This window comes from Podarcis liolepis (genome assembly GCF_965112155.1).
Source record: "Podarcis liolepis genome assembly, chromosome: 7".
In the NCBI taxonomy this organism is placed as follows: Eukaryota; Metazoa; Chordata; class Lepidosauria; order Squamata; family Lacertidae; genus Podarcis; species Podarcis liolepis.
The window spans coordinates 15641929-15898386 of record NC_139561.1 but is presented as its reverse complement, the minus strand read 5'-3'; the positions used below and the strand labels follow the sequence as shown (position 1 = coordinate 15898386).

The window sequence follows — 256458 nt, the reverse complement described above, 5'->3', positions numbered from 1 at the left end:
TCTTAACATAGCAGCCAACTCCTAGGGGCTGAAGGGTCTCCCCCCCCCATAAAATGTTCATGGGCACTGCCCTTCAAATAGTGTGCCTGCACTATGTCATGTGATCAGTTGTCAATATTTTATTCAAGTTGGCTCCCCTGCCATATAAGCTTTGCATCCACTTGCTTTGTAGGCTGCAGGGTCCTGAGTCCACCTTTGGAAATCTGCTTCCTAGAGCTCGGAGCAAATTCCTGCAGGCTGAGCTAAAACCTTAGGAGCAGCAAGACTGGGGCTTAATAAGCGCCTGTGGCCTTGAAAGGGGCGTGGCAGCCAGGGAGGAGCATCATCTTATGCAAATACAGTCCAGCAGGGATTCCACTACTTGCCCAGCCCACAAGGGGAAGAACTTGCTAGAGACCCCACCCCTAAGGGGAGGATTGGCAGCAGGGGGTATGTCACTTCCTGCAATTCCAGTGCCTGGACTGGGATCACTTTCAATTTCCACTTGCTGCCTGGTAGCTGAGCAGGGCGGAGACTAGATTTCCTGTCAGAAGCATCACGTAGTTTCTGTGCTCATTCCAGACCAGGGACTGCAAATAAAATGTTTTACGGTAAATGTGCTGCGAAGTGCAATATACACATGTGACACTAGATGGCGACAGTGAGCTATGCAAAATTCAACGTATAATTCAAAACTTTTTTAAAAAAAGCATTTTCACAGCATTTTTTATACGTGTGCAGATTCCACCTAGGACTTCGTTGGGAACAAGGTAGTGGGTTTACTACTCCGAGTGAAATTTAATTGGACATAGCCCAGTGCCTCAAGGGTTGGAAGATCTTGGGCAGGGGTGCCAACTTGAAGAAAATATTGGGGGGTCAAGCACACTGCAAACCAAACCTTGTCCAATTGACTGCAAACTGGTGCCAAAATGGAGTGGGTTTGTTGTGCCTATGGCCCCCAGTTTGAGTGTCAATTACTCAAATGTAGCGGGACAGCTGGTTATGTGAAACACTTTGTTAAGGAAAATTCTGGGGTGAGAGACTACTCAACAGCCCCTCTCATCGGGGCAGAGCCTGCTGGTCTATATGGTCAGAAAGGAAGGAAGTTCCAGCCAAATATAGGAGCAAAACAGCAATCAGCAGACCAATATCTTTATTATTGTGCAACACGTCCCCACAAGAGTAAGAACACCGAGGATGGGGTGACATCCTCTTTTAAAACTTCATTCTTTTCCCCAAAATACACTTTGAGTGGCATCATTGCTACATCATCACTACATCAGTGGAATGTCACAAATAGGGAGGGGTATACAAGGGTTGGGATGCGGGTGGCGCTGTGGGTTGAACCACAGAGCCTAGGGCTTGCTGATCAGAAGGTCGGCGGTTCAAATCCCCGATGGGGTGAGCTCCCGTTGCTCGGTCCCTGCTCCTACCAACCTAGCAGTTCGAAAGCACACCAAAGTGCAAGTAGATAAATAGGTACCACTCCGGTGGGAAGGTAAACGGCATTTCCTTGCACTGCTCTGGTTTGCCAGAAGTGGCTTAGTCATGCGGCCACATGCCCCCGAAGCTGTACGCCAGCTCCCTTGGCCAATAAAGCGAGATGAGTCAGCCATGACTGGACCTAATGGTCAGGGGTCCCTTTACCTTCATCAGACACCTTTCCCAACACCTCTTAAGAACCCATCACCGAAAGAACAATAAAACACTTTACATATCCTTGCCCTCAGGACTTGTCTGGAGATGGGCTTTCAGAACACCTGACTTGCTAAACTGCCTCTGTGGGTGTCTATTGTTGCCCCCTTGGGCACCCCCTGGGTGAGGTGCCGTGGGGCTTGGGGAATTATGGCGGGATACCCTGTTCCTGCTGCCTACATGACTTCCTGCTTCTTGGTTCATGGAGGGAGGTGGAGACCAAAGGGTTAAAATGGCCTTGGACTGAGGAGAGTTGGTTAAAGTATGGGTTTTCTACGAATTTATAAAGCTAGGTACCTTCCCTGAGCTGTCAACTTGAAAGGATACATTCAGGCATAATATTTGTAAAAACTATAAAGATGTGCACCCCCCCCCCCGTCATTTCCAAATTTTGGTTTGGGGTCCCAAAGGGGTCCACTATGGTTGTAGAAGACGGGTGATGTCCAACCAAGGAGAGAAAGAAGCAAGTAGCTTTTTAAAATGAAGGAGAGCTGAGTGGAAATGATTAGGTTGAGGCTAAAAATAATATTTTTACTTTCATGGTTACAATAAAGTGATGCAATTTGAATACATGCGTTCCAATTCTTATTTTCCTGAAAGTAGTTACAATCATTGAGAAGTTGAACAAACACTGATAAGGCCTAAGGATGCAAAGGGGTCAATTCCTTTGCAAAGACACCAAATGTAACAATTGCATAAGGGTCACAGAAAGGATTCACATTTACAAGTACTGTAGTAAAGACACAATTACAAGAAAATGAAACTAGATACAATTTAAAATTACCCGGATACAATTATAACAACAACAACAACACTTGGATACAATTACAAAAAAATACTTGGAAACAATTATAAAAATAGAGGTAGGGTAAATTCAGGAAATTTCCCTGCAGTGCAGGGAAGAAAGAAAAATGCTTTAGAAAGGAAAGAAAAGATTTGAAAGAAAAGATTTGAAGGAGGGGAATAGCAGACTGGAAGGCAAGATTGAGGAAAATATTGATATCTCTCTCTTATGTTGTCTTCATTTGGTTTATTTGGTCTTGGTTTTCAGCTTCTTTAGCTATTTTTCTACATCACTGGGAAAGCAGGGTTTGTGGCACAAAACAGCACAAAACCAGCACTCCACTTTGGGACCAGTTTGGAGTCAGTCAATTGGGTTTTTGGTCCTTTACTTGTGACCCCGGTTTGAGTGTCAATAACACAGTTTGGGAGGGCAGCTGGGAAAGCAAGGTTTGCGGCACAAAACTTTGACACTGGATTGGAGTCAATCGGACAAGGTTGGATTTTTGGCATTAACTTGTGGTCCTAATTTGTTTTGTCGGTTACTCGGTTTGGAGGGTCGCACAAAACGCGGGTTTCACAGCATAAAACTGCACAAAACATTGGCATCAGTTGGGGAGGGATCCTGAATTTTGGGGTTGCGGGTTAATGAAGCCATGGGGAGAGTAGCTCTTGCGCTATGTGATCAGCCAGCCCAACTCCCAGGATGACCTTTAGGTGTGTGCAGATTAAGAGATCGAAGGCGGCTGCTCCACCTGCATGGAAAACACTGTGAAACTGATTGCTCTTATTTAGGGCCCATAAAGGAAGCTTTCATTCCCCCCCCTCCCCCCTGCATTCCGTCCTTCTTTTCTGCAACCAAAGATGACTAGCTCCGGGAGTCATGCTTAATGGGTGTGCTTCTGTGGATCGTAAATCCAGCAGAGCCCAACTACAAGGAAAGGAGCGATTAGATGGGTTTACGGCCAGATTTACTGCCTCCCTCGGCTTCTCTTTTAAATTCCGCACATGTTGACAGGTTAATATCTTTCTTTACAAGCTGCTGCAAGGCATAGACAAAGCTGGGTGGAGGAAGCACAGAGAGAAAGGAGGCAATGCATATGTGGAATGTGTGTGTGTGTGTGTGTGTGTGTGTGTGTGTGTAAGGCTGTTGTCAAGAGTTGCATCACAATCCTGGATTTGGAATGCAGTCAGAATGCAGGGGGAATTCTAGGGTAGGGGATCCCAAAGTGGTCAGCAGGATTCCCAGGGGCCAATGGGGAATCATTGGTGCGATGGAGGTGCCAATGCCTATCAGACTCTAAAAAGCCCCTATCAATGGATCAAGTTCAAAAGCTTTGTTGAGTTCAATAAACTAAATAGTTTTAGCCGGCTTTGGAATAAATATGCCATTAATGGTTACTGTTTAGGATTGGATTGTGTTATTTTCTTCCTTAGCGGGTCCTGCAAATCGCTATTCTGGATGATTTTTTATTTTAGAGTAGCGGACACAAGGTATGAGTTTATGGAACCGAAGGGAGCGGGGGGCCCAAAATTTGGGAACGACACCTCTTACTGAGCCTGCTTTGCACTAAAGTGTTTGCGTTTTTTTTGCCTAGCTGGAATAGAGAACCAGTGGGACCTAGTGGTTACAGCAGTGCTGGATTTAGGGAAGTGCTATGGGTGGTTCCCCCCCCCCCACAGGACGCCGAGCCGAAGGAGCACAAAATATGCGCAGAACAGAAGGCAAGAGGGTGGAGGGCATGAAAATAAGAAATATTTAGGGGGGGGTGGGCCAAATCTTGTCCTCGCTCAGGGCCACCATATTACCAAAGTGGCTTCTTGACTTGGTGGTAGAAGTGGTCATGACTCTAAGCAGACCCAGCAGCACCATCAATGACAACACGGTGAGTGGGGAGCAGTTGGGCTCTTCTGAGAGCCTGGCAACCATGTATTTCTGGGCACATTATTTGACCAGAGAAGAGTGTTCCAAAATTAGAGGAATGGTTGATTTGGAAAGCTCAAATCGTGTGAGAATCAAATGCAAACTGAATTTATTTCCCCCCATCACTAGTTCTAATCCCACCTTCTATTGTCTCTCTCTTTCTCTCTCTCCTTCCCTCCATCCCTCCCTTTCTTTTTTTAAAAACCCCTGCCTCATCTCTTAGGTCTGGCAACAGGAAAATGGTCAAAATTGTCCAAGAGTCCAGCCCCCTATTGTGCTCTGTTCTAACTGGCTCACTGTAGGGCATGTGGATGAGTTCCTGACCTTTCTTCCGGCTTCCAACAGAAAGGTATTGTTCCTCAGGGAAGTGCTTTGACTGGCTTCCTTTTCCATTTGATGCTTTATACCTGATTCTTTCTGCACTGAGAAAGTCACTCTGCCGGCTTCTCTCACAGAGCCTTATCCTTGTCCCCAGTCTCTGTGGGAGGGCTGCAGCCTCCCAAAAAAGCTTTACAGGGGGAATTAGACAAATTCAGGGAGGGCATCAGTGGTTACTAGTCACAGTGTTTTACCTCCTGTGTTGGAGTCAATATGCCTCTGAATACCACTTGCCAGCAATCACAGGTGAGGAGAGTTGCTGTCTCACTCATGTCCTGCTGGTGGGCTTCCCATAATGGGCACCTAAATGGAGGACCCAAATTCCACCCTGAGGTTTACCTGTCTCATTTTCCTCCCTGCAGGGTTTCTGGTTATTCTTAGCCAGTCCCACTGTTCAGAAAGAAGGCAAAAGAAGGTTTTGGAAATGCTGCCCTGTTTGAAGGTGAGGACAGAATCATAGAATCAAAGAATCAAAGAATTGTGGAGTTGGAAGGGACTCCCGGGGATCATCTAGCCCAACCCTCTGCAATGCTGGAATATGCAGCTGCCCCATACAGGATTTGAACGTGCAAGCCTGGCGTCATCAGCACCATGCTGTAACCTGTTAGGATATTGATGTTCCATTTCACCTAAGTAGATGTGTGGAGCTGTTGTACGTCACATGCCTGTTTACATTCCAGCACAGCTTGCTGGAAACTTCCAGTTTGTGTATAGCTTTTGCCTTATGCTGCTGCTTGCTCTTGGACATGAAAGAGAGCAGACATGTTTTCTTTGTCCTGATCTATGCTGAATAAACTGCTTGTAAATATGCTTTATGTATACCTCTGCCCGCCCTTCTGTCGCGAAGAGTTAATTATTCTGCTGACTAGAGCGTGCTCCAGCTTCTGAAGAGTTCTGAAGCTGCGGGTCACTGATTTATGCTGTGCCAAGGACCGGAGATCGCCCGGCTACCAGCCGGTGGGCTGGAGCCAGCTGGGGGGCCTGCAAATTGCCCCCGTTTCCTTGGACACATCCCAACATAACCAACTGAGAAGATTCAGTTACAGATAGGTAGCCGTGTTGGTCTGCCATAGTCAAAATAAAAAAATTCCTTCCAGTAGCACCTTAAAGACCAACTAAGTTAGTTCTTGGTATGAGCTTTAGTGTGTATGCACACTTCTTCAGATGCACACTTCTTCAGATATCTGAAGAAGTGTGCATGCACACGAAAGCTCATACCAAGAACTAACTTAGTTGGTCTTTAAGGTGCTACTGGAAGGAATTTTTTTTATTTTGAGAAGTTTCAGTTACTGCTCCCTTCCTGATGGGGCTCGTGAAAGCCAACAAGTTTTTAAAATTTCTGCAGGTCTAGATGAGCTCCTGGCAGACAGACTTTTGTGACAGCAAGTATGTGCAGGTAAACCGTTATCAGAGTGCAGGTGACTCTGGACCTTTTCCATCCCACCTTGAATTTGCAGTGTGATTTCCATTCCACCTCAGTTTGCCTTTTGCAAACAAACAAACAAACAAACAAACAAACAAACAAACAAACAAACAAACCCAAAACCCCTACATTGTTTGTCCCACTGTCCACTGTGGTACAATTATATAACACCCATAATTAATCACATGAATTGCATTGTTGTTATGTTATTCCACCTCATCATTTCAGTGCACAGTACAAAGGAGGGGAAGGGGAACAATCAATTATGTATCATTTGCAGATGGAAAGCAGTGTAAATACCTATTGTACTTGCTAGATTGATTTCCCTTCCAGAAGTGGGACAAATAGGCAAAACCTGGCCATTTCTGCTCCTGTTAATGGTGGAATTGAGCAATTCTGTCTAGGTTGAGCCCCAGCACCTATCTGAGGTCACACACTGTGTAAGATCTGCAATACATCTTCCCTGGAATAGAAAGACATTTTGTTTTGTTTCTGTCATCCAGTAAACACCATACCACAACTTCCCCTGGCAGCTGGTTTCTATTGCCCAACTCTCTTAGGCAAATGTTTGGCTCCCTTTTTTGTAATCTCCTTTCCTCATTCCTAGACCTTGCCATCAGCATCTCTTTCTGCATCCAAAAACAGACTTTCTGTTATTTTTCAGCCCCAAGTTGGCCTCCTAACACTTCTCAGCACCTTTAACAAATGACAGCTCTGTGATGAAGCTGTGACTGTTTCAAATGGCATCATAGTGCTTTGAATGTCTGGCATGAATGTCTGGCACCCATCTGAGCCTTTGGCTTTGCTGGCCAGGGCTGGTAGGTGTTGGAGTCGAACCACATTTGGAGGGTCATGAGTTCCCCCATCCCTGAACTAGACCCTCACTTGTCTTCACTGCCCCTGGCTCCCTCCATTCCCCCTCTGCCTTCTTTTAATTCTGGGATGGCCAATCTCTGGCTGATCCCAGACTACAACTCCCATCCTCCTCTTCCCTGACCATGCTGCCTGCAGCTGATGGGAGTTGGAGTCCATCAACATCTGGAGGGCCAATCTTCCTTCCTAGGCCTGGTGACATCCAGGTTTTTTTGTTTTTTTTTACTTTGAAATATCAACCAATTGCTGGCTGGGGCTGATAGGAGCCATAGTCCGAAATATCTGGAGATCAACGAAGGCTATTAGGCCTAGGGATGGGTGAAATTGTCCATCTCAGTTTCTTTCATTTTTCCTATCTTCAGTTCTTTGCATTGCTACATCAGTGTTCCAAGTGTGATATGTGTCTTTAAAAAGCCTTTGTGAAAATTTCACCAGCAGTTCAGTGTGGATTTCTCCCAATATATACATTTATGCATTCAGTTTCCCCTATTATTATTATTTTTGCAAAGCCTATGTTCCCTAATATTTACATTCCCCCGTATGTTTATTTTTCCACATATATTTAAATTTCACAAGAACATAGGAAAAAGCCAAAGGGGGCCCATTTAGTCCAGCCTCCTCTTCTCACAATGGCTGACCAGAAGCGCCAAAGGAAAACCCACAGGCAGGGTTCTCTACTTTTGAATGCCATCTTCATTTTATCATATGCATTTTTACGCACACTTTACCTCAGCATATGCATTTTTTGGTACACATGGCCGCAGAAGTGCATTGCAAAATATGGAAAAATGCAAATTTGGCAGGTGGGCTGCATTTCAGTTCCTGTCTTGTTTTGGAAAGTGTGAATAAAACAGATTCTTCTTTAAACAAATCCATCCCCCCATTCATTAGTCAGGCTGACAGAAAACAGTCACTTTGCAAAACAAACAAACACAGGACTGCAGAGGTGCAGATTTCCTTTTCATGGAGGCCAAATTTCACACTAAGAATCACAAACCCCAATAGCAACGTGGCCTAACACACCAGTCACACTCCTGTCACCTCTTGGATTTTAAGAAGTCAGTTAGGAACAATTGCTTGGTTGACGTGGATCAAAGTCACTCCCTTTTACCCGCTAACAAAAACATGTTTTTAAAAAACTGGTCCTTTTAAAATAAAAGCTCCACACCTCTTTATAATCTTCCGGGAGCGATCGCAATAAGGAAAGAGGAAGATGTGAATTTATTTCTCTCTGACTGACAAGGGGAGCGCTGTTAGTGTGACCTGTGTCATTACACTCTGAGGTAAAATTTGAGGTAAAATGTGATGCCGAGCCAGATATTCATGGCCATTTCTATCCTAACCACACAAGAAACCAAATTCCACAGCGATAATGAACAAACAACTGTGGTTAGCTAAACTGAGGCGATCTAGAGATAAAATAAAAAGGCACGACTAAGGTTTTTCGTTTTTTTACCTCAGACTTGGACAGGGGGCATAGATTGCTCTCCTGACCTAAACAACAAGCATGAAGTAAAATGGGAGAATTACAAAGTGCTGTGGTTCATGAGGCCGTTTTACCAAAATAAATTATGGTAACAACAAGATAGTCGATTTCCCCCACTATTGTCGGTTAAGGTTATTTACTTTGCTTTATTTTTCAGAAAGGGGGTAGTCAAAATGGCGTCCTCCTGGTGCTGAGGGACTAGAACTTCTGTCATTCATACACATACACTTTTCAAATTTATACATTTTATTAGCTTTACAATCAATTTATCATTTCAAAATTTGACTTCCTCCCCCTTCTTTCTGTGGTTCCTTAAATATATTTTTAAGATCTTCTGTATATCCACATTAACTTAATGTGCTCGTTTAATCATCTACTTTAAATATATACTCTTACAAAACTGTAGGTTACTACCATAATCTTGCTAATGTTTTTATCTGTTTACAATTTATCTGTAAATATTCAATAAACTCTTTCCATTCTTATAAAAGAATGGCCAAACTTACTGGAAGAATAAGAAATCAAGACAACAAACTCCTTTTATAAGGAGTTTGTTGTCTTGATTTCTTATTCTTCCAGTAAGTTTTAGCCATTTCTGCATCTTCCATAAGTTTTTGTATCCATTCTTCCTTTGCTGGGACTTCTGCTTCTTTCCACATTTGGGCAAGTAACATTCTTGCCACTGTAGTAGCATACATAAATAAATTTCTATACAGTTTGGGTATTTCTGTTCCCATAATTCCCAAAAGGAAAGCTTCTGGTTTCTTTTAAACAAACATTATTTTAAACATATTTTTTTCAATTCATTATATATCATATCCCAGTAAGCCTTAACCTTACTCCAAGACACATATGATAAGAAGAACATTCTTTCTCTTTACATTCCCAACACTCTATTTGATTTGGATTCATACATTTTTGCCAGTTTACTTGGAGTTAGATACCATCAATATATCATTTTCATATAATTTTCTCTTACACCATAACATGCTGTAAATTTTATATCCATATTCCACAATCGTTCCCATGCTTCCATATCTATATTATGACCAATATCTATTGCCCAATGTATCATTAAGGATTTTACTTGGTCTCCCATTCCAATAATATTTTATACATTTTAGACAGCACTTTTACATTACATTCCAAAAGGTCTCTCTCCCTTTCTCTTTAAATTTCCAACATTTGTTGCAACTCCCCTCATTCCCGACCATTGGGCTGTGATGGCTGGGGATGAAGGGAGTTGAAGGCCTGCAGGACTCCATGTTGGCTGTAGCTGTGGTAGAATATAAAGGCCATGAGGAGAACCTACTGGATCAGGCCAATGGTCCCCCTAGCCCAGCGTCCTGGTCTCACAGCGGCCAACCAGGGGCCCATTTTGTGGGAACCCCACAAAAAGGACCCGAGCGCAACAGGAAAAGTCCCCACTCATGATTCCTAGAAACTGGTATATAGTCCTCTCCTCCATGAGTCTGTCTTTTAAAGCCTTTCAAGTGGATGGCCATCACTGCTTCCTGTGGCAGTGAGTTCCACCGTTTAACTCTAGAAGTCCTTGATTCCATCTGTCCCGACTCTTCTGTCATTGACACTGTCCTGTGGCAGTGAGTTCCACAGTTTAACTCTAGAAGTCCTTGATTTCATCTGTCCTGACTCTTCTGTCATTGAGCTTCAGTGGATGTCCGCAACTTTGGGTGTTCGAAGAGAAGGAGAACAAGTTTCCCTCCACCCGCTTTCTCCACACCACACGTAGTTTTATAAACTGTCATGTCGCCTCTCACTCGCCTTTTCCCCTTGATCATTTGGGTCGCGCTTTTCTGGACCTTTTCCAACATCCTTTTTGAGGTGAGGCGACCGGAACAGTACACAGTATTTCAAATGCGGTTGTGCCATAGATCTGCATGGCTGCATTTATATGTGAAGGCTACCCTGAGGCGAAAACCAGAGTGAAAGCTCTTGCTTGCTAAAGGTGCGGTTCCCACATCATGGGGAACCACAGGTAACAGTTTGCGCTGACTGTCCCTCTGAGGGCTCCTTCGATCCTTCCCAACTAACGTGCAAAGGAAACAAACCCTGCTCCCTGGCTTAACATTACATCTAGCATAGAAGCATAGAATTGGGACCTCAGCGGTCATCTAGTCCAACCCCCTGCAATGCAGGAATCTAAGTTAAAGCATCCATGACAGATGGCCATCCAACCTCTGCTTTAAAACCTCCAAGGAAGGAGAGTCCACCACCTCCTGAGGGAGTCCGCTCCGCTGTCAAAACAGCTCTTACTGCCAGAAAGTTTTTCCTGATGTTTGGTCAGAATCTCCTTTCTTGTAACTCAAAGCCATGGGTTCGAGTCCTACCCTCCAGAATGGCAGAAAACATGTTTGCTCCATCTGTCAAGTGACAGCCCTTAAGATATCGGAAGATGGCTATCCAATCTCCTCTCATTCTCCTCTTTTCCAGGCTAAGCAGACTCAGCTCCTTCAAGCTTTCCTCATATGGCCTGGTTTGTTAAATGGAAGCGGGGGGGGGGGCGGGGGCGGGGGGGAATCTCAGCTGCAAAAATCTTGGCTCTCTGGGATCAAGTCTAGTTGTTATCGATTCACCAACCTAGGTTTTGAGTTTTCTTTCCTCCTGGTACAAGGCTGGCAGAGTCAAAATGACCTGAAAGATGCTGTCCTGGCAAATTATTAATGGTGGTTGTGTGAACAAGACTGATGCGAGGCAAACAAACAAACAAAAACCCTACTCTGAAGTAGCAATAGGGCCCTTCTTGAAGATCCATTTTATTGTGCATTTGTGATGGTTTGGGCTTGTGACGGTATTGGAGCAGTTATAAGCAATCCCAGTCTCCATTGTATTTGTGCCTTGCTGGGTTTTGGGGCTTCATTTCTAATGCAAGCATATCCCGTAACTTTAAGCTGAAATTCCCACACCTTTTTATGCCATGAGAGTTCTGGGTATATTTTCACCCTGTTTCCATTGTCCATTGGACAGCAATAATGTGGTAGCAATTGGAGAAGCATCGTAGAACAACTAATAAAGCTAGGTTAGTGTGGTGGTTAGAGTGTCAGACTGGGAGAGACCCGGGTTCAAATTCCCCACTCAGCCGTGAAGCCAATTGTCTTAAAATAAATGCATTTCCAAAGAATTCTACAAAGTGTAGCTCAGCTCATTTCTAAACTGAGGTCACATCTGATCAAGAATCACACCCTTTGGTCAAACATGACAGAAGTTCAGAAAAAGGAAGTCTTCATTCAGTAGATTTTTAAACAAGAAATATATGTCATAGCACTTCTGAAAATCACTTGTTAGTCATCTAATCCAAACCACTGCAATGTAGAACTCACAGTTAAAGAATTCCTAACTGGTGACCATCCAACCCAGGGGTCAGCAAACTTTTTCAGCATGGGGCCGGTCCACTGTCCCTCAGACCTTGTAGGGGGCCAGACTATATTATTTTTTTGGGGGTGAAAGAATTCCTATGCCCCACAAATAACCCAGAGATGCATTTTAAATAAAAGCATACATTCTACTCGTGTAAAAACATGCTGATTCCCGGACCGTCCCTGGGCCAGATTTAGAAGGCGATTGGGCCGGATCCAGCCCCCGGGCCTTAGTTTGCCTACCCATGATCCAATCTCTGCAGATAACAAGCTTGCTCCATCTTCTATGTGACAGCCCTTAAGATGACTCACTCCTCTTATCTCAGTCTCCTCTTTCCAGGCTAAACATACCCAACTCCCTCAAAAGTTCCTCATAAGGCTTGGTTTCCAGACCCAGATAATCTCATTCACCCTCCTCTGCACACATTCCAACTTGTTCATATCCTTCTTAAAAATTGTGGCACCCAGAACAGGACACAGAATTCCAGGTGTGGTCTGACCAAGGCAGAATAGATTCCCTTGCTCTGGACGCTAGACTTCTGTTGACGCAGCCTAGAATCGCATTAGCATTATTTGCTGCTGCATGGCCTTTTGACTCATGTTAAGCAGGGGTCTTCTAAGACCCCTAGATCCTTTCCATCCTATTCTTTTATGTATAATTTATGCCCAGCATGATTTCATTGGAAAATATCCCTTCTTGCCCATAAGGATGATTACTCCAGTCATCCAAAGGGAAATCAATTGGCAAGTATATGAGGAGATAGGATTCTGAGCATGTGCAGAGTTGCATACATCTGGGTACGGCTGGGGATGTAGATCAGACAACTGATTCGCTCATTTTCAGCATAAGAATATGAGAAGAGTCCCAGGGCGAAACCTAAAAACAGAATCTGAGCACAACAGCAACACTCTCCCCACCTATAACTGCCTCCCCCCCCCCGGCATTTGGAGACAAATGGCCCCTGACAGGTGTAGCCATTGCCAGCCTTTGTCCTCCTCCATCAAGTTGTCCAATTCTCTTTTAAAGCCATCCAAGTCAGTGGCCATTATTGCCTCCTGCGGCAGTGAGTTCCGTAGTTTACGTAAGTGCCGTGCGGAGACTTGATGGGTCTTTCCGCCCTTGATGGGTGACTAAGGACCAGCCTCAAATGTCAGGCGGAAATGAAAGGCCTCCACCCATTGATTTATCTGGGTGCTGTTATTGACACACCTCACTTGTCAAGGAAGAACAAGAGATTTTCCTGTTTTACAAGTTGCAGCAACAACCAGGAACCAATCTGGAGGGGGTGGGTGGTTCCGGGGTGGCCATTGTAATGTGGGTGGCACTGGGGTCTAAACCACTGGGCTCTTGGGCTTGCTGATTGGAAGGTTGGCAGTTCAAATCCCTGTGACGGGGTGAGCTCCTGTTGCTCTGTCCCAGCTCCTGCCAACCTAGCAGTTCGAAAGCACACCAGTGCAAGTAGATAAATACCGGTAGGTACCACTGTGGCGGAAAGGTAAACGGTGTTTCCATGTGCTCTGGTTTCCATCACGGTGTTCCGTTGCACCAGAAGCGGTTTAGTTGTGCTGGCCACATGACCTAGAAAGCTGTCTGTGGACAAACACTGGCTCCCTCGGCCTGAAAGTGAGTCGCCTTGGACTGGACTTACCCGTCCAGGGGTCCTTTACCTCCCCCCCCCAATTCAATGCAGAGCACATGTGTATATTAATGGGGGGAAATGCACTGAAATGCAAATGAATGTTCGGGGGGGGGCACACACACACACCCTGATCTGGAAAAGTGAAGAACTGAACTTGAAAAAAGTCAGAACTGGAAAGAAACCAAAATTGACAGGGTTGGACGCAGCTAGGTTTTACTCAAAGTAGACAGATTGCAAGGGGTTGGGCTAAATGACTCTGAGTCTCTTCTGTCTCTACAATTCTTTGACATTAATAGAGCTAAGTCAATCATGGTTGTGGATTTCAATGTGTCTACTCTGTGTAGGACCAGCATTAGCTACTACCCAAAGGTTTGCCCACAGAACCTGCTGGGTCCATTCTTTTCACCTGCGCCTACACGCCTCCCAGCTGGAAATAATTCAAAAAGTGGACTGACTCTGACCCACAAAAATGTGTCACATCCAGTGAGCTTCATGGCTGTGTGGGGATTTGAACCCTGGGACTCAGCTACATTGGCAAAGGAAAAGCGCTTCATATGGCGCTGTGGAGTTCCGCTTTTGCCAGCTGATTTCTCAAACAAAGTTTACAACGCGTTAACTGAAAGGCTTCTTTGGTGTGTCTAAGTCCAGCCCTGATCCAACACTAATCACACCACACTGGCTGTCAGAATACGTGTGTGTGTGTACATATGCTTAGTTTTGCATAACTTACTTTTCTATGACTGTGGCTTGATGCCTCGACGTTGTAAATACCGGTTAATCCGGGTCTGTTATCCAGTCCCATTATAAGAGGCTGGCAGTGTTGAACCCTTTGCAATATTGAGCCCAAAGCAAGCAGACCTTTGTGCTCTAGAGGCATAGACAGAAGGTATTTCCAATGCAGATTTTATTGCCATTATATTTTCCTCTGTGCTTGCGTTCTCCTGGTCTTGTGACTCCGGCCCTAAACTGCAAGGCAAATCCTTTGGAGATGGGCGTGTGGAGTCTGCCAGCCTCACGTCCCTGATTAGATGACATCCTCATCTCCATAGATCTCCATCGTCCTTATAATAGGATGTTGGGCAACCCTTGAGTCTCGGGCGTCGGCTGCTCTGTAGGTAATTTGTCACAGACGCTAACTCTCCTGAGCCAGGGAAAGTCTTGGGATGGGGTGTGTAAGGTCAACGCTCGCCAGTAAACCATATCCTTTTGTGGTGGTGTGGGGGTTTTGGGGGGGGGGGGCTGGGCACCAAATCCAAATGAAGCCTTCCAGGTCTGAGGGCCTCGCCCAAGGAAGTCAAGACTGCATGACCTTCTAAGATCACATAAAGATCTTATAATTATGCAATGACCATAATTAGGGCTGTATTGCAAGGATCAGCTACCTACCGCAGGCCTGCAGCCCCAGGAAAGCTGCCCACAAGGCAATGACGGCCTTGGGCTGAAAAGGTTGTTGTGATTCCTGCACTGCCGGGGTTGGGCTAGATGACCCCTGGGTTCCCTTCTGACTCTATAATTCAGTGACCTCAAAAGCTACTTTATACAGAGTCAGACCCTTAATTCGTCTAGCTTCTGAAATATTCGGGATTTCGTTAGCTACTGGAATGCCCCCTTCTCTTCCCCCACCTAATGGAACTCATGCAAGATTTGATCTTGAGCTGCTCTTCTGCAAATGGAATGGCTCCTTGTGTTCCCAGAAGGAACTGCGATCCAGTAGAGGCTGCCAGTTGGGGAAGGAAAGACAGTTTCTTGTTGTTAGTCAAGCATGCAACCTTCCTCACTGTTCTGTTGCTTCCCCCTGCTGCCGCCCCCGAGCAAATTCAGGGAGAATGCGCTGCAAAAGGGGTGACAGATCAGGGAAAGTTGCATACCCTCCAACATTTCAAAATAGGGACATTCTATTCTACATCAGGAATAATAATAATAATAATAATAATAATAATAATAATAATAATAATAATAATAATAATAATTTATTATTTATACCCCGCCCATCTGGCTGGGTGACTTCCAACCAAATATTAAAATACAGTAATACATCAAACATTAAAAGCTTCCCTAAACAGGGCTGCCTTCAGATGTCTTCTAAAAGTTTGGTAGTTGTTGTTCTCTTTGACATCTGGTGGGAGGGCATTCCACAGGGCGGGTGCCACTACCAAGAAGGCCCTCTGCCTGGTTCCCTGTAACTTGGCTTCTCGTAGTGAGGGAACCACCAGAAGGCCCTCGGCATTGGACCTCAGTGTCAGGGTAGAATGATGGGGGTGGAGACGCTCCTTCAGAAAAGGGGGTGGAAATGTGTGAGGGAAGGGATTGTGTACAACACTTTCAACAGATAAATGAAATGAAATAAGATTTTGGCTGGAAGTTGTCTTGATAATAATAATAATAATAATAATAATAATAATAATAATAATAATGGTGGTGGAAACTGTGAGGATGACCAGGAACATACCACAGTGTAAATCCTATTGAACTCAGTGGGACTTAGTTCTGAGTAGGCAGTGTAAGGCTCAATTTACAATAAAGGAATAAACACTTCACGTGTTTCCTTAAAAAAAATGGCTGGCTGCTGAAGCTTTGCAGTTAAATAATTTCAAGCGAATGGGTGACCTTTTCCTTCAAAATTATAGAGAGGGCTTTGTATTTCCTTCATTTGCTGCAGGTATTTTATTTTCAGTATAAACAGGACTCATTTTTTAGACTGACAATCACTTTTAATTGTTCAAGACATAGAGGAAAGGGAGAAGGAAAAGGGGGACATTCCAGGATCAAATCAGAAACCGGGATGGCTTCTGTAATTTCGGGACTGTCCCTGGAAAATTGGGACACTGGAGGGTATGCAAAATGGGCTGCTTTGAGAACAGGATGCTCAGCTGTAACTCTGCAAGGCTGAGAAAGGCAGGGACTCACCCCCAAGCCCATCCAGTGAGCTTCATGGCTACAGTAAGTGGCAGTATTTGAACCTTGGTTTCTCACAGGTCCCAGTCTGCGACTCTAACCATTAGATCACACTGTACTAGGGCCTATAAACAGCGAAATTATTTTTTAATAAGGAATGGGGGAAATTTATAACTTATCTTAAAGGCCATTGTAAATAGTTAAAATCGTTTGTATGAATGGAACATCACTTGTAGTTTAATGGTGAATTTTGGATATAGTGGAAGGGGTAAAGGGTTTGGATTACCATAAAAGATACGGGAGGAAATGATTAATAATAGGACCCACAAAGGGAAGTCCAGGAGATTCCTTGGAATCTGGTTTTTATGATTTATGTTTGATGTATCTCTGTAAAATTTTAAGTTGAAAAACCAAATAAATAAATTAAAACAGCAGCAGCAGCACAATTATTGTTTGGATAATGCCTGTGTCTATATCACTAGACACATTTGCAATGATAATCATAATGCCAATAAGAAAACATAACAACAATTCCTTGTTTTGCCAAATGTCAGGACAAGGCGGCTCTCATTGAGCCTTCTGAAATGACCATGCTTTTCTGAAATGGACAAACATTGTTCTCTGGTTAAGAAATCATTAGTCACCCATTGCAATCAGAATTTCTCATTTTGTTGTGGTGGAGGGAGGATAGCCTTCCTTCGGAGGAAACACACTTTCTTCAGAAACAACGGGTGACAAAGAACTTGCAGTAACTGTACATAAAATGCAAAGGCTGGACTAGATGACCCCAGGGAGCCCGTCCAACTCTGCAGTTCTCTGATGCACTGAATGCACAAGGTACACCAGAGGGTCATCTGTTCTAGCCCAGCTCTCTACATTGCGGCTCAGTATGCTGGACCATAAAGACCATAAAGAAGGCTGATCGCCAATGAATCGATGCTTTTGAATTCTGGTGCTGGAGGAGACTATTGAGAGTCCCATGGACTGCAAGAAGATCAGACCTATCCATTCTGAAGGAAATCAGCCCTGAGTGCTCACTGGAAGGACAGATCCTGAAGCCGAGGCTCCAATACATTGGCCACCTCATGAGAAGAGAAGACTCCCTGGAAAAGACCCTGATATTGGGAAAGATGGAGGGCACAAGGAGAAGGGGACGAGAGAGGACGAGATGGTGGGACAGTGTTCTCGAAGCTACCAGCATGAGTCTGACCAAACTGCGGGATGCAGTGGAAGACAGAAGTGCCTGGCCATGGGGCCACGAAGAGTCAGACATGGCTAAACAACAACAATGCTAAATGCCATTCCAGAGGAAGCACTATTTATTATCATTATTGCTACAACAAAACAAATCCCAGAACTGAGCTTTGGCGCAAGAAACAGAAGCAGCAACATCTCCAAGCATGGAGAGACCCCTGCTTGAAACCCCTGACAGCTGCTGCCAGCCAGTGTAGATGGCACTGAGCTAGATGGACTGAGGACCCTTTACAAGGCAGATGCTCATCTTCCTGCTGAAACCAAGCCTTTATGGAGAACTAGTAGGGCCAGAAGCTTGCTTTATTTTAAGGGAAGGCCCGTTGGAAACCCCAGGCAGCTTCTGCCAGCCAGTGTTGACACTACTGAGCTAGATGGACTCTACGCAAGGCCGCTTCCTTTGCCCAGAGAGATCCTGGGTAGAGGTGCCAACAGAAAAATCAGGTTATTTATGTATGCTGCTACTGCGGCCCATGTTTTGTTAGCCCCCCAAAATGGAAAACGAGCAAGGTCCCAACTAAAGAAGAATGGCAACTTAAGTTGACAGGATATGCACAACTCGCAGACTTAACATATAGAATAAGATAACAAGAAGGACATACATTTAGAGAATACTGGAAAACGTTTATTGAATATATGAGAAGTAATTGTGTACAGCTGAAAACACTGGCGGCATTAAGATAAATTCAACAGCGGAAATATGTTTTGATGGATGCAATAATGAAATACAGATTGGTATAGTTTTTGCAAAATATGCAGGGATTTATAATATGTAAAATGAACCATGGAAAGAGAAGGGAAGTCATTGATATCTTGAGGATGTAAAATGAGTATAGTGGTACCTCAGGTTAAATACACTTCAGGTTACATGCGCTTCAGGTTACAGACTCCACTAACCTGAAAATAGTACCTCGGGTTAAGAACTTTGCTTCAGGATGAGAACAGAAATTGTGCTCCGGCGGCGCAGCAGCAGGCCCCATTAGCTAAAGTGGTGCTTCAGGTTAAGAACAGTTTCAGGTTAAGAATGGACCTCCGGAATGAATTAAATACTTAACCTGGGGTACCACTGTATCTTAATTTGTAAAACAGAAAACTTATCAAAAATTATATACAAAAAGGAAAATCACCTCCTTTCGGTGACTGAATATTACAGTCAACTCCTAGGGGTTAAGGGGTCTTCGTCCCCACCCCCCAAAATATTTTGAGGCCCACCCACTAGTTGATGGGCATTGTCATTCAAATAGTGTGCACGCACTCCATTATGCGATCGATTATGTGGCTCGGGGCTTACCAGCCCTCCAGCCAATATTTTATTCAAGTTGGCACACCTGAGCAGGAGCGACAGACTGCCAGCTTAGTAGGAACCATAAAGCAATTAGTTTTCCAGCTGGAGATAAGGAAGGCGATGGGGTGGGGGGTGGGGAATCCTTACGGAGCAAGACAATTTGGCTCCAGAGAGGGAGGGAGGGAGCAGTCCATCCACTTTACCCAGCTGGAAGGATAAATAAGTCCACCCACGCGCCTTGCTCCTCTCTGCCTCCGGCTAACTGCTAGACCAAAGGTAGCTCTCACCTGTGCGCCTCACCTGAGTGCGCGCACACCAGACTGGCAGCCCTTGCCGCCGGAGCGCCCAACCCAGCTGCAGAGAGCCAGGAGGTGGGATTACAACCCCGGGCAGCCTATCGCCTGGCACGATGCAAAGCCCCGGGGGTGGCGCCCGCTGGCCCGTGGCTTCTTAATCGCATCATCAGCCTCGGGGCTGCAAACAGAGCCAGGCGCAGACTCTGCTGCCCAGGAGGGAGAGGAGAGACGCACCAGGCGCAAACGAGGCGCAGGGACCACCCTCGACATGTCAGAGCAAAGATGGGTCCGGCTGTCCACCGAGGAGCCCACCAGCACCGTCTGTGTGCTGGGCACAGAGATGTCCCTTGATGTCTGCGGGTAAGGAAGGCAATTGCCCTTATTCGTTTGCTCAGTGGTGGGGATTCTGCGGCCTCTGGAGCATGCACAGAGGGCCGAAGTGAAGGCGTAAAATCTTGCTGAACGGTGCATGATGCGGGAAGTACTTAGCAAATATAGCAGGTATCAACCCAAATCATCTCCGAGTCAGCCTGCTATATTTCCCTACATACAGGGAAGTTTTTACTGTTCTATTAGATTTCTGTATATCCTGGAAGCTGCCCAGAGTGGCTGGAACGACCCAATCAGATGGGTGGGATAGATAATAATAATAATAATAATAATAATAATAATAATAATAATAATAATAATAATAATAATTAATTTTATTATTTATACCTCGCCTATCTGGCTGGGTTTCCCCAGCCACTCTGGGCAGCTTACAACACATACAAAAATTGTAAAACATTAGACATTAAAAATATTAAAAATAATGAAATTATTATATGGGCTGTGACTTTCAGTGCCAGCTGTGGGAGCGGGTTTGCAGGGCTGAGTCCTGGGCCAGATCATGGGCCCCAAAAGGGTTAGATTAATATGTGTGTCTGGAGCAGACTCAGATTGAAGCTGGGGAGAGTCCAAAATGTATTTGGGGGGGGGGCACAGTGTGTGTTTAAAGCTTGCTATTTCCCCCCAGTGAATCCTGGGAACTGTAGTTTGTGAAGAGTTCTGGGAATTGCAGCTCTGTGAAGGGTAAGGTCACACAATTTAAAAACAATTTTAAAAACAATTTTAAACAACTTAGTCACAGAAATAAGATGGGTCCTATTGTCTGTCACCAGACCATAGTTTCTTCTTTGCACAATTTCAGAGGCAAGATTTGTTTTAAAGGAGTGAGCTCTCGCGGTATGTTCTCCAAGAGTGAGTTCTAGTTTTGAGCTTTTTTGTGTTTGGTCAGGTTATAAAAAGAAAACCATTTGTTTAAATATATCACAACACATTTTCTTTCCGCCTGCACCCTGTCAGGTGTTGTATAGACCTGTAATTGATCCCACCAGCAGAGAATTGAAAATGTTGATGGGGGATTTGGGGGTAGTGAGGATTGTAATTGATCCTTATTTGATTCACACAAAAAATAGAATTTAGACTACAGACAATCTTTATTGATAATTCCCCCCCCCCCGATGGGTCAGGATTCCACCTGATTTGCTTCTGTTGGGCTTAGATGTCTTCTCATCAATGATTTGTCCAACACACACATTTCAGAGCCTTTCTGCCTCACTTTCCTAACTGCAAAAAGTCTCCTTTTAAAAAGTGGATTTGTTACACTGTTTATTTTATAAAATTTATACACTGCTTTGATTGTGGAAAAAACCTCAAAGCGGTTTACAAAAAAGATAAAGCAACAAAATTATCACCAAGAAAAATAAACAACCATAACTTAAGACTTTTGAAGTCAAAATAACAATTGACTAAAAACAGATCAAAACTCACATTGACATTTCTAAGCATCTGGGGAGGCTTGTCCAAAGGTAAATGTTTTAGCAGGTGCTGAAGGGGGGGGGGCTAAAGTCGTCTGCCTGATATCAATTGGCAGGGAGTTCCAAAGTGCAGGTTCTGCCACACAAAAAGATTGAGTTCTTACAAGTGTGGAAAGGGTGTTACGTTACAGCTATAATATTGCCAGTTCTGCCAACTGAAGGGCAACAGAGTTCTTCAATCCACAAATTTCTGTGCTTGAGAATCCTCCCCCCACCCCCCAAAAAAATTACTGACAAATACTAAATACTGTGGTGGAAACCTGAGTTTACAAAAGGTGGGGTAAATCTGAATGCCCAGTGGTGTGGAGGCAACCATCATTCCCAGTCTTTTCTTATGAACATAAGAAGACCCTGTGTCTCGTCTAGTCCAGCTTCCTGTTCTCACAGTGGCCGGGCAGTTGCCGCAATGGGGAGCCCACAGCAGGATCCGAGAACAAGAGCCCTCTCTCCTCCTGGGGCCATCGTGGCTGGTCTTCTTATCCAAAATAGTCACCATGAATTTGTCCAATCCTCTTTTAAAGCCTTCCAAGTTGGTGACCATCCCTGTGTCCTGTGGGAGGGAGTTCCGTAGTTTAACTCTGCACCGCATGAAAAAAATCTTCCTTTTATCCATCCTGATTCTTCCAATATTCAGCTTCATCCTGGCTTGTAGCCATCAGTAGGCTCCTCCTCCATGAATTTCCTGTGCCATATTCTCTGTCCTTCTGGGGAACAGGACTCCTTCCCTTGTTTTGCTCACTCTGTGCCCTTTAACAAACAAAGCCAGTGATGGCAATGAACTCACAACCTAATCTGAAAGTTTAATTGCAATGGGTGATGCCTGCAATGAGCCATTTGTTTTGCTCTGTAGAGCTAAAGCCACCCAGCTAGCTCGTTCCCAGATTGTTCCCTGGCGTGCTTCCGGAGGAAATAATAGAATCATAGAATTGTGGAGTTGGAAGAGATCCTAAGGGTCATTTAATCCAATCTCCTGCAAGGCTGAAGTCTCAACTAAAGCATCCACGACAGATGGCCACCTGATCTCTGCTTCAATACTTCCACTGAAGGAGAGTCCACCTTCTGAGAGAGCCCGTCTCACCGTCAAACGGCTTTTACTGTCAGAAAGCTCATCCTGATGTTTAGGCGGACCCTCCTTTCTCGTAACTTGAATCCATTAGTTAATTTCTATTCCACCTTTCCATTAATCCTCACAACAACCTTGTAAAGTAGGTTAGGCTAAGGGTGAGTGACTGGCCCCCACAGCGACCTAGTGAGCTTCCTGGCTGAGTGGGGATTTGACGCGGGTGGCACTGTGGGTTAAACCACAGAGCCTAGGACTTGCCGATCAGAAGGTCAGTGGTTCGAATCCCCGCGACGGGGTAAGCTTCTGTTGCTCAGTCCCTGCTCCTGCCAACCTAGCAGTTCGAAAGCACCTCAAAGTGCAAGTAGATAAATAGGTACCGTTCTGGTGGGAAGATAAACGGCGTTTCCGTGCGCTGCTCTGGTTTGCCAGAAGTGGCTTAGTCATGCTGGCCACATGACCCGGAAGCTGTATGCTGGCTCCCTCGGCCAATAAAGCGAGATGAGCGCTGCAACCCCAGAGTCATCCGCAACTGGACTTAATGGTCAGGGGTCCCTTTACCTTTACCTATCCTAGGTCCTGGCCCGACACTCGATCCACTACACCACATGGCTCTCCAGAGCAGGAGAAAACAAGCTTGCTCCATCTTCCATGTGACAGCACTTCAGATATTTGAAGATGGCTATCATATCGCCTCTCAGTCTCCTCTTTTTCAGCTCCTTCAACCATTCCTCATAAGGCTTGGTTTCCAGACCCTTGATCATCCTGGTGGCCCTCCTATGCACACATTCCAGCTTGTCAATATCCTTCTTAAATTTTGGTGCACAGAACTGGACACAGTATTCCAGCTGTTGTCTAACCAAGGCAGAATAGTTACAGGTAGATAGCCGTGTTGGTCTGCCGTAGTCGAAACAAAATATGAAAATAGAGACATTGGATTCTTATCTCATTATACATGATATAGCTATTTTTAGCCATCTCACCCCTTGCTTTTTCCTGTAAGACCAATTGCAGTCGTTAACAGTCTTCAACAGGTTTACCACACCTATCAGCCAATCACTCATTCCCGCCACTCTTCTGAGTAATACCCCTCCCCACCCTCTCACTATATATAAGGGTCTGGTGACTTCTGTTTCAGTGTATCTGAAGAAGTGTGCATGCACACGAAAGCTCATACCAATAACAAACTTAGTTGGTCTCTAAGGTGTTACTGGAAGGAATTTTTTAATTTTGTTTCGACCAAGGCAGAATAGTGTGGTAATATTACTTCTCTTGATACAGCCTATACAGTAATAGCATTTCCCCCACCCACCCACCCACCCACCCACCCACACTGCTGCTTCCCCTGTTGACTCATGTTAAGTTTGTGGTGTTTCATATGTACTACTGGCAAGACAGGTATCCCCATCTTATATTTGTGCAGCTAGTTCTTTCTGCCTAAGTGCAGAAACTTACATTTGTCCCTTTTGAAACTCGTTTTGTTAGTTTGGGTCCAGTTCGCCAATCTGTTACGGCCATCTTGATTTTGTCTTCTTTTTTTTTTTTTTTTAAATATTTTATTAAGGATTTTCTTGTTTTACAGAAGTGTAGTGCCTCATATATATTTTTCCCCATGTAACATTTTTACAAATCCATTTCATTTGTTGAGGCATTAGGGGGAGAAGAAAATAAAAATAAAAATAAAAAAAGGAGAGAAAAGAGAAAGGGGGGTGGAGAGAGGGAAGATGGATAAGGGTGGGATTGGGTGGCGGTGTTTCTATTATGTTTGATGTATGTAGAGTTTGGTGTCAGCGTGCTTGTGTTGTTCACTTGTGTTCCTTTGGTGGTGAGAGAGGTTGGGGTTGGCCTAGGGTGTGATTGTTTGCTTGTGATTGGCTGTGGTGATCTTTGTTTTCGTGTGTGAGTGAGGTGGGTGGGTGTTTTGGATCAGGTTTGATTTTGTCTTCTGCAGCATTAGCTACCCCTCCCAGTTTGGTGTCATCTGCAAATATGATGAGCACCCCCTCAATTCCTTCCTCCAAGTCGATTATAAAGAGGTTGAATAACTACGGGCCCAGAACAGAACCCTGAGCCACCCCACTTGTCACTTTTCCCCAGGATGACAAGCAATGATTCGTGAGTTCTTTTTGGGTTCGGTCAGTCAACCAGCAACAAATCCACCTAACAGTTATCTCATCCAGCCCACATCTTACCAGCTTCTCTGCAAGAATATAATGGGGGACTTTGTAAAAAAGCCTTACTGAAATTAAAATGCACTATGTCCACAACAGGGATGTGGGTCACGCTGTGGGTTAAACCACAGAGCCTAGGACTTGCCGATCAGAAGGTCGGCAGTTCTAATCTCCATAACGGGGTGAGCTCCCATTGCTTGGTCCCTGCTCCTGCCAACCTAGCAGTTCGAAAGCACATCAAAGTGCAAGTAGATAAATAGGTACTGCTCCGGCGGGAAGGTAAACAGCGTTTCTGTGTGCTGCTCTGGTTCGCCAGAAGCGGCTTAGTCATTCTGGCCACATGACCCAGAAGCTGTATGCCAGCTCCCTCGGCCAGTAAAGCAAGATGAGCGCCGAGCCCCAGAGTCGGTCATGACTGGACCTAATGGTCAGGGGTCCCTTTACCTTTACCTAAGTCCCCAAACATTCCCCTGATCCACCAAGCTTGTAATTCTATCAAAAGAAGAAACAAGATTCATTCGGCATGACCCATCTCATTTATTTTTTTTAGGGTGGCTGACAGTCCAGAGGGACGCAAGGGAATGGAGTGGGGTGGGGTGGGGAGGGCCTTAAATTGCCTGCCCCTGCCATTTTCCCATTAAAAAACAACACCTTTCTGATGAGGAGAGCTGTTTGACAGTGAAACGGACTCCTTTGGAAGGTGGCAGGTTTTTAAACAGAGGCTGGATATTCATCTGTCAGAGATGCTTCTGTTGTGGCTCCTGCGTAGCAGCAGTGGCTTGGACTCAATGACCCTTAATATCTCTTCCAACTGTACGGTCCTATGATTCTATGATTTTGCTGCCCCCACTGACAGTGCTTATACCCCGCCCCAATTCTCTAGTTTGCTGTGAATTTAAGATGTGAAGTTGGCATTATCTGAACAAATGGCTTATTTGGGCGGCTGTATTATGGTCTGAAATGAATGCTTTTTAATGTTAGTGATGCATCGATGGGTGTTTTTGCTGTTGCACAATCCCCCTGGCTGTCACTGGGCAGTACAGTGGTGCCTCGCAAGATGAAATTAATTCGTTCTGCGAGTTTTTTCGTCTAGCGAATTTTTCGTCTTGCGAAGCACGAGTTGCTCCTCGAAGTCAAGTTGCAACTGTTTTAAGAAAAAGGAAACAAACTTGCAAGACGTTTTTGTCTTGTGAAGCAAGCCCATTGGGAAATTTGTCTTGCAACGCAACTCGAAAAACCAAAAACTCTTTCGTCTTGCGAGTTTTTCGTCTTGCGAGGCATTCGTCTTGCGAGGTACCACTGTAGTCAATTCTGTTTGATTCAGAACAGACCTATTGAAATTAAAGGACCCAACTTACTTATTGATTGCGTTTATACTACTCTTTTCCTCAAGGGGTTCAAGATGATGTGCCCAGGTCTCTCATCTCATTTAAGCCCCACAACAAACCTGCAAAGTAGGTTAGGCTGAGTGGCAGAGACTGGTTCCCACCAAGCACGATTACTGTATGGCTGATCTGTTGCTGTTTTGGGGGTGAGCCTGGCTTAATATAATAATAAATAATGAATATTTTAATTTCTATTCCACCCATCTGGTTGGGTTTCCCCAGCCACTTTTATATAAGCTTACAGTATATATAAAAATACAACAATTCAGGCAGATATTGCCAGGTGTGAAAAAAGGTTATTTATGTATGCCACTACTGCGGCCCCTGTTTTGGTAGCCCCAAAATGGAAAATGAGTGAGGTCCCAACTAAAGAAGAATGGCAACTTCAGCTGACGGAATATGTGCAGCTTGCAGGCTTAACATATAGAATAAATGTCCAAACTTTTTTCAAAGAGGGCCAGATTTGATGAAGTGAAGGGCCATGAGGGCTGACCAAAACCAACGTTGTCGAGCTTTTTTTAGGGTTAGGACATGCCTGGAATAAGATAACCAGATTAGGGCATGCCTGGAATAAGATAACAAGGAGGACCTAGGTTATGAGAATGTTGAAAAATGTTTATTGAATATGTACAGAAAAACTGTGTGCACTTGGAAACATTGGCAGTGAAAATAAGTTTTGATGGATGCAATAATGGAATACTGAATGGTTTAGTTTATGTAAAATATGCAGGGATTTATGATATGCAAAATGAACCATGGAAAGAGGAGAAGGGAAGTCATTTATATTTTAAGGATGTTTAAATGAGAATTCAAAATTGTAAAACAGAAAATTTAATAAAAATGTGTGTATATATATGCACATACAATCACACCAAACATCAAACAGAATATCCTATACAAGCAACAAACAAACCAATAAATCAATAGAAACCAATAATAATAAAAATAAACAGTTTACAGTTATACCCAAATAGGTGGGTGATCATTAGATGTTCTGAAAACTCTTCCTCAATTTGACACACACACACACACACACACACACACACACACACACGTCAAAACAGGGCACATGGCCCTCTGGCTGAAAACTTTCAGCCACCCTTGCCTTTCCTGTCAAAGTCTATGTGCGAATGAGTTAATCCTTTGTGGAATGGCGGAGGCACGCCCTCTGCTGCAGCTGAACTTCGGTTGCCCTTGGGCACCTCTGTAAGATATCTAGCCTCATCTGGAGGAGTCTGACTTCCCAATCAGACCAACAGCAACACAAGCCGAGCAATCCCCAGGGATCTGGCCACCCATGGCACATGAACAAAAAACCGCTGATTCAACAGCCACCGCCTGCCACAAGGCCAGAGGTTGGGCTGCACTGGGCCTAACTGGCTGAATCTTCCTCCTGGAAGTCGGGCACACACAGGGCAGCTCACAAACAGCCTCTCTGACCCACACAAGTGGGTCGCTCAGGCGCCCCCATCCTCTGCCCCGTTTGATGATGGCAATTTCAATAAATAATAATATATTGTTTATACCCCGCCCATCTGGCTGGGTTTCCCCAGCCACTCTGCCTGGCTTACAACAAATTATTAAAAATACAATAAAAAAAACTTCCCTAAACAGGGCTGCCTTCAGATGTCTTCCAAAAGCCAGATAGTTGTTTATTTCTTTGACATCTAATGGGAGGGCGTTCCACAGGGCGGGTGCCTCTACTGAAAAAGCCCTCTGCCTGGTTACCTATGGGACGTGGGTGGTGCTGTGGGTTAAACCACAGAGCTTAGGACTTGTCGATCAGAAGGTCGGCGGTTCGAATCCCCGCAACGGGGTGAGCTCCCGTTGCTCGGTCCCTGCTCCTGCCAACCTAGCAGTTCGAAAGCACATCAAAGTGCAAGTAGATAAATAGGTACTGCTCTGGTGGGAAGGTAAACGGTGTTTCCATGCGCTGCTCTGGTTCGCCAGAAGCGGCTTAGTCATGCTGGCCACATGACCCGGAAGCTGTATGCCAGCTCCCTCGGCCAATAAAGCGAGATGAGCGCTGCAACCCCAGAGTCGGCCATGACTGGACCTAATGGTCAGGGGTCCCTTTACCTTTACCTGGTTACCTATAAATGCATCTACTACTTGATTGTGTACAATAATCCCAACCATCCCGCGAAGTGGCTTTGGGGAAAAAAAGCAATAAAATGATCCATATGAAAAATTACCAATAAACTTTCAAAATGTTAAAATAGCAATGGATTAAAAGAACAGATTAAAACTCTCACCAGCTTTGTAAGCATCTGGGCAGGATTCTCTAAACAATGTTTTAAGTAGATGACAAAAAAAATTATACTGAAGGGACCTGACTGGTATCAATGGACAAGGAGTTCCGAAGTGCAGATGCAGTAAACAGTTGAATTCTTAGAAATGCAGCATGAGTATGATATGGCAGCTTTACAATGCCAGTTCCACCCATGGAAGTGGCTCAGTGGGCATATATGGAGTAAGGCGACCTCATAAGTACTGCAAACTAGATTCTGACTCTCATCAGTCCTGGCAGTCAGCATGGCCAATGATCATGGAATACTAGGGGAGTTATAGTTCAACATTCATTCCTGCTTTAGAGGAAGGCAGGGTTAGTTGTAATGGAAGGTAGCTGTGAGGGGCAGTAAAGGCAACTGATAGCCAGGTTCACGAACGGGTAGCCTTTGGCCCTCCAGATGTTGTTGGACTCCAATTCCCATCAGTCAGAGAAGCTTCGCCAGAGATGCTGATGGGATTTGGAGTCCAGCAATCACAGGAAGGTTGCAAGTTCTCCATGATTAGGACAGTTTTAAGTAGGGGCAGTAAAGGCAAGTGATGGTTTAGTTCAGGGCTGGGAAAGCTGTAGCCCTCCAGATGTTGCTTCCTTTTGAAGATGACCCGGAAACTACAACTAATCCAGAAAGCGGCAGCTTGACTGGTGACTGGGAGTGGCTGCCGAGACCACATAACACCGGTTCTGAAAGACCTACACTGGCTCCCAGTACGTTTCCGAGCACAATTCAAAGTGTTGGTGCTGACCTTCAAAGCCCTAAATGACCTCGGCCCAGTATACCTGAAGGAGCGTCTCCACCTCCATTGTTCTGCCCGGACACTGAGGTCCAGCGCCGAGGGCCTTCTGGCGGTTCCCTCACTGCGAGAAGCGAAGTTACAGGGAACCAGGCAGAGGGCCTTCTCGGTAGTGGCGCCCACCCTGTGGAACACCCTCCCATTAGATGTCAAAGAAATAAACAACTATCTGACTTTTAGAAGACATCTGTTTAGGGAAGCTTTTAATGTTTGATGTTTTATCGTGTTTTTAATATTCTGTTGGGAGCTGCCCAGAATGGCTGGGGAAACCCAGCCAGATGGGTGGGGTATGAATAATAAATTATATTATTACTATTATTAAGCTCCCAGTTGCACAACCTCTTGAGGGCCACAGGTTCCCCAGTCTTGTCGTAAACTGAAGAAACCATTCCTGTAAATATGTGGCGTTGTCCCAGCCAGAGAAGTCAGGATGGAGCAGGAATCCAGCCTGGGTAGAACGTAAGAACAGGATCAGGCCAGTGGGGCCCCACCTAGTCCAGCCTCCTGTTCTCCCGGTGGCCAAACAGGCAAGGAAACCAGACAAGGATAGGAGCCCGAGAGCAACTCTCCCCTCCTGTGGTTTCTAGCAACTGGTATTCAGAAGCTTTGCTGCTCTGACTGCAGGCCCAGCCAAGCCTCCACAGAGAGCCTCATCCAGCTGGAGCTGAGCTAATCAGTCTGGGCGTGAGCTGGTTGCAGGATAATGAGCAGCAGAGATTGGATGTGCCAGCGATCAGAGCCCGGCATGGGGGATGTGTTGAGACTTGCCAGCTGGGCCTCTTAAGAGGATCTGAATGTGCAGGCATCAGCAGGCAGTGACCTGCAGCCACGCTTATCAGGGGGCTAGGGTTCCGATCCAGGTTACAGGAGCCTCCCAGGAAAAGGCAGGGTTGCAGGGGGCAGCAGCCTCCAAAGAAATGACGGTCAAGCAGGGAGAATCAGGGGTCCAGGTCCAATACGAGATCCAAAGGCTGGATCAGCACCAGCCCAGGGTCAGTATTGCAAAGGGTGGGCTCAGGAGCGAAAGAGCTGGCCTGTTTTCAGCCACTAGGAAGCTCAGAAGGGAGACCTTGATTGCTCTGTGGTTCCTGCATTTTGTGTGTGTGTGTGTGTGTGTGTGTGTGTGTGTGTTGGGGGGCGGGTTGGACTATATGACTCTTGGAGTTGCCTACCAATTCTATGATTCTGGCCTCCTAACCCACCCCAGCTGCTAGAAGCAAAGGAAGCTCAAGGACTGCTTGCTCATGAGGAGACCCTTTGCTCACAAGCTGCACAGACTCTGCAGCTGTCGGAGCATGATCCGTTGTCACTTTTTGGCTCAGATCAGATTCACGTACTTGGAAGATTGCCTTCCCCCATACAAGCCCATTTGTCTGCTTTGATTTGCAAAACTAGCAGCGTTGCAGGTGCTACTTATTGCCTGCTGTGCATTTGTAAATAATTGATATAGTTACACTTTGGAACTCCCTGCCTCTTGATGTAAGCCAGAGATGCTCTCCTCGTACTCTTGGAGGGTCAGGATATGTTGACGTTTGACGCCTGACCCTTCCTTATCTGGCAACCAAACCCTACACAAACAACACCTTGCTAGCCTACTATGCTTCTACAAGCCACAAGGCTTTTGTTCTAACCTTGCTTTTGTCACGACGCTGGTTGGTTGCTTGGTGAGGGGAGACGAGAGCAAAAAAGAGAGCTTAATTTCTCCCGGTTTGGCAACTTCTGGCCTGCTGGCTCAGGGCCTGATGATGACGACATCTCAGAGGGTTTGGCCTTTGCGGGAAAGGATCCAAGAGGAAGCTGCCACAAACACCCACTCAGCCCTTGGGATGGGCCCGAGCCCTGAAACCACAAAAACTGGTGCCAGATTCTTGCCTAATCTAAGGAGTGTAATAAGAATCCTAAGGTCTCAAAAATAAAACAAATGTTTGCAAGTGCACAGGTAAACACACAAGTACCTATAAAACACAAGTACCTGTAAAAACCACATGTCCGATAGGCTACAGGTAAGCAATCCTTAAGCAATCTTGACTCTCCTAAAGACTCTAAACCAGGCACCCCCAACCTGCGGCCCTCCAGATGTTTTGGCCTACAACTCCCATGATCCCTAGCTAACAGGTCAGGGATGATGGGAATCATCCCTGACTAGTCTAAAACATCTGGAGGACCGAAGGTTGGGGATGCCTGCTCTAAACCATTGTTTCCCAAACTTGGGTCTCCAGCTGTTTTTGGACTACAATTCCCATCATGCCAAGCTATCAAGACCAGTGGTCAAGGAGGATGGGAATTGTAGTCCAAAATCTGCTGGAGATGCAAGTTGGGGAAACACTGCTCTAAATGTTTCTTCTGCAGAAGGAAATATCTTGGAGAAACCTTTCCCAATTGTTCTTTCACTTACAAATCCTCCCAATCTTGTCTTAAGGGCATATTTTGTGTATGAACCGGGTTGGCCTATGACCTGGATTCAAGAACTCAGGTATTTGCCATCTCAAAAGAATGGCCAGACCGCCCAGGTAATGCAATCAGTGAAAGCTTATCAGGTATCCTGGCAGACAGAAGAGAAGCCACACTCTCAAATTTCTGTTGTAGACCGCCTCTTTCTGTGATGGTTTGTATGATGCTTTTTAGGTGGTCTTTCAGTAAGGTATTGGGCAATTTCAAAAGTCTTTAAAGGTTCTTGCACACCTTTGTTCTTGGTCTCTCACCTCCTTGCAAGGAGGTGGGAAACTCTGTTGCAACATAAAAATAAATATCTGCCTTGCTTGCGTTGCTTCCTGCTTCCATCCTTTTATCTCTGACCGATAATGGACTTGGGGAGACACTGAATCCCTTAGGATAGTAGAGTTGGAAGAGACCCTGAGAGTCATCTAGGCAATGCAGGAATCTCGGCTAAAGCTGGAGTTCCAGAGATTAGCTACTGCCGCACTAAAAGACTGATTTCTCGCGAGCGAATCCACTTCATCCACAACTTACATCTGTGTGAATAAAAGTCATTTGGATATATTTTTTTAAGGGACACTTTTTCACTTTTAAGTAGGAGTGTATAGATGAGCATCTTTGAAGATGACACCTCCAGGCTGCCTTCTAAGATGGCCTGTGGCAATGTCTGCTTTTAATATTAAAAAGAAATCCCCTCATTGCTAGGAATCTCATTGGCTGACCTCAAGCCCGTCATTACCTTTTGGCCTGGTCTACCTCCTAGAGTTGTTGGGATAAAATGGAGTGAAGGATGGAGATCTCTTTTTAGGAGCAAAATGTAAATGGTAAATGGAATGGGTGCTGTGAATTATCCTCTCTCTTTCTTTCAGGGCAGCCCCAAGTGGCGCCACAGCCTTTGATGTCTGGGGAACATCTGGGGTGAACCTCTATATTATCCACAATGGGGAGGTTTTGAAGATCCCCTCTTGTGTGCCGAAATGGCCCCTTGATTATAAAGTCGAGGTGGTGGTCACGATGGACCAGCCAAGTGCTGAAGTCAACGAGGACAAGGTGAGAAACTCTGATGGCTTTGATGGAGCAGAGGGGGAAAGGAAAGAGCTAAAACTGATTTGGAAAAAGGTACGCCGGCATACTATAGCTATCATTGGAGCAGCTTCCCTGTAAGAAAAGGTTGCACCGTTCAGGACTTTTTAACTTTGAGAAAAGGTGAGGAAGAGGTGATCAAGTGCATCTCAAATCACATCTGTTGTCATCCTTCAGTATACCTGAAGGAGCGTGTCCACCTCCATCGTTCAGCCCGGACACTGAGGTCCAGCTCTGAGGGCCTTCTGGAGGGTCCCTCACTGCGAGAAGTGAGGTTATAAGGGAACCAGGCAGAGGGCCTTTTCGGTTGTGGCACCCGCCTTGTGCAATGCCCTCCCATCAGATATCAAGGAAATAAACAACTATCTGATGGCAGCCCTGTATAGGGAGGTATAGGGAGGGTTTTAATGTTTGGCGTTTTATCGTGTTTTTTAATATTCTGTTGGGAGGTGCCCAGAGTGGCTGGGGATAGGGTATTAATTATTAATACAAAATAATAATTATTCCATTTGCTGAAATTGGCCATATCTTGGCAGGTCAGAATTTCATACTACAAGGACAACGGGAGGACACCAATGGCAAAAGCTCTGCTCCACCTCACCTGTGTGGGTAAGACAGGAACTGTATATAAAATAGAATTTGTGTGTGTGTGTGTGTGTGTGTGTGTGTGTGTGAGAGAGAGAGAGAGAGAGAGAGAGAGAGAGAGAGAGAGAGAGAGAGAGAAATCTGGGTGCATAGGGAAAAACAACACAAGCATATTGTCTATTTTTCCTTGGCTTTTGTTGATGGTCAGGGCTGATATGGGTGAACTGGGCAATGAGTTCCGGGCTCATGCAATTAATTCAAGCACCTTTCATGGCATAGCTATTCACTATTAATCATAGTTAATGCCACCAAGACCTACTTCCAGAGGACTAGCACTTTGAAGACAAACAACTTCATTATGATAGAAAACTTTCATGGACAACAGTTCGCTTCATCAACTGCATGAAGTTAAAATATGGAACTCAGTCCTACACGAGGCAGTGACGAACACCAGCCTAGATGACTTTGTGGAGGAGAGGGCTATTGATGGCTATGTTCCAGTATTTGGTAACACAGACATCCTGGCATCAGCAAGCCATCCTGTTTGGGGCTCCCACATGCCAATTTTCATCTGTTTCCTTGTCTTCCCCCCCCCTATGCTGCAGAAATCTCCCTGGATGCCGACACAAACCGTTCAGGAACCGTGCAGAGGAGAGCCAAGAATAAGGTCAGGAAGGAGGGATAGGGGAGTCCGGGCATATTGCGTGTGCTTATTTATATCCAAAAAGTAAAGGCTGCTTTTCCACCTGAAGGGCCCTTCAAGGCAAGAAACCCAAGAGCCTTTCAGCAAGGAGGGGGGTGGAGCCTGTGGAGAGGTTTTGCCACTCGCACATGCGCAGACACTCAAAATGACGTCATGCGCATGCGCAGAAGCAGCAAAACGTGTCCCGCGCAGATGCGCAGACACGTGTTACGTTTACTTCAGGATGCAAACGGGGCTCTAGAACAGATCCTGTTCGTATCCCGAGGTACCACTGTATTGGGTCCCAGGGGCAAACAAAGGCATCATGACACCCGGGACGGGGCATTGCTACGTAGGGCGCATGTGTGGCATTCTTACATACAACACATGTGCCGTACATAGCAATGCTGCACATGCACTGTACATAGCAGTTTGCCACTGGCACCGGGAACCTCTGCTCGCGGCTGAAGCCGTGAACGGAGGATCCTCCACATGCGGCTGTGATGGCATGATGGCTGCTTGCGCCACCGTGGTGGGGTGAGCCCCCACGGGGTGCCTTATTGTCACCCCCCAGACATGGCATCTGGGGCACACTGCCCCCTCCCGTTGTGACGCCACTGTTGGGTCCCACATATTTGTGGTGGGTCTAAGCCTCGTGGTTGATGCTTTTTGTCCCTGCAGAAAAACTGGACGTGGGGACCCGAAGGCAAAGGAGCCATCCTCTTGGTCAATTGCGACAGGGACGAACCTCAAGATAAAATGGACAACGAGGACAAGAAGCTGGAATCGTTTTTGGGTCAGTAACTGGCGGATCCAAGGCTACCTAAACGGCCTCGGTCCAGTATACCTGAAGGAGCATCTCCACCCCCATTGTTCTGCCTGGACACTGAGGTCCAGTGCTGAGGGCCTTCTGGCAGTTCCCTCGCTGCAAGAAGCCAAGTTACAGGGAAGTTACAGGCAGAGGGCCTTCTCGGTAGTGGCACCCGCCCTGTAGAACGCCCTCCCACTGGATGTAAAAGAGGAAAACCACTACCAGATTTTTAGAAGACATCTGAAGGCAGCCCTGTTTAGGGAAGCTTTTAATGTTTAATGGATTATAATATTTTAATATTCTGTTGGAAGCTGCCCAGAGTGGCTGGGGACACCCAGCCAGATGGGTGGGGTATAAATAATAAATTATTATAATATTATTATTATTATACCTTACACTGAGTCAGACTCATGGGGTCTCACTCAGTACTGCTAACTCTGAATGGCAGCAGCGGCTCAGGGCAGGGGGGATGCTTCAGCCTACCTGAGGATGCCAGGAATTGAACCTGGGACCTTCTGCAGCAAGGCAGGCACTCTGCCACTGAGTTGGGGACCTTCCCTTAAAAAGCGAGATTCTAGTCCTCATTGTTCTAAAGGAAGGACTTTTTTGAATCGTCTCTTCCCAGCCCTACCTACAGATGCCAGGGACTGAAACTGGGAGATTTTGCACTCATCAATTGTGTTAGAAACTGAGAGATGAAAGCTAGGAGCTAAATGGCACCTTAAACCTAGGTTATGGCCACAACAGCCGACTGTCTAGGCGTGCTTTTTTTATAACAATACAAAGCTGAAGATGAATGAACTGCAGCTAAAATCTTATGTTCATTTTTCACATGGTCTAGTCCTTCCCCTGCCCACCCCCCTAATATTCTTAAGAGGTTCTCTTCTCCAGTCTTCAGAGAGTAGCTGGAATTGGGGAGGCAGAAAAAGGTCCTCCTTTCCTTCCACTCTGCAGTTTCAATCTGAAATCTTTCTGCACCCAGAGCTAAGAAACTGCTTGCGCTAATGAAATTCCTTGTCGCAAAAATGCGCTGAGAAGAATGGGAGTTTTGAACACTGATCCTTCCCCTAAATTAAAGTAAGAATCTCTTCCTCATTGTTCTTAGAATGTGTAGAGTTGGAAAGGGTCTTTTTTGCTGGACTCTTTTGCCCAACGTGGAGCTTGAACCCACAACCCTGAAACTGAAAGTCTCCTGCTCTACTGGCTGAGCTACCCCAGCTCTGAATAAAGGTGGTTGATTTAAACTCCATTCAGCTCAGAGCTTTGCTACTGAGCTACAGTCAGTTTCCCTCTGCTTTTCTCTCCAGACCGCAGGGATATGTCGCTGATGATCCTGACAACACGTGGGCCTGAGGACATTTTTGAGGATCACCAGCTGGTCCTCCACGTCTCAGCATCTGACGCCGACAAGGTGGGAGTCTTCCATGCTCAGGGTAAGTGTTGTGGGGTTCTCAAGCAGCGGTGGTTCATCTCAAGTGCCAAAATGTCTCGGGCTGGCTCTGATTGGCTGATGGGAGTTGGAGTACAGCAACATCTGGGAAGGTTGCAAGTAGACCATCACTTGCCTTCACTGTCCCTCGCTGCCCTCTTCACAGTTCTGGCTTCTTTTAATGTAGAGACAGGGAAACTATGACTTCCCCAGATGCTGTTTCATCAGAGCTGTCATTTTCTCTGACCATTAGCCATGCCGGGCCAGATGGCAGCTGGAGTCCAGCAACATCTGGAGAGCCACAGATGTTCCCCAAGATAAATTCAACAGTGTAAATACGTTTTGATGGATGTAACAATGGATTACTGAATGGTTTGGTTCATGTAAAATATGTAGGGATGTATGGTATGCAAAATGAACCACAGAAAGAGAAGAAGGGAAGTCATTGATTTAAGGTTGTTTAAATGAATATTTTAAATGAATATTTAAGGGACACGGCTGGCACTGTGGCCTAAACCACAGAGCCTAGGGCTTGCCAGAAGGTTGGCGGTTCGAATCCCCGTGACGGGGTGAGCTCCTGTTGTTTGGTCCCTGCTCCTGCCCACCTAGCAGTTCGAAAGCACGTCAAAGTGCAAGCAGATAAATAGGTACCACTCTGGCGGGAAGGTAAATGGCTTAGTCATGCTGGCCACATGATCCGGAAGCTGTCTGCAGACAAACGCCGGCTCCCTCGGCCTATAGAGCGAGACGAGCGCCGCAACCCCAGAGTCGTCTGTGACTGCACCTAACGGTCAGGGGTACCTTTACATTTACCTAAATGAATATTTTGAAAGGTAATTATATATATTGATGTTCCCCATCCCTACTCTAATTCCTGATATTCTTAGCTCATGTGTGAACGCAACCCCTTGGCGTGAAAGTGGAGATACTATATGTCCTTTTTTGTTACACAAGAAAATCTTTAATTCATCACCATCATAGAATCGGAAGGGACCATGGGGGTCATCTACTCCAACCCCCTGCAATGCAGGAAAGTTCTGCCCAATGTGGGGCTCGAACCCACGACCCTCAGATTAAGAGTCTCGTGCTCTACCGATTCAGCTAACCCAGCCATGTGGCAGTGAGTTCCAGGGGTTTAGTTAATCAAAACCAGTTTATTTGACAGCGATGAAGAGTTTGCTTCCAGAATCAAGCAAGCAAGTAAACAAACGAATGAATGAATGAGGGACAGGCACATGATTTTGTATGAGAAATGATGGGTTTGATTTACAGGGAAAAGAAAGAAACTCAGTCAGCACAAGCACGTCCTGGGTCATGGGAAATCCTCCTATGTGGTGGAACCTTCCTGCGACGAAGAGGAGCACCATTTCTATGTGGAAGGGCTGGCCTTTCCTGACATTGGCTTCTCTGGACTCGTGACATTCCACGCCACTCTGCTAGAGGCCACCGCCAAGGTATGGGCAGCCAAAAAAGGAAATGTGTCAGAAAGGCAAGGAGTTACTGGGGTGTTGGATAATTAAGGGCATGCAGCTGAATCAGGCCGGGGGTGGGGGAGGCATCCAATCCATCCTTCTAGTCTCGCAGTGACCAACCAGATCCCCAATGGGAATCCTGCAAGCAGGACCTGAACGGTGGTGTCCCCACTTGGGATTCCCAGCAGCTGGGATTCAGAAGCATTGCTGCCTCAATTGATATGGGTGGAACATTGCTATTGTGACTAGTATCTGTTGACAGTCTTATCTCCTCCTTGAATTTCTCCGGAGAATAAAACAGCCTATTGTCTTTTCTTCCTCACCGTAGCCTCCTTTTCTTGTCTTAGGAGAAAACCAGGACTGTAGGGTTTGTTTGTTTTTAAGCCCAGGGTTACTCATTTTTTTCACCAAAACACAGCTTGGGGCTCTACAAGAGCTGGCAAAATGCAGGGGCTGGTGTCTTGGCTGCCACAGCAGAATGCAACTACTGCCTGCTTGCCCAAGACCTTATCTCAACCCATTTGGGCTTGGGCTCATGTTATATTTCTGCAGCTAAATTCAAGATATGAAGCATGCCGTCCTGGTAAGGGCTCAGGCCTAGAATTTTATCCTCCCAATTGTCCTTCTTGGAATTTAACCCAAGCCGGCAACCCTCACCATGTCTCATGGCCGAAAATTCCATGAGGTGTGATGATGATGATGATTTATTTATGCCCCACCCATCTGGCTGGGTTTCCCCAGGCACTCTGGGCGGCTCCCAACAGAATATTATTATTATTATTATTATTATTATTATTATTATTATTATTATTATTTAAATAAAGTGATAAAACATCAAAGATTAAAAACTTCCCTAAGGGCTGCCTTCAGATGTCTTTTAAAAGTTGGATAGTTTTTTTTATTTCCTTGACATCTGATGGGAGGGCGTTCCACAGGGTGGGCACCACTACTGAGAATGCCCTCTGCCTGGTTCCCTGTAGCTTCACTTCTCGCAGTGAAGGAACCGCCAGAAGACCCATTATTTTATTTATTAATTAATAAATAGTGGGATCCCATACAGTGGGGTATTGGGACTGACCTGCTGGAAGAAACGTTCTCCACGCCTGCTCTTGGGTACAAGATAAGAGGCAATAGCTTCTGTTCATTCTCGGAGGAGTTTTGGTCTTCTAGATTTTGCTAAGCTGGACCATCACTTGCCTTCACTGCCCCTCCCTGCCTCCATCACAACTCTTCCCATTTATACTGTTGGGGTGGGAAATCTGTGACATCCCTGTCCCTTGAGATGCTGCCGGATTGGAGCTCTCCTTTCCCCCTGACCATTAGGCATGCTGGTTCCTGGAGCTGAGACTGTCATGTGCCTGAATAGTTCTTGTTTTAGTCTCTCTTTCCAACCTCTTTCTCAGCTGGCCTCTGCTCTCCTCCACTACAGGCGCTTCCCGAGGCCCCAATTTTTAACGACACTGTTGTCTTCCGCGTCGCTCCGTGGATCATGACCCCCAATACCTTGCAGCCGATAACGGTTTACGTCTGCAGGTGAGAGCTTCAGCCAGTGCACAGATGCACAAGCATAGGACTCATGGATCAGGTGTGCCACGTCAGGGATGGGACACTGATGGTGGTCTGAGGTGAGGCAGGGACTGAGAGCCGTGTCAGTGGTTGAAACCAATCAGGATCAGAGGGAAGACTGGAACTCAGGTCTGGAGATCCAATACCAGAAATGCCAGAGCTCAGGTACGCTTCGTCGTTCAAGTGTAGCATCACTAGCCTGAGAACATCAGAGAAGCCCTGCAGCTCTCCCTGTCAGTTTGCATTTCTTAGTGCAGAAAGTATTGATCTGATGTGTAGAAATCTTTCCTATTCTACTTAATTCAAGAGGGTTCTGGAAGCTTCTGTGTGAAAGAAACAAGCAGAATGTTCCTGATGTTTGGGTTAAACCAGGGGTCAGCAACCTTCTTCAGCCATGGGCCGGTCCACCATCCCTCAGACCATGTGGTGGGCCGAACAATATTTTGGAAAAAAAAGAACGAATTCCTATGCCCCATAAATAACCCAGAGATGCATTTTAAATAAAAGCACACATTCTACTCATGTAAAAACACCAGGCAGACCCCACAAATAACCCAGAAATACATTTTAAATAAAAGAACATATTCTCATGTAAAAACACGCTGATTCCTGGACCGTCCGTGGGCCAGATTGAGAAGGCGATTGGGCCACATCCGGCCCACGGGCCTTGGGTTGCCTACCCCTGGATTATACCTGGAGAGAAACTGGCTTAAGCTGGTTCTCTTATCTCTTCTGTCAAGGTCATGTTGACTATAAAATAGGGCCAGAAGGAGCCTAGGTTTTCACTTTCTCTTTCTATCTCTTTTCCTTCTGGTGCGGTGTTTTGTATATACAGTCATACCTTGGGTTACAGATGCTTCAGGTTGCGGTTTTTTGGGTTACGGACTGCTGAAATCCAGAAGTACCGGAATGGGGTTACTTCCGGGTTTCGGCGGTTGCACATGCACAGCATTGCAACCTGCGCATGCGCAGACCCGCCACTGTGGGTTGCGAATGCTGCGGGTTGCAAACGTGCATCCACTGTATAGTCGTACCTTGGATCCCCAAACATCTTGGATCCCCAAACACCTTTCAAGTCAAAAGTTTTGGCTCCCAAACGCCGCAAACGTGGAAGTGAGTGTTCCGGTATGTGAACGTTCTTTGGAAGCCGAACGTCCGATGCGGCTTCCACGGCTTCTGATTGGCTGCAAGAGCTTCCTGCAGCGAACCGGAAGCCGTGCCTTGGTTTCCGAATGTTTTGGAAGTCAAACGGACTTCCGGAATGGATTCCATTCGACTTCCGAGGTACGACTGTGGTATGTTTAGTGTTAAGTTTTAGACTTATTAGTTACTGTAAGCCTGCTGCAACTGGATGTCTTATGGACGGTGCCAATCCTGAATGTATTGGATTTGTGACCATTATACTCATTTGCCTTCAGTAGCAGTAAAGCTCTGCTGGATGAAATGAAATTGCCTCTGGTCTATTTTTTTGGAATCCTGCAACGTGTTTAAGTTTTTACTCTAACTATACATTGGGAACTATTCTGGATCAATAGAATTTCAGTGACGCTCCCCACCTGGGATTTCCAGCAACTGAAATTCTCGGACAGTGGAGTCGGAGCATAGCCATTGTAGCTAATCTTCTTTTGAAGCCTTCCTTTCCTTCTCCTGCTCTGCTGTTCATCGATGCCCATTTTTCTGCCTTTTGACATGCAGTATAAAAGGCAACGCAGATTTCGTGGTGGAGATCAGCAAGCTGTCCAAGAAAGCTGGCTGCAGATTGATCATCTGTCCAGAAGCAGAAAACCGAGGTGACCGCTGGATCCAGGTAGGTTGGAGTGTCCGTTGGGGGCGGGCAGGCAGGTGGAAGTGTGAGCAAACTATTGAATTATTTTATTCAATGTATTTACCATTAATCAGCCTGGCAAAAACGGCCAAGGAGGGTGCAAGGCAGAGTTGTGAAGCGTGCAGCCTGGGGAGCGTTCCAAGAAGAGAAGTGTTTGGATTTGATACCAAACGCGGGTGGCGCTGTGGGTTAAACTACAGAGCCTAGGACTTGCCTATCAGAAGGTCGGCGGTTCGAATCCCCGTGACGGTGTAAGCTCCCGTTGCTCAGTCCCTGCTCCTGCCAACCTAGCAGTTCGAAAGCACATCAAAGTGCAAGTAGATAAATAGGTACCGCTCCGGCGGGAAGGTAAACGGCGTTTCTGTGCACTGCTCTGGTTCGCCAGAAGCGGCTTAGTCATGCTGGACACATGACACGGAAGCTGTACGCCGGCTCCCTCGGCTATTAAAGCGAGATGAGCGCCGCAACCCCAGAGTCGGCCATGACTGGACCTAATGGTCAGGGGTCCCTTTACCTTTTTAAGGAGTCTCAAAGCGGCTAACATTCTCCTTTCCCTTCCACCCCCACAACAAACACTCTGTGAGGTTCATGAGGCTGAGAGACTTCAGAGAAGTGTGACTAGCCCAAAGTCACCCAGCAGCTGCATGTGGAGGAGCGGAGACACGAACCCGGTTTCCCAGATTACGAGTCTACTGCTCTTAACCACTACACCACACTGGCTCCAAGGGCCAGAGGGTCTTGGGGTTCCTCACTCCTTTCTTCTGCCCGCGCAGATGTCTTATTTCTTCCCTGTTTTCTTTAATGGCACCAGGATGAGATGGAGATCGGCTACACGCAAGCGCCACACAAGTCCTTTCCCGTGGTCTTCGACTCCCCAAGAAACGGAGAGCTGGACGGCTTTCCCTTTAAGGCAGTTCTGGTAGGAACCCCTCCCGCCTTTGCCTTATTTTGCCTTCAAATTAGAACCTTTGAATTTGTTTTTTTTTATCCTGCAATAGTGCAATTTGCATGAAGGGTTTGAGTGATAAGGCAGCTCCACAGTTGCACCCCCGTCTGCCTGCCCCGATACTGGTTTGTTATTATATTATTCCCTTTATGTGGGTTTTTAAAATATAACATTTTGTTTTTCATACAATTTGAACAAGTTCTATTCAGTTTCATTACAATGTTCTCTTAACGGTTTTGACTTCCCATCCTTACTTCCATGATGTTTCTTTTCAAACCCTTTATCTACTGCCATAAATGTAATACTTAATCTATAACATATATACTAATTTACATTCCTTTATCATTCTCATTCCTTTACTTACGGTATATTTCCAGTCCCACTTGCAATTTCATTTGACTATAATATTTTCCCAGATAGCCCCTAAAGGGATCTCCACTCTTTGACAAACACATCATCTTTTGGCGCTCTTAATTTTGCTGTCAGTTCCGCCATCTCCGTGTAATACGTTTTTGTGTTTCTATGCTGTAAACCACCCTACAATCATTGGTTGAAGGGTGGTAGAGAAAATGAATGAATGTGCTAGAGACCTGGTAGATTACTGTGGTCTGCAGTATATTCTCTCCTGCAAGTTCCAAAGATCTTGGAAGTCCACTCTGCTGTGATTTAGAGCAGGACCTTCACTGTGGCTGCTCCTTTTAGCTGGAGTAATCTTCCTCCCCGCTGGATCTGCCCTTTCCGGAAACCATTGAAGACAATTTTGTTCCAACAGCCTTTCCCAGCTGGATAAATGCATATTTACCACGAGCATCCACTTATTAGGGTTTTAGGCTTGTTTCAAATGTATCTTTTAATGTTTTTAATGTTTAATGCTTTCAATATTTAACAGACCACTGTATTTTAATACTTTGTTGGAAGCCGCCCAGAGTGGCTGGGGAAACCCAGCCAGATGGGCGGGGTATAAATAATAAATTATTATTATTATCTGCTGTTTTGTTTTGTTTTTAAACTTTGGCTTTTTTGCTGTTTCCGAAGTGCATTGTCTTGAGAAAATTGCACAGAAGGCGATGAATAAAATGATTAGGATAATGGTAATGCATGCATGCATCTACCTGCCTACCTAATCTGTATTGGCCATCTTTTCGCTTTGTGCCATACACTCTGCAGGATCTGTCTATTGGCAATTGAATTTTGCAACTGGCCATACACAATTCGAATTGCCCACACGAGCACCCTTTCTGCATCACTCCACCCTGTAGCTTCTGCAATTCAAACGCAATGGACACGAGGTCATTTTCAAAGATCTTATCGCCAAGATCACTCCTAATTCTATTGCCCTTTGCTCCCCACCCCAGGGCCCGGATTTTGGCTATGTGACCCGGAAGGCAGAAGGCAAAGGCAACAGCGTCTCCACTTTGGACTCATTTGGGAACCTCGAAGTCAGCCCTCCAGTGACCGTCAGGGGCAAAGAGTACCCCCTGGGGAGGGTCATCATCGGGAGCGCCTTACCCATGTAGGTGGAGAGGGTGTGTGTTGGGGGGGGGGAGAAAAAGCGCTGGCGTGGTGAAGCATCTGACAAGGACCCGCATGCACAGGCAAAAGCCCTCTGGACCTCCTCGTCGTCTCCCTTTCAGCTTGCTTCTTCACCCATGACTCATTCTAGCCCAGGCAACAGTGGGAAGGGAGGAGGAGGTACACAGAAAGTTGCTTTATCCTGAGCCATATCATTGGTCAATCTAGGCTGGTCAATATGGGCTGGTTTTCTTTCAAAAAGTTTATTTATACTTTCCAAATTTATAGGTTTCATAAATTTTACAATCGTTTTAGCATTTCAAAGTTTGACTTCCTCCCCCCCTTCTGCGATTCCTTACATTTATTTTTAAATACCTTCTGCATATCCAAATTCATTTAATTTTCTCATCTAATTATCTACTCTTATGGAACTGCAGGTTATTACAATAACCCTGCCAATGTTCTTATCTGCTTACAGTTTATCTGTAAATATTCACTAAACCATTTCCATTCTTTTATAAAAAAAGTTATCTTGATTTCTTATTCGTCTGGTAAGTTATGCCATTTCTGCATCTTTTTGTATCCATTCTTCCTTTGCTGGGACTTCTGCTTCTTTCCATTTTGGGGCGAGTAACATTCTTGCTATTTTACAGAAGTCATTTTAAACATCCTTTTCAATTCATTATACAGTGGTACCTCGGGTTACGTATGCTTCAGGTTACAGACTCCGCTAACCCAGAAATAGTACCTCGGGTTAAGAACTTTGCTTCAGGATGAGAACAGAAATCGTGCAGCAGCAGCGCGGCTGCAGTGGGAGGCCCTATTAGCTAAAGTGGTGCTTCAGGTTAATAACAGTTTCAGGTTAAGAACGGACCTCTGGAACAAACTACCGTATTTTTCGCTCTATAAGACGCACCAGACCACAAGACACACCTAGTTTTTGGAGGAGGAAAACAAGAAAAAAAAATATTCTGAATCTCAGAAGCCAGAACAGCAAGAGGGATTGCTGTGCAGCGGAAGCAGCGATCCCTCTTGCTGTTCTGGCTTCTGGGATAGCTGCGCAGCCTGCATTCGCTCCATAAGGCGCACACACATTTCCCCTTACTTTTTAGGAGGGAAAAAGTGAGTCTTATAGAGCAAAAAATACGGTAAGTTCTTAACCTGAGGTACCACTGTATATCATTTCCCAGTAGGCTTCAACCTTATTACAAGACCACCACATATGATAAAAAGATAAAACGGTTCTTTTTATCATATGTTCTTTTTTAAAAATCTGGGCTGGTTGTAAGGAGGCAGGCGGATGAGAAGTCTGTTGAGAACACCTGGTGTGCCCTGATGGACCAGGCACTGGCGGATATGAGATTGGGCTGGGTAGTACCGTATTTTTCGCCCCATAAGACGCACCGGCCCATAAGACGCACCTAGATTTTTTGGGGGGAAATAAAGGAAAAAAAATTTATTTCCCCCCCAGGTGCGCTGCGCTACACCAGGAGCTTGGGGCGTGCAGAGCTCAGCGCGCCCCAAGCTTCTGCGTGCCGGCAAGGTCTCCGCTAGCGTGGGAGAGCCGGGCGCCTCTCCCAGGGCTAGCGGACCCCTGCGCTAATCCAGAAGCTTGGGGCAAGCTGAGGTCAGCACGCCCCAAGCTTCTAGGTGCGCGCAAGCAGTCCGCTGCCGCCCCAAGCCTCGCGCACCCGGCAGGAGGTCCCACTGGGTGCGCGAGGCTTGGGGCAGCAGCGGACTGCTTGCGCGCACCTAGAAGCCTGGGGCGTGCTGAGCTCAGCGCGCCCCAAGCTTCTGCGTGCGCGCAAGCAGTCCGCTAGTCTTAGGAGAGCCGCGGGGCTCTCCCAGGGCTAGCGGATCGCTGCGCTACACCAGGAGCTTGGGGCGTGCTGAGCTCAGCGCGCCCCAAGCTTCTGCGTGCGCGCAAGCAGTCCGCTAGTCTTAGGAGAGCCGCGGGGCTCTCCCAGGGCTAGCGGATCGCTGCGCTACACCAGGAGCTTGGGGCGTGCTGAGCTCAGCGCGCCCCAAGCTTCTAGGTGTGCGCAAGCAGTCCGCTGCCGCCCCAAGCCTCGCGCACCCGGTGGGACCTCCTGCCGGGTGCGCGAGGCTTGCAGACACTCGCCCGAAGCAGGGGGAGCCCTCCCGAGGGCTCCCCGTGCTTCGGGCGACAGGCTGCCGCCCCAAGCCTCGCGCACCCGGTGGGACCTCCTGCCGGGCGCGCGAGGCTTGCAGGCATTCGCCCCATAAGACGCACCCCGATTTCCTCTTCATTTTTGGAGAGGAAAAAGTGCGTCTTATGGGGCGAAAAATACGGTACTTTTGCAGTGGCAAAGTCCTTGCCTTTGGAATGGATGCCAACCCTAAGTGAACTCTGCCTCTCTTTACTTCCTAGGCCTCACGGGGACAAGATGGTCAAAGTCGTGCGGGACTTCCTCTATGCCCAGGAAGTACAATCGCCCATCGAACTGTATTCTGCCTGGCTGCTGGTGGGGCATGTGGACGAGTTCATGTGTTTTGTCCCAGCCTCTGACAGGAAGGTACTGCTGTGGGTGCAGAGGGATGGTGCGAGGCACTAACTGGAGAAGGGAAGAAGGCTCAGAACCAGGGGATTGGTGGTGGGGTGATGAGTGGTCAGAGGGAGACGATGAAGCAGACTGAGAGGAGGTTTTGGAAGCTGAAGAGACAACAGGGTTTAGTAAGCAGGAAGAGGCTGTGGCAGAGAGCAATCCAGATGCAGAGGCGGGAGAGGAGAGGAACAAGGCAACAGATAAGGCAGGCTGCAGAAGAACCCAGGAAGCCTCCCCCTGCTGCCATGACTGGCTCCTCTCCCCCTTGGTCTCCCAGAACATGAAGAGAAATAAAAACGTCAGAGTAATGAGAAAGTAGGCGAAGGAATCTGAGATTACCAGGGAAGGACCCAGGGGAGTGTTAGGGAGTGGTGGGAAGGCTACTTCAATCCTACTGGCAAGAGTTGTTGTGACCACAGTTTGGGTTTCTTTGAATAAAGAGTTAAAGCCCCTGACAATGGGTGTTTTATTGCTGACTCCAGCTCCTGATAGGTACACCCTGTCCACTGCTTTCAGCCTTTAAGTGCATTTTAACCTGTTTACTCAGAGGATATTTGTTCCCTCCTATTTTGAAACCCACCCAATCTAAAAGGCAGTGAACAGAAGCTGTTGGCAACTTAGTTAATAATGAAGATAATAATTTATTACTTATACCCCACCCAACTGGCTGGGCCTCCCGAGCCACTCTGGCCATTTTCCAACAGAATATTAAAAACACGCTAAAACATCAAACATTAAAAACTTCCCTATACAAGGCTGCTTTCAGATGTTTTCTAAAAGTCAGGTAGCTGTTTATTTCCTTGACATCTGATGGGAGGGCATTCCACAAGGCGGGCGCCACTACCGAGAAGGCCCTCTGCCTGGTTCCCTGTGACTTGGCTTCTCGCAGTGAGGGAACCACCAGAAGGCCCTCGGAGTTGGACCTGTGTCTGGGCTGAACAATGGGGTGGAGACGCTCCTTCAGGTATACTGGGCTGAGGCCATTTAGGGCTTTAAAGGTCAGCACCAACACTGAACTATGCTTGGAAAATTTGGGAGCCAATGTGGGTTTTTCAGGACCGGTGTTATGTGGTCTTGGCGGCTGCTCCCAGTCACCAGTCTAGCTGCCGCATTCTGGATTAGTTGTCATTTCCAAGTCACCACTCTGGCAAGACAGTCTGTGGGCAGGTAGGGTCTCGGCCTGCGTACCGATGGAGCTGGTAGGCAGCTGCAGTTCCAGAGGGCACCATGTTGGCTACCCCTGAGCTGCAAGTACATTTTGCAGCCTGTCTCACTTCACTCCCTCTGTTCCTCTCCAGGGTTTCCGCCTGCTTCTGGCCAGCCCCAGTTGCTGCTACAAGCTTCTGAAGGAGAAGGAGCAAGAGGGGTACGGCGATGCCATGATGTTTGATGGTAAGGTGGCTCTCCTTTCTCATCTGCAGGAGCCGACAGGAAGTCTGGGCAGGAAGTTGCTTACAGTGGTGCCCCGCAAGACGAATGCCTCGTAAGACGGAAAACTCGCTAGACGAAAGAGTTTTCCGTTTTGGAGGTGCTTCGCAAAACGAATCTCCTATGGGCTTGCTTCGCAAGACGAAAATGTCTTGCGAGTTCCTGCGGGTTTTTTTCCCTCCCCCCCCTTTTTCTAAGCCGCTAAGCCGCTTATCAGCTGATCCGATAAGCCGCTAAAAGCCGCTAATAGCGCTAATCCGCTAATCCATCAATGGGCTGGCTTCGCAAGACGAAAAAGAATCACAGAACGGATTCTTTTCGTCTTGCGAGGCACCACTGTACTTTGTATTAAGGCCCCAAGAAGCTAAACCTCACAATTGAACTACCCCATCTCACGCTGTCCAAGGGGTTGTTTTTTGCTCAAAATCAGGGGTGGGGAACCTCAAGCCGGGGGGGGGGCAGATATGCCCCCCAACTCTTATTTACCTGGCTCTCATCTGAGCTAAATATTACAGTGCAGTATGGAGCTGAGGACATGTATTTTGAACCAGTAATTTAAGGGGTGGTGGTGGGGAACATAACAGTTGTAACATGAATAAAGCAGCCACCTGATTCTTATTACAGGGCTAGGCAAAGACGACAAAGAAATTTCAATAACAACAATCCTGGCTGACAAATCCTTGAGGAGCATCAATGAGTATTCCCAGGTAATTGCCACACCCCTTTCCCCCAGATAATGACACATAGTCATTTGGTTATGAACCTGGACACTTTCTAAATGATATTCATTGTGATGGCGAGTCTGACTGACGGATGTTCACCTAGTGAGGTTCATGGCAGAGTGGAGATTTTAATCCTGGCATCCAGGGTCCTTGAGCCACACCCTAACCGCTACACAATATAGATCCTTTCCTCTGTGCTGGAATAGAAATCTGCAGATCACAGGGAGGCAGCGACAGGCACCCTGCCCTTGTGCTTGTGGCAGAGAAGTTTCCTGGGACAGACAGGCTTTTGCAGAGATACACACGAGCTGCAAGGGAATCTTTGCAGTCGGGCTTCTGTAAGGGAAAGGGAAATTGTCATTTGAGTTGGGATGAGTTCACAGGATGTTAGAGACAGGAGCGGCTTTGTGGGGGGTGAAGACCCATGAAGTGATAAAGGGAATGGCAGATAAAGAGGAAGTAGGCTGGAAGGGACAAGGATGAAGCCCAGAGGTTCCAAGGAAAGCTTTTGTGGAACTGAAAGTCCAGAAGGGCTGCATGCTTGGGACTGAGTATGTGTCAGTCTGGTCAAAAGAGACAAGCTAAGGAGAAAGGACCATTGTTCAGTGGTAGAGCACCTGCCTTGCATGTGGGATGTCAAAGGTTCAGTCCCCCACGGCATCTCTAAGTGGGGCATCTGAAAACCCTGGAGAGTCATTGCTGCTAGTCAGTGTAGAGGAAACTGGGCAGTTAGAGGGAATCTGAGAAGGCACAAAAACTGGTGTAGAGACTGAAGTGCCAAGGATCCCACTGTTGGGAAATTGGTGGTATGCTATGGAACAGAAGCTACCGTTTATGTGCAAGGCCACAAACACACACCATGCAATCTGTGGCAAGTGTTAGGAAATTCCACCAGGAGCATGACTCTATTGACACACCTGTCAAATCTTTAACTGCATTGCGCCTTCACTTGTAGTGATGCAATGAATTCCTCTCTGAGGCATATCTTCTCTCACTTCCTAGAAATGCATTGACTGGAACAGAGACCTCCTCAAAGAGGAGCTGGAACTGGAAGAGGAGGACATCATCGATATCCCCCAGCTCTTCACTCGCTCTTCTTACAGCCCCAGCAAAGCTGTTGCTTACTTCCCGGACATAGTAAGGCTCTGCTCAAAAGGTCCTTTTGTAATGAGCCACCACACATGCCAGACAGATCCCTGGCCACAGATGCGGTTTTCTCCCAAAGGGGCCAGATTTGGTCCAGTGGCCTCAAGTGCCCGACACTTCCATGGGGCAAGGGGGTGGCCTGGTTGGCAAGATGCAGCAGTTAGGGCAATGATAGAGAATGTTTGTCATGGAGGTCCTGGGTGCAGCATCTACAAATAGGGTTGCGAATGTTGCTGACAATCTTTGAACTGGATGAATCCAAGGGTCTGATGCTGTGCAAGGTAGGTCTCCCCCCCCCCCAATTTCTGTCTGGAGCTGCTCTTAAAATGACAGCGTGTCCCACCCCCCAATTATTTTTTTATGTTAACACTTTACTTGGGTACCGTATTTTTCGCTCTATAAGACACACTTTTTCCCTCCTTAAACGTAAGGGGAAATGTGTGTGCATTTTATGGAGTGAGTGCAGGCTGCGCGGCTAAGCCAGAACAAGGAGAGGGAGCGCTGCGCAGCGCAGCGCTCTGTCTTGCTGTCCTAGCTTTGGGCTTAGCTGTGCAAAGCCTCCGCAGGGCAGCGGGGTGCCTTCATCCCTGGGCTGTCCCAGAAGCCTCCACAGGACACGGGGATGAAGGCTCCCCGTTCCCTGCGGAGGCTTCACGCAAAGCTAGACCCGCTAGAGGGAGCGCTGTGCAGTGCTCTCTCTAGCTATTCTGGCTTTTGGATAGCCGCCGCGAAGCCTCTGTAGGGCAGCAGGACGAAGGCTTCCCGCTGCCCTACGGAGGCTTCACGCAGAAAAGCCCCCCAAGAACCGTGCTCCCTTTAAAAAGCATGTGGTTCTTGCGGGAGATGGGGGAAGGTACAGAGGGCAGCTTAGAGGGACGCGGGTGGCGCTGTGGGTAAAACCTCAGTGCCTAGGACTTGCCGATCGTATGGTCGGCGGTTCAAATCCCCGCGGCGGGGTGAGCTCCCGTCATTCGGCCCCAGCTCCTGCCCACCTAGCAGTTCAAAAGCACTCTTAAGTGCAAGTAGATGAATAGGTACCGCTTCATAGCGGGAAGGTAAATGGCGTTCCGTGCTGGCTCGCCAGCTGCAGCTTCGTCACGCTGGCCACGTGACCCGGAAGTGTCCTCGGACGGCGCCGGCTCACGGCCTCTAGAGCAAGATGAGCACGCAACCCTGGAGTCGGACACGACTGGCCCGTACGGGCAGGGGTACCTTTACCTTTACAGAGGGCAGCTTACCTGCGCACAGCCACTTCCGGGCAGGGGGAGCCTTCATCCCACTGCCCGGGAGAGGCTTCAGCGGCTATCCCAGAAGCCCGATCTCTCTTGCTGTTCTGGATTCTGAGATTCAGAATTTTTTTTTGTCCCCCCCCCCCAAAAAAACCCATTAAGTGCGTCTTATCATCGGTGCATCCTATAGAGCGAAAAATACGGTAATTTCCAGCGAGTGGATATTGCGAGGAAGACTCTAGAGCAAAGGGTTATAAATGCCCATAGCAGTTTCAGAGTCCCCTTCTCACAGGCACCCCGTGTCTCATTTGCAGGTGAACATGCTTGTCCTGGGAAAATACCTGGGTATCCCAAAGCCCTTTGGACCCATCATCCATGAGCAGTGCTGCTTGGAAGAGGAGGTCCGCCGTCTGCTGGAGCCGCTGGGGTTGTCCTGCACCTTCATAGACGACTACAAAACCTACCACGAGGGTCTCGGCGAGGTCCACTGTGGGACCAACGTCCGACGCAAGGCCTTTTCCTTCAAGTGGTGGAACATGACCCCTTGAGCGTGGAGAGATCCACAACCTGCCCTCCTTGCAGGCGAGGAAGATGCCAGGGCAGCTGCTGTGTAGCTTACGCTTAGCTGCAGAATCGTCACTTTCCAAGGAACTGCGTATGGTTCCTGTCTTGCCCAGGACTTTTGATTAAACTTCAAGGGCCGAGCTGGTTGCTCACCCTCTTTTTCACGCTCCTACCAGGTCCACCCACGCATTTCATTCCCCCGGTATGTTACTCTGCAGTCTGAGCCAGATGAAGAGACCAGGTTTGCTGCTCAGGAACAAGCCAGGCGTTCAAACGAGATCACAGATCTCTAGCCTGTTATCTTTTAAAGATGGGATTTTTGGGGAGGACAGAAAGGGGCTGGAGTGCCCGTTTTTAGTGTAAGGCAGGTCAGAGACACAGAGGCAGTTCTAAGTTACGCAGCATGCAATCCTTCAAAGACCCAGGTTCAGGGGCGACGCACTGGGCAGGGGGTCAGTCCAAAAATTTCTGTGCCGAGGATCTCCCCCCCCCACCCCCGTGGCACTGTGAAGAAGCTATACCTCTCTAAGCCTTAGCAGAATAAGGAGTGTGAAAAGCATACATTTCTTTGTTTTTTTTAAAATGAATTGATTATGCATTCTATACCTCTATTTTTGATGATTGCAAAACAAGGCGCGCAAATGTTTTTCGCTTGCATTTTAAGGAGCGTTTGAATAAACTTGTGGAGAAAAGTTGAGCGCCGAGTCTTTTGTTGGATGCTGGTGTTGGGGAGAGGTGGGCTAATTCATACATGATCTTCCATAATCCTCTAGACCAGCCTTTCTCAGCCTGTGGGTCCCCAGATGTTGTTGAACTACAACTCCCATCACCCCTAGCGAGCAAGGCCAGAGCTCAGGGATGATGGGAGTTGTAGTCCAACAACATCTGGGGACCCACAGGTTGAGAACCGCTGCTCTAGACCGAAGTGACATGACAAAAGGTACATAGCACAGAGAAAGTGGGTAGGGAAAAGTTCTCTCTCTTTTAACGCTAGAACACTTAGGCAGCCAGTGAAGCTGAATTATGCAGCAAGTTACACTGCGGAACTCCCTCCCACAGTGCTGTTACGTGCATAAGGCTCTACACAATGTTGTCATTTATTTAAACATTTATTTTGAGAAATATATATAAAAAAACCCCAAGAGGAGTTACATGACTAGGCTAGGAACTTATCCCATCAGATTTAAACGCAAAATTATTTGTTTTATCTCTGAGCCCTTCCTCCACAATGAAGAGAGAGAGTGGTGAGAAGAGTTGAACTGTCTAGGTCCGGAAACAAAAAGCCTGTTTTTTATTTTTTAAAAAAACAATAATGTCACTCATTGCTGCAGAGGGAGGGTCTGTTTCCTCTTTCTCCCCTCCCCCCCCCATTGCAAATAAGTTATCCCCAAAGTTTTGTTCCAGTTAGGATGTCCTTATGTACCACACACATCCCTGCAGCTCCAGAAACGGAACCACTTTTTTGCACAGGTGAAAAAGGCCATGAAAGAAAATCTCTTCTGGATGAGGTACGTAACTTGACTAGACAGAGAAACAGGAATGGAGACAAAAGCAAACGCCTCAGGTGTAGGTTTAGATCCATTTTTTTTCCTTAAAATAAAAAAGACAAATAATAATGCAATGTACAGCCCCTATTTCTTCCCCACCCTCCCCCCCAAAAACAAAAACTTTAGGGTTGCTCCCTCTAACCCAGCATCCCGGAAAAGCCCCCAACCTTTTCAAGAACTCTGAACCTGCAAATGTTAACGTGGTATGGGGCTAACGTCGCCCCGTCTGGGAGGACACCCCCCCCCAAAAAAACAGAGCTAGCAGATTCAAGGAAGGGAAAGGGGGGGAGAAGAGGGGACCTACTGCTAGGAAAAAAAGGAGTTCATGCTGGGACAGAGAGGAGGCAAGTTATGTTTCAAAGGCACCAAAATTTCTCCAACACAACACACGGCCGCAGAAGGGAGAAATAACTAATAGACTTGCAACAGGAATCCGGGGGCCAACTAATATTTCATCGAGGAGGCTGAGCGGTTCTTTAAGTCGTCCCAAAGCACCTTTGCATAACTGTGAACCCCCCCACCCCACCCCCAAGGCGCCTAAAACCTGGAACTGTAGCCATTTTAAAGGAGGGGGGCGAAGCCTATGGGTATCTGCAATGTACACGAGGGACACCCTTGCAACTTGCACCAGCTGCAAGCGTGGCCCTGATTTTTTTCGGAGGGGGGGGGGATAAACTCCCTCTCCCTTGCCAGAAGGATCCATGAGGCTCCCATGGAATTTGGTTAAGAAGAGTGGAAATAGTGGAGTGAGTGGGAGAAGGAAGGAGATTCCTTCCATCCAAGTAGCTGAATCAGGAATTTAAATTCTCTATCAACAAAACAAAAGGGAGCGCCACCCCCAATTCAAACCAAGGGTAGATCCTCCTGTTTCTCTCCCCCTCCCCCTATTCCTGGGGCTCTGCAAATAAAATTCAACCATTTGCTAGGAGGCTGCTGAATCTGACAGCGCCCCCGTGTGGTGGACTGGCCTGGTATTTACAACACTCCCCAAGACAGGAGCAGTCAGCTGAGGTGCCTTTTGGAATTCTTGACTACAATTCCCATCGCTTCTGGCCACTGGCCATGCTGTCTTGGGCTGATGGGGGTTGCAGTCCGCAGCGCCACCAGAGGGTTCCCCACTCCCCTGTTTTAGCAGGTGGGGAGCTTATGAAAATCTGCAGTACGGGAGGCACCTCATCAACAGAAAAATCTACATAATTAAGAAAAAAACCTTTTGCAGAAGCCTCAAGCTTGTGGAAATCTGTAGTGCAGCAGGCACCCTTTAAAAAAAAATCTGAGATAAACTTTAAGGACAGCCTTCTTGCAGAGACCTCGAGGTTTCTTGGGAACAAAAAATATATATATACAAGAAAGATGGTCCCTTCCACAAAGGAGGAAATCGTTTCCAGCTGCAGGGGAGGGTGGGGGGAAAAGAAGGGTTAGCCTTCACCCTTCTCAAAATGCTGGTTACTGGTCTGCCGCTTAACAAAATATCGGCTACGGGAAAGGAAAACAGAAAAAAAAATGGGCAAATTTGGACAAACAGTCCTACCATTTTCATCGAAATTCAAAAGAAGCAGATCTCTCTTGACGTAATGTCCCACCTCCATGCCCCCCCCCCAAAAAAACCAAAATACAAAGCAATCTGTCTTAGGGAAAAGGGCAGGGTGGGTGGGGAAGTCAATGTTAACTGGCAGCTGGAAGCTTCAAATTGCTTATCAAATACGAAATCTTGGGTAGCCTAAGGAGACGAGTGCCGGTGCCTGCAATCTCCCCATCGCGTACGGATCCCATGTCCCCATTGCACACGACGGGAGCAGCGACTGCCTTGTCAGGGGGTGTGGGGCAGCAGGGAGGAGGAGGAGGAAGAGGCCCCCGCGTGGGTCAGAGCGTGCGCGGGTTGTACTCTGGCAGCTTCTTCAGCTTCTCGTTCTCGGCCTCGCTCTCGTCGCGGGCAATCGCCAGGGAGTGGGCATAGCCCATCGCCACCTGAGCAAAGCGAAAAAGGACAGCGCAGGGGTGTTAGGAAGATCCAAAGCTGGGGTATCCAGTCCGGCCTCCTCCTGTTCTCAAGATCCGCCAGCCAGAGGCCGCACAAAGCCAAGCCTGCAAGCAGGGCCCTCAGAGAGCAACAGCACCCTCGCCTTTCCCACTTGTGGTTCTCAAGTCAGTGGCATCTGGAGGTAGACTTGGATATGAAAGGTCCATCTATTTCATGCATTTGATCTCCACTGACAAGTGGACCTGCTTAAGAAAAGAGCCTTACAGCTGGATCAGGTCCACCTAGTGCAGCCCCTGTTTTCTAAGTGGCCAACCAGATGCCCTGATAGGATGTGAAAGCAACAGCCTTCTTACGCTCTTGTTTTTCGCCATTCTAAGGTTCACTGCCACTGTCCATGGAGGCTCCATTTAGGAATAGTAGGAAACTTAACATGAGCCCTGCAGCTGGATCAGGCCCATCCAGACCAGCATCCTGTTCTCAGCAACCATCCAGGTGTTCCCAACCCCCAAAGGGAAACCCAAAAGGAGGACCCGAGTGCAAAAGCAGCAACTTTTCCCTCCTGTGGCTTCCGGCAGCTGGTATTCAGAGGAACAGTAGGAGGTAGAACATGGCCGTACTTTGCGCTCCATGAATCGGTCCAACCCTCTTTTAATGCGACCCACGACGGGGGCCATCGGCAACCCTCCCTCCCACAAGATGCAACGACAGCCACCGGCTTGAAAAGAGGATTACCGCACTGGCCCGAATATAGGCTGTGCCTGCAAATAAGCTGCAGCTATAAAATTCAAGACTTATTTGCAGGTGCGGCCCGCCTCCCGGCACTACCTCCCCAAGCCAGCACCGGGGCAGGCTGGGAAGCGGCTGGCGGGCTTTGTGCCGTTGTCCCACGCTGCTTCTGGGGGGGGGGGGGAGCTGCGCCACTTTGCTGGCAGCCTCCCCCCCTTCCGGCTTAGGAGATGTGGTTGGGACGGGCGCCGTTGTCCCACACCCCTGGCAGCCCTCAAATATAAGTCGCACTTTAACTTTTAACAACTGGAATTTGGGGAAAAGGTTGGCTTATATTCAGGTCAATACGGTAGATTGGGGCAGGGGGGTTGGTTGCCAGGCCAGGACACACTCTCCCCCCCCTTTTGGGGACCCAAGAAACTTTCAGAAGGAGGTTTGGAAGCACGAGGGGCTTCAAGGTGGTTCCCAGCTGCCACTACCTGCTCTTTCTTACCTGTTCTGTGTAGATGCCATCCAAAGTTTTCACCTCCTGAGCTGCAGTGGAGGACTTCGGCTTGTGGTCCCCATAGCCCTGAGAAGACAGAAATGGGACTCAGACCCTCTCCAAATTAAAGAGCCAAGGCAGTTCTCCGCTCTGACCTTTAATGCATGGAATGTCAGGAAGCCAGACCTCAAGTCTTTTCCCTCCATAGCACAGATCAATCACCTTGGTCCTGAGAAATCTGTTTGCCTTGTAAGTCTCTGGGTGGCACCAGGCAGCCGCCTTGCAGAGTCGGACCCACTGGTCCAATTAGTTCAGTCTTGCCTACATTCACAGGCAAAAACTCTTTTCTGGCATTTCAGAAAGGGGACATTCCCAGCCCTTCTCGGGAGACTGAACCTGGAAGCTTCTGAGCACAATTCAAAGTGTTGGTGCTGACCTTTAAAGCCCTAAATGGCCTCGGTCCAGCATCCCTGAAGGAGCATCTCCACCCCCATCGTTCTGCCCGGACACTGAGGTCCAGCTCTGAGGGCCTTCTGGCGGTTCCCTCCCTGCGAGAAGCGAAGTTACAGGGAACCAGGCAGAGGGCCTTCTCGGTAGTGGCACCCTCCCTGCAGAACGCCCTCCCGTCAGATGTCAAGGAAATAAGCAACTCTCTGACTTTTAGAAGACATCTGAAGGCAGCCCTGTTTAGGGAAGTTTTTAACGTTTGAAGTTTTATCGTGTTTTTAATATTTTGTTGGGAGCCGCTCAGAGTGGCTGGGGAAACCCAGCCAGATGGGCAGGGTATAAATAAGAAATTATTATTATTATTATTATTATTATTATTATTATTATTATTATTATTATTACTTCTGCATGCAAAGCAGACACTCTACCACTGAGACACAGCCCACTTGAAGCTTCTAGTCCCCGTAAATTAAGAGCTGATTTAAACACAAACATTGGGAGCAGACCTTTGGTCCATCTAGCTCAATAATGCCTGCAATGACTGGCAGCGGCTGCCTCCTTCCTTTCAGGCAGAGAACATTTCCTGCTCTACCTGGAGACAAGGACGTAAGACGAGTGCTGGATCAGGCCCATCTAGTCCAGCATCTTGATCTCAGATGCCTGTGGGAAACTTGCAAGCAGAATTTGAGTGCAAGAGCGACACTCCCCCCTCCTGCAGCCTCCCAACAACTGGGGTTCAGAGGCAGAGCATAGCCCCTGTGGCTAGTAGCCACTGATACGCCTTATCTGCCAGGAAAATGCTGGAGATTGAACCTTGGAACTTCGGTGTGCACAGCAGACCCTCTTAGCAGGGCTTTCCAAAAATGGCTTTTGCATCATTGGCAAGAGGTTCAGGCCAACTTTTGCAAGGGAATATACTAAAGCAGAATTGTAGATCCGCAAGGGACCCTGTGGGCCATCATCTAGTCCAACCCGCACCCCCTGCAATGAAGGAACCTCAGCATGTGGTTCCCCATCCAATCTGAAACCATGCCGGACCCTGCTTAGCTTTGCAAATGTGCTAGCAGCTTTATTTCTGCGCCACTAGGAGGATAATTAACCGAAGGCCACATTGTGCTGCCGGCTTGACGCAACATTAATCTAGGTATTTGATGGCCCAAAGACTTGCCCCTGAAAGGGTCAGCTTTGAAAGCAGGCGATTTGGGAATTTTCAAACTGTTTTTTATGACATTTGTATTCACACGTTTGAGAGCTCCCTTGGAAGAAGGGAGAGCTAAGAATGTAATAAATCATAATAACTTGTATGTGTGAGGAATTGGTAGCTGGATCAGTGTAAGCCATGTATGACTTATTACATTTTTTTTGCACGCACGATGCTTAATCGGTTGCTAAAAAGCTGTAAATTGCACAATTTTCCAGCTTGGGGCCTCTATCTCTCGTGTTGAGAGAGCCTTTCACAGCATACAGCGAAAGTAGTACAATTCACTTTGAACAGCCATGGCTTACCTCCCAAAGCATCATGGGAGCTGTAGTTTGTTAAAGGTGCTGTTGGCAGATCCCGCTATTCCCCTCCCAGAGCTGCAATTCCCAGAGTTCCCTGGGAAAGAGGAATCGATTGCTCAAGCCCAAGCTCTCGTTGTCACCTCCTCTGGAGTCGATGGGACCGAGAGGAAAGTCCTCACCTGGCCAAACCAAGCGGCAATGGAAAAGCCTTCCTTCCTTCTTCCCTCCCCCAGATGTGGGCCTTTCGCAGCAGCTGCGTCTGCCCTCCTTACCAGTTCTCCAAAGGTCGGAGACGGGCCCCAACTGATTGTGCTCTCATCTGCAGCCACTATTATACTGCTCTTCCTGGAAACAGGTACACAAAGGAGGTTACTGTTTTGGAGAGCCCCGGAGCCCCCACCCCACAGATCCCTTCTCAACCTGGATGTGCCTGCCAGCTTGGGTAGATCCAGGGGCCCACACCTCGCAACAGGCTCCTCTGCCTTCGGAAGAAGCGGTTACCAAGAAGCAGGGCCTTCTCTGCAGTGGCTCCCTGTTAGACGGAATATCTTCATCCCACAACAAAAAGGACAGTCGTACAAACCTGGATCTGGACCTTTTAAAGCACTGTGCGAAAGCTTGCAGTGGGATTTAACTGTGGGTACACTGAACACTGGTACAAGTGGAACCTTGGTTTTCGAGCACCTCGGAAGCCAAACAATTTGGCTGAAAACCCGGAAGTAATTGCTTCCGTTTTCAAACACGCCTTGGAAGTTGAACAGCTTCCAAGGCGTGCTTTCCCCCCCATCTTTTTGCCGACTGCCCATTGATCCTGTTTTCAAACATTTCGGAAGTCTTCTGAAACGGATGATGTTCAAAAACTGAGGTTCCACTGTATATTGAATACAGGCAGGGGGGCAGAAAACTTTGGCTCCCTGGACACCACCGAACCACAGCTCCCATCAGCCCTAGCAAATGTGTCCAATGGCCAGGGATGATTTGGAGGGCCAAAGAGGTTCACCCCACCCCCCGCCCACAGGTGGAATAGTGTCAGATGAGGGGTGTGGGGACGACGACACACAGGTTCATCTACAAAGGTCAGTGGGTGACCCCGGGCCTAGCCTGACTCGCAGGGTTCTTGGGAGGATACAAAAGGTTTGTGGGGAGAAGCATGTAGTCATGAGCTCAGCCAGATTGGATCAGGCAAGTGGTGTTTTCTAGCCCAACATCCCGTTCTAGCAGCAGCCAACCAAGTGCCCACTGGGGGAAGCCCACAAGCAGGGCGTGATGGCAACACTCTCCCCAGAAATGGACAGAGGCTTGCGGCCTAGGACCCACGTACCTACGGGATCACCTCTCCTGGTATGCCCTGCAGAGGACCTTAAGGTCCACAAATGACAACACTTTGGAGGTCCCAGGTCGCAAGGTGGTTAGATTCAACTGCCCTTGTAGTTCTTTTATTTTTCTCTTTCATGGCTGCCATATTCTTTTGGAAGCTTGTTTAGACCAAGTTAACGGCCTTTCAAGCTTCCTCTATGCAAATAGGAATTCACTTTTTGAATGATAAGAATGATGTGTTCTCAGAGTTCCAAACAGGAAACCTTGCCGGGAGATGCCGGGGACTGAACCCGGGACATTCTTCATGTCACAAAGATGCTCTAACCACCTGATTTCCATCTGGCCTGCTTTTTGTTTGACCACTGCCATGCCGCACCCAATTTTACCCATCACAACAACCCTGAAATGCAGATTAGGCTTCAAAAGCATGATTCCATGGGGTTTGAGTGGAGGTTTGGGCCTGAGGCCTATCCCATAGCGGCGCACCATTTTATATAAAACCACCTTGGTTGCAATTCAGCAAGAGGCACGATATAGATCCCTTTAAAGCAGATGGAAACAACTTTTTTCTAGATGGACATCTGCCCCCTTACAAACTGCCCCTCAGTGCTTGCTTGCTTAGAAGCAAGCCTCTCATTTCCCGATAATCTTCCAGTTGCTAAATGGCTGAGATGCCAGTCCTTCCTTCGTTTTCCAAGTACACCACTGTCTGCAGGAGGTTAAGCTCATTAGCAGGGGGATGTTCAGACCAAAAATAACAGAAGCAGATTTTAGAGGCTCCCTCAAGCCCTGTCAGAAGAGAAAACCACTCTCTTGAAAGTGACAATTAGCAAAAAGAAAGAGAGAAGGTGACTGAACCCCAAACAGATTCAGCCATCAGCTCAAAATAATAATATATCAGTATGCAAAAGGAGATTGCTCTTTGTAATAGCTTCCATTAGAGGCCATTAGAAAGGCACCTCTATGCCCCTTTGCGCATATCAACAGAAGAAGAGAGGGAGCAAATTTATAAATGGAGAAAAGGAGGGGGCTTGAGGGCACTTAAGCTATTGCAGTCAAAGTGAAACTTCTCAAGTTTCAAGCCCTGAAGAGAATTTCGTTGCACGGGGAACACAGATGGTCAGTCCTGTTAGAAAACCCTGGCGTCTGGGGGTGGGGGTGGGGGTGGGGGGAAAGCAAGGTTGACTCTGGGTGAGACAGCTTCTTGTTGTTGTTTTTTAAAGGCAACTTTTCTCTCTCTCGTATAAAATCACAACTTCTTACCCACAAGCCAGACTGCGGATTTTCCAGCCGCATAGATCCTGCACAGTTTTGGGGTACATTGTGGACTCCCGGGAGGTGTTTGTGGCTCCCCAGAAAAACAGGCCTCCTGTAGAAAGGGGAACAAGCGATAGCCATGTTCAAATATATAAAAGGATGTCACATAGAGGAGGGAGAAAGGTTGTTTTCTGCTGCTCCAGAGAAGCGGACACGGAGCAATGGATCCAAACTACAAGAAAAAAGATTCCACCTAAACATTAGGAAGAACTTCCTGACAGTAAGAGCTGTTTGCCAGTGGAATTTGCTGCCAAGGAGTGTGGTGGAGTCTCCTTCTTTGGAGGTCTTTAAGCAGAGGCTTGACAACCGTATGTCAGGAGTGCTCTGATGGTGTTTCCTGCTTGGCAGGGGGTTGGACTTGATGGCCCTTGTGGTCTATTCCAACTGTATGATTCTAAGAGGGGGTTATTGAGTCTTACGGTTAATATACATGGCACATTGGACTACTGCAATGCGCTCTTTGTGGGTCTACCTTTGAAGGTGACCCAGAAACTGCAATTAATCCAGAATGTGGCAGCTAGCCTGGTGACTGGGAGTGGCTGCCGAGACCACATAACACCAGTCCTGAGAGATCTGCATTGGCTCCCAGTACGTTTCTGAGCACAATTCAAAGTGTTGGTGCTGACCCTGAAAGCCCTAAACGGCCTCAGCCCTGTATACCCGAAGGAGCATCTCTACCCCCATCGTTCAGCCCGGACACTGAGATCCAGCGCCGAGGGCCTTCTGGCGGTTCCCTCATTGCGAGAAGTGAGGTTACAGGGAACCAGACAGAGGGCCTTCTCGGTTGTGGTGCCCGCCCTGTGGAACACCCTCCCTTCAGATGTGAAGGAAATAAGCAGCCATCTTAACTTTAAAAGACATCTGAAGGCAGCCCTGTTTAGGGAAGTTTTAATATTTAATGCTGTATTGTTTTTAACACTCGATTGGAAGCCACCCAGAATGGCTGGGGAAACTCAGCCAGATGGGCGGGGTATAAACAATAAATAAATAATAATAATAATAATAATAATAATAATATAGTTGGGTCTCCCTGGCAGTCTTAAACCAACACACATCTCCAGCAAAAGCTGTGCAATAATCTTTTCTTTTCTTTTTTTTGCAAATAGTGTGCATACGTCTAATGACGGGGCCTTCTTGGTGGTGGCCCTCTAGTTGTGCAATGCCCTCTTAGGAAGGCGGTGTCTGCAGATGGGCTTTGCAGCCTGAAATCTGACAAGGCCTGTGGCTTACCTGTTTCGCTAATGGCGAAGGAGCAGGTGTAGCCTGCGTAGATCTGCGCCGCCCCGCGGCCGGGGAAGTCGAAAAGCTTCACCAGCCGGGGCACCATTTCATCCCTCTGCTCAGCATGGCCCAGGCGGCCGTAGCCCCCGAAACCCCAGGAGAAGACGCGTTTCTGAGAGTCCAAGACGAGCTGGAGGAAGAAAGCGGGTAAGGGTAAGGAACCTGCAAGCTTGCCAAGGAAGTTGATAAGGTTCATTAATGAGTTATTTGAAGCTCGACAGATCAGCCTTCTTTCCTAGGCTGGGAGAAAAATGGCAAAAACAGGGTACCGTATTTTTCACTCTATAACACGCACCAGACCATAACACGCACGTAGTTTTTAGAGGAGGAAAACAAGAAAAAAAATATTCTAAACGAAATAGTGGATATATGATTTTTGTGGTTCATGCTGTGGGCACAGACATGTGATCTGACAGTGAGTTTGGAGTAGCCCAATGCAAAAATCCTGAGGATCCATGCGGATCCATGCTTTGTAACCATGGAGGAGGAAAGGAAGGGGAACCATGGATCCTCTGCTCACGACTGCAGCAGATCCCCCCCGCCACCCGCAGGCATTCGCTCCATAACACGCACAGACATTTTCCTTTACTTTCTAGGAGGAAAAAAGTGAGTGTTATGGTGCAAAAAATACGGTATTTATCGGGACAGGGTGATTTTTGCAGCTGCTGTTGAAGTTGCAAAGCAATGAATGAAGCACGGAATGGAGCAATGGAGATATTTCTGAAACAACAACGGGATATCAGCTCCGCCCAAGGCATGACGGAGAACAGCAACAACCGGGAAAAGATAGATATAATATTTTACAAGGACAGGAAGGAACATCACAGACAGAATAATTGCCACACACAGGAAGAACAAGGATATAGTTTGAATGCTTCACCTGTAAGTTTATAAATCATTTAATGTGTCGATACAAATGGAAGTCATTAATACTGCAGCTGTTGTATAAAGGATTGTTATTTTGACAGCACTGTACTCTGAAAATTTATTATTCCCAAAATGAAACTTCCCTCTGGTTGTAAATATTAAGATGATACCAGCAAGAACGAGTCTGTAAAAAAATGATTTGAATCAAGTCTTACTGACTAGTGACTTAAATCGATTTGATTTAAAATCGAATCCACCCTGTTTGCACCCAATGCAGTTTTCCGGACTCCCAAGCGCTTAGGACGACAACTCTCATTGGCCGCAACGGTCAATACAGGCAGCAGAGGACGATCAAGTCTTACCGTATGATTTGCCCCACAAGCAACATCCCTCACCACAACGTTTGGCACCGGCAGGATCTGGCCATCTTTCGTCTTCTCGATGAAGATGGCGACGCGGCGGGGAACCAGCTCGCAGTCGTACTCTATCCTCTGGGCTCGGGCGATGAACTTCCCGTCGGAATTGTGCCCTATTTGGGGGGTGGGGCAGAGAGAGAGAGAGAGAGAGTGTAAGGGAACCAATGGAACGGATACAACAAGGAAGGGGAAGGCTCCCCTCTCCCGGCCCCCCCCCCCTTATGCCACCAAAACGCGGAGGAAATTAACAGTGTACCCAGCTGTCCATATTCCGGGCACCCAAACGAATACAAGTTCCCTTTGCAGTCCATTGCCATGCTGAACTCGGCCCCACACGCCACCTTTGTAATCGGCTGCCCGTTGTACATGATCTAGAAAAAAAGGGGGAGAGGTTAGAAAAGGCTGAAAGACACGCCGACCCTCACAAAACCTCTCCAAAGGGTCACACGCCTAGTCTCGCAATTCACTAGGTCCGCACAAACTGTATGTCTGTCGCTCTGATCGGTGGAACTGGCACTATTAAAGGTGCCACAGCAATAATTCCACATTTGTAAGAAATCCACCTGTTCAATGTTGACATGTGCTTCAACGCGGTTTCTAGCTCATTGTTCATTTTGCATTAAAAACTTTTTTTAAAAAAAAATTGGTTTTTCAGATTAAAATTTTACAGTCATACAGTGGTACCTCAGGTTACAGACGCCGCTAACCCAGAAATAGTACCTCGGGTTAAGAACTTTGCTTCAGGATGAGAACAGAAATCACGCAGCAGCGACGCGGCGACCCCATTAGCTAAAGTGGTGTTTCAGGTTAAGAACGGACCTCCAGAATAAATTAAGTTCGTAACCTGAGGTACCACTGTACACTGATCCTGGTCTGACTGCACTGGCTACCAATTAGTTTCTGGGCCTAATTCAAAGTGCTGGTTTTGACCTATAAAGCCTTAAATGGCTCAGGACCGCAAAAGCCCAAGGACTCCCTCTTTCCATATGAACCTACTCAGACCCTGAGATCATCTTCAGAGGTCCACTTTCGTGTGCCTCCTCCTCGAGAGGTCCAGAGGGTGGCAACACAAGAACAGGGCCTTCTCTGCAGTGGCTCCCTGTCTGTGGAATGCTCCCCCCGGGGAAACTCGCCTGGCGACTTCATTATACACCTTTAGGCACCAGGCTGATCTTATTGACATCCAACACCCTTTTAGAATGTGGCTCTTTTTGGGGGAATGTTATTGGGTTATTGTTCCTATTTTGATTTTATACACTGTGATCTTTTCTGTGAACTGCCCTGAGACCTCTGGGTATAGGGTGGTATATAAATTCAATAAATAATAATAAATAAACAATAAGGATGCAGTCCCTCTGCCTACCTGTGTGGGGCTGGGAACGGCGTCGGTCTGATTGCCCAGGCCCAATTGACCCATCTTGTTCTCTCCAAAGGCAAATACAGAACCGCTCTCTGAAACAGAAAGGTTGGACAAACAACTTTCCGCTTTCACACCATGCTACAGAGACCCACAGCCAAAGCCCTCCCTCGCCCCACTGCTTGCTTTGACAAAATAAAAATCATAAATAAATAAGAATAAAAATGTGCACCTCACCCCCGAGACCATTCCACTTTAACTATCCAACCTCCCGAAATCTCAACACCTCTTGCGATGGTTTGACCCCTTTCCGTTTTTAACAATACAAATTCTACAAACACCTTCCATATCTCCTCGAAATCATTTCTCCTGCGGATTCCCCGTCTTGCCTTAATAGCACATGTTAATTCATCCTTAATCGCTATACCCCACACCTCTTTATACCATTCTTCCATTCTGCTTGCCCCTTCCATTTCCTAGCTATCATAATTCGTGCAGCTGTCAATAAATTTGTGAGCTGAGCTGCTTCACAGCCTGCGAACCTCCCACCCCATCGTAAATTGATAATAATGGACTTTCAGTCAGCTTTAATCCAGTGATTTCTGTTATCTCCTTAAACACCCACTGCTTTTGACTCTGTGGCCCTTTCAAAACAGCAGCAAAGGAAAACTGCCTATGTCAGAACATGGGTCAGCCGACCTCAGGATTGGCGACTCTGACCGGCAGCTGCGACTCTCCTGGGATCATCAGACAGGTGAGTTTCCCAGCTCTGCTGCCTGGATTGAACCTGGAACGTTCTGGATGCAAAGGACATGCTCTCCCCAACACCCCTTGCAAACCATGGTCCTTTCCTTGACAACACAGCAAGTTTCCAGTCCTCATCGTTCTGAACAAAGCAGCACAAGAAGATAGGAAACTGCCTTATACCAATTCAGAACATTGGGTGCACTGCGCTCAGCGCCTCCTACACTGACTGGCAGCAGCTCCCCAAGGATTCGGGCGAGAGCCCTACCAGGAGACACCCCTGGGGATTGAACCACAGACGTTCTGCATGCCAAGCAGGTGTTCTGCCACTGAGCTACGGATTTCACACCTGCCGACGGCACCTCTGATTCCTAGGCCCCGTCCAAGACTTCCCTCTCCCGAACCCAACTCTGTGCCTCTCGTCGGAACAGCTGTTTCCCCACCGTAATGTTCTCCTCCTGGCTGCTTTCCCTCTGAGCATGCCTGGGGAGCATTCCGTGACATCAGAGCAGCTCAGCCAATAGCAGGGCACGGTGGAAGGCAAAAGCACGCACGGACACACAGATTGGACAGAGCCTCTCCTACCTGTCAGGGCTAGCGTGTGGTTGCGGCCGCAGGCTGCCGAGACGACGGTTTCGCTGGAGAGCACTTCGATGGCCTTTGGGGCATCCACGCGCTTGGTGTCTCCGTGGCCCAGCTGCCCTTTGTCATTACGTCCTAGAGAGTTAGGCATACACACATACACAGTGACTGCGAAGCCCAGATTACAGGTGTGCAACTTGCTTTTAAAAAGCAGCAGTAGCTATTGCAGAATCGGGAGCCCAGCAAGCGGTGAATTTTGCGTTCTCTCAAAATCGGTACTGTGCCCTCCATCTAGCTCAGCACTGCCCACACTGACTGGCAGCAGCTCTCCAGGATTTCGGAAGGGGCTCTTTCCCACTTTTCCCTGGAGATGCTGGGATTTGAACCTTGAACTCTCAGCACGCAAAGCAGACGCTGTGTCGCAGAGCTGCTGGATCCCATGAAAAATAAAGGAAGATTCTAGCCCTGGAGATGCCACTGGGTTGATTTCGCAAAAATATGCAATAAATGAACATAATAACACCTGTACAAAAATGTATTACTTTTAATTTTATTTATGTATACATCCCTTCTCTTTCCAGAAGTCAGGGAGGTATTATTATTTATAATCTATTGTATGGTGTTTACTTGTTTTGTTTACTATCTGTTTTTGTCATTCCTTCCCCTGAAGGTGCAATCACATGGCACCTTCTGCATGCGAAGAATAAAGCCTCATCTAGGGTTAGTATTGTCTACACTGACCGGCAGCAGCATCCCTCCAGGAGTTCAGATGGGGGTGGGGAGGTCTTTTGTTTTATTATCTATTTTTGTCATTCCTTCCCCAGAAGGTGCAATCACATGGCACTTTCTGCCTGCAAAGAATAAAGCCTCATCTAGGGTTAGTGTTGTCTACACTGACCGGCAGCAGTATCCCTCCAGGAGTTCAGATTGAGCGGAGGGAAGGTCTTTCCCAATGCTACCTGGTGATGCTTCTGGGGTCTGCACCTGAGTCCTTCAGCATGCCAAGCAGCCACTCTAACCACTGAGCAACCTTCCCTTGCAACAAGCAGGGTTTTCTCCAACCAGTTTTAGCTCCAAAGGACATATACAAATGCAGAAAGCTCGGGAGACTTACGAATGTGCATTTTTCAAACCACTGCTGCACTGAGCCTAGTGCAAACCAGGGTGGACAAAAATCAGTGATTTTTTAAAAAATGATAATAAAAAAACTGGATTTTTAAAATTTAAATCTGATTTTCAAAAATTTAAATTGGATTTTTAAAATAAAATGCTTTTGGAGGAAAAATCTTTCTAAAGATAGTTTTCTATTAGAGTTACATTATAGTCCAAAGGCTATTCATCAGGAAATAAGGATTTGTTGTAAGTTTTTCATGTGTGCTAAAACTCAGTCTATGTTTTTGTTTAAAAATAATAATCATTTAACCACATCAGTTAACAAACATGGATATATATGCTACAACGTTATTGTTTTAGTTAAATAAATTGTTTAAACTGTTATTAAGGAAATGATTATTTTTCTCCTTCCAATGAAGTACAGCAGAAAAGTTGTCCAAACAAAAACAGTTAACTTATTAAACCTCACAATCATTTCATAAATATCGGTCTATGTTATTTCTAATAGTATAACCAAATCAGTAATTCTTGATATAACTTTAAACTATTCTGACAATTTATTATTCCAAAAATGAAACCTTTATCTGGTTGTAAATATGAAGATGATACCAGCAAGAATCAGTCTTTCTGTAAAAAAAATGATTTAAATCAAGCCTTACTGACCAGTGATTTAAATCATGATTTAAGCCGATTTGATTTAAATCAAACCCACCCTGGTGCAAACTAGCAAATGCAAACCCTGCTGGAGATTCAATACACTCACCCCAGCTCCAAAGTTTCCCCTCGGTGGTGATGAGCAGGCTGTGAGCGGCGCAAGGCCCTGAGACCACCGTCCGGACTTGGACCCCCGAGAGGGAGCCATACCTGTGGGGCCCCCATAAGTTCTGGCCCAGGTTCCTGTAGGCGGCTGCAAGGAAAGGCAGTAATGGCTTAATAATAATAATAATAATAATAATAATAATAATAATAATAAACACAGGTGGTGGGCTGAGGCAGTCCTGTCAAGGGCTGGCGTCCCCGACTTTCCCCCTCCTCTACGTGCAAAAAGCAGATTTCCAATGGCACAAATTTTCCACCAGGCAACCCACAATAATGACCAATAATAATAACAACAAACAGTTCTTATCTGCTATTATAATGCTGTCACCTTAATCAGAAAAATGACTCAAAGCTACTAACGAAGGCAGCAAAACCGAACCGAATCTATTACGAAAAACGCAAGGGATTTTGAGGGATATACCACATCTGGCTCAGAGACCTGCACCAGTCTTGGGATATAAAACCCTTAATTACTTGGAGAACAGTTAACCTGTGAGATCGCCTTGCCCCATAAATGCCCACTTGACCTCTTTGATCTGTGGAAATGGAACCGGCTACAAATGCTACCTAACACCCATTCAACATTTGTCTTTTGAAATTTTAATTTTGCTTTTCAAGTTTATACATTTCACTGATTTTACAATCGTTTTAACATTTCAAAACTTGACTTCCTTCCCCCTCTTTCTGCAGTTCCTTAAATTTATTGTTAGTATCGTCTGCATATCCAAATTAACTTAGCTCATTTATTCATCTACTGTAAGTATATACTCTTATAAAACTGCAGGTTATTACAATAATCCTGCCAATGTTCTTATCTGTTTACAATATATCTGTAAAGATTCAATAAACCATTTCCATTCTTTTATAAACAGTTTCTTATTCTTCCGGTAAGTTTTGCCATTTCTGCATATTCCACGGCTGGCAAACTAAGGCCCAGAATCCGGCCTGTGGACTGTCCAGGAACCAGCATGTCTTTACATGAGTAGAATGTGCCCTTTTATTTAAAATGCATCTCTGGGTTATTTGTGGGGCATAGGAATTTGTTCATTTTTTTCTTCAAAACATAGCCTGGCCCCCCACAAGGTCTGAGGGACAGTGGACCAGCCCCCTGCCGAAAAGGTTTGCTACCCCTGTTTTAAACAGTTGTTTTTAACTGGGCTTTTTTCCTCCCCCGATCAAATCGTCATTTTATTCTTTTTGCAAACTTTGATTATTATTTTTTGTTATTCACAACCAGGCAGCATGTACATTTTGTGAAATAAATAATACGAATTTAAATCCATCGCATTAATATCCTACATTTTTCTTCTCCAAGGAATTCAAGGTTCTCCTCCTCCTCACTGAATCCTCACAATAACCCTGTGAAGTAGCTTAGGCTGAGAGGCAGTGAGCGGCCCCAAATTTCACCCAGTTTACTTTTTAGCAGGGTGGGGAGATTTTAACCCTGGCCTTTCCCAATACAGTGGTACCTCTGGTTACGTACTTAATTCGTTCCGGAGGTCCGTTCTTAACTTGAAACTGTTCTTAACCTGAAGCACCACTTTAGCTAATGGGGCCTCCTGCTGCTGCCGCACCGCCAGAGCACGATTTCTGTTCTCATCCTGAAGCAAAGTTCTTAACCCGAGGTACTATTTCTGGGTTAGTGGAGTCTGTAATCTGAAGTGTATGTAACCCGAGGTACCACTGTATTGGTCCTAGTATTGACACTCCAACCACTGCATCACACTGACTCTCTAGATTAACTGAAAAACTTTTTTTAAAAAAGAAACTCAATAAATCTAGGTAAAGGGACCCCTGACCATTAGGTCCAGTCGTGACAGACTCTGGGGTTGCGGCGCTCATCTCGCTTTATTGGCCAAGGGAGCCGCCGTTTGTCCGCAGGCAGCTTCTGGGTCATGTGGCCAGCATGACAAAGCCGCTTCTGGCGAACCAGAGCAGCACAGGAAACGCCGTTTACCTTCCCGCCGGAGTGGGACCTATTGATCTACTTGCTAATTTGCTGTGCTTTTGAACTGCTAGGCTGGCAGGAGCAGGGACCGAGCAACGGGAGCTCACACCGTTGCGGGGATTTGAACCGCTGACCTTCTGATCGACAAATCCTAGGCTCTGTGGTTTAACCCACAGCGCCACCCGCAATAAATCTACACACAGACAAAAAATAAAAGACAGGTCTAGCTGATCCTGCCCCCCTTTTGCACTAAACTAAAAAGTCCCAACTGTTGCAACCATTCCTTACAGCGATGGCTGTTCCATTTCTACGGCTAAGAACACCCTCCAGATGCAAATCCACAATTTTCTCCGCTGGGATGCAAATGCCATGCATTTACACCTGCCTTCCAAGTCAGAGGGAAAGCGTTGCCTCCCACCAGACCGGGCCAAATGATTCATAGGTCCAGCATCATTTGCTGCAGCTGGTAGCATCTTTCCTAGGTATGTCATTCTGTCTGTCCGACCTCTGTTTCCCACACTTCTTTGTCTAACAGGAAATTGCCAGGGGTAGACCCTCGGGCCCTTCTGCAATCGCAACATGCGCTCCGTTGCCCTGTCTACATTTTGCAACCCTTCTGCCTCTTTCTTTCTCTCTATCTCTCACCCACCCCCAAACCTTTTGTCTTCCTGGAGATCACAGCCTGAGCTCAGATGTCTTTTAAGCCAGACGCCAAACAAAGAGACCACAGTCTGAGCTGGGAGGCAGATGTCAGCTCCAGAGATAAGGAAAATCTGCAGGGTGGCAACGCTGTCCACCCCCCCTCCCACCACTCAATCTGCATTTTGATACATACCAGCAGCTTAAAATGCGAGCCTTAATGAGCCAGTGAGCAGATCCCCCATCGGACAGCATCCTGTTCTAACAGTTGCAAATCTAGATGCTTATTATGGGAAGCTTGCAAGTGGGACCTGAGAGCAACAGCAATGATCTCCCCGCTTCAGAATCCCAGGGACCAGAATTTGCAGGTAGATTACCCCTGGATATGAGAGAGTTCCATCTATTTAGCATGGCTTCGTGCGCTGCTCTGGTTCGCCAGAAGGGGCTTAGTCATGCTGGCCACATGACCCGGAAGCTGTATGTCAGCTCCCTCGGCCAATAAAGCAAGATGAGCGCCGCAACCCCAGAGTCGTCCGTGACTGGACCTAATGGTCAGGGGTCCCTTTACCTTTAAACCTAGCAACATCAGTAGAGGCCTTCAGCTGAACAGACCTATAGTAAAAAGGTGAAAGTTAAAGGACCCCTGGATGGTTAGGTCCAGTCTAAGGCAACTATGGGGTGCGGCACTCATCTCGCTTTCAGGCTGAGGGAGCCGGTGTATGTCCACAGACAGCTTTCCGAGTCATGTGGCCCGCAGGACTAAACTGCTTCTGGCACAACGGCACACCGTGACGAATGCCAGAGCACACAGAAACGCCGTTTACCTTCCTGCCGCAGTGGTACCTATTTATCTACTTGCACTGCCGTGCTTTCAAACTGCTAGGTTGGCAGAAGCAGGGACAGAGCAACGGGAGCTCACCCCATCACAGGGATTTGAACCGCCAACCTTGCGATGGGCAAGCCCAAAAGGCTCAGTGGCTTAGACATCAGTAGAGGCCTTCAGTGCAGGTCTCTGAGTACAGGAGTTACAGATTTTATATATAAATATATTGGTACCCTTTTATCACATTCTTCATCTTTCTTGTGCTCACACAACTCCCCTTAGCCAAGAAGGATCGAGCAATAGTCAAGTTACGAACGTGCCGGATGATTAAATATTTTTCATCTCAAAAGAAGAAGAAAACCCAACCCAAATCAAAAACCAGTTTTTCCTATTGTCATGAGGCCTAAGAGCCTTGATGGAAGAGCAGCTGATGGTAACAGAAATGGAAAGAAATACAGCACCATAACAAAAGAGATAAATAATAGGGCAGAGAAACCCCACCCGCTAAAACACAACCATTCAGCAACAGAGGCTCCACGAGAAAATAATTTCAGGAGCAGCCTAGCCCTGAAAATACATGTTGCGACAACAATGCTTATACAGCGGTGCCTCGCAAGACGAAAAGAATCCGTTCTGTGATTCTCTCCGCCTAGCGGGTTTTTTCGTCTTGCGAAGCAAGCCCATTGAAGGATTAGCGGATTAGCGCTATTAGCGGCTTTTGGCGGTTTATCTGCTGATCGGATCAGCTGATAAGCGGCTTAGCGCTATTAGCAGCTTTTAGCGGCTTATCTGCTGATCGGATCAGCTGATAAGCAGCTTAGCGCTATTAGCGGCTTATCTGCTGATCGGATCAGCTGATAAGCGGCTTAGCGGCTCAGAAAAAGGGGGGGAGGGGAAAAAAACCAGCAGGAACTCGCAAGACATTGTCGTCTTGCGAAGCAAGCCCATAGGAGATTCGTTTTGCGAAGCACCTCCAAAACGGAAAACTCTTTCGTCTAGCGAGTTTTCCGTTTTGCGAGGCACCACTGTAAAACGTGTTTAGATCAGCCTTGTCCAGTCTGGGGCTCTGCAGACAAAACTACAATTCCTACCAGCCCCGGAGGGCAATAGCCAGTAGTAAGGAATAGAATCGCAGCCTTGGAAGAGATCCTAAGGGTCATGTGGTCCAACCCCTTGCAGGGATCTCAGCCAATGCTGGGAGTTGTAGGGCAGACCCACACTCCACATTTAAAGCCTATCCGATGCACATGCGACTTCCTGGGAACTGCAGCGTGTTGAAGGTGCTGGGAGTGACAGCTCTGTGAAGAGGAAACTACAGTTCCCAAATCACCTGGAGGGTGCCAGTTTTCAGAAGGCTGCCCTAGATTGTGGTTAATGGGCAGTGTGACAAGCTGAGATCTGCACATGCTCAGGGGCACCCTTGGCCTTCTGAAGTGTGCACTTGAACAGCCTTAGGCCCACGACCATGCTGAATGCAGGCCTAAGGGGCTGGTGTGAATTGTACCCCAATTCCGTGGAATGGAGAAGGCACGCTTAAAACAAACTTGTTTATTTAGGAGACCACAGAAAGCAGATGAAAACATCAGCAGAATTCTAATAACACTTGAAATGTAATAAGTATTATGGACAGTATGGACAGATTTAAAATACAGTGGAACCTCGTGTTACGTACTGCCCTCCTTACGAACGCTTTGGGTTATGAGCCCCGCTAACCCGGAAGTAGATGCTACTGGTTGCGAACTTTGCCCCTGGATGCTAGCGGCAGGGGCCATTAGCAAAAGCGCGCCTCATGTTAAAAATGGTTTCGGCTTAAGAATGGACCTCTGGAACGAATTAAGTTAATAACCGGAGGTACCACTGTATTGACCATGAAATAATATGCAGGTGAAAACGTTGACAATAGGAGGGGATAGAGGGAAGTCTTGAGATTCAGAGAAAGCTCTAAATGTTGTTATTTATTGGTATTGTTATAACGCTACACTTGTAAAACCAAATAAAAATTATTTTCAAAAACAAAACAAAACAAAACAAACTTGAGCAACATTGCACAGGCCCAACTTTCCACCTTAAAAATACAGTAGAGCCTCGACTCACCACCACCCCACTTGCAAACAATCCAACTCGCGACTGCGGCAAATCCGGAAGTAAATACCAGGTTTGCCGCGATTGCGCAGGCGCAGAAGTGGCTTCTGCCGCTGCACATGCACAGAACAGCGCTTATCCCAGAGACCCAGATTGACTCACGAACGGACCCCCGGAACGGATTCTGTACGTGAGTAGAGGTTCCACTGTAATCTGGAAAAGTAGCATTCTACCTACCTTGCTGCTTAGGCACTTCCTTACGGCCAATCAAGTCCCAGTTGGTGGCTCCAAATATCAGAAGCTGCCCTTTGAACTTGGATCCTTCAAGCTTCTATGAGGGGTAGAGAAGGTGAGCGAGAAAAAGAGAAAGAATCAGATCCAGCATTTGAAATCCGCCAAGGTAAGTACGGACCCCCAGGACGAATTAAGTTCATATCCGGAGGGTCCACTGTATAAGCTAAAACTTAGGGCCCCTCTCTCTTGGGGGCCCCCAAAAAATTTAAAGGGAAAAAAAAACACTGGATGTACATTTCCAAAATATAAGATAAAAAACAAATAAAATAAAACCTACATACAGCAACAGTGTTTGTTTTGTGTAGGCCCCTATGATGTAATGGGCCCCGCCTGCTAGCCTGCTCCCTTAAATATCATCGGTTTGCTCATTTCTATATACAGTGGTACCTCAGGTTAAGTACTTAATTCGTTCCCGAGGTCCGTACTTAACCTGAAACTGTTCTTAACCTGAAGCACCACTTTAGCTAATGGGGCCTCCTGCTGCGCCGCCGCCGCTGGAGCCCGATTTCTGTTCTTATCCTGAAGCAAAGTTCTTAACCTGAAGCACTATTTCTAGGTTAGCAGAGTGTGTAACCTGAAGCGTATGTAACCCGAAGCGTATGTAATCCGAGGTACCACTGTATAGGGTGCCTACATTCTGCATGGACTGGTTGCATGGCTACATATGCAAATGCCTTGAGATACCTATTAGGTCCCATCAATTACCATATAGCACAGGGGTCAGCAAGCTTTTCTCGCCTTGGGCCAGTGTCTCCAGTGACGACTGCGCAGAGGGCGAGGAAGCGTGCACCCGTACGCATGCGCACACGCTATTTCCAGAACACTTCTGGGTCGGAGGCGCACTGGAAATAGCATATGCACACGCGTAGGAGGCTCCTGCACATGTGCACAAGCTATTTCCGGTGCTCCTCCGACCCCCGCGTGGCACCGGTAAGAGCAGGCGGTGGCAACAGGGGTTGCCGTGGGCCAGATAAACGAGGGTCTCAGGCCTTATCCAGCCCCCGGGCCGGACGTTGGTGACCACTGACATAGCATACAGTGGTACCCCGCAAGACGAACGCCTCGTGAGACGAAAAACTCGCAAAACGAAAGGTTTTTTCGTTTTCGAGTTGCCTCGCAAGACGAATTTCCCTATGGGCTTGCTTCGCAAAACGAAGCTTGCCCCGGGGACAGCGGGTCTTCTCTTTTGAAGCAAGGGGAGATCGCTTCTCCCCGCTGCCCCCGGACCTCTTTTGAAGCAAGGGGCGGTGGGGAGATCTGCCCCAGCACCTGCCCCAGCCGCCCCGCTTCGGAACACTGCTCCGAAGCGGGGCGGGGGGGCGGGAACACCTGCCCCAGCCGCCCCGCTTCGGAACGCTGCTCCGAAGCGGGGCGGGGGGGGCGGGAACACCTTCTGAAGGCGGGCAGGGGGCGAAAGTCTTTGCTCCCCCCTGCCTGCCTGTCCCGGAGGGCTTTTAAATCGCCCCGGACAGCGGAGAAGTCCTCCGCTGTCCCGGGGCGATTTTAAAATGCCGCCCGCCAGCATTTTAAGATCGCCCGGACAGCGGAGAAGTCCTCCGCTGTCCCGGGGTTTTTTAAAATGCTGGGGGTGGGAAGAAAAGCCCTTGTCCCCCCCCCCCAGCCTTCAGAAGAGGTCCGGGGACAGACTGTCCCCAGACCTGGTCTGAAGGCGGTTTCCCTAGGAACGCATTAATTGATTTTCAATGCATTCCTATGGGAAACCGTGCATCGCAAGACGAAAAACTCGCAAGACGAAGAGACTTGCGGAACGAATTAATTTCGTCTTGCGAGGCACCACTGTATATTCAACACAAAAAAGAGCAACAATTTGTTGTTGACACAGGACAGCTGCACATATAAAAGGGCCCCATGACCTTCAGTAGCTTAAGGCCTCATCAAACCTAAATCCAGCCCTGTTCCAATCCCACCAGCCCACCTGATCCCCTCCGCCCCAGACTTAATTTTGCAATAACAAACGGCATTATGACCAGTGTGTGTGCCTGGCATGGAAGCAATTCAGATCATGGCAAAGAGAGAGAGAGAGAAAGAAAGCACTACAAAGAGAAACAGGAAAGAGGGACAGGAAACGATGCTGACTTCAGGTGCTGTGTCTGGGTTGCGAGGGCAAGGTGTGGGTGCCATTCTGTCAGTATAATCATAATAATTTTATTATTTATACCCTGCCCACCTGGCTGGGTTTCCCCAGTGATGCTCTGCTCTCCCCTCCACAGTTAGATGCAAAGGTCCCAGACTGAAGTCAACAGGACTTCCTTTTGAGCAGACACACCGCAAAACACCCTAGGTTCAGGACGGATAACAGAAAGTACTTCTTCATGCAGCACAACTATGGAACTCACTGCTGCAGGAGGCAGCAACGGCCACCAAACCAGATGTCTTTAAAAGAAGACCGGGCAAGTTCCCTGAGAAAGGGGCTATTGATGGCTATTAGCCAACCATGGTTATGCTCTGCCTCACAGTTGCAGGCAGCAACGCTTCTGAATTAGAGTTTCTGGAGACCACAAAGAGGGTGGGGGTGGAGAGAGGGTCCTTGTACAGTGGTGCCTAGCAAGATGAAAAGAATCCGTTCCACGAGTCTCTTCGTCTTGCGGTTTTTTCGTCTTGCGAAGCAAGCCCATTAGCGGCTTAGCGCTATTAGCGGGCTTAGCGGATCAGCTGATAAGCGGCTTAGCGGATCAGCTGTTAAGCGGCTTAGGGGATCAGCTGATAAGTGGCTTAGCGGATCAGCTGTTAAGTGGCTTAGGATCAGCTGATAAGCGGCTTAGCGGCTTGGGAAAAAGGGGGGGGAGGGAAAAAACCCCGCAGGAACTCGCAAGACATTTTCGTCTTGCGAAGCAAGCCCATAGGAAATTCGTTTTGCGAAGCACCTCCAAAACGGAAAATTTTTTCGTCTAGCGGGTTTTCCGTCTTGCGAGGCATTCGTCTTGCGGGGCACCACTGTACTCATCTTTTGCTTGTAGGTTTCCCACAGACATCTGGTTGGCCACGGTGAGAACAGGAGGCTGGACTAGATGCAACACCAACATAAAACACTCTCTCTCTCTCAACCAAGTCAGGACCCAAACCTTGACTATGGAAACACAGACTGGGTGTGAACAATTTCGTATGCTCTTCCTGCAAACCTGGGATTTACTTTAAAAAAAAAAAAGTTTTAAGAATGTAAGAAGGGCCCAATGGATCTGGCCAATGGCCAACCTTGGTGTATAGGTAAAGGACCCCTGGACGGTTAAGTCCAGTCAAAGGTGCAGCACCCATCTCGCTTTCAGGCCTGGTGTTTGTCCACAGGCAGCTTTCCGGGTCATGTGGTCAGCATGACCAATCCGCTCCTGGTGCAACGGGACACCGTGACGGAAACCAGAACGCACGGAAACGCCATTTACCTCCCCGCCAGAGCAGTACCTATTTATCTACTTGCACTGGTGTGCTTTTGAACCGCAAGGTTGCAAATTTGCAATATCCACAATTTGCAAATGTTGGAAATGTAAAGAAACTGAAGGTACGTTCTTTCACCTCTGGTGGACGTGCCCAAGGATTAAGGCTTTCTGGGAAATGATATATAATGAATTGAAAAAGGTATTTAAGTATACCTTCTTGAAGAAACCAGAGGCCTTTCTCCTGGGCATAGTCGGCCAATTGGTGCCAAAGAAGGATAGAACTTTTTTTATGTATGCTACAACAGCAGCAAGAATTCTCATTGCAAGACACAAGATCTACCCACTTTGGAAGAATGGCAGATGAAGGTGATAGACTATATGGAATTGGCAGAAATGACTGGCAGAATCCGGGACCAGGAAGAAGAGTCGGTGGAAGAAGATTGGAAGAAATTTAAAGATTTACAGAAATATTGTAAAATTAATGAATGTTAGAATGATGTTGGATAGAAATTAAGTGGTTTCTAGCTGTAATGCTTTAAGAGAATATGAAAAAGGCTTATAAATGGGTAAAAGCTTAATGGTAAGGATTTGCTGAACTAATAAATCTAAGTGGAATACAAAAAAGGGAGATATGAGGAGGTCTGGGGAAATAAGCTTAAGGAAAATAAGAAATGGAAAATTAATGTGTTTTTAACTGTTTTTATTTTGTATTTTTCTTTTTCCATTTTTATTGTAATATGTTAAAAAATCTCAATAAATATCTTATAAAAAAAATGAAACGCAAGGTTGGCAGGAGCTGGGACAGAGCAATGGGAGCTCACCCCGTCACAGGGATTCAAACCGCTGACCTTTTGGTCGGCAAGCCCAAGAGGCTCAGTGGTTTAGACCAGGGGTCAGCGAACGTTTTCAGCAGGGGGCCAGTCCACTGTCCCTCAGACCTTGTGGGGGGCCAGACTATATTGGGGGAGGGAAATGAACAAATTCCTATGCCCTACAAATAACCCAGAGGATGCATTTTACGCTACACTTGATCTTAGCCAAAAGGCCGAGAAGCGATGCAGAGATGCATTTAAATAAAAGCACACATTCTACTCATGTAAAAACACACCAATTCCTGGACCATCCGCCGGCCAGATTTAGAAGGCAATTGGGCCGGATCCGGCCCCCGGGCCTTAGTTTGTCTACCCATGGTTTAGACCACAGCGCCACCGCTTGACCTTTAATCTCGGTGTAGCGACCTGTTCTCCCAGTCGGATGCCCTGATGCCCGTTATGAGATGCTCTCAAGCAGGATCTGAGCATAAGAGCAACCCTACTTGCGATTCAGAAGCATAACTGTCTCTGACAGTGGAAGAATGGAAGAGCTGCCAGCTGGATTAGGCCAATGGCTCCTGCAGTCTGGCATCCTCAGGTGCCCCTTCGGAACCAGCACTTGGGACCCAGGCACAAGAGCCTTCCCTGTCCTGTGGTTTTCAGCAACTATTATTCAGAAACATTGCTGCCTTTGACTGCGGAGGACAGAGCATAGCCATCGTAGTTAGAATAATAGTTAGAATAATAATAATAATAATAATAATAATAATAATAATAATAATAATTTATTATTTGTACCCTGCTCATCTGGCTGGGTTTCTCCAGCCACTCTGGCCATCTTCCAACAAAGGTTAAAAATACATTAAAATGTCACACATTAAGAACTTCCCTAAACAGGGCTGCCTTCAGATGTCTTCTAAATGTCAGGCAGTTGTTTATCTCTTTGACATCTGGTGGGAAGGTGTTCCACAGGGCGGGCGCCACTACCGAGAAGGCCCTCTGCCTGGTTCCCTGTAGCTTTGCTTCTCGCAATGAGGGAACCCCCAGAAGGCCCTCAATGCTGGACCTCAGCGTCCGGGCATAACGATGGGGGTGGAGACGCTCCTTCAGGTATACTGGGCCGAGGCCGTTTAGGGCTTTAAAGGTCAGCACCAACACTTTGAATTGTCTCATTGCCCTTTGAGAATTTGCCCAATCCGCTTGCAAAGCCATCAGTTGGTGGTCATTGAACTACCTCCGACAATCGAGCTGTGTGTAAACACCGAGGGGGTGTCCACACTAAACAGAAGCAACAAGGTTCCTATGACTGGATCAGGCCAGAGGGGGCCCCTCTTAGTCTAGCACCCTGTCCTTTGGGGCCACTCAAAAGGAAACCCTCAAGGAAGACCCCAAACTCTGCCCATCGGCAGTTGCCAGCAATTGGCAATCAGAGGCATCCTGTGTCACACTGCAGAAGAACATCGCAAGAGTCCTGCTGATCAGGCTGGTCAACCACCTTAGTCCTCATAGGTGCCCGTAATGGGAAATCTGCAAACAAGCTGCAAACGCTCTGCCCTTCCTGGGGCTTCCAGCAGCTGGCAATGAGGAAACAAGTTTGGTGCTCCTGCAGCAACTTTTTTAAAAAAAATTAGCCTGGCCGTTTTAACAAGCAAGAAACAGCCCACTGGTTTTTGTTTTTTCCCCCCTCCCAATTCTCCCTCCTCCCTCCACTGCGGTCTTGCCTTGGCAGGCCTGGAGGCAGACAAAAGGCAGAGGAGGAGGGGGGGGGGGAATGTGGGAGTTTGCAGACAGGCCCTGCTGTCCGTAGGGGCCGGGCTTCTCTGCTCTGCAGGAGGACTTCCCTTACCCAGAGAAAGGGGGTGGGTGGGCCCCCACGCGGTCGGACAGGGAAGCCTCCAGCCCCTCCTAGCGGGCGGAGGGCAAGCATCAGCATCAGTGTCTTCACGTGGATTCCCAGAGCCAAGGGAGGGGGAACCTCCCCCCCCCAAAAAAGTGGCCTTATAACACAGGCATGCCAGTCCTAACATCTTGAATCGCTGCATGCTAAGTCTTTGGGGTTTGCAAACAGCAACAGATGCCAACTAGCGCCACAGCCCCCCCCCCAAGTGCATTGTGTTTTGGGGGTGCTTTGGGGCTGGGGGGGGCAGGGGGAAGCTTGCTAGTTTGCTGCTCCAATGTGAACAGAGTCTGTATCTGATGGAAACTGCAAGGGGATGGAATTGAGAAACTCAAGATCATTGCCATACAGAAAGGAGGCTTGTATCGATTCGAACCATTTGTCCACCTGGCCCAGTGTTGTCAACACTGGCTGGCAGTGGTTCTTGAGGGTTTTAGGAAAAGGGTGTCTTTTCGTACCTGGAGGTGCTGTTGGGGATTGGACCTGCGCCCTTCTGCATGCAAAGCAGGGGCTCTCACGCTGAGCAATGCCTCTTCCCACAAAGACACAGGAATTTAGGAACCTGCTTTATACTGATTCAGAGGACTGGTCCTCCCTGACTGAAATGCTGCGGAGCTGCTGCCTAGCTCAGTACTGTCGACACGGACTTGCAGCAGCAGCAGTTCCGCAGCATTTCAGTCAGGGAGCCTTTCCACCCATACCTGGGTGATAGCAGGGACCGTATCTGGGGTTTTCGGCTTGCAACGCACTACACCACAGCCCTTCCCCTAAAAAAATCAAGCAAGATTGTGGTCCTCATTGTTCTGAATTTAGGGCCAATTTAAATGGAACAGGGCCTTTTCAGACCCAAAGTCTCAGGTAAGGGGGCAGCCCCAGTTGCCTGAACCCAAGTTAGCCACGTCAATTAATTTCAATGGGTCTACTCGGAGTAGGGCTGGCACTGGATTACAATCCTCTTATCCCTGAGCTAGCTACAGGCTTTGCCTGTCATTTCTGCACAAGTATCTACCAGCGCCCCACTTCCATTGTCTGCAACCCCTGCAAAGGAAGATGGTAACAGGATGGGGGAGGCTCCCATGCTCTCTGCCCCCCCCCCCATTCCCAAAAGACGGAGGCAGCCCCATATCTGTCTTCAATGTGTTGCCCTCCATCTGGGGTCCAAACACCTGACCAATGGCCTTGATGGCTGGGACTAATGGGGTTTGGAATTCAACAACATTTTGTGTGAATGAGGGAAGGCTGCCCTATAATTTCCAGCCCCCAAAAGGGGAGTCCCTGTCTTCCCCCCACCCCACCCCACCCCGCTTTCCAAGTAGACTCAGACCCTCCACTCACAATATACTCCTTCCTTCTCAGTGAATGGGACCCCCTCTGCCAATATTCCCATCTCTACATAATCCACCCTTTCCCCTTAAACAGGGGGGTCACCAACTCCTAATCTCTCCTCCCTAAAACAAGGTATAACCCCCCCTTCAAAATATCAATGCTCTGCCTACCTCTAAATACAGTGGTACCTCAGGTTAAGAACTTAATTCGTTCCGGAGGTCCGTTCTTAACCTGAAACTGATCTTAACCTGAAGCACCGCTTCAGCTAATGGGGCCTCCCGTTGCTGCGCGGTTTCTGTTCTCATCCTGAAGCAAAGTTCTTAACCAGAGGTATTATTTCTGGGTTAGCGGAGTCTGTAACCTGAAATGTCTGTAACCTGAAGCGTATATAGCCCAAGGTACCACTGTATTTTACACCTCACCCTGCAAATCAGAGGGTCCCCAACTCCTAATCCTTCCCCCCTAACACAAGGAAACCCCCCAAACAGGTAGGTCCCCCATCACGGCACCTCCCCAGATAAGAGACCCTCTTTCCCGAAACAGAGGACCCTCTCCAGCCACTTAGACCCCCAGCGATCAGCATGAACACCCCGCAAAAAACAGCAATTTGGGGAATATCTTACAATGCGTTCCTTGCTGTGTTCCGGCTCGCTGACCACCACGGCAGCCTGCGGAGACTCCTGGTTTTGGGGGGGCTGCTCCCCGGCGCCCCGTCCTCCTGCCCGGCCTGGCTTCTTGCCCCCTCCTGCTGCCACGGGGGGAGGCGGCAGCGCCAGCCCGTCCTGCTCATCCCCGCTGCTACCGCCACCCCCGTTGCTGCTGCCGCTGCCCCCTCCGTCCCGGGCCTTCTTCTTCCCTGGAGGGGGCGCCCCACGAGGCAGGGTGGACCGCTTGCGCGTGCCTCCGGTCCCGTTGCCGGCACCGTCCCAGGTGGCCGAAGAAGCCGCCGTCGCTTTCCGCCTGGGCATCCTGGTCGCCCGCCTTCGATCTCCCCGGATCGTCCCTCCTGCAAAAGGGGAGGGAAAGGGATCAATGTGGGGGAGAGAGGAAAGAGGCGTTACTGCAGAATTCATTTCACTTTTTCATCTACGTCCCCCCTTTTCCTCCAATGAGTTCCTGGTTCTCTCCCCCATCCTTTAAACCCAACAACAAGCCTGCGAGGTAAGCTTTGGCCGAGAGGCGGCCCCCGAGGTCGCCCAGTGAGCTTCATGATGGCCACGGCGGGATTTGAACCCTGGTCTTTTCCAGCTCCTAGTCCTACACTCTAACCACTAGGCCACCACGGCATAACTGACGTGTGTCCTGAACCCTTTTGAGTTAATCACTGATTATTACAGTGGTGCCTCGCAAGACGAAAAGAATCCGTTCTGTGATTCTCTTCGTCTAGCGGTTTTTTCGTCTTGCGAAGCAAGCCCATTGACAGATTAGCGGATTAGCGCTATTAGCGGCTTATCTGCTGATCGGATCAGCTGATAAGTGGCTTAGCGGCTTAGAAAAAGGGGGGGTAGGGAAAAAACCCCGCAGGAACTCGCAAGGCATTGTCGTCTTGCGAAGCAAGCCCATAGGAAAATCGTCTTGTGAAGCACCTCCAAAACGGAAAACTCTTTCGTCTAGCGAGTTTTCCGTCTTGCGAGGCATTCGTCTTGCGGGGCACCACTGTATCTGCATTTTAATACATTTGTTTTCAATTACACCGTTTCGATTCTATTGGCATTTCATTACTTTTTAAAAAATAATAATACAATTTTCATTAAATTTTCTGTTTTACAATTTAGAATACTCGTTTAAACGTCCTTAAAATATCAGTGATTTTCTTTCTTCTCTTTCCGTGGTTCATTTTGCACGTCATATTTTACATAAACCATTCTGTATTCCATTATTACATCCATCAAAACTTATATAATCACTTAATTACTTATTTCACCATCGACTTTTAAACGTTTCCCAGTTTTCTGTACTTTTATCCACCTTGTTTTCATTTATTGCAAGCTGCCTTGAGTCTTGGAAGAAGTCTCAAAAAATGTTATAAATAGATGCTTTTTGCCATTTTTACTGAAAATTGCACTGTTTTATTTTTTGAGGGTTTTCCCCCATTACCATCACAGGGTTTATAAATTTTGTGAAATTTATAAATGAAAACAGAACAGCAGAGAGAGAGAGGAAACTGAGGCAGGGACTCCTAGCCCTCTTCCCCTTCTCCAAATACACAATTTTTTGGACGCTATTTATTTATTGCCTTTTTTCCTTTAAGGAACTTAAGAAGGCATGCATAAGTTCTCCTCCCCATTTCATAGAATTGTGAAGTTGGAAGCAAACACAAGATCATCTTTACAACAACCCTGGGAGGTAGGTCAGGCTCGAGATTGAGCGACTGTGGCCCAAGTCAGCTTCGTGGCTGAATTTGAAACCCGAGTCCCTCCTAGGGCCTAGACCAGGGGTCTGCAACCTTTAAGACAAAAAGAGCCACTTGGACCCGTTTCCGAAGGGGGAAAAAAACTGGGAGCCACAAAACCGGGAAGTTGACGTTGGGACGGTGCATGACTAACGCACGCACCGCCCCCATGCGACGTCACAACCAGTACAGTGCCCGCCACAGTGGGGAGTGTTGGGGCGCACAATGCGCCTCCTCCCCTCGCTAGTATCCGCCCCGGAGCCGTGGCAAAGGTGTAAAAGAGCCACATGCGGCTCCGGAGCCGCGGGTTGCAGACCCCTGGCCTAGACCCAACACTATTTAAGCACTACAAAAGTGAAATTTATTTTATTTCATGGAATTTATATTCCACTTGATGGTTTAAAGGGAGGGGGGAATCCCTCAATGCCTTTTACAAAAACCCTATTACCGTGCCCGTTCCTTTTTCCTGCATATTTTTAAAGAAGGTGGCAGAACTCTCTTAAAATACACAGCAGAGGAAAGTATCATTTGTTATGAAAAGGAGGGATGGACGACCCCCCCCCCCATTCAAATGCTTAACCCCCACACCAAAACACACAATGAAGGGTTTTGCAGAGGGGACCAAAAACTGTTCAAATTATTGGGGGGATGGTAGTAAATCACCCTCTAAAATTGGCTTGTTGGTGTTTAAAACAAAAACCAGAACAGTTGATTTTTTATTCCCCCGGCCTTTTATAAAACACCCCCAACTTTATGGAGAAGGGGCATTTTCACCCCTCCAAAAGGCTCTCAAATCATAAGTACATGATCTACCTTATCCCAATTCTTCAGGGAAGTGGGGTGAAGTAGAGCGAACCCTCTCCCATGCCAGCCTTGAAAGAGGGGGCATTATTATCTCCCCCCCCAAAGAAAACCAACATTGAGAGGTACAATTTAAAACTGCACAGTTTTCCCAATTTGGAGGAAACCCCTCCATTCAATTATAAGTGGGGTTTATGGGGAGAAATTCCCACCAATTTGGCTCCCCACTAGGAACCCTTGGGGGGGAACCCCACCCCACAAACCCATTACAAGGTGCACCCCTCAAATTCTCACCCCCACAAAAAACTTGGGGGGGGGGGCAAGGGCAGTAGCCCCACAGCAGCCCCTGGGACCACGAACCAAACTTTTGTGTTTGTGTGGTGGGGAAATCTAAACTTCCATATATGAGGGAGTGATAACCCCACAAAATAAAGATGGGTGTTATTTTTTTTTGGGGGGGGGGGGCGGCTGGCTAATAGCTCAACCCATCCCCAAACATTAAACCCCACATAGCCTTTAGAAAATGAAACAAATTTGGCCAGCCAAATAGATGGAGCCCCTCTATAAAATATCTCTACCCCGCAGCGAAAAAGCGAGAACCCCAAAAAGATTTCTGGGTAAGAACCCCGATAAATATTGGGGAGGTGGGAAATAATGTAATGGGCTAACCCAGGGGTCAGCAACCTTTTTCAGTCCACCGTCCCTCAGACCATGTGGTGGGGACTATATTTTTTTGGGGGGGGGAATGAATGAATTCCTATGCCCCACAAATAACTCAGAGATGCATTTTAAATAAAAGCACACATTCTACTCATGTAAAAACACTTTACATGTGGGCCGGATTGAGAAGGCGATTGGGCCGTATCCGGCCCCCAGGCCTTAGGTTGCCTACCCCTGGGCTAACCCCATCCTAACAGTGGGTCAGGGGGCAAAACCCCCAATAATTTACTTATATGTGTTTTAAGTATGGGGAGGGGGAACCTAGATAGCCTGCTCCCCCCCCCAATAATGCAATATGTGGGGCAGGGAATTGATTCCCTTTCACATAAGCACCCTCACAAGTCACAAAACCAGAGTTTGGCCTGTGAATAGGGGAAATTCATAAACTAGGCCTTAGACACCGACCCCAAATAAAACTTGTCAATTTTGTCTTTTTGGCCTGCTCCAAAAAAGAGCAATTTTGTCTTTTTGGCCTACTCCAAAAAGAACCCCACACAAAGTGGGGCAACCCATTCCAACACAACCAGCCCCCTAGCACAAAACCAATTTCTCCCATTTTGGGGGCCCTATAGTTTTAGGGCTGCAAGGGAAAACCTTCTGACATGCCCCCCATTTCCACAGTCCTCCTTCCCCTTTCCACCCCACCAAAACAGATTAGGGGATACAGTGCAAGCCATTTTTTTATATAAAAAGGGGGTTGGATGCTAACAAACTCGGTCTATCCCTTACAAACTCACACAAAAAATGGCCCATGCTTCTCCAAAATTAAAGAGGGAAAGGGTTGGGTTTTTTGTGGCAGGGGGGACACCTCACAGGAAAACACAGCAACTCCCCATTGTAGGTCAAATATAGGGCTAAGAGTCCCCCAAATAACCCGACAACCCATAAAATATGGGGGAAGCCCAAGCTCCTTCCCCAGTTGTCTCAAGAAAAATCTATTCATTTGTTCCCCAAATTTAGGCATATATATAGATATATATGTGCTCCCTAAGGACCCCCTATAAAATAACAAGAGGGTGAGTCAAGCCCCATACATTAAAACTGAGGGTTTTTTGACCACACAACCCCCATTCAATGGAAAGGAAAAGACCCTAAATATCCCCTCAAAGTTACCCCTTTAAATATATGACTCCCTCCCTCCAATTTAGCCTTTCCCCCCAGTTTTAAACCAGGGAATTCCCCCCCTCCCTCAGCAAAAAAACAAACAAACAAAAACACACACACACACACAAGAAAACAACTTACTTCTCACTGTCTCAGTGTTTGCTACACTTACAAGAGGGGAGAGACTCGCCCAGCAATTTTGGAAATTTAACTATTAAACTGACCTGCACCAACACACAACAGATAATGCAATGAGAAATTGGGAGATAATGCAATGAGAAATTGGGAGATAATGCAATGAGAAATTGGAAGGGGTGTCCTCCGAAACCCGATTGCACCCCAAGAAACAAATATCTGGAATAAATACACAACTTTTCAATTGCTTTTAAAAAAACAAAAAGGACACCCAGCTGTTCGCCCCCCCCCACCAAAATGTATTGAAAACAGAACAAAGCGCAGGAAGGGGGGGAAAGGAAGCCCCTTCCCCATCAACGCACAGCAGTTTGCAATCTTAAATTTGGAAAGAGGGGGAAAGCCCCCACCTCGTGCAAATGCACAAAAGTGTTTAACGAAAGCATTGCAACACAAAACCGGATGGATTCTTAAAAAGTAAAAGTCTAAGGAGAACTTCTTCCTCTCCCACGCTACACTAAGTATTTTAACATTTCAACTTTAAAAAAATAAATTAAAATCAGATTTAAAATGAGAAACTCTTTCAGAAAACTACACACCCATTGTTTTGGGTGGAGGGGGCCAACTCTCTCAAATACAAAAAAAAGAAGAGAAAGACTTTGAATAAATAAGAGAATATCTACCCGATTCTCAACTCCTTCCTGTTAAATTAGTAATAATCTATTATTGCCCCCCCCAGGTGCAACTAAATCCGCGTCCGTCCCCCCCAAACCCGGTAACAAAACACCCAATTCTCGGTGCAAAAAAATAAATAAATTTCAACCGTCCCGATTTCCAGTCCTTTTTGTTTTTGTTTGGGCCTTTGCTGGAAAAAGGTAAAAAAGAAGAATAATTCCCCCCCCATCCCCTCAAAAAAGCACCCCTGCCCCCAAATCTTCAATCACCCCCCACTCCACCTTTTTTTTAAAAAAATGTGCAAAATCAGGAGATGGAAAAAGAAAAAAGAAAACACAGAACAAACTTTAGCTTTCTTGGGTCGCAAAGTCGTCGTCTTATTTTCCCCCCTCCCGCTTTCAATCAGAAATACCGACTGGTTGGAATCCTCCTCTTGCAAGATGTACGTCTGAATGCAGGTTCCGAATCTTCCCGCATCTAATTCTTGCCCCCCCCCCCTTCCAAAAGCCCCGGCTGCCTCTTTTTTTATATATTGATTGCGAACAATGGGATCTCTGTCTGTCTCCGATTAAACCACGTGGATCCGCCTTCCTTCCCCTTTTTTTTTTGAAAGGAAAAAAAAAATCACCCCCCTCCTTACTCCCCCCCCTCCGCGCATCTTGCAAAAAAAAGAGAGAAAAAACCCCAAACATATCCGCACACACTCACACAACTTTCTTTGCAATAGCAGTTAGGATCAGATTTCAAGCTGGGAGGAGCAGCCGCCTTGCAAAATGATTGCTTTTAATTATTAGGATGGTTTTGAAAAGAAAGAAGTAAAAAGAGAAAGGGGGGTGGAATCTCTTTTTTTTAATGTTTTGGACTACTTCCTGTGGAAGGGCGGGGGGGAGAGGCTGCTCCTTAGAGCCCACCCACCAGACCCACTTAAAATATAAATATGAGCCGCGCTGCATATGCTACAGTAGAAAACAAGAAACACATGTATTAGCAGGAAAGGAAGAAGACGAGGAGGGGAGAAGAGGGGAGGAGGGAAAAAAGATCAGCCAGAAGAGGCTCGCTTTATCAGCACAGCACCGCCTTAAGGGCTGGATGACTGCAGAAGAAGGATTTGGGGTTTTGCTTGGTTTTGTTTGGTTTTGGAACAAAAGTGCTTTCTGATAATATTGTTTCTTAGTTTCCCATTACAATCCAACAATAGCCTCCTTATAGCAACACCCATCTATAATACAATCATTAATACAGTGGTACCTTGGGTTAAGAACTTAACCTGAAACTGTTCTTAACCCGAGGTACCACTTTAGCTAATGGGGCCTCCCGCTGCCGCCGCGCGATTTCTGTTCTCATCCTGAAGCAAAGTTCTTAACCCAAGGTACTATTTCTGAGTTAGCGGAGTCTGTAACCTGAAGCGTATGTAACCCGAGGTACCACTGTACCAATAGTTCAAATACCGAATGTAATAAACAAAAATCTGCCTTTATTCCCTTATAGGGGACACCACAGCCCTTATACAGTAGTACCTCTGGATGCGAACGGGATCCGTTCCGGAGCCCCGTTCGCATCCTGAGCAGAACGCAACCCGCAGGTCGTGATTCACCGATTCTGCGCATTTTGAGTGCGCGTGCGTAAGCGGCTAAACCCGGAAGTAACGCATTCCGTTACTTCCGGGTCACTGCAGAGCGTAACCTGAAAATGCTCAACCTGAAGTGACTTTAACCTGAGGTATGACTGTAGAGCCCTTTGTAGGTTCCCCATCGGTCGGAGAAAATAACAGAGACCAACCAGAGAATATTGAGAAACGAAGCAGCTAATAATTGATTGTTGATTTATTGATTGTTACAACAGGGTGCTCCTCTCACACGCAGGAAAGGAGGAGGACCCAGAACAAAGGTGTGCCTACCCTTATATAGACATTTTAAATTGCCTGCCCTGGTCCAACACCACCCCCAGAAACATCATACCAACATCACTGAAAGGGGTGTAGCTCAAGACCACCACCCCAGATACATCATACCTACATCACAGAAGAGGCGGTCTACAACAGAAATCTGAGTGCATTGTTTATCTCCTGTCTGGCATGTTACCTGTTAATGGTCACTTAATTGGATTACCTGGGGAGCCAGGCCAGTCTTTTGGAATGATAAATACAGTGGTGCCTCGCAAGACGAATGCCTCGCAAGACGGAAAACTCGCTAGACGAAAGAGTTTTCCGTTTTGGAGGTGCTTCGCAAAACGAATCTCCTATGGGCTTGCTTCGCAAGACGACAATGTCTTGCGAGTTCCTGCTGGTTTTTTTCCTCCCCCCCCTTTTTCTAAGCCGCTAAGCCGCTTATCAGCTGATCCGATCAGCAGATAAGCCGTTAAAAGCCGCTAATAGTGCTAATAGCGCTAATCCGCTAATCTGTCAATGGGCTTGCTTCGCAAGACGAAAAAACCGCTAGACGAAGAGAATCACAGAACGGATTCTTTTCGTCTTGCGAGGCACCACTGTACTTAGTTCCTGAGCCAGGTCACAGGCTCACCCTATTCTCTTAAGACAGGATTTGTGAGCAAAAAGACAATGGGGAGGCCTTTCCATTTTCCTTCAACCTTGCAGAGAAATATTTGAGGTCAATTTGGGAGGGACAAAATGGTTTCAGGACTTTTTCTGTGGGGTTTCAGGCATGTGGTTTATATAAGCAGTTATAAATATATATATATATATATATATGACCTTAATTTTTTTATTTCGCGAATTATATAATTTAGATAAGGTGGGGGCACCCCCCATGTGCTAAAACTGATGGCAAATAATTGAGTGCTTTCTGGTTGGGGAATCCTGAAGGCGAGAGCCAGCTTTCGGATTGCACAGGGCTCATTGGCAAGCACGATTCTCGGCTGCGGAGAGAAAAGGGGGAAGGATAAGCATGAAGCGACTTCTGAGCACCTAAAAAAAAAAAAGGATATTGCATAATAATAATAGGTAAAAGGTAAAGGTAAAGGACCCCTGGATGGTTAAGTCCAGTCAAAGGTGACTGGGGTAGTGGACTAAACCACTTCTGGAGCAACGGGACACCGTGATGGAAACCAGAGTGCATGGAAACACCGTTTGCCATCCCGCCACAGTGGTACCTATTTATCTACTTGCACTGGGGTGCTTTCAAACTGCTGGGTTGGTAGGAGCTGGGACAGAGCATCGGGAGCTCACCACTGACGAGGGGATTCGAACCGCCGACCTTCCGATCAGCAAGTCGGAGTGCAGACAAAGGGCCAACGAAATGATCAAGGAGCTGGAGCTGGGATAGCTCTGTTGGTTAGAGTGTGGTGCTGATAATGCCAAGGTTGCAGGTTCGATTCCTGTATGGGACCGCTGCATTTTCCTGCATTGCAGGGGGTTGGACTAGAATCCTCGGGGGGCCTTCCAACTCTATGATTCTATGGAGTGACCCCTGATGTGGGTGCTGAATAATGTGGAGGACAAAATATAAATATCTGTGGGACCTTTTCGGGGAAAAACATCCAGGAGTTTTTGAGAACCGCCTTCTGGAATCACATGTGCAATAAAATGCAACACTTCCTGGGGTTTGCTGTAGCAATTTTAAGCTGAGATTCCTGAATTGCAGGGGTTCAGACTAGATGACTCTTGGGTTTCCCTCCAACTGTTCTACTATTCCTTCCATCCAATCGGATTGCCCTCTTCCATCGCAGAAGTTGCAGTGTTTGCTGTCATTCCATTGGAGGCCTTTCCAACTGGAACAGCTGGGACGTGAGCGTTCTGTGATGTCACAGCAGGACAGCCAATCCCCAGCTGCCCCTGCTATACTCCAGAGATATCTGGTTGTCCGGGTGCGCTTTAATCGAAAACCAGTGGTAGCAGAATGGATGATGCAAAGACAAGCAAGCGCCTCAGGAGTCGAGACTGAAGCATTGTCTCAGCTCCCCCCCGAAATGGGACTCTCTCGTAAATCCCTCCGATTCTCCAGCTGCGTTAAAAATAATTGGTAGGTTGCCCATGTCAGTTGTCTGGGCTTGTTTGGTTGTTAAAGTCTTCTCGTCGTCAGTGTGTCTGGAGTACGAAGCGCAGTTCGTAACAGGCGGTCAGATTTCTGTTTTGCTCTTTTCCAGATAAACCCGAACAAACCGAATTTAATTTGAAACAAGTGCTATGATAGGAGGGAGTCTGTCTTCACTTTCTCCCCCTTCCCCGCTGGTATATTGAATTTACAAAACTTTTTGTTGTTGTTTAGTTGTTTAGTCGTGTCCGACTCTTCGTGACCCCATGGACCAGAGCACGCCAGGCACTCCTGTCTTCTACTGCCTCCCGCAGTTTGGTCAAACTCATGCTGGTAGCTTCAAGAACACTGTCCCACCATCTCGTCCTCTGTCGTCCCCTTCTCCTTGTGCCCTCCATCTTTCCCAACATCAGGGTCTTTTCCAGGGAGTCTTCTCTTCTCATGAGGTGGCCAAAGTATCGGAGCCTCAGCTTCAGGATCTGTCCTTCCAGTGAGCACCCAGGGCTGATTTCCTTCAGAATGGAGAGGTTTGATCTTCTTGCAGTCCATGGGACTCTCAAGAGTCTCCTCCAGCACCATAACTCAAAAGCATCCATTCTTCGGCGATCAGCCTTCTTTATGGCCCAGCTCTCACTTCCATACATCACTACTGGGAAAACCATAGCTTTTACTATACGGACCTTTGCCGGCAAGGTGATGTCTCTGCTTTTTAGGATGCTGTCTAAGTTACAAAACTTAGTAACGTACAAAGTACCTTTCCTGATCTACCAAGCGGACACTCATTTTCTCCAGCTCTGTCTCTGGCTGGCAGCAACTGTCCAGGCAGAGAAGGGTGTTTCTCTATAGGTACTTCTCTGGTCCCTTTAAATTAGAGGGTGGGGGACCTGAGACCTAGCAGAAGTTTCAGGACAGCTAAAAGGAAAGTACAGCTTAAAAAAAAGCACATTGTTAAACTATGGAACTACCTGCCACAGGAGGCAGTGATGGCCACAAACCTAGATGGTCTGAGAAGAGGATTAGACAAATTCTTGAAGGGAAGGGCTAGCAATGGCTGAAAGCTACAATGGCTATGCTCTGCCTCCCTAGCTGCAGCCAGCAATGCTTCTGAATACCAGTTGCTGGAAACCCCAGGAGGGGAGAGTGGGTCTTGTGGTCAAATCCTGATTGCTGGTTTCCCATTGAGGCACCTGGCTGGCCAGTGTGAGGGCAGGATGCTGGACTCGATGGGCCCCTGGCCTGTTCCTTCTGCAGGCTTTTCTCATGTTCCTGTGACCTTCTGCATGCAGAGCAGACGCTCTACCGCTGACCTACAGCCCTGCCAGCTCTAGAAGTTGGGGTTCTACCACCCAGACGCTAAGATGACCCACCAGAAGTTAGCCACCAGCCTGCTGTGCACTCCTGGCTTAGATTGGCAGCAGCACAAATCTGTCAAGAGGATGTGCTTTGCTTTGCTAGGAAGCACCCAGGCAGCGTGGGAGAATCTTAAATTTGATGCCACACCTCTTTCATGTTAGGCGACTCCCTGCCTGAGAGACAGCTCTCCAAATGCAATGGATGTCTGGAGATAACACTCACACACTCCATTTTTATTTATTACTGTACTACGAATCTAAGCAAGCTTTCCAATTCATATGATCAGATCAGTCATAAATTCCCCCTAGCATTTATGCTTAGTTTGGGGGTGGGGATTTTAAGGCCCAATTTGGAGCAACTGCAAAGGGTCTCTGGCTCCCAGTAGGCTTAGTCCTGGATAGGGTTGCCAGATTTCAAAAAGTAAATTTGTTTTAGGAAAAAATTGCTGGGAGAACCCCCCCCCCAAAAAAAAAATAGTGATTTTTAAGCTTTTGGAGTTTACAGTTTCCCCTTGACTCTGTATCCTGAAACCCAGGAGAACGAAATTATTTTCTTCGAATTTTTCCCATTTTGTTGATCAGTTCCTCCAAGTTAGTGAGGACCAGGTCCAAGATAGATGATTCCCCTCGTTGCTTCTTCCACCTTCTGGGAAATGAAATTGTCAGTGAGGCAACGGAGGAGTTTGTCGGACCGTACATTCTTGTCAAAGTTCCAACAGATATTGGGGAAGTTGAAGTCTCCCATGACTAGTATATCTCTCCTTTTTGAATGTTTGGTATTCTGCTCTAGAAAGGCACCACTCAAATCCTCAGTCTGGCTTGGCGATCTATAGCAGACACTTATAGTAAGGTCACTGTTGTTTTTCCCTCCTTCAAGTTTTACCGATATCCTCTCAATCTGACTTTCATGTTCCGGGTCATAGATTTACATATCCTTTATATAAAACGGTACTCCTCATCCCTCCCATCGTGGATGTTGGCAAATTGGATTTTTAAAAGCCAAAATAATATTAGAATTGAAGCTGTCAGAGAAGCTGTGTTTTAATGCTCAGGAACTTGGCCAAGTCTTCTTCTTCTTCTCTCTCTCTCTGCCTCTCTCTCTCTCTTTGGAGATTATTGATTTTTATATTATGGATGTATGTTCTGTATTGCAGTGGTACCTCAGGTTACATACGCTTCAGGTTACAGACTCCGCTAACCCAGAAATAGTGCTTCAGGATAAGAACTTTGCTTCAGGATAAGAACAGAAATTGTGCTCCGGCGGCGCGGTGGCAGCAGGAGGCCCCGTTAGCTAAAGCGGTGCTTCAGGTTAAGAACAGTTTCAGATTAAGTACGGACCTCCAGAACAAATTAAGTACTTAACCTGAGGTACCACTGTATTTTATTAATGCTATTGGCTAACACAAGTTTGTCATGGCCTTTGGCTAGAGCAATAAACTGATGAACTTGAAGATATTGCAAAATGAGTAATCATCTTTGCCCCCAGAAAATCGAGGCTCTGTCTCTGGCTGATCATCACAACAAATCTGCGAGGTAGGCCATCCAAATCCACTCAACAAGCTCCATAGCTCCCACTTATCACATAGATTGAGCTGAGAGACAACCAACCAAATTCACTTAGCTAATACCATGGATTTGAATTGGGGAGAGGTATTTTTGCCCATCTAAGCCCTGCTCAGAGGAGACCCTGGGGCATATCCATAAAAGTAAAGGGACCCCTGACCATTAGGTCCAGTCGTGGCAGATTCAGGGGTTGCAGCGCTCATCTCACTTTATTGGCTGAGGGAGCCAGCGTACAGCTTCCGGGTCATGTGGCCAGCATGACTAAGCCGCTTCTGGCGAATCAAAGCAGTGCACGGAAACGCCGTTTACCTTCTGGCTGGAGCGGTACCTATTTATCTGGCTGGAGCGGTACCTATTTATGCTTTCAAACTGCTAGGTTGGCAGGAGCAGGGACCGAGCAACGGGAGCTCACCCCATCGCGGGAATTCGAACCGCCGACCTTCTGATCAGCAAGCCCTAGGCTCTGTGGTTTAACCCACAGCACCACCCGCATCCCTACATGGGGAATATCCATAGGGAAAGGGAAAGGTAAAGGGACCCCTGACAATTAAGTCCAGTCGCAGATGACTCTGGGGTTGCAGCACTCATCTCGCTTTATTGGCTGAGGGAGCCGGCGTACAGCTTCCAGGTCATGTGGCCAGCATGACTAAGCCGCTTATGGTGAACCAGAGCAGCGCACGGAAACGCCGTTTACCTTCCCGCCAGAGTGGTACCTATTTATCTACTAGCACTTTGACGTGCTTCCGAACTGCTAGGTTGGCAGGAACAGGGACCGAGCAACGGGAGCTCACCCCGTCGAACCGCCGACCTTCTGATCGGCAAGCCCTAGGCTCTGTGGTTTAGACCACTGTGCCACCCGCATCCATACCATACTTAAAAGACACCCAACAGGCATTTAAAGCCTATGACCCTCCCAATAAAGAATGGGGGAACCATAGTTTTCCCACTCACAGAACTACAATTCCCAGCACCCTTAACAAACTACAGTCCGCAGGATACTTTAGGCAGGAGAGTTAAATGTAAACAGTTACAATCGTCAGTAGGATTGGAATATCACTTGTAGTTTAAGGGTGAATTCTGGACATAATGGAAAGCGTTAAAGGATTTGGGTTATCATGAAAGATGCGGGAGGAAGGGATTAATAATAGGACCCACAAAGGGGAGGATCTTGTTTTCCACCACAAAGTGGAGTCTTGTTTTTGTTCTTTTTCTTCTTTTGCAATCCACCAGAGGGCACCCTTGAGCTTCCCCATAAGTTCATATATTAAGAGCACAGCGAATTTCGATGAGGGAGGCAAATAAAATAAAATAAAATAAAATAAAAATATTGCAGGGAAAGTCGTCAGCATCTGTGGCTGCATCACTACCCACCCCTTGGGCAGGGGGAGCAAAAGACAGGCAAAGGCGGTCCGAGAATTTCCTTCCTGCCAGCCCAATGACTTCTAGTGGGGATGCAGCGTAAAGATGGTACTGTGTTTACGGGATTTGAACCCTGTCCTTCCTCCAAGGGTAGCAAATGTTAAAATGTGAAAAGAGTACAGTTTAAAAAATAAAATAGAAACAAACTTAATTTTTCCCCAAAACGATCTCATATCCCCCCCCCCAAGTATTCTGATTTAACTGTGATCCCTGCATTGCAGAAGATTGGACTAGATCAGGGGTCAGCAAACTTTTTCAGCAGGGGGCCGGTCCACTGTCCCTCAGACCTTGTGGGGGGCCGGACTATACAGTGGTACCTCAGGTTAAGTACTTAATTCGTTCCGGAGGTCCGTTCTTAACCTGAAACTGTTCTTAACCTGAAGCACCACTTTAGCTAATGGGGCCTCCTGCTGCCGCCGCACTGCCGGAGCCCGATTTCTGTTCTTATCCTGAAGCAAAGTTCTTAACCCGAAGCACTATTTCTGGGTTAGCGGAGTGTGTAACCTGAAGCGTATGTAACCTGAAGCATATGTAACCCGAGGTACCACTGTATTTTGAAGGGAAAAAAATGAACGAATTCCTATGCCCCACAAATAACCCAGAGATGTGTTTTAAATAAAAGGACACATTCTGCTCATATAAAAACACCAGGCAGGCCCCACAAATAACCCAGAGATGCATTTTAAATAAAAGGACACATTCTACTCATGTAAAAACACGCTGATTCCTGGACCGTCCATGGGCCAGATTTAGAAGGCGACTGGGCTGGATCCGGCCCCCAGGTCTTAGTTTGCCTACCCATGAACTAGATGACCTCTTCCAAATTTGCAGTTCTACCAGTCTGTGGTTCTTGTTCTCGGTCAATAGGACCAGTGGGGAATTCTAGAGTTCTCCTCAAGGATTTGGTCCTCTAGTGTCTCTTTGAGGGGAAATGTGAAGCGGTCTTCAAAGGAAGACCAAGGCAGGCTTTGCTGCCAGAAGTGGCAAACTTTCCAGGCACGACGGAGTGCTTCTCTCCCCATCTTTGAGGACTTGAACAGTGAGCCGGCCTTAAAATTGCTTCCCATTGAGGACGTCCGGAGGAAACCTTTGGCTAAAAGGAAAACAATGACTTCCTCCTCATCTGTTTATTAGAGGAAACAGACCCGGAGCGAAGACCGCAGGGAAACCCACGCAGCCGTAATCTGAAGCACAGAGCAAAATGCAACACAAGGAAGAACTTGGGGGAAAGGCTTAGTGGTTGGAGCAGTTGCTTGGCATTCAGAAGGTCCCGGGTTCAATAGGAGAGACTCTTTCCACCCCTATCCCGAAATCCTGGAGGGCCTCTGATGGCCGGTGTAGCTAAGCCTGAGCTAGATGGGCCAATGCTCGGATTGAGAATCTAGTATTGTCTGCACTGACTGGCAGCAGCTCTCTAGGGTCTCAGGCAGGGGACGTTCCCAGCCCCACGTGGAGATGCTGCCATTGGGGATTGGACCCTGGCCTATGCATGCCAATCAGCTTCTTTACCACGGACTTGCTTCCTGTCCACTAAACCCCAAGTAAGAGTCTAGTCCTCATGTTCCCGAACAAAGGGCTGGTTTAAACAGGGAGCTGCCTTATTCCATGTTGGACCACTGGCCCTGCCTAGCTCTGTACAGCATACACTGATTGGCAGCAACGGCTCTCCAGCGATCCAGGCAGCTGTCGATCCCTGCCCTACCTAGGACACAGAATCATAGAATGGCGGGTTCAAGAGGGACCCCCAAAGGCCATTGGGTCCAGCCCCCCAGCAATGCTGGAATCACAGTTAGGTAAAGGTAAAGGGAGCCCTGACCATTAGGTCCACTCATTGCCGATTCTGGGGTTGCGGCGCTCATCTCGCTTTATTGGCCGCAGGAGCCGGCATACAGCTTCCGGGTCATGTGGCCAGCATGACTAAGCCGCTTCTGGCAAACCAGAGCAGCACATGGAAACGCCGTTTACCTTCCCACCGGAGCGGTACCTATTTATCTACTTGCACTTTGACATGCTTTCGAACTGCTAGGTTGGCAGGAACAGGGACCGAGCAACGGGAGCTCACCCCGTCGCGGGGGTTCGAACCACCAACCTTCTGATCAGCAAGTCCTAGGCTCTGTGGTTTAACCAACAGCGCCACCCACGTCCCTTAACCACAGTTAGTAAAGGTAAAGGGACCCCTGACCATTAGGTCCACCCGTGGCCGACTCTGGGGTTGCGGCGCTCATCTTGCTTTACTGGCCGAGGGAGCCGGCGTACAGCTTCCGTGTCATGTGGCTTGCATGACTAAGCCGCTTCTGGCGAACCAGAGCAGCGCACGGAAACGCCGTTTACCTTCCCGCCAGAACGGTACCTATTTATCTACTTGCACTTTGACATGCTTTCGAACTGCTAGGTTGGCAGGAGCAGGGACCGAGCAAAGGGAGCTCACCACATCATGGGGATTCGAACCGCTGACCTTCTGATCGGCAAGTCCTAGGCTCTGTGGCTTAACCCACAGCGCCACCCACGTCCCTTAACCATAGCTAACCACGTGCAATTTGTGACATTCTGTATGCAAAGCAGGTGCTCCACCTCTGAGCTGCGCTGTCCTTCTGGGAACCCGACCTGAGTCCCGCCCAGCTGAGTCAGTTTGCATTTCTGCCTCAACTGAGCTCCAGACATAGGAGGGAGCGGCAAAGACAGGATCCAAGCCGGGGAAATTGCAAAGGACCACAAACAGGTAAGGCTCCCTGCTGAATTTCAGGGGGTCTCTGCTCTAAACTGAGCATCTCTCTCTCTCTCTGTCTATAGCAATTAATTTTTTGTAGTTTTTCCCCCACTCCGAAGCTCAGAGCGGGTTTGGATATGCTTTTGTCTCAGTCCTGAGTTGGGAAGCTGACTTGTTCGGAGTTAAGCAGCAGGCAGCTTTCTACTACCTGGAGATGCTGCCAGGAATCGCACCCGGCACCTTCCGCTTGCAAATCGGCTCTGCCACTGAGCTGCTCTTGAAGGCTCTTAAAGCCTGGCTGGCTGAGGCCCGGAGCTGTTGGCCCAGTGACAGAAGAGAAGGGAGCATGCCTGAGCATGTGCAGAGTGCTCTTCGTTCAGCCAGCAAGGAGCAACCATTGGCAGCTCATGTCAACCCTAGGATTCGGACAAAGGGGGTCCGAGCTCAGATCTGCCTCTGTTTCCCCTCTGTAAAATGTGCCCTGGATTGACTCTGTTCCAGGGGAACAGCGGGAAATAAAATAAAATAAAATAAAATAAAATAAAATAAAATAAAATAAAATAAAATATAATATAATATAATATAATATAATATAATATAATATAATATAATATAATATAATATAATATAATATAATAAGTTTGTATGGCTGTGTCTCACATTGTCAATCTAGCCCAGTGCTGCCCGCTCTGACCAGCAGCAGCGGTCTTTTAGCTTCGGGTCTTCTGCATGCCAGGTACGTGTTCTGCCATTGACCTGTATCCTGAAAAGACAGGTCCATGGGAAGCTCCCTTACACTGACTCAAACCCTTGGACCATCTAACCTAGTATTGCCAGCACTGACTGGCAGCAGCTCTGCAGGCTTTCTGCCCAGAGACCTTCACAGCCCAATGTGGAGATGCTGCCAGCAACTGAGACCTTCTGCATGCTGAGCAGGTGCTCTGCCACTGAGCCATGCCCCACATCTCATGCAAGAATCACTAAATATCCATGCATGTTTACGGGGCACCCCCAGGCAGGCCACATGGAGCTCAGTACAATTTAGGGATCAGGGCTGATGAGCCCAGACCCAGGGCTGGAAAGGGGGATCCCTGAACCTCTTTATCCAGCCCCTGGAACTCACTCTAGCCACACCCCTTCTTGCCTGATGACTGGAAGTGAGGTCCAGCACCTTCTGTATGACCACAGGTCCCCCTGCTTTGCTTACGTCTTCTTTATTTCTGTATTTATCGCAATTATAGCCTGCCTAGCTCCTCCAAGGAGCTCAAGGCAGCATACGTGGTTCTCTGCCCCCACAACAGCAACCCTGCAGGGTAGGTTAGGCTAAAAGAGGCGCTGCAACTGGTCCCCAAGGCATACCTTCCCCAAGGCATACCTTCCAATATTTCTTTGATGAAAATAGGGACATCCTGTTCCATAATAATAACAACAACAGGTAAAAGGTAAAGGACCCCTGGATGGTTAAGTCCAGTCAAAGGCGACTATGGGCTTTCAGGCCGAGGGAGCTGGCGTTTGTCCACAGACAGCTTTCCGGGTCATGTGGCCAGCAGGACTAAACTGCTTCTGGCACAACAGGACACCTTGATGATTGCCAGAGCGCACAGAAATACCATTTACCTTCCTGCTGCAGTGGTACCTATTTATCTACTTGCACTTTGATGTGCTTTCAAACTGCTCAGTTGGCAGGAGCAGGGACCGAGCAACGGGCGCTCACCCCGTCACAGGGATTTGAACCGGCGACCTTCTGATCGGCAAGCCCAAGAGGCTCAGTGGTTTAGACCACAGTACCACCTGCATCCCATAATAATAATAAGACCTGGTGAACAAAGCACAGCAGAGGTTATATTTTCTGAGAATCCTCTGGAAAAACAATCTCTCAAAGGACCTGTTGATGGCATTTTACCATTGTACCGTGGAGAGTGTATTAACTTACGGTCTGTGTGTGTGGTTTTTTTTTTTTAATAAATATTTATTAAATTTTCACAAAATTTTAAAAACACATACAATACACACCATACAAAGATATACATACAATAACAAACAAACACGTATAATTTCAACTCCTTTTTTTCTTAAACTTACTTCATCGACTTCCCCATACCTCCCCTTTCTGCATTCCAATTCCCAAAATTATTTCAGCAAATCCTTCCCCTTAATTTTATCTGATTTTTCCTTTCCTTTTCTTTTACTTAATCTTTAACAGCTGTAATCCCTTCCTTTATAGAACCACAACATCTTAACATTCATTAATTTTGCAATATTTCTTAAGATAATTTTTAAATTTCTTCCAGTCTTCTTCCGCCGTCTCTTTCCCCTGGTCTCGGATTCTGTCAGTCATTTCAGCCAGTCCCATGTAGTCAATCACCTTCATCTGCCTCTGTGTGTGTGGTTTGGGAGCTGCACGGTCAGGGGAAAAACAATGCTGTCCAGGGTTGTAAAGACTGCGGAGAGAGTAATTGGGTGCACTCTTCCCACCTTGGATCAAATCTATGCTTCCAGATGCCATAAGAAAGCTGCAGAGATAGTGCAAGGATAGTGTGCACCCTGGAAATGATATCTTTCAGCTTCTGCCTTCTGGAAGAAGATACAGGGTTATAAAGACTAGGACTAGCCGCCTGAAAAACAGTTTTTATCCAAATGTTATTTTGGTTTTAAATGCAGTATAAGGAGTCTCTATGGGAGTGTATTGTATTTAAAAATGGTGTATCAGAGTTTTTAGGGGGCTAACCAGGTTGGGATAGCTGGGATAGCAGGCTCGTTGGGTTTTCAATGTTTTATGTCGATTTTTCAATTTTGTTGTTCTGTATGGGACAATGACAATAAAGATTATTGAATCGTATCATCATCATAATAATAGTAATAATATTAACAATAATACTCCGCACATCTTACTGTGTTACGTCATCCACTCTGGGTGGCTTCCTACATAATAGAACATTAAACATTAAAAAAACCACCTTTATACAAGGCTGCCTTCAGATGTCTTCTAAAGGTTGTACATATTTCCTTGGCTCGTGTGTGTGTGTCTCACATAACTCCATACCCTCCAACATTTCTCCGATGAAAATAGGGATGTCCTAAGGAAAAGTGGGACATTCCAGGATACAATCAGAAACCAGGACGGCTTCTGTAAATCCAGGACTGTCCCTTGAAAACAAGGACGCTTGTGAGGGTCTGGCAAGGTGACACCCAGCGAGCGACATCATGGCCGAGGGGGAGATTTGAACCCAGGTCTCTCCCAGGCCCTTGCCCCACTCCTTGTTTCGCCTGCAAATCAAGCAGCTTTTAAAGCCACAGGTGCCCGACTCAATTAGCAGGCAATTGCAGGGAGAGGAGAATGTTTGCCCCTCCAGATTTCCCAGCCTCTCCCAGAATTATTATTTTTCCCAGCATGCCTCTGCTTTTCTCATTTCTCCTGGACGCTCCCGATTTTCAAATGCCCAGTTTGCGAGGGAAGGGCTTCTGTTGTTGTCTACAAAACAATGCAGGAAATGATTGTCTGTGGGGCGTTGGTTTTTGGAAAGGGTGTGGTGTTGTGACTTGGGGAAAAAGAGCACAGGGATCCTTCTAGGGACAGAGGCGGATTTAGGGGAGGGTGACCTGGGCGTGGAGCCTCAGGGGCACTGCAACTATGATGGAGAATAGAAGGCGAGAGGCAGGGTGTTTGAATTTTGGCGTTGCCCAGGGCGCCACTGAAATTTGAGACCCCAAGGTCATGGGAGAAGTTTTCCTCCCTCTCTCGTATCGCTAGAACTTGTAGCTGAAGCTGAAAGTTGGACGATTCGGGACAGAGGAAAGGAAAACTTTCTCTATGCAGCGTGAAGTCAGACTGTGGAACTCTCTCCCACTGGAGGCAGTGATGGCCAGCAACAGCGGAGGATCTGCTATGAAACTAATGGAGCTTAAGCTTCAGGGGCCCTAATCCTGGAAGGGCCCCAGAAGCAAATTCAGCGCCTGTTGCTTAAAATGTTTGGGTCTAGTTGACCCCATTTGAGCTGCGCAACTCAAATCAGTTGGTTTATTTATTTATTTATTATTATTATTTTTATTATATCTACAACAATCAAAAAGCAAACCTGGACCGCATCTTAAAAAGTAGAGACATCACCTTGCCAACAAAGGTCCGTATAGTAAAAGCTATGGTTTTCCCAGTAGTGATGTATGGAAGTGAGAGCTGGACCATAAAGAAGGCTGATCGCCGAAGAATTGATGCTTTTGAATTCTGGTGCTGGAGGAGACTCTTGAGAGTCCCATGGACTGCAAGAAGATCAAACCTCTCCATTCTGAAAGAAATCAGCCCTGAGTGCTCACTGGAAGGACAGATCCTGAAGCTGAGGCTCCAATACTTTGGCCACCTCATGAGAAGAGAAGACTCCCTGGAAAAGACCCTGATGTTGGGAAAGATGGAGGGCACAAGGAGAAGGGGACGGCAGAGGATGAGATGTTTGGACAGTGTTCTCGAAGCTACCAGCATGAGTTTGACCAAACTGCAGGAGGCAGTGGAAAACAGGAGTGCCTGGCGTGCTCTGGTCCAGGGGGCCACGAAGAGTCGGACATGACTAAATGACTAAACAACAACACAACTATCGAAAAGTCTGAGCAGATGCTGTAAAGATTTGGTGATCAGACGTAGAACAATTCCAATGAGTTTGATAACAGGGGTTACCCAGACCTCGTGGCTGGTTGAGAAGGGGCTCCCATAACAATTTGGGCCCCCGAAATCTTGGTGTGCTGCTGGCCACCAGTTTGGATGGCTTTAAAGGAGGATTAGACCTTGGGACTCAGCTACATGAGTTAAAAAAACCCGTTTTGGATTCGTTATAAACATGCAACACCAGATGGCGATGGAGAGCAAGAAAAATTCTATGTGATTTTTACATAGCGTCCCCCCCCCCTTTTGTTATAACGATTTAATTTCTGACTTACTTATAGCAGTTTCCTCCCCTGCGTGTAGATCCACCCCAATTCATGGAGGAGAGGGCTGTGTATTGTGACTCGACAGTGGTTCTTCTCTGCCTCCACAGTTGGAAGCGGCAATGTTTCTGAATGCCAGTTGCTGGAAACTGCAGGAGGGGAGAGTTGGTCTTGTGTTCGAATCCTGCTTGCTGGTTTTCCACAGGTGATTGTTTAGCTGCTGTGAGAACAGGACTCGGGTCTAAGTGGGCCATTGGCCTGATCCGTCAGGCAGTCTCTTCTTATGTGTTCATATTCTTATGTGCAATTGTTTTGGAGCAGAAAGGGTGCCTTTTCTTGCATCAGTAGCCGGACTTCACAATTCTATGACCCTAGGATTTCGTTTAAATTTGTGGTTTAATTTCCCTTTCAAATCTTTTCTGATGAAATGCAGCATCGAAGGATTTGAAATACGCAAGCAAACAGCGGGCTACTGCTTCACCAGCTGGGCCGACAAATGCCTTGCGTCACCCGAGTCCTAATTCAGAGTTCAGGGGCCATCTAGTCCAACCCCCTTCAATGAAGGAATCATTTATGCAAAGGCTGTTCCCATCTATCTCTGTATTGTAAGGAGCATGTTGCTGGGCTTGTAAATAAGCAATTTTTCCTGTGGTGACTGAGAGTCATTTCCCAGGCAAGGAAATCTATAACCCTTTTTCTTTTCTGATTTATTTTAGCTTGCAGTCGATTAATGTGATCTATACGTGATCTTCTAGGATATTCCTTTTTTCATTTCTTGTTGAAGCCTCAATAATAACAATAATTCTGGACTTATTTGCAAACTTGCAGTCATTGCTACATGAGAGACACCATTATTTTTGTGCATTCCTGACAGCAGGCCCTCTCCTTCGAATCTTATGTCGCCATGACCTTTTGGTTAAAGCAATAAGCTGGCTTGCTCATCAGTCCAAGAACCTTGGCTTTCCTTTTAAACAAAGCAGAACGCAGAGTTTCTCAACCTCATGTTCGCAATGTCTCCTGAAATCTCTGGCGCATATGTGTGAGGACCAGGAAACCGAATTACACAGGGTTTGACTTTTGATCCATCCGGCTCAGTATTTCCTACTCCAGCCGGCAGCAGCCGTGCAGGATCTCAGGCAAGATGTCTTTCCCAACCCTACATGTTGACAATGGGGATTGAAAATGGAACCTGCTGTATGCTAAGCAGAAAACAAATAAAAATCCTAGTCCTCATGGTTCTGGGGAAAAAGGGCTGATTTAAACAGAAACATACGAAGTTGCATTGTAACAAGTCAGCGGGCTATGTAATGTCTGCACTGACTGGCAGCAGCTCCCATGGGTTCCAGGCAGGGAACATGCCCTGGAGATAGATGCTTGAGACTGAACCTGCAGCCTTCTGCATGTATATTATTATTATTATTATTATTATTATTATTATTATTATTATTATGTGCCCATCTGGCTGGGTTTCCCCAGCCACTCTGGGCGGCTCGAAACAGAATATTAAAAACACGATAAAACATCAAACATTAAAAACTTTCTTAAACAGGGTTGCCTTCAGATGTCTTCTATAAGTCAGATAGTTGTTTATTTCCTTTACATCTGGTGGGAGGGCATTCTGCAGGTTGGGCGCCACTACTGAGAAGACCTTATGCTTGGTTCCCTGTAATTTGGCTTCTTGCAGCGAGCAAACTGCCAGAAGGCCCTCTGAACTGGACCTTGGTGTCTGGGCGTAACGATGGGGGTGGAGACGCTCCTTCAGGTATGCAGGGCTAAAAGTCATTTAGGGCGTTAAAGGTCAGCACCGACACATTGAATAGTGTTCAGAAATGTACCCCTGAGCTATGGCTCTTCCACAGAGCTGTCCTATGTGCACACTTCCTTGATATTCTCATTGATTTCGACGGTAACAAATTATTTTGTTTTTCTTGGCACCTATTTTGGATTTTCATTTTGTGGGGTAGTGGGCTGGTGGAAACGAGACACACAAGGGAACCTCAGCTGCATGGAAAATAGCCGGGAGCCCTGACTTGACGGGAAAAGGTTGCACAAAGCGAGTTCAACAAAAGTTCCTTTTAAATGCCGAAACCAACCAGCTGGTTATAACCAGGCATGTTGTTGCGTAAGGTCTCGGTGGGATCCAGACGGGGCTGTCGATCTGGCTTGCCCGGTTCGTCTTCCCAGCTTCTGACGGCAAAACAGCTTATGATTGTTGACAGTCGAGGATTGAGGAAGATTTAAGTGCCGGATTTTAGCGGGGATGTCCTTGTAATTTGGGGTAGGGCAGGGGAGACCAAAGGCGTGTCCTCTGATCTCTCGCCCTGGGTCAGCACCTTGTAGCTCAATACTGCGTGCACTGGCTGGCAGCAACAGCTCTCTAGGGTCCCCCCCCCCAGCCTTGCCTGTAAATGTTGCTGGGGATTAAACCTTCTGGGTGCAAAGCAGGCACTCTACCAGAGAAGAATGGCAGATCAAGTTGATGGATTATGCTGAAACGGCTAAAATGACCCGAAGAGTCAGAAATCAGGAAGTCCTAAATTTTAATAAGGGATCGGGGAAATTTATAACTTATCTTAAAAACCATTATAAACAGTTAAAATCATTAGTAGGATCAGAATATCACTTGTAGCTTAATGGTGAATTTTGGATACAACGGAGAGGTAAAGGATCTGGATTATTATAAAAGATGCAGGAGGAAATGATTAACAATAGGACCCATAAAGGGGAGGAGGGAAATCCAGGAGATTCTCTGGAATCTTGTTTCTATGTTGTATGTTGGATATGTGACTGTAAAACCAAATATCTATCTATCTATCTATCTATCTATCTATCTATCTATCTATCTATCTATCATCTATCTATTATCTATCTATCTATCTATCATCTATCTATCTATCTATCTATCTATCTATCTATCTATCTATCTATCTATCTATCATCTATCATCTATCTATCTCTATCATCTATCTATCTATCTATCTATCTATCTATCTATCTATCTATCTATCATCTATCACCTTTAAAGCTGCTCTACTATGGAGCTAGGGACGTGGGTGGCACTGTGGGTTAAACCACAGAGCCTAGGACTTGCTGATTAGAAGGTCGGTGGTTTGAATCCCCGCGATGGGGTGAGCTCCCATTGTTCTGTCCCTGCTCCTGTCAACCTAGCAGTTCAAAAGCATGTCAAAGTGCAAGTAGATAAATGGGTACCGCTTCGGTGGGAAGGTAAACGGCGTTTCCGTGCGCTGCTCTGGTTCGTCAGAAGCGGCTTTGTCATGCTGGCCACATGACCCGGAAGCTGTACGCTGGCTCCCTTGGCCAATAAAGCGAGATGAGCGCCGCAACCCCAGAGTCGGCCACGACTGGACCTAATGGTCAGGGGTCCCTTTATCTTTACTATGGAGCTATGGTGCTTTGCTTCAAAGGAGAACAAGATCCCAGTCCTCATGGTTCTGATTTAACTTGGGACAAGTCAGGTCATTGGTTTATCTAGCTTAGTATTCATGGAATAATAGAAGCATAGAATATGGGTGGCGCTGTGGTCTAAACCACTGAGCCTCTTGGGCTTGCGGATCGGAGGGCCGGCGGTTTGAATCCCCACGACGGGATGAGCTCCCCTTGCTCTGTCCCTGCTCCTGCCAACCAAGCAGTTCAAAAGAACATCAAAATGCAAAGTAGATAAATGGGTACCGCTCTGGCGGGAAGGTAAACGGCGTTTCCATGCGCTGCTCTGGTTTCGCCAGATGCGGCTTAGTCATGCTGGCCACATGACACGGAAAAGCTGTCTGCGGACAAACGCCGGCTCCCTCGACCTGAAAGCGAAATGAGCGCTGCAAACCCAGAGTCGTCTGCGACTGGACTTTACTGTCAGGGGTTCTTTACCTTTAGAACTGTAGAGCTGGAATGGGAACACAATAAGCCCAGTCCTGCGCAATGCAGGAATCGCAGCTCAATAATCCCTAACAGACAGACAGCGGCATTGCATCATTAATTGGTGCCTGGGGAGGGAAGCCCCAGAAGGCCCTCTGTGCTGGACCTCAGTGACTGGGCTAAATGATGAGGGTGGAGACGCTCCTTCAGGTATACTGGGCTGAGGCCATTTAGAGCTTTCAAGGTCAGCACCAACCCTTTGAATTGTGCTTGGAAACACACTGTGAGCCAATGTAGGTCTTTCAATGTAGGTGTTATATGGTCTTGGCGGCCACTCCCAGTCGCCTGTCTAGCTGCTGCATTCTGGATTAATTGCAGTTTCCGAGTCACCTTCAAAGGTAGCCCCACGTAGAGCCCATTGCAGTAGTCCAAGTGGGAGATAACCAGAGCGTGCACAACTCTGGCGAGACAGTCTGCGAGCAAGTAGGGTCTCAGCCTGCGTACCAATGGAGCTGGTAAACAGCTGCCCTGGACACAGAATTGACCTGCATCTCCATGGACAGCTGTGAGTCCCAGACTGCACACCTCGTCCTTCAGGGGCACAGTTACCCCATTCAGGATCAGGGAGTCCCCCACACCAGCCCACCCCCTGTCCCCCAAGAACAGTACTTCTGTCTTGTCAGGATTGAACCTCAATCCATTAGCCGCCATCCATTCTCCAACTGCCTCTAGACACTATGGTTATCACCTAAAGCAGCCTTTCTCAACCTTGGGTCCCCAAATGTGTTTGGCCTGCAACTGCCATCATCCTTAGCTAGCAAGGCCAGAGTTCAGGGATGATGGGAGTTGTAGTCCAACAACATCTGGGGACCCAAGGTTGAGAAACACTGACCTAAAGGAAGCGTGCCAATTCTCCACTGCTTGATTCTGTCTTATTTCATTTCTTTTGCCTCAGAAAGTGGTGGACTCACCTTCCTTGGAGGTTTTTAAGGAGAGGCTGGATGGCCGTCTGCCATGGATGCTGTACAGTGGTACCTCGGGTTACATACGCTTCAGGTTACACACTCCACTAACCCAGAAATTGTGCTTCAGGTTAAGAACTTTGCTTCAGGGTGAGAACAGAAATCATGTTCTGGCGGCGCGGCAGCAGCAGCAGCAGGCCCCATTAGCTAAAGTGGTGCTTCAGGTTAAGAACAGTTTCAGGTTAAGTACAGACCTCTGGAATGAATTAAGTACTTAACCTGAGGTACCACTGTAGTTGCAATTCCTGCATTTCAGGGGGTTGGACTGGATGACCTCTGGTGTCCCTTCCAACCCTACAATCCTATGATTCTGTACTGCCTCCCCTCCTCCCCTTCCACTCCTGCCTTGCTACTCTGCCAGTCTCAGTTGCTTAACACAGACTTCCAGCAAGCGTAATCCACCTATTGGGTTGCTCAGGTCGGGCTATCTGATCCAGGAAGTGCCTCAAATCCCCATTGATCTCTCCCTTGACGGATTTTTATTTTTTTTTAGAGCAAATTAAAAATCTATATCGCAGCTCTTTTTGCAGCTAATACCAAGAACGCACGGTGGCATTTTAAGAAATAAAACCCAGATAATCTTAGCACACCTGCTTTTAAAGATGAAATGACAGGTTTGGGAAGGAGACAGTCACTACATGTCAGGAAGGAGCTTAAGACTTGGCTGGGTGTTGCTGGTGGATAAGGGAAGAAGGGAGGAGAGAGAGAGAGAGAGAGAGAGAGAGAGAGAGAGATGGGGAAGGCTGTTCTTACCCAAGAGATTTTTCTCTCTCAGGAAGGTACCTAAATAACAACAACAACAACAACAACAACAACAACAACAACAACAACAACAACAACAACAACAATAATAATAATTTATTATTTATACCCCGCCCATCTGACTGAGTTTCCCCAGCCACTCTGGACGGCTTCCAATCAAGTGTTAAAAACAATATAGCATTAAATATTAAAAAACTTCCCTAAACAGGGCTGCCTTCAGATGTCTTTTAAAAAGAAGATAGCCGCTTATTTCCTTCACATCTGAAGGGAGGGCATTCCACAGGGCAGGCGCCACTACCGAGAAGGCCCTCTGCCTGGTTCCCTGTAACCTCACTTCCACCTAAAATGGGGCAGAGTCCAAGTTGCCTAGCATAGATATATTTGATCCAGTTTCTCTGCTGCCTTGCGGGATCTCTTCGGGAGAAGAAAAGGCCAAGGGGAAAAATCTCCACAAATCTGGAACGGAGTCCCTAAGATGGTTTGATGGCGCCTTGTACGCCTCCTTCCAGCAACTCCTGCCGCCAAGCTGCTGCCAAACGCATTGCTCTGCTTTCCTTTGGACCTAGTGGCGTAGCTACAGTAGCAGCTCTGGTGCCTAGGACGGCACCCGCTGCCTCCCCTTCGGCTGTAGGGTGGCTGAGGGGGAGGTGGCGGGCGGACGCAAGACCAACACTGCTGTTTTGGGCAGCACGGAGCCTGCAGGCGCCTGAGCCATTGCGTCACTCACATGCTGCTCCAGAGAAGCGGACACGGAGCAATGGATCCAAACTACAAGAAAGAAGATTCCACCTAAACATTAGGAAGAACTTCCTGACAGTAAGAGCTGTTCGACAGTGGAATTTGCTGCCAAGGAGTGTGGTGGAGTCTCCTACTTTGGAGGTCTTTAAGCAGAGGCTTGACAACCATATGTCAGGAGTGCTCTGATGGTGTTTCCTGCTTGGCAGGGGGTTGGACTCGATGGCCCTTGTGGTCTCTTCCAACTCTATGATTCTATGATTCTATGATTCTATGTGATAAATGTGGCTCAGGCGCACTGCAGGACAGTCCCCACGGTAAGTGCCATCCCCCAGCTAAGGCAAAAAAAGAGGTAAAGTTAAAGGACCCCTGGACAGTTAAGTCCAGTCAAAGGCGACTATGGGCTTGCGGCGCTCATCTCGCTTTCAGGTCGAGGGAGCCGGCGTTTGTCCACAGACAGCTTTCTGGGCCATGTGGCCAGCAGGACTAAACCACTTCTGGTGTAATGGGACACCGTGACGGAAGCCAAAGCACATGGAAATGCCGTTTACCTTCCCGCCGAAGTGGTACCTATTTATCTACTTGCACTGCCGTGCTTTCGAACTGCTGGGTTAGCAGGAGCTGGGACAGAGCAATGGGAGCTCACTCTGTCGAGGGGATTCGAACCGCCGACCTTCTGATCGGCAAGCCCAAGAAGCTCAGTGGTTTAGACCACAGCACCACCCGCATCCCTCCCCCCAGCTACGCCTTTGTTTGGACCCCATCAAAAAGGCCAAGAACAGGGTCTTGTCATCTGGGCACTCAAGGACCGCTTTGCACACCACCCAGACTTGCCCCCGGGGGGAGGTTGCTTGTGTGCTCCTTGACTATAGCCCTGGAGGCGCACGCAGTGGCGTAGCGTGGGGGGTGCAGGGGGGGCCGGCCGCACCGGGCGCAGCATCTGGGGGGGGCGCGCTCACACTCGCAGCTCTCTGCCCCTACCTGGCTCACTCACTCTCTCTCACTGCAGTGCTGGCTGTGCGAATCCGAGCCGAGCCGCTGGGTCGACGCCCACTGTGGAGGGGGTGGGTGCCAGGCGTGCGGCGTGGAGAGCGAGCGAGGGACTATCTGGGGGAGGGACAGTGCAGCGGCCACCCAGCGCAGCGCTGAGCACGGGAGAGAACCACACCAGACCAGACCAGGCAGCAGCAAGAAGAAGCTGGCAGCGGCGGCAGGTTAGGGGTTAGGGGGCGCAAATTACTTGCCTTGCCCCGGGTGCTGACAACCCACGCTACGCCACTGGGCGCATGCCAATGTTTCTTGAGACAGACGTACACCAACAGTACATTTCTTGAGTTTTTGCATATTGCAAAAGAGGAAAGCCATTGCACAATCATACCAATCAATTTTGCATTGATTTATGCCATAAGATTTATTCCCCGCTTAATTGTAACAGGAAACCTCAAAGCGGCTTTTTATTGAAGACATAGAAAATTTACATTTGTCTCTTCCACAAGCCTCTCGGGGAATTGGGATAAGTAACGTTGAAGTGTTTGGGAATTTTTCTTGACATAATATAAAGCTTTTGGCTCTTGGTGCTCCTTGTTTCAGTCATAGGTTTATATTTCTGTTTATCTTGCAAGTTTGGTTTGTTACACACTCCTCATTTCTTATGGTGGTACGCGCTGCTTAACTACAGTGGTACCTTGGTACTCAAACAACTTGGAACCCAAATACTGCAAACCTGGAAGTAAGTGTTCCGGTTTGCGAACTTTTTTCGGAAGCCGAACGTGCTCCGTTTTGAGTGTTACGGTTCCATTTTGAGGTCTGCTTACTTTTGCTATTTATTTTGTGTTTTTGTGTCTCTTTTTTGTTTTTGTGACTGTGCAGAACCCAGTTCAGCTACTGATGGATTGATTGCGTGCCTGCAATACAGTGGTGCCTCGCAAGACGAAAAGAATCCGTTCTGTGATTCTCTTCGTCTAGCGTTTTTTTTCGTCTTGCGAAGCAAGCCCATTGAAGGATTAGCGGATTAGCGCTATTAGCGCTATTAGCGGCTTTTAGAGGCTTTTAGCGGCTTATCTGCTGATCGGATCAGCTGATAAGCGGCTTGGCGCTATTAGCAGCTTTTAGCGCCTTATTTGCTGATCGGATCAGCTGATAAGCAGCTTAGCGGCTTAGAAAAAGGGAGGGAAAAGGAAAAAAAACAGCAGGAACTCGCAAGACATTGTTGTCTTGCAAAGCAAGCCCATAGGAGATTCGTTTTGCGAAGCACCTCCAAAACGGAAAACTCTTTCGTCTAGCGAGTTTTCCGTCTTGCGAGGCATTTCTCTTGCGGGGCACCACTGTACTTTCTATTGGAAAGCGCGCCTTGGTTTTGGAACACTTTGGTTTTGGAACAGACTGAGGGACGTCCTAAGGAAAAGCGGGATATTCTGAGATCAAATAAGAAACCGGGACACTTGGAGGGTCTGTGAACTTCAAAATTCAGGGTCCCCTCCCAACCAAGTGCCAAACTGCACCTATGGGTGCAGAGGGCAAATGAATGAATGAAATAAAGTGTAAACAAGAGGGTAAAATGGCAAAGGAATGCGAAGAGGACCATTCAAGTAGAACTCAAATGTGCACAGATTAAGTGTCTGGGAAAAAGTTGGAACCTCAATGGCAGAGCATCTGCTAGGAGTGCAGAAGGCCCTGGTTCAACGGCATCTCTGCATAGGGCTGGGAGTGTCCCCTGCCTGGAAACTCAGAGGTTCATTGCTGCCAGTCAGTGCAAACAGTACTGAGCTTGGTGACTCAACAGTAGGCAGCTTGGCACTGCTGAGTAAATTGACACCTGTATTGGTATCTTATCAAATATCTGGAAAATCAGCCTCCTCATTTCTCCTTGTGACTATGACATCCCACGCCAGCTTCGGTTTGGCTGGCTTTTTGTGTGTTAGTCTCACAAACTGCTATTCTGTTAGTTGGGTTGTATGGATAAAATTCAATAAAAATACTTTTAAAATTATTTAAAATAATAAAAAATAACAACAATAAAAAGTAATATTTGAAACATATGTGATTGTCAGTTGTTTCAAACTATTTGAAAATGGTTGTAGCCCACTCAGGTACCTTAGGGCTAAGAGCAGGTAATTAATAATAACAGTAGCAATAATAAAAAAAATTCCTTCCAGTAGTACCTTAAAGACCAACTAAGTTAGTTCTTGGTATGAGCTTTCGTGTGCATGCACACTTCTTCAGATACACAGTGCATGCACACGAAAGCTCATACCAAGAACTAACTTAGTTGGTCTTTAAGGTGCTACTGGAAGGAATTTTTTTATTTTGACTATGGCAGACCAACACGGCTACCTATCTGTAACCAGTAGCAATAATAATATTCTTGTGTTTTTCCTAATAGATGCAAACACAACTTCACCTTATATCCATATTTTGGTATGCAACACACACTTTTTGTGTGTGTGCAAAGCAATTATTCCAAACCTTTTTCATGCTATTTTCCCTAATCCATGTATTTTTGCACACTTTTCACCCCAGTGCTTTAGATCCATTTGTAGGCCAGAGTACTGCATTGCAAAATTCAGAGGCTTGTGGATTTTCAAGGGTGCATTGAAAGGTTTTGCAGGTGTTTTTTTTACAGTGTTTGCAGTGAAACCCCCACGTTTTTCCTGCGCCCCACAAAACCAGTAATCGATACATCAAACATGGGGTTCGTACTTAACTTTAACATTTCTCTGATGAAATAGGGATGCCTTGTATAATAATAATAATAATCATCATCATCATCATCAGACTGGGTTTCCCCAGCCACTCTGAGCGGTTTCCAACATATATAAAAACAGAACGAAACATTAAACATTAAAAAACTTCGCCATTTTTCTTTTCATTCTTATTTATTTATGATTACTTTGTCAAAATAAAGAAGAAGAAGAAAACAAATACAATACAACAAACACAAACACAAACACAAACAAAAAAACCCTTCCTTTTCCAGGGCTGCCTTCAGATTTCTTCTAAAGTTTGTCTAGTTATTGATCTCCTTGTCTCGGGGACCCCGTATAACTCCAGTATTTCTCCAGTGAAAATAGGGACGTCCTAAGGAAAAGCGGGATATTCTGGGATCAAATAAGAAACCGGGACAGCTCCTGTAAATCCGGGACTGTCCCTGGAAAATTCAGGACACTTGGAGGGTCTGTGAACTGCAAAATTCAGGGTCCCCTCCCAACCAAGTGCCAAACTGTTGTTTCGCAGCCTTTTGCATTCGCCGGGCCTTCTTTGAGGAAAGAGAGAGCGAGAGAAAGTGGGGAAGAGAGCGGTGGCTTGTGCAGAGACCTTCCACCTCTGTCCTCTGACGTGAGGCTTCTGTGGTCCAGCCTCCCTCTCCTCCTGAATATTCATGGCCAAAGAAGCTCTATGGAGCCTGGAGAGAGGCGGAGAGGCCCACGGCTGCTCTAGGGGGGAGCCTCAGAGCTCTGGGATCAGCTGGTAGCTCTCGGCTGCTCCTAGTGACCGAGAGAGGGGGCGGCTGGAGGCAGCTCCCTCCCTGCCTCTCTCTCTGTGTGCAGTCTGGACCGAGTACCACATTGGTCACAATTCGGATAAGGCCTAAGATCTCCTTTCCAGCAATGGACGGAAGGCCAGGCAGTGGCGACGAGGCTTAGCCGGACTCATCCATGCGCCCTCTGAGCATGGATTGGCGGCGGAGAGAGGAAGGCGCTGGGCTCCCAAGCCACACCGTGGGGCTGCTGCCACAGACCGCTTCTTTGTAACATCGCAACAAAGAGCAGCGAGAGCTGCGGGGGGTAAGTGGACTGACCCCCCCTCTTTGACCTTTCCAGACTCCTTTCTGGGAAGGCCACTCGGAGGCTAGATCCGGCCGGCAATATGGACCGAGACCATGTGGTTCCTTTCTCTCTCTCCCCCCAAAAACAAACCTCCCCAAACTGCCTTCTCTCTCTCCTCCCCTTTCCAAGATTTTTAAGATGGGACCATAAAAGAGGGTGTCTGCACGTGGCAGAACGGGCCCCCCAAAATGCCCTCGCATTTGGTGCATAAAAGCAAGGCTAGAATATTTTTTTTTAAAAAGCCGTTTCGGAAAATTACCCCCGCCTCCTGCCACTTGCGGAAAGGTTAAGCCCCACGCAACCATATAATGCACCCCCTGCAAGGCCAATGGGACGTTGGTGACCTTTGCGAGGTCAGCAGAATTGACGGGCGCTTGACGGAGACGTGGTTTATATATAACCCTGCTGGGGTGCTTGTAAATCAATCCCGTCTTGGGATGGGGGGGAGAGAGGAAGCGAGGAAGGGGAGTGTGTGGATTTTTTCCCTCTTCATCTTTGGATGTGTTTTTGCAGGGAGCACGGGTGTGCGCTTTGGGGACAGGGGGCAGTTCTGCGGGCGAGTTTCAGGGGATGGGGGAATTCAGGTGATGGAGGGAGCCATGGCCAGGCAGCATGCCTGAACACCCCATGGGGGGGGGATACTTGGGCGCAGTGCTCCCTACCCAGGAAAAGTGGCAATGAAGCCCCAGAGCGAGAGATAGACCTTTTAAGGGACAATGAATAAGTGAGGAAGGAACAGGGTTGTTCTGGGGCAACAAGAAACGATGGCATAGATTGCGGAAATTTGAATTCACACCAAACGTTTAAGGGATGTTTAAAGCACATGGCTCCACCTCCCAAAATAATTCCGGGAACTGTAGTTTACCCCTCACAGAGTTGAAATTCCCCAAACCCTTAAGAAACTAAAGGACCTGTAGTTTAATCACACGAAGCTACAACATGAGAGCGGTCCATGGCACCTCCGCTTACAAAATGTGCTTGAAATTATTGGGTTGATGGTGACTAACAGATTGATTAAACCTTATGGGGACATAAGTCACACCGTCAGACGAGTAATGCGTTACCCTTATTTGACAGACCTGTATATAGGCACCTGTGGGTGCAGAGGGCAAATGAATGAATGAAATAAAGTGTAAACAAGAGGGTAAAATGGCAAAGGAATGCGAAGAGGACCATTCAAGAAGAACCCAAATGTGCGCAGATTAAGTGTCTGGGAAAAAGTTGGAACCTCAACGGCAGAGCATCTGCTAGGAGTGCAGAAGGCCCTGGTTCAACGGCATCTCTGCATAGGGCTGGGAGTGTCCCCTGCCTGGAAACTCAGAGGTTCATTGCTGCCAGTCCGTGTATACAGTACTGAGCTTGATGACTCAACAGTAGGCAGCTTGGCACTGCTGAGTAAATTGACACCTGTTGTGGGGGCAGGGATCCTTGGTCTCCGTTTCCGGCTGAAGCAAACAGAACCAAGCTTTCATATTAGTTCAGGACGAGTAAAGGAAAGTCCTTCTTCATGCAGCCCAGAGTTAGACTGTGGAACTCCCTCCCACAGGATGCAAGGATGGCTCCCAACTTGGATGGCTTTGAAAGAGGTTTGGACAAATTCAAAGAGGAGAGGACTGTCGATGATTACTAGCCGGGATGGCTAAGATCTGCTTCCACGGTTCTGAATACCAGTTGCTGGAAACTGTGGGTTGTGGGGAGACGGCTCTTGCGTTCGAATCCTGCTTGCGTGTTTCCCATCGGGGCACCTGGTTTGACCAAAGGGTGCTGGACAAGGTGGGCCACTGGCCTGATCTGGCGAGATCTTATGTTAAAAAAAACCCCCTGAGAATCTGAAATCGACAGTCTCCCACACCTCATTCCAGCTGTTCTGATCTTTAGTTTCTCCTTTCCCAACTCTTCCCCTCTCTGGGTTTAAAAGGATTGCATTGATTTCCACATAGATCTAGCATTAAAGGGTCTTGGGAAATGGGGTCCTGTGATTGTGGAGAGGAGAAGATTTCGGGGAAACACAACCTTGGCCTCCTGATCTCTGAAGGGCAGAAGTTGCAGTAGACTTTTGGTCTCCGTTGCTCCAACGAAGCAGGAACTTGAGCCAGCAGGTGCAAATTTCAGGGGAAGTGGCTTTTGGTTAAGCATTAAGAGAAACTTTTCTTAAGAGTCGTTTGGCAGTGGAAGACACTCGCTTGGAAGATGAGGAGCTCTCCTTGACTTTGGAGATACATTTTTTAATAGCAGGTGCTGGACCAGTGGCAGATGGTGGGGTGTAAAGCAGCAGTAGGCAGATTCAGAGGCAGTGACTGGCATCCTGGTTTAGTCCGCCATCCTCCTGCTGAGTTCTTCAAGGGCAAGCCTGAGACTGAAGAGGAGGAAAGACAGAAAGGGCCATCACCCCAGGACTGGATGTAAGTAAGGAGGCAGGCAGGCAGGGGTTGGCTGAGGTTGGGGGTTCAGGGCACAGTGCCCTATTCACCTTCATGGACCACCCAGGGACGCTGTGGTCTAAACCACTGAGCCTCTTGGGCTTCCAATTGGAAGGTCGGCGGTTCAAATCCCTGTGACAGAGTGAGCTCCCATTGCTCTGCCCCAGCTCCTGTCAACATAGCAGTTTGAAAGCACACCAGTGCAAGTAGATAAATAGGTACTGTTGCGGCGGGAAGGTAAATGGCATTTCCATGCGTTCTGGTTTCCGTCACGGCGTTCCGTTGCGCCAGAAGCGGTTGAGTCCTGCTGGCCACATGACCTGGAAAGCTCTCTGTGGACAAACACTGGCTTCCTCGGCCTGAAAGCAAGAGGAGTGCCACAACCCCATAGTTGCCTTTGACTGGGGCTAGTCACACTTCTCTGAAGTCTCTCAGCCTCACTTACCTCACAGAGTGTTTGTTGTGGGGGAGGAAGGGAAAGGAGATTGTTAGCCGCTCTGAGACTCCTTAAGGGGAGTGAAAAGTGGGATATCAAGTCCAAACTCTTCTTCTGCTACTTCTTAACCATCCAGGGGCCCTTTAAAGGTAAAGGTAAAGGGACCCCTGACCATTAGGTCCAGTCGTGACCGACTCTGGGGTTGCGGCGCTCATCTCGCTTTATTGGCTGAGGGAGCTGGCGTACAGCTTCTGGGTCATGTGGCCAGCATGACTAAGCCGCTTCTGGCGAACCAGAGCAGCACACGGAAACGTCGTTTACCTTGCTGCCGGAGCGGTACCTATTTATCTACTTGCACTTTGAGGTGCTTTTGAACTGGCAGGAGCAGGGACTGAGCAACGGGAGCTCACCCCGTCACGGGGATTTGAACCGCCGACCTTCTGATCGGCAAGGCCTAGGCTCTGTGGTTTAACCCACAGCGCCACCCGCGTCCCGTATATATATTTACATGCATACATATAAATAGCAGCAGTGGGAACCGCAGTGGCGTAGAGTGGGGGGTGCAGGGGGGGCCGGCCGCACCAGGCGCAACATCTGGGGGTTAGGGTTAGGGGGCGCAAATCCACGGGTTAGGGGGCACAAATTACTTGCCTTGCCCCGGGTGCTGACAACCCACGCTACGCCACTGGGGAACCGTGTAGAGGAAGAGGAAGATGGGGCTTCTGAGGGCAGCCATCTGCAAAGGGCACAGATCTGTCGGCCCCAGGAGACAGTACCAAAGAGCCACAGGGCTCCCTCTGCTTAAACTTTGCGGTTCTAGTTAGTGGGGCAGGGATCTAGTTCCTGCCTAGGTAACCCCCCGCAACACCACACATCCACTTGCTGGCCTATTAATTAAGTTCAAAATTGTAGCTCAGCCTTCTACAACCTGGCGCCCTCGGGGAGTTGTTTGACTACAACTCCCATCGGCCCCAGGCAGCGTAGTCAAGAGTCGGGGTGAGGATGGGAGTCGTAGGGCAGACTCACACTCTGCATTTGAAGCACATTCAAATACAGGGTTTTTTAAGCACATGGCTTCCCCACAAATGAATCTTGAGAACTGTCGTTTTCCTCTCCCGGCATTCCCGTTCTGCAAACTGCAGTTCCCAAGAAGTCATGTGCTTAAAACGTACAGTGGTAGAATCATAGAATCACAGAATCATAGAGTTGGAAGAGACCACAAGGGCCATCGAGTCCAACCCCCTGCCAAGCAGGAAACACCATCAGAGCACTCCTGACATATGGTTGTCAAGCCTCTGCTTAAAGACCTCCAAAGTAGGAGACTCCACCACACTCCTTGGCAGCAAATTCCACTGTCGAACAGCTCTTACTGTCAGGAAGTTCTTCCTAATGTTTAGGTGGAATCTTCTTTCTTGTAGTTTGGATCCATTGCTCCGTGTCCGCTTCTCTGGAGCAGCAGAAAACAACCTTTCTCCCTCCTCTATATGACATCCTTTTATATATTTGAACATGGCTATCATATCACCCCTTAACCTCCTCTTCTCCAGGCTAAACATGCCCAGCTCCCTTAGCCGTTCCTCATAAGGCATCGTTTCCAGGCCTTTGACCATTTTGGTTGCCCTCCTCTGGACACGTTCCAGTTTGTCAGTGTCCTTTTTGAATTGTGGTGCCCAGAACTGGACACAGTACTCCAGGTGAGGTCTGACCAGAGCAGAATACAGTGGCACTATTACTTCCCTTGATCTAGATGCTATACTCTAGATCAGTGTTTCCCAACCACTGTTCCGCGGCACACTAGTGTGCCGCGAGATGTTGCCTGGTGTGCCGCGAGATGTTGCCTGGAGGGAGGCGGGCGAGTCGGGCGGCGAGAGGCGGGGCGGCGGCGGCGAGGAGAGGCCGCCCAGCGCGGGGTTCTCGCCGTCTGCCTGCCTGGCTGCCTGCGAGCTCGGCGGGCAGCGCCTCCGTCCGCAGCGCCCGCCTCGCGGCTCTCATTCCCTGCCCCTGCCAAAGCTCACCCAGCCAAGCCGCGTTCTCCTTCCTGCCTCGCTTTGCTGCCCCCACCCCCAAAGCTTGGAGGTTCCCTGGCAAGGGGGAGGGAAAAAAATTGAAACTTACACTTTCGTGCGTCCCTCCCGGCGTGACGCTGCGCGCTGACATCACGGGGCTGTAATGGTGGTGTGCCTCGAGATTTTTTTCATCAAACAAGTGTGCCTTTGCCCAAAAAAGGTTGGGAAACACTGCTCTAGATGGTACCTCTGGTTACGTACTTAATTCGTTCCAGAGGTCCGTTCTTAACCTGAAACTGTTCTTAACCTGAAGCACCACTTTAGCTAATGGGGCCTCCCGCTGCTGCTGCTGCCCGATTTCTGTTCTCATCCTGAAGCAAAGTTCTTAACCCGAGGTACTATTTCTGGGTTAGCGGAGTCTGTAACCTGTAGCGTATGTAACCTGAAGCATATGTAACCAGAGGTACCACTGTACATCGAATACAATTAAATGCAGAGCGTGTGAATCATAGTTTGTGAAGGATGCTGGAAACAGGAGTTCTGTGGGGAGGAAAACTATGGTTTCCAGGAGTATTTGTGTGGGGGGGGGAGGTTGGGTGACTCAGATGTGCATCGGGCATGATTCAAGTGTACAGTGCGGATCTGCCCGAAATATTTGGAGGTCAGGCAGGCTAGAGAAGGCTGTTGGGGAGCAGGCCGTGGTTTGCAGGCAGTGCAGCAAGCTGAGATCTGTACATGCTCAGGGGCACTCTTGGCTTTCCCAGCTGTGTGCTGCACATGCTGGGGTGTGCGATGACATTTAATGCACGCGCAGTGCTGCCTTTGAGGCAGAACTGAAGAGGAGGAGCTCCTTGCTGTTTTCTGAAGCGAAATCCGATCTGATCTGCCATTTGTTGCTCCATGGCCTCTTGGCGAGTTCTCCTTGTTACCCTCCCAATCTGGGACGGGTGTCGTAATGGTTTCCTAGGCTCTCTGCCTTCTCTGTGATGGTTCAGGCAGCGTGACTGGAAGCCTGAGTGCCGGAGAGGGTGGGGCTCTTTTTTCTTTAGCTGTGAGGGGAGGAGGAGGCGGTGAAGGAAAAAAATGTATATTCTTCAGCCGATTGTTCCAAGGTGGCTCAGAAAAGCCTCAGGGATGGGAGTTGGAGGGAGCCTTTTCGCATGACTAGCCCAGCGGCCTCAACGCTGAATCAGGCCAAACTCTCTGCTGAGCACAGCATCCTGTTCTCACAGCGGTCAAAACAGATGTATCTTCTGGTAAGCTGGCACCCAGCTACAAGCCCAAATTCAAGGTATTACTATTAGACCATAGAATCCTAGAATTGTAGACTTGAAAGGTACCCCAAGGGTGTTTTTTATTTATTTATTTGGTTTTTCAGATTAATTTTTTACAGTCACATATCGAACATACAACATACAAACAAGATTTCATATAACCTCCTGGACTCCCCTCTTCCCCTTGGTGGGTCCTATTGTTAATCATTGCCTCCTGCATCTTTTATTATACAGTGGTACCTCGGGTTAAGAACTTATAATTCGTTCCAGAGGTCCGTTCTTAACCTGAAACTGTTCTTAACCTGAAGCACCACTTTAGCTAATGGGGCCTCCTGCTGCTGCTGTGCCGCTTTCTGTTCTCATCCTGAAGCAAAGTTCTTAACCTGAAGCACTATTTCTGGTTTAGCAGAGTCAGTAACCTGAAGCGTATGTAACCCGAGGTACCACTGTAATCCAAAATCTTTAAACTCTCCATTGTGCCCAAAATTCATCATTAAACTACAAGTGATATTCCAATCCTACTGTTTACAATGATTTTTAAGATAAATTTCCCCCATTCCTTATTAAAATTTTGGTCTTTCTGATTTCTGACTCTTCTGGTCATTTTAGCCGTTTCGGCGTAATCCATCCACTTGATCTGCCATTCTTTTCTGGTCGGGACTTTATCTTCTTGCCATCTCTGGACCAATAATGTCCCCACTGCCGTGGTCACACACATAAATAGTCTTTTCTGCTCCCTTGATATTTCGGCACCAAGAATTCCTAAAAGGAAGGCTTCGGTTTTGTTTTTTATTTTAAACATTTTTTCCAACTCATTATATATTGTTTCCCAAAATTCTTTTCCTACCTTACATTTCCACCACACCCACAAGGGTCATCTAGTCTAACCCCCTGCAATGCAGAAATCTCAGCTAAAGCATCCATGACAGATGGCTATCCAACCTCTGCTTAGAAACAGCCAATGAATGAGAGTCCGCCAACTCACAAGGGAGTCCGTCCCTCTGTCAAACGGTTCTCACTGTCAGAAAGTTATTCCTGATGTTTAGTTGGAATCTCCTTCCTCGCCACTTGAAGCCATTGATTTGAGTCCTACCCTCCAGAGCAGCAGAAAGCAAGTTTGCGCCATCTTCCATGTGACAGCCCTTCAGGAATTTGAAGATGGCTTTTATATCACCTCTCTATCTGAACGATCGCCGTGCCCCAATTATGCCCAGGCGGCCGGTTCAGTATGCACACCCCTCGCATTTTAAAACTAGAGTCACATACAGTGGTACCTCGGGTTGCATACGAGCCAGTGTGGTGCAGTGGTTAAGAGTAGTAGACTTGTAATCTGGTGAACCGGGTTCGCGTCTCCGCTCCTCCACATGCAGCTGCTGGGTGACCTTGGGCTAGTCAAATTTCTCTGAAGTCTCTCAGCCTCACTCACCTCACAGAGTGTTTGTTGTGGGGGAGGAAGGGAAAGGAGAATGTTAGCCGCTTTGAGACTCCTCAGGGTAGTGATAAAGCGGGATATCAAATCCAAACTCTTCAGGTTACATACGCTTCAGGTTACAGACTCTGATAACCCAGAAATAGTGCTTCACGTTAAGAACTTTGCTTCAGGATGAGAACAGAAATCGTGCTCCAGTGGCGCGGCGGCAGCGGGAGGCCCCATTAGCTAAAGTGGTGCTTCAGGTTAAGAACAATTTCAGGTTAAGAATGGACCTCTGGAACGAATTAAGTACTTAACCCGAGGTACCACTGTATAACATTCGTTCTGCCCTTGCGAGAAATCACTCTTTTATGTGGAATCTTCGGAACTCCCTGCTGATTGACATTGGGACAAGTATCTCTTCGCCGTTTTGTTTTTGGTGGAAAATGTGGAGAACAGGATGGGACCTTTGGCTCGATCCAGCAGCCAGGCTTTTCTGACAGTTTCTGTTTCTCTGTCTGTGTGGTTTGGGCAATGTTGACGCAACGCTGGAGATTGAGCAAGTTTGGGCTGTTCTCTCCCGGCGAAAGAAATGTCTCATTGCTGGGAGCGATCGCTGGTCATGTGGACATTCTTGGCTCCCGGAGCTGTTTGGTTTCTCCAGTTAAAGATTTGTGTGTTGTCGGGAGTTCTCTCTTTGCTGCCTGCCCCTCCTGACAGCCAAATGATCTGAAACTAAATGAGAGATCTCTTTTCCGGAGGCGGCACAGGGAGAGAGGTTAAAGATTTAATCGCCGGCCCAAAGGTGGGATTGAACGGGAGGCGTTGAACCAGGGAAGAAGAATCTCCAGCCCACAGGCTGAATGTGGCCCCCTGGCCCTCTCAATCTGGCCCACAGGACACTCTCCAAGCCACTCCCGTTGTCCCAAATCCACACCCCCTCAGTGGCCCAGATCTGAACTCTCCTCAGATACTTTTGCTTGGCTGAGATGCATCCCTGAAGTGTTATCAGGCTTCTGAACAGAGGAAAGAGAGAGGGGGGGGGATGGGTGAGAGAGTGTGTGAAGAAATCTTTGGCTTTTGCTTGGCTGAAATCATAGAATCATAAAATGGTAGAGTCGGAGGGAACCCTAAGTGTCATCTAGCCCAATGCAGGAATCCTGGGGTGGACTTGAACCACCAACCTTCTGCCTATTGCCCCACCCACTTTTACTCCTGACCACGCCCACTTCTGAACCCGAGACACTTTGCCTGTGCTGAGCCACTGAGTAATTAAACAATTATTATTATTGCTGTTAATTAACAGCAATAATAATGGTTGTTTAATAAGTGAAGTAGGATCCATCCATTGTTTCAGGTGTCTTGGAAAGACCCTGACCCATGAAAATAATTGTGGTTTGTTTCCCCTGGATTCCTGGCCTTATTTATTTTATGTGCTTTTATATTTGTCTTTCATACTTTACATTTTGGATTTTAACAGCATTGCTCCGTTTTATTAAATGTTGTACACTGCTGATAGATTTTTTTAAAAAACGTGCTTTATGAATGCTTTTTTGATGAACAAATGAATAAAGCCAAATAAAGGGTGAATGTTAAGCAAAATGTATAGTCTGGGTGCATGGGCAGGGGTGTGTATACACACACACACACACACACACACACACACACACGTGCACAAACATATACAACCACACAAACAAAATACCGGTACTCTTACATTGGAACTAGAAGAAAGGCCTGTCTATGTGGGAATTTGCAGTCAGATGTGACGTGACCTATCATATACAGTATTTGCATTCCCACTGTTAAAACAATGCGGATTTTATTGTTGCATTCCTGCAACACGCCTTTCCTAGCCATTGGCCAAGCCTCCCTGTGATGTTCCTGGGTGTTCTCATCCCCTGGGAGGAGAGGAGAACTCCCAGCAACAGAATGTGGACAAACATTTTTCTCCTGTTGGGAAAGTGAAATATTGGCTTGGCCAGGAGAGAAAACTCTAAAGGGCATCCAGTTATCCAGAGCAAGCAATGCCCATTTAAAAACAATATACAGTGGTAAGTTCTCAAACTTAATCTGTTCCGCAAGTCTGTTCCAAAACCAAAGCGTTCCAAAATCAAGGCATGCTTTCCTGTAGAAAGTAATGCAAAATGGATTAATCTGTTCCAGACTTTTAAAAACAACCCCTAAAACAGCAATTTAACATGAATTTTACTATCTAACGAGACCATTGAGCCATAAAATGAAAGCATCAATTAATGTACTGCAGTCACACAATCAATCAATCAATCAATCAATCAATAACTGAACTGGGTTCCACACAGTCACAAAAGCAAAACAAAAAAGCCACAAAAATGGAAAATAAATACTGTATTTTTTGCACCATAACACTCACTTTTTTCCTCCTAGAAAGTAAGGGGAAATGTCTGTGCGTGTTATGGAGGAAATGCTTATGGGTGGCATGCCTACGGATTTTCCTCCTCTAAAAACTACGTGCGTGTTATGGTCGGGTGCGTGTTATAGAGCGAAAAATACGGTAGCAAAAACAGACAGACCTCAGCATAACACTCAAAATGGAAGTGTGGCACTCAAATTGGAAGCGTAACACTCAAAACGGAGCACATTCAGCTTCTGAGAAAAGTTTGCAAACCGGAACACTTACTTCTGGGTTTGCAGTGTTTCAGTTCCAAGTTGTTTGAGTACCAAGGCGTTTGAGAACCAAGGTACCACTGTATATAATGGAGGCTGGGCATCAGGAAGCCTTGCTGAATCTGTCGACCCGCAGATCTCGTGGCTCCATGATATACCGAGAGTCCTACTGGTTTCTTGACAGCTTCCATATGCTCACCATCTGACGGATTTGCTCTAAAGCTTACTGAGGTTTGCTTCTTTTTAAAAAAACCAACACCCACCATCTGGCTCCGGCGAGTGAGTCTGCGATGGAGGAAAATTCGCAGACTTACATCCTCCCTCACCCCCTTGCAAAAATAAGCGGGGGAAATGGTTAATTGATCTAGAATTTTGTAAGTCTGGCACAGCCTCCTGTTCTCACAGTGGCCACCAAGGTTTCCCCAAAGGATGCCTGCAGCAGGACCCAAGCACAAGCGGGACTCCCCCCCCCCCCAAGTTTCCAGGAACTGGCATCTTGTCATTTAAATTTTTTTTTAATTAAAAATTAATATTTTCTTGTACGCGACAGCAGCAGCGAGAATGTTAATAGCCAATAATTGGAAAGGGAATTACGTTCCAACCAAACAAGAATGGTTGAATAAATTATGCAAATACTTGGAATTAGCAAAGCTGACTGATTTGATAAGACAAAAACCAAAAAAACATAATCCAGAAACAATGGAAGTGCTTAAATGATTATTTATGTAGACAAAGATCAAGTGTAAGGTGTTGGTTGTTGTCAGGGAACTGACATCGGAGCTAGAGGCGGAGGGAAGGCTCTCAAATGATGCTGGAGAAGGGCCCAGCAGGGAGAGAGGCAGCTCCGCAGATGGGGAAGCAAATCAGTGCAACACCAGGGATATAGAGGGGCTGATGGGGAAATCGGCGAGAGGGCTCCAGGACTCTTCACCGCACACCAGCGGGGAGAGCACGGGTCCTCCGCTACCCACGCCCACCCTGCGCAGAAGACTTCCGCGCAGAGAGAGTAGGAGGAGACTGGGTGTCAAACAACTTTTATGTGGGAAAAGATTTAAGAAACGCCCACTGACGGATTCTGCTAGCGACTGAGGCAGCCACGAAGTGAAGCGCTGTCCAGACTGAAAGGTTTAGCAAGGCAACAAAGCTTGGAGAGGCGGCAACTTACGCACGAGCAACCCATACACATTACAGTTGTGTTTAGAATAGATTTATGAAAGATTTAGAAAACTTATTGATTAGAATATTTGTATGAAATTGTATGGGGAAAATATGGAATAACAAATACTATTTTGCTTAAAATGTATATAGGAAGTGCAGTGTAAGCGATGGAAGTCAATCAATGAAATTTTATTATTGAGATATTTGTAGAATAAACTTGGAAGAAATTCTTCCAATTTTTCTTCTACTTCTTTTTCTCCTTATTTTTTTCTTTTTTCTTTTCTTCCTTTTTTCTTTTTTGTTCTTTTTTTATATGTGTGTGCTTATCTGAAATATATATGTATGTATGTATTTGCAGTATTTTGCTTGTATTTTGTAATAATTATGTTAACTAATAATAATAAAACTTTCCAGGAACTGGCATTCAGAAGCATCCTTGCCTCTGACTGTGGAGGTAAAACCTAGCCATTGTGGCTAGTAACCATGGATAGCCCTCACCTCTTCCGTGAATTTGTCTAATCCTCTTTTAAAGCCATCCAACTTGGTGGCCACCCCTGTTTCCTGTGGCAGTGAGTTCCGAAGTTTAGAGGGCCTTCCTCTGGGCTAATCTGGAAGTGCCTTGATGAGCGATAGAATGCTGGTTGGGCGAGGCCCCACCTCCTGGGCTGATTTTGTGGGATTCATTTTGCCCAGAGGTGCAGTTGGTTAGCAGAATGCCAGCCACGAAGGGTAGGATTGGCCAGTGACCGGGTTCTCCCAATCCTTGATACGAGATGTGATTTCCTCTCCGTCATCTATGCCAGTGTTTCCCAACCGGTGTGCCGCGGCACACTACTGTGCCGTGAGACACCGGCTGGTGTGCCGTGGGAGGGAGGCGGGCGAGTCGGGCGGCGAGAGGCGGCGGCGGCGGCGGCGAGGATCCGCGTCGAGCCGGGGGCGGCTCCGCGGTGGTGGTGCCGAGCGGCGGGGCAGCTCGCGCAAAAGGGAGGAGCGCGAGACAGCGGAGGAGGAGGAGGCCGGCATGTCCGGGCAGCAGCAGCAACAGCAGCAGCAGCAACTCCCGGCGACGGCTCCTCCTCCGCCCGCTATCGCCGCCGCCGCCTCAGCTGCCCTCGCTCTGCTGCCTCCTCCCACCCCGGCAAGGGGAAGGGAAAAAACGTTCACTTTTGTGCGTCCCCCCCCCCCCGCGTGACGCTGCGCGCTGACGTCACGGGGCGGGGCTTTAATGGTGGTGTGCCGCGAGATTTTTTTCCGGTAAGCAGGTGTGCCGTTGCCCAAAAACGTTTGGGAAACACTGATCTATGCAATCCAAACCCTGTAGGGTGCAGAGGGTTCCACGTTCAATCTCCAACAACATCTCCTGGTAGGGTTGGGGGAAGACCCCCTGCCTGGAACCCTGCTGCCAGTCAGTGTTGACAGTACTGTACTGAGTTTTATAGAGCCATGGGTCTGACTTGGGCAAATTCCTGTGTTCTCATATGAGGTCTGATAGCCTCATCTCGCAATCCAGATAGGTGTTACAGAAACTCGGTCAATGGGGTCTCTTATGACAGCCTCATGCATGTACTGCTTTAGGAGGGTGGGATAAGACCCCATCCTTAATTTTCTAGCTTTCCTAGGAAAATCTAAGTTCCTAGCCCTCATGGGGGAAAGAACATGCAAGGGCCGGAAGGCCTTGTTTTGGTTCCTGAGTAACCTTTGCAGCTGTGTCAGGAAGGATATTGAGTGGAAATTGCCCAGATCACAAAATAACATTGGATGCATATACAGTGGTACCACAGGTTAAGCACTTAATTCGTTCCGGAGGTCCGTACTTAACCTGAAACTGTTCTTAACCTGAAGCACCACTTTAGCTAATGGGGCCTCCTGCTACTGCTGTGCCGCTGCCGCACGATTTCTGTTCTCATCCTGAAGCAAAGTTCTTAACCTGAAGCACTATTTCTGGGTTAGCGGAGTCTGTAACCTGAAGCGTATGTAATCTGAGGTACCACTGTATTCTGCAACTATCACCTTTCCGCCTGATGCAGAGTCTGGGGTTCCCAGGCAGGGAAGCAGGAACTGTAGCAACAGTCTTGGATGGGGGAAAGCCTTTTGGGGGAAATAAGATTGGGGGATTTGCTTCCTGGAAGAACAGAGTCCCACCTGAACAAATTTCTTTTCCCCCCTTCCGCTTAGGAAAACAGCAGGGAAAGGCTCCGGGAGAGAAACGTCAGGAAACAGTGGTTGAGAGACAGACAGACACACAGACAGGGAGAAAAGGAGATGGCCACTTCTCAACCACCCCAACCGTCTTCGATAGGTACTGTCACTGAGGCATGTCCTCTTACTCTACTTCTGGCTATTTCTGCTTTTTCTAAAGAAAACTCTGGTACTTGGAGACTTAGGGATGTTAAGGAGGGAAAAGGTTTTATTTGACAACAAAATTAGCTAAGTAAAAGATCTGCCAGGAGATGAAAGTCTTTCAAGACACAGTTAACTATATTTAGATCTATCTATCTATCTATCTATCTATCATCTATCTATCTATCTATCTATCTATCTATCTATCTATCTATCTATCATCTATCTATCATCTATCTACCCCCCCTCTCTCTCTCTACCTACCTACCTCTCTATCTATCATCTATCTATCTATCTATCTATCTATCTATCTATCTATCTATCATCTATCTAACTCTATCTATCATCTATCTATCTATCTATCTATCTATCTATCTATCTATCTATCTATCTATCTATCTATCTATCTATCTAATCTATCATCAAGATTTGGTGGATGCAGGCTTGTAAACAAGATGGCAAATGCACTTCTTATATTCTCTTCAGTTCCTTAAACTACTTGCAGAGTTGTTACGGCTTTAGGTGTTAATATTTGGGTTCCAAAAGAAGGCGGTACTTTCTGTCAGTTTTCCAAACTTCTGTAAATCTCACTCCACCAACTTCTGGTCTACCTGATCTTTGCTCTACTCCTCATCAAATAGCGACACCTTTCTGATTTTTATTTCATTTTTAAAATAAAAAGATGGGGGCAGGGGCAGATGTCTAGGTTACTGACACATGCCCCACCACCCAGGTGACGCAGAATATGTTCCAGCAGTTCAGAGGGAAACTGAGTTTTCCTGCAGATATAAAGCAATTTTCTAGTCCTCGTTGGTGCTGCTGAGGCAGAAACAACAAACAAACAACAAACACCAAAGGAACACAAGTGAACAACACAAGCAACGCTGACACCAAACTCTACATACATTAAACATAATAGAAACACCGCCACCCGACCCCACCCCCATCCATCTTCCCTCTCTCCACCCCCCTTTCTTTTTTCCTTTTCTTTTCTTCTCCCCCTAATGCCTCCACAAATGAAACGGATTTGTAAAAATGTTACGGGGGGGGGGGGAACACACGAGGCATTACACTTACGGTACTTCTGTAAAACAAGAAAATCCTTAATAAAATATTTTTAAAAAATTAATAAAAGGGGGGGGGGGAAGGTCCTGGGTGTATTTTTTCAGCGATCGACACATAAGTCTTGAAAGTGCTTTGCAAAATGTGTTAGGTTGTTTCTGCACAGTTACCGGTATTTTATCCATTCTGAATCTTTCAGTGTTTGGTTTCAGTGGGTGACTGTGGCTTCTGACGTTACAAGAGACGGAGGAAAACTTTTCTCTAGCTGCTTTCTCCAGGCTACGCATCATGTTATAAACATCTTTGCAGGGGGGTTGGGCTAGATGTTTTGGGGGGTACCTTCCAGCTTACAGTTCTATGGTTATGTGAAATCAGCAGACAGAAGTCTAAGACCTTTTCCTTCCATCGCCAGCCAGGTCAGTTTAGAACTTGGCAAACAGAGGGCAGCGCTTCTAGCACAGTATTTGGTTCCTTCCTGCTCCCAATTTAGCACGCCCTCCTAGCCTTGAGCTCCTGCCAGAAAGCAGGGGATTAATCCTGAGGCATAAAACCTCACCGCCACCTGCAAACCTGTTTAATGACAGCGGCTTGAGTTTGCAAACACTCCCCCGCGCTCACCGTTTGCCACAAGGCAAAATAAACTATTATCGGGTTATATATATTTTTTTAAAAAATTGGAATATGGGGAGAACAAAGGAATCTCTATGCACCTTTTTAATGCTTCAATTGGAACTGGCACTATTATATTTGCCACATAATTCTCGTTCTGCATTTGCAAGGGCTCAACCAGCTCCTGCACTTCGGAACTCCCTACCTATTGATAACAAGCAGTGCTGTGTTAATGGAAAAATCCGAGGGCTCCCTTGGACAAAAAACAAAGACACCAACCAGGATAACTTGGAGCAAAACAGCAGCCTGTAGGCTTGGCCTTTATTGATCTGTTGCAACAGGGTGCTCCCCTCACTCACAGGAGAGAGGAGGGACCCAGATGGCATGCAAGGCCTTATAAAGACTTTTGAAATTGCCACCCTGTAGATCAAGACCACCCCCAGAAACATCATACATACATCACAGAAGGGGTGTAACCTAAGACCACCCCTCAGATACATCACACCTACATCACAGAAAAGGCGGTCTAAAACAGAAATTTGAATACTGTTTTTCTCCTGTTGTTGTTTATCTCCTGTCTGGCAGGTCACTTGATTGGATTGCCTGGGTAGCCTGGCCATTCTTTTGTAGTGATAGATACTTAGTTCCTGGCCAGGTCACAGGCTCACACCCTATTCAAATTACAGATAGGTAGCCGTGTTGGTCTGCCATAGTCAAAATAAAAAAATTCCTTCCAGTAGCACCTTAAAGACCAACTAAGTTAGTTCTTGGTATGAGCTTTCATGTGCATGCACACTTCTTCAGATACACTGAAACAGAAGTTGCCAGATCCTTCTATATAGTGAGAAGGTGGGGAGTGGCAACTTCTGTTTCAGTGTATCTGAAGAAGTGTGCATGCACACGAAAGCTCATACCAAGAACTAACTTAGTTGGTCTTTAAGACCCTATTCAAACACAGACATACCCTTAAGATAGGATTTGTGAAGGAAAAGACAATGGGGAGGCTTTTCCAGTTTGACCTTGCAGAGAAAACATTTGCTCAGTTTAGGAATCAAAATGGTTCTAGGTTGGCCTTCCTGTGCTGATCTATGTACGTGCTTGGTTGGTACACTTATGAAAATTACCATATATCTAAGACCATAAAATTCCTATCACAGCTGTGTTCTTTTCAATGCCAGCCAAAAACATTCATGGGCCAGCCTGCCCAGACGCTTAGAAAAATGATTTTTAACTTTTAAAGTATTGCATTTCCCCCTCGATTTCCTTGTTTTATCTTTTTGTAAACAACAGCTTTTTTAAAACAACAACAACAACAACCAAGAGGTGTATAAATGTAATGTAATGAAATAAAGCAATAATAATAACAAAACAGCCAAATGGGACATAGGAACACAAGAATCTGCTTAAAGGGCATCGGAACACTTGTCCATCTAGATCAGTGCTGCCCACACTGGCTGGCAGCAGCTCTCCAGGATTTTAGGCCGTGTGCAAAGCACGTGCTCTCACCCTTGAGCTATGGACTTTCCCTTAAAAATAAAGCAAGTTTCTGGCCCTCATTGTTCTGAATGAAGGGCTGCAGACCACCAAATTGCTGATTTGTGCGTGTTCCCCTGCTCCCTTCTGCTTTCCAGGAGACGGGGCCACGCAGGGCGTTTTGGAGATCTCGACGGAGGGGGAGGACGAGGGGGGCGAGGCCTTTGACTTTGAGGACAGCGAGGACGAGGACGGCCGGCTGGTGGTCAGCAATGCCAGGACCGAGCTGGGCACCAGGGGGGCTGTGCAGGGCCCACCTCAGAGGCGCAGATCCAGCATCAGCGACGACCTTGAACCCCTGGATGACTGGGAGGCCGAAGAGGCTTTGCTGGAGGACCGGGTCCCTATGACTCATTCTGACTCGAACCTCGGTAAGCGCGTCTACACCAGGCTTCTGAACCAGTTTCAACCCTCTACTGGTTACCGGCAGCTTGTGGGTTTTGGGGTGGGGGTCAGACTGGATGATGCCCATAGACCCTTCCAATTCTCAGGGTCCAGTACCCAGTAATGGTTAAAACCGAAGGGCTCATCTAGATTCAGCATTAAAGAGCGGGTTTCCGTTCGATAATGTCCTGTTCTCAGATTTTCAGTCTCGCTTTAAAAAAAAATGTATCTTGCTCAGGGGTCAGCAAACTTTTTCAGCAGGGGGCCGGTTCACAAAATATAGCCGTACTATATTTTGAAAAAAAGAAGAAAAAATGAATGAATTCCTATGCCTCACAAATAACCCAGAGATGCATTTCAAATAAAAGCACACATTCTAGTCATGTAAAAACACCAGGCAGGCCCCACAAATAACCCAGAGATGCATTTTAAATAAAAGGACACATTCTAGTCATGTAAAAACATGCAGATTCCCAGACTGTCCACTGGCCGGATTTAGAAGGTGATTGGGTAGGATCCGGCCCCCGGACCTTAGTTTGCCTACCTACGATCTTGCTCAATTAAAACCAGGGAGTTCAGAATTGACGCTTCGCTTGCCCTGCCCTTTCCTTCATTTTCAACCTCACAATGCCCCTGTGAGTTAGGTCAGGGCTGAGGTGGAACAAAGGTCATCCCATTAAGCTCCATGGCCGGACGGGGATTCGAACCCAGGTCTCTCTGGCCTTCCTCCAACCCTCTCTGAGCATAGCTGTCAACCTTCCCTTTTTTTGCGTGAAACTCCCTTATTCCAGCACCATTTCCCGCTGCTTCCCGCTGCTATCCCGGATTGTTAGATATCCCATAGCCTGTCCCCGGGACAGGTGAGGCTGCTGATCCCTTATTTTCAAATCTGAAAGTTGACAGCTATGTCTCTGAGCCATAGTAACCAATCTGATACGTTGTGATTCCTGTATTTCAGGTGGTTGTGCTAGGTGAGCATCTATGATTCTGTGACACAAGAACTGATGGCTTTCTTGGGTACCAACTGACCATCTTTTGTCTATTTCTTTCCCGGCAGATCACCTGGGCTCACAGACGCATTCGGAGTAAGTGGCTCTAAAAAAAAATTCGTGCATGCATACTGTAGATATATAATATTTTTAAAAAGCAAGAACGGAAAACGAGCATTTGTGAGATGGGGGGAAGAAAATCTCAGCTGCCTCACCCTTCCTCCTTTTGGCATCAGTGTTTCTCAGGGCAACCTTTCCTTTCCAGAGGTTATGCCTGGAATGTATCTTTATTAATTTAAAATGGGACGCGGGTGGCGCTGTGGGTTAAACCACAGAGCCTAAGACTTGCTGATCAGAAGGTCAGCGGTTCGAATCCCCACGACAGGGTGAGCTCTCATTGCTCGGTCCCTGCTCCTGCCAACCTAGCAGTTCGAAAGCACGTCAAAGTGCAAGTAGATAAATAGGTACCACTCTGGTGGGAAGGTAAACAGTGTTTCTGTGCGCTGCTCTGGTTCGCCAGAAGTGGCTTAGTTATGCTGGCCACATACCCGGAAGCTGTACGCCAGCTCCCTTGGCCAATAAAGCGAGATGAGCGCTGCAACCCCAGAGTCGGTCACGACTGGACCTAATGGTCAGGGGTCCTTTTACCTTTTATTTGTTATGTGCAAATGGCTTTAGATACCTATTAGGTCCATAAATTACCATTTGTCATATATTCAACACAAAAAACAGTGACAATTTGTTGTTGACAAAGGACAGCTAAACGGCCTTGGTCCAGTATGGCTGAAGGAGTGTCTCCACCCCCATCGTTCTGCCCGGACACTGAGGTCCAGCGCCGAGGGCCTTCTGGCGGTTCCCTCACTGCGAGAAGCCAAATTACAGGGAACCAGGCAGAGGGCCTTCTCGGTAGTGGCACCTGCCCTGTGGAATGCCAGATGTCAAATAGAAGAACAACCACCAGGCTTTTAGAAGACATCTGAAGGCAGCCCTGTTTAGGGAAGCTGTTAATGTTTAACAGACCACTGCATTTTAATACTTTGTTGGAAGCCGCCCAGAGTGGCTGGGGAAACCCAGCCAGATGGGCGGGGTATGTATGTATGTATGTATGTATGTATGTATGTATGTATAAATAAATAATAAAAAGGGCCCCATTACCTTCAGTAGCTTAAGGCCTCATCAAACCTAAATCCGGCCCTGCCACTGGTCCTCCCTGACCACTGGTCATGCTGTCTTGGGCTGGTCAAGGAACACCTGTAGGGTCACAGGCTCCCCATCCCTGAACTAGACCTTCACTTGCCTTCACTGCCCTGGGCTACTTCCATCACAATTCAGCCTTCTTTTAACACAGCAGTGGAGAACCTGTCACTTTTCAGATGCTTCTGGAAGGCAACTTGGCAATGAACATCGGCTATTCTGGCTGGGGATGATGATGAGAGTTGTTGTCCAGCCGTAGCAGCTTGCCCATTCCTGAACTAGACCCTCACTTGCCTTCGCTGCCCGTGGCTGCCTCCATCACAACTCTGCTTTATTCTAAAGCAGGGAGGAGAAACCTGTGGCTCTGCAGATCAGGGCTTTCCCGACTCGGGTCAACTGTTTTTGGACTACAACTCCCATCATCCTTAACTAGCAGGACCAGTGGCCAGGGATGATGGGAATTGTAGTCCAAAAACCAGCTGGAGACCCAGATTTGGGAAACCCTGCCTTCGATTAAAGAAGAAGCTATCAAAGATATTGAATGGAGTTCAGTTAGGAGTCGGCGGTCAGGGATGATGGGAATTGTAGTCTAAAACCAGCTGGAGACCCAAGGCACTGCTCCAGATGGAATCTAGCTTCCTTTTACCATCCCTGACCTGGCGCCGATGGGAGTTGTAGTCCAGCTCCATCTGTGAGGCCTCACCCTGGCTCACCTGAGGCTTGGGCTATCACCCTGGCTAGCCCAGAGACATCTTCTGGGGGGTATCAATTTCAGGAGAGATGCTGGGAGATTGTGGTAGCTGCTTCCTCCTATAGTTCTTGGGTTGTTTCCTGGATCTGGCAGCTGAAGGGTTAAACGGCAGGTAGCTCGCTCTTCCCTACTGACTCCTTAGCCCCTCCCTCTCCAGGTGATAAGAGAGGGAGCTTTTGGGTTGCAGCCAGCAGTGCCTGCAGGCCTTGAGTGTCAAGGGAAGTTCTTGTTTACATGGCCTGGTCTGGCAGCTTAGATTATGGGTGTTTCAACAGCCTTTTCCTCTCAAGGTAAGGGGGTGGGGGCAGGAGAAGTCCAAGTTTCCTCTGTGCAAGGCAGGCTTCAGCCTTGGAGGAGGAAAAATGTGTTTTTAATCCTAATCCTAATCCCTACCAGGTGGAACCAGGTGGAAAACAGCAGCTCAGTATGGGAGACCTAAATTATAATGATAATAATACTAAATTTTTATTTGTACCCTGCCCTTCCCGGTTCAGAAAACCGGGTTCAGGGCGGTTAAAAACAAATTTAAAACACTTAATTGATGCAACAAAAACAGCATAAAATACAGTATAAAACGTGAATTACAATAAATTCAGAATTCAAAAATCAGTTTAGGGGGAACCGAGGAACGAGAGTTCCTCTGAGCACGTACAAAGTCCAGGCGGTTTGAATCAGTACCACTGGGACTGAAAAGGTCTCCAATTTGTCAGCCAGGAATTCACTTCTGGGTGTCAAGCGCCGTTCAGATTTGTTGGTTCGTTGGTTTGCAAAGCCTTACTGGGTGTAAGCAACAAGGTTTAGCAACTTTAAGAAGGCAGGTTTTTCGTGTTTGATATTGACGCAAGGATCCTGGGGAACATATTCAAATGTGGGTGTCTCTGTGTGAAAATTGCTTCGCAGATAAAACACTCGTTCCACCGCCCCCCCCCCCCAGACAATTCTTGGCTTGGCTGTTATTGTTATGGCTAGAGTCTAACAAGGGGTGTTTGTGTTGGGGCTGCACCTCAGGCCTGGAGGGGCTAACGTGGACCCCTGAACCTCTGGATGTGGCCCCCAGAAGCCTCCCATGGCCACGCCTCTCCCTAGCCCTGCCTTGTCCCCTTTTTGAGGGATTTTGGCTGGCTGGAAGTGGTTTTCCAAGAGGAAGGTTGCAGAGAGCAACCAGTTCCACATATGAAGAGAGGTTGCAGCATTTGGGTCCTTTAGAGAAAAGAGGACTAAGAAGAGACCTGGTAGAAGCGTATACAATGAAGGAAAGTTTCCCTCCATCTCTCGTGACACTAGAATCGGTGGGCGTGCAACGCAGCTGAATGTTTGAAGATTCAGGTCCAATACAGGAAAATCCTCCTTCACATTTGTTGTTGTTTAGTCTTTTAGTCGTGTCCGACTCTTCGTGATCCCATGGGCCAGAGCACGCCAGGCACTCCTGTCTTCCACTGCCTCCCGCAGTTTGGACAAACTCATGCTGGTAGCTTCAAGAACACTATCCAACCATCTCGTCCTCTGTTGTCCCCTTCTCCTTGTGCCCTCCATCTTTCCCAACATCAGGGTCTTTTCCAGGGAGTCTTGTCTTCTCATGAGGTGGCCAAAGTATTGGAGCCTCAGCTTCACGATCTGTCCTTCCAGTGAGCACTCAGGGCTGAGTTCCTTCAGAATGGATCGGTTTGATCTTCTTGCAGTCCATGGGACTCTCAAGAGTCTCCTCCAGCATCAGAATTCAAAAGCATCAATTCTTCGGCGATCAGCCTTCTTTATGGTCCAGCTCTCACTTCCATACATCACTACTGGGAAACCTCCTTCACATAGCCCAGAGCTAACCTGTGGAACTCGCTGCCACAAGGGGCAGCGGTGGTCGCCAACTTGGATGGCTTTAAAAGAGGATGGGACAAATTCATGGAGGAGAAGAGGGCTATGGATTGCTCCTGGTCGCAATGGCCCTATTCTGCCTCTACAGTCAGAGGCAGTGATGGAAATTGCAAGAGGAGAGAGGGATGTTGTGCTTGGATGCTGTTTCCGAGTTTCTGTTTTGTGACATCTGGTCAGCCGCGGTGAGAACACGATGCAGATTAGATGGGCCATTGGCTTGATGTGGCAGAGCTCTTATGTTTTTAACTCTGCAAAGGTAAAATCCACGGCAGTATATAAGCAGACCAGCTAAACATTTCTCCTGAAATAGCAATTTCCCTCTATGTGGGTCCGCACGACATTTCAGAGTACAGCTCAAGAAAGCCACCATGCTGCTTTCTGCCTGCAGATTCTTAAGGAGGGGAAAAAACCGCAAAACATATTTCCAAAAACCTGGTTGCTTAATCAGTCTGTTATTCAGCTTATTTCCATAAGCCCACTTAATTTAATTGCTGTTTTCTTCCCGGTGATTACCTGCCATTTGGTTCTGAGAGCCAGCTTTGCTGTTGACAGCCTAAATATTTACATTGTTTCCTTATGTTGATGGTCCAAAACAAAGGTTGTGCGGGATTAAGTAGATTCAATATGGATAAAAGAAAGTCCTCCTCCGCCCAGGGCGTAGTTAAACTATGGAACTCCCTGCCACGAGAGGCGATGCTGACTGGTGGCCGCCAACTTGGATGGTGCGTTTTCATGAAAGACCCTCAGCACATGCCCAGAGGTGCCCTGTATCCCTGTTTGTCTCTTATTCCCATTTGTGGATCAGTCAGGGATTGATTCCTCCAAATTCACTTTTTCCTTAGAGCAAGCCTGGGGGCCTCCCTCCGCGTTGTGGCTGATGAACGTTTTACATGTACAGTGGCTAGGGGTGATCATCTTGTCCCAAGAGTGTCCCCAAGCTTTCGTTCCTGAAGTTTTGGCTTTGTGGCCAGAGGAACAGGGATGCAGGGTATTGCGAAACGTAGATCCGGGAGGTGACATATGAACTTTGGAATCTGGGGGCCTTTAGAAAAAAAGAGAGAGCAGTTTTGGGAAACCAGGAAGACGGGGATTTCCAAAATGTCATGGAAAGGCAGGTTTTAATAGATATCCCAGACCAGATGGCGGTGGTCAAGGTGGAAGTCCAATAGTGGCCTCTAGTGGCGGCTGGGGGGAAAGTATTTATTTTTGAATGGTTGTTACAATTGCACTATTATTGATTTATGAATGGGGAAGGGCAGAATTATATGAACCTAGAGAAGGTGCCTTTTGCAGAATATTGGATCGCCTTAAACAGTCACGGCCTATCCTACAATTGTAATACACATTCAGTTTTTTAGTTTTGTTGGCTCCTGGCTGCCATTAGATTCTTTGACAGTTTAAAGTGGGGTGAGAACACTTTATTTTATTTTAATTTACTGCTTTGATATCCCAGCTTCTTTGCTCCAGAGAGCTGAAGGTGGCATATATACTTCTCTTCCTTCCCATTTCATCCCCACAACAACCCTGTGAGGTAGTTTAGGCTGAGAGTTACTAGCCTAAAATCGCCTGGTAAACTTCATTTGGCTGAGTTGGGGGAGTTGAACCCCAGAGCCTATTCCAGCGCTCTAACCACTGCACCACATTGCAGAAGGGACCTTCATGCCACTCCTATTCTGCTACAGTTGGAGTTCCTCTCAAACTTAAGTGACTTGCCTTTCTATCCAAAACCAACACAATTACGTAATTAATTTCAGGGTGCTTCGGTAGGAAAGCTGTTATCGTGGCTTCCTCCAACGACTCCTGGGAACAGAAATTTGTTCAGGGGGCTGGGCATCGCTAAGGGAGACCCCTGCTCATGGAGCTACAATTCCCAGAGTTCCACGGGAAGAGGGATTGGTTGTAAGAGAACTCTGGGCATGTGCAGAATGCCTTATTTTTCTTAACTCAGGACTCAAGCATGTGTTGCAGAATATGCCAGTCTGGTGGGAGCACAGTTTTCTTATTATTTTCCTTTAGAACAGAAGAGTCCTGCTGGATCAGGGCAATGGCCTACCAAGGACTAATCTATAAAAGGTAAAGGTAAAGAACCCCTGGATGGTTAAGTCCAGTTAAAGGCAACTATGGGGTTGTGGTGCTCATCTCGCTTTCAGGCCGAGGGAGGCGGCGTTTGTCCACAGACAACTTTCCGGATCATGTGGCCGGCATGACTAAACCGCTTCTGGTGTGACGGGAGCCTGAGCGCACGGAAATGCCATTTACCATCCCGCCGCAGTGGTACCTATTTATCTACTTGCACTGGTGTGCTTTCAAACTGCTAGGTTAGCAGGAGCTGGGACAGAGCAACGGGCGCTCACCCCGTCATGGGATTTGAACCGCTGACCTTCTGATCGTCAAGCCGAAGAGGCTCAGTGGTTTACTGGTCAGTTAAAACGTTAAAAATGTGTTAGAAAAATGGGACACCAGAATGCGATATAGAGCAGCGATCCCTTGCCAATGTAAATTTGCATTGAGAGCTGTATTATGGTTGTGTTTTTTAGTGTTTTTGCAAATCAGTGTAGATCCAGCATTCTGTCCTCACAGTGGCCAACCAGATGCTTATTATGGGAAGCGCACAAGCATTCCCACTTTGCACTCCTTTTGAATTGAATTCTGCTTCTCAATTGTAGCTTTCATTCCCCCCCTTTTAAGAAGCAAGTTTCTAGACCTCATGATTTGAGGGATTAAAGCTTCTCCACCAACTGCCTTTGATATATGTAATACACACACACACACACACACACACACACACACACACAGTCTGCTGGCCCCAGCAAAGGAAGAATGGACACAAAAACGTATAGAGTATGCGGAAATGGCGAAGCTTACCGGAAGAATAAGAAACCAAGATAACAAACTTTTTATAAAAGAATGGAAATTCTTTTGATTTGAATGTTTACAGATAAATTGCAAGCAGACATGGACAGGATTATTGTAACAACCTGCAGTTTCGTAAGAGTATATATTTAAAGTAGATGAATAAATGAACAAATTAATTTGGATATGCAGAAGATATTAAAATTAATTAAAGGAACCGGGTGGGGAGGAAGTCAAGTTTTGGAAATGTCAAAATGAGGGTAAAATCAGTGAAATGTATAAATTTGGAAAGTATGTTAAAACACACACACACACGCGCAGACACACACACACACACACACACACACACAGCAGCTCGCCTAGTTGAGCACCCAGTTCTCACAGTGCCCCAGAGATGCCCCTCTGGGAAACCGGGAAGCAGGATTCGAACACAGGAGCAGCTGTCCCCTCCTGCGGTTTCCAGCAGCTGGTACCCAGAAGCATCACTGCCTCCAGCTTTGCTTTCCTCCTCTGTCAAGTAGAGGCTTTTAGCAATCCATTTCCAAAGCCCAGCCATTAAGTGTGTGTGTGTTTGTGTGCAGGCAGGCAGAGAGCCAGCAAGAGGCAGGGCCTGGCATCTTCAGAAGGATGCTGAGCTTGGTGGGGGGTGGAGCAAAGCAGCCGAGGAGGGCGAGGCGGAAATATTGATCGCTGCCTTGCCTGGGCACTGTCAGCATAAAGGCAAGAGGGAGAGAAATTGCGCCTTCCACTGCAGCGAAAGGAGTTGAGGATAAAATGGCGCAGCAGCCTTTGGAAGCCGGAGCTGCAGACTCGGGGCCCACAAGCTGCCTTTAAGGGTAGGTCAACTGAGCTGATCTGAGGATAATTTCTCCCACTGCATAGTCTGTCCCATTGTGCTGCCATTTGGGTAGTGGGTGGGGCAGGTGTTGAGACCCGAAGCCGCACACCTCTTCCCTCCCCGCTGTGTTTTCCTCTTGTGCTGCTGCTCTTAGATAGCAAGCCTGTGGGGAGGGAGCCTCTGGTTTTGAGTAGCTGCAGGGGAGCTGTGCTGGGAGCCCTTTTGGCACGAGTGCGAGGTGTAGATGCTCGAAAGCTGGGGGGGGGGTGAGGGGAGGAGGAGCCTCAGGTTCGGGGGCCAAATGTATCCGCTCTCCTCAGTCAACCTTCCGGGAGTGCTTTTTGCCTGGCTGCAAAAGTTTCCTTGAACTCTGTTTGCGTGTAATAGCTAGCCTAATGTGCAGTGGTGAAATTTGCATCTGTTGCTTCCATCCACTTTTGCAAATGGACACATGACCCCGGAAGAGAATTGCATGCTCAGCTTTTGCTGTAATCTGTTCCGAGAAAGTATCAGTCATCCTCTGTGGGAGGGACTTCATAACTTAGGGGCTGCCACCGAGAAGGCCCTGTTCTGAACCAACCTCTAAGAGCAGCAGAGGAACCAAGAAGACCCTATTTGCCAATCTTTAAACCCCCTCCCCAATCCACCAAGGGGGAAGAATGCAGCCTTTTGGCTATTTGGGGCATGAGTCATTTAGGGTTTTAAACTTTAACATTTAAAACATTTTGATAAAACAAAATTTCACTAAAGTCAAATTAGGACTCCATGTGGTTGTCAGTTGTGACTTAAAAACACCAGGAGTGCACAGCTGGATCAGGCCGGTCGCCCCTCAGGTCCAGCATCTTGTTCTCACAGTTGCCCAACCAGATGCTCCAAAATCCACAAGCAGGATTCGAACACAAGACCATCCTCCCTTCCTGCAGTTTCCTGCAACTGGTATTCAGACACACTGAGGCCTCCAGCTGTGGAGGCATGGCCTGGCCGTCATGGCTGGTAGCTGCCAGGAACCTAATTCTCCTCCACAAATTTGTCTGCTTCTCTTTTAAAGCCTTCCACGTTGGTGGCAATTTCTGCCTCCTGTGGCAGGGAGTTCCACAGTTTAACTGCGCTGCATGAAGACAGACTTTCTTTTGTGTCTCCTGAGTCTTCCAACATTCAGCTCCCGTGCGTTCCAGTGAGAAGGAAGCAAACTTGTTTACGCGCTTTCTCCATGTCATGTATAATTCTAGAAATGTCTACCATATCACCTTTTACTAGCCTTTTCTCTAAGCTAAAAAATTCCCAAATTTACCTGTTTTATTTATTAGATTCATCATAAGATCTTGGGGTGATTCAACAAGGTAAAAATGCTGCTTTTTGGGCAGAACACTTAGGAGTGGTGTGTGTGTGTGTGTGTGTGTGTGTGTGTGTGTGTGTGGAGCAGCTTTTCTCTGGGTTGTAAAGCAAAACACCCTTTTAAAAATCACTCCTGTGAATTCAAGAACCTTGCAAGTGCCGCAAACCGGTTTGGCAACATCTGTAAAAGAGCACTGACTTTCTGCGTTTGCCGAGAAACCACACTGCGAAGATCTGGAGGTGGATGTCTGTTAAGTTGTGGGTGAACATATCAGACGACACAGCGATTCTTCGAACAGCTCTTGTTTATTCACAGGCCAGAACAGAACTGAACTGAACTGAAGGGTTCAGCCAGCCTGCTTATATAGAGCTCCACTAGAAATGCAACAGTAACCATTTTCTGTACCGTAATTATCCAATCACTGAACGTCACTTTCAATCCCTTATTTGCATATGTGGACCTGAGAGAAAACTATCTACAGTATCCCCCTGCTGGCCCAGGGTGAGAACTTCAGTCATAACCATGTCCTTGACCGCCTGCCCGCGGCTATCCTCCTCCTGAGCCTAAGTTTGAACAGGATCCCTGTTTGTGTGCCTGTTTTTTTAAAAGCGAAGAGCAGGTGCGCTGAGCCGCCGGGAGTTTACAGGTCTTTTGGGCTGCTGGGTGTGGAGGAAATGGCTTGAGGGATCGGCCCGTCTCAAGGTTGTCCCTTTTTGCCTTCAGGTTCCTGGGTGCCGTCAGCAATGGGGAGATTGCCGGGAGCGCGCAAACTGGGGTGCGGTCTCACAGCTGGAAACGGAGGAACTCCCGGCGAGGTAATGGCCTTGGGGGGCACGGCATTCCGGCCTGGAATCCTCTTTTTCTTTTTAAAATTTGTTTATTTTTATTAAGTACAAATGAGAAAACATACATATTTACAACAAAAGAGAATACAAAGGAAAAAAGAAAATATATATAACCAAGGGAAAAAAATTAGAGAATACTTTGCCTCTTTTCATATTTACAGTTATTTATACCTCTATAAAATGCTATTCACAATAAAGAAGTGAAATGAAAGATAAGATATCAGAAAAAGGAAAAAAGAACAAAGAAAAAATAAAGAAGTAAAAGAAAAGGATCATAGGTGAAAATTTGTAAAAGTAGATAAGTATTCACTATACATAGCCGTTTCCCATCTATATTTATATTCAATTATATAATTTCATCTTGTCCTTATCTACCTTAAAATGTGTTGTTGTTTTTTAAAAAGACTTGCACCGTTTGCCTCATGCGTTTTTAATAACCTGTTCATCAGATCCTCTGTTCTTCATATTTTCCCTTTGGATTTCCTTAATGTCTCACTTTGTATTTTTTATATTACGCACAAGATTATTCTAAACACAACCAGATTTTTATAGTCGAGCCCTGGTTTTGTAAATAATCATTTAAGAACTCCCATTGCTTCATAACCATGGTTTTGGATTTTCTCCTTATTATATCCGTCAGTTTTGCTAGTTCCAGGTACTCGAAAAGTTCCCCCAACCATTCTCTTTTTGTTGGGATGCTGTCTTCTTTCCAGTAGCTAGTAATCAAAATTCTTGCCACTGTTGTGGTGTATAGAAATAAGTTAGTTTTATCTTTTGGGATATCTTTATCTAAAATTCCTAATAGATATGCCTCTGCCTTTTTTGTGTGTGATGTCCTTATCAATTTTTTTATTTCGTCGTGGGCCTGGATTCCTTATGTTGATCCCTGCATTGCAGGGAGTGGAAACACCTGGGATCTCTCCCAACCTTACAATTCTTTGATTTGGTCATTCATTCATGTTAAAGTGTTGGTGCTGACCTTTAAAGCCCTAAACGGCCTCAGCCCAGTATCCCTGAAGGAGCGTCTCCACCCCCATCGTTCAGCCCGGACACTGAGGTCCAGCTCTGAGGGCCTTCTGGCGGTTCCCTCATTTTGAGAAGTGAGGTTACAGGGAACCAGGCAGAGGGCCTTCTCGGTGGTGGCACCCTCCCTGTGGAACGCCCTCCCTTCAGATGTCAAGGAAATAAGCAACCATCTTACTTTTAGAAGACATCTGAAGGCAGCCCATCACCATCCTCATTTTTTTATTTGTATACCGTCTTTCTATCTTACAATACTCAAGGTGGTTTACGAGCTGAAGATCTAGCAATCTAATGCGATACAAAAATGTGATAATAAAACAGAACTTTAAAACAAGCAACCTACATCAAAAAGTAACACTCAGCAATTGTTACAGTATAAAATAATAATATCAACATATAAAAGTTAAACAGAAATCCACTCAACAGTTACAATAAGTAATTTCTAAACTATAATCAATAAAACAACGGCAAGCCACAGTACGTAAAATAATACAATACAAATTGAGAAGCAGAGACTAGAGGGTGGGAAGAGGCCTTGCCTGATGGAGTCTCTCCCCTCACAGTTCTTCCTCATAAGGAACAGCTTCCTTATGAGGAGTCCCAGGGCCAGAGGGTGGGGCAAGGCAGGTGGAAAGAGGCCTTGCCTGATGGAGTCTTCTAATGTTTAATGCTGTACAGTGGTACCTCGGGTTACAGACGCTTCAGGTTACAGACTCCGCTAACCCAGAAATATTACCTCGGGTTAATAACTTTGCTTCAGGATGAGAACAGAAATCGCGTAGCGGCGGCGCGGCAGCAGCAGCTGGAGGCCCCATTAGCTAAAGTGGTGCTTCAAGTTAAGAACAGTTTCAGGTTAAGAACAGACCTCCAGAACGAATTAAGTTCTTAACCCGAGGTTCCACTGTATTGTGTTTTTAATATTCTGTTGTGAGCTGCCCAGAGTGGCTGGGGAAACCCAGCCAGATTAGTGGGGTGTAAATAATAATAATAATAATAATAATAATAATAATAATAATAATAATAATAATAATAAATTTATTAATTATTATTAAGCAAAGGTTGGTTGGGTGGCTGTCTGTCAGGCATCCTTTAGCTGTGATTCCTGTTTTGCAGGGGGTTGGACTAGATGACTCTCTGGGTTTCTTTCAATGCTACAATTCTATGATCTGTGGGTTGGGCGAGTACTCTGGACTCTTTACTGTACAAACATGCATGTTTTGTTCCAGCAACTCACAGGTTGTACCCAGCTTAATGAATGAACCCAGAACATTGGATGCTGTGTCATGTATGGAGCCTAGATCATTGACCCATCTAGTTTAATATTGCCTGCACTGACTGGCAGCTCTCCAGGATTTCTGCCTTGCCAGGGGATGCTGCCAGTGTGGGTTGAGCTTTGGACCTTCTGCCTGCCAAGCAGGTGTTCTGCCAATGATGTGGGCCCTCGGCTCAATATTCTAGTCCTCGTGGTTCTGTATAGAAGGAAACATAAGAAGCTGCCTTTCACTGAGTCAGACTATTGGCCCACCTGGCTTAGTATTGTCTGCACTGACTGGTAGCAGCTCTCCAGGATTTCAGGCAGGGGTCTCTCCCAGCCCTGCCTGAAGATGCTGTCGGGGATTGAACCTGGGACCTCCTGCAGGTGAGGCAGGTGCTCTACCTACTGAGCCACAGTCCTCCCCTGGTTATGCCACGCCATTTGCCTTCAGTGGGTCTACTCTGTCAAACAGTGAGCATGCACCCCAAGCTCCTAGTCCTCATTGTAGCTTTGCTGTCCCTTCCTTACTGATCGAGCAACGTGATCCTGTGCACAGGCACTGTTCCAAAAACGCTGTTCAGTGCTGCCGGTTCAACCAGAGTTTCCGGGCGGTAGAAATTTCCCCGTTTATTTTGTTTTTATTTTTTCTGGCTTCGAATCTAGCCACCGCCTCTTCCCACCTTGTGTTGCTGTCGTTCCAGGTGGTCAGGCTAACCCCCCAGCCCCAGAAGATGTGATCTATGATGACGTTCCTTATGAAAATGTGGACCTGATCCAGCGTGGTACGGCACCTCCCGCAATGCCTCCTTTACCTATCTAGGTTTTGTGTCTTGTTACCTTGAGCACGGTCGTTTTCCCTCCTCCCCATTCATTTTAAATCACAACCACCGGCACTGTTTTCCTGAAAGCATCTTCATCGACACTGAACTCCAAGCCATGGTTTATCAAACGACGATTCACCAAACCGGGGTTTGTTTGAGATGTAGGGTGGCTTTTTTCAAATTACTGTTTTCCTTGTGCAGAAAAAAGTACACAATGAACTTAGTGTGGGCGAAGGAAGATAGTACAACTCTATAGAAAGTGCTCTGTAGATTCTCCATTTTAATTTCACTTCCGGTTAAGCTACAGGAAAGCAACTGCATGGGTTGGGCTAGATGATTTTGGGGGATCCCTCCCAAATCTACAGTTCTACGATTCTGATTTCCAGCACTGAAGGTCTCTAGCCTGGAAGGTTTTTGCAAAGCGGCCTGCCTTTTCCTGAGTTAATTCATCATACTGGAAACATTATTCCTCATTCTCTGTGTTATTTCCTCCTTCCACTTTCAGGGGCTGCCTTGCTCTGCCTGTCGTCTCTCGTCATATTCTATTCACACCCTTTTTCCTTTCCTTCTCTCCCTTGGAAGGTTCCTGTTTCAGAGGACCAGTATCCACCCATCACCATCCTTTCCCAGTCGCGCCTGTTGCTGTGTCTCTGTGGTCCTTTTCACTAACTCCCTGTCTTGTCCTTCCAGATTCGGACAAGAGCCTCATCTACGAAGATGTCCATCAAGATGGACCACAGGAGACTGAAGATCTAGGCTGGAGCTCCAGCGAGTTCGAGAGCTACAGTGAGGAATCTGGGGAGGAGAGCAAGCCTGGGGCGGAACCAACAAAGCACAAAGTCTCTTTCCAGCCAAAGGTAACAGGACAGGGAGAGAATCTTGCACCTCCCTCGTCAGAGGCAATATGCCCCATAATAGCAGTGGCTGGGAATCACCAGCAGGGAGAGCTCTGGTCCTGCTTGCCAGATCCCCATTGGATGGGCCGTTGGCCTGATCCAGCAATCAGGTGGTTCTAATGCTCGTGTGACCTGCTTGTCCTTGAAGACTAGGAATTTAGGACTCCAGTCTGAGTGAACACCAATATCTGCTCTGATTTGTTCTCCATGCTTCAAATGAGCGCGGAGCGGGGAGGCTGGCGCCCTTCAGATGTTGCTGGACCACAGCTCCCATCATCCCTGACCCATTGGGGCTGTGGAGCTGTGGGAAGTTGGAGTCCACCTGGAAAGTTGAAGGTTGGAGGCTCCCTGCCTCTGAACTAGACTGTCACTTGCCTTCACCACCCTTGGCTACCTCCACTTAACTTCTCCTAGCTGCCTCCACCACTTGCCTTCACTGACCCTAGCTCCCTCCATTGCTTGCCTTCACTGACCCTAGCTCCTTCCATCACTCGCTTTCATGGCCCCTACTTCATTGCTTACCTTCACTGACCCTAGCTGCCTCCATCACTTGCCTTCACTGACCCTAGCTCCTTCCATCACTCGCTTTCATGGCTCCTACTTCATTGCTTACCTTCACTGACCCTAGCTGCCTCCATCGCTTGCCTTCACTGACCCTAGCTCCTTCCATCACTCGCTTTCATGGCCCCTACTTCATTGCTTACCTTCACTGACCCTAGCTGCCTCCATCGCTTGCCTTCACTGACCCTAGCTGCCTCCACCACTTGCCTTCACTGACCCTAGCTCCCTCCATTGCTTGCCTTCACTGACCCTAGCTCCTTACATCACTCTCTTTCATGACCCCTACTTCATCACTTGCTTTCACTGACCCTAGCTGCCTCCATCACTTGCCTTCACTGACCCTAGCTCCTTCCATCACTCGCTTTCATGGCCCCTACTTCATTGCTTACCTTCACTGACCCTAGCTGCCTCCATCGCTTGCCTTCACTGACCCTAGCTGCCTCCACCACTTGCCTTCACTGACCCTAGCTCCCTCCATTGCTTGCCTTCACTGACCCTAGCTCCTTCCATCACTCGCTTTCATGGCTCCTGCTTCATTGCTTATTTTCACTGACCCTAGCTGCCTCCATCGCTTGCCTTCACTTACCCTAGCTGCCTCCATCTCTTGCCTTCACTGACCCAAGCTCCTTCCATCACTCACTTTCATAGCACCTAGTTCATTGCTTACCTTCACTGACCCTAGCTCCTTACATCACTCTCTTTCATGACCCCTACTTCATCACTTGCTTTCACTGACCCTAGCTGCCTCCATCACTTGCCTTCACTGACCCTAGTTCCTTCCATCACTTGCTTTCATCGCCCCTACTTCATTGCTTGCCTTCACTGACCCTAGCTGCCTCCATCACTTGCCTTCACTGACCTTAGCTGCCTCCATCACAACCCTGTCTTCTTTTAATATAGGGATGGGGGACCTGTGACCACTCTGAATTCAGCCAGATTAGAAATCCCATTATACCTGACCGTTGCCCATGCTGGCCACTGGGGCTGCTGAAAGTGAAAGAGTCCAGCCACATTTGATTTCCTTATTTATTACACAGCAGTTATCACCCGCCTTTTTCCTCTTAAGGAGCTCCAGGTGGCATACATAGGACTCTCTCCTCTTTTAATCCCCACATCAACCCTGTGAGGGAGGCTCGGCTGAGAGAAGGCAGCGACTGTCCCCTCAGGTCACACCCAGTGAGCAGCATGGGCCAGTGGAGGGATTCGAACCCCAGTCCTGGTCCAGCACTCTAACCATTATGCCACACCCACTCAAATAAGGGATCAGGGATGGAGGGCCCATTCTGGACAGTCAAAGGCTGTGTCAGGGCTGCTTCTGGCTGTCGGCTGTCCTAACCCCGCTGCTAATTTGAGGGTGGCTTGCTGGTGGTTTGGGGTCTTTTGCCTTTTTTCTGGGTCTTGGCTTGGAGCATCGTGTGTCTGCTTACCTGGATTTTTCTGTCTCTGCTTCCCCCCTCCTTGCTGCCGTGGCTTCCTCTGTCCTCATGCTGGCTTTTTTTGGGGGGGGGATACCAGCTTTCTCCTGACCTTCATAGGTTGAAGGAGAGGTACTCCCGGACTAAGAGGGACATCCAAGCTTTGAAAGTCGGGGGGAGAGATATGCTGAAGCAAAGATACGACGGCAAGGTACTGTCTTTCCTCTGCACCCCCCCTCGATCCCCCCCCCTTCTCATCTGCGTTTGGGTCGCGAATTACACTCTTCCTTTCCGCCAACCCGTTGCCTCTCTCTCTCTCTCTCTCTCTCTCTCTCTCTCTCTCTTGGCTTTGCAGAAATTAACCTATGAAAATCTAAAAACACTAAAACTCCGCATCTTTTTCGCCTTGCAGTTTGCTGTCCTACACAAGAAGGGAAGATTTCTTCACTCCAAAGGGTGGGGTGGGGGGTGCTGCCAGCCAGTGGGCGGGGCCAGAGGCCAAAGTGGGTGGAGCATAATTGTACCTTTGCAAAGGTATCCCGAGTCATCTAGTCCAACCCCCTGCGATACAGCAGCTGTAAACACTATTTATTGCATTTATATGCCATTGCACAAGGCGGCGTACATGACTCCTCCTTGGCCTCCTTTAATCCCCACAACAATCCTGCGAGGTAGGTTAGGCTGCGAGGCAGTGACTGCCCCCCCCCCAAGGTCGCCAGTGAGCTTTATCCCAGTGGGGATTCGAACTCTGCTCTCCCAGGTCCAAGTCCAGCACTCTAACCACTGCACCACTTGGCTTGTTCCGAAGCACACGCACACAACTGTCTCTCTGGCCCTGATGTCCAAGCAAGCAAGAGGCATGATCGGAGCTCAAGGCAAAAACACAGATTCCCTACGAAAACTGAACTTCCTTTATATTCCCTGCTCCTTTGTTGCCCTGTTTATTCCTATGAGCCACCCATCAGAAATAAAGGGGGCAAGGCGGGCAACCTGGGAGATGCCCCCCCCCAAATTATAAATCCAAGCTAGTGTATAAAGTCTTGGCAAGTATTTAAAACCACTGTATTTAGTAGAAAGGTGCTTTAAAACAACAACAACCCTGTGTCGTTTTGCAATATGTGGGCTGCAGATGCGGGTGGCGCTGTGGTCTAAACCACTGAGCCTCTTGGGCTTGCCAATCAGAAGGTTGGCGGTTCGAATCCCCACAACGGGGTGTGCTCCCGTTGCTCTCTCCCAGCTCCTAGCAGTTCGAAAGCACACCAGAGCAAGTAGATAAATAGGTACCACTGCAGTGGGAAGGTAAACGGCGTTTCCATGTGATCTGGTTTCAGTCACGGTGTTCTGTTGCAGCAGAAGCGGTTTAGTCCTGCTGGCCACATGACCCGGAAAGCTGTCTGTGGCCAAATGCCGGCTCCCTCGGACTGAAAGCGAGATGAGCGCCGCAATCCCATAATCGCCTTTGACTGGACTTAACCGTCCAGGGGTCCTTTACCTTTACCTTTATATGGGCTGCATTCAAATTCCTGTAGACCCCCTGAAACAAATACAGTGGTACCTTGGGTTACAGACACTTCAGGTTACAGACGCTTCAGGTTACAGACTCTGCTAACCCAGAAATAGTACCTCGGGTTAAGAACTTTGCTTCAGGATGAGAACAGAAATCAGGCGGCAGCGGAAGGCCCCATTAGCTAAAGTGGTACCTCAGGTTAAGAACAATATCAGGTTAAGAACGGACCTCCAGAATGAATTAAGTTCTTAACCCGAGGTACCACTGTAGACTGCAGTTAGTCCTCTCCACTAATTTCAATGAGTCTACTCTGTGTAGAACCAGTGATGGGTGCAACCCTATATAGACCCTCCTTGCAGGTTTGTCCTGCAATACTGGGCCCATTTGAAGGGTGGGTTATCCAACTGGAAAAAATGAGAAATTGACAATGACGTTTTGAGAGTGTAAGGCTGCAGGAAGGAGGAGATCATTCCTATTCAGGGGAATCCTGTCTCCCGGCAGCTCCTCTGTTGAATGCAACTCATCCCCTCTCCTCCCAGTGATTATCAGAGTATATTAAGAGAGAAAAAGACCTGTGCTTTTGCCCTCAAAGGAGTTCGGTTTCCTTGGCGGGAGTTTTGCTAGGAAATACTAAGTCTGAATAAGGGAGGCAGGTGGCGCTGTGGGTTAAACCACAGAGCCTAGGACTTGCCGATCAGAAGGTTGGCAGTTCGAATCCCCGTGACGGGGTGAGCTCCCGTTGCTTGGTCCCTGCTCCTGCCAACCTAGCTGTTCGAAAGCACATCAAAGTGCAAGTAGATAAATAGGTACCGCTCCGGCGGGAAGGTAAACGGCGTTTCCGTGTGCTGCTCTGGTTCGCCAGAAGTGGCTTAGTCATGCTGGCCACATAGCCCAGAAGTTATACGCCGGCTCCCTCGGCCAGTAAAGCGAGATGAGCGCCGCAACCCCAGAGTTGGTCACAACTGGACCTAATGGTCAGGGGTCCCTTTACCCTTTACCTTTACTAAGTCTGAATTGCATCTGAACTGCTGGAAGCTGCAGGAGGAGAGAGTTTGATTTTGCGTTCGAATCCTGCTTTCAGGTTTCCCAACAGGGGCATCCGGTTGACAAACCATGAGAACAGGCTGAGAGGGACCCGACAGGCCATCGACCTCTTCCATCTGCACTGGCTCTTCTTATGAGTAACAGTGGCAGAGGGCTGCCGCCCTCATGCCTGCCTCTTGGGCAGTGGCATAGCGTGGGGGGTGCAGGGGGGGCCGGCCGCACCGGGCGCAACATCGGGGGGGGCGCGCACGCACTCGCAGCTCTCTGCCCCTACCTGGCTCACTCACTCACTCTCTCTCACTGCAGTGCTGGCTGTGCGAATCCGATCCGAGCCGCTGGGTCGCCGCCCACTGTGGAGGGGGTGGGTGCCAGGTGTGCGGTGCGGAGAGAGAGCGAGGGACTATCTGGGGGAGGGACAGTGCAGCGGCCACCCAGCGCAGCGCTGAGCGCGGGAGAGAACCACACCAGACCAGACCAGGCAGCAGCAAGAAGAAGCTGGCAGCGGCGGCAGGTTAGGGGTTAGGGGGCGCAAATTACTTGCCTTGCCCCGGGTGCTAACAACCCATGCTACGCCGCTGCTCTTGGGCTTCCTGCAACCACCTGTGAGAACAGGATGCTCTGCTAGATGGGCTGATGGCCTGATCCACAGGTGGCGGCAGCTATGCTTTAATCCCAGTTGCTGGAGACCACCAGAGGAGGAAAAGGCTCTTGTGCTCAAATCCCACTTGCAGGATACCCTTTGTGGCGTCTGGGTGACCGCTGCAATAATAATAATAATAATAATAATAATAATAATAATAATAATAATAATGCATTTATTTATACTCCGCCAATCTGGCTGGGTTTCCCCAGCCACTCTGGGCAGCTCCCAACAGAATATTAAAAACACGATAAAACATCAAACATCAAAAACTTCCCTAAACAGGGCTGCCTTCGGATGTCTTCTAAAAGTCAGAGAGTTGTTTATTTCCTTGACATCTGACGGGAGGGCATTCCACAGGGTGGGTGCCACTACCGAGAAGGCCCTCTGCCTGGTTCCCTGTAACTTCACTTCTCGCAGGGAGGGAACTGCCAGAAGGCCCTTGGAGCTGGACCTCAGTGTCCGGGCTGAACGATGGGGTGGAGATGCTCCTTCAGGTATACTGGGCCGAGGCCATTTTGGGCAGGCTTCCTGAAACTCAGCCCTCCAGATGTTGTTGGCCTACAACTCCCATGATCCCTAGCTAGCAGGACCAGTGCTGAGGGATGATGGGAATTGTAGTCTGAAAACATCTGGAGGGCTGAGTTTGTGGAAGCCTGGTTTGGGGCTTGTAAGGTCAGCACCAACACTTTGAATTGTGAATTTTTTTGAAAAGAAGTTGATTGTTGGATGAGATGGGTGCTGGGCATGATCCGGCCCAGGTTCTCCTTACGTTCTTGTGCTGATTTCTCTCCTTCTGCACCTGGTTCCTCGCAGATGACCCAGCTGATGAAAGCGGCCAAGAGTGGCACGAAGGATGGCCTCGAGAAGACCAAGATCGCCGTCATGAGGACTTTCTTGAACAGGAAGGATGTTCCAGGTAACATTTCTTTCTGTTAGTGTTAGCCGTGCTTTCTTGGGTGACTTAGTGCAAAGGACCCAAGAGCCCTGCTGGATCGCAGCAAAGACCTCTCCAGTCCAGAATCCTTTCCCCCATGCTAACCAATCGGATGCCTTCAGGAAGGGCTCTCCTTTCCCTATCCTGAATGAACTTTCCACCCATTTTGATGCCTAGCCATGGCTTCTTCCCAAGAAACTTGGCACGCTCTGTCTCCCTGATGGAGGACGGGATGCTCAGAGGCCACAAACCACGATGGCTATGCTCTCCCTCCACTGATGCCTCAGGACCGCAATGCCTCAAGGACCGCCTCTCTCCATTTCTGTTCTATTACAGTGGTACCTCAGGTTACATATGCTTCAGGTTACATACGCTTCAGGTTACAGACTCTGCTAAACCAGAAATAGTATCTTGGGTTAAGAACTTTGCTTCAGGATGAGAACAGAAATCGTGCGGCGGTGGCGTGGCGGCAGTGGGAGGTCCCATTAGCTAAAGTGGTGCTTCAGGTTAAGAACAATTTCAGGTTAAGAACGGACCTCTAGAACGAATTAAGTTCTTAATCCGAGGTACCACTGTATTCTATTTCTATGCCACTTTTTGTTTATTCAAATAAATCCCAAAGCGGCTTATAAACAAAAGATAAAAATAAGATAATGGAACATCACGAATACAGCGTAAATCATATGGAAAACATAACAGATCATCAGTAAAACAATCCCAAATCCCAAATAAAACAATTACCATCTGTGTAACGCTATTAGCAAAAAACCCCCTAAAAAAATAAGCTAAACATCACAGTTAAACCAAAGATCGTATTATAGGATTCACAAAGTACGACAGCATTCATATCTATAAAACAATATTAGCATCATATGAACATACCCAGGCCCTGAGATCATCTGAGGCCCTTCTTCATGTGCCTCCTCCTCTAGAGGTCCAGAGGGTGGCAACACAAGAACGGGGCCTTCTCTGCAGTGGCCCCCCGTCTGTGGAATGCTCTCCCCAGGGAAGTTCACCTGGCGCCTTCATTGTACAGCTTTAGGCATCAGGCAAAAACGTTCCTTTTTAACCAGGCCTTTGGCTGATTGATATCCAATGCCCTTTTAAAATGTGTGTGGGGGGGAATTATTGGATAGTTTTGTTATTATTTTTATTATGTACCGTATTTTTCGCACCATAGGACGCACCGGACAATAGGACGCACTTTGTTTTAGAGGGGGGAGAACAAGAAAAAATGCGGTATTTGGTATTTTTATATTGCGATTTTATGTTGTAACCACCTTGAGACCTGCGAGTATAAGGCGGTACAGTGGTACCTCGGGTTACAGATGCTTCAGGTTACAGACGCTTCAGGTTACAGTCTCCGCTAACCCAGAAATAATACCTTGGGTTAAGAACTTTGCTTCAGGATGAGAACAGAAATTGTGCGGCAGCAGCGGGAGGCCCCATTAGCTAAAGTGGTGCTTCAGGTTAAGAACAGTTTCAGGTTAAGAAAGGACCTTCGGACCGAATTAAGTACTTAACCCAAGGTTACCACTGTATACAAATTTAATAAATAATAATAATAATATTAATAATAATAATAATAATAATAATAATAATAATAATAATAATGGCTAGCATTGCTGGTAATCGCAACTGGGGAGTGTTGCTGTTGTCCTCAGGTCTCATTGGGGAAACCTAGTTGGCCACCGTGGGAACAAGTTGCTGGCCTGATCCGGTGGCAAAGCTCTTCTTAAGTTTCTCAGGTTTGGTCTCTCCCCGTCTGGAATTCCCAGACACTTTCCCTTTCGTTTCACTTCAGAGGTTGAGTCATACATTCACATCCTGCTTCTGTCTCCATCACAACCACTTCCATTGAGTCACTGAGAAAAACTCCCGTGCGCCGCAGAGAGGACGGTGAATTTTGGTGTGTGCGCGCGTCACAGTAATGGTTCTTGTCATGTGGCTTCTGCTGCAGCAAAACATCCTGGACTTAAAAATAGCATAAGACTCATGCACGGGCGTCGTCAGGGTTTATGTTAGGGAGGGCAGGATTCATGTTAGCAAGGAGGCAGAACTGAGTTATCCGCTACACGATTGATTGATTGATTGATTGGTTAGTTAAGTACCGTATTTTTTGCTCTATAAGACTCACTTTTCCCCTCCTAAAAAGTAAGGGGAAATGTGTGTGCGTCGTATGGAGCGAATGCAGGCTGCGCGGCAATCCCAGAAGCCATAACAGCAAGAGGGATCACTGCTTTCACTGCGCAGTGATCCCTCTTGCTGTTCTGGCTTCTGAGATTCAGAATGTTTTTTTTCTTGTTTTCCTCCTCCAAAAACTAGGTGCATCTTGTGGTCTGGTGTGTCTTATAGAGCGGAAAATACGGTATTTTTGTTTATTTACCTTGGGGGGTGGGGGTGGGGCAGCTACGCCCATGGAGCCATGGGGTGTCTAAAGAGAAGCTCTTTGGGCATGAACTCAGCACACCCACTCACTGGTGGAGGAAGAGGAGTGGGGGGGGGGAGTCCACTGCCCCCGGCAGCGTGATCCTGGTGGGGTCCCATCGTGGCTGCCCCCACGCCCGCGCTGGGTGCCATGCCCCCACAGGTGGCGTGCCACGCCCCTGGGATGCACGCCAGCCCCACCCCTGCCTGTTCCCCACCCCCTGGTGCCGGAGCATGAAGCTCCACCACTGCACACACACCCGTTCCTAAAAATAAAATAAAAACCCACTGTCTACTTAGGGGTTGAGTGTCTAGCACAATGGTTGTAGCTGTACAGTGGTACCTCTGGATGCGAACGGGATCCGTTCCAGAGCCCTGTTCGCATCCTGAGTAGAATGTAACGCGAGTGTGCATGCGAGGCTCACGTTTCACCGCTTCCGCGCATGAGCGTGACGTCATTTTGAGCCTCTGTGCATGCGTGAGTGGCGAAACCCGGAAGTAACGCGTTCCGTTTCTTCCGGGTCGCCGCAGAGCGTAACCTGAAAACGCTCAACCTGAAGCATATTTAACCCGAGGTATGACTGTACAGTGGTACCTCAGGTTAAGCACTTAATTCGTTCTGGAGGTCTGTTCTTAACCCGAAACTGTTCCTAACCTGAAGCACCACTTTAGCTAATGGGGCCTCCTGCTGCTGCCGCGCCACCGGAGCACAATTTCTGTTCTCATCCCGAAGCAAAGTTCTGAACCCGAGGTACTATTTCTGGGTTAGCGGAGTCTGTAACCTGAAGTGTCTGTAACCCGAGGTACCACTGTAAAGCTTTTTAAAAAAACTAAAAATCTTGCATTATCCTACACTGTCTTACGAATCCCTCTGGCCCTTGATGTTTGCTAAATGTGTCGAGGGAACATATTTATTATGTTTCTTCTTGCTACGTTTTATATCCCCCTTTCTTCCAAAGAGGCTGAGGTAGTTTTGCTTTTTCCTTCCCTGGATGATGCGGGACTCTTGGTGAGCATGCTTTGGGTTCGGCCCGTCAGCCTGCGTCTTCTGTCCGATGGGGACGCCATTTCCCCACCTCCAGTCTGCAAGGATCTCGCACGTTCTCCCAAAATTGTCACAGATTATACACAGAGGCTCTGAGATTACATCCGCAAGCTCCTTTTAGTACCCTTGGGTGCTGCTCAACAGGCCCTGGAGATTTGAATTCACTTAAAATAGCTAGGTGTTCCCTTCCTACTCTTTTTCCCTTGCATCATTTATGCTGTTATTACCAGGTTGGGCATTGCTTTCCCTTTGGGTTAAAACAGAGGCAAAGTAGGTGTTTATCAGTTCTGCCTTCTCTCATCTTTAGGGGAAGCCGTGGCTGTTTAAAGCTATTTTTCTTTTCTGGCGGTACTCAAGGGTACGCAGCAACGGCACCTTTTCCCCCTGAGAAGAAAATCACTGGTGATGTTGTAGGGCTTTAAATGTACCTCCTCCTCCTTCTGCGATCCCTCGTAGCCGAGTAAGATTGTCTTCCATAAACACGGTTTTCACAGTGAGTCCATAAGTGACTGTGGAGGCCAGTTCTGGATCCACACATCCTTCCACAGTGGGGACCCACTGGCGGACAAAGGTGGGGGCGGGGGAAGCGGTCTGCCCTGGGTGCCATTCCGGGTGTGGGTGTGTGCCACCGCGGCCGCCCCTGCCCCCCCGGGACTCACCCCCCCAAGACACTCGTTGCTTGCTGTGGACCCCTGGGACTTGCGCCACTTGCCGCGCACGCCCCAGGATGTATGCCGCTCCCGGTGCTGAAGCAGGGAGCACTTCTTTCTTTCTTTCTTTCTTTCTTTCTTTCTTTCTTTCTTTCTTTCTTTCTTTCGCGATCCCTCGTAGCCGAGTATGATTGTCTTCCATAAACATGGTCTTAACAGTGAGTCCGTAAGTGGCCGTTGAGGCCAATTCTGGATCCACACGTCCTTCCACAGTGGGGACATAGGTTTACGGGTGGGAGTTGATCACGGTGAGGGTTTGCCGAACGTGCCTTCCTCTTCGCCTGTTTCTCCCTTTCGTTCCGAGTTCGACTTCAAAGCCCACGGCACCTTTGGTAGGCCCACAACTTACATGGGGGTTACGTCCGGGCAAAGGCAAAAGCACGGAAAGTCAGGAAGACCCCCCCGAACCTCTCCCGCATGACTCTACCTATCTTACCTGCGAGATTTTGCCGGAATCCTATGCAGCCTTCCAGAAGCCTCATGCAACCTTCCCAGAGCCTAGTAGAGAGAGGGCTTATAAAGCCCTTTTAACAGCAGCAAAGTCCAGCACAGAAAGAGCCTTTTAAGCCCTCTGCCATCCTTACTCGGTTCCAGGAAGCTTACATGTTATCTCTGACGGTCTCTTCTGATTGTTCCTCACCCCCCAAACGACTCTGTGTTCATTCATTTATTTTCGCAACATCTACGCAGAGCTGCAGCCGTGTAACTAAAATTGTTTGTTTCACAAGGAAATCTTTAATAAAAACAAACAAACAAATAAACAACAGGTTTATTTGCTGCATGGTGCAGATGGGGCTCATATCAGCTGCTTGCCCCAATTCTGTCTGTCTGTTAGTTTGTTTGTCTGTCTCTCTCATGCACACACACACACACACACACACACACACACACACACACACACAAACGCACATACGGAAAGTACAGCGATCCTTTCCCTTGCGTGTGCCACGCTGAGTTCACAAGGAGGATTCCCAGCCGCAGGGCTCCTGAGGCTACAAAACCCCACTTCCCTCTCTGGGCAGTTGCGAAACATCCTTGGGGGTGTTCCTCCTTGCAAGATCTGCTTACTTGGGCAAAACGAACAACTGGGAACAAGCGGAACTTGCTTGGGTTTTTCATGTTTCTTTCCTCTTGTAGCTTCACTGACTTAACCAGGGCAAATACATGCATATATATGCAACTGGAACGCAGCTAGGGCTGGTGCCGTCTGAAGCTGCACCCTGCGAGACAAGCACCCACTTTGTCCTTTGCTGGTTTGGGGTGGGGGGCAAAAATCCCTTTGTTCTTGCTGCCCCCCTCCCCAGTGGCTGTTGAGAGAACTTCCCTGAAGTTAGCAAGCATGCCTGGCCCTGTAAGGAAGGGGAGAGGAGAGTAAACACAGTATTTTCTTTCTGTTTTTCTCGTGATGTTTCCCTGGCTGTAGGGGACGGGGAGCCAGGCAGGAGCGCCATGGAGCCAGGCAGGAAGCGCTCTTTGTCCTGGACTGGGGAGCTCTCCAAAGCCCACAAGCTGTCCGTGGACAGAGGTACGGATCTGGGGGCCTCTTGCCCTCCCGGATCCTGTCTCCATTCGAGACGAGGTAGCATGATTTGCAGTGGAGTTTTGTAGTGTGTGAGCTTCTGTGTCTTAGCTTGCCTCTGCTAGTGAAGAGGGCCTTGCTGGGGGTTGCCCCCCCCCCGGAACCCGCACACTTTGCACATGCTTGAGAGTGCTGTTGTTTTTGCAGAGGCTGCCAAAAGCAGGGTGGTGTTGCTATCGGGGGGGGGGGGGAGAGAATCTGGAAGCCCTGCTCCCCACCACGTACACAAACACAGAGGACTGCTTCGACCTCCCGCAGCCAGAACACATTGCAACTAGTGGCCTAGAGCAAAGGCACTCTGTGTGTCCTCAGAGACCCTCTGTATTTATTTTGTTTATAAAAAATATTTCCATACTACTATCTTCGACACCTCCCTTTCCATGGAGGCACAGATTGCAGCTATAACAAAGGCGGCATTTTTTCATCTCCACCAAACTAAGCAGTTGGCTCCTTACCTCTCTCGCCCTGACCTAGCCACTGTGATCCACGCGACGGTTACCTCCAGACTGGATTATTGTAACTCGCTCTACGTGGGGCTGCCCTTGAGACTGACCCAGAAACTCCAGCGGGTGCAGAATGCCGCGGTGAGACTCCTTACGGGGTCCTTGCTGCGAGATCACATTCACCTGGTGCTATACCAGCTGCACTGGCTTCCGGTGGAGTACAGGATCAGCTTAAGGTGCTGGTTTTAACCTTTAAAGCCCTATACGGCCTAGGACCCTCGTACCTATGGGACCGCCTCTCCTGGTATGTCCCACGGAGGAACTTATGGTCTTCAAACAAAAACATCTTGAAGGTCCCAGGCCACAGAGAAGTTAGGCTGGCCTCAACTAGAGCCAGGGCTTTTTTGGCTGTGGCCCTGATCTGGTGGTACGCTCTGAAATAAGAGACTAGGGCTCTGCGGGACTTGACATCTTTCCGCAGGGCCTGCAAGACGGAGCTGTTCCACCAGGCCTTTGGCCAGGGCACAGCCTGACCCCCTCCTTTGGAAATCCTCACAGAACTCTAGCCCAATGGTTACCATTAATTTGATTTGAACTGATTTTATAATGAAATGATTTTAGAATGCTGTATTATTTTACTGTTGGTAGCTGCTCTGAGCCTGGCTTCGGCTGGGGAGGGTGGGATTTAAATAAAATTTTATTATTATTATTATTATCATTTAAAAAAACCCCAAACAAAGAGGTTTACAGTAAATAAGAACATGAAGCCCTGCTTTAGGGAGCGTATTAAAAAAAAGTTAAAAACCAGGATCTTTGAAACCATTTTGGAAGGATGTGCTGTATTCTTAATCACCTGCGATAGCCCTGGCAGAATGGAAATGTTTTAGGGCGCAGAAGGCATTTATTGCATTTCAGTTATTGCTTTTAACTTTAAAACTTTAATTGTGTTGTTGTGTTGCTAAGCCTTCCCCATGGAACTTTAAAACTTGCAAAAATTTAAAATACCAAAGCAGATTTAATGACCACCTCAACTTTCTAAGCATATATACGCACGGGCCTGACTGAACAAGAATGCTTTTAGCAGGCACCTAAAAGTGTGCTGCAGGGAAGCCTTCTGCTTGATCTCAATAGGCAGGGAGTTCCGAAGTGTAGATGCTGCCACACAGAATAATCGAGGTCTTACAGATGCGGACCTTTTGGGGGTCCCTTCCGACGCTGCAATTCTGTGATTCTAAAAGAGAGTGGGCTTTGTTGTTGGGGAGCGTGGCTTCTCCATCTCATGTACCAGGCAGTGGCGAGTGAGCTTGAACCCTTGCTTACTGTGCGCAGATCTGGCTGCGCCTTCTAGTTGCAGGTGCGGACCTCGTAGTTGCTTGTGCCAGCCGCTGCATAGAGGCACACCTGTGGCTAGAGCTCCTGATCTTCGTTGATGTGCCAACCCTTGCTTTCCGTAGTTCGCTGCTTTGACAGCCTTCGGATTTTGGAATGTCAGATCTTCGGGGCAAGGACTTGCCTGCCTTTTTTCCTTTGCTGTTTCTGGACCCTCCAAGTGTTCCTATTATCCAGAGGCAGTCCCAGATTTGCAGAAGCCGTCCCGGTTTCGGATTTGATCCTGGAATGTCCCGCTTTTCCTTAACACGTCCCTATTTTCATCATAGAAAAGGTTTGCAAACCTTTTTTGGAAGTTGAATGTCCGACACACCTTCCGCTTCCACAGGAAGCTCCTGCAGCCAATCGGAAGCTGTGCCTTGGTTTTCAAATGGTTTTGAGAGTCAAATGGACCCCAAGAACGGATTAAGTTTGAGAACCAAGGTACCATTGTATGTTGGAAGCCGTCCAGAGTGGCTAAGGCAACCCAGTCAGATGGGTGGGGTACAAATAGAATTATTATTATTATTATTGAATAGGATGTCCCTATTCTCATCGGAGAAATGTTGGCAGGTATGAAGGTTGCTCCAAGGGACGCAGGTGGTGCTGTGGGTTAAACCACAGAGCCTAGGACTTACTGATCAGAAGGTTGGCGGTTCGAATCCCCCGACGGGGTGAGCTCCCGTTGCTTTGTCCCTGCTCCTGCCAACCTAGCAGTTCGAAAGCACGTCAAAGTCTGGCGGGAAGGTAAACGGCGTTTCCGTGCTCTGCTCTGGTTCGCCAGAAGCGGCTTAGTCCTGCTGGCCACATGAACCACAAGAGCTGTACGCCAGCTCTCTCGGCCAATAAAGCGAGATGAGCGCTGCAACCCCAGAGTCGGTCACGACTGGACCTAATGGTCAGGGGTCCCTTTACCTTTTATGAAGGTTGCTCCAGCCTGCTCTGGAGCCAGGGGTTAGCCTGGTTTGGATTAAAGGCCTCGTTTCAACAGAAAGAGAGGAAGCTGTCAGAACAGTGGTCAGCACTGGCTGGCAGCAGCTCTCCAGGGTTTGAGGCAGGCTCCCCCCATGTCCCAGGCCTACCTGGAGATGCCGCCAGAGATTGAACCTGGTCCCTTCTGCATGCCAAGCAAGTGCTCCAGCCCTGAGTTACACCCCTTCTTCTCTTTGACTTCTGTTACATGGTCCATTAGGAAATGATTTCTGGGGGTCAATTTTAAGAGCTTCCAGGCCCCTCCTTCACCCAAGCACCTTCCATTATTTTTATTGTTTTTATTGGTAGAAGACAGGTAGGGGGGATCTTTAGAATGCAGTTGCATTTAATACCCCTTTGCATCTGGAGGGCAGAAAATAACAGAAGCATACAGGTAAAGGTAAAGGTAAAGGGACCCCTGACCATTAGGTCCAGTCATAGTCGACTCTGGGGTTGCGGCGCTCATCTCGCTTTATTGGCCGAGGGAGCCAGCGTACAGCTTCCGGGTCATGTGGCCAGCATGACTAAGCCGCTTCTGGCAAACCAGAGCAATGCACGGAAACGCCATTTACCTTCCCGCTGGAGCGGTACCTATTTATCTACTTGCACTTTGACGTGCTTTCAAACTGCTAGGTTGGCAGGAGCAGGGACCGAGCAACGGGAGCTCACCCCATCGCGGGGATTCGAACCACCAATCTTCTGATCGGCAAGTCCTAGGCTCTGTGGTTTAACCCACAGCACCAGCCGCATCCCCTGAAGCATAGAGCTGGACAATTGGAAGGGGGGACCCTAGGGGACATATAGTCCGAACGCCTGGGGTCCTCGTAGGGAACCTCAGTTTTGCAAACTGACCGTGTCTTTGGCAGAAGGTAATTTAGCCGCTGATGCGATTTTTGCTACCTTCACTGCGTCGGGTGGGTCTGCCGCTTTGTCCCTCTCCAAAATATTTTCCTCTGCTGGTGGGGGTTGCGAGGTTCTCCATTCATGCCCCCCTTCAGCCCAGCACTTTCCCTGTCTGCCCCGCCGGCTGTTTCCGTCCCGAACCCTTCCTCCCCGCATGGCTGCTGTCCCAGCCGAGCAGCTGTTCCAAAATTAGGGAAGGAAAAGGTCACCCTTTGCTGGTCTATTTCTGGTGCCCTCCGATCCCCACCCCTCCCTGGGCAGCTAACACCCTCCGCTCCTCTTCCTCCTTTTGCCCTCCGCCCCTTCTTATTTGCCAGCTCCTCCTTGCAGCTGGCTGCGATGCAACCTTTCTTCTGCCGGAGACCCCTTTGCCAAGATCTCCCCGCATGCGAGTGGGAACTAGAGATTGCCCTGAGCTTGGAGAAAGAGGAAGTTTGGGGACAGTCAGTCGAGGCTGGCTAGAGGGTTTGGTGGGACGGGGTGGAGGGTCGGGCGAGCGGCACCCCTGAAGGGTGAGATGTGGCGTAAACGGCACCGGTCCAACCGGGACTTCATCATCATCCGTTCCTCTTCCTCCTCCTCCTCCTCCTCTTCGTCTCTTTCAGGTAAGGCCCCTTGCATTTATTTATGTTTGACTCAGGCTTCCTCCTTCAGCAAAGAGCCAAGCTCAGTGGTCCCATCAGCCGCTGCAGTTTACCCCTCTCTGGCACCCCCGAAGAAAATAAAAATAAATCTGGGTTTTGTCATGTGCCGCTCGCAGATGACTCAGCAGGCAAGTTTTGCTTGCTGTTGGGGTCTGGGACTGGAAGGTGTTTTTCTCATCTTCTTATGTCATGGATGCTTTAGCTGAGATTCCTGCATTGCAGGCGGGTTGGACTAAAATCAGGGGTCAGCAAACTTTTTCAGCAGGGGGCCGGTCCACTGTCCCTCAGACCTTGCGGGGGGCCGGACTATATTTTGGGAGAAAAAAATGAATGAATTCCTATGCCCCACAAATAACCCAGAGATGCATTTTAAATAAAAGGACACATTCTACTCATGTAAAAACACGCTGATTCCCAGACCGTCTGCGGGCCAAATTTAGAAGGTGATTGGGCTGGATCCTACCCCCCGGGCCTTAGTTTGCCTACCCATGGACAGATCTTGGGGGTCCCTTCCAACTCTACAAGTCTATGGGTCTATGAAAGCGGAGGTGGTTAAAGCCAGTTTAACTTAAGAACCTGGTAGCTTTTATACTCAAACCGTTTCTCCCTTGCCATTTGCCGTATTCTTCCGAGGGCATTCTGATTTCCCATTCCCATGGTTGGGAGAACTGGGGAGTTGTGACTTCCCAAGCAGTGAAGGGAAATGCTGTCTGCGCACATGTTCAGCCTGGTGCAGCATGAAAAGGCAGTCTGACCCTTGACCCCAGAGCAGGCTGGAGCAACCTTCGCACCTGCCAACATTTCTCTGATGAGAATAGGGATGTCCTGTTCCATAACAACAACAATAATTTTATTATTTGTACCCCGCTCATCATACCGGGTTGCCCTAGCCACTCTGGGTGGCTTCCAACATATATAATAAAACACTTAAAAACTTCCCTATCCAGGGCTGCCTTCAGATGTCTTCTAAAGGTTGCATAGTTACTTATCTCCTTGGCTCGGGGGTCATATAATTCCATGCCATTCCAAAATTTCTCTGATGGAAATAGGGACAACCTAAGGAAAAGCAAAGGGACGGGGTAGCTTTGTGGGTGGCACTGTGGGTTAAATCACAGAGCCTAGGACTTGCCGATCAGAAGATCAGCGGTTCGAATCTGTGCAACGGGGTGAGCTCCCGTTGCTCAGTCCCAGCTCCTGCCAACCTAGCAGTTCGAAAGCACATCATAGTGCAAGTAGATAAATAGGTACCGCTTCAGCAGGAAGGTAAATGGCGTTTCCGTGCACCAGAAGCAGCTTAGTCATGCTGGCCACATGACCCGGAAGCTGTACACTGCCTCCCTTGGCCAGTAAAGCGAGATGACCACTGCAACCCCAGAGTCGTCCACGACTGGACCTAATGGTCAGGGGTCTCTTTACCTTTACCTTTAAGGAAAAGCAGGACATTCTGGGATTAAATCAGAAACTGGGACGGCTTCTGTAAACCCAGGACTGTCCCTGGAAAATAGGGACACTTGGAGGGTCTGAAGCTTCCCTTGTGGGGTTGCAATCTGGGCAAAAGCTCCATCGGCCCCCTGAGTTGGTAGGGAAGGCAAATGCAACAGAGGGAGGCAAAATACAGAGCCTTGGGTTCTGTAAGACGCGGCAGGAATGGGCTGTGATGATATCGTTGAGGACAGAAACGCCTGCCTCCTGCTCCGAGGCGTCCTGTGATGATGCGATGATGGGAGCGGCTATCGTAGGAAATAAAAGGATGACGCTATCATTTTGGCTTGGTCTACAAAGCATCTTGGCGGGACGCGGGTGGTGCTGTGGGTAAAACCTCAGTACTTAGGACTTGCCGATCGTATGGTCGGTGGTTCGAATCCCTGCAGCGGTCCCAGCTCCTGCCCACCTAGCAGTTCGAAAGCACCCTTAAGTGCAAGTAGATAAATAGGTACCACTTTATAGCGGGAAGGTAACGGTGTTTCTGTGCGCTGCACTGGTGCTGGCTCACCAGAGCAGCTTCGTCATGCTGGCCACGTGACCCGGAAGTGTCTCCGGACAGCACTGGCTCCTGGCCTCTTAAGCGAGATGAGCACACAACCCCAGAGTTGGTCATGACTGGCCTGTACGGGCAGGGGTACCTTTACCTTTACCTTACAAAGCATCTTGGAAGCTTGGAACTTGCACGGTTGTGCTGAGATGATTCGTTTGGGGGCATTATTTCTCTGGACTTTTGAGCTGCTCTGGGCAGTGGTGTAGCGTGGGGGGTGCAGGGTGGGGCCGGCCGCACCGGGCGCAACATCTGGGGGTGACGCGCGCTCGCACTCGCAGCTCTCTTCCCCTGCTAAAATCCACGGGTTAGGGGGCGCAAATTACTTGCCTTGCCCCGGGTGCTGACAACCCACGCTACGCCACTGGCTCTGGGTACATGGTTGCGAAAGCTCCAGGATGCAGAATTCTGTGTCAGATATAGAGGGTTGTTTTCAAGAGGTCCCTAGCAGGCTCTCAGAGGAGAGTTGAGCAAGGAATAGCAGCTTTTAAAGAAAAGGGCACAGGGAGTCATATTAGACCCAATTAACAGACATGGCTAACCTGGGTCCCTTCGTTTCAGTGGGGCCACCCTGGAAGGATTTAGTGGGATACAACTCACAGGCTCTTTCCTGAGCCCCTTTAAAGAGCATGAGGCTTCCATGAGGACTAGAACCATTAAAAGCAATGCTTTGATGTTGTCAGCTGAATCTTTAAGGGTGTGTTGCTGGACTGGCAATCCTGAAAGTGTGTGTTGAATCCTCTGGGGGAAGCAAAATTCATCTTCCTAATTCCACGTTTTGGCTGGTGGTCTGAATATGCCCGTTCCATATTCCCTGTTGCTTTGTTGTTCCTGGCTGCCCACAATAAAATTCTCCCAGCGCATTGTGTTGTGTTTCTCCCTGCGAGGGCCAGTAGCCCTGGAGATGACCTTGTGTGAATCTTGTGTCTGCATGCGTCCCCTCCAGGCGATTCCGAAGAGGAGGAAATGGGATTCCTGGAGGTCCCGGTGAATGATTTGAAGCACCTGTTTCCCGAGTTGGGCCCGATGCCCGAAGGGTTAAGCCCTCAGCAGGTGAGTGCTTGGGAACATGGCTCATTCTTAAGTTTTGGAGCACCTCGAGGGAGGGGAAGCTGCACCCACCTTGGCTGCTTTGAGGGAAACTCTGGCTTTTGCAGAGACCCAAAAATATAGCTCAGTGCTAGAGCATCTGCTTGGCATGCAGAAGGGGCCCGTGGATATCCATATTTTTTGTAAAAAAAGATCCGCTAACAAGTGATGAGAAGGACTTTTTTTGCCCGAGATCTTAGAATCTGGAGACTGGGGTAGGGAACCTTTTCCAGCCCAAGGGCCACATTTGCTTCTGGGAAGCCACCCAAGGGCCACATGCAACTGGTGGGCAGGGCCAGAGGGGGGAATGGGTGGAGCAATGCCTGCACATTTTGCCTTTGTAAAAAAGGCTTCTTTTACAATCTAGAGGCATGATCAGAGTTAAAGGGCACCTTTTGCAGCCAGGGAAAAAGCATTCAAGGAGGGTGGGAAACAGGGCTGGTGAGAGGCGTGGTCTGGGATAGGGTCCCGCAGGACAGAAAATAGAGCCCCGGGGTCTGAAATTGGCCCGTCGGCCTGAGTCTCCCTCCGCTCCCCCTGCTGCGGGTGGCATTGTGGTCTAAACCACAGAGCCTAGGACTTGCCGATCAGAAGGTCGGCGGTTCGAATCCCCGTGACGGGGTGAGCGCCCGTTGCTCTGTCCCAGCTCCTGCCAACCTAGCAGTTCGAAAGCACACCAGTGCAAGTAGATAAATAGGTACCGCTGTGGCAAGAAGGTAAATGGCATTTCTGTGCGGTCTGGCAATCGTCACGGTGTCCTAGTGCGCCAGAAGCAGTTGAGTCATGCTGGCCATAGGACCTGGGAAGCTGTCTGTGGACAAACGCCCACAACCCCATAGTCGCCTTTAACTGGACTTAACCATCCATGGGTTCTTTACCTTTACCTTTTATATATTAGTCCTTGGTAGGCCATTGCCCTGATTGCTCCCACCAGACTGGCATATTCTGCAACACATCCTTGAGCCCTGAGTTGAAGAAAAATAAGGCACTCTGCACATGCCCAGAGTTCTCTTACAACCAACCTCTCTTCCCGTGGAACTCTGGGAATTGTAGCTCCATGAGCAGGGGTCTCCCTTAGCGATGCCCAGCCCCCTGAACAAATTTCTGTTCCCAGGAGTCGTTGGAGGAAGCCACGATAACAGCTTTCCTACCGAAGCACCCTGAAATTAATTATGTAATTGTGTTGGTTTTGGATAGAAAGGCAAGTCACTTGGGTTTTAGAGGAACTCCAACTGTAGCAGGTCAATGTAAGCAGATTAATAGGTACTGCTGCAGTGGGAAGGTAGATGACGTTTCCATGCACTCTGGTTTCTGTCATGGTGTTTCCATTGTGCCAGAAGCAGTTTAGTCCTGCTGGCCATATGACCTGGAAAGCTGTCTGTGGGCAACCGCCAGCTTCCTCGACCTGAAAGCGAGATGAGCACCTTAACCCTGTAGTCGCCTTTGACTTGATTTCAGCATTACCTTCTTTAGTGCTGATCAGTCCAATAGAACTATTTGGTCCCTGCATGCTGCCCCAGCAGGCAGTTCTTCCTCTCTCTTCCATGATGCTCTCTTGAGTCACCTGCACCTAATCCGACCCCCTCTCCACAGGTTGTGCGCCGCCACATTCTGGGCTCCATCGTCCAGAGCGAGAGAAGCTACGTCGACTCCTTGCGGAGGATCTTGCAGGTGAGAAAGCTTTCTGCTTCGTGAGCAGGGAACCAGGCACAGGGCCTTCTCGGAGGTGGCACCTGCCCTGTGGAATGCCCTCCCATGAGATGTCAAACATCTATTTGACTTTTAGAAGGCATCTGAAGGCAGCCCTGTTCAGGGAATTTTTTTGTGTTTTACTGTGTTTTCAATTCTTGGTTGGGAGCTGCCCAGAGTGCCACTCAGATGGGTGGCAAATAAATAATAAAATTATTATTTTATCAACCTTTTGTCCCCGCCTGCTCTCACCCACCCACCCCTGAGCGAGCGGCTTCCCCCATCCTCTCACCAAACATGAACACAAACTTAGCAAAAGCTGCCATAAACTAAGTCAGGCCATCGAATCCACCTAGCCCAGTGTTGTCTGCACTGACTGGCAGCAGCTGTCCAAGGTTTCAGGCAGTGGACAGTCCCCGCCCCCAGTGGGAGATGCTGCCAGGGACTGGGCCTCGGACATCCTGAGTGCAAGGCAAGGGCTTTACCACTGAGCTTTGGCCCTTTCGTGATTAAGGTAAAGCAAGTTTCTAGTCCTCATTATTCTGAATAGAGGGCTGATTTAAACAATGTCACCTTGTATTAAGTCAGACCGTCAGTCCATCTAGCTTAGTATTGCCTACACTGGCTGGCAGCAGCTCTTCAAGGTTTCAGACAAGGCGTCTTTCCTAGCCCTACCTGAAGATGCCATTGGGGATAGAGCCTTCTGCAAGCCAAGCAGCTGTTCTGCCCACTTAGCTATAGCCCTGTCAAGGAAACCAGGAACGTCACACATTTCTTGGGAGATCAGCTTAAAAAACAACAAAACACCCCAGGAAATCGCTTTCCCTTCCCCAAGCAAGCAAAAGGCGTCCTCTGAGCTCTTCCCATTTCACTAAAAGCAAAGAGAGATTCTGGTCCTCAAGCTTCTGGGCAACTAAAAACGACCTGAACTCTATGTACACATCTACATGCGCCCCATTGTATTTTAAACTTAGAGAGGCCAATGAGCATACATCTTATTTTAATGAATTGACTTTTGCACAACTTCGGAAAGCTTTTACAGAGTTACGATTAAATACAATAAACTCTGCTTATAGAGATGGGAGACACGGAGGCATACCAAAAAACGAACGTGTTTGCATTAGGGGATGTCCTGAAGCAGAGGACCTTATGCATTATATCTTGCACTGTCCCTTATATAATGATGCAAGAGAAAGATTTTTAGCACCTATAACGACAAGGTCCTCTGGCCAGAGCCCCTCTGACTGATTTTATATCTCCTCGCAGACACAGATAAGTATGTGACCTGGTGTGTAGCACTCTTTGCAACTGCTGCTAGGAAAATTAGAGCAAATTATATAGCCAAGGTAGCCATCAACTGTAAAGGAGATGAATTTGACCCTATCTATCTACATCAGGCTATATCTTTGTCACCAAACTCCGAGTATAAATTGCACACTGTATTAATTGACATTGTTTTTTGATATGTTAGTGGCCATGTGATGATTTTAGCTTATGAATTTTATTGTTTAATGTCTTGATTTGTATATTGGGGTACTTTTACAGCTCTGTTTAGAGTACGTAATGTTTTGATAATATAAATGTTTTAAGTCTTTTGTATCAATCCAGTATATTTTCTTTTAATTGTCAAATGATTCTGTGTACATTGCAGCAGCCATTGGCTATGTGCAATAAAACTGAATGACTGACTGACTCGAGGCAGCTCTCCGGGTAACAGGCAGCAGATATTCCTAGCCTTTCCTGGAGAGGCTGCTGGGCAATGGAAATTGAGACCTTGTGCATTTTTAAAAAATCGTTTTTATTAATTTTCCAATAAAAATGGCCAATCAACATATCCAATCATAATCCAATTAAAACAAACAAATAAAATAAAAAAGACCAAATTGTAATCCAAATTGTAATTATTAATTTTTTGGTGCTCCCCATAGTCTGAACCTCTGAAGCATAGCTCCAAATCTTCAGTCCTGCCTCTCCTTGTTGTTTTCCTATTTTCCACGTCCCAGTTTAAATGCTTTAAAGTTTTCTGTCCCTGGCTCTACGATTCTCAATCATGTCAGAAATCATATTTCCTTTCGTCCGTTGAATACTGCTTTATTTGTGTATATATATTTTTCAACTGTCTATTTGCCAGCGCAGCTTTCCCTGACTCCGTTCCAATCTTCCAATCTGGGCTGTTGTCCAAGCCTGTTGTCTGAAGTTTAATGGCACATCAACTCCCAAGTTGTTAATCATTCCAATCCGGGCTGTTGTCCAAGCTTTTCGTTTGAGATTTAATGACATAGTAGCTTTGTGGGTGGCACTGTGGGTTAAATCACAGAGCCTAGGACTTGCCGATCAGAAGGTCGGCGGTTCGAATCCCTGCAACGGGGTGAGCTCCCGTTGCTCGGTCCCTGCTCCTGCCAACCTAGCAGTTTGAAAGCACGTCAAAGTGCAAGTAGATAAATAGGTACCGCTCCAGCGGGAAGGTAAACAGCGTTTCCGTGTGCTGCTCTGGTTCGCCAGAAGCGGCTTAGTCATGCTGGCCACATGACCCGGAAGCTGTACGCCGGCTCCCTCGGCCAATAAAGCAAGATGAGCGCTGCAACCCCAGAGTCACTCACGACTGGACCTAATGGTCAGGGGTCCCTGTACCTTAGCTTCCATATTGTTACTGTAAAGAGACCTTGTGCATTCAAGGCAAATACTCTGCCAGGGAGCGACCTTCTTTTCACGGCTCCGTGTCTTCCCGTCTCCACTGTTGACAGGATTACAGGAACCCTCTTGTGGAGATGGAGCCCAAAGTTCTCAGCCTCCGGAAATGCCAGGTGGTTTTCTTCCGGGTCAAAGAGATCCTGCAGTGCCACTCCATGTTCCAGATCGCCTTGTCTTCGCGCGTGGCTGAGTGGGACACCACGGAGAAAATCGGTGACCTCTTTGTGGCCTCGGTGAGTGTTTGCAGGACTCAGGTGGGCAGGGGCATCACATTCCTGGAGGAGGAGGAGGAGGAGGAGGAGGAGAAGGGTCAAGTATCTTAATTTTTTTATTTTTTTTAATATAATTTTTATTAGGTTTTTTTTTACATATCATTTTCAACAGTAATTAAACATACTTTTACATCTTATTCAAATTTTTGACTTCCATCAATCCTGTCTGAAAATTTTCCAATCTAATCTCTCCGTATGCATTTCTTATCTTCCCTATTACATTTCAAACTCATAACCAATATCTCTATCCTTTTCTACTTTGTAACACTTCGTATATTTCTCCTTACAAAACTTCTTGTAGTCTACTAGCGTAATTTGCTGATTTCACTTGCTCTTCAAATAATTCATATACTTCTTCCAATCTTCTGTAAATCTCTGGTCCCGCAGGTTTCGAATCCTTCCTGTCATTTTGTCCAATTCTGCGTAGTCCATTAATTTCGTCTCCCATTCTTCTTTCGTCAGAATTTCTTCTTGTTTCCATTTCTGGGCTAACAATACTCTTGCTGCAGTTGTTGCATATAAAAACAATTTAACATCTTGCCTATTAATGTCCTGACCTATAATACCAAGTAAAAATGCTTCTGGTTTTTTTAAGAATGTATATTTCAACATTTTTTTTATCTCATTATATATCATTTCCCAGAAGTTCTTTACTTTTTTACATTCCCACCACATATGATAAAATGTCCCTTCTTTTTCTTTACATTTCCAACATTTATTATTTGTCTTATACATTTTAGCTAATTTCACTGGTGTAATATACGATCTATACATCATTTCCATCATATTCTCTTTCAAAGCGTTACAGGCTGTAAATTTTATCCTTTCATTCCACAACTTTCCCAAGTATCCTCACCTTTCAAGCCTCCACCTTACGGGTCCATAGCTCCTGTGTGGAATGTCCCCGGAAGCTTTGAGCTGCTTCAAAGGACAATCAATAAGGGATGTGGATGGAATCTGAAATGGAGAAAAGCAGCCCTTCTAGGTTAACATCTTTGGTCAAGGCAAATGGAAATGGAGAAAACAGCCCTTCTGGTTCAGGGTTGATGGTCTGGGCAAATGGAATGGGCACTAACTTAGTTTAATGCCTACGTTCCAGGAGACAATGATGGCCCCCAACTTTGTTGTTGTTTAGTCATTTAGTCATGTCCGACTCTTCGTGACCCCATGGACCAGAGCACGCCAGGCACTCCTGTTTTCCACTGCCTCCTGCAGTTTGGTCAAACTCATGCTGGTAGCTTCGAGAACACTGTCCAACCATCTCATCCTCTGTCGTCCCCTTCTCCTTGTGCCCTCAATCTTTCCCAACATCAGGGAGTCTTCTCTTCTCATGAGATGGCCAAAGTATTGGAGCCTCAGCTTCAGGATCTGTCCTTCCAGTGAGCACTCAGGGCTGATTTCCTTCAGAATGGATTGGTTTGATCTTCTTGCAGTCCATGGGACTCTCAAGAGTCTCCTCCAGCACCATAATTCGAAAGCATCAATTCTTCAGCGATCAGCCTTCTTTATGGTCCAGCTCTCACTTCCTAACCCTTCATGGATCACTGCCTTGCCATGGCGAAGGGGCTTGAATAACTGAGAGAAGCTATGAGCTATGCCGTGCAGGGCCACCCAAGATGGACAGGTCATAGTGGAGAGTTTTGACCAAACGTGATCCACCTGAAGCAGGACCTGGCAAGTCACTCCAGTATCCCTGCCAAGAAAACTCCATGGACAAAGGCCCCCAACTTAGAGTGCTTTAAAAAATCAGACCTATTCATGGAGGAGAGGGTAGTCGATAGCAACTAGCCACAATGGCTTTGCTCTGAACGAAATAGGTGTGCAAACTCTCTCTTTCTCTTCCCGCTTCCACCCCAGTTTTCCAAGTCTATGGTGCTGGATGTCTACAGCGAATACGTCAACAATTTCACCACTGCCATGTCCTTGATCAAGAAGGCCTGCCTTACCAAGCCTGCCTTTCTAGAGTTCCTCAAGGTCAGTAGTTTGCTACAAGAGCTGGGAATTGTAGCTGCGGGAGGGGTGAACTAGACTTCCCAGGATTCTTTGGCAGAAACACTGTGCTCTAAATGTAGGGTGTGGGTGTGACATGAGCGAGGACCAGGCAGTGGCGTAGCGTGGGGGGTGCCAGGGGTGCCGGCCGCATCGGGCGCAACATCTGGGGGGGGGGGCGCGCTCGCTGCCTCCGGAGTCGCCGAAGAGCCTCGGGCGCAGGCTGTAGCGGAGCCGCATGTCTCGCGGAACCGCCGAGCTGTGCGCGCGTCCGGGCTGAAGGCGCCCGGCAGGCAGCGGCTCTCAGCGCTCGCCACGGAGGACGCGCCAGGCAGCCCCTCCTCACAGCCCCACCTCCGCCGCTGCTGCTGCAGCTGCTGGGCCGTTGCATTTTCCTCGCCTCTCTGCCCCCCTCCTCCTCTGGGCAAGCAGTGTCGTTTCGGTGGCAGCGCCAGCGGCAACTCGCAGGTTAGGGGTTAGGGGGGGGCGCAAATAACTTGCCTTGCCCCGGGTTAGGGGGCGCAAATTACTTGCGTTGCCCCGGGTGCTGACAACTCACGCTACGCCGCTGGGACCAGGGTCATGTTCTGACTCTGCTCTGGGCTAGGAGAGCCATGGGCCAAGCTGCTCTTTCCTGGCCTCAGTTTTCCCAGTCTGTAAAATGGGTATGCTGTCGCAAGGGTTGGTTACGGCAGTGAATAGGGTAGGCTCTTCCAAGCCTCCTGCATGCCAGCGTTGGGTCCAGAGAGGGAAAATTTGCTGTCTGGGTATGAGAGTCCGACCAGCACTATCTCAAAGGTGGGAGGCTGGAGACCCACCAAATTGGAAGGCAGAGGTCCTCACATTAACAGCGGACGATTCTTCTCTTGGCAGAAGAGGCAGATGGGCAGCGTCGACCGGGTGACTCTTTACGGCCTGATGGTGAAACCCATCCAAAGATTCCCCCAGTTCATTCTCCTCCTCCAGGTAAAAGTGCTTATCTGATTATTCTCAAAGGTGAGGGAGAGCCTTTCCCCTCTATCCCAGGGGCCAGACAGAAAGGTCTGAAGGGCCAGATTCTGCCCCCGGGGCCTGAAGCACAACCTCATTTGCAATGCTGTGTACATTTCCAGTTGTCTTTCCTCAGGAAGGATATTGTGGTGTTGGAAAAGGTTTGGACAAGGGCAACCCTATACAGGAAGGTTACAGCATTTGGGACTTCTTTGCTTAGAGAGAAAGTGAGTCAAAGGTGACTTGATGGAAGTTTAGAAAATTTAGACCTAGCTTGGAGAAAGTGGATGCAGAAAAGAATTTCTCCGTTTCTCATAATACAGTGGTACCTCGGGTTACATACGCTTCAGGTTACAGACTCCGCTAACCCAGAAATAGTACCTCAGGTTAAGAACTTGGCTTCAGGATGAGAACAGAAATCATGCTCTGGCGGCATGGCAGCAGCAGGAGCCCCCATTAGCTAAAGTGGTGCTTCAGGTTAAGAACAGTTATGGTTAAGAACGGACCTCTGGAACGAATTAAGTACTTAACCCGAGGTACTACTGTGCTAGAGCCTGTCGGTATCCAATGAAGCTGAATGCTGGAAGATTCGGGACAGATAAAAGAAAAAAACTTCTCCATGCAGCACATAGTTAAACATTGGAACTCCTTGCCACAGGAGATAGTGGCTGTAGCCGCAGTGACTCCACAGTTTGAAGCAACCGTGCTTCTGAATCACAGTTGCTGGAAAGTGCAGGAAAGGAGAGTTTTCTCTCTTTTCTGTCCTGTATCGGGAATTTTGTAATGTTTGAACGTAATCTGTTCCGGAAGACCGTTTGACTTCCGAAATGTTCGAAAACTGAGGCACAAATGCGATGGAGAAAATTGAAAAACAGGCAAGGGAAGCCATTTGACTTCTGAGGTGCGTTTGAAAATGGAAACATTTACTTCTGGGTTTTTGGCGTTTGAAAAGCGAAATGATCGGCTTCCGAGGTGCCCCTGTCTTTTTATATGTGCTGGAAGCTGCCCAGAGTGTGTTGTTGTTGTTGTTGTTGTTGTTGTTGTTCCCGGCTCCTACCTACAGTTTTCCCGCTGGGGGAGGGGCATCTGGTTGTCCACTGTGAAAATAGGAGGATGGTCCTGATGAGTCCTTGGCCTGATCCTGCAGCCAGGCTCTCCTTCTGTTCTTAGCTTCCTCATCTCGTTGGAGGGGAAGACCAAGCTGGGAGAAGGACGGGTGGAATGTTTGCTTTGCGCGTGGGGTGGAAATGCATGTCTCAGCTCCCAGCTTGCTCCTCCATTGGCCCAGGTGTTGTTATTATTATTATTATTATTATTATTATTATTATTAATAATAATTTCATTGAGTACAAATTAGAAAAAAATACAAACGTACCAAAAAAAAAGGAAAATACATGCAACCAAGAGAAAATTAGAAAACATTTTACCTCTTCTCATATTTACGATTATTTACACCTCTACAAAACAATATTCACAATAAAGAAATGAAAGGTAAAATATAAAAGAAAAGAACAAGAAGAAGATAAAGAAAAGGAAGAAATAAGATCAAGAATGAGAATTTTAAAAGTAGATAAGTATTCACTATACACAGCCATTTCCAATTTATATGTTCAATTATGTATTTTCATCATATCCTTATCTGTCTTAATTAAAATATTTTTGAAAGACTTCCACCGTTGGCCTCACGCGTTTTTGGTAGTCCATTCGTCAAAACCTCTGTTCTTCATATTTTTCCTTTGAGTCTTCTTAATGGCCCAGGTGTTTGGGATGGAGATCCCTCTTCCCGCCTGATGGCTCTCTTCTTCTTCTTCTTCTTCTTCTTCTTCTTCTTCTTCTTCTTCTTCTTCTTCTTCTTCTTCTTCTTCTTCTCCTCCTCCTCCTCCTTCTTCCAGGACATGCTGAAAAACACTCCCAAGGGCCATGCTGACCGGCTCTCCCTCCAGCTGGCTCTGACGGAGCTGGAGACCTTGGCGGAGAAACTCAATGAGCAGAAGCGACTGGCGGACCAGGTGGCCGAGATCCAGCAACTCACCAAGAGCGTCAGCGACCGCAGCAGCATCAACAAGGTAGGCTCAAGGTCTGGTCCTTCAAGGGATGCTTGAGGGATTCATGGACCAAAGAGGCTCTCTCCTCATGGCCAGCTACCCACTCTCTGACAATCTGCCAAGACACTTAGCTGACATAGGCTGCGCTCCCGTGGATCTTGATCCTCTCTTTTGCAATTATATTTTATCACATTTTCAGAAAATCCACCTATACAGTCATACCTTGGTTTTCAAACAGCTGAGTTCCTGAATGTTTTGGCTCCCGAATGCCGCAAACCCAGAAGTGACTGTTTCGGTTTGCGAACTGTTTTTGGAAGCCGAACCTCCGACAGGGCTTCCGATTGGCTGCAGGAGCTTCCTCAGCAGCCAATCAGAAGCCGCACTTTGGTTTTCAAATGTTTCGGAAATTGAACAGACTTCTGGAACGGATTCTGTTTGACTTCCAATGTACGACTGTACACTCCATAATAATTTTTTCTTTGGTTTTGTCAACCTCCTGCCCCATTTTCCATTCTGTTTTTTATTTTCCCCCTTGCTTCACCACATCTTTTACCATAACAACAATTCAACAATCTCTAATTCCTTCTGTTGTTCATAGTTCAAATCATGCTTGTGAATTCATCATGTTATAGTGTTTCTTTAAATAATAATAAAAAAAGGCTTTAGATTCACAAAATGTTTAGGGGTATGTGTACCCCTGCATCCTCCCAGAAAAAAGCACTCTGTGTGTGTGTGGATATGTATATTTTCTGTTTTACAATTTAAAATACTCATTTTATATCTGTAAGATATCAATGACTTCCCTTCTTTTCTTTCCATGATTCATTTTACATATCATAAATCCCTGCACATTTTACAAAAACTATACCAATCGGTATTCCATTATTTCCTCCATCCAAACTTATTTCCACTGTTGAATTTATCTTAACGCTGCCAGCATTTTCAGCCATACACAATTATTTCCCATATATTCAATAAACGTTTTCCAGTCTTCCCTAAACGTATGTTTTTGTTCTCTTATTCCATATGTGAAGTCTACAGGTTGTGCATATTCTGTCAGCTTAAGTTGCCATTCTTCTTTGGTTGGGACCTCACTCGTTTTCCATTTGGGGGCTAACAAAACACGGGCCACAGTTGTTGCATACATAAATAACCTTTTTTGACACCTGGGAACTTCAGTCTGGATTATCCCCAACATAAAGGACTGTGGTTTGGTTTGGGGGGGGGAAGTACTTTTAAACATTTTTTTCAATTCATTATGATCATTTCCCAATACAGTGGTACCTCGGGTTACATACACTTCAGGTTACATACGCTTCAGGTTACAGACTCCGCTAACCCAGAAATAGTGCTTCAGGTTAAGAACTTTGCTTCAGGTTGAGAACAGAAATTGTGCTCTGGCGGTGCGGCAGCAGCAGGAGGCCCCATTAGCTAAAGTGGTGCTTCAGGTTAAGAACAGTTTCAGGTTAAGAACAGACCTCCGGAATGAATTAAGTACTTAACCCGAGGTACCACTGTACCCTTTTACCCTTTTAAATGTTTAGGGCCTGTGTCCATGTGCTTGGTCTGCAGAAAAAGCTCTGTATGCAAATAATATACAGGTGTTGGGACCTTCTGAATGCAATTAGGTTCTCCTCCTCTGCCATTCAGGTGGGTTGATCTTGATGGGGTGGCTGAAAGGTCCTAAGGTCCCCCCATTGATGGTTTCCTCTCTATCTGTCTCTCCTGAAAATGTCCTCCCCCGCCAGCTGTTAAGCTCAGGCCAGCGGCAGTTGCTGCTCTGCGAGACCTTGACGGAGACAGTCTACAGCGACCGCGGCCAGCTCATCAAGTCCAAGGAGCGGAAAGTCTTCCTGCTGAACGACATGCTGGTCTGCACCAACATAAACTTCAAGTGCGTGTCCAGACAATTTCGCGGGGGTGCTTGCGAGAGGTGGAAGGGTCTTAAAGAGAGAGATCGGGGCATAGCTGTCAACTTTTCCCTTTTTTAAAAGGGAAATTCTCTTATTCCGAATAGGATTCCTCGCAAGAAAAGTTGACAGCTATGAATCGGGGCCCGCTGCAAGTGGGAGGGCTGCTGCAACCCAACCCCAGTTTCTACAGAGTCCATGCGGGAGGAATCCCAATCAGTTGAATCACGCAGATGACTCCCCATATGGGAAAACCATCAGATAGGAGTGGTATTTATTATCGTTGGACATCACAGCATGTTTTTAAAAGCATTAAATAAGAAAAAAACAACAGGATGAAGTAGTATATCGCCTCTGAGAATACAGGTGAAACTCGGAAAATTAGAATATTGTGGAAAAGTTCATTTATTTCAGTAATTCAGCTTAAAAGGTGAAACTAACTAATATATGAGATAGACTCCTGACATGCAAAGTGAGATATGTCAAGCCTTTATTTGTTATAATTGTGAGGATCATGGCATACAGCTGATGAAAACCCCAAATTAACAATCTCGGAAAATTGGAATATTAAATGAAATCAGCAAAACAAAGATTGCAAATAGAGCAATATTGGACTTCTGAGAAGCATGCACTCAGTACTTGGTTTGGGTCCCTTTTGCATCAATTATGGCCTCAATGTGGTGTGGCATGGATTAGTTTCACCTTTTAAGTTGAATTACTGAAATAAACGAACTTTCCCACAATATTCTAATTTTCTGAGTTTCGCCTGTATTTCTTCGTCTTCTTTCGCACAGCCCCAAATCCAGTACTTATTTTCTGTTTTGTTCGTATGCTTTTGAAAACAAATCAAGTAGCCTGGCCTACTTGAGGAGCTAAACTTAAAAAAAAGAAATCAGAAGTTTCTCCTTTGTGCCTTCGCGTGTCAACTCTCTGCTTGTTTTGGAAAGGACAGAGCCCCCTTCGCCACCTAGAAATGCGTGTTTTGGTTTTTTCTTTCTTTTTCCCACCTGCCAGGAACTAGTGGTAGACACTGCGAGGGTGACACCTCGCTTCGATGCTTCGAGGTGTGAGGTTTTTTTTGTTTGTGATGCTAGGATGCCTTTGTGTGAGGCGGAGGTGAGGAAAATGAAAAAAAAAAATCTGCCTTTGCAGACAGAAGTTCGCTCACCTGCATGCTTGATGTTCCGAAGCCTTAACCAGGAATATCGGGAGGAGAAAAGTGGTGAATGGACTCGCCTGCCACTTATTTTATTGATTGCATTTATAGCTCACATTCTCCTCCAAGGAAGGCGGCTTAAGTGTTTAAAAAGGCCTCTGCATTTTGCTGCCTGGGGGGCTGCCCTCAGTGGTTTCCTTTTGATACCTGTATATATCTCGTCAGATGTAAGAGAGTCAAACAATGATATGACATTTTGTAGACATCAAAAGGCAGTCCTATTTCAGGGAGTTTTTATTGTTTGATGTTTTGTTTTATCCTTTTGATATTCTGTTGGAAGAAGCCTAGAGTGGCTGTGACAACCTAGTCAGATGGCTGGGGTACAAAGAATAGAGGGCTTTTTATTAAGCTGTCCCCCTCCCTCATTCAACCCCCACTACAACCCTAGAAGGAATCAGACCAGAGGCCCCAATGGGAAGTCCACAAGCAGGGGGCAATAGCCCATAGCTGTCAACTTACAGATTTGAAATAAGGGACCAGCAGCCTCGAAAATAAGGGATCAGCAGCCAAAATAAGGGATTTTGCTTAGCTTATACATGAATCCGGCACTGATGGAGCCATGCTGCTTTTGCTGCAACTGCCTGTGTTTTGCAGGGGGTTGGAGTAGATGATCCTACGCCTCCGGCTTCCCCTAGCAGCACGGTGGAAGTCTCACAAGAGAGGGCCTGCCTGCCGCCACCCGTCTCCTCACAACACGCCAAAGGGGGAAAAGGGAGAGACGGAGACGCGGCAGCTCGTGCGCGCGTTCTCTCTCGCAGCGGAGGACCCTGAGCCGCTGCTTCCCTCCCGAGCCGGGCGAGCATGAAACCCGGGAAATTTAAGGGACATCATCAATAAGGGACAGCAGTGGGACACGGGCCTGGGATAAGGGAGTTTCCTGCCAAATAAGGGACGGTTGACAGCTATGCAATAGCCCCCTCTCCTTCGGCACACCTCGCTTGGTTGTGCGGCTGTGAGTTGGTACGAGCTCAGATTTCATTTCATTTCCATTTCGCTTTTAGTTTGTACACCGCCTTTCTAAATTACTGTACACAAGGCGGTTTGCAAGCTGAAGAAACTACAAAGTTCGAATGCTTTATAACAATCTGATCAAATACGAAAAAGGTCGTAATAAGAGCCAGCAGCATATCAAATAAAGTAACGTCCAAGAATCCATTAGAAAACAACAGTACACAATATTAGCAAATAATAAACGGAAATTCTCTCTTAACAATTGCAATAAACAATAAAAAAAATCAGCAAGTCCCACGGAGCATAAAATAACACAATACAAATTGAGAAGCAAAGACACGCAACTTGTCGTTTTTTATTTTAAAAAATATCCCTGAACTCCTCTGGGTTTCTCTGAGTTTTCCCTGGGGTTTCCGAGATTCCAACAATGACTGCTGCTTTGATCTTTTTCTTCCACAGGCCGATTAACTCCAGGTAAGGCAAGGTTTGGGTGGTTTGCCCCACATTTTATCGGGGGCGCAAGTTTTGGCATGCTGGTGATGGATTGTGGTGGGCTTTCGGTTGCTTCTGCCTGCTTAGTGTTGGGAGCTGGCTCTCGCTTTTAAGCAGCTAATAACGTCTTTCCATGATTTGTGGTGTCGCGTTATATAGTAAGCCCAAAACTCAATTGACTGGTTGCATTTTGTGGATCACCTAAGGCCAAAATTGCATATAGTCAAACTGCATACCTGGAGGAGCATCTCCAACCCCATCGTTCAGTCCGGACACTGAGATCCAGCTCCGAGGGCCTTCTGGCGGTTCCCTCTCTGTGAGAAGTGAGGTTACAGGGAACCAGACAGAGGGCCTTCTCGGTAGTGGCGCCCACCCTGTGGAACACCCTCCCTTCAGATGTGAAGGAAATAAGCAGTTATCCTATCTTTAAAAGACATCTGAAGGCAACCCTGTTTAGGGAAGTTTTTAATATTTAATGCTGTACTGTTTTTAACATTTGATTGGGAGCCGCCCAGAGTGGCTGGGGAGACTCAGCCAGATGGGCGGGGTATAAATAATAAATTATTATTATTATTATATACCACTGTACTCTCCCCTCCTGCGGCGTCCAGTGTTCAGAAGCATCACTGCCTCTGGTTGTGTTGGCAGAGCATAGTTGTCATGCGCTCTCCTTTGCGAATTTCTCTTCTTTAAGCCGTCCAAGCTGGTGGCTGTTACTGCCTCTCATGGTAGGGCATCAGGAGAGCCTGATTGGCTGGATTAGACCCTGCAGTCCAACCTCCTGTTCTCCCAGTGGCCAACCAGATGGGAAATTTGCAAGTGGGACCCAAACACAACAGCCCCCTTTCCCTTCCGTGGCTTCCAGCAACCGGTATTCAGAAGAGTGACGGTTCTCTTGTGCATGTTGCAATGGATTTTTAAGCTTGGCTGAGCTTGGGATTGAGAAGTAGCCCTCACCTGCACGGTTGGACTGGATAAACACTTCTTCCTCGGCAATTATTTTTCTTTAAAACTGGATTTCCCGTCCTCCTCTCCTTGCAGGGGGCAGCTGGAAATCAGCACCCTGGTTCCGCTCGGCCCCAAGTACATCGTGAAATGGAACGCCGCCCTGCCGCAGGTCCAGGTGGTGGAAGTCGGGCAGGAGAGCAGCGCCCACGAGAAGGACAACGTGGTCATCCCCAATCTTGGGCTGAAGAAGCACATGCCAAGCAGCCAGTCCTCACACAGTGAGTAGGCGCTTTTGCTTCCGATCAAACCACTTTGGAATGCGGTCCAAATCTGTCCCTTCAGGGGTGCCCAAATTATTTCCCAAGAGGGCCAGATTTGATGAAATGAACATCCGTGAGGGCTGACCAAATCTGTTGAGCTCTTTTTTTAGGGTTGGGGTTGTTGACCCCAGATTTATTTTTTTTATTATTTACGGGACCCCCTCTCCTTAAGGTCCACAGATGACAACATTTTGGAGGTCCCAAGTCACAAGGTGGTTAGATTGGTCTCAACTAGGGCCAGGGCCTTTTCAGTATTGGCCCCAACTTGGAGGAATGCTCTGTCACAAGAGACTAGGGCCCTGCGGGACTTGACATCTTTCCGCAGGGCCTGCAAGACAGAGCTGTTCTGCCTGGTCTTTGGTTTGGACTCAGTCTGACCCTTATGTTTCCCTCCCCTTATGGTTTCGATCTATGGGCTACTTTTAAAATGAGGCTGCATTTTAAATTGCATTTTAACTTGTATTTTAAATTGGTTTTTCCCCCTATTATGTTTTTATTGTAATTTTACTGGTGTTAGCCACCCTGAGCCTGGCTCTGGCTGAGGAGGGTGGGGTATATAATAATAATAATAATAATAATAATAATAATAATAATAATAATAATAATAATTAATAAACTGCCACAGGGGCTGGATACAACCAGCCAGGGAGCTGAATTAGGCCCCCAGAACAGACTTTGGACATGCCTGCTTCAGGTTCACAGCAATTGGGGAAAAAATAAAAATAAAATAGTGATGTCCCAGCTTTCTCCTCAGAAATCAATGTCCTTCATAAGTATCCAGGGCGCACATGGCAATTCTATACCTCCTTGCAACATATAATGTTGCTAGATTCTGCACATCCAAATTAACTTGATTTCCTCATTTATTCATCTACTTTAAACATATACTCTTATAAAACTGCAGGCGATTACAACAATCCTGCCAATGTTTAAATTTTAATTTTGTAAATATTCAATAAACCGTTTCTATTCTTTTGAGGTTTTTCGCAAACCATGTGGCGTATAAATGAATGAATGTAAATTCTATAGATTTATATAAAACGAGCTTGTTGCAGCAGGATGTTTTCAGAGAGACAAATGCAAGCAGGGTTTGGGTTCTCCTATTTATTTATTTATTTATTTATTTATTTATTTATTTATTTATTTATTATAACATATTTATTGAAGTTTCCAATAGTAATACAATAAAAAATCAAAAAGGGGAAAAAAATAACAAAAATACAAAAATAAAAATAATTAAAAACACATAAAATTTCCATTACTTATTTTCCCTTAACTTATTTTCCCAGACCTCCTCATACCTCCCTTTTTTGTATTCCAATTCAAATTGTTTATTCAACAAATCCTTACCAATAAATTTTAACCTGTTTCTAATTTTGTAATGCTGTTTCTTTACCTTCTCTCTTTCATCAATTCATTTTTAGTTAATCCTTTAATATCTTTTAACCAAAACCACATTAATTCCTTTTTCAAAGATCTTATCAACAAAATCCTTAATTAAAACATCTCCCTAAGGCCGATAAAAAATTCCCTTCCACAAATTTCCCAACTCTCCTAAAAGTAAAACAAAGAAATAAAACAAAAAGAAAACTTATATTGTATACACTTTAAATTCCCATTTTTCATTCCACCCATACCCCCTCCCGGTTTCAGTCCCCAACAAGTCTCCTTTTTATTTTTTAATCGACTGGCTGCTAGTGTGTAGCTGTGGACATGGCTTCCTCTGGGCTGCCGACGTCATTGTGTCGTTTGCCCTTGTCATTGTGGTTTCTACCTGTCCCTTCTTACCACCAGATAAAGTGTACCTGGGTCCTCCTCGCCTGTTTCAGGAGCTACAAGATCTTCAGAAAGACCTGGCAGTGGTGGAACAGATCACTTTGCTCATCAGCACCCTTCATGGTACATACCAGGTGAGTCCTGTGAGGGTTTGTTTTAAAACAAAAGATTTCCACGGGAGTGTCAGGCTGAAGGCCAGGGATCAGCAAGCAGATCTATGTTGGTGGGCTCGTTCCTTATCTTCCCCACCCATCGGGGGCCACATTTGACAAGTGTCACCTGATGTCACAAATCATAGAATTGTAGAGTTGGAAGGGACCCTGACGGTCATCTAGACCAACACCCTACAATGCAGGAATATGAAGCTGTCCCATACGAGGAATCGAACCTGCAACCTTGGCGTGATCAGCACCATGCTCTAACCAACTGAGGTTGTTGTTGTTGTTGTTTAGTCGTGTCCGACTCTTCGTGACCCCATGGACCAGAGCACGCCAGGCACTCCTGTCTTCCACTGCCTCCCGCAATTTGGTCAGACTCATATTCGTAGCTTCGAGAACACTATCCAACCATCTTGTCCTTTCTCGTCCCCTTCTCCTTGGGCCCTCCATCTTGCCCAACATCAGGGTCTTTTCCAGGGAGTCTTCTCTTCTCATGAGGTGGCCAAAGTATTGGAGCCTCAGCTTCACGATCTGTCCTTCCAGTGAGCATTCGGGGCTGATTTCCTTCAGAATGGAGAGGTTTGATCTTCTTGCAGTCCATGGGACTCTCAAGAGTCTCCTCCAGCAGCAGAATTCCAAAGCATCAATTCTTTGGCGATCAGCCTTCTTGATGGTCCAGCTCTCACTTCCATACATCACTACTGGGAAAACCATAGCTTTGACTATACGGACCTTAACCAACTGAGCTATCCACTGTCAAATGGCTCTGACTTCCAGAAAGTTCTTCCTGATGTTTAGTCAGAATCTCCTTTCTGGTCGTTTGAATCCATGGGTTTGAGTCCTACCCTCCAGAGTAGGAGAAAACAAGCTTGTTCCGTCTTCCACGGGGCAGCCTTTGAGATCTTTGAAGATGGCTCTTATATCTCCTCTCGGTCTTCTCCGTTCCAGGCTAAGCATCCCCAATTATCTCAACCATTCCTCATCAGGAATAATAATATTTATTATTAATATTTTATCATCATCATCAAACCTTTTATTGGCACCACATACAAAAATCCACTGTAAATCAATACAGAATTACCACCTCCCCAATGTCACAGAACATTTGTCAAGTGAAAAGAGGCAAAACAGTCTAACGTTACATATTATTAATATTATTATCCCTTGTTCTCTTAGTGTGGCAATGGCAATGCCACAACTGAGTTCTGATGAGCTCCAGCTGAAAAAAAAACATTATTATTATTATTATTATTACTACAATATGTTAATAACCGTTCAACCTAAGGTCCCAAGGTGGGTTATGACAATTAAAACACATCATTAGGATTAAACGACAACAATGCACGATATTGATGATGATGATAAAAAATAATTTTATTGTTTAAAAGCCGCCCATCTGACTGGGTTACCCCAGCCATGCTGGGCAGCTCCCAACAGAATATTAAAAAAACAAGAAACATCAAACATTAAAAACCTTCCCTATACAGTCAAACGGTTCTCAAATGGCTCCATTTTCGAAGATTTTGGCTCCCGAACGCCAAAGACCCGCAAAGAAATGCTCTGGTTTTCAAACATTTTTCAGAACCCGAACGTTTGAGTGCTAGAAGCTCTTGCGACCAATCGGAAGCCGCGCCTCGGTTGTTGAAAGTTTCGGAAGTTGAACGGTCTTCCAGAATGGATTACGTTCGACAGCTGAGGTTTGACTATACAGTACAGGGCTGCCTTCAGATGTCTTCTAAAAGTCAGACAGTTGTTTATTTCCTTGACATCTGATGGGAGGGAGTTGGGTATGTTTAGCCTGCGAAGGAGGAGAATGAGAGGTGATGTGATAGCCACCTTTAACTATCTGAAGGGCCGTCACATGGAAGATGGAGCAAGGATGTTTTCTGCGACTCAGGAGGGGAGATTCTGAACCCAGTGCCTTCAAGCTACAAGCAAGGAGATTCTAACTGAACCTTAGCAAAACAATTCCGAGATTAAGACCTGTTTAACAGTCTGACCAAAGGAGACTTGGAAGGAGAAGGGGACGACAGAGGTTGAGATGGTTGGACAGTGTTCTCAAAGCTACAGACATGAGTCTGACCAAACTGCGGGAGGCAGTGGAAGACAGGAGTGCCTGGCGTGCTCTGGTTCATGGGGTCACGAAGAGTCGGACACGACTAAACGACTAAACAACAACAAAAACAGTGGAACATGAGCGTGCAAAATATGGTCTGAAGCTCAACATCAAAAAAACGAAGATCATGGCCACTGGTCCCATCACCTCCTGGCAAACACAAGGGGAAGAAATGGAGGCAGTGAGAGATTTTACTTTTTTGGGCTCCATGATCACAGCAGATGGTGACAGCAATCACGAAATTAAAAGACACCTGCTTCTTGGGAGAAAAGCAATGACAAACCTAGACAGCATCTTAAAAAGCAGAGACATCACCTTGCCAACAAAGGTCCGTATAGTTAAAGCCATGGTTTTCCCAGTAGTGATGTATGGAAGTGAGAGCTGGAACATCAAGAAGGCTGATCGCTGAAGAATTGATGCTTTTGAATTCTGGTGCTGGAGGAGACTCTTGAGAGTCCCATGGTCTGCAAGAAGATCAAACCTATCCATTCTGAAGGAAATCAGCCCTGAGTGCTCACTGGAAGGACAGATCGTGAAGCTGAGACGCCCAATACTTTGGCCACCTCATGAGAAGAGAAGACTCCCTGGAAAAGACCCTGATGTTGGGAAAGATGGAGGGCACAAGGAGAAGGGGATGAGAGCGGACGAGATGGTTGGATAGTGTTCTCGAAGCTACCAGCATGAGTTTGACCAAACTGCGGGAGGCAGTGGAAGACAGGAGTGCCTGGCGTGCTCTGGTCCATGGGGTCAGGAAGAGTCGGACACGACTAAACAACAGCAACAACAGTGGGATGGACTTCCTCAGAAGGCAGGTTTTTAAGCAGAGGTTGGATGGACACCAGTCAGGGATTAATTGGTTGCAATTCCTGCTTTGCAGGGGGTTGGAATGGATGATCTTTGGGGTCGCCTCCAATTCTAGGATTCAATGTGGTTGTGTGACTGCCCCTCCTTTTCCCCCCTTCTCTGGTTCCTAGAATCTGAACATGACCGTCGCTCAGGACTGGTGCTTAGCTCTGCAGAGGCTGATGCGGGTGAAAGAGGAAGAGATCCATTCTGCAAACAAGTGCCGCCTCCGTCTCCTACTCCCAGGGAAGCCTGACAAGTGGGTTATTCAACCTTAAGCTATTTATTTGCTTTTTTTATAAAAATGCCCCAGGCACTGGTTGTGGCTGATGGTGCACTCTAAGCCTTTGACTCCAACTCCATTAAAGGTAAAGGGACCCCTGACCATTAGGTCCAGCCGTGGCCGACTCTGGGGTTGCGGCGTTCATCTTGCTTTATTGGCTTCCGGGTCATGTGGTCAGCATGACTAAGCCGCTTCTGGCGAACCAGAGCAGCGCATGGAAACGCCGTTTACCTTCCCGCCAAAGCGGTACCTATTTATCTACTTGCACTTTGACGTGCTTTCGAACTGCTAGGTGGGCAGGAGCAGGGACCGAGCAACGGGAGCTCACCCCATTGCGGGGATTCGAACTGCTGACCTTCTGATCAGCAAGTCCTAGGCTCTGTGGTTTAACCCACAGTGCCACCCGCGTCCCTTCCAACTCCATTAGCCCACTTTAAAACACAAAGTGCCATGCCGACTTTTGAGTTACACAGGATTCTTCATCAAGCTGGATGCCTCCTAGATGTTATTGGAGTCCAACAACACCTCCCTTTTCTACATCCAAGCTTAACAGGCAAAGGAGGATGCAGAATCAATAGTCTCCAGCAAATACACACTCTATTTTTTAAATATATATATATATTTATTAATTTAAAATAAATACATTTCTGAAAAACAGACATACATACAAGTAAACAAACATACAATCAAACAAATAAATAACATAAAAATCAAACAAACAACCACACTAGAAGATATAAGAAGATTAATATAATTATCATCATATATACCCCTGGTATTGAACTCAATTATAACATTTATAGAAAAGAAATTTAAAACTGACTTCCAATTAATCTCACTGTACTTTGTCTATTGGCAGAATTAGACTGATCCCTGTATTGGAGAAATATAAGTTTGTAGGGAGGTAAAAAGAAATTATATAAGAAATACGTTACTGTGTGGTATAAAGTAATGGTGAGACAGAATACATGCTCTCTAATCCTTTTTTTCTTTCCCTTTCTGGACGCTTTCCCACCTCAGGTCTGGGCGCCCTGTCAATGTCATGGTAGTCTTCATCACCCCCAACCCCCTCAGCAAAATCTCCTGGGTCAACCGCTTGCATTTGGCCAAAATCGCTCTGCGTGAGTAACTTCCTTTTTTAAAAATATTTGCCGGATCAGCTGGTATTTTGACAATGTGCTATGCAGGCTTCCAGGTTACACAGGACTCTACTTTGAGCTGGGTCAGATAAAAGTTTTTTTTTATTATTATAGCAAGGCCAGCATCCACAAATGCCCCTGGAAAGCTCACAAGGATGGCGTGAAAGCCATAAATTATTATTATAAATTATTATTATTATTATTATTATTATTATTATTATTATTATTATTATTATTATTATTATATACCCCCTTCCCTGTTGCTTCTGTCATTTGGTGACTGGCCATCCAAAGGTAGATTGCCTCCATAGCTGTCAACTTTTCCCTTTTCTTGCGAGGAATCCTATTCGGAATAAGGGCATTTCCCTTAAAAAAGGGAAACGTTGACAGCTATGATTGCCTCTGAGCATCATGCCCTAATGGCCATTTATGGAAGTGGAGGTGACCGCTGGTACCCACTAGAGACTGCTGGGGATGAAGGCAGAAAGACCAAAAAGTGGGTGGAGACGAGAGCCAGTGATTGGCTGAGCCAATGAGAAGCAGCGCTGACCCCACCCCATGGGGCTGTTTGGTTGTTGGTTTGTTGATGGCATTGCATAACCCCCTTTCCTTCAAGGAGATCAGAGCAGTGTACATAACTCTCCCTCCTGTCATTTAGTGGGGGTACAAACACTGGACTTTCCCAGGCCCTAGTCCAGAACTGTAACCACTACACCACACTGTTGTTATCAGAAGGCAGGCAGATGGAGGCTGGTTGAGAGCACAGTTGGTCTGGTGGGGCAATGCCCCGCTTGCCCGAAATGGACTAGCTACCTCTGAGCTCCAGAGAAACGGAAAGAAGTATTTGGGGGCAGCCCGATTCCCTGCGGAAGTGAGTTCCGTAAGTGTGGGGCTACCACTAAAAAGGCCTCATTTGATCTGCAGTTCACCATGGGCCTCTGCTAGATAGACTTCTCACCCCCCCAAAAAAAAAAATGACTTGTGCCTACAACCACTGTCTTACAGTGGGGGTAGGCAATCTTGTTCCACGCTTTGTGAGAAGAAAAGCTTTGATTTCTGAGTTAAAGTGGGTTGGGCTAGATGACCCTTGCGACCTCTTTCAACTCTGCAGTTCTATGGTTATTTAGTCTGTCTACCCTTTTTTGCCTGTGTCCCCCCCGAAAAAAGAAACAGCACCTGGCTGTTTTCCTATATTCATAAATTTCAGGTGTGTGTCAATCTTTGGGGAGTTTGTTATGAGGTTCCCCTTCCCGCATCTAATTAGCTGCCTTTCACATTGTGTTTTTGATTTTTCTGTAATTAAAGATCCCAGCCACCACTCCCAGAGTTTCCCAGCGAAGGAGAAAATAAATTATACTGTTTTTGTCCCCCGTGAACGTCAGGAGTATAATCTAAATTTTCAGGAAGGAAAGACAGACACTTGAGTGTCTGGGACATTTTTCTCCTTCTAACCTGATAATATTTCCCATCTATTGGTCTTAAGCAGTTGCCGTATTAAGCGGTTGGTCCCTTACCTTTCTCGCCCTGATTTGGCCAAAGTGATCCATGCGATGGTCACCTCCAGGCTTGATTACTGTGATTCGCTCTACGCAGGGCTGCCCTTGAAGCTGACCCAGAAACTCCAGCGGGTGCAGAATGCTGCGGCAAGTCTCCTTGCCACGGGATCACATTCATCCAGTGCTTTACCAGCTGCACTGGCTCCCGGTGGTGTACAGGATCAGGTTTAAGGGGCTGGTTTTGACCTTTAAAGCCCTATGTGGCCTAGGACCCGCATACCTTCGGGACCGCCTCTCCTGGTATGCCCTGTGGAGATCCACAAATGACAACACTTTGGAAGTCCCAAGTCGCAAGGTGGTTAGATTGGTCTCAACTAGAGCCAGGGCCTTTTCAGTACTGGCCCCGACTTGGTGGAACACTCTGTCACAAGGGACTAGGGCCCTGCAGGACTTGACTTCTTGGTGTTCCACCAAGTCAGGGCCAATACTGAAAAGGTCCTGGCTCTAGTTGAGACCAACCTAACCACCTTGTGACTTGGGACCTCCAAAATGTTGTCATTTGTGGACCTTAAGATCCTCCGCGGGGCATACCAGGAGAGGTGGTCTGGTATATAATTAATAATAATAGTAATAATTTATTTCTACCCCGCCTATCTGGGCGGCTTCCAACAGAAGGTTAAAAATACATTAATACGTCAAGTCATTAAAAACTTCCCTAAACAGGGATGGGTGACATCTCTTAAGTGCCTGACATGGAGCAGGTCCCATTACAGAAGGAAGGAGGAAAAATAGCCCCAACCCAAAGACGAGTGACATTGCAAGGTCGTTCTTCCGAGCAGCCGCTCTGAGCACCTCCTGCCCTTTAATCTCCTCATTAACCGGAGGAAAAAGAGCAGCGAAGAGTTTCGGGCGCCCTCAAAAGTCTCCTTTTTGCGTTCCAGCTTCCTCCGAGCTCCCTCAGGATGCTCTTATCACCGTTCCCTATTGAACTCGAGCAAAACTGCTGCAGCAAGAAAGTCTCTCTCCCCCTCGCCTTATTTTTAAATGGAAGAGAAAAAGGTTTGGCTGGGGGGGGGGGCGGCAAAGAGAGAGAAATTCATTTGAAAAGCTTATTTGAATTCCCGTCTTCCCGCAGGCACTGATGATTTGATTTCCTTGGTTTTATATATATATAAAAGCAGTTTGTTGGCCTATTTTAATCTGAAGTGCCTGGGGGAAAATGACTGCAGTCTCCACTTAAAAATAAGATGTGTGTGTGTGTTTCTTTTTTAAACGTGGAGGAGCGTTGAATTTATTTTCTTGCTGCTGCTTTTCTTTCCCCCATAGCTGCTGAGGGTAATGCAGAAGGTGCTGCCTTTTCTTGTTTAGTCATTTAGTCGTATCCGACTCTTCGTGACCCCATGGACCAGAGCACGCCAGGCACTCCTGTCTTCCACCGCCTCCCGCAGTTTGGTCAAACTCATGCTGGTAGCTTCGAGAACACTGTCCAACCATCTCGTCCTCTGTCATCCCCTTCTCCTTGTGCCCTCCATCTTTCCCAACATCAGGGTCTTTTCCAGGGAGTCTTCTCTTCTCATGAGGTAGCCAAAGTATTAGAGCCTCAGCTTCAGGATCTGTCCTTCCAGTGAGCACTCAGGGCTGATTTCCTTCAGAATGGAGAGGTTTGATCTTCCTGCAGTCCATGGGACTCTCAAGAGTCTCCTCCACCTCCATAATTCAAAGACATCAATTCTTTGGCGATCAGCCTTCTTTATGGTCCAGCTCTCACTTCCATACATCACTACTGGGAAAACCATGGCTTTTACTATACGGACCTTTGTCGACAAGGTGATGTCTCTGCTTTTTAATATTTTGCCTAGGTTTGTCATTGCTTTTCTCCCAAGAAGCAGGTGTCTTTTAATTTAGTGACTGCTGTCACCATCTGCAGTGATCATGGAGCGCAAGAAAGTAAAATCTCTCACTGCCTCCATTTCTTCCCCGTCTATTTGCCTTAGGATCCTAGAATTGTAGAGTTCAAAGGGACCTCAAGAGTCATCTATCCCAACCTCTTGCAATGTAGGAATCTCCACTAAAGCATCCATGACAGATGGCCTTCCAACCTCTGCTTTAAAACCTCTTGAAGGGAGAAAGTAGGGAGAAGGACCTCTGCAGTTTTTCAGTGTGCAAACAAAGGTGTCCCCACAAGGAGACTTCAGGCCTTTAATTTGACATCTGTCCTCCCTGCACCCCCAAAACCCCCATCATTGTGCTTTGGGGTACAGATTTGTTGTAAAGTAGGACATTCTGGGGGACCCTGCGGAGAGACAAAACCACCTGTGGGTCCCCAGATGTTGTTGGACTACAACTCCCATCACCCCTAGCTAACAAGGCCAGAGCTCAGGGATGATGGGAGTTGTAGTCCAACAACATCTTGGGACCCACGGGTTGAGAACCGCTCAGAATGGCCCCGGGTTCCACCTTCTGCGCAACAATCCCTCGCTGTCCAACGTTGGCACAATGAGTAGAGCTTGCCCTCTGTCTTGCTTGCCAGGCTCTGGGATGCTCTTGTGTGGGTTACAGAATGGTCCTGGGAAACTCCTGCAAGTCTCCAGAGCATGGGTAGGCCGGATCCGGCCCAATTGCCTTCTAAATCCGGCCTGTACACGGTCCGGGAATCAGCGTGTTTTTACATGAGTAGAATGTGTCCTTTTACAGTAGTACCTTGGGTTGCATACGCTTCAGGTTATAGACTCCGCTAACCCAGAAAAATTACCTCGGGTTAAGAAGTTTGCTTCAGGGTGAGAACAGAAATTGTGCTCCGGCGGCACAGCAGCAGCAGGAGGCCCCATTAGCTAAAGTGGTGCTTCAGGTTAAGAACAGTTTCAGGTTAAGAATGGACCTCCGGAATGAATTAAGTACTTAACCTGAGGTACCACTGTATTTCAAATGCATCTCTGGGTTATTTGTGGGACCTGCCTAGTGTTTTTACATCAGAAAAATGTGTGCTTTTATTTAAAATGCATCTCTGGGTTATTTGTGAGGCATAGAAATTTGTTCATTTCCCCCCCAAAAAATATAGTCCGGTCCCCCACAAGGTCTGAAGGACAGTGGATCAGCCCCCTGCTGAAAAAGTTTGCTGACCCCTGCTCCAGAGCCCTATAGGCTCTCTCACACCCTTAAACAAAATGTATTTATTTTTCAGCGCCCTGTTTGAAACCGTGATTGTGTACGTAAAATCTGCCCACCTTTTGTGAGCCCACTGTCCCTGCCAGCTAGGACCGGGCGATACCTGGTTTTCAACATTGCGATATATCACCAGCTAAACATCGCAATGTACCGAAATATTGCTGTGTCTGAAAAAAGGATGGAACTATGTAGAGGCGAATACTAGGGCTGGGCGATATTTGGTTTTCAACATAGAGATATATCCTTGTGGAATAAGGATGGAGCTGTTTTTCAACTTCATGATACATCACCAGCCAAACATCGTGATATACCGATATATCGTGATATATCGATATATCATGGTATATGTCTGAAATAAGGATGGAACCATGTAGAGGTGAACACTGGGCTGGGTGATAGCTGGTTTTCAACATCGTGATATATCACCAGCTAAACATCATGATATTCATCTCTGCACCATCCCCTCTGTTTGTTCCCAAACCGTACGACTGATGAGTTGGGAGCGATCCTAAGACTCATCCATTTCAAACCCCTCTATTGTCTCCCACACGGATGGCTTCACCAGTGGCTGTTTCTCCTGAGCCCAGAAGGATGTGTGACTCACATTCCCTCTCTTCTCTTGCAGGCGAGGAAAACCAGCCTGGCTGGCTGTGCCCGGAAGAGGACAAGAAGTGCAAAGCCCCCTTCTGGTGCCCCATTTTGGTCTCCCGCATGCCCGCCTTCTCTTCCAGAGCTCTGGACCTTCAGGTAAGACAGACCCACACCCTGCCCTGATGGGGCCTAAAGGACAAGATGGGCCAGAAGAAGTATGGGTTAAATGGCTGCCCTCTACTGGTTTAGTCTCCTGGTTCATCCAAGCACAGTGCTGTCTGCACTGGTTTCCAGCGGCTGCCCAGGATTTCAGGCAAGGAAGGTTCCCACTCCTAGATAGAGATGCTGCTAGGGGATTTTTGCATGCAGAGCAGGAACTCAGCCACTAAGCTTCAAGGGCTGGGAGATATCTCAATATATCCTCCCAAACCATTCTGAAGTGCATATTGTAATATTGTAAAGTTGAGTTTCTAGTCCTCAGGGTTCTAGATCAAAGGCTGAGTGAAACAAAAATAGCTTCATCATGTATAATGAGATAAAAATTTACTGTTTATTACCAAACTTAAAACCATGGAGAGACCTGGTCTGATAAAGCTATTTTTGGCCATCTCATCCCTTGCTTTTTCCTGTAAGACCAATTGCAGTCATTAACAGTCATCAACTGGTTTACCACACCTATCAGCCAATTACCCATTCCCACCACCCTTCTGAGTAATACCCCTCCCCACCCTCTCACTATATATATATAAGGGTCTGGTGACTTCTGTTGCAGTGTATCTGAAGAAGTGTGCAGTGGTGTAGCGTGGGTTGTCAGCACCCGGGGCAAGGCAAGTAATTTGCGCCCCCTAACCCGTGGATTTGCGCCCCCTAACCCTAACCCCCAGATGTTGCGCCCGGTGTGGCCGGCCCCCCCTGCACCCCCCACGCTACGCCACTGGAAGTGTGCATGCACACGAAAGCTCATACCAATAACAAACTTAGCTGGTCTCTACGGTACTACTGGGAGGAATTTTTTTTTTAAGATTTGCCTTGAGAGAGTCTTTAAATCTCTTTTGTTGACCACCAGCATTACGCTTTCCATTCTTAAGTTGGGAATAGAGCAGTTGCTTTGGAAGACAATAATCAGGCATCCAAACAACATGACCAGTCCAACCAGGTTGATGTTGAAGAATCATTGCTTCCACACTGGTGATCTTTGCTTCTTCCAGTACACTGGTTTTAGTTCGCCTGTCTTCCCAAGTGATGTGTAAAATTTTCCGGAGACGCCGCTGATGGAATCTTTTGAGGCATGCCTGGCATGCAGAAGGCCCCAGGCTCCATCCTCGCTGGCGGCGTCTCCAGGCAGGGTTGGGAACCAGCTCCCTGCCTGAAACCCTGGAGAGCCATCGCTGCCAGTCAGTGCAGGCAATATGGAGCTAGATGGAGCAAGGGTCTGACTCCGTAGAAGGCAGCTTCCTCCGTTTTCTATGCAGTCAAGCAATCCTTTCCTATGGTGTCTGGCAGAGTGAACCCTTCCGGAGTTCCAGGCGGGGTGTGTGTGTGTGTCTCTCTCTCTGCCCTACCTGGCGATAGAATCAGAATTGTAGAATTCGAAGGGGTACCCAAAGGTCATCCAGCCCACCCCCTGCAGTGCTGAAGAATCCCAGACAAGCGGCCACCCAGCATCCGCTTAGAAACCTGCGCTGGAGGAGACGCCGCCACCTTCCGACCATCAAACAGCTCTTGCCCTCAGAAAATTATTCCTAATGTTTAATCGAACTCCTTTCCCATTGTTTGAACCCGCTGGTTCGGGTCCTCCCCCTGGATGCTGCCTGCGGGATTTGAACCCGGGACCTTGTTTTTGTTCAAAACATGGGCTCTGCTCCCGAACTACCTTCTCTCCTTGCATCCAATAAAGCAATCCTTTCCTCTTTTAAGAACCGGAGGAAATCTGCTTCCCATCGTTAGCGCTGCAGAGGGCTTCTCAATGTCACCCCCCTCCCCAAAAAAATCCAATTAGCGGAGAATGCAGAAGTTTCCTGGCCACTGGTTGCATCCATCTCAACCCCACCCCTCCAGTTCTAGAGGGAACAGCTGTGTGTGTGTGTCAGTGGTGGCTTCTCTGTGTGTGTGTGTTTGTGGTTTTGTGTGTGTGTGTGTTCTCTCTCTCCTGAAGGCCTGGCTGCCGTTTTGTCTAATTAGACCAAATGCCGGGGAGATTTCCTCCGGGGACGGCGAAGAGACGTCGTCCCCCACCCGCAACGCTTCTCTTTCTTTGCCAAAGCTTTATTCCATCAGGCTGGCTTCAGATTTTACTTCTTTTGATGATCTATGGTTTCAATGCAACCACCCGGCTCAGGGAAAAAAATATGATGAAGGCAAGCAGCTGGAACGGGGGGGCGGGGGAGGCACGGCGTCTGGATACATATATTATGATTAATCCACAAAGCTCCTTTGACTCCAACATGTCCTTTCCTCCTGTACCCTAGAGGATCTGGGACAGCTTAGGGGGCCTTTAAAAAAAACAGTGTAAAGTGTGTCCTTTGGTTTCAAAGGGATCCCTGAATTTCACCTCTGGTGAAAGACAGCTGTACTCTCTTTTTTGGGGGGGGGGAACATGGAAAGTTTTGGATTCCCCCCTTTTTTTCTAGGTTGATGGGAAATCGACTCATGCGCCCCACGGCGGAGCTTAACTCTTGCTGCAAAGCTTAGCTATTTCATAGTCTAATCCAGGCGTAGGCAAACTCGACCCACCAGATGTTTTGGGACTACAACTCCCATGATCCCTAGCTAACAGGACCAGTGGTCAGGGATGATGGGAATTGTAGTCCCAAAACATCTGGAGGGCCGAGTTTGCCTATGCCTGGTCTAAATTGAATGATAGGAGTCAGGAGGCACTTGGAGGATGGATGGCGGCTAACAGATTGAGGTTGAATCCTGACGAGAGAAGTACTGTTTTTTGGGGACAGGACAGGCTGGTGTGGAGGACTCCCTGGTCCTGAATGGGGTAACTGTGTCCCTGAAGGACCAGGTGCGCAGCCTGGGAGTCATTCTGGACTCACAGCTGTCCATGGAGGTGCAGGTCAATTCTGTGTCCAGGGCAGCTCATCTGGTATGCAGGCTGAGACCCTACTTGCCTGCAGACTGTCTCGCTAGAGTGGTGCATGCTCTATAATAATAATAATTTATGATTTGTACCCCACCCATCTGGCTGGGTTTCCCCAGCCGCTCTGGGCGGCTTCCAACAAAGATTAAAAATACATTAAAATGCCACACATTAAAAACTTCCCTGAACAGTTATCTCCTGCTTGGACTACTGCAATATGCTCCACGTGGGGCTACCTTTGAAGGTGACTCGGAAACTGTGATTAATCCAGAATGTGGCAGCTAGACTGGTGACTGGGAGTGGCCGCTGGGACCATATAACACCGGTCTTGAAAGACCTCCATTGGCTCCGAGTATGTTTCCGAGCACAAACCCGCCCTGTGGAATGCCCTCCTATCAGATGTCAAGGACTTATAGAAGACATCTGAAGGCAACCCTGTTTAGGGAGGTTTTTAATGTTTGATGTTTGATTGTGTTTTTAATATTCTGTTGGGAAATCCCAGAGTGGCTCGGGAGGCCCAACCAGTTGGGTGGGGTATAAATAACATGTTGTTGTTGTAGTTGTTGTTAGTTGGAAGTCATCCTGAATAAATTATCATTTATTATTATTAATTCTGTGGAACACCCTTCCATTGGATGTCAAGATCAGTAACTAGACAACCTTTAGAAGACATCTGATGGCAGCTCTGTATAGGGACTTTTAATGTTGAATGTCTTACTATGTTTTTATATATTTTGAAACCACCCAGAATGGTTGGGGCAATATAGTCAGATGGGCTGGGTACAAATAATAACATCATCATCATCATCATTATTACAATGGCACCTTGGTTTTCGAGCAGCTTAGTTCTTGAACATTTTGGTTCCCGAACATCGCAAACCTGGAAGTGAGTGTTCCAGTTTGTGACCGTTTTTTGGAAGCCGAACATCCGACACGGCTTCCATGGCTTTCAATTGAGTGCAAGAAGCTCCTGCAGCCAATTGGAAGCTGCGCCTTGGTTTTCAAACATTTTCAGAAATCGAACGGGCTTCCAGAATGGATTATGTTCGAGAATCAAGGTACGATTGTATTATTACTACTATTATTTAGAATTTCCTTTGTGAGCTCTGAGCAGTACATAATCGTAGGATGCCTTATGCCCTGGACCATGTAGTTCAGTATTATTCATTCATTCAGTTTTATTTGATTGTTGTTGTTGTTATTATTAAAAATATTATTATTGCATGGTCCCATCTCCAAGGCTCTCTGGCCTGAAACTCTGGACTGGAGGTCCAGTCTAGTCTGTACAAAGCTAGCTGGACCCATGAACTGACTCAGAAGAAGGCAACTTTGTGCGTTCCTAAATGTCCCCCCCCTTTTTTTAATCCGCTGTTCAGCTTGGTGCCGCCGTCCACAGCCCGGTCCATTCTTCCTTGCTGGGTTTCTCCGCTGTCAGCACTTCTCTGCCGCAAGGCTATCTCTGGGTGAGTTTGTGTGGCGAAGCGGGGGCTTGCCATTGACTGCAGGACCAGCCTCCTCTTTGCTTTTTTTGGGGTGGGGACATCATCTGATGCTTGCAGCAGCAATGGCAATTTGGTATAATAAGGGATGCGGGTGGCGCTGTGGGTTAAACCACAGAGCCTAGGACTTGCTGATCAGAAGGTCGGCGGTTCGAATCCCCACGACGGGGTGAGCTCCCGTCGTTTGGTCCCTGCTCCTGCCAACCTAGCAGTTCGAAAGCACGTTCAAAGTGCAAGTAGATAAATAGGTACCACTCCGGCGGGAAGGTAAACGGCATTTCCGTGCGCTGCTCTGGTTCGCCAGAAGCAGCTTAGCCATGCTGGCCACATGACCCGGAAGTTGTACGCCGGCTCCCTCGGCCAATAAAGCGAGATGAGCTCCGCAACCCCAGAGTCGGCCACGACTGAACCTAATGGTCAGGGGTCCCTTTACCTTTACTAAAGCCAGTGAGATTTAGGGCAGACAAATCCAGTTGAAAGGAAGTGGGAGCCATCTTCAGATTCCTGAATGGTTTTCATGTGGAAGATAGAGCCAGCTTGTTTTCTGCTGCTCTCAAATGGCAAGAAAGGATAAATATTAGGAAGAATTTTGGGGTGGCAAGAACTGTTTGATGGTGGGGTGGACCACCTCAACAGGTCCTTCATGAACTGGTTAAATCTTGTGGTCCCTCCACGACTGCAAGAATACTTCTTTAGGAGAATTCCTTTTCCCTCCCTCTTCTTCTCGACTCCTCTAGGTCGGCGGAGGGCAGGAGGCGGCTGGCGGCCAGGTCGAAATCTTTTCCCTGAACCGGGCAGCGCCCCGCACTGTGAAGTCCTTTCCGGTTTCCGCCCAGGTCCTGTGTTCGGAATACATTCCCGAGAGGAGCGAGGAGGAGAGAGCCGACGGTTTGGAGACGTCTGCTGACCAGGCCTTGCCGCCACAGCCGGTGATCTGTCTTGGGCTGCAGGACGGCAGGTGAGGAAGCTTGCCCCCCCTCCCCAGGCAAATGATAAAATCGTTAACATTAGCCGGTCTCATTGAATTTTCGAAGTTAATTTATTTTGTCAAAATCTTATACTGTTTGGGGGGAAAAAGCTCCCGGTGTGGTTTTTCCAAAAGGGACCAAACGGTAAAATTACCCGTAAGAAGAATAACCTAAGACTTTCAAAAAGGTTCAAATAGACTAAAAGCAGATTAAAACTCTCTCTCTCTCTCTTTGAAATAATTTGTATTTGATTTTACAAGTATAACATTATTACAACACAGATTAAAACTCTTAACAGGTTTGCTGTTGGAGATTTGAACGCCAGGGTTTTCTCGCCTTACATGATTGTGTGTGCGAAAGACGCACAAGGCCTTCTCCTGCACCTCTCTGATCACCCACCAGGGGTCACTCCGTCTGTTCCAGTTTTCCTGTGTTAATCTCCGTCCTCTCTCCACACTCTAAACGGAGCTCTGCTCTTTCTGCCTCCAGCATCCTGGTTTATGGAAGTGTGGACATGGGGACGCAGTGCCTCTTGACAGGCAAGAGCCCGGGGCTCCAGCCGGTCCTCTGCTTGAAGCACAGCCCTGACTACCTCTTTGCCGGCCTGCAGGATGGAACAGTGGCTGCTTATGCGAGAACCAGCGGTGAGCATTGGCGCCTGTGGAAATAGCGAGTTGGGAAAGACCCTGGCTTGGTCCTCGGGTGGCTTTAGAAGAGGGCAAGGCAGATTCACTGAGGAGGAGGAGGCAATCACTGGCTACCAGGTTCCCCCATAGCTGTCAACCGTCCCTTATTTGGCGGAAAAGTCCCTTATCCCAGCGCCGAGTCCCGCTGCTGTCCCTTATTGATGATGTCCCTTAAATTTCCCGGGTTTCAAAGGAAGCAGCTCCTCTCCCTCCCTCCCTGCCGGCCAGGGAGGAGGGAGGCTCCTACTGTGTTGCTTGGCTGCATTGCTCACCCAATAAGGAGTCTAAGAACGACTGCGGGGTGGAGCTTCCATGCCTTGTGCCGATCAAATCGGCCGCGTTGCCTGGGGACTCGCCTTTGCTGCGCTGTGGGAACCACCGCTTGAGGCTTCATTTGGCTGCTGGCTGGGCTTTCTGCCTTTGGCTCAGAGGGGCTCAGAAGTCGAACATACCTGTGCTCTGAAAATCCCTTATTTTGGCTGCTGATCCCTTATTTCCAAGGCAGCTGGTCCCTTATTTTCAAATCTGTAAGTTGACAGCTATGGGTTCCCCATTGTTGCAGGATGCTTCTGAATGGCGGTCGCAGGAAACCACAGGAGGGGTGAGGGCTCTTGTGTTTGGGTCCTGCTTACGGACTTCCCCTTGGGACATCTGGTTGGCTACCATAAGACCAGGATGCTGGACTAGGCGGGCCACTGGCTTGATCCACCAAGCTGCTTATGGAGCCTCCAGGTCCAGGGGCAGTCTATCCTAAGTTCATCCCCTGTGAGAGCAGGCTGTGGGGCAACAGGCCCCTTCTTATGAGCAACAGTGAGAGAGGAGCTGTGGCCAGCATGCTTTGCTGGTGGGCTTCCTGGAGAAATCTGACTGGTCCTCTCCTTAAAAGCAAAGCAAGCTTCTAGTTCTCATTGTACATAGAATAAAGGGTCATTCAAACAAGGAATCTAGGAAGCTGAATCCAACCAAGTGTCCATCTAGCTCCGTAGTGTCTACACCAGTATTTCCCAAACGTGGGTCTCCAGCTGTTTGTGGACTACAGTTCCCATCATCCCTGCTAGCTAAGGATGATGGGAGTTGTAGTCCAAAAACAGCTGGCAACCCAAGTTTGGGAATTACTGGTCTGCACTGACTGGCAGCAATGACTCTCCAGTGTTTCAGGCATGCAGCAGGGGGGCGTGTGTGTCCTAGCTCAGCCCTACCTAAAGATGCTGCCAGCGGGGACTTTCTGCATTCAAAGCAGTCGCTCGGTTTGTCCGCTGCAACTTTCCCCCTTTGAGAACTTGTCGGCCATCTCTTCCTCGCACCCCCAAAACTCGCCCCAATCATAAAATGGGTTTGTGCATCCGATGCTCTTTGAGGTTCATTTCTGGGTGCGTGGGGAGGTTTCCCCTGCAATTTGTGCTTTTTGATTCATTTAAAATCTATTTTTATTTCTGGCAGATGGCAAAAGAGATTGGGGGTGGGGGTGGGGGCAGGGAGAGGGGAACCTTCCTCTGTACCTTCACTCCAAACCCCACCCACCGTCAAAATGAAGTAAAATCTTTATGCTAATTGGCTTTTAAAATGCAGGGTCTGGGATTCAAGTTTAGGTCTGGAGACAAAACCTCCAATTTGAGCGCTCTGTAATTTCCTATTGATTCGCTGTCAGTTCTCTCTGACGGCAGGGAGGGTGGCTGTTTTACGGCCACTGAAGCCTGTCAGCTGCCTGTTTTAAATTCTCATTCCCTGTAAATGTTTGATGAACAGAGAATATTCTCTCTCTCTCGTTTGGGTCAGTTCACTCTGATTTCACCAGGCACGTCGGACGTCACAGGCGCAGGGCAATGTCACCTGTGCATGCCTCTGTCTCTCTGTGTGTTTGCATGCCGGGTTAGGGTCATCCTTTGTTTGCTCCAAAGCCGCTTTGATTTGCTGTTTTTGAGGTCTTCTCTGTTTACGGAGAGCGTCCGTTTTTTAAGACTGAAAACACACAGAAGGGAAACCTTGGTCAGAAAAAGGCAAACCACAAAAGATCAAGGAGTTGGAATACTTTCTCCGATGAGGAAAGGCTAAAATGTTTGAGGATTTTTAGTTGTCGGGTGCATATTAAAAAGGGCTATGTAATTAGGGAGTGGATAGGGAGATGTCCACAAGAATTTGATAGGATGTTAGGAATCTGACTTATATACCTCTGCCACTGAGCTATGCCTCTTTCCTTAAAAACAAATCAAGTTTCTAGTCCTCAAACGATTGAGCGAGCTGCGTAATGGCCTAGTGGGGACTTGAACCCTGATCTCCCAGGTCCTAATCCGACACTCTAACCACTGCAGCAAACTGTCTCCAGAAAGGCGGTACTTCTGTACACAATGCAAAGCTGAGCAATGGAATCTCCTTCCCCAGGGCCATTTGCCACGTTTGATTTAGCTGAGATTCCTGAATTGCATGGGGTTGGACTAGATGACCCCGTGGTCCCTTCCAACCCTACAGTTCTGTGAATCTATGATAATTTAGAGCGATGGGTCAGCTACAATGGGGCTACCTTTGAAGGTGACCCGGAAACTACAACTAATCCAGAATGCGGCAGCTAGACTGGTGACTGGGAGAAGCCACTGAGACCATATAACACCAGTCCTGAAAGACCTACATTGGCACCCAGTACGTTTCCGAGCACAATTCAAAGTGGTGGTGCTAAAGCCCTAAACGGCCTTGGCCCAGTATACCTGAAGGAGCATCTCCACCACCATTGTTCAGCCCGGACGCTGAGATCCAGTGCTGAGGGCCTTCTGGCGGTTCCCTCACTGCGAGAAGCAAAGCTACAGGGAACCAGGCAGAGGGCCTTCTCGGTAGTGGCACCTGCCCTGTGGAACACCTTCCCATCAGATGTCAAAGAGATAAACAACTACCTGACATTTAGAAGACATCTGAAGGCAGCCCTGTTCAGGGAAGTTTTTAATGTGTGACATTTTAATGTATTTTTAATCTTTGTTGGAAGCTGCCCAGAGTGGCTGGGGAAGCCCAGCCAGATGGGCGGGGTACAAATAATAAATTATTATTATTATTATAAAGGTAAAGGGGACCCCTGACCATTAGGTCCAGTTGTGGCCAACTCTGGGGTTGCAGCGCTCATCTCGATTTATTGGCCGAGGGAACCGGCGTACAGCTTCTGGGTCATGTGGCCAGCAGGACTAAGCCGCTTCTGGCGAACCAGAGCAGCGCACGGAAACGCCGTTTACCCTCCTGCCGGAGCGGTACCTATTTATCTACTTGCACTTTGACGTGCTTTCGAACTGCTAGGTGGGCAGGAGCAGGGACCGAGCAACGGGAGCTCACCCCATCGCGGGGATTCGAACCACCGACCTTCTGATCAGCAAGTCCTAGGCTCTGTGGTTTAACGCATAGCGCCACCCGCGTCCCACCATAGAATCATAGATTCAGAGAATTGTAGAATTGGGACCCCAAGGGCTATCTGGCCTCCTATCCCCTGCAATGCAGGAATCTCAGCTAAAGCATCCATGGCAGATGGCCACCCAATCTCTGCTTGAAAACTTCCAAGGAAGGAGAGTCCACAACCTCTCTCCACTGTCGAACTGCTCTTACTGTCCAAAACTTATTCCTGATGTTTAGTTGGCATCTTGTAACTTGAAGCCATAGGTTCAAGTCAGGGTGGATTTGATTTAAATCAAATCGATTTAAATCACGATTTAAATCATTAGTCAGTAAGACTTGATTTAAATCACTAGTCAATAAGACTTGATTTAAATATTTTTTTCTTAACAGAAATATTCATTCTTGCTGGTATAATCTTAATATTTACCACCAGATGAAGGTTTCATTTTGGGAATAATAAATTGTCAGAGTAGTTTTTACAGTTCTATAAAAAATGACTGATTTGGTTATACTATTAGAAATATGTAGAAATAATGAAATGATTGTGAGGTTTAATAAGCTAACCGTTTATATTTGGACAGCTTTTCTGCTGTGCTTTTATTGGAAGGAGAAAAACAACCCTTTCCTTGATAACAGTTTAAACAATTTATTTAACTAAAGCAATAACATTACAGCGTATGTATCCATGTTTGTTAACTGATGTGGTTCAACTTTTTTTGTTTTTCTAAAAAACATAGACTGAGTTTTAGCACACATGAAAAACTTACAACAAATCCTTATTTCCTGATGAATAGCCTTTGGACTATAATGTAACTTAAATAGAAAACTACCTTTAGAAAGATTTTTCCTCCAAAAGCATTTTATTTTAAAAATCCAATTTAAATTAAAAAAAAAAATCTGATTTAAATTAAAAATTGATTTTTTTGATGATTATTATTTTTAAAAATCTTTGATTTTTATCCACCCTGGTTCGAGTCCTACCCTCCAGAGCTGATCAATCAGATGCCTAAATGGGAAACCGCAAAGCTCAACAGCAACCCTCGCCACCTGTGATTTCTAGCAGTTGGCATTTTGAGGGCATTTACTGCCTCTGGCTAACGGAGGCAGAACAATACTCATCAGGACTGGTAGCCATTGCACCTTTCGGCGCTATCAGAAACTGTTTCTGCTCCTTTTTCCTCACTCCTTTCAATGCACGGAGAAACGCCAGCCTCCTAGCTATTGAGAAAACAGCTGCGCCTCTGTTAAGGTATCTTTGCCCGACAGAGGTGGTGCCGACCCCCTTGCAGATGTGAGCGGCAGATCGAACGCACCCACATCTGCCTGGGCGACAGCAAGCTTTCCTCTTGTTCGCCCCCTTCCCCCGGACACCTCCCCCCTCCTCTGCCACCTCCCCTCTCCATCTTCCAGGCAGACACACTTTAATTAAAAACCATAACCGGCTTATGAGACGCTAATTAATAAACGCAAAGCGTTTGCCAAGTGGAGATCGGAGGCTCCGCGAGAAAACATCTGTTTACGACCCCGGAACGGAGGCAACGAGGTGCAGATCGCGAGTGTTTAATGGAACGTGGAGAATGGGGGGTGAGGCGGGGCAGTGGGGGGGGGGTAGACACAAATCACTTTGAAAAACATACGGACTCAAAAGGTTGCGGGGGGTGGGAAGGGAAAGGGAGATTAATCCCGGCCCGATTAGGCAGAGAGGCTCTTTGCATTTCCACCCCTTCTCCCCCGAAGACAAAATCTTGGAGGGACCAACCATCTTACGAGGTTGGGTAAATACCGTATTTTTCTCTCCATAAGACACACTTTCTCCTTCCTAAAAAGTAAGGGGAAATGTCCGTGTGTCTTATGGAGCGAAGTGGGGAAGTGGTACCACTGGGGAAGTGGTAATTCTGTATTGATCTGTTTTGGATGTTGTATGTGATGCCAATAAAGGTTTTATGATACGATATGATGTTCATGGCTACAGCCTGCACCAAAAAAACCACACATCCACTGTTTCCTGGGGCTGCAGTGGTGCAAAAATGTGGTTACAAAGCACAGATCCACATGAATCATCGGGATCTTTGCACTGGGTCACCCCAAATTCACCATCAGATCACATGTCTGTGGCCACAGCATGAACCACAAAAATCATACATCCACTGTTTCGTTCAGAATATTTTTTTTCTTGTTTTCCTCCTCTAAAAACTAGATGCATCTTATGGTCAGGTGCGTCTTATGGAGCGAAAAATACGGTTATACTGTAGGACAGGTGCGCGGGCCTCCAGATGGCCTTATTCCCTTCTGCACAAGCTTTTGGGGACCGCATGCCCCCTGGTGGGTGGGGCCAGGGGCAAAAGTGAGTGTAGCAAGAAATGTAAATTTTGTCTTTGCAAAGTAGGCTGGTGTCTGCACAACTTTGCCACCTGCTCTCTTGCCTCCATCAGGTAAGAGGCATGACTAGAATTTTGTGTGCCTGTTGTGCTGCAGCGGTTAGAGCGTCCGGCTAGGCTTTGGGAGAGACACGGGTTCAAATCGCGACTTGGCGATGAAGCAGCTTCCCAAGTGACTTGGGGGCAGGGGGCAGTTACTGCCTTTTCTCAGCCTAAGCTAGAATCTTTTTTCTTTGGTGATCACTCATAGCTTAGTAAGATTGTCTTCCACGAATATGGTCTTAAGTGACTGTGGAGGCCAGTTCTGGATCTGCACATCCTTCCACGTTGGGGACATAGGTTTCCAGGCAGGAGTTGGTCATGCAGATGATTTGCCAAACGTGCCTTCCTCTTAGCTCTTTTCTCCCTTTCGTCCTGAGTTCGAGTGTCGTCAAAGTCCATGACACCTTTGGTAGAGGCTCTTCTCCAATTTGAGCACTCGCAGGCCAGTGTTTCCCAATTTTCAGTGCTTATGTGAGCTCCCGTTGCTCGGTCCCTGCTCCTGCCAACCTAGCAGTTCAAAAGCACGTCAAAGTGCAAGTAGATAAATAGGTACCGCTCTGGCGGGAAGGTAAACGGCGTTTCCGTGCGCCGCTCTGGTTCGCCAGAAGCGGCTTAGCCATGCTGGCCACATGACCACTGGCTCCATCGGCCAATAAAGCGAGATGAGCACCGCAACCCCAGAGTCGGCCACGACTGGACCTAATGGTCAGGGGTCCCTTTACCTTTATACTACTATATTTTTTAAGATTTACCTTTGAAAGTGTCTTTAAACCTCTTTTGTTGTTCTCTCTAACCTAGTATCATGGAATGGTAGAGTTTGAAGGGACCCCTAGCCCAACTCCCTGCAGTGCAGGAATCTTGCCCACAGCCGAACCACCAAACTCCTGGTTAACAGCCCGACGCACTGACCCATTGTGCCACCTAGGGAACCTACCTCAAAGGGTTGTTGTGGGGATTAAGCAGGGAGGGATGAGAACCATGTCTGCCACCTGGAGCAATCCTGGAGGAAAAAGTGGCATATCCAGGCAACAAATGGATAATATGAAACTCCCTTTTATGTGCACGACATGTCATGTGTGCGTGCTTGCGGGGAGATGTGATCTGGGTGGGCTGCAAGAGAGACCCCGAATGGTGTGAGCCCCACTCAGCTTCACAGCCTCCTTCAGCTGCTGAATAATACAAAGGAGCTTTCTGCGTTTGATTGCATTAGATGGGGCCGATGACAGACTGAAGCTGTGCTGCGTCCCGGAATCAGGGCACTGGGGAGCCTCGCCGAAGCACATTAAGAATCCCCTGGCTGTTTGCTGTGTTGGTACAGCAGGGCAGCCTTTGACGGTTCCCTCTGCTTTCCCTGTCTCTCCTCCTTTGCCCTTGCAGCAGAGCTGGCAGAGACGGCTGACGCTTTCAGGTTTTTTGATCTTCCCCTTCCCGCCGGCGTCCTTCCGCTTTCGAGACCACATTCCCGCAGCCTTTCCTTCAAGGCCGGCACAAAGCAGGGTCACTCGTCATCAGCGCCCAAAGCTCAGGGCAATCCTGTGGGTGGGAGAGGTCAACCCGTTCCCTGCGGTGGCCCTGCCCTTTGAGTGATGGGGAAGCTGCCTCTGACACTCGCTTTGATGGAGAGTGGCTCATCTTCGGGCCCGATGTGGGCTTCTCCTTTGTAATGGGCAGGACAAATGCGGAAAGGCGATAGCTCCCATGGGAAAGGACTTACCTTTGTGGGCCAAAGGTTTGTTCAGTGCCTGGGAGCATAGCCAGGCAGGACTGGGAATACCCCCTGTCTTAAACTCTGGATAGCTCAGTTGGTTAGAGTGTGGGGCTGATAATGCTAAGGCTGCAGGTTTGATCCCCATATGGGACAGCTGTATATTCCGGCATTGCAGGGGGTTGGTCTAGATGACCGCCAGGGTCCCTTCCAACTCTACATTTCTATTAAACCTTAAAGAGCTGCTCCTGGCCCGTGCAGACAATTGTAAGCTAGGTGGACCAACTGTCTGACCCCAGCAGAAACTTCCTATTTGGTTCAGAACCATGAGGACTAGGATCCTGATTTATTTTTTGGTCCAGATCATAATAGAGAGGGAGACCTATGCTTGTCATGTCATAGGTCCCTTATTCAACGCCTGGCATCCCCAGGTAGGGTTGGGAGCAGCCTCCCCAGCTGGAAGCTTGGAGGGCTGCTTCCCGTCAGTGTGGACAATCTGAGCAAGACGGAGCAATGCTCTGACTTGGTAGCTCCTATTTCAAATCAGCCTTTTATTTATTCAGCGCAATGAGGACTAGAAACTTACTTGGTACTTATGGAAGGGTGGGAGTTTAGTGGCGGAGAGCCAGTGTGGTGTAGTGGTTAAGAGCGGTAGTCACGTAATCTGGGGAACCGGGTTCGCGTCTCCGCTCCTCCACATGCAGCTGCTGGGTCACCTTGGGCTAGTCACACTTCTTTGAAGTCTCTCAGCCCCACTCACCTCACAGAGTGTTTGTTGTGGGGGAGGAAGGGAAAGGAGATTGTTAGCCGCTTTGAGACTCCTGAAGGGGAGTGAAAGGCGGGATGTCAAATCCAAACTCTTCTTCTTCTTCTCTGCATGCAGAAGGTAGGGCTGGGAATGTCCCCTTATCTGAAAACCTGGGGAGCCCCTCCATAGCCCTGGGGTAGTGCAGGTTGGTGGCTTTGTGACATCAGAAAGGCCAGCCAGTGGTATATACCGTATTTTTCGCTCTATAAGATGCACCAGACCACAAGACGCACCTAGTTTTTGGAGCCGGAAAACAAGAAAAAAAATATTCTGAATCTCAGAAGCCAGAACATCAAGAGGGATCGCTGCGCAGTGAAAGCAGCAATCCTTCTTGCTGTTCTGGCTTCTGGGATAGCTGCACAGCCTGCATTCACTCCATAAGACGCACACACATTTCCCCTTACTTTTTAGCAGGAAAAAAGTGAGTCTTGTAGAGCAAAAAATACGGTATATATATGTGAAGCTAGCCAATTAGTAAGCCTGGTTTCATAGAATCATAGAGTTTGAATGGACGGCAAGGGACGTCTAGCCCAACCTCGTACTCCTTGGGCAATGTCGTATGTCTGACCAAAGCAGGGTGCAAACAGAGAACAGATATCTCTGTACATCCAAAACCACAGTCTTGTATATCTGTATTCAGCCAGGGAAGCCTTTTTTTCACTTCAAGGCCTACCCCCCACCCCCACCCCCCCGCCGCACATCTCCAGCACTTTCACTCTGAACGTTTTCCTTTTCGCTGGAAATAACTGAGATCCCGTCCAAAATAGCGATGCTTCTGTCTAGCTGGTAAGAGCTACAATTCACAGAGAAAAACGGTGCCTGCGTCGCTGAGAGGGGGAGAAATGTTGATGCGAAGTGGATAACTGGGAACGTAATAGTGCCATTTGGTGTGTGATTTGCGGTGAGATGCTGGGGGTGTGTGTGTTGGAGCTTCCTGTGGTTTTGCCAGTTACCGAGCTGGCCTTCAGCTTGCCATATCAGTGGGGAGAGCTTGATCCCCAGCCTGCTGACATGTGGTTTGCCCAGGGAGCTGTGGTGTGGGGCTTTGGGCAAACGGACAGCATTGCCTCTCCCCTCCGCTGTTAAGGTGCTTCCTGTTCCAGCTCCTCATTTTTTATTTTTTATTATTTGTGACGTACACACACACCCATTCAGGAGCTGTGCAGCCTGTTTCTACAGGGCTTGGCAGTATGTTTGGCCGCCTATGCCTTGTTTTTGACCCCCTGATGTTCAGTTTAAATCAAAGGCATCCCTGAGTAACTAGAGAAGTTTTACCCGGTTCAAATTTACAGCGTCAGAATCTTTTTTTCGGAGGAAAAAAAAAAGGTCAATTAGAGCTGTAGAGTGTTGCTGTATAGACCCCACTCAGGCAGGTCCAAATGGCTGAGTCAACATGGAGAAAACACAGTAAAGTTTTTTCCCCCTCCCTCTCTCATAACACTAGGACTGGGGGACACCAGTTGAAGCTCGGTATTGGGAGTTTTAGGACAGAGAATCATAGAATTTTAGAGTTGGAAGAGACCCCAGAGGTCATCAAGTCCAACCCTCTGCAGCGCAGCGTTAAACTGCAGAACTCCTTCCTTCAGGAGGCAGTGATCGCCACCAACTTGGATGGCTCTAAAACAGGATTGGACAAATTCACAGAGGAGAAGGTTTTTGGTGGATACTGGCCACAATGGCTCTGCTCCGCAGGATGTGATGTCAGATGGGCCAGCCAATCAGTGTTGTTTGTGGAGCTAGCCAATTAGCGGGCCCAGTTTCTCCTGAGCTCAATCCTGCAGGGAAGATTGATCCCTGGCAGAGCGGAGGAGCTTCTGAGAGGCGTTGTACGGTGGACAACACTCGAAAGTTCACATTCTGGTGTGAGTTATCCAGACAAACCTCTGGTTTTTGGCATGGCGGGAATGTACAGTCAGGTCCCGCTATCCAAAAGCTCCTTATATGGAAATTCACTTATCCAGACAGGAGGGATTAGTAACCAAACCACTGCAGATTCAAATATCTGCACAGCTGGATCCGTGTGTAGTACTGTAAACAAATAAGAAGCCTTAAACAATGCTTGCTTTGTATGTTTTGCTGGCCTGCAGCAGCTGTTTTGCCAGAAAACATGGTGGGAGGGAGGAAGGCAGGGGGAGGAATCAGACAGGTAAAGAACATTTTCCCCTTCCTCGTTGGCCTTTTGCGAGGTTTCAGAGAAGTTTCCCTGGTGGTTTTTCCGTCATTTCAGGGTCAAAATTCCCTGTTTGGGACCTCGTTAGAAAATGTCAGTGTAAATTTTTCCACTTGCTATGTGAATGCCTGCCTAACCAAGGATTTCCTAAGGGCACGTTGTGTTTGGGTGGTGAGACCCGAATGTCTGAAGGTTCCTTACACAAGGCAGGAGCATTTGCTCACCAGTTCTACGCCAGCCTCCCCCAACCTGGTGCCCTTCAGACATTTTGGACTGTTAACAGCCCTCAGTCCCAGCCAGCTGTGAACGGTGGACATCATAGTCCAAAACATATGGAGAAGGAGACAGAGGAATGGTCTCTTTTGGAAGATGGTGGACTTTCTTTCCTTGCAGACTTTTTAACGGAGGTTGGATGGCCATCTGTCGGGGATTCTTCAGCTGTGATTTCTGCATTGAAGGGGGTTGGATCCAGATAGCCCATGGGTGTTCCTTCTGACTCTGTAATGATACAACTCGGTGATCATATGGCCTGTCAGCAGCTCTCCGGGGTCTCAAACAGAAGCTTTTCCTGTCCGTGGATAAATTTTGGATCTGAGCTATGAAATAATAATGTAGCATTCTCAACATCCTGAAGAATTTAGTTGGCTTATTACAGGCACAGGCAAACTGGGCCCTCCAGATGTTTTGGGACTACAACTCCCATCACCCCTAGCTAACAGGACCAGTGGTCAGGGATGATGGGAATTGTAGTCTCAAAACACCTGGTGGGCCAAGTTTGCCTATGCCTGGCTTATTAGAAAGGAACCTAGGAAGCCGCAACATACCAGCTCGGACAATTTGCCCAAGTACCCTGGTGTTGCCTGTTCTGACTGGCAGCAGCTCTCCGGGGTCTCGGGCAAAGAGAGACCCCCTTTCCCTGTCACTGGATCCCTTCAGCTGGGAATGCAGGGGATTGAATTTGGGGCCTCCCACATACAAAGTGTATCAGAGCTGCCAGGCTTGCCCAGGTTCTGCGGCCGGCTCAGGCCAAAACAATCCTATGCCTGTTTTCTAGGATTTGAGTCTTGCTCCATGCAGTGCTCCTTGACAGTCCTTGTCCTAGAAACCAGCTTTCTGTTGACAGCCGCCACCCCCTTTTCTAATGCCGCTCTCTCTCTTCCTTTCTTCAGGGGGGTTCTGGGACCTGGAGGCTGAGCCTGCCTGCCTGACAGTGGGGCTGGCACCAGTACGGACCCTTTTGACCCTGGACGATGCCGTGTGGGCCAGCTGCGGAAACCAAGTCACCGTCTTTGACGCCGCCACCCTGAAGGCTCAGGTAGGCCGTGTGACGCCCCTCTGGAAACCCCTCTCCTGGCTTCCTGCCTTCGCTGGAACTCTTCACATGCTCCTTTGTTGCGTTCCAAAAGCAAGGAAGGATTGGACCCTGATTAATAGAATACACACGAAGCTTGACCAGCAAGACTCTGGGAGGAGGTGCCAATAATAATTCCATCCACCCCTTGGCCCAGGTCGTTTTATGCACAAAAGAACTTTTTACACAATGTTCGTAAGAACCAATCAGATTTCCTCTGAGCATTTCAAAAAAAACCGCGTTAAAGTTAAAACTACAAAGAGCTCATTTGAGCATGCATATGTAGTTCAGAGTAAATAAAATAGGAAACAAGGAGGAATGCTTTTAGGAAACTCCGGAGGTCATAAACAGCAGTAAACAGGAAAGGAAGAACAGGTAGTATTTACTATCTCCTTGTGAACTCTCTTCCTGGCCCTTAAGATCTACCTAAGGATTAACAAACTACATCAAAGTTACATACAGTGGTGCCCCGCAAGACGAATGCCTCGCAAGACAAAAAACTCGCTAGACGAAAGGGTTTTGCGGTTTTTGAGCTGCTTCGCAAGACGAATTTCCCTATGGGCTTGCTTCGCAAGTCGAAAACGTCTTGCAAGTTTGTTTCCTTTTTCTTAACACCGTTAATACAGTTGCGACTTGACTTCGAGGAGCAACTCATAGAACGCGGTGTGGTAGCCTTTTTTGAGGTTTTTGGTGATTTTTGAAGCTTTTCCAAAACTTTTCCGACACCGTGCTTCGCAAGACAAAAAATTCGCTAGATGAAAAAGCTCACGGAACGAATTAATTTCGTCTTGCGAGGCACCACTGTACTATCTTTATGGCTCAGGATGCCTGGTGAAGTAACTGGCCTGTGTATTTAGAATGCTTATACGTTCCTGTCAGGCGTAGAGAAAGCAAATGGCAGAGGTGCAGAGGCTTGTGGGATTCGATCAGAAATTATTGTCAATGAATCAAACCCAGTCAACGCAATGCTTTCATTGCGGACACAATGGCTTGCTCCATATTTTCATAATTCCTCATAGCAATCCCACCTGACCCTCCCCCCCACCCACATTTCTCCATTTACCATCCATTCCCAAGACATCCCTGCTTGTGAACTTATCTTCTCCAACTTCCCTCCCTCTGAGCGATGATCTCATGCTTTCAATGATTTTTTGGCTCTTCCCGATGGAAACTGCATCCCTGACTGCCTGCAGGATGCTGCCTCCCTCTCCCTCATCATCCAAACCTACCTTGGGTACCACTCCCAAGCTAACACTGTCTCTTGTCAGGCCTAGTTCGCTTGGGGGATAAAGGACTCTGCAGGAGAAATCAGGTCTGGCAGCTGCATGCAATCTGGCCTGTGAGCCGGTGGGTTCTCCATCTTCTGCTATAAGCAAACAAATGTGCCTTTAACCTTCACCTAAACCTCCCCCTGTCGCCTCTGGATTATTTTGGTTTATTCATTTATTGCATTTAGATCCTCTCCCATTTCTCCAAGGTTGCTCGAGGTGGCAGGCATGAAAAATGCCAAGCCCAGTCATTTTAACAAAACCTGATGAGGAACACTTGAGGGAGTTGGGGATGTTTAGCTTGGAAGAGAGGAGATATGAGAGCCATCTTCAAAGATCTCAAGGGCTTTCCCATGGAAGATGGAGCAAACTTGTTTTCTCCTGCTCCAAAGGGCAGGGCCTGATATAGGTATTTGAGTGGCAAGAAAGGAGACCCGGAATAACTTTCTGGCAGGGAGAGCCATTTGACAGTGGATAGCTCAGTTGGTTAGAGCATGGTGCTGATCACGCCAAGGTTGCAGGTTCGATTCCTGTATGGGACAGCTGTATATTCCAGCATTACAGGGGGTTGGTCTAGATGACCCTCAGGGTACCTTCCAACTCTACATTTCCATGAAACCTTAGAGAGCTGCTGCCAGCCAGTGCAGGTGGGCCAACAGTCTGACCCCAGCAGAAGCCTCCTATTTAAATCAGCCTTTGGTTCAGAACCATGAGGACTAGGATCCTGATTTATTTTTAGGTCCAGATCGTAATAGAGAGGGCGACCTATGCTTGTCATTTCATAGGTTCCTGGTTCAACGTATGGCATCCCTAGGTAGGGTTGGGAGCAGCCTCCCCGTCTGAAAGCTTGGAGGGCTGCTTCCCATCAGTGTAGACAATCTGAGCAAGATGGAGCAATGGTCTGATTTGGTAGAAGGCAGGCTGCTATTTAAACCAGCCCTTTATATATTCAGCACAATGAGGACTAGAAACTTACTTGATACTTTTGGAAGGGTGGGAGTTCAGTGGCAAAGCATCTGCTCTGCATGCAGAAGGTCTCCAGGTAGGGCTGGGAATCTCCCCTTACCTGAAAACCTTGTGAACCCTTCCATAGCCCTGGGGTAGCTCAGGTTGGTGGCTTTGTGACATCAGAAATGCCAGCCGATCAGTGCTATATATATATGTGAAGCAAGCCAATTAGCAAGCCTGGTTTCGTAGGATCATAGAGTTCAAAGGGACCGCAAGGGACATCTAGTCCAACCCCCTGCTCCTAGCGCAAGGCGGCATGCCTGACCAAAGCGGGGTGCCAACTAGATGATCCTCAGGGTCCTGTCTAACTCTACAATTCTATGATTTTATGGAAAGTGATGAACTCTCCTTCCTGGGAGGTTTTTAAGCAGAGTTTGGATGGCCATCTATCAGGGATGCTTTAGTTGAGATTGCTACATTGCCGGGGGTTGAAATGGATGATCTTTGGGGGGATCCCTTCCCTCTCCACGATTCTATTATTTTTACAATGGCTTTGTCTGGTTTTTTTGGCATTTTAAAAAATGGCTTCATGTTGCATTTACACATGTCATCACACGCTGTGTTGACATCTTCTATGAGTGAGTGGTACAGAAATATATTCAATAAGTAGGACTGCCCTTTCTTGCACAGATGCACACAACCCCCTTGGCCCTAAACAGTTCAGTTTGGGGGTGTGTGTGACAGATCTGTCCCTCCCCGCAAAATGCCTTTCCGCCCTGCCAGTCCTCTGGGTCGGCCACCGTGTGGCGCTGTTGCGGCACGCAGCAGGGCTCTGGTTACGGGCTCAGACCGAAGCGAGTGCCCTTCCACCCAGGAGCTCGCTCCATCTCCTCCGTAGATGCCTCTCTCTCTTTGAAACAGCAGCCGCTGCAGTGGTGTGGTGTGTGTGTGTGTGTGTGTGTGTGTGTGTGTGTGTCTGGAGGGGTCTTCTTTATCGACTCTGCAAATTTCTCGCCTGACCGCCCCTCCTCCTCCTCCTCCTCCCCCACCTCCCTGAGTCTTTGTTCTATTATTCATGAGCTGCGTCGGCTGACCACCCCGCAAGGCCAGCTGAACTGTGCCAGCTTGTGACTCCGGAGGGTCCGGCGTTGTTGCATCAGGAGGAACAAAGGTGGGGTGGTGTGGTGGGCAAAGGGCCACTGCCAGGGCATCTAGATGCTCATTCGAAACACTGTGGCAAAACTTGCCTTCTGGTTTCTTCAAAGTTTCTTCCGCCCTGGGGGTCTCTTAGGTTGGGGTGGGGGTTAGGGATATAAGAGTCAGCTGGGTCAGGTCAATATTTCTGCCATAGCTTCGGGGGCATGTTTATATAATCATAGAGTTGGACCCCCACAGGTGGCGCTGTGGTCTAAACCACTGAGCCTCTTGGGCTTTCCGATCAGTAGGTCGTTCGTTCGAATCCCCGCGACAGAGTGAGCTCCTGTTGCTCTGTCCCAGCTCCTGCCAACCTAGCAGTTCGAAAGCACACCAGTGCTAGTAGATAAATAGGTACCACTGCGGCGGAAAGGTAAACAGCGTTTCCATGCGCTCTGGTTCACATCACGGTGTCCCGTTGCGCCAGAAGCAGTTGAGTCATGCTGGCCACATGACCCAGAAAGCTGTCTGTGGACAAATGCCGGCTCCCTTGGCCTGAAAGCGAGATGAGCGCCGCAACCCCATAGTCGCCTTTGACTGGACTTAACTGCCCAGGGGTCCTTTACCTTTCACCTAGTGCAGGAATCACTGCTGAAGCATCCCTGACAGATGGCGATCCAACCTCTGTTTAAAGGCCTCCAAGGAAGGAGAGTCTGCCAGGTTTCTCCTTGTCTGAATCCACTGATTCAGGTTCTGCCTTCCATATACCACCTGCTATAAAACTCAGGAGTCAAGGTCTGAATGAATCTAATGGCCAATGTCATGACATTCATATTTTAAATTAGCGGTTGAGATGTTAACCTACATATTTTCATTGTTTTATATTTGTACTATTTGCCATACTCTAGCTTACAGAGTTTAATTGTAACCTATGTATAAAAAAGGTAAAGGTAAAGGTAAAGGACTCCTGGACAGTCGCATGGAAATGCCGTTTACCTTCCTGCAGCAGCGGTACCTATTTATCTACTTGCACTGGCCTTCTTTGAACTGCTGGGTTGGCAGGAGCTGGGACAGAGCAACAGGAGCTCACCCCATTACGGGGATTTGAACCACCGACCTTCTGATCGTCAAGCCCAAGAGGCTCAGTGGTTTAGACCCCAGGGCCACCCGCACCCCTTTAACCTATGTATATATACTTTTCTCTATCCCTGTACATGTCTGCATTTCTGATCTGTGACCATAATAAATCAATGGATTTATACCTTCCAAAGCAGAGGAAAACAAGCTTTCTCCATCTTCCATGGGAGAGCCCTTCTGTTGGCTGAAAATGGCTGTCATGTCACTCTCAGTCTCGTATTTTTCACTGCCCATTCTTCCTGTGGCTTGGTCTCCCTCCTCTGCACACATTCCAGCTTTCCAATATCCTTCTTCAATTGTGGTGCCCAGAACTGGACACAATATTCCAGGTGTGGTCTAGAATAGAGCGCTGCTATTACTTCCCTTGATCTGTACTTCTGTTGATGCAGCCTAGGATTGTATTAGTTTTTTTCCGCTGCTGCGTCACACTGTTGACTCATGTTATGCTTCTGGTCTGCTAAGATCCTTTGCACATGGGCTGCTGTCTAGCCAGGGGTCCCCCATACTAGATTTGTGCATCTAGAACCTTCCATTTGTCCCTACTGAAATCCCTTTCTTGTCATTGCTAATCATTTTGTTTCTACAGTGGCACCTCAGGTTAAGTACTTAATTCGTTCCGGAGGTCCGTACTTAACCTGAAACTGTTCTTAACCTGAAGCACCACTTTAGCTAATGGGGCCTCCTGCTGCTGCCACACCACCGGAGCACAATTTCTGTTCTCATCCTGAAGCAAAGTTCTTAACCTGAAGCACTATTTCTGGGTTAGTGGAGTCTGTAACCTGAAGAGTATGTAACCCGAGGTACCACTGTATACTGCTTTATATTTTTAAGAATTTTTTAAAAGACAGTTTAAAGGTAAAGGGACCCCTGACCGTTAGGTCCAGTTGTGACCGACTCTGGGGTTGCGGCGCTCATCTCGCTTTATTGGCCGAGGGAGCCGGCGTACAGCTTCCGGGTCATGTGGCCAGCATGACTAAGCCACTTCTGGCGAACCAAAGCAGCGCACGGAAACGCCGTTTACCTTCCCACCGGAGCGGTACCTATTTATCTACTTGCACTTTGACGTGCTTTCGAACTGCTAGGTTGGCAGGAGCAGGGACCGAGCAACGGGAGCTCACCTCGTCGCGGGGATTCGAACCGCCGACCTTCTGATTGGCAAGTCCTAGGCTCTGTGGTTTAACCCACAGCGCCACCCGTTTACTACACCTTAAAACAATCCAGAATAAAACATTACAGAAGAAAGTCAAATGTAAAGTTTTGTTAGTTTTCGCCCACTTCTCCAGTCTGCTAAATTCCCCTTTGCAGCTTGTCGATACCCTTCTTAAAATGGGTTGCCCAGAACCGGACAGGGGATTCCAGGTACAGACTGAGCAAGACAGAATAGAGCAGTTCTGTGACTTCCCTCGGTCTGGACACTAGCCTTCTATTGACGCAGCCTGGAATAGCATTAGATCTTTTTGTTGTGCCCCTCCCCTCTCTACGAGGGGTTGTGTTTTCAGGAGGGGGGTGCAAGTGCTCCTCTGCTAAATGGCCTTCCCGGTGCTCAGAGATGGCCTGACCTAGATTTCCCTCTGCTTGCTTCAAACTGGTTATTTCACCGGGCAATAATAGCCCAATCTCCCACGCGGAGAGGACGCCGGGGGGATCCTATTTGCTTCTCCACTGGGCTTTTTAGGAGCAAATGGCTCTTGCTCGCGATTCTCCCAAATGGCAATAACGGGACTTTCTTTTTGTAAAAATAAATTATTATATATATTTTTTTGCTTTTACAAGTCCTGAAAAAGTGGCGATGCAGCAATCTTTTCTGCTGACTCAGCTCCCAAGGAGATGCCTTTGTTCTTTACGTCCATTAGGGGAGCTGCGTTTAGGGTCATGAGCAAAACTTCAGCAGGGACTTTCTTAAAGAGACAGATCACCTGAGAAGAGGCAGGGAGGGAGGAAGCACAAATTTTGGAAGGCTCAGGGCAGAGAAAAGGAACTACTTTTCACAGAACAGAGTTAAACTGTGGAACTCACTTTCACAGGAGGCAATGATAACCACCAACCTAGATGACTTTAAATTCAGGGACGAGAGGGCTATTGATGGCTCCTAGCCAGGGGATGCGGGTGGCGCTGTGGGTTAAACAACAGAGCCTAGGACTTTCCGATCAGAAGGTTGGCGGTTCGAATCCCCGCAACGGGATGAGCTCCTCTTGCTCTGTCCCAGCTCCTGCCAACCTAGCAGTTCGAAAGCACGTCAAAGTGCAAGTAGATAGATAGGTACCACTCCAGCGGAAAGGTAAACGGCGTTTCCGTGCGTTGCTCTGGTTTGCCAGAAGCGGCTTAGTCATGCTGGCCACATGACCTGGAAGCTGTACGCCGGCTCCCTTGGCCAGTAAGGCAAGATGAGCGCCGCAACCCCAGAGTCGGTCACGACTGGACCTAATGATTAGGGGTCCCTTTACCTTTACCCTTTACCCTTTTTACCCTTTTTACCCTTTTTACCCCCTTTACCTTTTTACCCTTTTTACCCTTTTTACCCCCTTTACCTTTTTACCCTTTTTACCCTTTTTACCCCCTTTACCTTTTTACCCTTTTTACCCCCTTTAACCTTTAACCTTTACCCTTTAAGCTTTACCCTTTACCCTTTTTACCCCCTTTACCCTTTTTACCCCCTTTACCCTTTTTACCCCCTTTACCCCCTTTACCCATTTTACCCTTTTTACCCCTAAACCTTTAACCTTTACCCTTTCACCTTTACCCTTTACCCTTTACCCTTTCACCTTTACCCTTTCACCTTTACCCTTTACCCTTTCACCTTTACCCTTTACCTTTACCTTTACCTTTAGCTATGCTTTGCTGGCTGGACCCAGCAGGCTCTGCTTATGTTCTCAATACAGGTATGGCTAAGATGCTGCTGGACTCCAGTTCCCATCAGCCCACAATCCAGGGCTTACCCATTCACAACAATGGAGGCAAAATTCAATTCAGCTCGCATTTAAGGGCCCAGCCACTTAATTTTTATGCTTCAAAACGCAGCGACTGAAATGCGGCTGATCTTTCGGAATTCGCACACCTCCGAATTTTGCAAACCCTGTTCCACCAGCCGAGCCTCATAATCCACGAATGCATATATACTTTTTGCTCGGGCAAAGCGTGCCCGAAAACACATCTCTTCACAAAACCAACCTACAAAAATGTGCTATAATTAGGCAAAATTGCTTTGTAAATAATTGCCTTGGATATCAGCCAAAAACTGCATGCAGGAAAAGGGAGAGAAAAGTGTCCGTTAGGAGAAATCTGTGCCAAAATCCTCATGAATATTCATGGGGATTTTAAAATTAAAGACAATTCAAACTAATGCGGAGAGGCGGTAGAGCTTAGATCGAAGGTGGAGAAGGGAGAGGTTCCCCAAGATTGGCATTTTTGCCCATGTCTGATCTAGAACCCTCCTTTTTTAACTGTGCATGGCTCTAGAACTGATAGGACAGCCAAACTGAACTACCTGAAAGGCTGTCCCATGAAGGATGGAGAAAGCTTGTTTTCCTACTGCTCCAGGGCGCAGGACCTGAACCAACAAATTCAAAGGGCCCCCCTAAACAATAGGAAGAACTTTCTGATGGACTCATAGTATCGTAGAATTTGGATGGACCCCAAGGGTCATCTAGTCCAACCCCCTGCAATGCAGGAATCTCAGCTAATAATAATAATAATAATAATAATAATAATAATAATAATAATAATAATTATTATTATTATTATTATTATTATTATTATTATTATTATTTTTATTTATTTATACCCTGCCCTTTAGGCTGGGTTTCCCCAGCCACTCTGGGCGGTTTCCAACAAGTATTAAAATACAGTAGTCTGTTAAACATTAAAAGCTTCCCTACACAGGGCTGACTTCAGATGTCTTCTAAAAGTCTGGTAGTTGTTTTTCTCTTTGACATCTGGTGGGAGGGCGTTCCACAGGGACTTGGCTTTTCACAGTGAGGGAACCACCAGAAGGCCCTTGGCGCGAGACCTCAGTGTCCGGGCAGAATGATGGGGGTGGAGATGCTCCTTCAGGTATACCGGACCATCCAACCTCTGCTTAAAATCCTCCGAGTCCACAAACTCCCCACGGCGTTTGTCCCACTGTCAGAAAGCTCTTAACAGGCAAAGCAGGGGCTTTGCACGGGCTCTACTGCTGAGCTACCGCCCTTTCCTTAAAAATAAAGCGGGTTTCTAGTCCTCATCATTCTAAACAAGAGGCTGATTGTAATAGGAAACGACACAGTCAGGCTCTTTGCCCATCTAGCTCTGTTTTGCCTAAATGGACCGGCAGCATCTTTCTAGGGATGTTCACATTCTTATGCGGTGATGCCTGGGATTCAACCTGGGTCCTTCTGTATGCAAGGCAGATGCACTCCTTCGCCTGTGACCCTTTCTTCTATGAAAGCATACAGTGTGTGTGTGTGTGTGTGTGTGTGTGGCAGGTCTCCAGTCTTCCAAGAGGCCGGAGAGTGATGCTGTCGGATGATGAAAGATCACTTCGCCTATTAGACGACTGGCTTCAGACCAAGGTGTCCATTAATTAGCCAGCTTGGGATTATGGATAGTTACTTAGAGTGGCACCTTAAGGAAGGTGCTTTGTGAAAGTGAAGGTGACCGCGTGGTGGGTGGGTGCCTTTCTCTGCGATTTTATTTTATTTTTTTGCAGGGAGAGGGAAGGCCTTGATATTGCTTCTGGGCCTCAGTTGCCTGAAATGCACATGTTCCTATCCAAAATGAGAGTTCCTGTGAGCAGGTGCAGAGCGCGTTTCCCAGGTCTGGCAGGTTCGGAGGGTTGCAAGAAGCGTTCAGCAACCCCTCCCAAGTGTCCCTATTTTCCAGGGACGGCCGCAGGCTTACAGAAGCCGTCCTGGTTTCTGATTTGATCCGGGAATGTTCCACTTTTCCTTAGGACGTCCCTATTTTCATCAGAGAAATGTTGGAGGGTATGGAGCTGTGTGACATCCCCCCCCCAAGCCAGGGTAACTGCACAACCTTTAGAAGACATTTGAAGGCAGCCCTGTATAGGGAATCTTTTAAATCTTTTATTATATTGTTATATATGTTGGAAGCCACACATAGTGGCTGGGGCAACCCAGTCATATGGGCAGGGTATTATTATTATTATTATTATTATTATTATTATTATTATTAAAGTTAAAGGTAAAGGGACCCCTGACCATTAGGTCCAGTCGTGGCCGACTCTGGAATTGCGGCGCTCATCTTGCTTTATTGGCCGAGGGAGCCGGCGTACAGCTTCCGGGTCATGTGGCCAGTATGACTAAGCCACTTCTGGCGATTTAGAGCAGTGCATGGAAATGCCGTTTACCTTCCCACCAGAGTGGTACCTATTTATCTACTTGCACTTTGATGTGCTTTCAAACTGCTAGGTTGGCAGGAGCAGGGACCGAGCAATGGGAGCTCAACCCGTCGCGGGGATTTGAACCGCCCACCTTCTGATCGGCAAGTCCTAGGCTCTGTGGTTTAACCCACAGTGCCACCCGCCTCCTTGTTATTATTAGACATCCCTATTTTCATTGGAGAAATGATGGAGGGTATGTGTTCAGGATGGAGGTGGAACTGTCTGACACTGAGCTAGATGGACCCAAGAGCCACAGTCGGTCAAAAGCAGTTTCCTACATCAATTCCTAGAATTGAGCAGAAGAGATGGGAATGCGTGTGGCTGCTTCATGCAGAGCATGGATTATTGGCCCATCTAGCTGAGTATTACCTGCACGGACTGGCAGCAGCTCTCCAGGAACCATTGGCCTGATCATTCAGGCAGTTATTGTGTTCTCCCAGGCCTGTACATGTGAACAAACCTTCACATACACACTGCCGCCACCAAGCTGCTTGCTCCAGCAATCTCTGTTTTCCCCTGATTGTGGGGATGGTGGGGGGAGGATGTTGGCAACTCCTCTGCCTTGGCACCTTCCGTCAGCCGAAGTTTGATGCCTCGTCAATACTAATATGACTTTTTACGCCTCCCCTGCTGCCCGGCGGGATTTATGGGAGCGCTGCTTTTATATAGACATTTCGAGGTACATAAATGCCGCCGTTCCCGCCGAGGGTAGGGTTGTGTCAGCGTTTTCAATATAATATTCTGGGTTTTATAATGCAGGCAATAAAAGATGGTCGCACCGAGCTGGAATGCTGTGCATCGGAGCCTCACTCCCAGGGAAGGGGGTGGTGGAATACACTGTATTTCTGTTCTAGAGAGAGGGGAGAGAGTTTGCGGGCGGTTGATTTGTGGGTGTCATCTACATCTAGTTCGAGTGGGGAAGACGGTGACTCAAACTCGCAGCCTTAAAAAGTGAAGGGGGCTCCCGTCTGGGGAGAGGTCTCAGCATTTGAGGCTCTTTAGTTCAGAGAAAGGGCGGGGGAAGAGGCGACCTGATATAAAATTATGCGTCGCAACCCTGAAACTCCAATGGAGCTGAATGTGGGAAGTTTCAGTCCTTCTTCACACAGTGCGGAGTTAAACTATGGAACTCTCTGCCACAGGAGGCAGGGATGCCCACCAGCTTAAAGGTAAAGGGATCCCTGACCATTAGGTCCAGTCGTGGCCGACTCTGGGGTTGCAGCGCTCATCTCGCTTTACAGTGGCACCTCGCGTTAAGTACTTAATTTGTTCCCGAGGTCCGCTCTTAACCTGAAACTGTTCTTAACTGGAAGCACCAGTTTAGCTAATGGGGCCTCCTGCTACCGCTGTGCCGCTGGAGCAAGATTTCTGTTCTCATCCTGAAGCAAAGTTCTTAACCTGAAGCACTATTTCTGGGTTAGTGGAGTCTGTGACCTGAAGTGTATGTAACTTGAAGCGTATGTAACCCGAGGTACCACTGTATTGGCTGAGGGAGCCGGCGTACAGCTTCTGGGTCATGTGGTCAGCATGACTAAGCCGCTTCTGGCGAACCAGAGCAGCGCACGGAAATGCCGTTTACCTTCCCACCAGAGCAGTACCTATTTATCTACTTGCACTTTGACGTGCTTTTGAACCACTAGGTCGGCAGGAGCAGGGACCGAGCAATGGGAGCTCACCCCGTCGCGGGGATTCAAACCTTCTGATCGGCAAGTCCTAGGCTCTGTGGCTTAACCCACAGCGCCACCCGCGTCCCACGCACCAACTTACATGACTTTAAAAGGATTAGACAGTTTCATGGAGGAGAGGGCCACTGGCCACAATGGCCGGGTTCTGCCCCCCATATTCTGCTTCTGAATACCCATTGCTGTAAACACAGATAGGAGGGGAGAGTGAAATTGTGCTCAAACCCCGCTTGCAGGTTTCCCCCTTTGGCCTGATCCAGCAGCCTGGGATCTTTGCGTTCTGTTATGTCAATTCAGCACATAAATCAAGGGCAACTTTTTGCACACTAACATCTTTCGAAGGTGGAAGCAGGCAGCCGGATCATTTTCTTTTTAAAAAATGTTGTCTTATGGTATGTTTTATGATACTTTTACGACTTCGTGTTTTTGTACTGTAAACCGCCCTAGTCATTTTTGTATTAAAAAAAACTGGTACAGAAATTGAATAAAACGGTTGAGAGTAAGGGTGTTTCACAGGAGCCGGAGAGAAGCCAGCCTCCTGTGGGATGGCTAATAATAATAATAATAATAATAATAATAATAATTTTTAATTTATATCCTGCCCATCTGGCTTGTTTCCCCAGCTCCTCTGGGCGGCTTGCAACATATAAAACACAAAACATCAAACATTAAAAAACCAAAACAAGATATCTTATACAAGCAACATGCAAACCAATAAATCAATAAAAACCAATAACAACAATAATAAACAGTTTGCAGCTATACCCAAATTAAAGTAACTGCCAACCCCAACTAAACTAAATTTCCAGTTCACCAAGTTATGCCAATGGCGTCTCTCTCATTCTCCCATGAGGTGCCCTAACAACTTTATTTCTTTCTTTCAAAGTATTTGGCCACCTGCAATTCCAAAAACAGCCCGGTGTAAAAATGTCACCTTTGTTTTATGGGCTGGATTGCAATCGGCCACCACACTTGCCTACATGGTGAATGAGGGGAAAGTTTGACGACTGCAGGCGATTGCTGCTACTGATAAGAAAGGAGGGCAGAGAAGGGTTGCGCGGTAACAAAACATCCCCGGTAGTTTTGCTGTTTGGGTGGAAATGCAATGGGGAAAAAGCATTTGCTGTATTAAAGAGATTAGGGGTTTGGGGAGCCTCTTTTGGCCTGAGGGCCACATTCCATCCCGTGCAGCCATCCGGGGGCCAGAGGCAAAAGCAGAGCGACTGATAGGAGCCATATTGATGTTGGCTAGCCCTGCCTTACGACACAGGCATGTATGAGTCTGCCTAACAAAAGAGTCCATCTATCCCATTAATGTCTGCACTGGCTGGCAGCAATGGCTTTCCGGGTTTTCAGGTGGGGGTCTTCTTCTCCAAGGCCTGCAGTGGGGGGGGGTGAACCTGGTTCCTTTTGTGTGGGGTGTGAAATAAGAATATTGAGGGGTCCCTTCAAGGCAGGGGTCAGCAAACTTTTTCAGCAGGGGGCCGGTCCACTGTCCCTCAGATCTTGTGGGGGGCCGGGCAATTGTTTTTTGGGGGGATGAACGAATTCCTATGCCCCACAAATAACCCAGAGATGCATTTTAAATAAAAGCACACATTCTACTCATGTAAAAACACGCTGATTCCCGGACCATCCGCAGGCTGGATTTAGACGGTGATTGGGCCAGATCCAGCCGCTGGGCCTTAGTTTGCCTACTCATGCTTCAAGGGGTTCAGCTTCTTAAGGAAGACTGGACCTTCGGAGAGAGTGTACCTTTTTAAGGCTCAAACCGGTTTAACCCACAGCACCACCAGACCAGGTTATACAAAAGCAAAGCGGCTATAAGCCTGGTCTTTATTAAAGCTGTTGCAACAGGGTGTCCCCCCCCCACACACACATGCAGGAGAGAGGAGGAGGACCCAGGACAAAAGTGTGCAAGCCCTTATATAGACTTTGAAATTGCCCACCCTGGAGCTCAAGACCACCCCCAGAAACACCATACCTACATCACAGAAGGGGTGTAGCCCAAGACCACCCCCCAGATACATCAGAGATGGGGAGGACTACAGCAGAAATCTGAGTGCGTTGTTTTTTCTCCTGTCTGCTAGGTTAGCTGCTTGGATTACCTGGGCATCCTGGCCACTCTTTAGTTATGATATCTACTCAACTCCTGAATCCAGGTCACAGGCTCACCCTATTCATATCTTAAATGTGCCCTTGAGACAGGATTTGTCAGCAAAGAGACAATGGGGAGGGTCCCCATTTCCTTCGACCTTGCAGAGAAATATCTGAGGTCAATTTGGGAGGGAGAAAATGCTTTTAGGACTTTTCTGTGGGTTTCAGACATGTGGTCTATACATATTTGTATGTGCTTGCTTGGTACATTTATGAACATCTATTTTATATATACAAGACCTTAAAATTCTTAGAACAGGTGCGCATGGGCCCTGCCACCAAGCGGTGGCCCTTTCCTGAAAAACAAAACAAGTTTCTAGTCCTTGCCGTTCCATGTAAAAAAGGCTGGTTGAAAAAGGGAGCTGCCCTCTTCCTGGGATTTACTGGGGTTGTTGGGTTCCTGTGCTGAGCCTCAGAAGGGCTTGTAAAAGCCTGACATGTCAGAGGGGGAGAGAACAACTGGAACCTGATAGGCCGGTGAATTAAATTCTTAGGTAATTGCATCTTTGTGAGTCCATCGCTGCAGTCGGTTTGTTCTCCTCCTTCCGTTCCACTTGCTGAATAACACCCCCCCCACCTTTCCCTAAAAACCCCAGAAAGGATGTGCGCAGGTGGACTTCCTGGGATCTGCAACAGTGAAAATCCATTTCCCCTTCTCTTCCCCTCCCTCCACTCTTAAGCAAAAATTGAATTCTGATAGCTCGGATGCCAGCTTCTTGCTGCTGCCATGCATTTGAAAACAAGCAATGGATTTGTGGGTGTCTCCGCTTATGGATCTCTCCATGGCTGGGAGAGCAGAAAAGAGTTGCCTGGTGCCGTGGCTTGGCGTCCGCTCAAAACAGACTGGTTACCAGAGTCCCCTGTCCATGGAGGCGTGGGTCAATTCTGTGTCCAGAGCGGCTGTCTACCAGCTCCATCTGGTACGCAGGCTGAGACCTTACCTGCCCGCGGACTGTCTCACCAGAGTGGTGCACGCTCTGGTTATCTCCCCCTTGGACTACTGCAATGCGCTCTATGTGGGGCTACCTTTAAAGGTGACCCAGAAACTGCAACAAATCCAGAATGCGGCAGCTAGACAGGTGACTGGGAGCGGCTGCCGAGACCACATAACACCGGTCTTGAAAGACGTACATTGGCTCCCAGCACGTTTCCGAGCACAATTCAAAGTGTTGGTGCTGACCATTAAAAGCCCTAAATGGCCACACCCCAGTATACCTGAAGGAGCATCTCCATCCCCGTCATTCTGCCTGGACACTGAGGTCCAGCTCCGATGGCCTTCTGGCGGTTCCCTCCCTGTGAGAAGTGAGGTTACAGGGAACCAGGCAGAGGGCCTTCTCGGTGGTGGCGCCCGCCCTGTGGAACGCCCTCCCATCAGATGTCAAGGAAATAAACAAGTATCTGACTTTTAGAAGACATCTGAAGGCAGCCCTGTTTAGGGAAGTTGTTAATGTTTAATGCTGTATTGTGTTTTTAACATTCTGTTGGGAGCCGCCCAGAGTGGCTTGGGAAACCCAGCCAGATGGGTGGGGTATGAATGAATGAATGAATGAATAAATAAATAAATAAATATTATTCTCTTTTAAAGCCATTCAAGTTGGTGGCGATCATTGCCTCCTGCAGGAGGGAGTTCCGCAGTTCTGCGTAGAGGTATTTCTTGGGAGGTTGTGGACTCACTTTCCTTGAAGGCTTTTAAGCAGAGGTTGGCTGGCCATCTATCAGGGAAGTGGGGTATAAATAATAAAATGTTGATGATGATTACAATACAACAACAACCCTTTGCCCCTCTGCGAAGAGTATGACCGGTCCAGATGGGCCTGATCCAGCCGCAAGGCTCTCCTGACCCTGTGTTCTTCCCTTCCTTGCAGCAAACGTTTGAGGCCCACCCGGAGGAAGAAGCAAGCGTCACCCACATGATCAAGGCGGGCAGCGGCGTGTGGATGGCCTTCTCCTGCGGCTCCTCCGTCCGGCTCTTCCACACTGAAACGCTTGAGCATCTGCAGGAGATCAACATCGCCACGCGGACCACTTTTGCCCTGCCAGGTAGGCATGGGACCACCAACAGGGACAATAGCTCTGGATATTCCTGGCCTGACAGCCCAAACTCTGGCACCACTGTGAGACCATGCATGTCTGGGAGGGACAACTAAGTTTTACTCATTGAAATTACCAGAGGATCCCCATGAATTTCAGTGGGTTCCTTCCTTCCTTCCTTCCTTCCTTCCTTCCTTCCTTCCTTCGGCGACCACTCATAGCTGAGCATGATTGTCTTCCATAAACATGGTTTTAACTGTGAGTCCGTAAGTGACTGTTGAGGCCAATTCTGGATCCACATGTCCTTCCACAGTGGGGACGAAGGTTTACAGGTGGGAGTTGATCGTGGTGAGGGTTTGCAAAGCGTGCCTTCCTCTTAGCATGTTTCTCCTTTTTGTCCTGTGTTCGAGCATCTTCAAAGCCCATGACACCTTCGGTAAAAGCTGTTCTCCAATTGCAGGCCAGTGTTTCCCAGTTGTTGGTGTTTATACTACAGTGGTAAAGGTAAAGGTACCCCTGCCCGTACGGGCCAGTCGTGTCCGACTCTAGGGTTGTGCGCCCATCTCACTTAAGAGGCTGGGGGGCAGCGCTGTCCGGAGACACTTCCGGGTCACGTGGCCAGCGTGACGAAGCTGCTCTGGCGAGCCAGCACCAGTGCAGCACACGGAAACGCCATTTACCTTCCCGCTATAAAGCGGTACCTATTTATCTGCTTGCACTTACGGGTGCTTTCGAACTGCTAGGTGGGCAGGAGCTGGGACCGAAAGACAAGAGCTCACCCCACCGCGGGGATTCGAACCGCCGACCATATGATCGGCAAGTCCTAGGCACTGAGGTTTTACCCACAGCGCCACCCGCGTCCCTACTACAGTGGTACCTTGGGTTAATTCATTCCGGAGGTCTGTTCTTAACCTGAAACTGTTCTTAACCTGAAGCACCACTTTCGCTAATGGGGCCTCCTGCTGCTGCCGCACCGCCGGAGCACGATTTCTTTTCTCATCCTGAAGCAAAGTTCTTAACCTGAAGCACTATTTCTGGGTTAGCAGAGTCTGTAACCTGAAGCGTATGTAACTCGAGGTACCACTGTACATTTTTTAAGGTTTGCGTTGAGAGAGGGTCTTTAAACCCCTTTTGTTGACCACCGGCATTACGCTTTCCATTTTTAAGTTTGGAATAGAGCAGTTGCTTTGGAGGATGATAATCAGGCATCTGCACAACATGACCAGTCCAACGAAGCTGATGTTGAAGAGTTTACACTGAGTAGGACTAGCATTAGAGATAACCCAGAGAAGCCTTCTCCCAGCTGTTATAGGATCACTGAGTTGTAGAGTTGGAAGGCACCCAGAGTCATCTAGCCCAGTGTTTTTCAACCACTGTTCCGCGGCACACTAGTGTGCCGCGAGATGTTGCCTGGACGGAGGCAGGCGAGTCGGGCGGCGAGAGGCGGGGCGGCGGCGGCGAGGAGAGGCCGCCCAGCGCGGGGCTCTCGCTGTCTGCCTGCCTGGCTGCCTGCGAGCTTGGTGGGCAGCGCCTCCGTCCGCAGCGCCCGCCTCGCGGCTCTCATTCCCTGCCCCTGCCAAAGCTCACCCAGCCAAGCCGCGCTCTCCTTCCTGCCTCGCTTTGCTGCCTCCTCCCCCCCACCCCCAAAGCTTGGAGGTTCCCCGACGCCGACCCGCAGGTTTGACCCCCTTCTCACACCTGTTCGCGCTCCTTGCACGGAATGGGGCGGATGGGGAGGAACGGGGCTCGCCGCTGCCTCCGCTCGCCCTCCCCCCCTCCGCCGGCGGTCCCGCGATTCTTGGCTTTTTGGCGGTTGGCACAGAAGGAAGACAAGGGGGAGGGAAAAAAATTGAAACTTACACTTTCGTGCGTCCCTCCCGGCGTGACGCTGCGCGCTGATGTCACGGGGCTGTAATGGTGGTGTGCCTCGAGATTTTTTTCATGAAACAAGTGTGCCTTTGACCAAAAAAGGTTGGGAAACACTGATCTAGCCTAACCTCCTGTGATGCAGGAGTCACAGCTAGAGAATCACTGGCAAATGGCCAGCGGAGAGTCCACTACCTTGCAAGGGAGTCCGTTCCACTGTCAAATGTCTCTTACCGTCATCAAGTTAGTTGGAATCTCCTTTCTTGAAATTTGAATCTGTTGGTTCACGTCCTGCCCCCTGGAGCAGCAGAAAAGAAGCTTGCTCTGTCTTCCGTGATATTTTGTTGTTGTTTAGTCGGAGAACATCTAGAGTGCTGTGTCCAATTCTGGGCACCACAATTGAAGGAGGATGTTGACAAGATGGAATGTGTGCAGAGGAGGGTGACCAAGATGATCAAGTGTCTGGAAACCAAGCCATATGAGGAGCAGTTGAAGGAGCTGGGTATGTTTAGGCTGGAAAAGAGGAGACTGAGAGGAGATATGATTGTTGTTATTGTTTAGTCGTTTAGTCGTGTCCGACTCTTTGTGACCCCATGGACCACAGCACGCCAGGCACTCCTGTCTTCCACTGCCTCTCACAGTTTGGTCAAACTCATGTTGTAGTTTCGAGAACACTGTCCAACCATCTTGTCCTCTGTCGTCCCCTTCTCCTTGTGCCCTCAACCATCAGGGTCTTTTCCAGGGAGTCTTCTCTTCTCATGAGGTGGCCAAAGTATTGGAGCCTCAGCTTCAGGATCTGTCCTTCCAGTGAGCACTCAGGGCTGATTTCCTTCAGAATGGAGAGGTTTGATCTTCTTGCAGACCATGGGACTCTCAAGAGTCTCCTCCAGCACCATAATTCAAAGGCATCGATTCTTCGGCAATCAGCCTTCTTTATGGTCCAGCTCTCACTTCCATACATCACTACTGGGAAAACCATAGCTTTTGGTTTTGGCAAGCATTTGGTCCTTGGATGGATAGCTCAGCTGGTTAGAGCATGGTGCTGATAATGCCAAGGTTGCAGGTTCGTATGGGGCAGCTGCATATTGCTGCATTGCAGGGAGTTGGGCTAGATGACCATCAGGGTCCCTTCCAACTCTACTCTTCTACGATTCTATAGCAGGGCTAGATCCAATGGGCAGAAGTGAAAGGAAAGGTGGCTTTGCTGCTGAACGTTAACAGTAAGAGCTGTTCGACAGTGGAACAGCCTCCCTCAGGGCTCTCCTTCCTTGGAGGTTTTTCAGCAGAGGTTGGATGGCCACCTGTCGTGAATGCTTTAGCTGAGATTCCTGCACTGCAGGGGGTTGGACTAGATGACCCTCGGTGTCCCATACAACTCTCTGATTCTATGATTACAAGAAGCATCTCTGCCATGGGAACAGGTAGGCAGTGGAAGTGAGGACTTAGAGAAGGTGGTCCGTTCTCCCTGGCTGGTTGTCATCAAGCAGGGAATCTTGGCTGCCATTTGGTGTGCGTGGGTGTCCAGCTCTGGACTTCCTGAACTGGGACTCATTGAACTGTAGAGTTGGAAGAGAGACCCCCACAGCTCTTCTAGTCCACCCCACAATGCAGGGATCACATCTCAAGAATGCATGCCGGAATGCTGTCCCATCAATGTTAAAAACCTCCACCTTATGAGGTTAACTGTTCCACTGTTGTTGTTTTTTTTACTTTATTTCTTTTTTTAAAAAAATAGATATTTATTAAGAATTTTCCATTTAAATACATCAAAAAAGAAAAAAAAGAAAACATATACAGTTAACAATCCTTATTTTTCTATAACATATTTCCCTGACTTCCCCACACCTCCCCTTCTTATATTCCAATTCATATTGTTAATTCAACAAGTTCTTATCCCCAATTTTTAACCTTTTTATATTTAGTTCAATTTTTAAAAAAACCAGTTTTACAACATTAAGTTTATGCATCAGTGTTCATTCTTAAATCTTAAATCCTTTTTCTAAAGTCGACCCAAATTCCCTTCCACGAATTCCCCACTTTTCATACTAATAACAAAACAGAATAAAAAGAAAAAGGACAGATTATAGTTATGCACCCTTTGGATCCCCAAACCCCACCCCGTCCCCTTTCCCGGTTTCAATCCCCAACAAATGTCCATCAGTCTTAATCTGCTATCAGCCTGGAGATCTCACGTCCGAGGCTCTTAATTCTCTCTCAGTTCCTCTCTGCCGTTTTTTTTTGATAGTCCATAGTATTAAACACCAGATCTCGGAGATGCTCTGGGGACAATGTTTGTTCCAGCCAGACCTCCATACTTAAATGTTTTTTTACTTTATTTCGACAAAGTAATAATAATAAATAAATAAGAATAAAATGTGCACCCCACCACTGAGACCCTTCCACTCTAACTATCTAACCTCCCAAATTTTCAACGCCTCTTGCGATGGTTTGACCCCTTTCCATTTTAACAGTACAGTGGTACCTCGGGTTATAGGCGCTTCAGGTTACAGACTCCACTAACCCAGAAATAGTACCTCGGGTTAAGAACTTTGCTTCAGGATGAGAACAGAAATCACATGGCGGTGGCGAGGTGGCAGCGAGAGGCCCCATTAGCTAAAGTGGTGTCTCAGGTTAAGAACAGTTTCAGGTTAAGAAGGGACCTCCAGAACAAATTAAGTTCTTAACCCGAGGTACCACTGTACAAATTCTACAAACACCTTCCATATCTCTTTGAAGTCACTTCTCCTGCATATTCGCCATCTTTCTTCCACTGTTTAACAGCTCTTGGAGAAGTGGGCTTGGACCTGATAGCTCCATCTCTCCTTCCCTGTGCCAAGTCAACCCAACTGCCACCACAACCGCAACCACAAATTCTTTGTTAATTTTACTTCTGTTGCAGCCACCCTGCCCTGCGCCTTTCTTAGACCTCCCTCTCTCCCCTCCCCACTTTCTTCCATCTGCAAGATGGAGTAATTGTGCAATTAGGACTAAATGCATTAGCTGTTTAAAGTGTTTCATGGCTCTCCCCCCCCCTTTTTTTTTAAAAAAAAGCTTTTTTAAAAAACGACCCCCTTTTTTTAAAAAAAGAATCGCTGCTTCTCTTCTCCTTCCCTCGGAGCGAGCGTTTTAATTTTGGTATTAATGCATATTTGAACTTAAGCTCTCTCATCCTTTTTAACTAGACAGGCCGTTAATAAAGTCTTTCTCGCAGAGAGGCCCCGGCCTTTTAAAAGCGGTAGATCTATTAGCCGGGACGGAGTCTGACGTTGCGGCATTAAGCCTCCAAGATAAAATATTTATTCTCCGTTAAGAGTCCCACCCGCCATCTCTTCCCCGAAGAGTAGGGGGCACAAGAAGCCTTATCAGCATGTATCCCCCTCTTGTAGCTCCCATTCATTATTCTTCAATTCTTCTTGCAAAAAGCTTGTTGGAACTTACTGCCTTATTCTGAGTCAAACCGCTGGTCCATCGAGCCCAGTGTTGTCCACACAGACCGGCAGGCATCTCTCCAGGAGTTCAGACCGAGATCTTACCTAGAGATTGAAAATGGAGGCCTTCTGCATGCTCTACCTCTGAGTTACAGTCTTTTCATTAAAAACAAAGTCTGCTGTTCATCCTCATAGTTCTGAAGGAGTCAGACCCTTAGTCTATCTAGCTCAGTGCTGTCTTCACTGGCCAGCAGGATGCTCTGCAGGGTTTAAGGCTGAGGCCTTGCCTACTCCTTCTGCATGCAGAGCAGATGCTTCGCCTCTGAGCTACAGCCCTTCCAGTGTAATATGGAATCTGTGGGTCTCTGCCTTCCCTGTACTTTATCCTTTGCAAAACACCTACTGAGTTAGACTTGTGGCTCAAGAGTGCCCTAGAAATGATGGCATCAGCCATTTAATCCAGGGCTGGGTTTTTCTACATTAGGACCACATTTCCTCCCAGATAATCTTCCAAGGGCTGCATGCGAGGGGTGGGCAGGGCTAGAAGGAAAAGTGGGCAAGGCAGGAGAGGCCAATTTTACCTTTGTAGAGAGGGCTTGCTTTTGTACAAAAACCAATCTCCGTCTTCCATGCAAGAGGCATCATCAGATCTCAAGAATGCGTGCCACCCAGGAGGAAGAAACTAAGGAAGGAAACAAAATCAGGGCTGTGAGAGGTTCTGGCCTGGGGAGCGTTCTGAGGACCAGGGCAGAGAGGTTTTGGAGGGCTCCATTCAGCCCCCATCCCTGAGCTACTTCACCCTCCTTTTAATCAATGAATTGGTCAGGTCAATTGATTCCTACCGAAATCCGATCACTTTACTGGCAACTTCCCATTTACGCAGGGGTTATGCTATTGAGGCACCATGTGTATTTTAGGCCCTGCTAATTAATCGGGCATCACATTTTAAAAAGGTTTAAAGTATTTATTTTCTTTACAAGGTGACGTACGGAAAGCTGGAGATGGCAGGGACCACGTTCAGAGGGTCTGGGGGGATGTTGGGGGTTGGGGTGGGGGCTTCTTCTGAGATGTGATCACAGCAGGCTGCCATCTAAAAGCAAAGCCTACATTCGTCCCTCCCCCCAAGTCCTCGCTCTTTTCATATGCAAATATATGCAGGTTTAATCAGCAGAGATGTGCATTTAATCAACAACAGATTCCCTCAGTTGGATGCCTGGCCCGACTTAAGAAATCACTATATGACATTGGTGTCCTTTCACGGCAACCCTCGTGAGAGAGACCACCTCATCTGTTGGCCGGCCTCACCCTGGCTGTGTGTTGGTGGGTTTTGGGGACGGGGTCTTTCTTCACACAAGTGAGTAGTTAAAGAGAGGAATTTGCTCTCACAAGAGGTGGCAACAGCCACCCACATAGAGCAGTGTTTCCCAACCTTTTTTGGGCAAAGGCACACTTGTTTCATGAAAAAAATCTCGAGGCACACCACCATGCCAGATGGGGAAAGGTCACTTTTTACTTATGTAAAAAAAAATAAAAAAATAGTAACAGCATAGAAGGTAATGGTTAGGCTAGCATCCCTCTTCCAAATATGCTAGGTTTTTATTTGCAGGGACTGTTCTACATGGGAAAGCATTCAGCAATGTCATTCTCCCATCTGCCATCTGAATTGGTACTATTCTGGGTCAACTTACTCTGCTGCATGTGTAGATGAAAATGGCACCAAGTGTGGGGGAGGGGGCAGAACAGGTTTCAGATACAGGATATTAAGCATACACGTACTTCAGATTGAACTGGTTGCTTGCTTTGCAAGTTTTCATTTCCCAAATGACTGCCTTGGCAAGTGCAATACCTACCAGGCTCAACGCTGGTCTCGCGCTGCCGCTTCCCGCGCTCTCAAGGACCCGGGAGGAGGAAGGCGTGAAGGGAATCCCGAAGGCGCGAAAACCTCGCGCATGCGCAGGCCTTCCGCCTGCGACAGCCCAGTAGGCCGGCCGAAGCGAGCGGCGATGGGATGTGGGAGGGAGCTCGCTCGCCGCCCCGCGTGTGCCTATGTGGGGCACATTACAGCCCCGTGACGTCAGCGCCACGCAGGCAGCCAGGCAGGCAGACGGCGAGAGCCCCGCGCTGGGCGGCCTCTCCTCGCCGCCGCCGCCCCGCCTCTCGCCGCCCGACTTGCCCGCCTCCCTCCCACGGCACACCAGGCAACGTCTCCCGCGGAACACCGGTTGGGAAACACTGACATAGAGGACATTGAAAGAGGATGGAAATTGTAGAGTTGGAAGGTCACGCCCAGCAATGTAGGAATCAACGCTAAAGAATCCCTGACAGACAGACATCCAAACTCTGCTTAAAAACATCCGAGGAAGGAGAGCCCATCACCTTTTGATAGCCACCTCTGTTGAACAGCTCTTACTGTCCTGATGTTCATTCAAATCTCCTTTTTGGGAGCCATTGTTTCGGTTCCTACCCTCCAGAGCAGAAGAAAACAAGCTCGCTCCATGGGACAGCCCTTCAGATATTTGAAGATGGCTATCATATCGCAGTGAGAGATTTTACTTTCTTGGGCTCCATGATCACTGCAGATGGTGACAGCAGTCACAAAATTGAAAGACGCCTGCTTCTTGGGAGAAAAGCAATGACAAACCTAGACAGCATCTTAAAAAGCAGAGACATCACCTTGCAGACAAAGGTCCCTATAGTTAAAGCTATGGTTTTCCCAGTAGTGATGTATGGAAGTGAGAGCTGAACCATAAAGAAGGCTGATCGCCGAAGAATTGATGCTTTTGAATTATGGTGCTGGAGGAAACTCCCGAGAGTCCTGTGGACTGCAGGAAGATCAAACCTCTCCATTCTGAAGGAAGTCAGCCCTGAATGCTCACTGGAAGGACAAATCGTGAAGCTGAGGTTCCAATACTTTGGCCACCTCATGAGAAGAGAAGACTCCCTGGAAAAGACCCCGATGTTGGGAAAGATGGAGGGCACATGGAGAAGGGGATGACAGAGGATGAGATGGTTGGACAGTGTTCTCGAAGCTACCAGGATGAGTTTGACCAAACTGTGGGAGGCAGTGGAAGACAGGAGTGCCTGGCGTGCTCTGGTCCATGGGGTCACAAAGAGTCAGACACGACTAAACGACTAAACAATAACAACAATCATATCTCTTCTCACAGTCTCCTCTTTTCCAGGCTAAACATACCCAGCGCCTTCAACTGCTCCTCATATGGCTTGGTTTCCAGACCCTTGATTATCTCAGTCACCCTCCTCTGCACACATTCCATCTTGTCAACATCCTCCTTCAATTGTGGTGCCCAGAACTGGACACAGCACTCTAGATGTTCTCCAACCAAGGCTAAACATACCCAACTTCCGCACCCATTCATCCAAAGCCTTGATTTCCAGACCCTTGGTCGCCCTCCTCTGCACATATTCGACAAATTCATGGAGGAAGACCAGGCTGTCAATGGCTACTATCCAGCACTGCTATTTTCTCCCTCCACTGATGGAGGCCACTTGCTGTGAATTACAGAAGGAAGAAGTTGTCCCACCCAGGTCTTGCATTTGGCCTTTCCACTAGGGCATCTGCAAGAACAGGAAGCTGGGCTAGATATTTTAAACCAGAGGGGAGCTAACCTGTAGCCCTCTAGATGTTGTTGGACCCCAGTGCCCAGTGTTCTTCACCATCATCCAGCAACATCTGGAGGGCTGCAGGTTCCTCATCCCTGAACCGGACCATCACTTGCCTTTACTTCCCCTTCAGCTACCTTCCATCACAATGTTTTACACCTCTGCATTCAAAGAAGGCAGAGTTCTGATGGAGGCAGGGAAGGTGAGTGATGGTCTGGGATGGGGAAAGCTATGGATATTGTTGGACCTTTCATCTACCTGGTCAAGGTTAGGGATAATGACCACCTATGGTCCTCTCCCCTGTTCTGTGGTCTTGGATCAAATGAGTTTTGCAGTGGGTGGGTGTCGTGTGCACTTTTATTATAAAATTTGCAAACATATATCCGTTGTTGAGCTATTATAATGAACCCCATCCACGATCTTCAATTTCAAGTTGAAGTGTTTGATTTTTTGGCTTCTGGGGAAAAAATAAAACCTTTCTAATAAACAATGAAAGGTCACCGGTTCTCATTAAAACAGGTTCTGCTTTCTGGCACGAGACAATTTAGCTAAAATAAGCAGATTCACATGTGCCTCTGTGTTTCCCCCCATTTTCCTTTTGCGGATCTTTCGCTGCCCCCCCCCAATCATATCATTCCCTCGCTCCACTAATTGCATTAAGATAGCAGTTCTTGATAATTCCTAATTAAATTCATTGTATGAATCAATGAAATAAAACACCGTTAAGACCCAAACATACAACCGTCTCGGCGATTCCGAGAATAGAATTTGTGCCGTTAGACCAATATTGCCGAATTAATTGTTCCGGCCCGCCTTTATTTATTTGCTTTATGAATGCCTTCCCGTGAAATGTCCCAAAGTGATTAGCCATAAAACAGCAGCAATAAAAACAGATATAAATACCATTTCCAGTCCAACACAAAGAAAACCTAGGCTAGAAATCTCCACTTAAAAGGTTTGCTGATGGAAGAATACTGCTTTCTGCTTCCTAATTATTCAGGAATCTTCTTTGGGTGGGGACCTGCTGTTTGGTGATGAGGCAGAGATAGACCAGTTTGATCCTCATCTATATTTCCCTTCCATTACGGGTGGGGAGGAATTAAATTTGGCTTGTGTTTATGGGTGAACCTACCAGCCGATGTTAGAATTCCTGCTCCGCGATTGCAGTCATGGCTGTGAAACTGTCTTTGCACTGAAGACCACCTGGGGCCTTCAATATACAGTTTCTGGTGAATGCTGAACCTTTTACCGTCCAGCTTTCGACAGTCAAGGTGTATATTTATAGCACTCACCTTATTTCTGTGATTGTAAGTTGTTTTAAATTGATTTTGGCACCGTGCCGCAATGTTGCATTTTAATGTCGCAACCTGTCCTGGGAACTTACGGTGAAGGGCAAGTGATTAGAAATATTATTATATATTAACATGTTCCATTATCATTTTCTGAAACAATGCGTTGTGGAAGAAAATCAAACCTTGGCACTACAATTAGGGTAAAGGTCTGTCTATTAAGACAAAGCAATTGCATTGCAGAAGTCCCCATCCCCAATCAACCAGACTCTCTTCTGAACTAATCAATAGGCTTTTCTGCTTATTGATGGAGCTAACAGCTTTTTATATGGATGACAGAAGTTGTCGCAACCCAGTTAATAAGAAACTAGCCTTACAGGAGAAACGCCGGGATAAAACAGCATTGCTGAAATCAAACGTTGCATCCTTCCTCCAGTCTTTCATCTTCTCTCCCACTTTCCGGCCAACTTTTTCCTTATGCTCTAAGAGAGACGTGGCCTTATGAATATAAGATCTGAACAGGCTCAAGCCCATTACAGGCTTAGGGCCCCGCAGACCCCAGAGCCAGACATGGAGCTTGCGGATTGTGAACTGAAATGCAGGGATCCTTCGAGATCTGCCCTCCTCTGAATTTTGCAGTGAAGTTCTCCCTCCAAGTCACAGGTTCAGAAGTGCATACACTACAGGGGTGCAAAGCGTACATGAAAACTGTGTGTGTTAGTGGCATACACAAAAAGTCAAGTTCTGTTAGGGGAAATCGCTTTGCAAAAGGTAATAATCAGGAGAGGGTATCTTAGGCAAAATTGCAAACCGTTAGGTGAAATTTGCTCTAAAAGCTCATGAATTCTCGTGAGGGCTCTCTCTCTCTGTTTGTGTATAATATCTCAAACTGGCATGCAACTGGGGAGAACTGAGTTAAAGTTTTGAAAAAGGGGAAACAGAAATTGACCAAGGAGCTGGAATATTTTTTAATTTTGGAACACATTTTTTTATTGATTTCCACAAATTTTCAATCTATGTTTTTCTTGAAATTTTGACTTCCCAGCCTTTCCTCCATGATGGTTCTATCCCCCCCCCCCCCATATCTGTGGCTTTATATAACATACTTTTATCAAATACATTGATCCTCTATTTCGCTTACTGTTTTCATTCGGCTGCTGTAATTCAAACCGTGCCCCATGTTTTCATTTGAAAATAAGATCGAGGAACCCAGAATGCTGACAGATTTTCCCATCCCTGCCGGGGAGATGGGCTGCTGGACTTGTTGCTGAATAGGAACCACCCCCTCTAACTCTGAACTCACGAACTCCCTCTCTTGTTCGATCACTTTTCCTCCGCTCCACCTGTTCCAGGGTGGGATCCATGCCCGGCCTCCCTCCTGTTCATCGTTGCTGCTGTTACTAACCAGAGAGACAGGAGAGCTAATCTGTCTTGACACTCAAAACATGTTAATTTGCAGCAGTGGGTTAACCAATTGATTGTCCCCTTGGAGTGGAAAGCAATGCTCATCTCCTTTGGCAAGGAAGGGGCACCCATGCCATAGGTAAGGTAAAGGGGCCCCTGACCATTAGGTCCAGTCGTGGCCAACTCTGGGGTTGCGGCGCTCATCTCGCTTTATTGGCCGAGGGAGCTGGTGTAACAGCTTCCAGGTCATGTGGCCAGCATGACTAAGCCGCTTCTGGCGAACCAGAGCAGTGCACGAAAACACTGTTTACCTTCCCGCCGGAGCGGTACCTATTTATCTATTTGCACTTTGATGTGCTTTCGAACTGCTAGGTTGGCAGGAGCAGGGACCGAGCAACGGGAGCTCACCCCATCGCGGGGATTCAAACTGCCAACCTTCTGATCAGCAAGTCCTAGGCTCTGTGGTTTAACCCACAGCGCCACCCATGTCCCCTACCCATGCCATAGAAGGGGAAAATTGGTCCATTTTTTTGTTCTATCAGGCCACATTCGCACCATCCATTTAAAGCACTACAATACCACTTTAAACAGTATGGGCTTCCCCCAAAGAATCCTGGGAACCGTAGCTTGTCAAGGGTGCTGAGAGTTGTAAGGAGAACTCTATATTCCCCTTAAAGGTAAAGAGACCCCTGACCATTAGGTCCAGTCGTGGCCGACTCTGGGGTTGCGGCGCTCATCTCGCTTTATTGGCCGAGGGAGCCGGCGTACAGCTTCCGCGTCATGTGGCCAGCATGACTAAGCCGCTTCTGGCGAACCAGAGCAGTGCATGGAAACGCCGTTTACTTTCCCGCCAGAGCGATACCTATTTATCTACTTGCACCTTGACGTGCTTTCGAACTGCAATGGGAGCTCACCCCGTTGCGGGGATTCAAACCGCTGACCTTCTGATCAGCAAGCCCTAGGCTCTGTGGTTTAACCCACAGCACCACCTGCGTCCCAATATTCCCCTTACGGAAGTATAATTCCCAGAGATCCCCGAGAAGCAGTGTTGACTGTTCATCTACTCTAGGAATTGTAGCCCTAGGAGGTCTTCTTCTTCTTCTTCTTCTTCTTCTTCTTCTTCTTCTTCTTCTTCTTCTTCCTCTTCCTCTTCCTCTTCCTCTTCCTCTTCCTCTTCCTCTTCCTCTTCCTCTTCTTCTTCATTTATGCTTTCCAGATTTATACATTTCACTAATTTTACAATCATTTTAACATTTCAAACTTTGACTTCCTTCCTCCTCTTTCTGTGGTTTAAATTAAATTTATTTTTAATATCTTCTGCATATCCAAATTAACTTAATTTGCTCATTTATTCATCTGCTTCAAATATATACTCATAAAACCGCAGGTTATTCCAGTAATCCTACCTACGTTCTTATCTGTTTACAATTTATCTGTAAATACTCAATAAACCATTTCCATTTTTTAAAATAAGAAGTTTGTTATCTTGATTTCTTATTCTTCCGGTAAGTTTCGCCATTTCTGCATATTCCACAAGTTTTTGTATCCATCCTTCCTTTGCCAGGACTTCTGCTTCTTTCCATTTTGGGGCGAGTAACATTCTTGCCGCTGTAGTAGCATACGTGAATAAGTTTCTATACAGTTTAAAGGGGGCTTCTAACAGATCTCAGCTCACAGTAATGAGATTAATTTAAGTCGGGATATTTTGGTTGACTTGCCACTGGGGGAAGGGCTCAGCGGTAGAGCACCTGTTTGGCATGCAGAAGGTCCTAGGCTCAGTCCCTGGCATCATCTACAGGTAGGGCGGACTTCTGCCAGTCTGACAATTATGACAATTATGACAATTATGAATTTGATGTACAATTGGCTTTCTTGTTCCTGTCTCCTGTTGCTTCATTCTGCTTGCTGGCGGGAGTCCCCTATGGCTATAGAAGCCCCAGGATGAATGGTTTGGGGTAGTTTGTGGCTAATCTACCTTTACAGGCCAAAAATGGGCAACAGCTTCTGCTCCTTCAGTTAATCTGCCCTTCCCTTTCTTCCCACAGGCCAGAAGAATGTCCGCGTCACCAGCCTTCTGATTTGCCAGGGCCTTCTCTGGGTTGGCACCGACCAAGGCATCTTGGTCCTTTTGCCTGTGCCCAGATTGGAGGGGATCCCCAAGATCACAGGTGAGTCTCCTTCTGTTGCAGCGAGGATGGGGAACACCTGTGGTCTTCCAGATGTGGCAGGGCTCAGAATCCCACCTGCCCCTGCCAGGATAATGGGAACTGGAGTCCAATCCCAGAGCCACTGGTCCTCCATGCCTCCATTAGAATAAGTCAGAGTTGTGATAGGGGTAGCTAGGGGGGCAGCAAAGGCAAGTGATGGTCAGAGGGTGATGGAGGTTGAAGCAGTGAGGGACCTGCGTCTCGCAAGGTGCTGTTAGACTCCAGCTCCCAGATAGCAAGGCAAAGAAGCCCCAGAGTCTACCACCTTCCATTACCGTATTTTCCACTGCATAAGACGCACCAGACCATAAGACGCACCTAGTTTTTGGAGGAGGAAAACAAGAAAAAAAAATATTCTGAATCCCAGAAACCAGAACAGCAAGAGGGATCTGGCTTCTGGGATAGCCTCTGGCTGTTCTGGCTTCTGGGATAGCCACGCGCAGCCTCTCCCGGATAGCGGGATGAAGGCTCTCCCTGCCCAAAGAGGCTGCGCACGGCTAAAGCAGAAGCCAGGAGAGGCGCTTCGCAGCTCTCCCTCTCTGTGTAGCGCCCCTTCAGCCGAGTGGGAGGAGGAACAGAAGGGGCTCCATTCCTCCTCCTGCTTTGCTGAAGGGGCACTGCGCAGCGCCATTCGCTCCATAAGATGAGCTCACATTTCCCCTTACCTTTTAGGAAGAAAAAAGTGTGTCTTATGGAGTGAAAAATATGGTAACTTAAATGGGTCTGCACTAAGTAGGATAAGGGGTGCGGGTGGCGCTGTGGGTTAAACCACAGAGCCTAGGGCTTGCTGATCAGAAGGTCGGTGGTTCAAATCCCCGCAATGGGGTGAGCTCCTGTTGCTTGGTCCCTGCTCCTGCCAACCTAGCCGTTCGAAAGCATGTCAAAGTGCTAGTGTCATGTGACTTGGCCGCATGGAGACACCCCTTCCCCCCCAAAAAAAATCTGAGCAATAAAATGATGGGATGATAGCCATCTAAGTCCTACTTAGTGTAATAAGGTAAAGGTAAAGGGACCCCTGACCATTAGGTCCAGTCGTGACCGACTCTGGGTTTGCGGCGCTCATCTCGCTTTACTGACCAAGGGAGCCGGCATACAGCTTCTAGGTCATGTTGCCAGCATGACTAATCCGCTTCTGGCGAACCAGACCAGTGCACGGAAACGCCGTTTACCTTCCCACTGGAGTGGTACCTATTTATCTACTTGCACTTTGACATGCTTTCGAACTGCTAAGTTGGCAGGAGCAGGGACTGAACAACGGGAGCTCACCCCGTCGTGGGGTTTAACTCCTTAGGGTAATGATAAAGCGGGATATCAAATCCAAACTCTTCTTCTTCTACTTCTTCTTCTCTAACCACTGCACCACTACTGCCCTTCTTTGTTGTTAGCCGCCCTCGGCTGGGGAGGGCGGGATATAAATAAAATTTATTATTATTATTATTATTATTATTATTATTATTAAAACAAATTTCTGCTATCTATGAAGCTGGTTTCTGTTTTCCTAAAAGGGCTCATGCGTTTCTCTCTCCACTGCTCAGGGAAAGGCATGGTCTCCCTTAATGGCCACTGTGGCCCGGTGGAATTCCTGGCTGTCGCCCTCAGCACCCTGGCCCCAGACATCCTCAAGAGCGACAAGGAGGACGACCCCTCTGCGGATCCTGTATCCGCCAAGGACGAAAAGCAGGACAGCAAACCAGCAGATCTGGCTTCCCAGAACAGCCCTCAGATGAGGGAACTCCGGAAAAAGGGCATTCTCCTGCAGTACCGCCTCCGTTCCACCTCTCACCTCCCTGGGCAGCTGCTCTCGATGCGAGAGGCGCCCTCCGCCACCGGCGGGAACGCCCCGGAGCACACCGAGGAGGACGGCTCCGTCTACGAGATGGCCGACGACCCAGACATTTGGGTCCACAACCGGCCGTGCGCCCGCGATGCCCACCGCAAGGAGATCTCCTCCCTGGCTGTGGTTTCTGGCGGGAGAGGCTACCGGAACTTCAACTCCAATGGCAAGCCGCCAGCCAGCAGTGAGACAGACAGTACCTTGTTGATATGGCAGGTCCCACTGATGCTATAACCCCGGCCCCCTCTCATTGGCCGGCCGGCCATCCCTCCCACAATGCCTTGCTTTGGGACACCGTGCAACGGTGTGTTGGGCTCGCCAGAGGTGGTGGCTGCATTCCCCCCCATCCTGATGGACTCTTCCCCCTCCCCCTTAAATCTTTTGGGGAAAAACATCTTGCCTAAAAGAGGCTTTAAATTCCCTCTCTACTTTCCCCTCTCTCTCTCCGTCGCAATTGGAACACGCTTCAAGCCTCCCTGTTTCTTTGGAACACACAAACGGTATGATCACATCTCACGTGGGGGTTTGGTTCTGAGATTTCTGCATGTACACAAAAACCGTGTACTCAAGCTGCCCCCAGCCTTCTGAGTCCTTCCCAAGCCAGAGCACCGAGTGGGCTGGCTCTCGCAAGACCTCGCAGGGTCATCCGAGTTCCTGTGTGATCTCACGCAGGTATTCCCAGGTTTCTGGAGCTGGTGTGCCAAGAAGGCCTTGCCTCCCCAAGGAAGGCAGAGAGCTTAAAAACTCTTTTTGCATTGGGGAAACAAAGCAGACCTGGAGCAAAAAGAGCTTTCAAGGTCTTCCTTGCTTGGGGAGACCAGGGCGAAATGGTGTGCCAGTTCTGGGGCGCTCTTGCGAGATCTTTCAGGGACTGTGCGACTTCTTGGGAGAGCTTTCCTTCACTTCTGGAGACGGCACCCTGAGAGGGCCTTGAGCAGTGCAGAAGGAGCTTTTAAATTCTCTCCCTTGCCTGTATTTCTCTTGTGGGATTGCAGCCAACTGGACTTCAGTGGTTGAAATTGTGCAAGTTAAATATGTTTGAGGTGCGGACACACTGTATGAAATAGAGATATTTTGTTTCTTTGCAGTTCAAGGGGTTGTGTATTCCGACTCAGAGCACACCCACTGAAAAGAATGACGTTCACTTCAGCGGGTCTACTCTGAGTAGGAGACAACTCCGGACCTCTTATGCGCAGCCGTTTCCCATACTTACAAAACGAGCTTGCGGTTTTAAAAAAAGAACTTTCCAGATGGCATAGGACTTGGCGCCCTCCTTGCGGGCTTTGGAGGCAGGCCAAAATTCCCCCCACTCCCCCCACTGAATCCTCTTCTCTCCCTCCCCTCCCCCCCGATAGCGGCATGAGGGTTTGTGTATCCATGTGTGAATATATATATGTAATATTAAAAGCCATGTACATTATTATGTTGTATAAATAAAATCTGTATATAGCGTGGGGGCATCTCGGGATGCTGGAATAAAGGTGTTTGGAAAAACGAGAGATCAACTACACTGGAAGCTTTGACATCTCCTTGACAGCTGGTGTGTCTGTTCCCACCGGGCTCGGATTAGAATCCCGCCAGCTAAGCAAAGCGTTTTGTCGTACGATGAGATGCGGAGACATTTCTCAAGCAACGCTGGAGGTGCCCAGAGGCTGGGTGCCCCTTGGGAGAAGAGATGAGCTGGAAGAAGTGAAACTCAATTTTGTGGGATACCTACGATGGTCCAAGCTTACCTGACCTCACAGGTGGCAAACCTTGCCCCTCTCTCAGGGTGGTCCAACTTTTCATTCCAAGTGGGCCGCAACAGTACTTCGACACAGAACCCATGGGCCGCACGCTGCCTTGTGATGCGGGGCATGTGGAAGGGATGCCAAAATTTGAGGACAACCCCCCTCCCCCAGCAATTGCACTGCCTTTCCAATGCCCAGTGCCTCGCTTACCCAACTTTGGGAAGGCAAGGAAGTTAAGGGCAATAATGGCAAGTGGTGGCAGAAGTTAAGGGCAGTGAAGGCAAGTGATGGAGGAAGTTAGGGACAGTAAAGACAGGTAGTGGAGGAAATTAAGGGCAATGAAGGCAAGTGATGGAGGAAGTTAGGGGCAGTAAAGGCAGGTAGTGAAGGAAATTCAGGGCAACGAAGGCAAATGGTGGAGGAAGTTAAGGGCATTGAAGGCAAGTGATGGAGGAAGTTAAGGGAAGTGAAGGCAAATGATGGAAGAAGTTAGGGGCAGTAAAGGCAGGTAGTGAAATAAATTAAGGGCAATGTAGGCAAATGATGGCAGAAGTTAAGGGCAGTAAAGGGAAGTGATGATCCAGTTCAGGGACGGGAAAGCTGTGGCTCCCAACTCCCAGCAGCACAGCTTATGGTCCAGAATTATCAGAAACTTAGTCTAGCAACATCTGGGGAGCCGCAGGACAGCTGCCCCTGATCTCCCTCCTCTCTCCCCCCCCAAAAAAAGACAGGGAGGACAAAGAGGATATGGAGGGCTGCCAGCAGTCATCTTTACTGTCGTCGTTTGTGTCCTCTGGGATGGACGTCATATGTGTGCGTCTGGAGCTTCTCGGTGTGCAAAATAGCCGGGGAAATCGTATTTTAAGAGCTGCGGTGTAAAGCTCCCTGGATTTCTTATGGGAGTTTCAGTGTGCATCTGTAGATGTTTACTCAGAAGTAAGCCCTGCTGAGCCGACTCCCTCAGAGGTGTGTTTGGAATTGCAACCGCAATGCATAAAATCTGCATAAATTTGTACAGGTGGTGGGAAAATGAGCCATTTTTTAAGAAGAGAGGAGGGCTTGCTTTCTCTGCTGCAGGTAAAACAGGTGTCCTTTTGGAGGTATGTAGTTCTCTCTTCTCTTGCACACAGGAGGGGACCTTTCCTTCGGAAACTGGCTTTTGCACATGGCTAGCTTTTTAAATTTGTAATCGAAAGGTATCTTAAAAGAAACAAAGAAAGACCCAAATTAACTGACTAAATGTCGTAGCCCATTTTTTGTTGTGTTTATCTTAGGTAAAGGTAAAGGGATCCCTGACCGTTAACTCCAGTTGCGGACAACTCTGGGGTTGCGGCACTCATCTCACTTTACTGGCCAAGTGAGGCAGTGTTTGTCCGCAGACAGCTTCCAGGTCATGTGGCCAGCATGACTAAGCCGCTTCTGGCGAACCAGGGCAGTGCACGGAAATGCCATTTACCTACCCACCAGAGTGGTACCTATTTATCTACTTGCACTTTGACATGCTTTCGAACTGCTAGGTTGGCAGGGACCAAGCAACGGGAGCTCACCCCATTGTGGGGATTCAAACTGTCGACCTTCTGATCGGCAAGCCCTGGGCTTTGTGGTTTAGACCACAGCGCCAACCGCATATTTCTACTCTAACCTCTTTGGCTAAAAGGGGTCTCGAGGTAGCTTATGCAAATAATAGACTCATAGAAGGTAAAAGGGTAAAGGTAAAGGACCCCTGGACGGTTAAGTCCAGTCAAAGGTGACTATGGGGTTGTGGCACTCCTCTCGCTTTCAGGCTGAGGGAGCTGGCGTTTGTCCATAGACAGCTTTCCAGGTCATGTGGCCAGCAAGACTCTAGCACTTCTGGCACAACGGGACACTATGACAGAATTCAGAGCACATGGAAACGCCATTTACCTTCCTGCCACAGTGGTACCTATTTATCTACTTGCACTGGTCTCCTTTCGAACTGCTAGGTTGGCAGGAGCTGGGACAGAGCAACAGGAGCTCCCCCATCATGGGTATTCGAACCGCCAACCTTCCGATTGGCAGGCCCAAGTGCACAGTGGTTTAGAGCACAGCGCCACGCGCGTCCCTTGCAGACTCATAGAACTGTAGAGTTGAAAGGGACCCCAAAGGTCATTGAGTCAAAAATACAGCTAAATAATCCCTGACAGATGGCCATCCAACTTCTGTTGAAAAATTCCAATGAAGGAGAGTCCACCACTTTCCAAGGGAGTTCGTTCTACTGTCGAGCAGCTCTTACCACCAGAAAGTTCCTCCTCGTGTTTATTTGGAATTTCCTGCCCTGTCCTTTGAATCCACTGGTTCACACCCTGCCCTCTGGGACATAGAATCATAGAATGGTAGGCTTGGAAGGGACGCCACGGGTCATCTAGTCCAACCCCCTGCAATGCTGGAATACTGGACTTAGGTCACTGGCAGAGCTCAGGAGAGTTTGGCACACGGCTAGCGAAGGAGCACGGCAAGAGGTGTAGCGATGGGTGGAAAAGGAGGGTCCCCAAACTCGATGTGTTTATGTACAGATGAGTAAGCGAGAAAACAGGCAGTAATGGGATGAAAAGAGGGTGGTGGTGAGGCTCTGAGCCAGTAGAGAATTCCTGTGTCGGCAAGCGAGGCAGGTTTTTATTTTTTGTTTAAATCAGCTTGTTAAATCCATCCCAAATCCGATTTCTCGATAACTCCAATTTCATTTTCATTTTCGCCTTTCAATTATATTCCCGGCAACTCAACCTTGAAATGGGGCCATCTCAGCCGACGCCGCTGCCTGCGAAGGCCCTATTACGGCTGGTACACGATTTCCGCAGCTTATTTTTTTCCTAATTAGACATTAAATGCATGTAACGCTTTCTCCCTTCCTTTTAAAAAGAAAGCTGTTTTCGGCTCCAGATAAAGTTGTCGTGCTTTCGCCGCACCTCGGATCTTGGCTTGATGCTCTGGCTCGCCAATTTTGGGGGTGTTTGAATAATGAAAGGGGGGGAGAGAGAGAGAGAGGAGAAGCATTGTAAGACAAAAATAAAACTAAAAATCCACGCAAAGCTCCCCCCCAAAAAAATATTATTTCCTTCATCCACATGCCACTGCAAAACCTGTCAAAAGAGGGCAATTTGAGTACAATAGTTGAAAAGCCATTCTGCTCATTGATACAATTTCACATCTATTGGGTCTAGCATGAGGGATGACTGAATCTTTCAGCCACTTAGCATTAAGATTTTCCAGTGTTTAGAAACTCCAGTGCTTGACTGCACAGGAACTTAACCCAGAGCCTTGTAGCTGAATCAGACCAAAGACCCGTCTCATCCATCATCTTAATAGTACTGGTCTATTCTGAGTGAGTCAACAATGTGATTCAGCAGCAAAAAAATCAGAAAAAGGGGTAATGCTATTCTAGGCTGCATTAACCAAAGTTTAGTGTCCAGATCAAGGGAAATAATAGCACCATTCTATTCATGAGTTCCGATTTGCTGCCCACTGCTTCGGAGCATGGGTCTAGTCCTCTGGGAAAGACCCGATCTATGCGAGGGAAAAGGGGAAACACAAAGGCACTGTGTACCCCTGTAAGAAGCCCCAAAAGGTATTTTGGGTTCTGGGGATCTGGCTGTGCTCTTTATGAGCTCTCTCGCCCCCAAAACTGTTCTGTAAAGAGCGGGGAAGAACGGCGAGATTGAGCCACGAGCACTGGGATCCATTCGCTACCCCACGATGAGAAAGCCACTTCCGACCTCAGGAAGAGGTGGTGTTGCGGGCTTCACGCCCCCAACACACGCGCGGAGGCAGGCTTCCAGCCCCCGTGTGATCAGGGGAATCCTCGGGGCCGCGTTATCCCCTGAGCCAGCCAATCGGCTGGCTTGGGGTGTGTGGCTTGCCTCACTTAAGGCAAGCACGGCCTCGAGATCTCCCTCTTTTGGCCGCCGGCCGCCATTCAAGGTTCCCCTTTTGACCTTGCTATGAACCTCGGTTGGTCACCATTAAGAGGCCTGGTAGGAATTTTTCCACTTGGCAAATTGGCACTGGCCATTTGGTTTTTCGCCCACCTCGTAGCAAATCGTCACAACTCCTTTGGTTTTGGCAGTTAGGCATCGGTAGGGGTATTGTTATGTAGATGTGTTGAGGGGGAGTGCCATCACCTCCCCCAAATATTGAAGGGTAGTCTGGTAAAGGATTCCGGGGGGCATGGCCTTGTCCGAAGCCTATGGAGGCCAGGGCCTAAAGCGCGCGCCCCGAACAGTAACCCCAGGGGAGTCCCTAGTTGATGTGCATCAGCAGGGCTCCCCCTGCTGGTGTTAACCCTTCCGGGTCTTCAAGCAAACAGGCTGAAGCCGGATAGTTGGATAGGACCAATGCCTAAGCCAATACCGCTCTTTACCTGTAACCAATGAAGTTGTGGCGAATTTTAGCCCATTAACCTAAAATAATGGTGTCACGTGTCTTTATTTCTACGGGTGGGAGGCGGGAACTTGCCACACAAGCCTTGGTTTTCTGCCTTGGTCAGACCACACCGGGAGTGCTGTGTCTGGTTCTAGGTGCCACAATTTAGGAAGAATGTTGACAAGCCAGAACTTTGCAGGATGACCAAGATGATCAATGGCCTGGAAACCGTGAGGGATATGTTTAGCCTGGAAAAAGGAGACTGAGAGGAGATATGATAGCCATCTTCAAATATCTGAAGGGCTGTCCCATGGAAGATGGAACTAGCTTCTTTTTTCCTGCTCTAGAGAATAGGGCACGAACCAATGGATTTAAACAACAAGAAAGGAAATTCTAATTGAATGTCAGGAAGAAGTTTCTGACAGTAAGAGCTGTTTGACAGTGAAATGGACTCCTTTGGAAGATGGTGGAGTTTCCTTCATTGGGTTTCTTTAAGCAGAGCTTGGATGAGCAGTGGCCAGGTGTTTTTAAGCTGTGATTTCTGCACTGGTTCCTCCAACACTACAATTCTATGATTCTATGATTCTGTTTGCCACAATGAATGACCAGATGTCATGAGGGCATTTTTTAAAATGCTTTATTTGGTCAGAGAACTGGTATGCAAAATTCAGAGAAGTGCGAATTTCGAACAAATTTCCATTTTATGCATTGGTTTTGGGATGTTTGAATTAGGTGGGTTTGTCTTAAAACGCAAACTGAACCAAACTTCTCCCAGCAAAGGCCTGCCTGGATCCACGTGGTGTTCAAAAGCTCCTTTGTCTTTCTTGGATAAAGTTTGCTCTTTATTTAATAACCAACCCAACAGTCACTTTTATGGAGAGGAGGCTCATTCCTTTATCGCCATCTGCAAATCTTGCCTTGCTTTGTTTACAACAAGTAGTAATTGTTTAATAGTGAAGCCATAAAAAAGGATAAAATGTCTTTTCCTTTTCATCAGCTGGGGAGTGTTCATGACTCCCTCAAGTGTGGAGTGAGACCTCCTCTGTTTGTTTTGCAGGTAGGTTATGTTATTTTATAATTTATCCTCCCTGTTACATGTGTGAGCAGAATGTTTAAAGTAATCAGTTTAGTATTAGCAGTTAGCAGAGTTTAAAACACCATCTCTTTCAGCACTGAAGTGCAAACTTCTGAGACTAGGCTACAGAGCCTTGATGCATTTATCCAGGTTGTGATAGCAGACTGGATCTTCTCCGTTTCTCCCTCTTGATAAAAGAATCACCAACAGACTGTAAATTTAGCACTAAAAACTTTTTACTTACACAAAGTCTTGCACACAATTCCAGAAGCATCAACTACAAGCAGGCAAATTCTACTTCTAGGTTACAAAATACAGTGGTACTTCGGGTTACATACACTTCAGGTTACATACACTTCAGGTTACAGACTCCGCTAACCCAGAAATAGTACCTTGGGTTAAGAACTTTGCTTCAGGATGAGAACAAAAATTGTGCTCCGGTGGTGTGGCAGCAGCGGGAGGCCCCATTAGCTAAAGTGGAGCTTCAAGTTCAGAACAGTTTCAGGTTAAGAACTGACCCCCGGAATGAATTAAGTACTTAACCCGAGGTACCACTGTACATAAAGGGACCCCTGACCGTTAGGTCACGTCGCGGACGACTCTGGGGTTGCGGCGCTCATCTCGCTTTACTGGCCGAGGGAGCTGGCATACAGCTTCCGGGTCATGTGGCCAGCATGACTAAGCTGCTTCTGGCGAACCAGAGCAACTCTTGGAAACACCGTTTACCTTCCCGCTGGAGCGGTACCTATTTATCTACTTGCACTTTGAGGTTCTTTCAAACTGCTAGGTTGGCAGGAGCAGAGACAGAGCAACGGAAGCTCACCCTGTGGGATTCAAACCACCAACCTTCTGACCAGCAAGCCCTAGGCTCTGTGGTTTAGACCACAGCGCCACCCACAAAATACATAGTTGAGTTCAAAATAGAGTCTCTGTTGGCGAGGAGACCAGACAGATGCCTGCCTGCCTAAGAAGCAGGGTGGAAAGGAGAATGACCATGAGGCAGGAGGAAGTAGAAAAGGCTAAAACCTTTTGTCTATTTTCCACCAGAGAACTCAAGGGAAGTGATTTCACACAGAGCTCTTTCTCTGCTAATTACATTGTCTTTCTTTGCAACCTATCTAACAATTTGCAGCTCTGTGGTTGCTAGTCCCTAGCATTTCTAAACAAGAATAGTTTGTTATTTTGACTGCCAACCCCCTAATTTTGGCGGTGTAGCTGCTGCTGTTTGCTGGACTCTACAGGAGGGGAGAGTTGTGCTCAGGTCCTGCAAAATGGCCAACCACTTTCCTTTGGGGTAACTGGTTGGCCATTCTGAGAATGCTGAAATGGCAAGAAAATAGACTAAAACGAATTAAAACTCCTACCAATGCTTCATAGATTTTTGGTCGGAAGCAAGGGTCAGCAAACTTTTTCAGTCACTGTCCCTCAGACCTTGTGGGGGGCCAGAAGAAGAAGAAGAGTTTGGATTTGGTATCCCGCTTTATCACTACCCGAAGGAGTCTCAAAGCGGCTAACATTCTCCTTTCCCTTCCTCCCCCACAACAAACACTTTGTGAGGTGAGTGGGGCTGAGAGACTTCCAAGAAGTGTGACTAGCCCAAAGTCACCCAGCAGCTACATGTGGAGGAGCGGGGAAGCGAACCTGGTTCACCAGATTACGGGTCAACCGCTCTTAACCACTACACCACACTGGCCGGACTATATTTTGAGAAATATAAATACCCTGCAAGCCGGTCCCACAGCTGCCTCTGGACCTGGAGGAGGAACACACTCTGCACGCACTCAGGAGCGTGTCTCTGCACTGCCCACTCACCGGCGTTGTTGATGAGCAGCGACTGCTCCATCGGCCCATCCCCGCGGAGCTCCCAGGCGGCATGCACCACGCTCTGCGGCCCACCGTCTGAGGCTGGGTCGGCAGGCAGGCTGCGCAACTGTAGCGCTGGGCACGCGGTGCACAGCTCACCCTCCAGCTGCTCCAGAGAGGCCGCCAGCAGCAACGCTGAGCCAGGTGCCAGGCACGGGGGCAGAAGGCGTGCCAAGCTCCGTCTGAAGCCCTGTGATGCACCCATCATTATGCCCATGGCGGGGCCCAGACTCACCATCCTGTCCATCCATGGCCGTGCCGGGTTTACCTCAGCGCTTGGGTGTCGAGGCTTCAGATTGGCTGCAGGAACTTCATGCAGCCAATCCGAAGCCATGCCAGCGTCACCACCCGCCCAGAGGTGTCCGCAGCTTCGGATTGGCTGCAGAAGCTTCCTGCAGCCACTCTGAAGCCGTGCCAGTGTCACGGAAGTCAGTCCCCGCGCGGCAAGGCATCTGAAGGCAGCCCTGCTTAGGAAAGCTTTTAATGTTTGGTGCATTACTATATTTTAATATTTTGTTGGAAGCTGCCCAGAGTGCCTGGGGAAGCCCAGCCAGATGGGCAGGGTATAAATAAATTATTATTATTATTATTATTATTATTATTATTATTATTATTATTGTTGTTGTTATTATTTTCAACACTGGTTTAGCTCTGTGCGGGGACTGACTGAGCAGGCGGCAGGAACAGCAGAAAAACAAGCTGTCTCCATCTTCCAGGGGACAACCCTTCAGATATCTGAAGACGTCCTTGCATTCTGACACCCCTAATATATTTTCTAAGGCTCTTCTTTGAATATAAATCTTTTCAATAATTTGCTTTTCTTTCTGGTGGCACATAACGATGTTGCATTCTACACTGCCAAGCTGATCTCCTGTGGACGAGAATTCCCCAAGTCCACCACCATTCTCTCTGCCCACTAAAAACAAGAGACAGCGTGGTGTAGTGGTTAGAGTGTTGGACCAGGACTTGGGGGAGACCAGGGTTCGAATCCCCCACTTGGCCATGAAACTCATTCGGAGACCTTGGGGGCCAGACCCTGCCTCTCAGCCTAAACAACCTCACAGGGTGGTTGTGGAGCTTAAACGAGGAGAACCATGTGTGGCATCTTGAGCTCCTGGGAGAAAAAGGTGGGATATAAATTGCAGGGGGTTGGGATAGAAGACCTTTGGGCTCCCTTCCAACTCTACAATTCTATAGGTAAAGGGACTGCTGATCATTAGATCCTGTCGTGGCCAACTCGGGTTGCAGCGCTCATCTTGCTTTATTGGCAGAGGGAGCCGGTGTACAGCTTCCGGGTCATGTGGCCAGCATGACTAAGCCGCTTCTGGTGAACCAGAGCAGCACACGGCGTTTACCTTCCCGCCGGAGCGGTACCTATTTATCTACTTGGACTTTGACATGCTTTCGAACTGCTAGGTTGGCAGGAGCTGGGACCGAACAATGGGAGCTCACCCCGTTGCGGGGATTCAAACAGCCAACCTTCTGATCAGCAAGTCCTAGGCTCTGTGGTTTAACCCACAGCGCCACCCGCGTCCCTCTACAATTCTATAAAATGCAGTAAATAAACAGTAACATTATTGATGGTCATAAGAAATAACACCAGGAGGAAGGGGGCTGACCAAGGACAGATGAAGGTTGGTGGGATAATGCTTTTATTCACCCAAAAATAGCAGCCTCAACTGCTTTAGTGGGGTGCTAGCTTGAATAAAAATATTTGCGGGGGGGGGGGGAGGTAAGCCACACCCTGCAGAATCAACAAGAAGACACTACAGTGGTACCTCAGGTTAAGAACTTAATTTGTTCTGGGTGTCTGTTCTTAACCTGAAACTGTTCTGAAGCACCACTTTAGCTAATGGGGCCTCCTGCTTCTGCTGTGCTGCCGCCGCATGATTTCTGTTCTCATCCTGAAGCCAAGTTCTTAACCTGAGGTAATATTTCTGGGCATCTTAAAAAGCAGAGGCATCAACTTGCCAACAAAGGTCCGTGTAGTTAAAGCTATGGTTTTCCCAGTAGTGATGAATGGAAGTGAGAGTTGGACCATAAAGAAGGCTGATTGCCGAAGAATTGATGCTTTTGAATTCTGGTGCTGGAGGAGACTCTTGAGAGTCCCATGGACTGCAAGAAGATCAAACCTCTCCATTCTGAAGGAAATCAGCCCTGAGTGCTCACTGGAAGGACAGATCCTGAAGCTGAGGCTCCAATACTTTGGCCACCTCATGAGAAGAGAAGACTCCCTGGAAAAGACCCTGATGTTGGGAAAGATGGAGGGCACAAGGAGAAGGGGACGAGAGAGGACGAGATGGTTGGACAGTGTTCTCAAAGCTCCCAGCATGAGTTTGACCAAACTGTGGGAGGCAGTGGAAGACAGGAGTCCATGGAGTCACGAAGATTTGGACATGACTAAATGACTAAACAACAACAACAGCAACAAAATATTTCTGGGTTAGCGGAGTCTGTTACCTGAAGTGTATGTAACCTGAAGCGTATGTAACCTGCCTGCTGCCTGAAGCTGCCAAATTATCCTGCCTAATGGTAGAACTTGTCCTTAGATAGTGATTCCCTCCCCCCCCCCCATTGGACAGTTGAATCAGGATTCCTGTTCCCCCATCCTAAGAATAAATAAGCCAACTGCTCAGGCTGCGGTTGGGATTTGTGGAGCGGGGTTTGCTCAGCTGTTTAGGGCTGGATATTTCCTCACGTTCCTGTAGTGCTTGGGCGACCTTGATTATCTCTTGATCAAATTAGCGCACTTCGGCAGGCACAGCTGCCTAATGAAGACATTCGCTTGTCGCCTCGTTTTCCGCCGGCTGTCTAATAAGGTGGGTATCAGTGCCACGGAGAGAGCGGGCAGGCAGGCGGGGGGGATAATGTTATGCCGCAGACTGAAACCGTCAAAGCTTCCCCATCACCGCCGTGCCTCCTTTTTAAATGAGGACAGCTAGGTTTTTTTGAGGCAGACAGGTGAGCAGGAAGTTGGCTGCCCTAGGGATCTGTGATTGGTGGTGGGGAGAGGGGGAATATTCATTTTTCTGCCCCTTCCTGTCTTGTCCACTTGCTATACCTGGGGTGGGGAGCCTCAATCCCATTGTAGGCCAAATGTACGCACCCACCCGGCCTCTCTGTCTGGCTTGTGGGACGCTGAATGTGTGAGAAGATTCAGGAAGGGTAACAGGAAGTACCATACTTTTGCGGGTATAAGACTAGGTGGTTGGTTTTTTTTACTAAAAAATAATGTTAAAAGGGTGGGTAGTGTTATACACGGGGGCAATCTCCCCCCATTTTCTTAATTTCGAGTCCCCCAAAATAGGGGGCCTCTTATACACAGGGCGTGTTATACACAGAAAAATACGGTACTTCTTTATGCAATGCATTGTGAAACTGTGGAACTCTCTGCCACAGGAAGCAAGGACAGCCACCAGCTTGGATGGCTTTGAAAGAGGATCAGACAAATTCATGTAGGAGGAGAGGGCTAAAGGGCTGCTAGCCAGGGTGTTTAAACTTTGTTTAAATTGCTTTTATTTTTTACCTATGCCATTTAAAACTGTGTCATTAATGCTGTATTCTTAGTTTTAGATTTTGATTTACGTGGAAATTGTTTCCCATTTGGGTGTGTATTTTTTGATCTGGTTTATTTATTGTTTATGACTTTTGTAATGATGTAAATCTTGTTATGCTGTAAGCCACACTGAGCATGGTTTTTTAACTGTGGAAAGGCGGCATACAAATAAAAAATGATGGTGATGGCTTTGCTCTGCCTCCACGGCTGGAAGCAGCAATGCTTCTGAATACCGCAGGAGGGGAGAGCTGCGTTCGAATCCCGCTTGCGGGTTTCCCCCAGGCATCTGGTTGGCCCCTGCAAGGACAGGATACTGTTCTAGAGGGACCGTTGGCCCATCCAGCAGACTCTCTCTACGTTCTTACGTCTGTGTTTATGTGCGAGAGAGAAGATGCAATTGGCAGTCTGGATGTCTCCACGTGTCAGCCGCTCATTGTCCCCCGACCCAGCAGCCCTCAATCCATCCGGCACAAATTACTCCAGGCGACTTGAGCAAGCCCCAAACGGAGGGTCGCGCGCTGCGGCACCCTCTCAGACGCAGCCCCTGCTCTCCATCTCAAATTGGGGTCAAGCCACCACAGTGACGTTTGGTGTTTTTTCACAGGGCCTGGCAGGGCCGGTGGGGAGAGTTGAGTGCCCCGAGTCCTTGGGGAGTCAGGGGAAACTTTATGGAACTATCCAGGGCAGCTCCAGTTGATAGAAAAATCTAATAGAAGGGCATAAATTGGTGTCAGGAGAGGGTCTGGGCCATCAGTCATACCTGCTAACAAGCAACGATTGAACTCTCCCTTCTTCCTTCAGTCAAACACTTAGCCTGAAACCTCACTCTCTTTTCTTGTTCTGCACTATAGACACAAAATAGATGGGGGTTGTTCTGTTTGACAGAGGATAGTCCTCTCTCTCTCTCTCTCTCTCTCTCTAATTTTATTAGGTTTTTTTAACATATAATTTTCAACAGTCGTTAAACATACTTTTACATCATATACAATTTTTTTGACTTCCATCAATCACCTCTGAAAATTTTCCAATCTATTCACTTAATATATATTTCTTACTTTCACTATTACCTTTAAATCTCATAACTAACATCTCTTTTCGTTCTCTACTTTGCAATATTTCATATATTTCTTCTCACAAAACTTCTTGTCATTTGTTGATTACAGTTGCTCTTCAAATAATTCGTATGTTTCTTCTGTAAATCCATCCTGTCATTTTGCCTAATTCTGCGTAGTCCATTCATTTTGTTTGCCATTCTTCTTTCATCGGAATTTCTTCTTGCTTCCATTTCTGGGCGACGGAGGATAGTCCTATGTGATTCATGAACAAGTGGACTACTAGCCACAATGGCTAGGCTCTGCCTCCATAGCTTGAATACCGGTACTGGAAACTACAGGAAGGGACAGTTGCTCTCACATCCGGGTCCTACTTGTGGGTTCCCCCACAGGGGCATCTTCTGATAACAGGAGGCTGGACAAGATGGGCTTGATCCCGCTGAAGTTACTATGGAGGTTAGTCAGATTCATAGCTGTCAACTTTCCCATTTTTTAAAGGGAAATTCCCTTATTCTGAATAGGATTCCTTGCAAGAAAAGGGAAAAGTTGGCAGCTATGGTCAGATTCAGGTCCAGTTTAAACAGAAGTAACCTGAAACCGGGAGGCCTGTTGAGAAATGTTGAAGACTTTCCCCTATCCATTTTCTCTAAGCCATGCATCCTTTTGTCAAATTCTACCATGTCACCTCTGACTCCCCTTTTTTTCTCCGAACTAAAAAGCCCCAAATGCCGCAAGCCTTTGTTCACAGGAGTCTTGCCCCATCCCTGAGATCATTGTGGACATGATGGCATGGTGCTAGGTCAGCGGGTGGTTAACCTCAGGCCTGTTGTGGACTTGCAGTGGTCTCACACCTGCTCTCTGCACCACAGCAGTGGCCTACCTTCCTAAAGCATTGTGCGGATTGCTGCAAGGATATTTGTGAAGCACACTGGGATGCTCTCTTAAAATTACGTGTGGTACAGTGGTACCTTGCTTCTCAAACATAATCCGTTCCGGAAGTCCATTCTGTAATAAACAAAAATCTGCCCTTATTCCCTTATGGGGGACACAAGAGCCCTTATAAAGTCCTTTGTAGGTTCTCCATCAGTCGGAGAAAATAACAGAGGCCAACCAGAGAATATTGAGAAGCAAAGCAGCTCGTAAGCCTGATCTTTATTCAACTGTTGCAACAGGGTGCTCCCCTCACACGCAGGAGAAGGAGGAGGGCCCAGAACCAAGGTGTGTCCGCCCTTATATAGACATTTTAAATTGTCAGCCCTGGAGTCCAAGACCACCCCCAGAAACATCATACAGTGGTGCCCTGCAAGACGAATGCCTCGCAAGGCGAAAAACTCGCTAGACGAAAGGGTTTTGCGGTTTTTGAGCTGCTTCACGAGACGAATTTCCCTATGGGCTTGCTTCGCAAGACGAAAACGTCTTGCAAGTTTGTTTCCTTTTTCTTAACACCGTTAATACAGTTGCGACTTGACTTTGAGGAGCAACTCATA

At 47.6% G+C, this 256458-nt stretch overlaps 3 protein-coding genes and 1 long non-coding RNA gene across 33 annotated transcripts; 2 read left to right on the top strand and 2 right to left on the bottom strand.

Moving 5' to 3' along the window:
• Positions 1–19226: 19226 nt before the first annotated feature.
• On the top strand, positions 19227–53783 carry LOC310711171 (protein-arginine deiminase type-3-like). 2 transcript variants are annotated; one of them, XM_083512682.1, is made up of 17 exons: positions 19255–19639; positions 32141–32321; positions 32891–32963; positions 33545–33606; positions 34303–34417; positions 35740–35865; positions 37134–37315; positions 38763–38866; positions 40595–40706; positions 41536–41643; positions 43026–43183; positions 45575–45719; positions 47048–47141; positions 47802–47884; positions 48902–49036; positions 50589–51646; positions 51868–53783. In XM_083512682.1, exons 1-16 carry the CDS (start codon positions 19548–19550, stop codon positions 50820–50822), a joined length of 2004 nt encoding a protein of 667 aa, XP_083368808.1. In that variant the 5' UTR covers positions 19255–19547; the 3' UTR covers positions 50823–51646; positions 51868–53783. The 2 variants fall into 2 exon arrangements, with proteins under 2 accessions (XP_083368807.1, XP_083368808.1); XM_083512681.1 differs by having other exon boundaries at positions 19227–19639; positions 50589–53783.
• Positions 53046–87299, bottom strand: RCC2 (regulator of chromosome condensation 2). Of its 5 annotated transcripts, none has more exons than XM_083512686.1 (13): positions 87085–87299; positions 81176–81558; positions 73069–73162; positions 67284–67427; positions 65411–65542; positions 64088–64176; positions 62981–63095; positions 62671–62837; positions 61391–61571; positions 60107–60212; positions 57799–57871; positions 55586–55663; positions 53046–54353 (listed from the first exon to the last, which is right to left on the bottom strand). In XM_083512686.1, the coding sequence occupies exons 2-13, from the start codon at positions 81518–81520 to the stop codon at positions 54249–54251; spliced, it is 1629 nt and encodes a 542-aa protein (XP_083368812.1). In that variant the 5' UTR covers positions 81521–81558; positions 87085–87299; the 3' UTR covers positions 53046–54248. The 5 variants fall into 5 exon arrangements, with proteins under 5 accessions (XP_083368812.1, XP_083368809.1, XP_083368810.1 ...); XM_083512683.1 differs by lacking the exon at positions 87085–87299 and adding an exon at positions 86793–86961; XM_083512684.1 differs by lacking the exon at positions 87085–87299 and adding an exon at positions 86789–86950.
• Positions 82283–84889, bottom strand: LOC310711196. Its single transcript, XR_014528371.1, has 2 exons — positions 83261–84889; positions 82283–82971 (listed from the first exon to the last, which is right to left on the bottom strand). It is a non-coding gene; the product is annotated as an uncharacterized lncRNA (long non-coding RNA).
• A 10059-nt stretch (positions 87300–97358) lies between the features above and the next one.
• On the top strand, positions 97359–242817 carry ARHGEF10L (Rho guanine nucleotide exchange factor 10 like). Of its 25 annotated transcripts, none has more exons than XM_083512660.1 (30): positions 113201–113493; positions 127062–127185; positions 130529–130801; positions 131872–131899; positions 141365–141456; positions 144466–144546; positions 145276–145442; positions 147558–147668; positions 151465–151567; positions 157191–157292; positions 164655–164761; positions 166391–166468; positions 169231–169410; positions 171307–171423; positions 172312–172404; positions 174321–174494; positions 176222–176367; positions 179010–179024; positions 180084–180268; positions 182105–182220; positions 185335–185462; positions 186507–186607; positions 191912–192033; positions 196339–196425; positions 197199–197419; positions 197919–198073; positions 209754–209899; positions 225504–225678; positions 239323–239445; positions 241020–242817. In XM_083512660.1, exons 2-30 carry the CDS (start codon positions 127149–127151, stop codon positions 241550–241552), a joined length of 3996 nt encoding a protein of 1331 aa, XP_083368786.1. In that variant the 5' UTR covers positions 113201–113493; positions 127062–127148; the 3' UTR covers positions 241553–242817. The 25 variants fall into 25 exon arrangements, with proteins under 25 accessions (XP_083368768.1, XP_083368774.1, XP_083368773.1 ...); XM_083512641.1 differs by lacking the exon at positions 113201–113493 and adding an exon at positions 119516–119653; XM_083512642.1 differs by lacking the exons at positions 113201–113493; positions 147558–147668 and adding an exon at positions 97359–97418.
• The last annotated feature ends 13641 nt before the right edge of the window (positions 242818–256458 follow it).

Coding starts and splice junctions, on each gene's coding strand:
- LOC310711171 (XM_083512681.1), top strand. CDS start 19,548: ATGTCAGAGCAAAGATGGGTCCGGCTGTCCACCGAGGAGCCCACCAGC. Junction 38,867..40,594: donor ATAACGGTTTACGTCTGCAG/GTGAGAGCTTCA, acceptor TTTGACATGCAG/TATAAAAGGCAACGCAGATT. Junction 47,885..48,901: donor GCATCAATGAGTATTCCCAG/GTAATTGCCACA, acceptor CTCACTTCCTAG/AAATGCATTGACTGGAACAG.
- RCC2 (XM_083512683.1), bottom strand. CDS start 86,853: ATGCGGGAAGATTCGGAACCTGCATTCAGACGTACATCTTGCAAGAGG. Junction 73,163..81,175: donor AACACAGCAAGGAACGCATT/GTAAGATATTCC, acceptor TACCCCTCATAG/AAGCTTGAAGGATCCAAGTT. Junction 64,177..65,410: donor CCACACGCTAGCCCTGACAG/GTAGGAGAGGCT, acceptor TTTCTGTTTCAG/AGAGCGGTTCTGTATTTGCC.
- ARHGEF10L (XM_083512641.1), top strand. CDS start 119,558: ATGACTAGCCCAGCGGCCTCAACGCTGAATCAGGCCAAACTCTCTGCT. Junction 172,405..174,320: donor AGTTCATTCTCCTCCTCCAG/GTAAAAGTGCTT, acceptor TCCTTCTTCCAG/GACATGCTGAAAAACACTCC. Junction 209,900..225,503: donor CCGCCACCCTGAAGGCTCAG/GTAGGCCGTGTG, acceptor CCTTCCTTGCAG/CAAACGTTTGAGGCCCACCC.